The 262,791-nt window shown below is 38.8% G+C and overlaps 17 protein-coding genes and 1 long non-coding RNA gene across 22 annotated transcripts; 7 read left to right on the forward strand and 11 right to left on the reverse strand.

The window, feature by feature from the left end:
- Positions 1 to 2,547: 2,547 nt before the first annotated feature.
- Positions 2,548 to 14,675, reverse strand: LOC125071548. Its single transcript, XM_047681869.1, has 5 exons — positions 11,713 to 14,675; positions 10,369 to 10,379; positions 5,761 to 5,921; positions 5,500 to 5,644; positions 2,548 to 4,808 (listed from the first exon to the last, which is right to left on the reverse strand). Exons 1-5 carry the CDS (start codon positions 14,673 to 14,675, stop codon positions 2,548 to 2,550), a joined length of 5,541 nt encoding a protein of 1,846 aa, XP_047537825.1.
- An 8,876-nt stretch (positions 14,676 to 23,551) lies between these two features.
- LOC125071549 lies at positions 23,552 to 25,014 on the reverse strand. The gene is made up of 2 exons (XM_047681870.1): positions 24,661 to 25,014; positions 23,552 to 23,620 (listed from the first exon to the last, which is right to left on the reverse strand). Exons 1-2 carry the CDS (start codon positions 25,012 to 25,014, stop codon positions 23,552 to 23,554), a joined length of 423 nt encoding a protein of 140 aa, XP_047537826.1.
- A 1,683-nt stretch (positions 25,015 to 26,697) lies between these two features.
- Positions 26,698 to 27,219, reverse strand: LOC125071612 (the record flags this gene model as incomplete). Its single annotated transcript, XM_047681942.1, has 1 exon — positions 26,698 to 27,219. A coding segment is annotated over exon 1 (522 nt), but the record flags the coding sequence as incomplete, so codon positions are not given.
- Positions 27,220 to 35,551: 8,332 nt separating this feature from the next.
- On the reverse strand, positions 35,552 to 37,020 carry LOC125071550. The gene is made up of 2 exons (XM_047681871.1): positions 36,667 to 37,020; positions 35,552 to 35,620 (listed from the first exon to the last, which is right to left on the reverse strand). Exons 1-2 carry the CDS (start codon positions 37,018 to 37,020, stop codon positions 35,552 to 35,554), a joined length of 423 nt encoding a protein of 140 aa, XP_047537827.1.
- Positions 37,021 to 44,526: 7,506 nt separating this feature from the next.
- LOC125071611 lies at positions 44,527 to 53,073 on the reverse strand. The gene is made up of 5 exons (XM_047681941.1): positions 52,871 to 53,073; positions 47,786 to 47,887; positions 47,481 to 47,706; positions 44,908 to 45,192; positions 44,527 to 44,657 (listed from the first exon to the last, which is right to left on the reverse strand). Exons 1-4 carry the CDS (start codon positions 53,012 to 53,014, stop codon positions 44,930 to 44,932), a joined length of 735 nt encoding a protein of 244 aa, XP_047537897.1. The 5' UTR covers positions 53,015 to 53,073; the 3' UTR covers positions 44,527 to 44,657; positions 44,908 to 44,929.
- Positions 53,074 to 77,095: 24,022 nt separating this feature from the next.
- LOC125071421 lies at positions 77,096 to 103,423 on the forward strand. 2 transcript variants are annotated; one of them, XM_047681664.1, is made up of 8 exons: positions 77,096 to 77,182; positions 98,093 to 98,312; positions 99,263 to 99,367; positions 99,881 to 100,117; positions 100,301 to 100,488; positions 100,955 to 101,030; positions 101,326 to 101,451; positions 101,963 to 103,423. In XM_047681664.1, the coding sequence occupies exons 2-8, from the start codon at positions 98,154 to 98,156 to the stop codon at positions 102,200 to 102,202; spliced, it is 1,131 nt and encodes a 376-aa protein (XP_047537620.1). In that variant the 5' UTR covers positions 77,096 to 77,182; positions 98,093 to 98,153; the 3' UTR covers positions 102,203 to 103,423. The 2 variants fall into 2 exon arrangements, with proteins under 2 accessions (XP_047537620.1, XP_047537622.1); XM_047681666.1 differs by lacking the exon at positions 101,326 to 101,451 and having other exon boundaries at positions 101,963 to 103,419.
- Positions 103,424 to 104,085: 662 nt separating this feature from the next.
- Positions 104,086 to 104,567, reverse strand: LOC125071422. The gene is made up of 2 exons (XR_007119917.1): positions 104,432 to 104,567; positions 104,086 to 104,356 (listed from the first exon to the last, which is right to left on the reverse strand). It is a non-coding gene; the product is annotated as an uncharacterized LOC125071422 (long non-coding RNA).
- Positions 104,568 to 104,795: 228 nt separating this feature from the next.
- On the forward strand, positions 104,796 to 108,753 carry LOC125071327 (actin-related protein 10). Its single transcript, XM_047681525.1, has 6 exons — positions 104,796 to 105,024; positions 106,064 to 106,216; positions 106,885 to 106,993; positions 107,270 to 107,378; positions 107,456 to 107,599; positions 107,677 to 108,753. Exons 1-6 carry the CDS (start codon positions 104,948 to 104,950, stop codon positions 108,231 to 108,233), a joined length of 1,149 nt encoding a protein of 382 aa, XP_047537481.1. The 5' UTR covers positions 104,796 to 104,947; the 3' UTR covers positions 108,234 to 108,753.
- A 2,581-nt stretch (positions 108,754 to 111,334) lies between these two features.
- On the forward strand, positions 111,335 to 112,915 carry LOC125071437 (small glutamine-rich tetratricopeptide repeat-containing protein beta-like). Its single transcript, XM_047681685.1, has one exon. The coding sequence runs from the start codon at positions 111,524 to 111,526 to the stop codon at positions 112,397 to 112,399; it is 876 nt and encodes a 291-aa protein (XP_047537641.1). The 5' UTR covers positions 111,335 to 111,523; the 3' UTR covers positions 112,400 to 112,915.
- Positions 112,916 to 113,023: 108 nt separating this feature from the next.
- LOC125071434 (EH domain-containing protein 3) lies at positions 113,024 to 136,058 on the reverse strand. The gene is made up of 3 exons (XM_047681681.1): positions 134,699 to 136,058; positions 115,514 to 115,684; positions 113,024 to 114,425 (listed from the first exon to the last, which is right to left on the reverse strand). The coding sequence occupies exons 1-3, from the start codon at positions 135,921 to 135,923 to the stop codon at positions 114,223 to 114,225; spliced, it is 1,599 nt and encodes a 532-aa protein (XP_047537637.1). The 5' UTR covers positions 135,924 to 136,058; the 3' UTR covers positions 113,024 to 114,222.
- Positions 136,059 to 136,413: 355 nt separating this feature from the next.
- On the forward strand, positions 136,414 to 137,885 carry LOC125071438 (DPH3 homolog). The gene is made up of 3 exons (XM_047681686.1): positions 136,414 to 136,642; positions 137,488 to 137,562; positions 137,648 to 137,885. Exons 1-3 carry the CDS (start codon positions 136,535 to 136,537, stop codon positions 137,714 to 137,716), a joined length of 252 nt encoding a protein of 83 aa, XP_047537642.1. The 5' UTR covers positions 136,414 to 136,534; the 3' UTR covers positions 137,717 to 137,885.
- A 149-nt stretch (positions 137,886 to 138,034) lies between these two features.
- LOC125071436 (arfaptin-2) lies at positions 138,035 to 142,036 on the reverse strand. The gene is made up of 7 exons (XM_047681683.1): positions 141,872 to 142,036; positions 141,606 to 141,736; positions 140,988 to 141,152; positions 140,490 to 140,658; positions 140,182 to 140,334; positions 139,920 to 140,070; positions 138,035 to 139,659 (listed from the first exon to the last, which is right to left on the reverse strand). Exons 1-7 carry the CDS (start codon positions 141,880 to 141,882, stop codon positions 139,465 to 139,467), a joined length of 975 nt encoding a protein of 324 aa, XP_047537639.1. The 5' UTR covers positions 141,883 to 142,036; the 3' UTR covers positions 138,035 to 139,464.
- A 1,484-nt stretch (positions 142,037 to 143,520) lies between these two features.
- Positions 143,521 to 170,193, reverse strand: LOC125071435 (prostaglandin E2 receptor EP2 subtype). The gene is made up of 7 exons (XM_047681682.1): positions 169,946 to 170,193; positions 164,386 to 164,840; positions 161,898 to 162,074; positions 152,929 to 153,112; positions 150,320 to 150,561; positions 145,887 to 146,075; positions 143,521 to 145,165 (listed from the first exon to the last, which is right to left on the reverse strand). The coding sequence occupies exons 2-7, from the start codon at positions 164,710 to 164,712 to the stop codon at positions 145,028 to 145,030; spliced, it is 1,257 nt and encodes a 418-aa protein (XP_047537638.1). The 5' UTR covers positions 164,713 to 164,840; positions 169,946 to 170,193; the 3' UTR covers positions 143,521 to 145,027.
- An 11,910-nt stretch (positions 170,194 to 182,103) lies between these two features.
- On the forward strand, positions 182,104 to 187,421 carry LOC125071445 (adenosine 3'-phospho 5'-phosphosulfate transporter 1). The gene is made up of 8 exons (XM_047681695.1): positions 182,104 to 182,266; positions 182,513 to 182,623; positions 182,897 to 183,000; positions 183,935 to 184,125; positions 184,856 to 185,080; positions 185,271 to 185,648; positions 185,722 to 185,847; positions 186,015 to 187,421. Exons 1-8 carry the CDS (start codon positions 182,241 to 182,243, stop codon positions 186,150 to 186,152), a joined length of 1,299 nt encoding a protein of 432 aa, XP_047537651.1. The 5' UTR covers positions 182,104 to 182,240; the 3' UTR covers positions 186,153 to 187,421.
- Positions 187,422 to 189,156: 1,735 nt separating this feature from the next.
- Positions 189,157 to 192,879, forward strand: LOC125071356 (B1 protein-like). The gene is made up of 7 exons (XM_047681565.1): positions 189,157 to 189,266; positions 189,689 to 189,836; positions 190,143 to 190,271; positions 190,936 to 191,175; positions 191,248 to 191,274; positions 192,179 to 192,424; positions 192,559 to 192,879. The coding sequence occupies exons 4-7, from the start codon at positions 191,131 to 191,133 to the stop codon at positions 192,703 to 192,705; spliced, it is 465 nt and encodes a 154-aa protein (XP_047537521.1). The 5' UTR covers positions 189,157 to 189,266; positions 189,689 to 189,836; positions 190,143 to 190,271; positions 190,936 to 191,130; the 3' UTR covers positions 192,706 to 192,879.
- A 981-nt stretch (positions 192,880 to 193,860) lies between these two features.
- Positions 193,861 to 224,863, forward strand: LOC125071537. 4 transcript variants are annotated; one of them, XM_047681844.1, is made up of 3 exons: positions 193,861 to 193,977; positions 221,699 to 221,759; positions 221,894 to 224,863. In XM_047681844.1, the coding sequence occupies exons 1-3, from the start codon at positions 193,935 to 193,937 to the stop codon at positions 223,851 to 223,853; spliced, it is 2,064 nt and encodes a 687-aa protein (XP_047537800.1). In that variant the 5' UTR covers positions 193,861 to 193,934; the 3' UTR covers positions 223,854 to 224,863. The 4 variants fall into 4 exon arrangements, with proteins under 4 accessions (XP_047537800.1, XP_047537801.1, XP_047537802.1 ...); XM_047681845.1 differs by lacking the exon at positions 193,861 to 193,977 and adding an exon at positions 210,032 to 210,599; XM_047681846.1 differs by lacking the exon at positions 193,861 to 193,977 and adding an exon at positions 210,032 to 210,599 and having other exon boundaries at positions 221,702 to 221,759.
- LOC125071538 (transketolase) lies at positions 224,718 to 233,702 on the reverse strand. The gene is made up of 12 exons (XM_047681848.1): positions 233,497 to 233,702; positions 232,375 to 232,492; positions 231,111 to 231,328; positions 230,811 to 230,961; positions 229,428 to 229,655; positions 229,165 to 229,352; positions 228,809 to 229,004; positions 227,282 to 227,430; positions 227,040 to 227,157; positions 226,852 to 226,963; positions 226,498 to 226,617; positions 224,718 to 225,422 (listed from the first exon to the last, which is right to left on the reverse strand). Exons 1-12 carry the CDS (start codon positions 233,592 to 233,594, stop codon positions 225,253 to 225,255), a joined length of 1,866 nt encoding a protein of 621 aa, XP_047537804.1. The 5' UTR covers positions 233,595 to 233,702; the 3' UTR covers positions 224,718 to 225,252.
- A 7,604-nt stretch (positions 233,703 to 241,306) lies between these two features.
- On the reverse strand, positions 241,307 to 241,846 carry LOC125071551. The gene has a single exon (XM_047681872.1). It carries the CDS (start codon positions 241,844 to 241,846, stop codon positions 241,307 to 241,309), a length of 540 nt encoding a protein of 179 aa, XP_047537828.1.
- Between the last annotated feature and the right edge of the window lie 20,945 nt (positions 241,847 to 262,791).

Below are 262,791 nucleotides of genomic sequence, written 5' to 3' on the forward strand. Positions count from 1 at the left end.
ATTACTCCCTCGTGGTCGGATACCCAGTCGTCCCGTAAATGAACGACGTAGGGTTCCGCCACCACTGCCACTCCGATTTGCCACTCCGCCATGCTCTGGACTAGAAGGTCCTGGGCTCGGGCGGAGTGGTTCAAGTTGGCCTGGAGACAACGCAGGGCCATTAGTGTGCGGTCTCCATGGGCTCCTCGGTCCGTAGGGACACGGTGACGGGCCCTTTCGTCACCGCACCTCCCGTTCTTTTGACAGGGCGAGCTCTGCTGCCCTGGCACGCCTTACTGCCCAAGGCGTGCGTCGCCGGTTTACCGGCCGCTGAGCACAGGATGCAATTCGCTTCAGCGGCGGTGCATTCGCGGGCCTTGTGGTCGGGTTGGCCGCAGCGGAAGCACAAACGGCTGCGGTCCACACCCCTGTCACAAGCGGCCCCCATGTGCCCTCCCTCTTGACACCTGTAACAGCGGAGTGGCCTCGGCTCGAGCAATAACACCCGCGCCGAGATCCACCCCACTCTGACTCTGCCGGCCACAAGAACCTTCTTGGCCGCCGCGACTGGGCAGCTGAGCCACAGCGACCTGCAGCCGTTGGCGCTCCGGACGACCACGCCCGGCCTGATAGCGCCCTCGGAGCAACCTCCATCTTTGGCGACCGCTGCCACCACCTCCTCCGCCGTCACTGAGTCGTCCAGATCCACGACCCTGATCTCGACGCATTTCGTCGGTCGATGGATCTGGACCTCGTCCGGACTCAGGACGTCGCGGAGCTTCGCCGCAAGGGCGTCCGCCGACTTCTCCGCGTCGACGGTGCCCGGCGGGATTTCTAGCATCCGCGCTCCAGTGGCCGTTGTCCTGAAGCGCACCGCAGTCAGGCCGACCTCGCTCAGCTTGATGCGGCTCTTCGCTTGCTTCAGGACAGTTTCGTACTTCAATCCTTTCTCCTCAGCACCGGGCTTCAGGGTGATGGTGATCACCGCGGTGCGAGGAGGGCGAAGTTTCCCTTTAGGGGCCTTCCTCTTCACATGACTCGAATCCGGTTTCGTGGTCTTCGTCTTGTTCTTCTTGGCCGCCTTGCTCGGTTGTTTTTGAGCAACGGCGGCCCACGATAGCGACGAGCTGCCTGGTTCTGCAGATGGAGGGGCAGTTTTCTCCTTTGCTGTCGCTGTTGTTGCTGCAGCTTCTTGTGCAGCCATGTTCGGCCGTTTTGCCTTCTTCTTCTTCTTCTTTTTCGTGACAGCATCGGCGGGCGACTCGGATGGTGTCGTCACCCTCGATGTTGCGACTGCGGTCTGGGCTGATTGTCGGTCGGCGGCCAGCGGAGGTCGCAGCCGGGGCTCCGGAAGGAGCCGGCGCTCGATGCCCTCCATCCGGGCATTCAGCATTGTGCTAAACTGCTCCCGGTTGGAGCGCAGCGCCTCCTCCATGACACGCTGGATGTTAGCGTCATTCATCTTCGCCGGCTGCGTGCGCATCAGTGCCACTTCCCGGCGCAGCTCGGCCAGCTGACCAGATAGCTGCGCGTTGGCTGCTTCTAATCGCGCAACTTCCTCCGTGATGGTCAGGGCTCTGAGGTCCGCTACCGCGCCTTTGATGGAATTCGCGGCAGCCTTTAGAGCCCTGACGAACGTGCCCTTTAGGTTGCCGGATTTATCGGCAACTTGCAGCACCACGTCCAACGCTTCTTGGACGGCTGCGTCCAGAGCAGCTGACGTCTTCGCCGCCTCGTCAGTGGACACGTCCGGTTGACGCCTCCTGTTTCGGGCCACCCTCTCCTCCATGGCCACCTTGGCCGCTTCATTATAAGCGGCCAGCGCGTCTTCGGTTTCCCGTCTCTCCTCTTTCTGGGACAGGGTGCTCAGCTCCTCCATTGACTTGCCCAGTCCGACGTATCTTCCGTGGGTAGATGGTCGTCCACGCCCCCTTTTGTTAGCAGGCTTTAACCACCTGCTAATAGAGGACTCCGAGTCGCTACGCTGTATTGTGGCGTCGCTATCGGAGTCCGAGAGGGTGTCTTCTCTGTGGGGCCGCTTCTCCCCTTTTCTTCTTTCGTTGCCGACCGACGAGACCGACTCGAGAGAGAGTCGTTCTAGCCGGACGACGGGTACCTTGGGTGCGCCTGGGTCGTTGGTTTTGGTGTGCGCCATCGGGGCGCCCACTTCCACCACCATGTCAACTTGTCCTGTCATCGTGCCTGTGTCCGTTATGCTCGCGGTATGGTCGTCAGGAAAAATCGATAATGCATCAACGAGTAGCTGTTCAAACTCCGCGAGACTCCGGTTGGGCGAGGCGTAAACGCCCACGATCGCCACACCCCCGACTGCAGCGACTACGAACCCTCTGCCCCTGGCTACCCCTTCGATAGCAGGGGAACCAGCGACGGCAGGGGCGACGATCGCCACCACTCCCTCGTGGTCGGACACCCAGTCGTCCCGTAAATGAACGACATAGGGCTCCGAGACCACCGCCACGTCGATTTGCCACTCTGCCATGCTTTGGACTAGCAGGTCCTGGGCCCTGGCAGAGTGGTTGATGTTCGCCTGGAGACAGCGCCGGGCCATTATTGGGCGGTCTCCATAGGCTCCTCCACAGTCCTCTGGGACGCGGTGACGGGCCCTTTCGCCACCGCTCCTCCCTTCTTTGAGGCGAGACGAGTTTTGCTGCCCTGGCACGCCTTGCTACCGACGGCATGTGCCGCAGGCTTACCGGCCGCTGAGCACACGATACAATTGGCTTCAGCGGCGGTACACTCCCTGGCCCTGTGATCGGGAAGGCCGCAGCGGAAGCACAGACGGCTGCGGTCGACACCCCTATCACATTTGGCCCCCATGTGGCCCCCCTCCAAGCACCTGAAGCAGCGCAGCGGCCTCGGCTCGAGCAGTCTCACTCGTGCCGAGACCCACCCCACCTTGACGCGGCCCACCTCCAGCACTCTTTTTGCCGCCGCCACCGGGCAGCTCATCCAGAGGGAGCCGGAGCCGCCGGAGCGCCGGGCAATAACACCCGGTTTTATTGCTCCAGCGGAACAACCCCCCTCTTCGGCGACCGCAGACACCACCTCCACCGCAGTCACCGAGTCGTCCAGGTCCAAGATTCTCAACTCGACACACTTAGTCGGTCTATGGACCTGGACCGCGTCCGAGCTGAGGACCTCGCGGAGCTTGGCCGCCAGGGCATCCGCCGCCTTCTCCGCGTCGTTGGTACCCGGCGGGACCTCCAGCATCCGTGCCCCCGTTGCCGTCGTGCGGAAGCGCACAGAGGTGAGGCCTACCTCGCCGAGCTTAATTCGGCTTTTGGCCTCGGCGAGAACATCCTCATACCTCACCCCTTTCTCCTCGGCACCGGGTTTTAGGGTGATCGTGATCACCGCGGTGCGAGGAGAGCGAAGTTTCCTTCCGGGACGCCTTTCTTTCGACTTCTTTTCCGGCGCCTTAGGCTTCTTGGGCGGCTTATTCGGCTGTTGACGAACAACAGCCGCCCAAGATGCTCCGGAGCCGCCTGGCTTCGGTGCTGGCGGAGGAGCGGTCTTCTTCGCCGCAGCCGCTGCCGCCTCCTTGGCAGCCATGCTAGGGCGTTTCGTCTTCTTTTTTGGCTTTTTGTCAGTCTTCTCTACTACTTTGGCAGTGGGCGGCTCGACTGGTGCCGACACCCTTGCTGTATTGCTGCTAGCTGCAGCTTCTGCCTCCTTGCGGTCTGCAGCTAGCGGAGGCCGCAACCGAGGCTCCGGAAGGAGGCGGCGCTCGATGCCCTCCATCCGGGCGTTCAGCATGTTGCCGAACTGCTCTCGGCTGGACCGCAGCGCCTCCTCCATGATGCGCTTGAGACCTTCCTCGTTGTTATCCTGCGGTTTTCGGCGCATCTCGGCCACCTCTCTGCGCAGTTCGGCCAACTGGCCCGAAAGCTGTGCGTTAGCAGCTTCCAGGCGGGCCACCTCCTCTGACATGGTCAGAGCTCTAAGTTCCGCTACCGCACCTTTGATGGTGTCAGCGGCAGTCTTCAGAGCCCTGACGAAAGTACCCTTCAGGTTGCCCGACTTGTCGGCAACCTGGAGCACCACGTCTAACGCCTGCTGGACTGTCGTGTCCAAAGCGGCGGACGTCTTCGGTGCGTCCTCGGCATGCTCATCTGTCTGTCGGTTCGCTCTGCGGGCCGCTCTCTCTTCCAGCGCCAACTTGGCCGTTTCGTTGTAAACGGCCAACGCGTCCTCCGTTTGGAAGCGATCCGTCTTCGCCTTCGACTTCGCTTCGCGGAGCTCTTCCTGCGACTTCCCTATGCCCACGTATCTTCCATGGGTGGGCGGTCGGCCTCGCCCCCTCTTAGTGGCGGGTTTTAGCCACCTGCTCACTGAGGATTCCGAATTATCACCCAGCTGCACGCTCGCGTCGCTCTCAGAGCCAGAGCAGCTTTCCTCAGCGTGAGTCCGCTTCGCGCCCTTCTTCCTCTTCTGTGTCATCTCCTTGGGTGGTATGTCCCCCGACTCCACCGTCATCATGCTGCAGACCGACGAGTCCGACTCGGAGAGTCGCACAGGCCGGGCAGCTAGTCCTTCATTCAAGCCAAGGTCGTTGGTTTCAGCGCGCGCCATCGGGGCGCCCACCTCCACCGCCATATCAACAGTCATACGACTCGACACGCTGTCGGTATCCGACAGCGCGCCCATCCTCTCCAGTCGTACCACAGGTATTTTTTTGGTATAATCGGTGTCCGTTATGCTCGCGGTATGGTCGTCGTGACAAATCGATCGTGCGACTTTGTCCCCCTCATATTTCGATATGGGACTGCCCGATCCGTGAAGCGAATCGGGGAGGGATTGACACCCTCCTGAGGAATAATTTTTTTTAGTAGCACTCATTTTAAAGATTTTTTGCCGGGGCTGCCGGCAGGAAGAAGGAAGGATAGGAGGAGGAAGGAATAAGGATGTGGAAGGGTGGGAAAGGAAACGCAGTCGGGACCGAAATACCCTTCGGCCATGCATCCCATCGCGCTGCGAGGCCACTTGGGATTCGGGGTAATTTTTTTTTATCGAGGTTTTCTTCCTCAAACCAACAAAAGAAATTTACAAATTTATATACACCTACCTAATTTACAAATAACAAAATAAACATGAAATATGTATAACAACTACGACTAGATTTTTACAAATATACAACTCCCTCAATTGCCACAAGGCCGCGCACACAGTCCACTCTGGTGATCAGAGAAGGACCGGGGGCGACCCGTGGCCTAACCGCCGCGTCAGTCTTAGCCGTGGCCGGCGAGTAAACTCAAGCCGGCCCCGTTGCCCAGGGTACGCCACGAGGAGGCGACTGACATGTACCCCAACCTAACCTAACCTAACCTTTTTTTTTTTTTAGTTTTACTAGGAGGAAATGCATTGACGCATTCCGCCCGGCCGAAGGGGGTTGACCGGGACGGATATGTGGGACTCCCGGGGCAGAAGGCCCCGTCCTACCCACTAAAACCTCCTAGAATTTCCGCCTCTCCGCAAGGCGACAGGGCTACGGGAACGCACGTGGCTCACCACCGCGGCCCTGCCAGCGGCCGTCGCTGTAAAAGGGCGACTCGCCACGAAAGGCACGCCAGGGTGTTTCGGCGCACCTTCCGTCTCCGCCTCCGTCAGAACCGCGACGGACTCCCCCCGAGTCCGCCGCTGGAGGCTAGGCGGCGGCGGATGTAAAGTTCCGCCGCCGTCCACACTGTATGTCACGTCCGGTTACTGCATCCGGCCAAGGTGGTCACGGCGCCGTCGACCAGGTCTCCGTCGACGTATTGCAAGCGAATCGGGATCTTCCTCCCGCTGACGCTCCGCCTCCTCCTTCGCGGACATTACGGCCTCGCTGAAGACCCGTAATGCCGCCCACGCCTCTTCGCTCGCGACCACCTTTCGAATAATGGCCGGAAGCGATATGTCCAATCCAATGGCCGTGGACAGGGCTGCGCGAGGCTCCGCCCAGGCTGGGCACTCTGCGCGCGTATGCTCGGCCGTGTCCACGGCTCCGTCGTCGCAATGAAGACATACCACCGACGGCTCTCTCCCGACCACTTCGCACAGATATTTGGCGAAGCAGCCGTGACCGGTTATGAGCTGCGTCAGGTGGTACGTCAGTGGGCCGTGTTTGCGCTCGACCCACTCTCTCAAAACCGGGCGAATCGCCGCCACGAGTTCCCCACCGGCATCCGGAAATCGTAGCCGATCCTCCCACTTCTCCATTAGGCGGTGTTTTGCCTCATCTCTCCACCGTTGTATCTCGCCCGGATGGGGTCGAGTTCCTCCTGCTCTTGCAGCCTTGGCTCGCCAGTAGACGCTCGAGTTGATCTCGGCCTCGAGGTCCCATGGCGGGCTTCCGGACAGCAAGCCGGCCGCGGTGTATGACACCGTCCGGTACGCCCGAGCCGCCCTGAGCGTCATCGCCCGCTGCGGACGTCGCAGCACGGCGACGTTGCGAGCGCTCAGAGCGTCCGCCCATATCGGCGCGCCGTATAGTGCCATCGAACGCACCACACCGGTGTAGAGTCGCCTGCAGGAACTCCCCGGTCCTCCGACGTTGGGTAAGATGCGCCCCAACGCTCCGGCTGCAGCCACCAGTCTTGGGGCCAAGCGCCGGAAATGCTCCTCGAACTTCCACCTGCCATCGAGGACGAGTCCCAGGTACTTCATCGTCGACCCGATGGTGATGGAAGTTCCGCCGACAGTTATCGTCAACCCTTGGGGTGGCGCGTTCCGAGGTCCATGGAAGATTAGGGCCTCGGACTTGTGCAAGGCCACCTCGAGGCCCAGAGCACGAATGCGGTGGACCGCATGTGCCACTCCCGCCGTGGCGAGATATGCCGCCTCACGAGGGGTTCTGCCGCGGGCCGACACGAGGGTGTCGTCAGCGTAGCAGGTCACACTGACCCCCCGCAACGTGGCCCCGCGCAGCACCCAGTCGTAGCCGATGTTCCACAGTAACGGCCCCAAAACCGAGCCCTGTGGAACACCGCATGTCATTGCCCTCCTGCTGATACCATCCATCGTCGGGAACGCCACCGCCCTGCCGGAGAAGTAATCGGCGACGGTTCGCTGCAGGTAGTCCGGAACGTTGTGGTACCTGAGAGCTTCAAGCACCACTTCCCAGGGCAGAGTGTTGAAGGCGTTGGAAATATCCAACGATACTGCCAGCAACACCCCTCCCCGAGAGACCTCCTCCTCTGCGAGCTCCCTCAGCCTGGCGACTGCGTCCAACGTGGAGCGGCCCCGGCGGAAGCCGAACTGTGAATCGCTCAGGCCCGGCACCATGCTGCCGACCAGACGAGCTGCGATTATACGCTCGAAGAGCTTGCCCGCCTCGTCGAGCAGCACGATGGGTCGGTAGGCCGACGGCTGATCGGGGGCTCGTCCCTCCTTGCGGATGAGTACGAGCCTTCCCGTTTTCCACCGGTTCGGAAACCTACCCTGTGCCAGGCAGGCGGAAAACAGCCGGCACGTGCCGTCGCCCAACTGCTCCAGCGCGATCGTCAGCGCGCGTCCCGGTATCCCGTCAGGCCCGGGGGCTGTCCTTTTCGAACGGAGCTTCAGGACAGCCGCGCACAACTCCGCCTCGGTAACCGGGGACGCTTGGCCCGCCATCTCTCCGACGTATTCCGGTTCCATCGCCGGTGGGACGAACGCTCCTCGCTGCGGGAAGAGCTCCTCCGTGATTCGTCCCAGAAGCTGCGGCTGGATGGTGGTGGTGAGTGGGGGTGTCCAGGGTCGGAGCTTCTGTCTCACGACCCGATACGGTCTCCCCCACGGATCTGCATCGAGTGAGGCGAGCCACTCTACCCACGCCGCTTCCTTCGCCTGCGCGATCGCCTTCCGGAGTGATACGCAAGCCTCCCTGTAGGAGGTGTAAAGAGCCTCCTCCAGGTTGTGATCGCGTATCCGTCTCCTCCTGGACCTGGCGTATTGGCGACGGGCCGCAACGCACGCTCTCCGCAGCGTCCGCAGTTCCGGACGCCACCAGTACACACGACGACGTGGAGTCTGAGACTGCACCCTCGGCATCGCCACATCGCAAATGCGGAACAGGGCGGCACCGAGTCGGTCAGCCTCTCGGTCGACCTGGACGACCGGATCGGAACCGGCGCACCAGGCCTCCACGATGGCCGCCTCCTTTGCCAACTGGCTGTCGAGGCGGCCCAGACTCCACCGCGGACCTTCTGACCGCTCAACAGCGGGCTGGACGACGGGAACCGCGGAGACATCGAATCGGATATATCTATGATCCGACAGAGTCTCCACCTCCGTCTCCACCCTCCAATCCCGAACACGGCGGGCTAGGACGATGGACGCGAACGTTAGGTCCACGATCGACTCGCCCCGCTGCCGCACGCACGTGCTCTCCGATCCACTGTTGATCGTCGCGAGCCCCAGTGACACGGCCCACTCCTCTAGCACCTCTCCTCGGGCATCGGTCGCAGGAGAACCCCAAGCCGTGGATTTGGCATTGAAATCCCCCGCGACTATCACCGGTCTCGGTGAAACCTGCCCGACCAAAGCCCCTACCTCAACGAGAAGTTGTTCGAACTCGGCGAGACTCCGGTTGGGAGAGGCGTAGACTCCTACGAACGCGTTACCGTGCACAATTGCGGCCACGCACCCTCTGCCTCTTGCGACCCAGTCGATCGCAGGGGAACCGGCGATAGCGGGAGCAACGATGGAAATTACTCCCTCGTGGTCGGATACCCAGTCGTCCCGTAGATGAACGACGTAGGGTTCCGCCACCACTGCCACTCCGATTTGCCACTCCGCCATGCTCTGGACTAGAAGGTCCTGGGCTCGGGCGGAGTGGTTCAAGTTGGCCTGGAGACAACGCAGGGCCATTAGTGTGCGGTCTCCATGGGCTCCTCAGTCCGTAGGGACACGGTGACGGGCCCTTTCGTCACCGCACCTCCCGTTCTTTTGACAGGGCGAGCTCTGCTGCCCTGGCACGCCTTACTGCCCAAGGCGTGCGTCGCCGGTTTACCGGCCGCTGAGCACAGGATGCAGTTTGCTTCAGCGGCGGTGCATTCGCGGGCCTTGTGGTCGGGTTGGCCGCAGCGGAAGCACAAACGGCTGCGGTCCACACCCCTGTCACAAGCGGCCCCCATGTGCCCTCCCTCTTGACACCTGTAACAGCGGAGTGGCCTCGGCTCGAGCAATAACACCCGCGCCGAGATCCACCCCACTCTGACTCTGCCGGCCACAAGAACCTTCTTGGCCGCCGCGACTGGGCAGCTGAGCCACAGCGACCTGCAGCCGTTGGCGCTCCGGACGACCACGCCCGGCCTGATAGCGCCCTCGGAGCAACCTCCATCTTTGGCGACCGCTGCCACCACCTCCTCCGCCGTCACTGAGTCGTCCAGATCCACGACCCTGATCTCGACGCATTTCGTCGGTCGATGGATCTGGACCTCGTCCGGACTCAGGACGTCGCGGAGCTTCGCCGCAAGGGCGTCCGCCGACTTCTCCGCGTCGACGGTGCCCGGCGGGATTTCTAGCATCCGCGCTCCAGTGGCCGTTGTCCTGAAGCGCACCGCAGTCAAGCCGACCTCGCTCAGCTTGATGCGGCTCTTCGCTTGCTTCAGGACAGTTTCGTACTTCAATCCTTTCTCCTCAGCACCGGGCTTCAGGGTGATGGTGATCACCGCGGTGCGAGGAGGGCGAAGTTTCCCTTTAGGGGCCTTCCTCTTCACATGACTCGAATCCGGTTTCATGGTCTTCGCCTTGTTCTTCTTGGCCGCCTTGCTCGGTTGTTTTTGAGCAACGGCGGCCCACGATAGCGACGAACTGCCTGGTTCTGCAGATGGAGGGGCAGTTTTCTCCTTTGCTGTCGCTGTTGTTGCTGCAGCTTCTTGTGCAGCCATGTTCGGCCGTTTTGCCTTCTTCTTCTTCTTCTTTTTCGTGACAGCATCGGCGGGCGACTCGGATGGTGTCGTCACCCTCGATGTTGCGACTGCGGTCTGGGCTGATTGTCGGTCGGCGGCCAGCGGAGGTCGCAGCCGGGGCTCCGGAAGGAGCCGGCGCTCGATGCCCTCCATCCGGGCATTCAGCATTGTGCTAAACTGCTCCCGGTTGGAGCGCAGCGCCTCCTCCATGACACGCTGGATGTTAGCGTCATCCATCTTCGCCGGCTGCGTGCGCATCAGTGCCACTTCCCGGCGCAGCTCGGCCAGCTGACCAGATAGCTGCGCGTTGGCTGCTTCCAATCGCGCAACTTCCTCCGTGATGGTCAGGGCTCTGAGGTCCGCTACCGCACCTTTGATGGAATTCGCGGCAGCCTTTAGAGCCCTGACGAACGTGCCCTTTAGGTTGCCGGATTTATCGGCAACTTGCAGCACCACGTCCAACGCTTCTTGGACGGCTGCGTCCAGAGCAGCTGACGTCTTCGCCGCCTCGTCAGTGGACACGTCCGGTTGACGCCTCTTGTTTCGGGCCACCCTCTCCTCCATGGCCACCTTGGCCGTTTCATTATAAGCGGCCAGCGCGTCTTCGGTTACCCGTCTCTCCTCTTTCTGGGACAGGGTGCTCAGCTCCTCCATTGACTTGCCCAGTCCGACGTATCTTCCGTGGGTAGATGGTCGTCCACGCCCCCTTTTGTTAGCAGGCTTTAACCACCTGCTAATAGAGGACTCCGAGTCGCTACGCTGTATTGTGGCGTCGCTATCGGAGTCCGAGACGGTGTCTTCTCTGTGGGGCCGCTTCTCCCCTTTTCTTCTTTCGTTGCCGACCGACGAGACCGACTCGAGAGAGAGTCGTTCTAGCCGGACGACGGGTACCTTGGGTGCGCCTGGGTCGTTGGTTTTGGTGTGCGCCATCGGGGCGCCCACTTCCACCACCATGTCAACTTGTCCTGTCATTTGTCTGACTTTGTCCCCCTCATATTTCGATATGGGACTGCCCGATCCGTGAAGCGGATCGGGGAGGGATTGGCACCCTCCTGAGGAATAATTTTTTTCAGTAGCACTCATTTTAAAAATTTTTTTTTTTTGCCGGGGCTGCCGGCAGGAAGAAGGAAGGATAGGAGGAGGAAGGAATAAGGATGTGGAAGGGTGGGAAAGGAAACGCAGTCGGGACCGAAATACCCTTCGGCCATGCATCCCATCGCGCTGCGAGGCCACTTGGGATTCGGGGTGATTTTTTATCGAGGTTTTCTTCCTCAAAACAACAAAACTAAATTTACAAAATTTATATACACCTAATTAACAAATAACAAAATAAAATGAAATATGTATAACAACTACGACTAGATATTTACAAATATACAACACCCTCATTTGCCACGAGGCCGCGCACACAGTCCACTCTGGTGATCAGAGAAGGACCGGGGGCGACCCGTGGCCTAACCGCCGCGTCAGTCTTAGCCGTGGCCGGCGAGTAAACTCGAGCCGGCCCCGTTGCCCAGGGTACGCCACGAGGAGGCGACTGACATGTACCCCAACCTAACCTAACCTAACCTAACCTAACCTAACCTAACCTAACCTAACCTAACCTAACCTAACCTAACCTAACCTAACCTAACCTAACCTTTTTTTTTTAAAAAAAAAAAAAAAAAAAAAAAAAAAAAAAAAAAAAAAAAAAAAAAAAAAAAAAAAAAAAAAAAAAAAAAAAAAAAAAAAAAAAAAAAAAAAGGTTAGGTTAGGTTAGGTTAGGTTAGGTTAGGTTAGGTTAGGTTAGGTTAGGTTAGGTTAGGTTAGGTTAGGTTAGGTTAGGTTAGGTTAGGTTAGCTCAGCCCATGCTGGGCACTCCGCCAACGTGTGCAACGCCGTATCGTCGCGACAGTCGCCACAATGGTGGCACTGGGACGTCGGCTCCCGGCCTATGCGACACAGGTACTTCCCGAAGCACCCGTGCCCGGTGAGCACCTGCGTCAGCCGGAAGCCGAGAGCGCCGTGGCTCCTGTTGAGCCACTCCTTCAAAACGGGCCTCACCGCCGCTACGGTGGCGGCTTGCCCTGTCGTGGGTTGCGCTAAGCGCGCGTGCCACTCCGCCACTAAGACCTGGCGAAGCTCTGCCCTGCGTGCCTCGATCTGTCGAGGCACCAGGCGCTCACCCCGCTCGACCGCCTCCGCGCGCCACCAATAGAGCGACGCGAGGAGCTTTGCCTCGAGGTCCCAGGGCGGGGAGCCGGCTAGGAGGCTCGCTGCCTCGAAGGAGATCGTACGGTATCCCCTTATCATCCTGACGGCCATCGCGCGCTGCGGTCTTCTCAGCACGGCGACGTTGTTTGCCGTCAGGGCATCCGCCCACACTGGCGCGGCGTATAGCGCCATCGACCGTACGACCCCCGTGTAGAGCCTCCTGCACGAGGAGTTGGGTCCCCCCAGGTTGGGCAGCAAGCGCGAGAGCGCTGAGGCGGCGCCCAACAACCGGGGGGCGAGCCGTGTAAAGTGCGGCCCGAAGTTCCACCGACTGTCGAGGACGAGTCCTAGGTATTTCATCGTCGACTCTACAGCTATGGATACCCCTCCTACGATGATGCTGGAACCGGGAGGCGGTTTCGTCCTCGGCCCGTGAAAACACAGGGCCTCCGACTTGTGCAATGCCACCTCCAAGCCCAGCCGCCGGATCCTACCCACGACGTGCGCGACACCAGCAGTCGCGCGTATGGCCGCCTGCCGGTACGACTTCCCACGCGCTGTGACGAGCGTGTCGTCGGCGTAACAAATGACGCCGACGCCGTGGAGAAACGCACCGCGCAGAGCCCAGTCGTACCCCACGTTCCACAGGAGTGGTCCCAGAACAGAACCCTGCGGAACGCCGCACGACGTCTCTCTCCGACCCCATCCTTCTCGGCCCGGGTACACGACCGCTCGGTCCGACAGGTAAGCCGTGACAACGCGTCGGAGGTAGCGCGGCACTCCATGGTATCGGAGTGCCTCCCTGATGGTACTCCAAGGCAAGGTGTTGAAAGCGTTGGCGATGTCTAGCGACACCGCCAAGACCACCTCACCCCGGGCGACTGCCTCCTCCGCGAGGGCCTTCACGCGCATGATCGCGTCCACTGTCGAGCGTCCCTGGCGGAAACCGAATTGAATATTCGCCAAATCCGGCCCCACCCTGGTCATGTGCTGAACGAGGCGACTGGCGATGATTCGCTCGAGGATCTTACACACCTCGTCCAGCAACACGATCGGTCTGTACGCAGATGGTGAGTCTGCAGGTCGCCCCTCCTTCTTTATCAAGACCAGCTTTCCGGTCTTCCACCGGCTCGGAAACTGGCCTCGTTCCAGACAGGCGCTCAAGAGCCCTGATAGTCGCGGCCCTAAGTGTCTCATGGCGAGGACCCATGCGCGACCTGGAATGCCGTCGGGGCCTGGGGCGGTGTTCTTGATGCGAGCCGCTGCGACTCTCAGCTCCACCAGGGTCACCTCTGGCACTTCGTCGTCGTCTTCGTCGTCGTCGTCGTCGTCGGGCATGTTCCGAGGCGGAACCATAGCCGGTGGTGTGTGCTCCGGTCTCGATGGAAACAATGCACTCACTACCTCCTCCAGCAGCTGTGGCTGAAGACTCCGGGACAATGGGGGGGCCCACTGGCGCAACTTGCCCCTCACCATCAGGTAGGGGCGTCCCCATGGATCTAGGTCCAGAGTCTCCAGCAGTTCTCTGTTGGCCTGGGCCTTGGCCCGGACGATGGCCAGCTGGAGTGCACTCTTCGCCTCTCGGTAGTGAGCGTATAGCTCCGCCTCTTCACGATCTTGATCGGCCGCCGCTGTAAAGGGGCGGCGGCGTCTTCTTCGTCGTCGGCACCTTGTGTACCAGCGTCGCACCCGAACGCAGACGATGCGCAGCTGCGCAATCGACTGCGCCCACCAGTACACTTGGCGCCTGGATGGTAGCGGCCGGACTCGGGGCATGCCAGCGTCGCAGATGTGCGACATGCTCTCCCGGAACCACTCCGCCTCCTCGTCGATGTTGGCAGGCCTGCCTGGAGAATCCAGCCAGGCCTTGACGATTGAGGCCTCCAGAAGAGCCTCCCTGTCCAGCCGTTTTATGGCCCAACGCGGACCGTCTCCGACACCTGCCGAGGCCGCTGGAACCGGCCGAATCGAGGTCTGGGCGGAGACGCTAAACCTGATGTATCGGTGGTCGGATAGCGTCTCGACGTCCTCCAGCACGTCCCAGTCGAGGACGGTGCGCGCGAGAGCGGGGCTAGCGAACGTGAGGTCCACTATTGACCCACCCCGCTGCCGCACGCACGTCTGCACCGAACCTCGATTCAGGAGGAGCAGGCCCTGCTCGACCGCCCACTCCTCCACTAACTCGCCTCGCGCGTCCGTAGACGGGGAACCCCAAGCCGTAGACTTGGCGTTGAAGTCCCCCAGGACGAGCACGGGACGAGGGCGGCTACGACAGACGACCGTGCCCAACTCCAGGGTGATGCTCTCGAGATCTGCGAGAGAAAGGCTGGGGGCGAAATATACCCCCACGACCACTATATCACCCCAGACTGCCGCGACATAGCCCCGCCCTCGGGTGACGGCCTCGAAGGGAAGGATGTCGGCGCCGGACCTCTGAATGAGCGCCACCGAGCGGTTATTGTCGCACACCCAGTCATCCCTGGGTGGCACAAAGTACGGCTCGGCGACGGCAGCCACGTCGATGGACCACTGCGCCATGCTCTGGAGTAAGAGATCCTGAGCCCTGGCGCAGTGGTTTATATTGGCTTGGAGAAGACGACGTAGAGCCATTAAATAGTGTCCATGGCCGTCGCCTCCTCCCCAGTCCTCGGCTGATCTTGTGCCGTCGTAGCCGGTGGGTGAACCGGCTGCGAGGAGCTGGTTGCTTTCTTCTTCTTCTTATTTGTCTTCTTGGTCGCAGTCGGCGGATGAGCCGGCTGTGCTCTGGCAGTAGGTCTCGCGCAGGCCTTCGACCCGATCTGATGGTCGGCTGGCTTGTTCGATGCCGCACAGATGACGCAGTGCGGCGTTTTTGCACAGCAAGTGCCAGCCTTGTGACCGGGTTGACCGCAGCGGAAGCAGATTTGGCTGCGGTCCACCCCAGCGGTGCACCGTGCCCCCGCATGTCCTCCTTCTAGGCAGCGGTAGCACCGGTAGGGCTTCGGCGGCAAGAGCGCGACCTGCGCCGAGACCCATCCGACCAGAAGTCTCCCGTCCTTTAGTTGTTTCGCCGCCGCTACGGGACAACTTACGTGTGCGGTCCCGAGACCGGAGACCCCCCGACGTATCGTGCCCACCTTCACCTGGTCCGGCGGGCATCCTCCGGTCTTGGAGATGGCGGCGACGACCTCATCCACCGTCACCGAGTCGTCCAGGCCTGAGATGCGCAAAACCACGCATTTGGTAGGCCTGGACACTCGGACGTCGTCCGATCCTAAGGACGCCCTGAGCTTCTCTGCTAGGGCGTCTGCTTTGGGACCACTGGTGGTCCCTGAAATTTCCAGTAGTCGGCCGCCGGTGGCAGTCGTTTTGCACCGGAGGCCCGTTATGCCGAGATCGCTGAGATTGATCTCGGCTTTCGCCTTGGCCAAGATGCCAGCGTACGAGAGACCCCGCTCCTCCGCTCCCGGCTGCAGAGTGAGAGCCACTGCAGTAGAGCGGGGGGTCTTGAGCCTCGCAGTCTGGCGCTTGGCCGCCACTTGCTCCTTCTGGCGCGCCTTCTTGGATTTTTTAGCGGCGCCCGCAACCGTCCACTCCGCCTCAGGTCTTTTTGAGGGGTTGCGCATCTCGTCCGCGTCTCGTCTCGCTTGTGCCGGTTGGGCGGCACGGGGCGCTGCGGCTCGGGCCGCGCCTGCCTTCTTGGCCGCTTTGTCTTTTTTGGGTTTTGTAGCAGCCGCTTGTGCCGGTTGGGCGGCACGGGGCGCTGCGGCCTGGGCCGCATATGTCGGCGGCGCCGGTGCGCTGCGTTGGTCTGCAGCTAGGGGGGGACGTAGAATCCTCCCCTCGAGCACCGAGAAACGGGCGTTGAAGCTCGCCATCTCCTGACGGATCAGGCGAGTCAAATCCGTCTCCTGCGACGACTGCTGCAGAAGCGGTTGCGGCGTGTCCAGGCCCACCTCCCGCCTGAGGTGTTCGCGGCGGAAGTTGGCCATCTCAGCCTTGAGCTCGTCGTGTTCCCTCCTGAGGACATCCACCTGTGCTGCGAGCTTGGTGTTTTGGGCTCGCAGCAACGCCGTCTCCTCCGTATTGGTGCGGGTGAGAAGCACCTGGGCGCATTCCAGTATTGAGGCCGTGGCCTCTTTGAGCGCCTTCTGACTACAGCCGCTAAGGCCCTTGGACACCTTGCCCACCCTTCTGATGGCCGCAACCGCGTCGGTCACCTTCCGGTTAAGGTCAGATGCAGGGAGCTCCTCTGCCTCGACAGAGTCTATCGACTCCGACAGGGGGGTGGCTCTACCTTCTACCACCCTCTTTGTCAGAACCGCGATCTGTCGCTCGTCCTCCTTGAGTTTGTCGGCGGCTGCTGCGGCCTTCGTTGCAGCCGCAGCCTCTCGCCTGGAAAGGCCGATACCGGCATATTTGCCGGTAGTAGCGGGCCTACCTTTCCCCTTCTTCTCGGAGTCACTCAGTGCTGAGTCCGACCCCGAGTCAACAGCCTCTCTCGCGCGTTTTCGTGAGCGTTTGGTGTTATCGCTCACCGCGCTCGCCACACTCATACGACTCGACACGCTGTCGGTATCCGACAGCGCGTCCATCCTCTCCAGTCGTACCACTGGTATTTTCGTAGCAAAATCGGTGTCCGTTGTGCATGCAGTTTTTTCTTCGGAAAAGCTCGGTCGTGCGACTTTGTCCCCCTCATATTTCGATATGGGACTGCCCGATCCGTGAAGCGGATCGGGGAGGGATTGGCACCCTCCTGAGGAATAATTTTTTTTAGTAGCACTCATTTTGTAAAAATTTTTTGCCGGGGCTGCCGGCAGGAAGAAGGAAGGATAGGAGGAGGAAGGAATAAGGATGTGGAAGGGTGGGAAAGGAAACGCAGTCGGGACCGAAATACCCTTCGGCCATGCATCCCATCGCGCTGCGAGGCCACTTGGGATTGGGTGGTTTTTTATCTTAGAGGTGTCCTTCCTCTGGGGCCGGGCGGTTAAGCCAAGCCCCCCGACGGCGGCATTGAAACATGCCTCCGTCCGCTGTTCGGCCAACCCGACTCAGCGGACCCGCCGAAAAAGTTTGCTCCCCCGTAAATGAGGAGACAAACGAATAAATGAATCCCGCTTAGATGCGCCTGCAACCAAGCGGGTGCGGTCGCGTCTCGACCCCACTACAGAAGTAGAAAGAATTAATATTTACAATAAAAATTTACAAAGATAAAATGAACAAACAACAAACAAACAAAACAAACGGACAAAACGGATCAGATGGAAAAATAATACGGAAAACAAATCAAATAAATAGAAGAGAAAAAACCAAACAAAATAAAATAAAATTAACAAACGAAAAACTCCCCCTACTTTGCCACGAAGCCGCTCCACAGTCCACTCTGTTAATAGAGATGTACCGGGAGCGACCCCTGACCCGCCGCGTCAGTCTTAGCCGTGGCCGGCGAGTAAACTCGAGCCGGCCCCGTTGCCCAGGGTACGCCACGAGGAGGCGACTGACATGTACCCCAACCTAACCTAACCTAACCTTTTTTTTTTTTTTTTTAGTTTTACTAGGAGGAAATGCATTGACGCATTCCGCCCGGCCGAAAGGGGGTTGACCGGGACGGATATGTGGGACTCCCGGGGCAGAAGGCCCCGTCCTACCCACTAAAACCTCCTAGAATTTCCGCCTCTCCGCAAGGCGACAGGGCTACGGGAACGCACGTGGCTCACCACCGCGGCCCTGCCAGCGGCCGTCGCTGTAAAGGGGCGACTCGCCACGAAAGGCACGCCAGGGTGTTTCGGCGCACCTTCCGTCTCCGCCTCCATAAGAACCGCGACAGACTCCCCCCGAGTCTGCCGCTGGAGGCTAGGCGGCGACGGATGTAAAGTTCCGCCGCCGTCCACACTGTATGTCACGTCCGGTTACTGCATCCGGCCTAGGTGGTCACGGCGCCGTCGACCAGGTCTCCGTCGACGTATTGGAAGCGAATCGGGATCGTCCTCCCGCTGTCGCTCCGCCTCTTCCTTCACGGACATTACGGCCTCGCTGAAGACCCGTAATGCCGCCCACGCCTCTTCGCTCGCGACCACCTTTCGAATAATGGCCGGAAGCGATATGTCCAATCCAATGGCCGTGGACAGGGCTGCGCGAGGCTCCGCCCAGGCTGGGCACTCTGCGCGCGTATGCTCGGCCGTGTCCACGGCTCCGTCGTCGCAATGAAGACATACCACCGACTGCTCTCTCCCGACCACTTCGCACAGGTATTTGGCGAAGCAGCCGTGACCGGTTATGAGCTGCGTCAGGTGGTACGTCAGTGGGCCGTGTTTGCGATCGACCCACTCTCTCAAGACCGGGCGAATCGCCGCCACGAGTTCCCCACCGGCATCCGGAAATCGTAGCCGATCCTCCCACTTCTCCATTAGGCGGTGTTTTGCCTCATCTCTCCACCGTTGTATCTCGCCCGGATGGGGTCGAGTTCCTCCTGCTCTTGCAGCCTTGGCTCGCCAGTAGACGCTCGAGTTGATCTCGGCCTCGAGGTCCCATGGCGGGCTTCCGGACAGCAAGCCGGCCGCGGTGTATGACACCGTCCGGTACGCCCGAGCCGCCCTGAGCGTCATCGCCCGCTGCGGACGTCGCAGCGTGGTGACGTTGCGAGCGCTCAGAGCGTCCGCCCATATCGGCGCGCCGTATAGTGCCATCGAACGCACCACGCCGATGTAGAGTCGTCTGCAGGAACTCCCCGGTCCTCCGACGTTGGGTAAGATGCGCCCCAACGCTCCGGCTGCAGCCACCAGTCTTGGGGCCAAGCGCCGGAAATGCTCCTCGAACCTCCACCTGCCATCGAGGACGAGTCCCAGGTACTTCATCGTCGACCCGATGGTGATGGAAGTTCCGCCGACAGTTATCGTCAACCCTTGAGGTGGCGCGTTCCGAGGTCCATGGAAGATTAGGGCCTCGGACTTGTGCAAGGCCACCTCGAGGCCCAGAGCACGAATGCGGTGGACCGCATGTGCCACTCCCGCCGTGGCGAGATATGCCGCCTCACGAGGGGTTCTGCCGCGGGCCGACACGAGGGTGTCGTCAGCGTAGCAGGTCACACTGACCCCCCGCAACGTGGCCCCGCGCAGCACCCAGTCGTAGCCGATGTTCCACAGTAACGGCCCCAAAACCGAGCCCTGTGGAACACCGCATGTCATTGCCCTCCTGCTGATACCATCCATCGTCGGGAACGCCACCGCCCTGCCGGAGAAGTAATCGGCGACGGTTCGCTGCAGGTAGTCCGGAACGTTGTGGTACCTGAGAGCTTCAAGCACCACTTCCCAGGGCAGAGTGTTGAAGGCGTTGGAAATATCCAACGATACTGCCAGCAACACCCCACCCCGAGAGACCTCCTCCTCTGCGAGCTCCCTCAGCCTGGCGACTGCGTCCAACGTGGAGCGGCCCCGGCGGAAGCCGAACTGTGAATCGCTCAGGCCCGGCACCATGCTGCCGACCAGACGAGCTGCGATTATACGCTCGAAGAGCTTGCCCGCCTCGTCGAGCAGCACGATGGGTCGGTAGGCCGACGGCTGATCGGGGGCTCGTCCCTCCTTGCGGATGAGTACGAGCCTTCCCGTTTTCCACCGGTTCGGAAACCTACCCTGTGCCAGGCAGGCGGAAAACAGCCGGCACGTGCCGTCGCCCAACTGCTCCAGCGCGATCGTCAGCGCGCGCCCCGGTATCCCGTCAGGCCCGGGGGCTGTCCTTTTCGAACGGAGCTTCAGGACAGCCGCGCACAACTCCGCCTCGGTAACCGGGGACGCTTGGCCCGCTATCTCTCCGACGTATTCCGGTTCCATCGCCGGTGGGACGAACGCTCCTCGCTGCGGGAAGAGCTCCTCCGTGATTCGTCCCAGAAGCTGCGGCTGGATGGTGGTGGTGAGTGGGGGTGTCCAGGGTCGGAGCTTCTGTCTCACGACCCGATACGGTCTCCCCCACGGATCTGCATCGAGTGAGGCGAGCCACTCTACCCACGCCGCTTCCTTCGCCTGCGCGATCGCCTTCCGGAGTGATACGCAAGCCTCCCTGTAGGAGGTGTAAAGAGCCTCCTCCAGGTTGTGATCACGTATCCGTCTCCTCCTGGACCTGGCGTATTGGCGACGGGCCGCAACGCACGCTCTCCGCAGCGTCCGCAGTTCCGGACGCCACCAGTACACACGACGACGTGGAGTCTGAGACTGCACCCTCGGCATCGCCACATCGCAAATGCGGAACAGGGCGGCACCGAGTCGGTCAGCCTCTCGGTCGACCTGGACGACCGGATCGGAACCGGCACACCAGGCCTCCACGATGGCCGCCTCCTTTGCCAACTGGCTGTCGAGGCGGCCCAGACTCCACCGCGGACCTTCTGACCGCTCAACAGCGGGCTGGACGACGGAAGTCGCGGAGACATCGAATCGGATATATCTATGGTCCGACAGAGTCTCCACCCCCGTCTCCACCCTCCAATCCCGAACACGGCGGGCTAGGGCGATGGACGCGAACGTTAAGTCCACGATCGACTCGCCCCGCTGCCGCACGCACGTGCTCTCCGATCCACTGTTGATCGTCGCGAGCCCCAGTGACACGGCCCACTCCTCTAGCATCTCTCCTCGGGCATCGGTCGCAGGAGAACCCCAAGCCGTGGATTTGGCATTGAAGTCCCCCGCGACTATCACCGGTCTCGGTGAAACCTGCCCGACCAAAGCCCCGACCTCAACGAGAAGTTGTTCGAACTCGGCGAGACTCCGGTTGGGAGAGGCGTAGACTCCTACGAACGCGTTACCGTGCACAATTGCGGCCACGCACCCTCTGCCTCTTGCGACCCAGTCGATCGCAGGGGAACCGGCGATAGCGGGAGCAACGATGGAAATTACTCCCTCGTGGTCGGATACCCAGTCGTCCCGTAAATGAACGACGTAGGGTTCCGCCACCACTGCCACTCCGATTTGCCACTCCGCCATGCTCTGGACTAGAAGGTCCTGGGCTCGGGCGGAGTGGTTCAAGTTGGCCTGGAGACAACGCAGGGCCATTAGTGTGCGGTCTCCATGGGCTCCTCAGTCCGTAGGGACACGGTGACGGGCCCTTTCGTCACCGCACCTCCCGTTCTTTTGACAGGGCGAGCTCTGCTGCCCTGGCACGCCTTACTGCCCAAGGCGTGCGTCGCCGGTTTACCGGCCGCTGAGCACAGGATGCAGTTCGCTTCAGCGGCGGTGCATTCGCGGGCCTTGTGGTCGGGTTGGCCGCAGCGGAAGCACAAACGGCTGCGGTCCACACCCCTGTCACAAGCGGCCCCCATGTGCCCTCCCTCTTGACACCTGTAACAGCGGAGTGGCCTCGGCTCGAGCAATAACACCCGCGCCGAGATCCACCCCACTCTGACTCTGCCGGCCACAAGAACCTTCTTGGCCGCCGCGACTGGGCAGCTGAGCCACAGCGACCTGCAGCCGTTGGCGCTCCGGACGACCACGCCCGGCCTGATAGCGCCCTCGGAGCAACCTCCATCTTTGGCGACCGCTGCCACCACCTCCTCCGCCGTCACTGAGTCGTCCAGATCCACGACCCTGATCTCGACGCATTTCGTCGGTCGATGGATCTGGACCTCGTCCGGACTCAGGACGTCGCGGAGCTTCGCCGCAAGGGCGTCCGCCGACTTCTCCGCGTCGACAGTGCCCGGCGGGATTTCTAGCATCCGCGCTCCAGTGGCCGTTGTCCTGAAGCGCACCGCAGTCAAGCCGACCTCGCTCAGCTTGATGCGGCTCTTCGCTTGCTTCAGGACAGTTTCGTACTTCAATCCTTTCTCCTCAGCACCGGGCTTCAGGGTGATGGTGATCACCGCGGTGCGAGGAGGGCGAAGTTTCCCTTTAGGGGCCTTCCTCTTCACATGACTCGAATCCGATTTCGTGGTCTTCGTCTTGTTCTTCTTGGCCGCCTTGCTCGGTTGTTTTTGAGCAACGACGGCCCACGATAGCGACGAACTGCCTGGTTCTGCAGATGGAGGGGCAGTTTTCTCCTTTGCTGTCGCTGTTGTTGCTGCAGCTTCTTGTGCAGCCATGTTCGGCCGTTTTGCCTTCTTCTTCTTCTTCTTTTTCGTGACAGCATCGGCGGGCGACTCGGATGGTGTCGTCACCCTCGATGTTGCGACTGCGGTCTGGGCTGATTGTCGGTCGGCGGCCAGCGGAGGTCGCAGCCGGGGCTCCGGAAGGAGCCGGCGCTCGATGCCCTCCATCCGGGCATTCAGCATTGTGCTAAACTGCTCCCGGTTGGAGCGCAGCGCCTCCTCCATGACACGCTGGATGTTAGCGTCATCCATCTTCGCCGGCTGCGTGCGCATCAGTGCCACTTCCCGGCGCAGCTCGGCCAGCTGACCAGATAGCTGCGCGTTGGCTGCTTCCAATCGCGCAACTTCCTCCGTGATGGTCAGGGCTCTGAGGTCCGCTACCGCGCCTTTGATGGAATTCGCGGCAGCCTTTAGAGCCCTGACGAACGTGCCCTTTAGGTTGCCGGATTTATCGGCAACTTGCAGCACCACGTCCAACGCTTCTTGGACGGCTGCGTCCAGAGCAGCTGACGTCTTCGCCGCCTCGTCAGTGGACACGTCCGGTTGACGCCTCTTGTGTCGGGCCACCCTCTCCTCCATGGCCACCTTGGCCGTTTCATTATAAGCGGCCAGCGCGTCTTCGGTTACCCGTCTCTCCTCTTTCTGGGACAGGGTGCTCAGCTCCTCCATTGACTTGCCCAGTCCGACGTATCTTCCGTGGGTAGATGGTCGTCCACGCCCCCTTTTGTTAGCAGGCTTTAACCACCTGCTAATAGAGGACTCCGAGTCGCTACGCTGTATTGTGGCGTCGCTATCGGAGTCCGAGAGGGTGTCTTCTCTGTGGGGCCGCTTCTCCCCTTTTCTTCTTTCGTTGCCGACCGACGAGACCGACTCGAGAGAGAGTCGTTCTAGCCGGACGACGGGTACCTTGGGTGCGCCTGGGTCGTTGGTTTTGGTGTGCGCCATCGGGGCGCCCACTTCCACCACCATGTCAACTTGTCCTGTCATCGTGCCTGTGTCCGTTATGCTCGCGGTATGGTCATCGTGAAAAATCGATCGTGCGACTTTGTCCCCCTCATATTTCGATATGGGACTGCCCGATCCGTGAAGCGGATCGGGGAGGGATTGGCACCCTCCTGAGGAATAATTTTTTTCAGTAGCACTCATTTTTAAATTTTTTGCCGGGGCTGCCGGCAGGAAGAAGGAAGGATAGGAGGAGGAAGGAATAAGGATGTGGAAGGGTGGGAAAGGAAACGCAGTCGGGACCGAAATACCCTTCGGCCATGCATCCCATCGCGCTGCGAGGCCACTTGGGATTCGGGGTGATTTTTTATCGAGGTTTTCTTCCTCAAAACAACAAAACAAAATTTACAAATTTATATACACCTAATTAACAAATAACAAAATAAAAATGAAATGTGTATAACAACTACGACTAGATATTTACAAATATACAACACCCTCATTTGCCACGAGGCCGCGCACACAGTCCACTCTGGTGATCAGAGAAGGACCGGGGGCGACCCGTGGCCTAACCGCCGCGTCAGTCTTAGCCGTGGCCGGCGAGTAAACTCGAGCCGGCCCCGTTGCCCAGGGTACGCCACGAGGAGGCGACTGACATGTACCCCAACCTAACCTAACCTAACCTAACCTAACCTAACCTAACCTAACCTTTTTTTTTTTTTTTTTTTTTTTTTTTTTTTCTCGCTGGAAAAACGCGTTACGCGCTTCCCCCACGTGATGGAAGGTGGGGGGGTGTGTGGGACTCCCCGGAGCCCTGGACGCCGAGTGCGCCCAGGTACGCCGGGTTTACCCACTAAAAAACCAGCGGTACCCTCTCCGTCTTTCGGCGGGCGCCACGGGATCGCTTGCGCATGCTACCGTGACGCCCTGACGGTCGGCCCGCCTATGCGGGCCTCCAACACCTAGAGGGGGTTCTCGGGGTACTGAGACCCCCCCTAGTCCCTGCGACGCCTATTGAGGCGGGGGGAGAAGGTGCGCGTAGCGCTTCTTCCTCCTCCCCGGTCGTCTTCGGCGGAGCGGGTCTGCAGCGGCATCCTCTTCCCGCTCCCGCTCCGCGGCTTCCTTCTGCGACATCACGCTTTCGCAGAAGGAGCGCATCTCCGACCAACACATCTCACTACCGAGCATTTCGTTGACGATGCTCGGCAGCGAGAGGTCTCCGCCCATAGTCGCCGCAAGGGTGTGCCTCTGGGGCCCCCACGCAGCACACTCACTCAGGGTGTGGTGCGCCGTGTCGACTGGCGCACCACACTCGTGGCAGGAGGGTGACACCTCCCGCCGCGCTATCCCGTGCAGGTACTTACCGAAGCATCCGTGCCCGGTAAGTACCTGCGTCATCCTGAAGGTGAGTGTGCCCTTCTTCCTCTCGACCCAGCGACTCAAGTGGGGCCGGATCGCCTCCACTGTCGCCAGGCCCGCCGTGGGTGACCCCAGATCCTCCTGCCATCGGGCGATCAGGGCTCGCTGGGCTAGAGCCCTGATCCGCCCGACCTCCGCCGACCCTGGACGGTCGCCGCGGTTCCTCGCCTCGACCCGGAACCGGTACACTTCCGCGAGCACCTCCGCCTGGAGCTCCCAGGGCGGATCGCCCGCGAGAAGTGTCGCCGCAGCCCACGACACCGTACGGTACCCTCTGATGCCTCTCACCGCTATGACCCTCTGCGGCTTACGCAGCAGGGCCCGGTTGTCAGCGGTGAGGGCGTCGACCCAGATCGGGGCACCGTACAGCGCCATCGACCTCACTACACCGGAATATAGACGCCGGCATAGCGATCCCGGCCCCCCCACATTCGGAAGGAGGCGGCCGAGAGCGGCGGCGGCGTTGATGAGCCTCGGGCCGAGATGGACAAAATGCTGCCCGAAGCTCCATCGACCGTCCAGGATGAGGCCCAGATACTTCATCTGGGCCTGCACCTTGATCACCGTCCCCCGGACGGTGATACTCGCCCCTCGTGGGGGTCCTTGCCGTGGACCGTGGAACAGGAGGGCCTCCGTTTTGGATATGGAGACCCTCAAGCCCAGCATTCCCATACGGTCCACGGTGAGAGCCGTTCCGACCTCGGCGAGGCGTGCCGCCTCCCGAAAGTCCCGCCCAGTCGCCGTGACGAGAGTGTCGTCAGCGTAGCACAACACCCCCATCCCGGGAAGGACGGGAGCTCGCAGGAGCCAGTCGAAACCGACGTTCCACAGGATTGGGCCGAGAACCGACCCCTGTGGAACGCCGCAGCCTACCCGACGCCGGACCAGCCTCCCATCGACCCCCGCCCAGAGGACCTCCCTGTCCTGGAGGTACGCCTCCAGCAGCCTCCTGAGATAGGTCGGCACCCCATGGTATCGGAGTGCCTCCCGTATCGTCTCGAAAGGGAGACTGTTGAAGGCGTTCGCCACGTCGAGCGAAACCGCCAGGACGACTTGCCCCCGGGCCACCGCTTCCGTCGTCCGAGTCTTCAGGGCGTCCAGGGCGTCGACCGTCGACCGGCCCGCCCTGAACCCGTACTGAGCCTCTGAGAGACCCGGACCGACCTCCTCGAGGTGCTGAACGAGACGGGCTGCGAGGACCTTCTCGAAGAGTTTGCCCGTCTCGTTCAGCAGCACTATTGGCCTGTATGCCGAAGGGGAATCCATCGGCCGACCTTCCTTCGGCAACAGGACCAACTTTCCTTCCTTCCAAGGCTTCGGAAACTGCCCGCTGCACAGGCACTCGTCGAACAGCTCCCGAAGCCTTGCACCCAGGAATTCCAGGGCGTCGCACAGAACACGCCCTGGAACCCCGTCCGGACCCGGCGCCGTGTTCTTGGCCCTCAAGCGGCCGAGGGCCATCTCCATCTCCCGCTCCGTGATCAGTGGTGGAGCCACTGCGTCTTCGATCACGGAGCGGGGGGCCATCTGCGGAGGGACATGCTCGCCTGGATGGGGAAAGAGTTCCCCGACCAGGCGCAGGAGGAGTTCCGGCGGCAGCGTCTCAGTGACGGGGGCGCCTTGAGTGCGGAACTTTCCGCGTACGCCGCGGTACGGGCGCCCCCACGGGTCTCGATTGAGACCCGCCAGAAGCTCCTCCCTGGCCTTCTCCTTGGCCTTGCTTATCGCCAGCTGCAGATCTTTTTTCAACTGGCGATAAGCGTCCAGCATCTGTCCCTCCAGGTCCGTGTCGAGGCCGTTGCGCCTTCGACAGCGGACGTAGGCCCTCCGCGCCCGGCAGCACGTCGCCCGAAGGTCGGCGATTTCGGGCGACCACCAATAGACGTGCCGGCGCGGAACCCTGCGCCGGGTCCGAGGCATGGCCGCATCGCAGACCTCCTTGAGCGAACTGCGCATGCGGCCCGCCAGCTCCTCTGCGCTGGCGCCCTCCGTCCTCCCCGCGGAACCCCACCGCTGCACGATGGCGGCCTCCTTGACCAGCTCTCGATCGACCTGGCCGAGAGACCACCTCGGCAGCGTAGTCGGCACCCTCTGGGGTTCCGCCGGCCTGCTAGAGGTGGAGATCTCGAATCGGATGTACCGGTGATCCGATAGAGTCTCCACCTCCTCCTCCACTCTCCAGTCGACCACTCTGCGTGCAACGACAGGGGTGGCGAACGAAACGTCCACCACGGAACCCCCCTGATGTCGCACGCAGGTGTGAACCTGCCCCCTGTTTAGAAGGGACAGGTCGGAGAGCAGGGCCCACACCTGGACGGCCCTCCCTCGCGGATTCGTGGCGGGGTTGCCCCAGGCACGCGACTTTGCGTTTAAGTCGCCGAGAACCAGTATCGGTTTCGGCGACTGCCTGGCCACCGCAGCTCTGACTAAGCCGAGGTAAGTCTCGAACTCAGCCAGGCTGCGATTAGGGGAGAAGTACGTACCGACGACGACGTACTCCCCCCACCCCACCACTACGTAGCCCGAGCCCCTCTCGATGAGTGAGAGGGGGGGGCCCGTTCCGCTCCTCGTGAGAACCGCCACGGTGTCGTCCGAGTCCCCCAGCCAGTGAGGTAGGGGAGGGACGAAGTAGGGCTCGCAGGCCACCGCCAGGTCTACCTGCCACTCCGCCATGGACTGCAGCAGAAGGTCCTGCGCTCCGGCGGAGTGGTTCACGTTCGATTGTAGGAAGCTCAGGTGTGCTGGCATACTTGATTCTTCTGAGCTTCCTCCGTAGCCTGGCGGCTTTCCTCGCGCGGGGCGGTCCTGGTTCCTTGGACCGCTTTACCCTTCGTGATGGGGGGGTTGCAATCCCTGGCCCCCATCAGGTGCCCCGAAGGCTTGCCGGCCTCTGCGCAGACCGCGCAGCGCATCTTGGCCGTGCATTCCGCTGACTTGTGGCCGTCCGAGCCACAGCGGTAGCACAGGCCTCCCCTCTCCGCCTTCGACGGGCAGAGCGCCCGTGTATGGCCAAGGCCCATACACTTGTAGCAGCGCATAGGGCGCTGCTCCACGACGGCCACCTTGGCCGAGCTCCACCCGACGAGGAGGCGACCGGCAGCGGCCAGCTTCTTCGCTGCCGTGAGGGGGCAGGTGACGCGGACCATCCCCATATAGCCGGGTCCGCGCTGCATCACTCCGCACTTCACCGCCTCGGAGGAGCAGTCACCGGCGTGCGCGATCGCCGCGGCCAGTTTCTCCAAGGTGACGGAGTCGTCGAGCCCCGTCACCTTCAGGTCGGCCTTCTTGACCGGGCGCACTACGTCAGCGACCCCGTCGAGAACTGTGCGGAGCTTCGCCGCCAACCTATCGGCCTGCTCCGCTTGGGCTTTCGGCAGCTCGAGAGCCCTGGCTCCGGTCGCCGTGCGTCGCACCTTCAGCCCACCGCTGATTCCTAGGTCCTGGAGCTTGACACTTTGCTCCGCTCTCTCCAGGACCTGCGCGTAGGTGACGCCCTTTCCTACTGCTTCCGGCTGCAACGTGAGAACGATTGCAGCCGAGCGAGGGGTGGCCAGCTTCGATTTGGCTGGCTGGGGCGTTTTCGGCAGCGTCTTAGCGTCGGAAGAGGTGGTCTTGCTCCCCTTCCTGCCCTTCTTCACCACCGTGGACCAGGACGTCTCCTGGTTCGGTGGTGTTTGGGACGTCGCCGGTGCCGGTGCGCTCGGTAGGCAAGCGGTGGGCTTGGTCTGAGCAGCCAGAGCAGCCGCCTTCCTAGGCTTGGCTGGGGCTCCCACACCCCCGTCCTGGCGGGCCGTCGAGATAGACGGCGGTGGACCCTGCGACATCTGCGTTTTATCTGCCGCGGAGGGAGGTCGCTGCATCCTCGCCGGGAGGCGCTCCTCCAGGCCCGCCAATTGGTCCTTCATCGCCGCGCCGATCGACGTGACGATGAAGTCCTTGAGCTCCTCCATCGAAGGAGCGCCTCGCGGGGTGTTGGCCGCCTCGGTCGCCGCTGCCACCGTGGTACGCATCTCCGCGTACTCACGGCGGTGGGCCTTTAGCTCCGCCTTGAGGGAGTCAATCTCCCTGCGCATACGACTGTTATCCGCACGGAGGTTACGGGCTTCGTCGGCCTCCGTCCGGGACGCCAGAGCTTCGACGACGCCTTCCAGAGAGGCCGCTGCGTCCTTCAGCCTCTTGATGAAGCCTCCTTTGAGGTTGGAGGACTTCAGCGCGACCTCTCTAATCTCGCGTGCACTGCGGCCAGCCTCCGCGCGGAGCTCCTCGTTGCTCTGGAGGGCCGGATCCACCTTGGCTAACGAAGCAGCTTCTTCAAGCTCGGGAACGACCACAGGCGTTTTTTTGAACGCCCTGCTTCTGAGGGTCCGCTCGAAAGCGAGCTCTCTCTCCTCATCTTCTTTGGCTTTGAGCTCTATTCTTGCTCGACTGAGCCCACTTTTCTTAGGCTTGCCGCGGCGGTCGGCAGCAGGTCCCGCCGTGTCGGAGCCTGAGTCGGATTCGACGAACCGGACCGAGGCATCCGACGCTGTCTCCATATCCGTATCCATATTGCAAAAGCAGCTAAAAGGCAGCTTCCCTCAGGAAGTACGTGGCTGAGGGTGGCTCTAAGGCATCATTTATGATCCCCAGAGCCTAGGCTTACAGAATTAACAATAAAAAATTTTTTCTTAATTTTGACCCTCCCTGTTCTATATATATATTACAGGGCGGGTGGGAGGTCACAATTTTTCGGTTTTCGACCGATAACTCTCGAACGGATAGGCCGATCCGGGAGATTGAGATGTCAACGGATGCAGAGCAGAGGGCCCCACAATCGCGCCGAACACGGAAAAAAGATCGAAACAATAATAAAAAAGATATAAACGAAAAACTTAAAAATAGCTTAAAAACAGACAAAAACGGGAGATATAAGTAGGTTAAAAGTGGAATAATAATTTTAATAGTGAGAACTGAGTGAGGTATTTTTTTCAGATTTTTACGACAATAAATGGAGAAAAAATTTTGAAAAATGTACTTCCAACCTAACCTAACCTAACCTAACCTAACCTAACCTAACCTAACCTAACCTAACCTAACCTAACCTAACCTAACCTAACCTAACCTAACCTTTTTTTTTTTTTAGTTTTACTAGGAGGAAATGCATTGACGCATTCCGCCCGGCCGAAAGGGGGTTGACCGGGACGGATATGTGGGACTCCCGGGGCAGAAGGCCCCGTCCTACCCACTAAAACCTCCTAGAATTTCCGCCTCTCCGCAAGGCGACAGGGCTACGGGAACGCACGTGGCTCACCACCGCGGCCCTGCCAGCGGCCGTCGCTGTAAAGGGGCGACTCGCCACGAAAGGCACGCCAGGGTGTTTCGGCGCACCTTCCGTCTCCGCCTCCATAAGAACCGCGACGGACTCCCCCCGAGTCCGCCGCTGGAGGCTAGGCGGCGACGGATGTAAAGTTCCGCCGCCGTTCACACTGTATGTCACGTCCGGTTACTGCATCCGGCCTAGGTGGTCACGGCGCCGTCGACCAGGTCTCCGTCGACGTATTGGAAGCGAATCGGGATCGTCCTCCCGCTGTCGCTCCGCCTCTTCCTTCGCGGACATTACGGCCTCACTGAAGACCCGTAATGCCGCCCACGCCTCTTCGCTCGCGACCATCTTTCGAATAATGGCCGGAAGCGATATGTCCAATCCAATGGCCGTGGACAGGGCTGCGCGAGGCTCCGCCCAGGCTGGGCACTCTGCGCGCGTATGCTCGGCCGTGTCCACGGCTCCGTCGTCGCAATGAAGACATACCACCGACGGCTCTCTCCCGACCACTTCGCACAGATATTTGGCGAAGCAGCCGTGACCGGTTATGAGCTGCGTCAGGTGGTACGTCAGTGGGCCGTGTTTGCGCTCGACCCACTCTCTTAAAACCGGGCGAATCGCCGCCACGAGTTCCCCACCGGCATCCGGAAATCGTAGCCGATCCTCCCACTTCTCCATTAGGCGGTGTTTTGCCTCATCTCTCCACCGTTGTATCTCGCCCGGATGGGGTCGAGTTCCTCCTGCTCTTGCAGCCTTGGCTCGCCAGTAGACGCTCGAGTTTATCTCGGCCTCGAGGTCCCATGGCGGGCTTCCGGACAGCAAGCCGGCCGCGGTGTATGACACCGTCCGGTACGCCCGAGCCGCCCTGAGCGTCATCGCCCGCTGCGGACGTCGCAGCGCGGTGACGTTGCGAGCGCTCAGAGCGTCCGCCCATATCGGCGCGCCGTATAGTGCCATCGAACGCACCACGCCGGTGTAGAGTCGTCTGCAGGAACTCCCCGGTCCTCCGACGTTGGGTAAGATGCGCCCCAACGCTCCGGCTGCAGCCACCAGTCTTGGGGCCAAGCGCCGGAAATGCTCCTCGAACCTCCACCTGCCATCGAGGACGAGTCCCAGGTATTTCATCGTCGACCCGATGGTGATGGAAGTTCCGCCGACAGTTATCGTCAACCCTTGAGGTGGCGCGTTCCGAGGTCCATGGAAGATTAGGGCCTCAGACTTGTGCAAGGCCACCTCGAGGCCCAGAGCACGAATGCGGTGGACCGCATGTGCCACTCCCGCCGTGGCGAGATATGCCGCCTCACGAGGGGTTCTGCCGCGGGCCGACACGAGGGTGTCGTCAGCGTAGCAGGTCACACTGACCCCCCGCAACGTGGCCCCGCGCAGCACCCAGTCGTAGCCGATGTTCCACAGTAACGGCCCCAAAACCGAGCCCTGTGGAACACCGCATGTCATTGCCCTCCTGCTGATACCATCCATCGTCGGGAACGCCACCGCCCTGCCGGAGAAGTAATCGGCGACGGTTCGCTGCAGGTAGTCCGGAACGTTGTGGTACCTGAGAGCTTCAAGCACCACTTCCCAGGGCAGAGTGTTGAAGGCGTTGGAAATATCCAACGATACTGCCAGCAACACCGCTCCCCGAGAGACCTCCTCCTCTGCGAGCTCCCTCAGCCTGGCGACTGCGTCCAACGTGGAGCGGCCCCGGCGGAAGCCGAACTGTGAATCGCTCAGGCCCGGCACCATGCTGCCGACCAGACGAGCTGCGATTATACGCTCGAAGAGCTTGCCCGCCTCGTCGAGCAGCACGATGGGTCGGTAGGCCGACGGCTGATCGGGGGCTCGTCCCTCCTTGCGGATGAGTACGAGCCTTCCCGTTTTCCACCGGTTCGGAAACCTACCCTGTGCCAGGCAGGCGGAAAACAGCCGGCACGTGCCGTCGCCCAACTGCTCCAGCGCGATCGTCAGCGCGCGTCCCGGTATCCCGTCAGGCCCGGGGGCTGTCCTTTTCGAACGGAGCTTCAGGACAGCCGCGCACAACTCCGCCTCGGTAACCGGGGACGCTTGGCCCGCCATCTCTCCGACGTATTCCGGTTCCATCGCCGGTGGGACGAACGCTCCTCGCTGCGGGAAGAGCTCCTCCGTGATTCGTCCCAGAAGCTGCGGCTGGATGGTGGTGGTGAGTGGGGGTGTCCAGGGTCGGAGCTTCTGTCTCACGACCCGATACGGTCTCCCCCATGGGTCTGCATCGAGTGAGGCGAGCCACTCTACCCACGCCGCTTCCTTCGCCTGCGCGATCGCCTTCCGGAGTGATACGCAAGCCTCCCTGTAGGAGGTGTAAAGAGCCTCCTCCAGGTTGTGATCACGTATCCGTCTCCTCCTGGACCTGGCGTATTGGCGACGGGCCGCAACACACGCTCTCCGCAGCGTCCGCAGTTCCGGGCGCCACCAGTACACACGACGACGTGGAGTCTGAGACTGCACCCTCGGCATCGCCACATCGCAAATGCGGAACAGGGCGGCACCGAGTCGGTCAGCCTCTCGGTCGACCTGGACGACCGGATCGGAACCGGCACACCAGGCCTCCACGATGGCCGCCTCCTTTGCCAACTGGCTGTCGAGGCGGCCCAGACTCCACCGCGGACCTTCTGACCGCTCAACAGCGGGCTGGACGACGGGAACCGCGGAGACATCGAATCGGATATATCTATGATCCGACAGAGTCTCCACCCCCGTCTCCACCCTCCAATCCCGAACACGGCGGGCTAGGGCGATGGACGCGAACGTTAAGTCCACGATCGACTCGCCCCGCTGCCGCACGCACGTGCTCTCCGATCCACTGTTGATCGTCGCGAGCCCCAGTGACACGGCCCACTCCTCTAGCACCTCTCCTCGGGCATCGGTCGCAGGGGAACCCCAAGCCGTGGATTTGGCATTGAAGTCCCCCGCGACTATCACCGGTCTCGGTGAAACCTGCCCGACCAAAGCCCCGACCTCAACGAGAAGTTGTTCGAACTCGGCGAGACTCCGGTTGGGAGAGGCGTAGACTCCTACGAACGCGTTACCGTGCACAATTGCGGCCACGCACCCTCTGCCTCTTGCGACCCAGTCGATCGCTGGGGAACCGGCGATAGCGGGAGCAACGATGGAAATTACTCCCTCGTGGTCGGATACCCAGTCGTCCCGTAAATGAACGACGTAGGGTTCCGCCACCACTGCCACTCCGATTTGCCACTCCGCCATGCTCTGGACTAGAAGGTCCTGGGCTCGGGCGGAGTGGTTCAAGTTGGCCTGGAGACAACGCAGGGCCATTAGTGTGCGGTCTCCATGGGCTCCTCAGTCCGTAGGGACACGGTGACGGGCCCTTTCGTCACCGCACCTCCCGTTCTTTTGACAGGGCGAGCTCTGCTGCCCTGGCACGCCTTACTGCCCAAGGCGTGCGTCGCCGGTTTACCGGCCGCTGAGCACAGGATGCAGTTCGCTTCAGCGGCGGTGCATTCGCGGGCCTTGTGGTCGGGTTGGCCGCAGCGGAAGCACAAACGGCTGCGGTCCACACCCCTGTCACAAGCGGCCCCCATGTGCCCTCCCTCTTGACACCTGTAACAGCGGAGTGGCCTCGGCTCGAGCAATAACACCCGCGCCGAGATCCACCCCACTCTGACTCTGCCGGCCACAAGAACCTTCTTGGCCGCCGCGACTGGGCAGCTGAGCCACAGCGACCTGCAGCCGTTGGCGCTCCGGACGACCACGCCCGGCCTGATAGCGCCCTCGGAGCAACCTCCATCTTTGGCGACCGCTGCCACCACCTCCTCCGCCGTCACTGAGTCGTCCAGATCCACGACCCTGATCTCGACGCATTTCGTCGGTCGATGGATCTGGACCTCGTCCGGACTCAGGACGTCGCGGAGCTTCGCCGCAAGGGCGTCCGCCGACTTCTCCGCGTCGACGGTGCCCGGCGGGATTTCTAGCATCCGCGCTCCAGTGGCCGTTGTCCTGAAGCGCACCGCAGTCAAGCCGACCTCGCTCAGCTTGATGCGGCTCTTCGCTTGCTTCAGGACAGTTTCGTACTTCAATCCTTTCTCCTCAGCACCGGGCTTCAGGGTGATGGTGATCACCGCGGTGCGAGGAGGGCGAAGTTTCCCTTTAGGGGCCTTCCTCTTCGCATGACTCGAATCCGATTTCGTGGTCTTCGTCTTGTTCTTCTTGGCCGCCTTGCTCGGTTGTTTTTGAGCAACGGCGGCCCACGATAGCGACGAACTGCCTGGTTCTGCAGATGGAGGGGCAGTTTTCTCCTTTGCTGTCGCTGTTGTTGCTGCAGCTTCTTGTGCAGCCATGTTCGGCCGTTTTGCCTTCTTCTTCTTCTTCTTTTTCGTGTCAGCATCGGCGGGCGACTCGGATGGTGTCGTCACCCTCGATGTTGCGACTGCGGTCTGGGCTGATTGTCGGTCGGCGGCCAGCGGAGGTCGCAGCCGGGGCTCCGGAAGGAGCCGGCGCTCGATGCCCTCCATCCGGGCATTCAGCATTGTGCTAAACTGCTCCCGGTTGGAGCGCAGCGCCTCCTCCATGACACGCTGGATGTTAGCGTCATCCATTTTCGCCGGCTGCGTGCGCATCAGTGCCACTTCCCGGCGCAGCTCGGCCAGCTGACCAGATAGCTGCGCGTTGGCTGCTTCCAATCGCGCAACTTCCTCCGTGATGGTCAGGGCTCTGAGGTCCGCTACCGCGCCTTTGATGGAATTCGCGGCAGCCTTTAGAGCCCTGACGAACGTGCCCTTTAGGTTGCCGGATTTATCGGCAACTTGCAGCACCACGTCCAACGCTTCTTGGACGGCTGCGTCCAGAGCAGCTGACGTCTTCGCCGCCTCGTCAGTGGACACGTCCGGTTGACGCCTCTTGTGTCGGGCCACCCTCTCCTCCATGGCCACCTTGGCCGTTTCATTATAAGCGGCCAGCGCGTCTTCGGTTACCCGTCTCTCCTCTTTCTGGGACAGGGTGCTCAGCTCCTCCATTGACTTGCCCAGTCCGACGTATCTTCCGTGGGTAGATGGTCGTCCACGCCCCCTTTTGTTAGCAGGCTTTAACCACCTGCTAATAGAGGACTCCGAGTCGCTACGCTGTATTGTGGCATCGCTATCGGAGTCCGAGAGGGTGTCTTCTCTGTGGGGCCGCTTCTCCCCTTTTCTTCTTTCGTTGCCGACCGACGAGACCGACTCGAGAGAGAGTCGTTCTAGCCGGACGACGGGTACCTTGGGTGCGCCTGGGTCGTTGGTTTTGGTGTGCGCCATCGGGGCGCCCACTTCCACCACCATGTCAACTTGTCCTGTCATCGTGCCTGTGTCCGTTATGCTCGCGGTATGGTCATCGTGAAAAATCGATCGTGCGACTTTGTCCCCCTCATATTTCGATATGGGACTGCCCGATCCGTGAAGCGGATCGGGGAGGGATTGGCACCCTCCTGAGGAATAATTTTTTTCAGTAGCACTCATTTTTAAATTTTTTGCCGGGGCTGCCGGCAGGAAGAAGGAAGGATAGGAGGAGGAAGGAATAAGGATGTGGAAGGGTGGGAAAGGAAACGCAGTCGGGACCGAAATACCCTTCGGCCATGCATCCCATCGCGCTGCGAGGCCACTTGGGATTCGGGGTGATTTTTTATCGAGGTTTTCTTCCTCAAAACAACAAAACAAAATTTACAAATTTATATACACCTAATTAACAAATAACAAAATAAAAATGTAATATGTATAACTACTACGACTAGATATTTACAAATATACAACACCCTCATTTGCCACGAGGCCGCGCACACAGTCCACTCTGGTGATCAGAGAAGGACCGGGGGCGACCCGTGGCCTAACCGCCGCGTCAGTCTTAGCCGTGGCCGGCGAGTAAACTCGAGCCGGCCCCGTTGCCCAGGGTACGCCACGAGGAGGCGACTGACATGTACCCCAACCTAACCTAACCTAACCTAACCTAACCTAACCTAACCTTTTTTTTTTTTTTTTTTTTTTTTTTTTTTTTTCTCGCTGGAAAAACGCGTTACGCGCTTCCCCCACGTGATGGAAGGTGGGGGGGTGTGTGGGACTCCCCGGAGCCCTGGACGCCGAGTGCGCCCAGGTACGCCAGGTTTACCCACTAAAAAAAAAAAAAAACCAGCGGTACCCTCTCCGTCTTTCGGCGGGCGCCACGGGATCGCTTGCGCATGCTACCGTGACGCCCTGACGGTCGGCCCGCCTATGCGGGCCTCCAACACCTAGAGGGGGTTCTCGGGGTACTGAGACCCCCCCTAGTCCCTGCGACGCCTATTGAGGCGGGGGGAGAAGGTGCGCGTAGCGCTTCTTCCTCCTCCCCGGTCGTCTTCGGCGGAGCGGGTCTGCAGCGGCATCCTCTTCCCGCTCCCGCTCCGCGGCTTCCTTCTGCGACATCACGCTTTCGCAGAAGGAGCGCATCTCCGACCAACACGTCTCACTACCGAGCATTTCGTTGACGATGCTCGGCAGCGAGAGGTCTCCGCCCATAGTCGCCGCAAGGGTGTGCCTCTGGGGCCCCCACGCAGCACACTCACTCAGGGTGTGGTGCGCCGTGTCGACTGGCGCACCACACTCGTGGCAGGAGGGTGACACCTCCCGCCGCGCTATCCCGTGCAGGTACTTACCGAAGCATCCGTGCCCGGTAAGTACCTGCGTCATCCTGAAGGTGAGTGTGCCCTTCTTCCTCTCGACCCAGCGACTCAAGTGGGGCCGGATCGCCTCCACTGTCGCCAGGCCCGCCGTGGGTGACCCCAGATCCTCCTGCCATCGGGCGATCAGGGCTCGCTGGGCTAGAGCCCTGATCCGCCCGACCTCCGCCGACCCTGGACGGTCGCCGCGGTTCCTCGCCTCGACCCGGAACCGGTACACTTCCGCGAGCACCTCCGCCTGGAGCTCCCAGGGCGGATCGCCCGCGAGAAGTGTCGCCGCAGCCCACGACACCGTACGGTACCCTCTGATGCCTCTCACCGCTATGACCCTCTGCGGCTTACGCAGCAGGGCCCGGTTGTCAGCGGTGAGGGCGTCGACCCAGATCGGGGCACCGTACAGCGCCATCGACCTCACTACACCGGAATATAGACGCCGGCATAGCGATCCCGGCCCCCCCACATTCGGAAGGAGGCGGCCGAGAGCGGCGGCGGCGTTGATGAGCCTCGGGCCGAGATGGACAAAATGCTGCCCGAAGCTCCATCGACCGTCCAGGATGAGGCCCAGATACTTCATCTGGGCCTGCACCTTGATCACCGTCCCCCGGACGGTGATACTCGCCCCTCGTGGGGGTCCTTGCCGTGGACCGTGGAACAGGAGGGCCTCCGTTTTGGATATGGAGACCCTCAAGCCCAGCATTCCCATACGGTCCACGGTGAGAGCCGTTCCGACCTCGGCGAGGCGTGCCGCCTCCCGAAAGTCCCGCCCAGTCGCCGTGACGAGAGTGTCGTCAGCGTAGCACAACACCCCCATCCCGGGAAGGACGGGAGCTCGCAGGAGCCAGTCGAAACCGACGTTCCACAGGATTGGGCCGAGAACCGACCCCTGTGGAACGCCGCAGCCTACCCGACGCCGGACCAGCCTCCCATCGAACCCCGCCCAGAGGACCTCCCTGTCCTGGAGGTACGCCTCCAGCAGCCTCCTGAGATAGGTCGGCACCCCATGGTATCGGAGTGCCTCCCGTATCGTCTCGAAAGGGAGACTGTTGAAGGCGTTCGCCACGTCGAGCGAAACCGCCAGGACGACTTGCCCCCGGGCCACCGCTTCCGTCGTCCGAGTCTTCAGGGCGTCCAGGGCGTCGACCGTCGACCGGCCCGCCCTGAACCCGTACTGAGCCTCTGAGAGACCCGGACCGACCTCCTCGAGGTGCTGAACGAGACGGGCTGCGAGGACCTTCTCGAAGAGTTTGCCCGTCTCGTTCAGCAGCACTATTGGCCTGTATGCCGAAGGGGAATCCATCGGCCGACCTTCCTTCGGCAACAGGACCAACTTTCCTTCCTTCCAAGGCTTCGGAAACTGCCCGCTGCACAGGCACTCGTCGAACAGCTCCCGAAGCCTTGCACCCAGGAATTCCAGGGCGTCGCACAGAACACGCCCTGGAACCCCGTCCGGACCCGGCGCCGTGTTCTTGGCCCTCAAGCGGCCGAGGGCCATCTCCATCTCCCGCTCCGTGATCAGTGGTGGAGCCACTGCGTCTTCGATCACGGAGCGGGGGGCCATCTGCGGAGGGACATGCTCGCCTGGATGGGGAAAGAGTTCCCCGACCAGGCGCAGGAGGAGTTCCGGCGGCAGCGTCTCAGTGACGGGGGCGCCTTGAGTGCGGAACTTTCCGCGTACGCCGCGGTACGGGCGCCCCCACGGGTCTCGATTGAGACCCGCCAGAAGCTCCTCCCTGGCCTTCTCCTTGGCCTTGCTTATCGCCAGCTGCAGATCTTTTTTCAACTGGCGATAAGCGTCCAGCATCTGTCCCTCCAGGTCCGTGTCGAGGCCGTTGCGCCTTCGACAGCGGACGTAGGCCCTCCGCGCCCGGCAGCACGTCGCCCGAAGGTCGGCGATTTCGGGCGACCACCAATAGACGTGCCGGCGCGGAACCCTGCGCCGGGTCCGAGGCATGGCCGCATCGCAGACCTCCTTGAGCGAACTGCGCATGCGGCCCGCCAGCTCCTCTGCGCTGGCGCCCTCCGTCCTCCCCGCGGAACCCCACCGCTGCACGATGGCGGCCTCCTTGACCAGCTCTCGATCGACCTGGCCGAGAGACCACCTCGGCAGCGTAGTCGGCACCCTCTGGGGTTCCGCCGGCCTGCTAGAGGTAGAGATCTCGAATCGGATGTACCGGTGATCCGATAGAGTCTCCACCTCCTCCTCCACTCTCCAGTCGACCACTCTGCGTGCAACGACAGGGGTGGCGAACGAAACGTCCACCACGGAACCCCCCTGATGTCGCACGCAGGTGTGAACCTGCCCCCTGTTTAGAAGGGACAGGTCGGAGAGCAGGGCCCACACCTGGAAACCTAACCTAACCTAACCTAACCTAACCTAACCTAACCTAACCTAACCTAACCTAACCTAACCTAACCTAACCTAACCTAACCTAACCTAACCTAACCTAACCTAACCTAACCTAACCTAACCTAACCTAACCTAACCTTTTTTTTTTTTTTTTTTTTTTTTTTTTTTCGGTTGGAAAATCCTCAATGGAGACCCTCCGCCCCGGGGGAAGGGCGAAGGGGACTGTCAGACTCTTACTGACTAAAAACCAACCCGTGTCCTCAAAGTACCCGTGCGTCGGAAGGGCGGGTATCGCCGAAGCATTCTTCACTACCCCCCGACGGGTATTGGCTCGCCAGATGGTCAGGCGGGCCCCGTCACTCACTGCGGCTGTCACCCCGGCCGCTGGACTCCACTAAGAGGCGCGCGTGCGGAACACGACGCCGCCGCCTCGAGGCCTGCTGCTGATCGGACGACGAGACGCCCCGAGTCTGCCGTCCGCAGGCCACGCCCTAGGGTGGTCGAAAGTCGGCCGCCCTACGACGCCCAGTTCGTCTGCTGCGGGAGGGGAGAGAGGAGGCAGCCTCTCTCTCCCTTTCCGCCGCCTCCTTTGCGAGCATCACGTCCTCGCAGAAAGTGGCGACGGCACTCCACCCTGCCTCGCTCCGTAGCATCGTTGAGACGACAGTCGGAAGCGAGAGGTTTCCCGCAGCACCTACGGCCGCGACGAGGTCACGGCGCTGCTCAGCCCATGCTGGGCACTCCGCCAACGTGTGCAACGCCGTATCGTCGCGACAATCGCCACAATGGTGGCACTGGGACGTCGGCTCCCGGCCTATGCGACACAGGTACTTCCCGAAGCACCCGTGCCCGGTGAGCACCTGCGTCAGCCGGAAGCTGAGGGCGCCGTGGCTCCTGTTGAGCCACTCCTTCATAACGGGTCTCACTGCCGCTACAACGGCGGCTTGCCCAGTCGTGGGTTGCGCTAAGCGCGCGTGCCACTCCGCCACTAAGACCTGGCGAAGCTCTGCCCTGCGTGCCTCGATCTGTCGAGGCACCAGGCGCTCACCCCGCTCGACCGCCTCCGCGCGCCGCCAATAGAGCGACGCGAGGAGCTTTGCCTCGAGGTCCCAGGGCGGGGAACCGGCTAGGAGGCTCGCTGCCTCGAAGGAGATCGTACGGTATCCCCTTATCATCCTGACGGCCATCGCGCGCTGCGGTCTTCTCAGCACGGCGACGTTGTTTGCCGTCAGGGCATCCGCCCACACTGGCGCGGCGTATAGCGCCATCGACCGTACGACCCCCGTGTAGAGCCTCCTGCACGAGGAGTTGGGTCCCCCCAGGTTGGGCAGCAAGCAAGTATTTCATCGTCGACTCTACAGCTATGGATACCCCTCCTACGATGATGCTGGAGCCGGGAGGCGGTTTCGTCCTCGGCCCGTGAAAACACAGGGCCTCCGACTTGTGCAATGCCACCTCCAAGCCCAGCCGCCGGATCCTACCCACGACGTGCGCGACACCAGCAGTCGCGCGTATGGCCGCCTGCCGGTACGACTTCCCACGCGCTGTGACGAGCGTGTCGTCGGCGTAACAAATGACGCCGACGCCGTGGAGAAACGCACCGCGCAGAGCCCAGTCGTACCCCACGTTCCACAGGAGTGGTCCCAGAACGGAACCCTGCGGAACGCCGCACGACGTCTCTCTCCGACCCCATCCTTCTCGACCCGGGTACACGACCGCTCGGTCCGACAGGTAAGCCGCGACCACGCGTCGGAGGTAGCGCGGCACTCCATGGTATCGGAGTGCCTCCCTGATGGTACTCCAAGGCAAGGTGTTGAAAGCGTTGGCGATGTCTAGCGACACCGCCAAGACCACCTCACCCCGGGCGACTGCCTCCTCCGCGAGGGCCTTCACGCGCATGATCGCGTCCACCGTCGAGCGCCCCTGGCGGAAACCGAATTGGTTATTCGCCAAATCCGGCCCCACCCTGGTCATGTGCTGAACGAGGCGACTGGCGATGATTCGCTCGAGGATCTTACACACCTCGTCCAGCAACACGATCGGTCTGTACGCAGATGGTGAGTCTGCAGGTCGCCCCTCCTTCTTTATCAAGACCAGCTTTCCGGTCTTCCACCGGCTCGGAAACTGGCCTCGTTCCAGACAGAACCTAACCTAACCTAACCTAACCTAACCTAACCTAACCTAACCTAACCTAACCTAACCTTTTTTTTTTTTTTTTTGTTTAACGAGGAGGAAATGCATTTACGCATGCCGCCCGGTCGGGGGACCGGGACGGGTATGTGGGACTCAACCGGGAACTAATGCCCCGTGCCAGGGCACGCTAGTGCTAATGCCCTGTCCTACCCACTAAAACCATCCTCGGGTTTCCACCATGCCGCCGAGTGGTGAGGCCACGGGATCGCCAAGGGCATGCAACCGCGACCCCACCAGCGGCAGCCGCCGTAAGGCGGCTGAATATACATGGAAAGCGCACCTAGTGCGCGCCTTCCTCCTCATCCTCCACGCGGGAATGTGGCGAACTCCCCCGAGTCCGCCACTGGAGGCTGGGCGTCAACGAAGCTGACGCCCTGGGGCGGATAAGATGGTAGGCTCCGCCGCAAACCGCCGGTGTAAAACACCTGGGAGGCTCGAGTAGCGAGCCCTCCCACTCCCTCCTAGCCAACGAGGCCACTCACATGGTCCGCCCTGACGCCGATCAGGGACGTACCAGGAGCAGCCCCGCGGCATCCCTCCCGCCAGTCTTAGCCGTGGCCGACGAGCAAGCTCAAGCCGGCCCCGTTGCCCAGGGTACACCACGAGGAGGTGACTGACATGTACCCCAACCTAACCTAACCTAACCTAACCTAACCTAACCTAACCTACCTACCTACCTACCTACCTACCTACCTACCTACCTACCTACCTACCTACCTACCTACCTACCTACCTACCTACCTACCTACCTACCTACCTACCTACCTACCTACCTACCTACCTACCTACCTACCTACCTACCTACCCTACCTACCTACCTACCTACCTACCTACCTACCTACCTACCTATAATAATAACCAGCAAATTAAAATAAAAGCTAATTTTATTATTATTGTAAATAGTTAAACTAGAATCAAAATAACAAATTCTCAACTTACCAGATATAATTGAACACAACACTGACAACTTTTGTTTGCACCGAGGCTCAAACAAAAAAAAAAACAATTCTGCCATCTTTATCGACGTCTTTTAAAGACTAGTTTTGTCCGGCGGAAATATTTTTACATTCGAAAAATCACATTCAAAATCACCAATTACTATTTCTAAATTCGAATTATAATTTTTGGACAACGATTACATAATAATTTGATTTATTTGCTACAAAACATTTTAGTTATTATGCGACTGCTATGCCAACGTTAAATTTTTAAATGAATTGTCCAAAAATTATGTTTACTCAAGTAATATTCATAATAAATTGCAATATAAATTTACAGCAACATAAAACGGGTTAAAAGATTCGATTAACAATACACAACAAATTAATCAATAAATATTTCCTACCACGTGATTTACTAAAACAAAGTAATCGTTAAAAGACTAACTTAAAATAATTAGCTAAAACTAAAATTGCGCCGACATATATATACCTACCGGACAAATCAAATGTACACATTTCTTGACAAAAAGAAATCATATTTATATTTCAAAATTATTAAAATAAATTTTATGACAAAAATAGATTGAATTGAATTAAGAATTGAATTAATGAAGAAAGAATTGTAATTAATGAAGAATAGAATTATTTAAACAGTATTAGTTAATATTAATAAATCTTAATTTATTTAATTCGTTACTTATTATAATAAATCTGTCCGGAAATCATAGGCTTAACGCCATAGGTACAAAACAAATGATAAAGACTTGCTTGATACAATCTACATTCCAAAATACGAAATTCAACTTAGTGTTATCTAAGATTGATTCTAAAATATGAATTACAATTTATTATTCTACATTTTACTTACTTCATTGATGAAAGTAGATAATAATATTTCCTATATTATTAAGTCCCAATTTAGCTGATAGATGTCGCTTTACAGATAATAAGTTTTATTTTGATTTGTTACATATATTGAAAACAGATGGTAGCCCGGCAAGCGGCCATGGATATAGTTTTGTTTTGATTTGTTACGTAAATTGAAAACAGATGGCAGCACGGCAAGCGCTCATGGATATAGTTTTGTTTTGATTTGTTACATATATTAAAAACAGATGGCAGCACGGCAAGCGCTCATGGATATAGTTTTGTTTTGATTTGTTACATATATTGAAAACAGATGGCAGCACGGCAAGCGCTCATGGATATAGTTTTGTTTTGATTTGTTACATATATTGAAAACAGATGGCAGCACGGCAAGCGCTCATGGATATAGTTTTGTTTTGATTTGTTACATATATTGAAAACAGATGGCAGCACGGCAAGCGCTCATAGATATAATTTTATTTTGATTTGTTACATATATTGAAATAAGATGGCAGCACGGCAAGCGCCCATGGATATAGTTTTGTTTTGATTTGTTACATACATTTAAACCAGATGGCAGCTCGGCCGAGTGCCCATATATATAATACTATTGCCCAAAAACGTTCTCTGTACCGTATGCAAACGGAAGTCGGAAGTCGGGGTTACAATTTATTCTTATTTCTTGTAATAATAGTATGTATTTATGGAATATTTTTGTATATTCTTTTGTTATATTATACATTATATTATCATAAATATATTGTGAAGCAGCAGTTAATACACCTATTTCTTTAATTTTTTCGCGTAATGATGTCCTAGGGCTAATATTGTAAATAGTTCGGATAGCTCTTTTCTGCAGAATACATACTATTTCATTATCTGCTGCATTACCCCGTTATAATATTCACTCTATTGTAGAAGTATTTTTTAAATTGACTGTAACTGACATATTCCATCTATTAGGACGTAGATGTCTGCGTGCACGACTGGTACAATATTAGCGTAACGGGGGTAAAAAAAAAAAAAAAAAAAAAAAAAAAAAAAAAAAAAAAAAAAAAAAAAAAAAAAAAAAAAAAACGATACAACAAAGGTTTTTATTTGTATTTTATTACTAATCAGTACTCAATGAATTATAAAACTAGAACTAAAGGTTTTATTACTTTACTACGTCTGTCTAATTGAAACAACTTTATCTCATGTATTCTAGAAACAAGGCGATATCAGTTATTGTAAAGTATGAAATCTTTGCAGGTATCATCTTTTCTGCTGCTGTTTGACTTCAAAAAGCTAATACTTACATATTCATTTTTAAGGAAACCAATTACAAGTATTGCTTTCAGTATTGGGTAACTACCTCATGAAATATGATATCACGCTTACTGTATATAATTTTCATGCTTTGCACTATTTGTATGTTTTTAAGATTTCCTGAGTATTGCACAGGTAACACCTAACCATTCTCAATATTAGAACATATAGTAGCGACATACAAATCACAAAATAAAACATAGCATACAGCTTGAAGTAAAACCAAATGTTTTTTTCTTTCAAGAAAAGTCCATACAATAACCGCAGTATTTTTCCATAAATACGTCTCAAATATTTATTTTAGCTTTACATTTAAATCCTAATTGTAATTTTCTATAAATAGTATATTTTATATTGTAACAGTCATCGCCTCCGACTGATCTCGTTGTCGGACGAGGGTGGCGCCGCTGAGCTGGTGGTAGTTGTTGTTGTGGTGGTCGGCCTGCGTGTAGTTGTAGTTGTAGTTGTGGGAGGATCTAAGCCCTTAATTTCGAAAGGACCCCGGAACAGCGGTCGGAACAGCCTCAAAAAGGACTGATATCGCACTGCCGAGTTCTGAAATTTATGAAATAAGAAAAATTAAGCAATTAATTTTTCATTAAGAATTTAAGTCATAATGACACTCTGCACTTCTTCACTTAAGATATTTAATTATATATATTATGTTATATTTATTTAAAGTTTTTACTTTAATAACACGTCATTGTACAATCAGAAGTTATAATATTAGAAGACGAATTGTCATATTCTCTGGACGATTTCATCACCCGGACAAGGTGTTTCATATATAATTTAAACACAGTACCTGAATAACATCACCAACTATTTTAGTGGTACGGATGAGGAGCGACACGGATGGTCCAAACAGGCTGCCCGGGAAGTCCAGGCTGACCTTGTTGCGATCGAACACCGGGATGTCGTCGGTCGGCTTCACTGTGGCTTGGCGCAGCACGCGCGCGCTCGGCGCGCTCGCCGTACGCGAAGTGGGTCGACCCCCCCTCTTGCTGTTGCGTGTACCCGAAGAATTCGGGTTGTTCCGTATATCCGGCGACGCTGGGCTGGACCGTATATTCGATGAGGTCCTTGTGTCCTGTGTGTCCGATAACTGCAAGTTGAGCAGTCGGTTCGACGACTTTGAGGCTTCCCGACTGCGCGACGCGCTCGCCGTGTATGCCGGGAGCCTCCACGTAGCGCCATTCTACGCCATACGACGCGAATCAAATCAAAGCCGGCGTATGCCACGCTATAGCGCCCTCAGCATTCCGTCTCTCCAATAGGTGGTTTGTATTTTATGTTCTTAATTGTATGTGTGGTTGAGTTTATTGTGTTCAATTGATCAAATCCCTCTTTTAACAATACGATTATACTCCCATATAATATTCTAAGCGAGCGTTTTTATTTCAGCTTGCAATACACGTATATTTAACAATTAACTAAATACCGGACTGAGAATGTATTGACGTTGACATCATCGATTCCGCTGAGCTCGTTACGGTATCATTTAAGATTACATTACACTGACGGGATATTTTCGTGGCATTAAGGTCGGTTACAGGTTGATAGCTTATTTTTTTTATTTTGGTTTCTATAAATTAAACAAATAATCGCATGGCAGTAATAATTTATTTCTCAGGTACACAGTGATATTATAAGCCTCGGTCGCGAGTGGACAGTCAGTTCGATGCTCTCAGCGGCACTCGAGTGCACTTCGACCTACTATCGTCTACAGTGCGGTGACACAACGACATGCTAAGGAACTAGTGGCCGTAAACACTACGATACGTCAAACTGAACGAGTGAATAAAGAAAATGAATACCATACCTCAGTAACTATAAAGAATAATTAATATAAATAAAGATAGTGAATTCTCAGTGTTGTTAGTTCGATGGCTCTGGAAATATTTGAAATGCGACTAGATACAAGTACTGTGTATTTCGTGTCGAATGGCTACTCATGCGTGAAGGCGCTATGCGTGCTTGCTTCAAACCCGGAAAGTAATGGCTACGTTTGTTTAATTTCTTAATAATTGAATAGAAAAACTTATAGTAATGTTTAATATTTACATACGATAAACTACATCATTAATTATATACACAGATCAAAATATAGTACTTATTGTACAAAGCACGCCGCGCGGAAGGATAACAATAATAATTTACAAGTAGCATTTTGCAATGCCGAATGTAGAGTCATCACCCATTTTAAGTCAAATGCCAAAAAGGGGTAAATTTATTTGGGATATAAAATTTTTGCGTATTATTTTCAACCCCTTAAAATATATAATGATTTAATCATTGTAATATTTTACTTTTCTTAACATGTTAAATTGTTAATTATTTCACTTATGATATTATAGAAGAGATATTTCAATTAGGTATTAGGTAAATATTATTATGTTTATTTATTATTATCAAATCGCTGTATGGGTAAATTTATTCGAGCAAATGCAATCTATTTCTTCAAACACTAAACCAAAAGACTAGAGACAGACCAGATAGGAGTTCTCGAAAAAGCATTTCTAAATCAAATAAAATAAAAACCATCAAACTTGAAAATCCACAAACACCCTTTTATTGTTTTTACAATCGATGCAAACCGTTTTCTTCAAAACGACTAGATACGCTACATCACAACAATTTACACAATTACATCAAACGAGCTCTTCATCTGCGTTGGGTCGGTGAGTGCTAAAAACAACTGTTAACTACAAACATGCACTACGGTAAGACATGCGCTCATCAGTTATGTAACGACCACTACATAATTCACATTATAAATACTTATCCGATGCCCAGTAGTGATTACTGGGCATCGGATATGGGCATTGTATCTACATTCTTAGGCTGTTCGTTCGTTGTAACTATTTACGTATACATCTATGACAGAAGCGGTGCGTGCAAACGAAGGGTTCGGTGCAGAGAAACAAACGAGTATTAAAAAACATATATTATATTATTATTTAATAAATCACCATAACTCACCTAATTCTATTTACATATAAATACAGTGCGCCGAGAGCGCGGGTTCAGAAGCGCGTGCGCAACTGGGACTGTACACTGCGGGTTGCGACCCGGCTCCGGCGTTTGCGGCGCGCCTGGCAAGTACCCAGCAGGGCTACGACTATTACATAACACGCCACAACAACAAATACGAGGCGGTTGCACAAAACGATACATGCGAGGCATCGGCAAGAATGATGGATTTACGCGGCACGCAACGACGGAGCAGAGTCACAGAGGAACAGGAGAGCGATCAAGAGTCGTCCTCCTCAGAAGAGTCAATGGTCTCGACGGTGCCACCCACTGCGGCACCACCGGAGGAGGATCCCGACAAGGAGGTGACCAGCGAAATGATGGAGCCCAGGCCCGAGCCCCCACCTGAGCCGCCGCCGCCCGACGCGCCTCCCAGTAGTCCGGTCACAGCTTGTATCTTGGGTCCCAAAAATTGCAGCTTGGGTCCAATAACTTGTCCCACGATTCCACTCAGCGAGCTCAGCCCACCGCCCTTAGGAGCTTCGATTCCATACTGCTTGTTTATTTCGATGTTCTGCCGGTCGAGTGACTCAACCAATCGCGTTTTCGAGTCAATCAAAGAGTTGATTTTCTACAACAGACGATTCAACCATTACTAGCCGACCTACTAGTTTAATTTAAATTGCTAGTCGCGAAACCGATATACTCACTCCAAAAACGAAGCCGAGGACGGCGTTCTTGATGCCGAACTTGGCTTCAGTGACACCCTCTAGTTTTCGTTTCTCACGTGCCTGGTCGTCGCTCGCCGCGTCCTGCACAACATACACACACACCCATCACTCCCACTGCACTACATTGCATTTCGCACACTACCAAACACCATACACCAGATTATCATGAAAGAGCACCATCACCAATGTGCTTAAAAAAAACTAATTGCTAATTTTTCCTTGCATGTTATTCCTTCCTTGTGGTTATTTTCGGTAAAACCTACGTTCCGAACCGGTGGTAGATTGATATTTAATTAAATACTCGACGATAACGTGACGATAGATCTTCGGCGAAAAAAAACCACCTTCAGAACTTCAGCCAATTTTGGTGAAAGCTTTTTAGTAAGCGCCGAAATTGAATTAACTGTTATGCGTGTCTCGTCAGGAATAGACAAATATTGATTATTAATGACAGTATTTTTATATGCCGACCCTAATTCAATAACTTGCACGAGTACGTACTTCGGGCGCGAACAGTCCGGACACGGTATTTGGCATGCAAACCGCATACGTTACTTTGAAGGTCGCTGGACCGAGTAATCGGCCAGTGTGTAACTTGAACATGTATAAATATGATCGGCACTTGCAACGATATTTGGGCTTTAATGTGAGGTCGGTACGGAGTTACGCAAGTTCTACGTGTGTGTTGTGTCAATGTCGAACACTAGCGCACCACCGCCGCGCCGCCGCGCGTTGTATGGCACGCCAGCTCACGGACATCACTTTTAGTTCTACCGCAATAATGTTTCGCAGCTACTCATATCTCATATTTTGCAACCTTTGAATGCTTTATCGTGCCTGCACAATAATCTATATGACTACAAAGGCAAAAAAACTATTCGTGCAAGAGCCACGGGGTAGGTTAAAATTCAAAACTACTAATCAATCTCTTGAAACTATAATGTTCTGAATAATTATATATCGAAAAAGTGTAAGCGCAGTTAATGCAAGTATGCAGTGTGTGCGCGGCAGATGGCAGCCAACAGCACTCGGCTCGGAGCCCACCGTGCGCCGAGCAGTCGTCGCGGGTCGAGGACGTCCGCCTCTCGCGCTCGCGTCGCCCTCGACAATCAGTAACTCGTTGGGGTTTGACAAGTAATTACTATCTATTTTACAAAATCAAGATTTTTAAAATACTTTTTCATGGTTAGTTCCTTTGATATAATATCTAAAAGGTCATAATATAATAATAGATACGTATAATAAATTAATGATAATAATTGTATTTTAACCGGGTACGCGTGAATAATTTAATCGGTGACCACTCGCATCGATCATCTTTAGCGAAAACGCTTTCTATTATAATTAATTATAAACTAGCGACGCTCGTCGACCTCGCGCGTGCAGGTAGGGAGAATATAGTATAGAAGTTGGAGTAGCGGAAACAATGGCCATGTAGGTTTTACGAGATTAGAATTAGACTAGAAAACTATATATGTGTTTATATAAAGTACAGCGTATTTCACCGCAATGTGTACCGAGTGGTTCAGTAGTTAAGAGTTCAATATGATATTGCGCCGAAATGTTTCCGATATAATCGTTTTAATATAGAAAAAAATTCACAACGCGATGAACTTTATACAAAGTGAATATTTTTTTAAGTAGTTAATTTCCTAATAATTCGTACCTTGACACATAAACGACTCAACATAAAGATTTGCGTGTATTTTCAATGTTTTTTTTTAGTTAGTAGGCATTCCCACTTGATTGACTAATGAAATATTTTGCGGCTTGTTTCCAGAGTCTATTCAAATTATATTCATAAGAGAATATAAGTGGCACAGTAATTTCACCGTTCATTGTTTTCATATAATTTTTATAGTTTTCTGCGTGACGTGCGATTAAACCGCTGGAAGCAACATGATTTTCAAATTTAATCGTTAATTACCACTATAACAATACCTAATTTGCTCAAATAAGCTCAACTGATTTATCACTAAATGAGATCATTTGACATTAAATTATATAAGTTATTACAATAAATCAATATAAATTATCGATATAATACAAATCCTTATAAAATAACTTATTATGAATCGGTACCTCATATGATTCCCATCGCGCGTAACTAATACTTACGACGCTCGCCGTATCGAGTATCGGCAGTATGATACACACATATATCGATTCGCAGTAATTACACAAGTGCGCGGGAATTCGTGCAAAAACCTTTCAATGCACTTTCATAAGCACTTTATCAGCGCCGCCGGCACCCTGGGAGCCGAGCGTGGGCACAGGCGGGTGGAGGGGAGGCGGGGTGGCGCCCCACCGTCACTTTCGATTGTTTCCGCATCGAGCCGGCCAGATATTCTCTTATTTACCCAACACGACACAATGCAGGCTATTGTTCATCTTCCATGCGATTTGCGGAATAATCTTGTGAACGACTGTTGCACGGGTATATCTCTCTAACCGATTGAAGCTTTGTTCTCAGCGCGAGCGACCATCTGATTATAATTTGTTCTCAATCAGGGAGTACGCGACACGCGATGTCGGAAGTGCTGGTCTATTTTCAGGTTTACCTTGGTTTTTTGTACACAAAGTTGCAAGTTGAACATTTGACAAAAGCATAAGTTTATGATTTCAAATATCCGTCTAGTACGGTCCCTAAGTACACAATACTATAATTTTAGAAAAAGTATATATATTTTTTTTTTAAGACAATATTGGTCGTGATAACTTTAACAGACAAAACTTTTAACTTTAGTCTTTTTTTATGGATTTCAATTCATTAATGTTTAGAAATACGCGGCATTCATTATAACTGTTATTTTATTAATTACAACTAGAGCCTTATATTTATAAAGTAAATATATGTATTGTGTGTTCCGGTTAGAAGGGTGAGTGAGCCAGTGTAATCACAAGCACAAGGGACATAATATCTTAGTTCCCAAGGTTGGTGGCGCGTAGGTGATGTAAGGAATGGTTAATATTTCTTACATCGCCTTTGTCTATGGGCGGTGGTGACCACTTACCATCAGGTGGCCCATATGCTCGTCCGCCAAACAATGCCATAAAAAAAAATGTAAGTATATAATAATATGTAAGTTTCTAAACTATTTGTCCGCAACATCACGGCAGTACTTGTCGAGATTTAATGAACTAACTATTTTACAACACATTTAGTCATTTCGAATATCAACTGCTTTAGAATTTTCAGAAGGAATATAAAGAAAAATATAAAAATATTGTGAATGAATTAACCTTCGATTAATATGCAAATATAATTATACGTGCAAAAAGACTCCCGATCACTTTATGAAATGAATGTAAACGTCCAATTTCCAGACAAAGCATTCTCATAGTAAGCTACGAAACGAATATTTTTATTATTTTCAGTTTGTAAATGAAAGTGGTTTCAAATAATTAGTCGTTAAATTCTATATATACTTTAAATAAATGTAAAATCCGCTAACCAACGTTATAAATTTTTGACAAAATATTTTTAAATTGGTCAAGTCCGAGTGCCTCTGAGTTTTCATGAGCATAACTAACAAATACAAAAAATCGCGTAACCATTGATAGCAACGTACCTATTTTATTGTTGTTGTTTTTTATTTTCGTAGGCAAAAAATCTTATAAGCATTTTTCAAATGAATCGTATGTAGAAATAAAATACGACATGACAACGTAACCCGAAGGACCTCTCAGGTATTCGGTACTCAAACACGAAACAAGTCTGTAAAACTCAATACAAACGCAATGTTAAAGGCTCGTTTTAATTATGCAATACCCACTAGTTTTGACCTGGATTATGCGTCAACTGGACCGGTTTAATGTATATCAATGTGAACGTAAAGTCCGAATATTAATGTTATTATTATTTAAAAAAAAAGCCCCATTTATAAAAAAATACTGCAATAATTACAAATTTGCGTTGACAAGATTATTACTCATTGTGTGTCTGTGTGAGTATGTGTGAGCGTAAGAGTGAGTGTGTTCTTAAAAAAAGGACCTTGAGATGACAAGTTAAATAAAAATTGTGGAACGCGACTTGACTGCGAAATTAACTCAGTGGGCAGAGTTTGGCGCCCGGCGTTCGAATATACCTATGTACATACAGAGATCCAGACGAAGCCAAGCGCGGTCTGCGCCTCTCTTGCGTCACTCATCGTGTTTTAATATAATACAATTAGCATTTCCTGATACGTTATGTACAATATTAGCAAGGGAAAATGATTGGAATTAGTGGCGAGACGGGAGGCTGCGGTGCCTTGCGGGATGAATGAGATGACTGGACCGATCGACTTCGACAACAGTACCCTCCGAGAGATGAGAGTAAGAATGACATAACGACTTGTAAAAAAAGTTTTAGAGAGACAATTATTCGATATTGTTATAGTATTATTTTGAAAAAGCCATCAATAATCGATCGGTCGAATGCTAGTTGCGTCACGCGAGCTCCCCCCGAGCCGCGGACACTGAGCGTGCGCCGAGCGAAGCACGAGTACGTGCGGCGCGACGCATGATTCGCGCGCGCTGCGAGTACTGCGCTAGACACATCGTATCACATGCTCTATGATTGTTTCTCATATGAAATTTAATCTAATTCCACGCAGTTACATTGACTCGGTTATGACATCGCTAATGAGGCGTTTTTATATTCAGATGAGTAACACAAACTTACGTAGCGTGTAACTGCGTGTAATCAGTATTATATAATGACCATTATCTTCCGATACACAATGGAGAGAACCTTATTATGTAAAAAGCTAATTAAAAATTTAGGAAATATTAATATTTATTTAAATTTTACATCACTTGCGAAACGAGGCAGCGAACGACACAATAAGCAGCCCTCAACTCATTTGAAAATAGATCGGAGTTTAATTAATAAAAATATTAATTTCCGTTGGAAATTCTATTCTTATTGATTCAATTATGTACAGAAAAGGAACCAGGAATTTAAATTAAACTAAATTTATTGAATCGTTCGCTCTGAATTATCAGCATTTAGAGAAAATGCTTTTAGGTGACTTAGATTACTTATACCAGAAGACGCTTGTCTGTTCGTGCAATACTCACATCGAGGGGCTGCAACGTATTGTCGTCGGCGAGTTGCCGGCGCGTGCGTGCGAGCGCGTTGGGCGCGGCGTGCGCGACTTGCGCGACGAGCAGCGCGGCGAGCAGCGCGGCGAGCGAGAGAACGAGCGGGCGTGCGACGGACATGGCGAAGAGACGAGCACTGCGGCCGCAGCGCCACCCGCCAGCGGCAGCGCCGCCGTGGAGGGGACGTGCCGGTGCTTGCGTGTGTGCTGCACCGATGTTTCTGATGTAACCCGCGACCTAGCTACTGAATCTCCGGCGCAAACAAACATAGAACACGGGATGTACATACGTCCCAAGGTGGCGACGGTAATTTTAATGTCAACCAATCTTTATAACAATTTCAAATTATTCAACTTATACTAATGACGTGAATGAACTCAAGTGTAACTAATTATGTTTATAAGAGCTCTTTACTTCTATATTTTTGTAGACCTCGTGATGATAGCAGATCATCTTCCGACAGACAATGCGATAATAAAGGTTAACTTAGTCGTCAACTATCGCAACTCCGATTTTATGACCCCTGTGAGTATAAGGAACGCAGTATAACTGTTTGGTGGTAGAATTACTGCTGGGGGTCTACAATTTACTCATCCGAGTGTAAAAGCAAGCCTTATCATTTGAATCTGCCTGAATTTGTATTTAACTGTATAATATATAACATATACATACATATTTAAGAAGGACAATGAATTCGCAGACCTATTTATTACCTGTTATAAATCAAAAATATTGTAGATTATTTTGTTCTATTCACATCACCGTCATGGCACGACACATATTTGTTGTATGATTAATAGCCAAAGTAAATACTAATTATAAGAAAAGTAAACTCTCAGAATTAAAATAAAGATGGCACTGTCTTTGGGACAACCACAAACTGAATCGGAAACAATAGTAGCACAAAAAGTCGAAATGAGAAGTTACAGATAACGAAGAATGCGAATGTATTTTATTTAAAGTTTTAAGCCAAATAATCTATTGATCTCCAAAGGGTCTGCTCATATAACGATGACGCCGTGAGTGCATATCTGATATGAAGCGAGGTGATGGGCAGAAGAGTTAAATCGGACTCATAAGGTCACGAGCTGTTGCAAAACACTAATGAGCATCCACTGTGACGCTTCCTTTACAGTATTATATTTAAATAAAAATGATTGATAATATTAAATATTTTTTCTAACTTTGTTAACGTTTTGTTGGCGCAATTGACAACCGATTGGCTTGAATTAAAATATAATCGACAACTTTTGAATTAATTTGAAAGTCTTGTTCAGATAAAAAAAACTTGTTAATAAACAGGAGCTGCTCGTTCTTTCGACCTTCTGTTACATGAACGTAATACGTTTAACTCTTATTTCTCGCCTCTAACGCGCACCCATCTCACAGCGTTCTGTAATTATATTCATAGTAGTACCTCGGTTGCTATATTTACGACAAATTTTAGCGATAACTCATGAAACAAATGTCTGATAAGTACATAATAGTGGGCAACCGGTTTCGAGCATCAATACTGAAACTTTTTCTGACAATAGAAATATTTCAAACTACTAAAAATTCCCTGTAAAACATGATCTTAATAATATAAGCACACAGTTCCTGGGCATTAAACGAGCAATAAAGCGCGCCGAGCTTATTGTTTAAATCACAACGTATTTAAAGAAACTAACTAATATTGTATTAAATGCGATTTCATGCGGCTGCTTATGAAATATGAATTGAATAAACGTTGATGCTTTAATTAGATAAGCGACGTCAGCAGACTTTATATTAAGTTTAATTATTTTAAAAATGCTCAGAATGAATGTCGAGGATAACTAAGAAACTAATATTATGAACAAGAAACAACTTCACGAGTTCAAACATTGTTAGCATTTGCTGTTGTAACTTCTCGTAACATAACTTGTTTTTATTTTGATGTCAAGTATTAATCGCTGCATTATTTATTCTTCATTCTATTTCGCACATTAAATTGACAGATTCGTTACAAAATATTTTAAGCTGAGCTAGGTAAATTAGTAACGTACAAAGTGTGTGTATATATTTTTATAAACGCATGTGTTGACCTTTGCCTCGGAGGCGCTTGTATCCCGACTCTAACAGCGTGAGGCAACCGGTCTCTTGATCGTCGCAACCGTCTGCCCCACTGAACCACTTCCGAACAAGTCCATCTCACCTTAAACGTATCGCTTTATTTTGAATTCATAAATTAATACTATTATTTGACATTCAAATGTACAGCTAAGATCTTATCTAGCATTCATAGTATATCAGTTAGGTCATCGCTACGCCGCGATACACACCGCGACTATAATTTTACCGCCAAACTTATTAAAATTAATATTAATAAAATTAAACAACGCTAATTTTTATACAAATATAAACGCAGCTTTATGACTTTCAGTTCCTGTCAAACCACACTTTTATTATTTAACACAGTTTTTATGATAACACATCTTCAGGTATATTTACCAGCGTAGGAAGTAGTTATTATATTACACTTCATTCATTTCAACTGAACAGTAGAAAACATTGAGTCTAATCTTAAAAAATAATATCCCCGACCTCACTGATACTGATGTATGTTAAACTGAAGTCTTATCTTCGTAAAAAGTTACGTTAAAGTCAACCGTTGCAATAAAATGGTATAGACATTCACAGATATAGAATTTTAAGCAGACTTTACTAAAAATCCTATGGCGGCTGTTATGTTGATGATTATTTCTGTCCAAACGTATTAAACTAACAACTCCACGTCGGCGGCACCCAAGGTTGCGGGTTCATCGTGTCTATTCATCGCGAAGGCCGGAGGAAAAGGAAACATTCGTGAAGCACTAAGAACCGTAGCGTGAAATTAACGTCAAAATACACATTAATTAATACTTAATTTTTCATATACTTATCATATTCATATATGATACATTCATGATACATGCTGATTAAGTGATATAAGAACAAATTCCAACAATAACAAGTGGTATTCATACAAACAACAAGATTATTGCAGATCACAAAATAGTTTAATAAGCTGTGCGATATTAACGATAAAGTTTTAAAAAGTGTTGAACTTAAAGCGTCCATATTTTATAGGTTGACGATTAAAGCAGTTCATGCATTAGATAGCGAGCCACAGCAAGGTGGATTAATCTCCAATGCTTCTGAGCAGGAGTTAAGTCATTTGCCCAGCCGTGGGACAGTAACAGACTGCATAGACTTTGGTACATCGCATGACACAAATCTTGCGTACTTTAGAATGAAAATATTTGTAATAAAAAAATATAATCATTTCAATAATGTTCACATACAATAAGTTTTAATACCAGGAAACTAATAATAATTAGCTTATGATTTTAGGTTTAATTATTTCCTGTATTATTAATTGCTGTCATAAAGTAAGTGACAATTTATATTAGCAGTGTATTAACTCACTTTAAGATTAAGTAATATCTTTGAGACAAACTTCTTTGATAGAAGACATTCAGTGGCGATTGTGGTCAACCGGCACCGTCGTTGCAGGCCGGACACTAATTTTATTACTGAAATAACGTAACGTTAGAATAAATTAATGTTACTTCTAGATAGAATGGCTTTATAATGTTGAAAAATATCAAAATTGATTTTATAATTTCAGTTAATTAATTACCGATGAGCCGAGATGGCCCAGTGCTTAGAACGCGTGTATCTTAACCGATGATTTCGGGTTCAAACCCAGGGAGGCACCACTGAATTTTCATGTGCTTAATTTGTGTTTATAATTCATCCCGTGCTCGGCGGTGAAGGAAAACATCGTGAGGAAACCTGTATGTGTCTAATTTCAAGGAAATTCTTCCACATGTGTATTCCACCAACTCGCATTGGAGCAGCGTGGTGGAATATGCTCCAAACCTTCTCTCAAAGGGAGTGGAGGCCTTAGGCCAGCAGTGGGAAATTAACAGGCTGCTGCTGATGATGATGATGATGATAATGAATTACAAGCTGACAATCTACTCTCTTATAATCTCAATTTACATAAGGCTAATGTAAAAATGTGTGGATGTCAAACTGCAAAAGATATCAATAGTTTTCAAAATATACTGACCGATGGTGCTTGTATTATGACATTTTTATGTATTATTATTATATACATTTATTATATTAAAAATTCACAAATATATCATATTTAAAAAGCCCTCGCTGCGAAATCGGCACGCACGTATCTAAGATAAAGAAGTTTCATCAGAGAACAACACTGCCTCTCTGCCGAGATTACCATTCCTTTTTGAAGACTTGCTTTCTTCGTTTTGATACTGTAATATATGAATGATTAAGTTCTTCGTTTACAAGAATAATGATATATTGATTAATATGATTAAGTATCCATATTCTATATATAGCCATTAATTTATCACAAAATTCTTAGAAAAGGTCTTAGATAGTTAGTAAGATAGTGCGTCGACTCGAAGCCAATACTAACAAAAGCAAGGAACAATCTGAAGACTAGACAATCTAGGTTAGGAAAGTAGTCCCCGGCCTCTGCTATAACACCAGGAAGAGAGAGAGTAATGTGATAGTGAACTGCGGGTCAACAACCCGAGGCAGCGATACAGATGATAATTTCGTCACTTGCACCTTCGACGTAACATCTTTGAATCTTGCGATACGTCTCTGAAATACATCTGACATTATTATATAACAGTCCATACATTCTTGTTTAGTTTATAAATCATTAATCACATTTCATGTAAGCATTTTAAGGAAGGAGCGAGGCTTCCTTTACCCGCTTGTGCTATTACTATGTGCTGCTATTCATTTTAAATTTAAGATTTTAGGTTGTGTTAGTAAGGTAAGCAATAAAATGAGTTATCATTAGAATTTACAGTTTGTTCGGGTTGAATCAAACTCGTTTAAGTCTTTTCTTTGCAAAAACGTTTAAGCGCCGTTTCAAAAGGTTTGACGAAATTAAATATGAATATATTCTTAACTCACCATAATTACACGGAGGCTGCAAAACTAGGCAACTCTAGACATTAAATTACCAAGTAGTTTGTAATGCTTATTATGATTATACATAGTTATTTACTAACTTAACGTACTTTTAAAGGCGATTGGTACAAACAAGGTTATTTTAAAAATTATGTTTAATATTTTTTTAACATAATAAAACTGTAAGCTTTAATGTTATCGTATTTGTAAAGTAATATTTCAATTTAAAGTATCACATAAGTAATACTGATTCGCGATCACACGGTAATAAATAAGAAGTACTTGCTCTTCCAGGAACACGTTACCTGTACACGAAGTCGGCCAGGGAAGGCTGGAAGACAGGCAGGCATTGCTTCTAGTAAAAAATAAATAAACTCAAAGGCAATTCTTCTCAATTTTACATTTTCAAATGCTTTTATAAAGTAGTTCAAGTAACTTATTAATATTAACATGTATTCTGTATAATAAAGGTGGAAAGTTTTCTTAAAAACAATTATGTTTGTAGTTACTTTGTTCTGAGAGAGTTGAGACGTTACACAATAGCGCGAGGCTAATTAGGCAAATCAAATTCACATTATACCAGGATTTGAATATTCATTGGAAACTATTGTACCGATAGAGTTGAGTTCAGAATATACCTTCGTATGAAACAAAATATTTATAATTCGACGTAAAAGTTTATTTCATTTCAGTTAGTACTACTACAGATAATAGATTCACAATCTCTCTCCGTCTGGAATGACCGGCCTGCGCGAAATCCTTGGGGATTGCCTTTGACCAGCAGTCGACATCTCTTAATTGATGATGATAAAGTGTAACTCGAGCAATAGATCTATTCCTGCGGAACATTACAGACAGTGTAATCAGATAAGGACGTTCTGGGTCAATAATGGCAAATATAATGCTGTCATTAAATTTCATAAATAGCTATGCCAAAAACGTGCCTGCTTCTCTCGTATTACATCTGCGTAGTTGTAAGCAGGCGAGTGCGTGTTTCAGTAACACGGGCTCGGGCAGGGCCTTCACCCCGCGGCCTCGACACCGTCAACCCCGCGTCTCAAACTCTCATACTTTGTACGTATGACACCGTCGCTACTTACATCATACAGCCTAAATATAAATTTCATGACAATCTTGGACTAGAGTGTCTAAAATGATTTTGGTGCGTTATACTAAGTTTCTACATTATTCGGAATTATCTAATTGTTTTAGGATCAATTACTTCGAGGTAACGCTTTAGAGAGTGAGCCAGTGTAATCGCAGGCACAAGGGACATAACATCGTAGTTCCCAAGGTTGGTGGCGCATAGGTGATGTAAGGGATGGTTAATATTTCTTACAGCGCCTTTGTCTAAGGGCGGTGGTGACCACTTACCATCAGGTGGACCATATGCTCGTCCGCCAACCAATGCCATAAAAAAGAGATACATTTACAAACATGTATTCTTCGTAGATGCTTAGAGTGGCGTCACATTATCTTTACCTCGGCCTTAATTACATTAAATGCAACTTTGATTATTAAACAGAGAGAGTAAATAAATAATTGTATCTCCCAGTTTCCGTCTCGATAAATATATCTGTAATACAATACTGCAAAACTGTTTAGTTTTGCAAGTTGATCAATTTAAATAACACGGTAGAAAAACATTAATAAATAAGGCATATGATTCTGTACAAAATTATATCAAAAAGATAAAAAATACATTTAATATCAATACTTACTATAGTTGTGTGTGATGAATGATTAATGTATCTTACAGTACCAAAATCTAAGGGCAGTGGTAAACGGTTACCATCAGGTGGCCCATTTGCCAGTCCACCTACCTATATATATATATATATATATATATATATATATATATATATATATGACATAAAAATAAAACTTGACTTTTTATAAAAAATATATAAATTTAATATTGTACTTTACATATGCTATATTCTTGTAAAATGTTCAAAAATCCTTATAAGAATTTTCGTTCTCGGTTTTATACAAGTATGAGTTTTTGGTAAATAAAGAATTTTTAGTTTTGCGTTATTAATGTATATGTAGAGATGTTTTACCAGCGTTATTTAATATTTAACTTATCTTTTATCTTTTTTACATTTATGAATGTAATTTGATATTTATTTCATTTTAATTGTAATTATTCTAACGTTAACACTACTCTGTGTGTTTTTTCAACAAAGTTAATAGCGGCTCGTAAATGTATGCTCGCACGAGTTGATTTATATGAATGTACATAATATGTATGTTAAAGTGATCGTGTCTTTAACCGTTTCTCGTAAACATGCGCTTCCCAAGTATTTGTTTTAATAATTGACATTTGCGCGTTCCCTACACATTAATATTGCCAAATTATGATTTATTGATTAAATTATGAGTTTTTGATCACCTCGCTCGATCGCATCGCGCTAGAGGAGGTCATTAGGCTAACGCAATCTGAGTTTAATTGCATAACACAACCTTTGGATAAAACTATACATTATATGCCGAGGAGAGAACGAGCGAACCAACGAACGTTCTCTGTCTATGATTACATAAATATAAAGGACCTCAGAGCTAATACACGATTATTATTATGTAAAAGGCTCGTATAGTTTAAAGCGTCATAAAATATTTAGGTCAACATCGATTTATATCTAAAGTAAAATAGTGTAGAGTAATTATTAGTCATTTGATATTTATGCAGAAAAAAAAAACATAATAAATGAATGAAACTTAAATATAAAGTTAAATAAATCAGTAAAGCTTACTATCATACGAATCAAGGATCGTGTATTGACACTGACACGTACCGTTGGCGCGGACGACACGACGACGCGACGCCGTTGCGCCCTGAAGCGACTGTTTATCTAGTACATATCAGTTTCCGGCTTATTATGACCGACGCAGTCATGTAAAGTAAAAACAAAAGGTCTGTTTATATAATATTATTTCAAAAGTGGAAGTCCGCTTCCATACACTCACATTGTAATGGTCGGACAAATATACTTTTTTAGAGATTGCACATCCGAAATTTTGCAACCACACACTCGCCAAATAAAACGATAAGTAATACTCACGATTGACTAACCAGTACAACGAGAAGATCTGCCGAATGAAAAAAAAAATTAAAATGAAATAGTTCATAAAATAAACTCATAAGTAATTTAAACAGCATAACATGTTTTGGCCGTACAAAAAATCTTTCCTTACACGCTGATTTCAAACTAAAATGACATTTCTTTAATATAACTTGCTGAACAATTAAGTTACTTTTACCTTACTAGAAGCCGCTTTATTTACTCTATTTGCTAATAAAATACATTTTGGAAATAACTAAAACCGCTCAAATTAACTGACCATTTAAAATACAGCCTTAATAAAGCACGGCGTTCTAAAAGTAAACTCTTATTATCAATCAGCAATATTCGAGCATCTGTCTTTTAGTAATATATAAAAATAAACTTCTGTAAATTAGAAACAGATCTGCAACCTTGCCTAAGAGAACGGTCTGAGGCGCTAGTTTAAATAATTGCGGCAGGCGGCGTGTAGGGCGCCCGCACCGGTCCGTCAGTCGCAATTATTTTGATGATGATGTCCTCATGATCGATATCGACAACGGTTCTTAAGAACTTGGGATATAATATTATGCTCTTGTTATCCAGTGGGACGACAAACACGGAGCGACCGGAGAGAGTTCATTTTCGGGATTTACGTGATTTCCGAGTTACAGGGGTTTATTTAGCTTCTATCTGATCCCGAGACCTACAGTATTTTTATTTAGCCACTATAGAGGTAGTCTATATTGTATGTTTGTAATTCGAATACAAGAGACAATTTTTCATCTTAGTTCTGTGTATAGAGCGTTAGTAATTATAATTCATAATCATTATGAATCATAATTAACGCTCTGACCATATAATTTCATTGTACGCATATTCTTATTATTATTAATAATTCTAATAAAATTGATTAATAAATATGTTTGTAATTTATTATAAGAACTATTTTACAGAGAAAAATCATTTGTAAAACTAGCAGTGTTTGATACATATTTTTCAAGAAAATTAAAGTTTATATAATAATTTAAAATATAGAACCGTAGAGCGATCTACCATAACACAGTAGGAACAATAACTCAATTGCTAAGCAAAAATAATTCCCAAGAAGCATTATGTTTGTACGTACAAGTATTGACGTGATACTTGTAGCAACTGGTTTCACATTAAAACATTAATTTTGATTGCATAGCAAACAAATAAATTAACATTTTATCCAAAATACACACAATAAATAACATTTCCAATTAACACTTATTATTACGGGACATGAAAATTTGTCAGCTATACAAACAAGTCTTTGCGTTTACATCAATAGACTAATTAGTCTTGACTAAAATTTGTGGGACGCCTTTGTACTTAGCGGATTATACGGCTATTTTAAGATGCGATAAAAACCTTTGTTTTCATTTAATTTATCTCTCTTGTTAAAATCAGTTTTAAAGAAAAGTCGTACTATTTCAGTGAGGACCAATGACCCCATTGGATATTTTTTGTCTCTAGTCTAAAAATGTTGCCTCCCTAAATATATTTCACAAATAATAAATCTGACGATATACTTTTTGTTTGATTTGGGAATGAAGTGGGATCTATTTCACTAAATAAAGTTAAGTAACAACTTGTAAATATCCTCAATACAGAAACTCATCTCCTTCTGAAAAGAAAGTTTGAAGGTCATCCCAACACGCTGCTTTAAAATGGATTGGTAGATTCAAATTATTTTCTGTCACATGCAAGTTCATGTTTTTCTTTGCCACCGAACACGAGATGAATTTAGCACATGAAAGCTTAATGGCGCTAGCGGGGATAGCAACCTGCAATCTAATCATCTCATTCATTAAGATTCAGGTGGTCTGTACCTACTGACCCAACTACAAAATATAAAAAATAATACAATGGTTAATGATATCGAATATCGGCCACATTTTCATTATAAGTTTTGACCGTTAAATGACCGCCTTAGCGTGATTAGTATTTGTATAGTGCCTTCGTGAAGAAGACGAGTGCTGTACTTATGTATACATGTAAGCTTTGTGATTACATTTGAGTGTTGGCAGTTGAGTCGAAGGAGGCCGTCTCAGTAAAAAACTATATAATATTTTTTTAATGACATAAGAAGTGTCAATTAATTTAAATATTTATTTAAAACGTAGTGATAAACGTTTTTTTTTATTAATTAGTATTTTAGTTCAGTTAAGAGTGGAAAGGACAATTCCAGTTCTCTTTAAGGAAATAAATAAAGCATGAACATTGCAATTGTCGATTCTCTATTTTTTAGGTTTGTATTAGTTTAATCATTTGTATTGTAAAATTTATTTGTTATTAACAAAATTAAACTCTATTTTTTAGATGAATCAAATTGTTTAATGCTTGAAAAACCCACGACCTTATAAATCGACAATTTAGTTACATGTAAAAAAAGGAAATATTTTCTTTTGTACCTACGTAATGGAGAAATTAAGATTTGAATTTATTATAAAAGCAAAACCAGATGATAATAAGACAAGTATTTATGCCATAACCTCCATTACGGATATACAAAACCAAACTTATATTGTGCCTAGAGAGTACCAACCAGTGCATCTACACAAAGAAATAATAAAGCATGAAATATTTGACAAAATAAAAAAATCTCTTCAGAAAAGGCACGATAAGAGACAGGTATGGATAACATTAACTAAGGAAATGAAATCAACATATTTAGATGATGACAACTTACAGTTTGATGGGTTTTTACTTGAAAAAATAGAACAAAGAAATGAGTCTTTAACAACAGAACCAATATTGTTGAAAAAACCAGAAAATAAGATGAGATTAATATCAGAATTTTCAATAGAGAAGTTTTCAAAAAATACAACAAATGTTAAACAATGGTTAGATACTTTTGAAAATGAATGTGCACGATTACAAATAGATACAGATATACAAAAAGTAGAAATTCTAAGATTGCTTTTGGAAGATAGTTGTGTAGATTGGTACAGCTCAATGATTATTAAACATACTATAGATTCAGATTGGTCTGTATGGAAGAAAAGTTTGAGTGAAACATTTGCTGATAAAGGTTGGTCACCAATAAGGTACGCTTTGAACTTTAAATATATACAAGGATCAATGTTAGAATACGCTCTAAAAAAGGAGAGACTGTTACTAGAAATAAACAAATCAATAGATATACCAACTTTAATATATTTGATTGCCACCGGTCTACCAAACTTTGTAACGGATAGAATAGATAGAGAAAACCTTAAAGAAGTAAATGACTTATTTAACAGCATAAGAGGATTAGAAAGTTTAACAAGAAAAAACGACATAAAGAAAAACTTAAACACTGTGAATAAATACAATAAACAAGAAATAAAACAAACTGAAAAAAAATCATGCAGGATTTGTGAAAATAAAGGAAAAAAGAATAGATCTCATCCAGAGAGTGTTTGCTGGTATAATTATGGAAAAAAAACAACAGATGATAAAAACCTTAATTCTAATTCAATATTAAAAGTTGAACTGAGTAATGAAGATCCAAAAAACTAAAATTTCCTCCACTTATTGAGATTACAGTGACGTTAAATAATACATTAGAAGCCAAGGGACTATATGATCCTGGTTCACGAATAACATTAATAAATTCAAAACTAGTTCATGTGACGAATATGAAACCAAATTATTTTTATAACACAATAAAAACAATAAGTGGAGGAGGCAAAACAAAAGGATTGATTACGTTAGATGCGGAGTTATTGCATAAGAAGATTAAAATAAATGCATTTATCTATGAAAATGAACATTTTGAGTATGATTTAATACTAGGATTAGATTCAATACATAAATTTGGGTTGACTCATGATGAGAATTTAAATATCCAAATACAAAAAACAGACAATTTCAAAATAAGAAATAAGAATAATTTTGAAGACGAACAAACTAAAAATATGGGAATATATATAGAAGAAAAAGAATATGCTGTAAACTTTAATGAAGGTATAGATACAAACAAATTTAATATAGATACAGAACACTTAAATACTGATCAAAGGAAACAGATAAACATATTATTGGATAGTTACACTGATATCTTTGCAAAAAATAAATTTGACACTGGAAAAGTGAAGAACTATGAAGCGTGTATAGATTTACAAGTTGAAAAATATTGTTATAAAAGACCTTATAGATGTTCAGTTCAAGACAAGCTAGAGATAGAAAATCAAATCTCACAATTGTTAAAACATGGATTGATTGAAGAATCATACAGTCCGTTTGCGGCACCTGTGACCTTAGCTTTTAAAAGGGATGAAGGAAAAAAAAGTAGATTATGCATAGACTTCAGAGATTTAAATAAACTAATCATACCTCAATCACAACCATTTCCCCTCATAGAAGACTTAATAACAAAAACAATAAATTGTAATTATTTTACAACTCTAGATATAAATTCAGCTTTTTGGTCTATTCCATTAAAATTTACAGACAAATACAAAACTGGTTTTGTAACACAGGAAGGTCATTACCAGTGGACTTGTTTACCCTTTGGCCTTAAAACATCACCGGCCATATTTCAACGAATTTTGGGAAATATTATAAGAAAAAATGACCTGTCGGGATTTGCAGTGAATTTTATTGATGACATACTGGTTTTTTCTAAATCATTTGATGAACATATCACACACTTAAAAAAATTGTTGGATGCTATTCAAGAAGAGGGTTTCAGGTTGAAATTTACAAAATGCAAATTTGCAAGTGATTCTGTTAAGTATTTAGGCCATATATTACAAAAAAATACGATTACACCTCTAAAAGACAATTTAAAATCAATTAAAGATTTTCCTGCTCCTCAAAATAGAAAACAAATACGACAATTTTTAGGGAAAATTAATTTTTATGGAAAATACATTCCAAATGTTTCAATCGTTCTTGACCCTTTACATAAATTACTGAGGAAAGATCAGATATTTAATTGGACACAACAATGTGAGGATGCATTTCAGAAAATTAAAGATTATTTGTGTTCCAAACCAATACTAGCCATTTATAATCCACAAGCACCAATACTTATCTATACAGATGCCAGTGCTGTAGGAATAGGAGCAGTTTTAAAACAAATTCAACATAATGGTGAAGAAAAACCGGTAGCATATTTTTCTAAAAAAATAAATGAATCACAAAGAAATAAAAAAGCAATATTTTTGGAATGCTTAGCCATAAAAGAGAGTATAAAATTTTGGCAACATTGGTTGATTGGAAACTATTTTACTGTCTATACAGATCACAAACCCTTAGAGAAGTTAAATATAAGAAACAGACCTGATGATGAATTAGGCGATATGTCATATTATCTGTCACAATATAATTGTGAAATAAAATATTTCCCAGGAAAAAATAATACAGAAGCAGATTGTCTCAGCAGAAACCCAGTGTTGGACATAGATGCTAATAATGAAGATAATTTAAGGACGGTTAATATTATTGATATTCATGACATAAAATGTGATCAAGCACAAAATTTGCAAATAAAAGAACATGAAAAGAACATTGTGTTAGACGATGGAATTTACTATAAAAAAAGTGGTAAAAGTAATAAAAAAATACTTCTAAGTGAAAATTACAGTAAAATTATAATAAAAAAAACCCATGAAAAATATTGTCATACTGGAATAAATCAAACAGAATCTAAAATAAAACGCTTTTATACTGCACCGAATCTATCAGAAAATATCAAATATATATGCAAAAACTGTGAGACTTGTATAAAAAATAAAACAAGGTTAAATAAAAAGTATGGCTTTATATCGCAATTGGGCCCAGCTAATAAACCCTTTCAAATAATGTCACTGGACACAATAGGAGGATTTGGTGGGCAAAGATCAACAAAAAAGTATTTACATCTACTAGTTGACCACTTTACTAGATATGCATATACCCTATGTTCTAAGAATCAACACGCTCGAGACTTCATTAAACTCATAGAAAAAATTCCTAAAGAAGAAACAATAGACATCTTACTCTCTGATCAATATCCAGCTTTTAATTCGATTGAATTCAAAAATTATCTTAAGAACCGAAACATTCAATTAATATTTACTGCGGTAGATGCACCGTTCTCAAATGGTTTAAACGAAAGGCTAAATCAGACTATTGTAAACAAAATAAGATGCAAAATGAATGAATCAAAAGGAAAAAGAAATTGGTCAAAAATAGCTGAAGAATGTAGAAACAGATATAATGAAACAGACCATTCTGTAACAGGATTTTCTCCTAAATATTTGTTATCTGGGGAATCTACAGACTTGTTACCACATGAATTAAAAGAAAAACAGTTATTAACAAAAAGTTTGGAAGAAGACAGGAAAATAGCACTCCAAAGGTCAATAAAATCGCATGACTATAATAAAACTTTATTTGCCAAGAATAGATTACAATATGATTTTAAAAAAGGAGATATGGTATATGTTGACTATGGGAACAAATTAAACAAAAAAAAGATGGATGAAATTAGAATTGGCCCATTTGAAATAGAAGAAAAAATATCGGATTCAGTTTTTAAAATAAATACTGGTCGTGGAACAAGATCAACTGGACTATATCATGTCACAAAGCTTATCCCTATGCATACTGATTTTTAGTTTTCACAGCTAAATATTACTTAAGAGGAAATATAAATTTTCTCATTTATATTTCGAAGGGGGGAGATGTAAGCTTTGTGATTACATTTGAGTGTTGGCAGTTGAGTCGAAGGAGGCCGTCTCAGTAAAAAACTATATAATATTTTTTTAATGACATAAGAAGTGTCAATTAATTTAAATATTTATTTAAAACGTAGTGATAAACGTTTTTTTTTATTAATTAGTATTTTAGTTCAGTTAAGAGTGGAAAGGACAATTCCAGTTCTCTTTAAGGAAATAAATAAAGCATGAACATTGCAATTGTCGATTCTCTATTTTTTAGGTTTGTATTAGTTTAATCATTTGTATTGTAAAATTTATTTGTTATTAACAAAATTAAACTCTATTTTTTAGATGAATCAAATTGTTTAATGCTTGAAAAACCCACGACCTTATATACATATTAGTAAAGACCTAAATATCTTGTAAAATATCAGGAGTGCTTGTTAATGTTACAAAAAATACTTTTGTATACAGACTAATTTTTATTAAAAGTTTTGTCCAGACGTATGCATATATTATGTATTAACAAACAATTCGCCTCTCATAATCGCATGTAGTAGTTTAGGCAAAGTACATACTTATACTCAATGTATGCGTGTACTGTAATACACCTATAAACATATATAGGTGTATTCTCAATGTAAGCTTCAACAACAACAACAACAAACATAAATATACGAATGTCACGCGAATTAATTGAAATTAAAAATATAATTAAAAGTGTTCGAATGAACATTTCAATAATATTTAAAACTAAACTAAAGTTTACTCATATGGGAAAGAAGCAATATTTAAAAAAAAAGTAAAAAAAAGTGTTTAATAATTATCGATTTTTCGTTCGACCTGCTTCATTGCATGGATTAATTTTATTGTTACAAAATATATTATATTTTTTGTAATAATCAAAATAATTTCAAAAATAAAATATAAGCTCGGAAGATTATTTCACATAATTCAGTTTGTACACTATGTGTATCAATATTTCACTATATCTGTATGTATGAACATATAATGTATAAATATATTTTTACATTAACATGATTGTACTTCGTTTTGTAAGTACAACCTGTAATAATACAAGTAATAAAACCTTAATTACGCAATAACTCGGCCAGACAGGTCAGTAAATATAACATAATAATTTATATTAAAAAATTGAATTCGATAAGTTCAATAGCTACGGAATCAAATCAACATTTTGCGGCAACATACAGACTTTTATATAGTTTTCAGGGAACTTTTCGATCTCTTAGACGTGTTTTATACAGTGAGTTTAATTTGTAAAATTAATTTGTTTATTCATCAAGACAATTAAAATAAAAAAGCGCGCAAAATTTTCCTTAAACGTTAATACACAACGTGTATCCAACTTTCCCGCACAACAGTTTCCCGCGCAGTGCTCTACGGCTGCAACGACCTTATCTCTAGTTGCTCCCTTACAACAATACAAACACCACGTCCGGAGCTGTGAATAACCTGTTTGCCAAACATAATACAGCTTTATGTTATTATCATGTATGCTATAAAAAATTAGCGCTGGAAAATAGGATCTTCATTTGGGATTGGGAATATAAATATTCGGAACTATAATTTTTAGTGAACTACAAAAAATTATAGTTCCGAATATTTATAATATATATTTTCCAATGGCTTTAGGTGCTTTCCGAGGTACGGGAGTGTTCATACTTCAACCTTCCAGACTCCAGGCTGTTACTGAGAAAAACAGAAAATTCAACAACTTATTGCCGGCGCGCATTCTAGTTTGAAACCAGGACCTCGATATCTGCGGCTAGCCACCAAGCCGACGAGGTAGTCAACTACAAAATGAAAACTACTTATGTTATTCTGTTTTTAATTTAATTTACGCCTTTTTTTAAATTTCCGATAAATGCTTTAAAATTTATTCATAAGTAGTTTCTGCATTTTATTTACTTCTTTTGAGCCATTTGTTCGCGTATATCGATGTATATCTGCGTTTGTCCTAAATAAAAAAAATACACTGCAAATACAGGTAACGGTGTCGGTGCATATTATTTGTATTTTTATAATGTAATCGTCGGTCGCTCGCCTTATCCACCTATTAACCAGCGCAGTGTGTGAGCTGCATGGAAATCATTGGGCAGACTTTCACACCTAACCATCTTTGGGAATGCTTTAGCTCGTGGTTTGTTTGGCCGCCACCGCACATATAGTTGAGTCTATGACGTGCTTGATTGCGTATGCGCATAATAAAAATTTCCATAGACGGCTCTTTAAGACAGCCACGGGTAAAGATCAGTGGCTCTATTCTACTCGGTCGTTGGCAAATATATTACATAAAAAAAAGTATTGAAATAGCTTTGAATGTTAAATAATTCATTTTAATATTCATATTAAAGTACTATATTGACAAACGGGTAAAAAGTATACTTTGATGAAAAGCAGCCACGTGGCGAATCTGTGCACTGGCGGCCGAGTAACACCAAAACGGCAAAAAATATTTCAGTTTCATAATGATGTTGTAAATCTTTTGAAAAATAAATGAAATTAAATACTCGATGACTGTGTCGTTCACTAACTCATCTATGTACAAAAACATTTCAATGTAGTGCATGCAATTTCGTTGTAAAAAATCACAACATCCGTACGAGCTAGTATGGAATACCACTTGATCAAGTAATTTTACAGATCAATTAACACATAAAACTTTGCGAGTTTCTGCAGTCGGCTCTGCGAAGGCTATAGCGCGAAACGCAAATAACGTTTCTTTATAAACGAGCAGTGTTGCAACGTGTCCTCAAGTGATATTAACAATAAAGGGGTGTCAATCAATCATCGTGAAGTAACGTCAAACAATTATAAGAGTTCGATCTGCTTAACACAAACAATAGGGAATTCAAAATGAGCGCGCTCTCTGCGTCGAGGCTCTGACAAGACACTAGAACTGTGTCTTCACAGTGCTGCTCGCTACTTGTATGGAAAATTACTGAAAACATAATTACAAAAATACGTACCATAAAAGCCAAGACGGTCGTTTGTCAGAATTGCAAAGTTTAGACATCAATATCATATTGTGTAAAGCTGACGTAAGACCAAACGTAAGAATAATTACCATCATAACATTATTTTATTTCGCCAGTAGCGGAACCCGCCGCCATGTTCGTACGAGCAGCCAATCAGATTCATATTCAGAACTTGTAACGAATATTATGATTTAGTCTTTCATCCCAGTGTAATTTCATTTACAATAAGTAATTACTTAAATGTAATAAATCGTAATAATTAAACGATTATTCATAAAGTGTCACGCACAGTTAAACGCAATCACTTTTATCTCTTATAAAAGTTGTATTTTCGTCAAGGGCACTTTCATAAACCTCAGTAAAAATTTAACTTTTAAGTGACATTGACGTGTTACCTATTAGCTAAAAGCTGTTAAATGCATTTGAGAAATATTGCAAAACTCTCAGCGCGCTGCAAATATACAAGTGTGGATTAATTTATGAGCACATATGTAGCAAATTGAGTAATCACCGAGAAAATGTTATTACAAATATACCGACCCAACCAAACAATCGATAGGTCCTATGTAGTTAATTTTATCATTTGAAGAAAATAACGCTCAAGGCAAAAGTTAAATAACAATAAAAATAGCAGTAACGTAACGTAAGTTTATTAATAATACGCGCACTGGCGTTTCAGTTCGTTACAAAACTGTTCATTATACAATAATGTAATAACCAGCACCTAGTTTCCGTTCACAATCTACATCTGACTCCGGGAAACCCTCCCGGATTCAGACCACTCTTATAAAACCCCGACTAGGGTTTTTCGACAGCTCGTCGGCTAGTATCAGTAAGGTAGCTGTGAGCATTGCATTGCTGCATTCGGATATAACCGGAGCCGTTTATCTCATAATTCGAATTTATTTAACCTAGAAAAAAGTTCATGTTATATAGGTTTTGAAATCTCGGTCGACGGTCGCTTAACTCGGCTCATTGATCGATTATGTAAAATTATATTCGTCAATCCACATTAAGACTTATGTTTCTCTAGTGTTGCTTTATCATATTACATAATTTATTCATTATACATAGCACTAGCTTCCCGTCCCGACTTCACATAACTCAAGTTAATATTAAACAAATTATATGTTTACAAATACGGAGCTATAAGCACATGTTCACAATACTATCAGCGTACATGCCCCTGTTCGTACATGTATCGGCTTTACTATGGTCACAATGAGCTATATTAAAAAAATATGCAACGTATACGTCGACATACAATATAGTTTGTGTATATGCTATCATTGAGTCACATAATAAGTCAAATTCACATCAATTAGAAGCTTAAGCTTTGTTTGAAGCGCACGAACCTACAGAAGTTACCTTTTCATAATATTAGTACATTATACATTCAGCATATGGATCGCGGTCAACATAGACGAAAAAGAAAAAAATACCGACGAAGAAGGAAACCTTTTATTTTTACACGTTAAGGCGTTAAACGTGTTTTTATATAATAAAATGTAGCAATCCATTGAAGTAAAACATTAATTCAGTTCACAATTATTATTTAATATTATAATCAGTACAATTACAGACGCATGTATTTCAACATCCGCTATTGATAGAAACAAATCATCCCCATGTTTCCCAAAAAAGTATAAGTGTTGTTATCACGCAGTGTTATATTCAAACAGCTTTGTACTTCTGTATTCCCATTTGAAGGATATGTAAGACAGTGTTATTAAAGGCGCAGTCAATATAATAAAGTCCCAAAGAGTGGCACATTCATATTGTTAGATGTTACTTAATTTTCTTATGTGCAAAGGTAGCTCTTACAACGGAACGGTTATTATAGAACACACTCCATAGTGACTCTATATTTAATTTTTTTATTTAAACCGTAAGGTGTGATACGTTTACAGTTCAAATTACGAAAGCGGTCAAACCATTACTTAAAAATACAAAATCATGATAATTACCGGATGCCATCTGTGCGGTTTTGTGTGGATGCTTACGAAAGCTTATTGTGACGCACCGACCCCAAACGTAGATATTATTTAAAAGGGTATATAACCAAACGCAATAGAAATCCCAAATAACCTCTCTAATGTATGACGCGACGTGAAGCAACTATGCGTCGGCATGAGTTACATCACAGTTTTATACGCTTTTATTTAATTCCAATCACTGTTATTTACATTTATTAAATATCAGTAATAATATGATGTATTTATTAATTTAAAAACTGTTGCTAATGTATGAAAAATGACAAAGTAAATATGAATTAGGCCAGAATAGAAAAAAATTCGACTCAACGTTTTAACTTATGTATACTTTTAAACTTATAAATGCCGATGAAATTATTTACATGTTGGGTAAGACAAAATTAAAATAAAGCGAACTATGATTTTGTTTTTATTTATTTTTTTAAACAATTAAAGTATATATTTCGAATAAGTCTAACTTAGGTGATAAGAAATAGCAACGAATAGCGATAGGTTAATCCTGTGTTACAAAGCGAAATGTTTTTTAATGAGATATAACGCGAATAGAACGCGGCTCGATGTGGGGCGATCGTCATTTACATTTTAGCACCATAAGGAATTAAAAAATGGATATTTGTTTAACGCAGCGTTTCGCAAGCGCCTATACTCTAATTACTTAGCGCATGACTATGTCACGAGACTATGACAAATCTGAATAATAGTTTTTACGAGTGAGAAAACGAAGCCAAGGCTCGGTGAGAGAAACCCGTAAACAATAATATTGATTGCAATTAGCGCCGGCACTCCACCGGCCTTCACCCCGCGCCGACCCCCGACCCCGATCCCCGACCCGCGCCCCGAACCTAGCCCCACCTGTCTCAGACGAAATTATTTTGATACAGCTTGACAATAATTATTGAGACCGTTTATCAAGAACAGCCAAGTAGAGAACCAACGATCCAAACTAAAAATACCTAGTATTGTTGTGTTTCAGTCTAAAGGGTGAGTGAGCCAGTGCAACTGCTGACACGATGGACATTATATCTTAATTCCCTAGGTTGGTGGTGCAATGGTAACATTAGGAATTTCAAAAATTTCATACAGCGCCCATATCTATGGGCAACGGTGACCACTCGCGATAAAGTGTCCCAATTGACCGTCAGCCTACGTATGTTATAAAAGAAGTATAATTTTCATAATCACCTGTGATATTAATTTTTCTTATTCCTACATATTCTTTCTTAATTTGTTCAAAATATTATCGTAAAGTTTAATTGTTCGTATAAAATTGTATAAATTAAAATTTGTCCAAATGATTGTATAATTTTATGTAATATTTATGTTGACATTTTAATAAAAAAAATTTACACATACGTCACAAAGATTTTGTTGCGCCAGCATTCTTACGTCAAATTAATTTCACACATACAATGGGGTGCTAAGATCAGGTTCAGCCCTTGACCGTCGCCATGCCTCTCACTTTGTTATCTAGGAATGTCTTTTATCTTTAATAAAATAAATAATTTTAAATTTTTAACTTACGCGTGTGTGAATGCAGTTTTTTTCCACTGACTTTAAGTTGTGAGCTCGTTGATGTCTTTTGCACCATGCACGACGGAATAAAAAAATACATTTATAAAGTAAATTTAATCCATTTTCTTTACATATTTGGCAGCCGCTATTATTACCAATATCGACTATTAATAACATATTATTATTATTACCATTTTTTATATATCGCATTATTTTTACAGTAATTTGTATCATTTGCCTAAAATTAAGGCAACATTTGTGTCTGTTATTTCCACGCAGACCATACAAAAAACACGTGGACTTTTCTTTAAGCTGTCCTATTATGTACTCTGTTGGTAGCCTGAATATGTCAATAAATAAATAAACTACTATTTGAGGTTGCATATCTCGAGGTTCCGGGTTCTGATACCGGATCCCGGACAATACAAATTTATAAGATTTTCAGTAGAGAATTTCAGTAACAGCCCAAAACTGTAAGGGATGGCAGTGTTTACACTGCCGGGCACCGAAACTTACGGAGAGACGTCAGTCCAGCGTCGGATTTGCTGTCCCATGGTGGGAGCAACGGAATATGCGCTGTGCCTTTGCATTTGACCGCTGGCAATTTTATCATTCGGTCAAAATCGGCTTAGCGAGACATAAATTAGCATGAAGGCATATATTTTGCAGACTAAAGACAAAATTTCAACAAATACAAGTCAGTTTTGGAAGTCGTGGTGGTTGAGAAATTGCGGGTCGTTCTACTCATACGATGTCGATAAATATATTATATACATGACATATTTATTGTATCGACACTTTGCAGTTCTTTATACAATTTAATTCCATCACTCGCGACCCGACCCGGCTTCACACGGGTGTAATACATTTACACAAGCAACGTTACAGCAAATTTTAATTCTATATAATATGAGTATAGATTCTACAATTTAGTCGATTTCTTATCAACGTGTTATAAACATAATAGAGTAGCTCATATCGCTGATATCTACACATGAGTACATAAGTACTCTAAAATGTATTTCAAAAAAATTAATATTTTAATGAAACAGGACATGTCCAAACCGGCCGGCGAGTAGTTAGGTAATGCTGAAATATTAAAATCGGTTCGGTTTGTTAGAGCGTTGCGCAACACGCCGCTTGATGTTAGCGTGTGAGCATCCACAGCCGCGGTCAAACGGCAGGATGTCGAATAACTCCTGATTATACTCGAGAGAGATCTACCACTAACTGGAGCACCGTATAATTGTACCTCGGTCTCGTTGCATGTTTACTTTAGGTAATAATTATACAAAGTAAGCTTCATTTACGAAATGTTTCCTGTCGTTTTAACGCTTAATTAAATACTTCTCAACGCGGTCAAGTGTATATTTTATTCAGGATTCTGAATTTTTATACGCTGTTGAGTTTTAATTTCAGTTCTTATATCGTGTTATTAAATAAATATAAAAATGTTATCAGGAACATTTCATAATTGGTAAAAGTCGGCTGCGTTCCCGATTAAGTACAGAAAAATATCTTTCTTGGAGATCCCGCTTGCTTCATGACCGTTGGCCGTAACAGAGCAACACACAGACAGACAGAGCTACTTTCACATTTATATATTAGAACAAGTAGTAAAATTTTAAGTCTAAATCACATTGTCTTTCATTTATACATATAATATTTGACATTGTGCCAGAAGGCTATGTTAGAGTGTTGTGCCAGTGTTATGCCAGGGGACTCTGTGGTAATACTCAGTTTATGGGGTAAATAGTAACTAAACGAGACTAAGACCTCAATAGTGATAACTATACACCATCCATCCAAACTTTCGCATTAATAATAATCAAAATATACTTTATTCAAGTTTTACAAGCACTTTTGAATCGTCATTAAACAAACTTTTCAACATCTAACTGACTGACTGTATTAGTCATGTTAGTTAAATACAATTATATATGTCCACGCTTTATTAATCATCTATACAATCTTGTATCGAATAATATGCCTTCTTTACCAATGATTTTTTACAAGTGATTTAAATTTATGAAACGGCTAAGTTAAAAATGACTGCGGAATTTTACAATAGAAACGGATACCTTGCCCCAAGAATGATTTATTGACTTTATGTAGTCGTCGAAACTTGGCGTTTTAAGCTTATCCTTACGTCTTGTGCACATACAATGATTATCACTGATTTTATCAAAGTTATCAATGCTACTGTGAATATACATAACATTGTTGTAAATATATTGTGACGAAACAGTGAGTATTCCTACTTTGTTAGAACATCCCGAAGAGAGTGTAGCTCCAAGATTATGAATAGACCGGATTGCTCTCTTTTGTAATATTAGTAAGATTCCCAAGATTTTACCTTCTTAAAGGTAATATTTCAGTTCTTGTACAATCTTCGAAAGTTCCAACGTATAAGAAAAATGTTTTCAGCTATTTTTAATTCTAACTGTTATTTATTTCAAAAAGTATTAATACTCTGTAACAACGTTATAAAATATAATACTATAACTATTCCACCCTGACCGAACCGTATCAATCTCAGAACAACATGCAACTAGGATTACTTTCCTGACCGAATATGCTATTGAGCTAACTGCCTGAGTTAGCTCAATAGCAAACGCAATTGAGTCTGTCTGTCTGAGTCTGCCAAGATTTAGAGCTTTTGTTATTTATTATTTTTTTATAAATATTTATTAGTTTGCTCATACCTATTTATATGTGCAAATAATTTCTTGGTGATCAAAAAATCACAAGCAAATAAGTTCTTATAAGATTTTTAATTCCACTGAAAGAAAAAAATACTAATTCAGTTTGACTTCTTAAATATAACTTGGTTCAGAAGTGTATCCGATGTATTCAAGAAATCGCAATGAGGCAATAGTTCCGAACGCGGGTTAATAGCTGGCGCGGAACTCGTATCAATTTTCAGGCAGCGGAAGAGGGTATCGAGAGAGCTATGAAGTACAGAGAAGAGAAGCGAGAGGGGAGCGGTGAGAGGGGAGTGTCGAGGGGCGAGGGTGGTACCGCAGCGGCGCGTGCGACTGCGCCACTCCGTGACTCGCGCCCGTCTCGCCCGCACGCGTCCACCGCGCCGCTCCAGCCGCACGCGCACCGACCGGTACGTACCCGCGCCGCTTGCCGCTTGCCGCTTGCATAACCGCCGATGCTCTAGAGCCGATCAAAAACCGTTGCTCCACATCACGTTTCAACACTGATTTCGATATTTTAATATGCCGGATTTTTAGCGGCCAGAGCCTCGGCGGAACTTACGCCAATACTCCATATTTTGTGAATTTTACTTGTGATTACTAATTTGCGATCGGTGCCGGTGAAGTGTTTCCGAGGAAACGAAACTGAAGGTCACCTGAACCCTTTCACGTGAGCATGACACTGCCTTATACTTCTGTCATTATATTTTTTTAATTTGTTCAAATATCAAATGTCTTAATTATTATAGAACAGTTACTGAAAAGTTTACGTAAACGATTAGAAGTACGATGCACTGAGACGCTATTTATGTTAGTTCATAATTTTTCTTTCATGTTTGTTTAACGTTTCACATCAAATCTAACAGCAATGAGTTAATGGAGCCCAATGTGACGCTTGTAGTCTGAAGTATTGCCAGTGTACGGCCTGAACTTAGTTATCTGTTATCATCCCGCTGTTGTTGTTGTGACTACTCCAAGACCTACATATTTGTAGTAACTCACGAGCCGAATTCTGTTGGTGTTATTCGTCAAAACTCAAGTAACATTTTTTTTATCAATTAAGCAATGACGATTAATGAATTCCGCGCTCTTTTATTGTAATTTACCCTGAAACTGGTGGCAACGATCGAGAGGTGTGTCCAATGCAACCCCGATTAATCTTCGCGCCGGTCGGTCAAGGACGCGAAACATGAAACTAATAATGAGCGCGACACTCGATTAACTGTATTGGTTTGGAACCAGCGTCGATTGCGAGAGCGCAATCAATCAATCCAAACGGCTACGGATCAGCCGCCGACGTTACGTATCGGCACACATTCGCTGTTTTACTTTCCACTGTCTCCGCTTCCATCGGACGTGACGACAAATTAAGACGCGATTACCTCACCGACCGCCTGACCGACTGACCGCAGTCACATTACGATGCGCCGAACGCCTCGACCAAAACAAAGCAACGTGCGCGAATAGCTCAAATCAATATCTATCGACCATAGTATATGGCGAGTGTATCATTACGCCGTAACATTAATACGCAACCATTTTTCAATCAATTTAGTGACGCGCATTGAGGAAAACTAACCGTTTAAGATTGTAAATAGAACAAAGAATCGATTCAAGTCAATACAGTAAAGCAAATGTTATTTATATTTTCCGTCGGTTAGAATCGTACAGATTTAGTTCCGAGTTATGTAACGCCACCTTTCTATGCGAGTTTGATATTCAATTACACTTCGATTAAAGAAACAAACGCGATGCCTCTTACGCAAACACTCAAACGAGCAACTATCAAAGAACGCATGTTGAAACTAGTGGAACTGTATCACATGTAGTGGTAGCTCACTTTGTGTTTCGAAACGCCAAATTATTGTTCTTCGACAGTCCACTTGTTACGTATTATCACCAGTTAGTAAACGGACCTTCAAATGACAAATAAATAAAACGACAACATTCTATTTCGTTCCATTGGTCGTCGAAATTAAAGTTACGCGAATTAGTTTCATGAGGCATTACATCCCGTTTAGAGTTCATAGTCGCCATTTGTAAGCAAGTTGTCTAACATCGGCATTAAGACCTCCTCACGCGAACAAATTATGTAAAAATACGCGTCAAGCATCATGAGCGGCTCCGGCTTGCGACACGCGCTGCTCGTAATTAGGACATTATTAACCTTCTAACATGTCTATATTTTTATTATAATAAGCTCAAGAGTCAGAAATCAAAATCAGGAGATCGTCTATCAGGCATGATAAAAATATGGAAAAGTAAAACAAAGAAGGCCTTTTAGTTTCGAAATAAGAAAAACTAGAATAATTTTTCTAAATAAATGCTTAAAAGAGGCGGACCTTCGTTTTATTGCATCGTAATTGCGTTTCAAAAGACATTTACAAAATGCTCACTTTGTAAGAGACGATTCTTTTATTTCTTTTATCGCATGTAAGATCGACAATTTATACCGCATTAGAGAAGCTTCTCTCTGGTTACGAGCGGAGATGGTGATAGTTGTTTTACATTGTTTCTTGTGACATAATAGTTTGAAACAAGTTGAAGCCATTAATACTAGTCTCAGAAAAAAGCAAAGACTATGTTATGTAAAAACGGTTAACATTACTCATAACATTGCAAAATGACATCTCTTCAAAATTAAAGTGTTTAAAACCAGTTGAACTTTGTACTTTTCAACCTTCTTTGTACAAAGAGGGTTTTAGAACGAAATAAAACATTAAAAACTTAGTAGAGCGCTTACACATTGTTAGTGCGCAAGGTTCTAGAGACAAACTCAGCTTAGATCGGGTGTGCGAACAGCAATCGGATGTACTCAATCAAATTCTTCGTAAACTTGCACCACACCGCTTGCATACTAATTTGACAACAAGAACACAAAGTATTTATTTACATAACCCTAGAGAGATAAAATCCATCAGTTAAACGAAAGATACAATCGATCGCTAGACGTCCGCGAGCCGATCTAATCATCCTTATCATAACGTTTTAACTCTTGCCTACCATGTCCATACTGCAATATTGCTTTGTAAGATAAGTATTACAGATTGTTCGATAAAGATTAATGAACTGAATGAATGAATTCGATGAAGAACTTATATTCTTTTAAACTAACAGTTGAATATTTTTTCATGAATCTATTTTCTGAAATCCAAAATGCATAAAAGCACTTTCTATGGGATCAAATCTTCCTCTTAACCTTTTAATTTATTCATAACCTTTAACTTGCGCATAATTCATGCTTTAACTCTTCAAACTGTTACTTCATATGAATAAGTTTATGTATCGTAGAGCCGAAATGGCCCAGTGGTTAGAATGCGTGCATCTTAACCGATGATTTCGGGTTCAAACCGAGGCAGGCACCACTGAATTTTCATGTGCTTAATTTGTGTTTATAATTCATCTCGTGCTCGGCGGTGAAGAAAAACATCGGGAGGAAACATGCATGTGTCTAATTTCACATGCCACATGTGTATTCCAAACATCAAAACACCAACCCGCATTGGAGCAGCTCCAAGGGAGAGGAGGCCTTATCCCAGCTGTGGGAAATTTACAGGATGTCAATGTGTATGTAATGTATTATGTAACGTAACTTACATAATGTACAATAAAAATAATTAAATACAAATATTAAAAGAAAGAGTAACATGTACATGTGTGGTGCAATAGTGGTCTCGCTGGCAAAAGAACAATCTCTCGATGACAATATTTGGTTAAAGGACATAACTGACGTTTTATTATGAATAAACAAAAACATATTTCATGTAAATATGTATATTATAAATTATGTTTAATATACTTTTATATAACATTGTTGTGTCGTATCCATTTTTGTATAAATATGTAAATAAATCGCGGACATATAATACTCAACATAATTTTATTTAAGACAGTGACGTTAATAATTGCTTAAATCGAAATTCCACGCTCATTTTCACGATCAAAGGCTGACATTTCGCAAGCGAGGACGCGCTCTTGACCCGCACCGATTCAGGCGCACTAACTGGGCCGCCTGAAGCCTTCAGGGCTGAGCAGCGTGCCGTAGGCCTCGGATTGACCAGTTCGAAAATAAATTTTAATATTCATACGATTAAATATGTTTACTAAACTATATGTAATTAAAAAAGTTATTTTCCCATAGTTGTATATCTTGTGCTACTTTTCAATGTCTTATCTCAGGCGCGTTATTGTGTTTTGAATAATTTTGCAGATTCTTTCACGTAAACAATACGAATCGTGTAAGAATATTACTTTTACTATAACTTTTGCTCATATCATGGCATACAGTTTATCGGTTCCTCAGTTTGTTACATATATTTAAATATTTCGTACATTAAAATATTGTAACGAGCGTCTTGAAATAGTCGCTAAATATAATAATTATTCATAAACATGATGTTGATTTAATTGATGTCGTGTTGTGGAATCTTTTAGTGTCTCCTTACATTACTACACAAGTTGCGTCAGGTGTGTCTCAACAGCCGGTAGCGACTGGCGAATGCCATCATTTGTCACGTCGCGTGTCACGCTTCTCGCCGACCTCTGACCCCTTACCCCCGTAAAGCAATATCTTACATTTAAAGTTGCCATATTTTTTTAGCCTGGCAGTCAATCTACCTTGTTAATTTTCATTTCATATTTATTTATTGTTTGACGGTTGAAATAGGAAATTTTATAATACATCAATTGTTTATATTTTTATAAAGAGAATAATAGGTTTTAATTATTGACATTGTCAATTAAAATATATCGTTATTTTCGCAGTACGACAAAGAAAACTCACTCTTTATTGTTCATTAAAACTGGTGAAGATGTAAACTTGAACTTGCAAGACAATGGACGAGGAAACACAATTAATAAATAGAGTAATAGATGAGTGCAGTGTACACACATTACTGCGAACACGTGGGATCTCACGCGCGGCCTCGACCTTGGCCGTGCATCGCGACAGCTCGCAGCTTGCCGCGCGGACGATGGCGTGGATTATCTCGAGAGCGACTTGAGAACGGCTCGTTATATGATATAAAAAGTTAAACTAGTCCCAATAGTCGTATTCTTAAAATACTTAGTTGATTAAAATATAATTTTATATGCAAAATTAAGTTAAATCAAAATTAAAATATTTTTTATTCAAGTAGGCTCATAAAAACACATTTGAATCGTCATCTTATCAAATCAAATCCAGTTTATTCAAGTGAACTTCACAATGCAGCGTTTTTGAATCGTTTAAGTTGTTACTCTTTTCCACCAATTTAATTACAAAATGTGTTAGTGAAGTACAAATCAATTATTATACGTCCCGCCTAGAAATCAACGACTACAGCGAGCCAAGTTCACGCTTTTGTATCTTTGATATACATATAATGTTGTATTGAGTAATATTCCTTATTTATCAATGTTACTTTCAATAGACCAAGTTAAAAATAACGGGAATCTTATTATAGAATCGAATACCGTGCCCTAGGAAGGATCAATTAGCTTTGCGAAGTCTTACGACTCGGTGTTATTAGTTTACCTTTCCTCTTCATGTTTATACAATGATTGTCACCGTTTATTTCAAATTGATCTATATTACTGTCACTGCATGATAATGCTGTAAACATACTGCGAATAATTGTAAGTACCCACTTTATTAAACATAACAATAACATCCCGATTAGAGTCTCCAGCTCCAAAATGATATATAGACCGGACAGCTCTTTTTTGCAAAAAGAAATCTTTTTATTTCAATATATCTAGCGTTTCTCTAAAGCAAAATGCCGTAAGTCATAATCCTATGAAAGTAACCAAAGTATACTAATCGAGCTGTATCAACATTAGTTAGTTGTCTAACTTCTCAACCACGTTTGCTGCGTAAATATAAGCGGTATTAATTCAATGAATATAATCTTGAACTCACGTTGGTAGATCGAAACAGTTTAATAATATATGAAGGTCTTATTCGAAGGCAATTTCGCAAAACTTAAGTAGTTTTATTCAAAGTAATTGAACATATATTTTTTACGTTAAATAAGTAGACGTAATTTCCGCGTTCAAGTCGCACTAGCACTTATTACCATACAATTAAATTATTACACATAGTAATTGAACCCATTAATATCATCAATTACGCATTACTTAAGTCGGTCACATCTAACGCTCACAGAAGATAATAATTTATTAAGCTAGCATGAAATAGTTCTTATGGTGCTGGTAAAACTGTCCGCAGTGAGCATCGGGCTCCGGCTCTTGGATAGATCAGCTGATTGTGACGCAACTTCGCAAAACCCGAGACTGAACTGTTGCATAAAGCTCGGCCAGTTGAGCCTACGAGCAGGATACTCCGAGAGAGATATCATTAATATATTATACAGCCATACGTCTGCGACAACTTTATAACATTAAACTTGTACTGTAAGAGTTCGAGTATGAGCCAGTGCTCCCTCTCGTTGTGCGCACAGACGACTTTAACATGCCTTAAAATCCTTTCGTTATAGTAATGCAAACTATTATTTATGATACAATCTTTCATTTTATTTGAATTGTGGATTTTTAAGAGCTTTCCTCCATAGATTATAATTATTTTCACTCCCGAGGGCGCGCCCCTCCACTTTAAATGTTTATAGGCGCGTTTTACTAAGTCGGCGTTAAGTATCACAATATTTTAAAGTTTTTACATATAGCAATAAAACGTTGCTATGTTCATTGTATCTAATTAAAAAGTATTCAGAACATAAATATATCACATTTTTTTTCTTATAGTTAACAATAGTATTATTTTAACGACTTAATAAAATCATTTTTTTAGATTTAAAGTTTAACAAAAATGTAATTGTTGTTTAAATTCGGATCAACCTTGAATACGTTTTTTTTCATCATTTAATAAATCCAGTCTAGTTTTTCTTCGAGCTCAGAAATTAAAACTACATTGTGATTTCACGTTGGCGCATTTTATATTTAGTTTTTGTTTAAATCTAAAAACAAAAAATGCCGATCATAATTTGGGACCGCTTTGTATTTTTATTTGTAACAACGAATTATAACACACTACGGCAAATTTACATTTCATAATTATCACTGGTTTTCATAATAGCCGCCATTACAAAACACATTTTATCAACCGCTAAATGCTTTCATAAAGATTTTATCTTAAATGTAATTAAGTGTATTATACTTTATTAAAAATAAAATAAAAACATGACCACGACACTGCGAATACTCCATAACAAGTGATAAATAATTCAATTAGCATTTTTAGCATTTAGCATTAGCAGCCCGTAAATGTCCCACTGCTGGGATAAAGGCCTCCTCTCCCTTTGAGGAGACGGTTTGGAGCATATTCCACCACGCTGCTCCAATGCGGGTTGGCGGAAATATTCAATCTTATAATGTAAAAAATAAAACAAACAAAATCTAAAATCAAGGCAAATACAAATTTGAATTTGAACTATTTTAAAATTATATTAAGTACATTCTATGTATTAGAGGATCAAAGATGTTAAATGTTTTTGCACGTCGGGTGCCGGTGCGCGAGCGTAGTGTTACGTCACTCCTGTTGCGTCACGGCGACCACTTTCCCGCACGCACACTAGTAGACCTCAGAGTGCTGCCGAAGCACACTGACACAGAAACATCGATGCATTAATGAGTCAAATATTAAAATAAAAAACCCGTTATAATATTTTTATGTAATATTGTTAAGTGCACGTTAACATACCTATTGTTAATAATAAATAATAATATAAACAATGGCTATTGTGATTTCTGTCATTTAGAAAACATTGTCTTATTATTAATATTTCCCCTTTCACGTGGAAAACGTTTACTTATTTCCCAAACTAACTCGCAGAATATATAGTTATGTTAATATTCATCAACAAGTCGACTGAATAACAAAGTTTCTCTCTGCCGTGTCCTTAAACTTTAACTCAACTTTTTCTTCCGCATAGTAAAGTGACGCTTTAATTTTGAAATATTGACAAAGCATTTCTTGTGTATGAACTTACAAATATACCCGTTTAAATAAGTGATATGTCCCACTGATACAAATACGCACAGTGAACAATCTCGACTCGCCGGACCTGACCGCGCCGCCGCCGGTCGGAACCAGTCCTCGCTGTAAGCGAGCGCCAATTATTATTTTAATATTATTATTTAATAATAATTAGTTTTCATATTTTAAATACTTTTCGAATATACCGCATGATCGTATATTAATATAACGTTAATTTGAATATTATAATCCAATTCTAAAAAATATCTTAAATTTTTCCAAAAACATTACAAATGAACCTAACTGGACTTGTCACCAAACATTACGGTTTGATGTAATATTATGAATTAGGTTTCAGTTGACTCGTGTCGCATGTTTTGCAACGAATCAAAGGCCAAAGAGTTTAAAAGCCGGTGACCTCTCATTTCACTCTCAAAGTTCATTCCGCATACTTCTTACATCATTCGCCTTTTACCGCGCCTTTAAAATGCATTTCGCAAAATCCTTATAAAGACATCGACATCAAGGTCATTACACCGCCAATACAAGTTACAATAACTAATTTACTTTTAAATAACGAAATGAAACATGAATTATTTTTAATAAAGCTTAAAGCGCTTGCTTTCTACTTTAATCGACATAACCTCGAGTCTATTCCAATAAGAACGAATAAAAATATCCGTTGCACAACCATCCATTCGCTTCAATGTTACACGGACTGAACGAGAACTCTCAAAGAAAATGTCACTGAGGTATTAATATGAGAAGAGAACGAGATATGAAGCCGAAACTCGATTTTTTTTTTTTTTATATCTAAAGGTGGCGAACGAGCAGGAGGCTCACCTGATGGAAAGTGACTACCACCGCCCATGGACATCTGCAACACCGGGGGGCTTGCAGGTGCGTTGCCGGCCTTTCAGGAAAGAGTACGCTCTTTTCTTGAAGGTTCCCAAGTCGTATCGGTTCGGAAAAACCGCCGGCGAGTAACAATGCCTTAACGTGCAAAAAATTTTGGCCAAAATTCTTCTTCAAAAATCCTGGCTCGCGTGATTAGTAGTACAAAGGTTTCGAATTAACTCGCTAGTTTTAACAAAAGTAATATTTAATAATGACATTCGGCTTTGAGTTGTACGAGCGTACGTCGATCAACATCGCGAGTTAGAGTAATCCGATGTGTCGCGCCAATTGGCTCCCTAATATTACCATTACTTTGGCTAAAGGGCGAATAAAAATGCAAGTGCATATTATTATTTACATAAAACCTACTACTTTAGGACGATGAAATATTCTGTATTGTTCAACAGGATGTCCGCAATTAATTCTACATCCCTAGATGGCTTCGTTATCATACGCCAAGAATATAAACGCACTCATGACATAACATAACCACTCCAAATTACACTTGAAAACTAATTTTAATTTGAATAATGTTTCTATAATATTATTTGATAGCTAATATAATTATTTTAGTTCTGGGAACATATCTCGTTATAGAATAAAACAATTCTATTCGTGTTATTTTTTTTTTATAAAATAATTATTTGAATTTAGGCCTTAATAATATACATATAAAAAATTATAAAAAATACCGTACAAATCATGAATGCGTGGTGTAACACTATATATAAAATTCTTCGAGATTAAAAACATATGAATTTACAATTGTTTCGAAAATGTAAAATATATAGATTTCTTCAAATTGTCAACATGCTAATAGATTACTTCCAGAAGTACTTTAAATAATCTCTGTATGTGTCAAGTGTGTAAATCGAAATCTATAAACTTTTTATTTTTTGTATACAAATATAATGTAGAATGCAATTAAAAACAGGAAATAGATTGTCCCACATTTTAAGGTGTTCGATTATGACAACACACAATAATTGCTAATATTTTAATAACGAGATAAATTTTAATTATCTTAGTATCGCTCTTTTACAACTATAACAATAAACGTGCGCACATTACTATTATTCAATCAATTTTCAGTTATTGCATAACAATTGAAAAGTCATTTGTACAATCGATCGCTTCTCACGACCTCAGCTGATAGCCTCAAAGTCCAGTGAACCACCGAACCGACTGACGAAGTATTTCTAGGAATTAATTTTATTCGTACACCAACGAACGGAGTACAGTGGCATTGACGAACGATTTTTGCGAAATCAGTGCGGTGTAAAATTGAGAACAGTATTGTGCTATAAAATTAAACCCAGCAATGAGCGTGAAACAATATTCGGAAAAAGTTCAATAATTCAAGGCGATTATTCGCCGTCGCGTCGGTTCGCGGCGATCGCGAGTAATAAACATCGACTCCAAAGGAGTAAATTATTTATATAACAATTAATTATTTATATTTATTTAGGTTAAGAATAATAGTTTAAAATGAATGTTGAAAAAAATTTGTTTGTTTTTTTCCAGTTTCACACAAAAACTACCTTAAGCCTTGAGATTGTCCTTAATAAAATAATTGTCTTTAATATTATTTCGTTAGTTCAATTAATAAAAATGTATCATTAATGTTCTAGAAAAATGATTCCCTGAGTTCGTTTGTGTAATTTAACAATTAGTCACTGGTCGTGGCGGCGCGGAAGGCGGCCGAGAGGGAAAGGGGAGTTGAGTAACGAACAGCTGTTTGCTTGAACGTTCCACACGTATTATGTGACCTGCGCCGTATCGAGAACACTTTTGATTTCGTTTACGAGTCCACTGCCGACAGTTGGGCCGTCCTTTGTAAAGTGGAACGGATCTCTTAACTGTCGTTGAACTTCACCTGCCGTTTAATCTCTATATTTAAAAAATATTTTTTATTTACAATTAATTTTACTAAGTATATCTGAGTATAATAAACTATAATGTAAGAAAATATATCAATGTAAATATTATTTAAAAATAAACTAATTTTGTTCGATTACTATTTGTTAAATTAAAACGACGCGGGAACTAAGCCCGAAGGTAACTTTGTATGGACGGCCGGTAATTAATTTGTGTCGAATAAGTTGACTTAGGAGAAAAGGTTTGATCAGCAAACCACGTCCGTTTGTCGTCTTCAGGCGGATGATTAAGTTTTTATGACTCTTACTACTCTATTTTTCTTGTTCCGTTAACGAAAACGATAAAGTATTTTGAAAGTAAGGTCGATGTACCGGATTGAGGAAAACCACTTTTTATATTATGTTATCGATCTGCTCCGGTATACATTGTGTAAGGAGTTAAATGGGGAGAATATGATTGCAGAGTCGAAATACTGCCGGGTCAAGGTTGTATTAGTTATTAAATATTCACTTCTAATCTTGTAACAGAAATGATATAACTCAAATATATCAATGGTCACAACTAAAATAACATTATTTAATTATTACATAATATGGAATACAATAATAATGTCGTAGCTCGCGCTACGATCCACTACTCACACATATATCGAATACCTTCAATCGCTACGCGTTGATGTCTAATATATGTATCATACCATGTATCATATTTTATTGTATATTATTTTGCAGTTTCGGTTTTTTTTTTTTAATTTAATATACCAACGCTCATAATAATATTTACAAAATGTATTTATATTTATTGACCTTCTTACGGATAGTCAAAGTCAACATGTCAAGCTAAAAATGTACCCATTTACAATATGCATTCATAATTTTGACGGTTCATCTGTAATGTCGAAATATATCAAATATTATCATTAGTTAAATTAGATCCTCATACTCGGTTAAGAATCGCATTTATTACGATATTATATCGTCTATTTCGTTATCTTAGACTTATCGGACACAGTCTCACGTTCTGGAAAACTGAAAATACCTGAACTAGGACAAGGTTGGTTGCAAGCAAATAAGGCTTAGTCTGTTGGAATTTGTGTGACAAAAATCTAAAACTAAATTTGAAATCAGTTCCGCACAACATAAAAGCACTCTTTGTTTAGAACCATAAACTGGTTCAACGGAACGCTGTACTACCGCTACTCTACTTAATACGACGCCACACAAATGTTAGGTTTTTATAAATTGACTTAATATAAAGAGAAATATATGTGTTTTATTAAAAACAACAGATAAACTTTATAAATATAAATATTTTAGTCTAATAATTTACAAAATACACGTTCGAACGAAGGTATCGAGATTGCACTAGCTTAACGCGCATGCGCGCGGGCGTGGCCTGCAAACTGGTCCTCGCTCCGCTCACCGCTTAAATGTTTCATACAAATTATGTTATAATTTTTTTAAAATAACGGCGTTGTACATGTTGCGAAATGTTGACAAAGTAATGAACGTTCCTTTTGAATATTGAAATTAAAAAATAATCTTATACAAAGTTTAAACAGTAATTCTATTCTTTTAGAGACTGTATACATACATGTACTCGTTTTGCGCACATTTGAAAAATAAGGATAATATTAAAGATACGAGTGATATTGTTTGTAAATATAAATAGTTTGACCACGTCTTCTGGTGTCGAATGTGTGTTTGCGTGTTACATAAGTCAAGTACTTCCTGATGTTATTCACGTAACATTATTTGACGCGACACACATACATTGACCTAAACTTATTGGTAGACAAATATGAAACCCACAATCATTAAATCGTAATCTTGTGATTATTCAAATCTATTTGAAAACTAAATTTTGCGTGTCTTATATTATGGCGTATAATTTTAACCGGCTCCACTATGGTTCACTTTATGTATTTATTTTTAATTTATTATATTTATTTTTGGCGTAACGAAATCAATCAAATATGACCCTGTGGTTCACACTCGATTGCTTTCAATAATACCAATCAAGTTCACGAGAACAGTTTACCAAATTATTAGCCTTTCGATCGCAACTACTTAATCATAAAACTCACGTCACGTCATATTATATTAATCGCGACCTTATCAAAACATAAGATTAATGGTGTAACTTTTCAAAAGTTTTTAATACTTCTAAATTAATCTTTTTATAACTATACATTCCGTGAAACCATCTACGGTAATCTAAACATTAAATTGTAATATAGTTTTAATAAATATTAATACCCTATTAAAATAAACACTGTTATATATAAATTCTCGCAATATTATCGTGCATCAAATAAAACTTAAAATTAGCTGGTTACCACTGTAATAACCGCTCCACACCGACTACATTAAAACTTATGAAATTTTGAACGAATATCATGTATATGCATTATTCATCCGTAAATTGTACAACGAATATGTATAATGCAAAGAAAAAATACTCGCGTTATATATTCTTTTAGATACGGATTTTAGTTTTTAATATGTTGAAATATCAATATAAAAATATGTTATATATTTTTAGTTAAGATGATTTTTTGCGTGTGTATATTCGCAATGTAAAAAATATATATACCTATGATTATAACAATTGTTTGTTAAATTAAATAGAACGTATCGAAAATATAAAAAATACGGTCACGTAAGGTAACCTTTAAACAAGGAAAATATAATTATGTAGATTATTTCACACAACACTTCCTTCAATAACCTCAAAGTAAAATGTAATCAAAAGTTACATGGGGCGTTATAATTTTACGGCTAAATAAATTAGTAACAAGGCCGAGCGAGTGAGTGGCGGCGCTCAGCGACCGTGTGATCGACGTCTGATCAGAACATTTAATATCAGTTAATAACAGATAATTTAATTTTTTAAGGATATATTTAATTCATATATTAGCATTAGCAGCCCGTAAATGTCCCACTGCTGGGATAAAGGTCTCCTCTCCTTTTGAGGAGAAGGTTTGGAGCATATTCCACCACGCTGCTCCAATGCGGGTTGGCGGAATACACATGTGGCAGAATTTCGTTGAAATTAGACACATGCAGGTTTCCTCACGATGTTTTCCTTCACCGCCGAGCACGAGATGAATTATAAACACAAATTAAGCACATGAAATTTCAGTGGTGCCTGCCTGGGTTTGAACCCGAAATCATCGGTTAAGATGCACGCGTTCTAGCCACAGGGCCATCTCGGCAATTCATATAATATAAAATAAATATAAGACTTTAAGAAGCTCGCCAAAAAAAGGAGTAAGATAAGTTAGTGAATAATTTATCCTGATTTCTGTAAAAACTACATATTTTGTAAAACTGTGTCAATAAACTCTTGTCCCTCGTGTTTCTTGTCGTAACCAGTTATCATATATTCAATTATCATCAAAACCATTTCCATCCAGCTCTAGATAAATGCCAATAAAGAAAACTAGGTGTGGTCTGCGGCTACGGTATACGAAATGAACGAAACTTTCTAATAAATCTTATAAATTTGAATAAAATAAATAAAACTACCTAGATTAAATTATTAGAATAGTAATATATTATACAGATTAATATCCACAGTACGTGCTCCGACACTCTCAGTCATATATTATTCTCCTTCGTTGTGTATGAAATATATCGTCCTCGTACGCCGTAAATTCTCAGACAATTACAAATCCCTCATAATAACATGTTAGCTGACAATTATTATTACTATAATAAAATTATATTAAATTATATTTAATTATAGCACGATCCGTAATGAGTGTGTCCTCAATACCGGGAAGGACGGCTAACGTTTTATTGTTAACAATTTTAATATTGTACTCAGACGCGAAAGGAGGCACTGATAACAGGCAACTTCATGTTCCCATAACATCCATTACCACAAGTTGTGTGCATTCTGTTACCTTGATACAAATATGTTAACAAATAGAATCGGAGAAGACCTAATCACGAAGCATATTCTGAAATAGGTTACAAAACGATTGAGACAATTTTGTGCGGTTCGGAGATCCAGTTGCGGTCACAGATTTGAATGACTTTGGTATCATTCGCCATCGTATCAGCTTTACGATCTATTAGTTGCGCAGTATTTAAATTTTAAGATATTATTATCAAAACAAATTAGGTCAATGACAAGTTGTACGAGCTGCCAACGAAATAAAATAAACAGTGTTTAATTTAATTTTGCGTGTCAAATATTTAAAAAATATAAGTCTGCATTTCGATTTAAATAGAAAATATACGATACTATTCATTGATATTCTATGACTGATATTAAGCCTCTATGTTTGTACCACGAAAAAACATACAACATATAATGTGCCTAAATTCAACAAAATAATTATTTCATCCGTGTGCTCGAATTACAAATATGATCATGCCCGCAATAGACATTTCTAAGATAGATTAGGATTAATTATTGTTTGAGCCGAACGCCTCCGCTGCGAACTAGATACCTCGAGAGCGCGAGGCTGAACAACTTGCAAAATATATTACGAGCAAAACAGGATACACGGACTGGTGACTCAGCGGTATACGAGTCTATTGGAATTACCGATAATGTAAAACCCACTGTGACTCCCAATTTAGTGATATATTGAACTGAATAAATGAAAATTTAAACTTAATTTTAGAATTAAAAAAAAAAGAAACATTCGTTTACATATTTTTTTAGTTCTCAATAAAAAATATTCTCGCAGAGCTCGTGATTAGCGCCTTTCTAATGACACCGTGACGTCGTTTAGATTATTTCGTATAGCGGCAGGCAGGCACCATCCCGTTTCAATTTAAATATAATTTGTTTTTAAAAATAATTTATTTGCATAAATTAACAATTAAGTCTGCTTAGTATTATAAAAAATATATGAATAACATGTCAATGGCATTAGCCTTGTCACCCGAACTTGATTTGATGGAGAAAAAAAAAACCTTACGTAACTTTTAAAATACCTGCATAGTCCAACGTATTTATTTGCTATTAAAAGTATATTAATGGTTCTATTTTTATTAAATAACAATGTAAGCAATTGGGGCTTCATTTAATAATAATAATAAGACTAATAAATTCGCTCACATATTTTGTTAGTAACAAAGTCCATTAATTTCATCCGAGATCAAATTCTGCCGTTCAGGAAACTCTAACAAGTTACGAGAAGGTTACGTCACATGTCTAACGATTTAATGAAATAACTCAAAAGACGTGGATGTTGAATTTTTCTATTTTAATGAATAATAATAATTTGACAAGTCACGATAATGACATATCATTGTTTCGCATGTTACGCGTCGCACACATCAGACACAACGCGCGGACCAGACCAAGTTAATGAGGGGCTAACTACGACATCAAATCCACGAAAGACATGCGTTGGTAATTTTATATGCTCTCTCACACTGCAAGACTGTAGTTAGCGTATGTCACGTGTCTACACTTTATATAGAACAATAGTAGTGTAATTGGCGGCGTCTCGAGTATCGCTTCCGGCGCGCGCGTAGGGCGGATTCACGGTGCACGCGCAAGCTTGCGGCTATTATACAAAATTTGTATCTTTTTATAGATATAAAATATATTTAACATACTAAGACTTGTGGTCTCTCAATAATGTAAAAAATATTGTAAACATTTCGTTTATTCAATTAGTGATTAATTTAATGAAGCTGATATAAAAAGTATAAATAAAAGCAAGGCGTCATTTGGTAATAAACGATTGAAATGTTTAAGAAATAAGATAATAATATATATATTCGGTTTTAATTACTTATTAATTCAAAATCAGTTTATAGTTTCAAGGGTTATATACTTATTTATCCGGACCAAGGTTAACTTCACGCGTTTCGACGAATTGCACGCGTTTTGATCGACTCCGTAGTTTTCGAAATTTTAATTAGACATTGAACAGTCTATTGTATCTAAATTCTTTATTAAAACGTGTTGTATTATGAAAACTAAAAGTAACCCATACATGTTGTAATTTGCTTTGTATATAAGAATGCTAGTAAATAATGATTAAGTCTCAAAAAATACCACATTACACAGTAGCTATACGTATAAATAAGAACAAAATGATGGAAAATATAAAAACTTTGAAAAACATTATGTTTGTATATAAGAATATGTAAAACATTGATAAAGCAGAACTTACGTAATAATACCGCGACTCTGTAATGATAGTTAAATAAGTAATCTGTCATTTTGTTAAACGGCCGTTAAGCAACCATATCGGTCGCTGGAACAATAATTACAGCAGCTTTTAAGGAAAATTAAGTGGTTGGGTTTTTACAAATATACGGAAAGCAGTGATATTCCTACGTGTCGAAACACTGTGATAAATCGTGCAGATAGAGCAAGCGTGCTGGGGAAACGATGAAGCAACAAGAGTGTGTAACATCCACCAGCTTTATGTTTACTGTAGGTGTTGCGTCTTAACAATCACTTTCTGAACTATAAATAAAGTAATTAAAACTTACTTCTTTGTTGTTATAACATTCATTTAATTTGAGATAATACTGTATTCAGATTTTATCAGGAACTCGGCAACAGCATCGAGTAGTGGATGATATAATATTAAACTGCGTAAAATGAATCTTAAACAAAGTAAATGTAATGTAATTACATAAATCGAGAATATTCATATAATAAATCAGTTTTATGAAGTAGAATATAACCAAATGATAACTCATCAATCATCACCTTAGCACAACATTTAATTTTGCCTTTGATAATGTGCACTTGTTTTCCTCTAACGAACACGCTGCGGTTTGGTCATGCGCGAAGTGTTGCCATTCGTCACTAATGCAAATGTCATTATTCATAAGCATATCACATAACGCTCGCTTTTGTAACTTGAAAATAATCCTTCGCTCGACCGATGTAGAAACTGACACATAATTTTACTCGCGGCATTTCTTGTGGGCTGTGTATTACCAACCGATCCAAATTCTATCTTAGGCTCTAAGTCGTAACATTTGACAAGAGTTCGCTCGCTCGCGAGGTTATATTATTATTACAAGCACGAGATTATTCTCTAAGTAAATCTACTATCTGTTCGAAATGTAGAAACACAAAGTATAAAATGGTATGTTTTTATCGATCGCATATATATCCACATAAGAAATCACATGGAGCGATATAAGTCGTAGAGTTGCAATTATAGGAATATGAGTCATACTCGAGTGACGAGCACACTACATAAATCAATTTACCTCCAGTGAAGTCAAATAGGTTGGTAAATAATGATTGATGTTCTCATTCTCTTGTTCAAACCTAAACCAATAAAAAATATCAGCAAGAAGTTGCATAAAATATAATTTAATTAAGTCCGACGATATTCTAAAAATTTAATACTTGCAAAATTTTAAATCTAAATAGTAAATAAGTTCGACTCAACTGATGAACGTAAGGTAAATAAGGTTTCGTAATTAAAGTGTTGTTAACAAAATTAAGCTATTTTTTATTTTAATAATTAAAAAATATTAATTGTATGCCCTCCAAACCGACGTAATCTCCTAAAACGACAACAAACGTCTCAGATGAGTTAGAAGCACGCAGTCGGTAAGTGAGTTATGAATAATAGCTGTATTATACGAGCATACCTTGGATTGTAATCGAGGTCGCGATCGTCAGAAGGACATTATTAGCATCGTTAACATTAAATTGCCCACTTTTCACACAATTTAGAAACATTTTAAAACTGTTAAACCCTTTAAACTAGCTGTCGACTGCGATTTTTCTTAGACTGTAAATGTTTTTGGTTCCTTAAATCATTAAACAGACTGATTATAGCATACCGACATAAATAAATCTAGAAGCAATATTTTTAGTATGCATTATTTTACCGGTTAAGGGATTAATAAAGATACAGGCTGATGAACGAGACGCAAAAACTGGCACGATCGTGTTTTCTTGATTATAACCTTCCTAGTATTCTAAAAAAAATTAAAAAAAGTCATCCAATAAAATACTGCATACAAGCTTTCAAAGAAGTCTAAAAATATTTTTCTTCTGTTTGAAATTTTTTACCACTAATTTCGGATAACAATACAGGTATACGTTAAGGTATGGTATAGAAAGGGCTCATACCAAATCCAAATTCTACTGAACCAATGAGTTGAGCTATCATGTCCAAAGTCTCAAAAAACGTAGTTTAAAATGTTTGGTAAAGTTACGCGCCGTCTAAGCCTCAAGTACTTCACTTGATAAAATTATATTTTTTTAATCTACGAACGAAAATTATTTTGATTTAGATTGAAACGTTTAAAATATAAAAAAATATTTGTTCATATTTCTAGAAAATACTGATCGGCAAGCTTAGATCGCGTGAATAATAGTTTTGGTAGCTCCTTATTGTCTTTGAATCTTTTTTAAGAAAAGTTCTACTTATTTAAATACAGCAAATAACACATGACAGTTGTTTTCGTGTCAGACCCGGAAACAATAATCTGACAATACTTTGCAGAATACGTAAGATAAGGTCGCATTATAATATTAATTTTACTCTAAATTTACTACATTTATTTATTTACAACAAACGTTATTGTAAAGAGGTACGACCAGCGCCATCTGTTGACGTATCGAATAAATACCGAGATAATTCTTTTTTTATTTGCTGATAAATAATTAACTTTGGCGTTAAAATGTGATTGATTAACAATATGTACTGAAAAATGTTATAACCTAAATTTCACTCTGCTGGGCTAAGGGCTCCGCTCATGAAGAGGAAAACAGTAGATCTGTAAAATAACCGCAGTAGACCCCGTAAGAGTGAATAAGCATTTTCCCCAGAGTTGTAAACAACGCTTGCTTTTATTTGTGATATTTTAGCTTAAAATTTGTTAATCAAATAATTTTAATAAACACATCACATATCTTGCCTGTGTTTTGGCGGCGACCAAGGCTTGACGTTAAAATGATGCTAATAAATGTATTAGCATATTAAAAGCTCGACTTGCAACACTCGCTGTCGAAATGTAAGCGGTCGACACGTGTTAACGAATAAATAAATTTATGTAGCAATGAAAAAACATTTACAATATTTTACATCGACCAAGGTAAAACTTAACTCATAATTAATTAACACAGATCATATTAGTGTTGACGCAATCACAGCGATAATTACCCGTAACAGAAATACCAGTATTAAAATATATGAATTTAGTGCAACCTAAAATATGTAATTTAATACGACTCGTTTCCTATATGCCAACACTGTATACTGATTTGGCCAACGATATCATGATGTTAAAATATTTTTTGTGACGAGATTCATAGACCTCGCTATAGGACTTTTAGTCACACTAATGTTAAATAAATATAAAGCCTTCACTTGTGATTCTATCGATATTAAAACACACGGCAATAGGTCAAGAAGTGCAATATTGTACGTCTTGCATCACGCAGCGTGAGGAGAGATGAATACCCAATAAAATACAATTTATTATACAATATATATAAACGACTCTGGACGTTCTAGTTTGTTACCGCACTCGAGCCGTTACAGCGCTATAAGAGTACGCAACACCTACACTTAAACGATATAATCTGTACAAATGCATAATTTTATTCACTCATATACAAGGAATTATGTAATTTTAGATCTAAACTATAAAGGCAAAAGGGGTTTGTCATAAATCAACAATAAGTTTACGTTATATACGTTTGATGAAAAGCCTTAGCTGTCAGGCACCGGTTGACTTCAAGTTGAATAATCAGCGCAATAATATTCAAATATGTCAGTTCAAAGTTTAAGAGTAAGTCAATTGGTCTATATAAGTCTAGTAGTTACTTACCACATTTAGAGCCTCGACTCGCTTGAATTTCTTAACAGATAGTGTCTAAGCGTTATATTTTCAACCACATTAACCTCAGCAACATAGATACTTAATTAACTTTAGTTAACAATAAAATAAAAATGGACAATAAAAGAAACCTGAAGGCTATCCACTTTACTTTCAGTTGAATTGAGTTCAAAGTCATATCAACATAACAGAAACTGGTTCGTATGTTAATGTTAAACATGATATATATTCATAAATATTTCGTTCAGTAATTACATATTTTATTAATTTAAAATAACAAAATTATAAATCTATTCAGACAAAACCTTGCTCATCTCTACTATAAAATTAATATATGTTTTTTTTAATAATAAGTTTTCAGACAAAGCCAATCGAATATAATAATTCCATGCTACTTCCTGCTACGTACTATAATGCACAAGTCGTCGATGCGTTTGCAAGTCGCTATGTGTTTTTTTTCTTATTTTGAGATGTTTATGCCGTTTTAATCGTTATTTCAATTTATGTAGCTTTCGATGTAAGAACGTCACCTAGTTAAATTTTAAAACTTTTGAATTATTGAATTTATCACAAAACTGTTTGAGTACTACGTGCGTATTGAAATAACGATTACAACGGTATAACAATCTAAAAATAAGAAAAAAAACACATAGCGACTTTTGCAGGCGCAACGACGATATAATGGTGTATTACCAAAATTACTTTACAATCGAAATCAAAATATTCTTTTAAATTAAATGTGTTAAATTACTAATTAAAAATGTTTCTTGCAGATTATTTAGAATACGAAAAAGGAGGGAAGCTTAGGAAAACGCCATAAGAAAGGAAGGAAAAATGAAGAGTGCGATTTACTTACTGGCCTTACTAGCGGTAGCGGCGGCGGCGCCAGCGCCGCAGCCCGACCCCGAAGCGCAGCCCGACCCCGCCCCCGCGCCCGCTGATGACAACAGACCAGAGATAATCGAAATTATTGCACCCGCCGCTAGTGCACAGGTATATACAAATATCATAATTAATCTGATGATTATTTAGCATAGATATACCTAGTCTATATTACTTTCCTCTATTGAACACGTTATAGTGCGTTGACCAAAGCATTAAAACGCGTGTGAACATATTATTATAATCTTTGTGCTCCAAAAAAATCAATTTTAACAGCTACCCAACGAAACTAATCATAGTAGGGTTATTTTCATTATAATAAAAAAGTGTTAAATCTTATCTTAACTCCGTTTCCGCTACGTTACGAATATTACTACATTTAGAGTTTAAGCTGTGCTTTGTTTGTTAGTCAGTACATATTATAGTATAGTACTCATATAGATTACATTTGACACCAAAAAGTCTACAAGAACGTACAATTAGTAATTTTTATAAGCGTTGACATTGACGTTCATTAGTTACGATTGGAGTTAATTTTTAGTTACACGTAAAAGATAAAGGTTTATATTCTACTAAACGAAATCTACAAGCAAGAGCTCGCGGAACTCAAGTAACTCGCATTTATCTTAAGCAAATTCCGTGTAATGTAATTAAGCGCTAGGTTGCGGCCGCACACGCCCTCGTTGTGCAGACACCGAGAACGCAACAATGTGCCTGACAGAATCACGAAATTACCTAACTTGGACACATTTGCATATATTTTTATTATATTTTCCAATATTTTAGATTTTTTTTAATTAAGGAAAAATATTTAAATGTTATATTAGTAAACAAAGATATCAAATCAAATAACATTCGGTACGTTATTAATAAACATCGGTACGTTATTAATAAACATCGGTACGTTAGATAATATAAACATTAGTCATAAACTCAACATGAATATTGTAATATTTTGGAATGGTAAAGAGCGTGCTCGCATTATAAGACAATTCCCAGCTTATTAGATTATATTTCTATGACTCAAGTGATCTGAGATCTAAATCATTTTTATATAACAGGAAACGCTCGCCACGCTGAACCTCGGCGCCCCCGGCTCTGAGCTCAGCGAACGCAACAAACGTACTATCGGCATTTTGAGGCAACTGTTCCCCACTCTTACCCAGGTAAAATTTCCAACTTCGTTTAACTAACAACATTTGTAAGCTGCAACCAACTATTGCAGTTGCAGAAACAAATTTCTGTACCTATACTTCGATATGTTTTCTACTTGTGTAAAGTCAATCGCCCAAACGACATAACTGTGATTTGACCACCTAGCTATAATAAATCTCTTAAATCTTCGCTTAGAGTGACTTGTGACGTTTTAAGCTTGTTTTATAAAGTTTTCGTCGGTCGTGTAGCGCATGCTGAATTATCATTTTGTTCAGGTAGTTGAAAGTAAGTAATTCATCCTTGAATGTATTTTACGTAATCCAAAAGTCAATATTACTATTTTTGCTTAAAGTGCATTTTATGCCACATGTACGACGATTGTCTATCGTTTTAACATTATGCTTGTACTAATAACGTAATTATAAAATAATGTTACACCCCGCCAAGCTTAACTGTAAACGCTTCTGCACAATGTACATTGTAGAGCAACGGTAAAGGTTTGCTAAGGGTGGCGTATGTTCTAGATAATCGAACAGAAGGTACAGGAGATCACCAGCATGGTGCTGAAGGTATTCGGGCCAGTGGTGCTTCGGGCCTTCCTAGGCAACCGCAATGGCGGTCGTAGCAACAGCGGTGGTGGCACCATCGATCTGGACGATGAAGACGACGATGACGACGACGACGACGACGACGACGACACTGTCACGTCTACCACCACGGCAGCGCCGGACAGACGCAAGCGGGCGCTATTCTTCCTGCCGGTATGAGCGTCGCACATTCGCGCACTATCAGCCTGCCAGGAAGGCGGCAGAGCGGGCGCGCGCAGACCGCACGCCCTCATCGTCATCGTCACTTCATCGTCACTCCATCCCTTAGCCACCGCCATTCATAATCACAATAAAACTTATCAAAGCAATCCGATAATATTGTTTGGTATATTACAGAATGCAATCGCCGACGAGAACCAGCTTCTTTCGGGAGCCGAGTCCCAGCAAGCCGAAGTACGCGTTGCCTTCGGTGGGGATCAGGCGGCCAGTGATGACCAGCAGACCGCTGCGCAGACCAATTCAGCCTCGATTGACGAGATCACGTTGGACGATGCTGACGACAGCGAAGAAAACAGAAACAAAAGGTAAACTTAAAAGTTATACCGGCTCCTTAAATAATAAATAATAACTTCTTACTTTTTAAGTATTTAAAAATTACTTATATAAATATACAATAAATGTTTCTAAAGAACAAATTGCAATGTATTTCATTTAAATTAAAAATACAAAAGGTAACAAATTGACAAATATTTCCGAGTAAACTATTGCAAGTCCGTTGCCCCTTCACTGATATTGCAACTGCGTTGGCAAACAATACATCGAGAGAACAGTTTGTTTTTGCAAACTTTTCAATTCGCACGAAATTATGGTCTTTTTATCGACACTAGAATAACACGTATTGGTTCACGTAACTTCTATTGTAACGCCGACATGCGATAAATCAGTTGTCTGATCTAATTAAACTACCCGTCTACGAGACTGCTGTTTGAAATCGTAGTCTTGAGTGTGTTCAATGAGTATCTGACTAATTTATATATATTGTTCTTCTAGATTCCTTAACTTTGGAGGATCAAGTTCGAACTCAGGAGGAGGCGGCTCCGGCAACTTCTTATTTGACATCGTCAGAGTATGTATCGCTAGACCGTAAAACAATTCACTCACTTCATTCAATCTTCTCTTTCCTTTAACCATCTTTTGACTTTATCTAATTCTCTATTTCTACTTATGCACTATCCTGAGCATTTTTGTGACAATGTAACGACACTGTTTTAAATGACAGACATTAATATCTGAAGGAAATCGGTGATGTTGCGATTGTTTTTTTAACGATGAAAAGGGTAGGTATAGTGTGTATCAATAAACGAGAATTGACAAAGAGTTCGTGGGAGACGTTTAGCAAGTGAGAAGAATTGGTGTTCCAGCGTCCTGCAGAAGTAGTGGCGCGCGCCGCAGGGTCCGCGTTTCGCCTTTTCGCGGGCACCGATTCCCTCAACGTGGGCCTGACCGCCTCCCACTCCGCCACCCTGGACCCTAACGACGTTCCACAAGTACACATGGCCGCACTTACGTAGCTCTCTCACCGTAGACTTTAGACGGATCTCGGTAGATTCTTGTAATACTAGATGCTGTTGTTGTCGTGATTTTGACTGAGGAAAATGCTTTTTGTAGTTTCATTTATTGTCACCATGTGTAGCGAAGCAGATTACTTCTAGTCTAACTAGCCGCCCTCCTCCCCTTATACTTTCCTTCTTTCTATTTCTGCTTTATGTCCTAACATCACATTACAATATTATAATAATAATATTCTTATGTCGCACAGTTGTTAAATAGTACCTATTAATTTTATTATATTTCGTGTTAACATAATATATTTATATAATTTTTTGATATAGAACATTAATTGTACAATATTATTGTGAAAACTTATAGAGTTTTCTTTTGTATATATTTCTAGTTATATTTCTACAGCATATTATGTAATGTACTGTAGAAATATAACTTAAACATATAATATCACACCTTGCAACATATAATAATATTACAACATCGTAATTCCAGCTCGTAGCGGGTTCATCGTCCGGATCGTCGTCAGGCGACGCCGGCGCAGCGGAAGGGGAAGACAACGGCGGCCCGAAGGGCGACAACCTGACCGAAGGCGTCCCCGGCCCCATCACACGTCTCTTCATCATCGCCAACCGAGGCATCGCCAACCTCATCCAGGACCTCATCCTTCGTATCGCGCAAACCTCCGAGAGGATAGTCAACTTCAAGGCGCGATTGATCACCTCCATCATTTAACGCGTCTGCGTTTAGTATAATATCGAGAGGCTTCGGTCGACGCGCTCTCGTATCGCGGCTCGGATGGACTCGTGTGGAATCGATTCTCACTATCGGTTCCATAATGAATACCATTCCCGCTGTGATACGAGTCGCGAAGTCGACCACAGAGTGTTACCGCGGCGAACACTCTCGCTACTTGACTGAACACGAAAATAAAGAAACCCATTTCGGGTGCTTTCTATCGTTACGATTGTATCGATTGAAAGATAAAATTACATTGTCTGACAATTGCGGCCGCGTTCACACTTGAGACATAAATAGCGCATTTGTTTCGATGGTCGTCAGCAATATTTGAGTTAATACAGCGCGTAGTTTATTATCCGCAGGTATTCGCTGGGGCGGTATTTATGTCTCATTTGTTAAAATAGGAAAACACATCTAGAGAGAGTTGTGTACTACTCGTATTTATTTGGTAAAAATGCCTAAAATAAATATTTATTAATGTTATTCTTTTCTCTCTAAATAATAAATAATTTCATGTTCATTTTTCATGCACGTTTTCATCAAGTTATTTTCTAAAAAGTAAATTGGATCTTAAACTCAGCAGACAACTTATCATGGCAATATATTTTTAAGATTGAGGTAGAGGGTATATTAATACTGGTAGTGTTCGATATCTGAGAGAATTCGCCACTTATTGGCGTCGAAGCAAATTGACCTGTATTTATTTATGAGGCTTAACACCTATGAGTTGCGAAGAGTCCTCAGATGAGCTACCGTTTTAGGGGGCAGTAAACAGATTTGTCCGGTCAACCAAACTTCGTTTTACTTAATACAAAGTAGTTAAGTAACCTGACGGATCGGAACGTTTGCGCTCATCATTGAAAGCCTTTGTATCCAACAAAGCGGTGGAACATTACCTTATATACTGAAGTTGGTTTTTGTGTGCACTTAAGTAGAGGGTGCGCCGCGGCCCAGTCTCAACTAACTAGTGTAGGTAGATTTGAGGCGGCAGAGCCGTCTTGCTCAAGCTTTTTTTACAATGTGACAATCTCGATTCGTTTTTACGTTTGTAAATATGTATTATAGCGGAATTTGTGTAAAATAAATGATTAGTAAATAGTTATTTTTGTTTTCATGTATGTTTATTTATTGAACACCTGTACATAACTATAAAAGCATACAAATCGATTTGGTACTGAAAAAAACAATCTTGAAAGAAAAATGGTTTCGGGAACTAGTATTAAAATTATACAAAATTGAAACTATTATCAATTGTTTTATTTTGGATGAGTGTGTGTGTGCGTGTGTGTGCAATTGACACAGGGTATAAGAGAAATACACGTTTTTTGCTTGTGTAATTGTCGTGTAATTGTCGTGATATATTTACATTTCATCGAGTTTCTAGTCAATACTTCTCAAGAAGTTTAATTTCAAAAAGTAAGATAAATCAAAGTTGACACTCGTAAGACTTAAAGTTGCTACTGAAGAATATATAAATATACAAATAAGCGACACTCTGTTTTAGACCCGGGGACCTCATGCTACTGTACAGCTGAGTTACTAGACCAACGAGTTAGTTCATCTATTAAAGCCGATGAAACTGTTTGTATTTAGATGTGATCACTATTACACACTATAAATCGCTAAACGCTTGGACTAATTTGGATTTTTTTGTTCACCCGTATGAAATCGGGACAAGCAGCAAGTATGTAAATACATTAGTTAACATCATGAACTTTGCTACATCAAGTATTAAATTAGCATTAACAAAATGGCACTTATTTCTTTAATTATACTAAACCTTATTCTATTGAATCGGTTCTGAGATCTTTACAGCAAATCTAAATAAACTACCCTCGTTCAGTTTATATTATTGATAAATTTAAAAAGACAGATCATTTGATTTATGCTATACAGTTTTATTATCATTTTATTCATGAGTAATTATTTAGAAACGAATCCAAAAGTTTCGCCATACATCCCATACAACAGTGACGCTTAGAGTACTTCGTCGCTACGCGTGGAAGTCGGGTCTTCGGCGTAGAAGATTTTTTTTGTATTCTGCTTTCATTGTGTAATTTCTTGAATTCCAATGTATCAAGTCTTTGTACATGAGCTAATTGGAAGACTCTTCGTGTTAGATTCATCCCTAAATATAATAACTGACCCCTATGGATAGTGTTTAATTATTATAATTTTAAAAACTTCTAGAAAGTACTCTCAATTTTTTTCATTAATACATACCTTTTACAGTAACAGAATTAAGTTATGATATTTAAAATATATATAGTAAAATATAAAATATGATTGATATAAAATAATTTTTGTGTCGATAAATAATATTTGAAACGTACCCAACTAAAAATTTTGACAATCTGCTTAGTAAATTTTTTTTATATAAATAGTATGAAGTTTGCATCTTATTTTAAAACTATTTTGTTTACTCTGTTCCAATAAGATATTTTCAATTTACTTTATTCTAATAAATACATTCGTTCTTGCAACATTAACTGTATAATTTACATTGCCCTTTTTATTCTATAATTATATTTTTTTGGTATCTGAATGTCAAACTTCTAAAATGTCATTGTCAATTGTATATTAAAGTCAAATGACAATTGACAACTTTACTGAACAAAATACAAAATCGTTCAAATTTGAAAAAATTAAGTCCTATAGGATATATAGTAAATCAATTTTTATAGATTAAAACAAACAGATACCTGGATTTAGAAATGTAATATAGTTTTCATACTAAAAATGGCATTATACGAAGGCATTGCCCTAATTCAAGAAAAGCAAGCTGTAGTTCTAGATTTGGGAACAGACTATACCAAGTAAGTAAACGATGATTCATATGAATATACAGTAACGATTTTATTATAATAACGTACACTAAAAATAAACAAGCTTAACTAAACTTAACTGTATTGTTATTAAGATGACTCATTTCACCTTTTAATTTATTTTGCAATAAACTTTTTATATTTGGGTAGCACTTAGACATAAAATTTGTCAATAAAGCAGCAAAAGTTTTAGTATGAGATCTTAGTAGACAATTAATCATTGAAAAATCAATAGAGAAAGACATGGCTGCTATTCGTGCAATTTATAACCTGGGCCCAAAAGATTCGATTAGAGGTAAATTTAAAGAAATTAAAATAATGACTGTCGCTTCTCAATTTGTTTTTGATAATGTTATGTATGTACGCAAAACATAAATGATTTTCCCAGAAATTGTGATGTACATTCTATTAACACTAGGAACAAGAATAAACTTGTTACTCTAAGTACCCGATTACACAGGGTTAGTAATCTGTTTTGGGGCAATGTATATATTTTTATAACAGGATCCCAGAAAATTTTCAAAATTATTCAATTATAAAATTCAAAAGAATCGTTAAAGAGTGTTTGTGTGCTAAAGGATATTACAACACTAATGACTTTTTAGTTGAATGCACACCTTGGGAATGAAATGATCGTCTCCAGGTTGTTTCAGTTTCACACAACTAAAATATAATTGTTATTGTACATGCCTAATGGAAAAAAAAGAAAATATCCCGCTGAGTTTCTTTTGCCGGTTCTTCTCAGGTCCAAGGTGTTTAATTCCAAACCGTTGGTAGATTTTTGACTATCAATAAGCAAGTGTAAACACTATATTGAATAAAGATTTTTGACTTCAACTTAAACTATAAATAATCCTAGCAGTAAAAAGACATAACAAGATTAATGAAAACTTATTAACACATCTACACAATTTTTCATTATTGCCATTAATTGTTAAAATGTCATCATAATAATTACAATGACATTTTAGCAATAAACAAAACCACAGCAAACTATCCTAGCTCAAGTTTGATCTTTCAATTCAACCAGATTTGGTTTCACCGGTGAAGCAGCACCCCGTTGTATCATTCCATCTGAATACTGGTGTACCTCTGAGAGGAGGTTCAAGAGAGTGTACGACTACAATAATGAGGAAGAGCTGTATGACAACCTTGTGCACATGCTGCATTTACTGTACTTCAGGTCAGACAATTATTTATCAAAGTACATATTACTTATCAAAGAAAGTCTCTATTTTACATAATATACTTGATGTTTGTATTATTAAAATAAAAATATTGCACTTGTCAAAGATATAAAGAGACTGTATTTACTGAGTTTGACATATATCTTTATTATTAGACTACGAAATAAAAACATTTTTTTTTTATTTTCATAAGTGTAACCTTCTTGTTACTCACGGTCTTGCCCTTTTTTATTTTTTAAATACACTCCTGTTAATATCAACAAAGAACTTACACTTTAAATTTTGGAATAACAAATATATTATTAGTATATAATATAGGAAACAAATGTTATTTCCTATATACTTTGATATTCTACAATCACTAATATAAAAAATTAAATGACTCACTGACACACACCAGAGGTTACTCTGATCCTATTAAAACTTTGTACTATACTTTCTTCATAATCATTATGACCGACAAAGCACATCCAAGTTTTTATTTATAAATTTCAATTTTAATTTGTACCCTAATTTATAAAACCTTGTGTACTTCTTAAGGTTATGTAACAGGTAATGCTATAGTGCTATTATATTTGTTGCCACTGGCATCAAGTTCAATTTATTTTCATCCAATACGTTTAAATAAATAATTAACATAAAAATTATTGTCACCACGTTTCAGACACGTACTGGTGAATCCAAAGGAGAGAAAAGTAGTAGTCGTGGAGTCCTTACTCTCTCCAACAATGTTCCGGGAGACACTCGCTAAAGTACTCTTTCTACATTATGAGGTAGATTTTCCTTTTTCCTGTTACTTTTAAATGGAAAATAACTTATAATTTCATGCACAATATAATGAAACACTAATTATGCTTTTAATTTTTAAATGTTCCATGTATACATTTTTTAGCAATGATTCAAAGGTTTCGGTGTTTAGTACTCGAGTTTTATTTGGAACAACAATGAAGGCAAGTCGGCAATCCGGATACTTAACGATGTTCTCTGTGAAATAAGGCTATGAAAATAGCATAGTCGGGGGCGGTGTGATAGTGTGGTGCCTGCGGCAGGTGTCGGGCGTGATGTGGGCGGACAGCGCGCGCCTGTGCGCGCTCACGCTCGGCGCGCCCGTCGCGCTCGTCGTGTCGCTCGGCGCGCGCGACGCCGAAGTGGTCGCAGGTGACGCTCACCGCCGAAACGCTCCTCACCGATTACAGCGACAGGACCGATGACCCAATCTCCGATCACTTCCGCAGTCGTGCACGGCTGTCCGGTGCTGCAAGCGATCCAGTCGCAGCCGCTCGGCGCGCGCGCCATACACGACGAGCTGGCGCGGCTCCTCGACCGGGACAACGGCACCGAGCTGCATCTGCCCGACCACGTGCTCGAGGACATCAAAGGTGAGGCACGGCGCGGCGCCTCCGCCGCCACCCGCCCTCCAGCGGTAGACTGTAACACGGTTCCCGTGCCCCGGCAGTGCGCGCCTGCTTCGTGCCGGGGCGCGCGCGCGCGCTGCAGCTGGCGGAGGGGGGCGCGCCGGCCGCGCGCGCCGCGCCCTACACGCGCGCCGAGCGCTCGCTCACCGTGAGCGGCGCGGCGCGCGAGCTGGCCGCCGAGCCGCTGTTCGCGCGCGACAACGAGATGGCGTCGCTGCCGGACGCCGTGCTGCAGTGCATCGCGCTCTGCCCGATCGACGCGCGGCGCGAGCTCGCCGAGAACGTGCTCGTGACGGGCGGCACGGCCGCGCTGCCCGGCCTGAGGGCGCGCCTCGCGCAGGAGCTGCGGCACCTGGTCACGCTGCCGCCCTACAGGGACCGCCTCCGCATCTCGAAGTTCAAGTTCCACGCGGCGCCGGCGCACGACAACTCGGCGGCGTGGGTGGGCGGCGCGCTGTGCGGCGCGGCGGACGGCGGCGCGCGCGCGCTGGCCCGCGACGCCTTCGCGCGCGAGCGCCGCCTCGCCGACTGGCCGAGCCTGCTGCACACCACGCCGCCCTCGCACCCGCACTGGGACGAGCTGGCGGAGGCCGAGTAGCTCGGGTGCAAATGGCTCATGTTTGAGGATTAAAAGAAGCTTATACTTATTTAAATAAATAAATTATTTATACTATTCGATACGCAGATCTTTATTCGATGTAGAGTGTACATTTATGGTCGGACGGACGGAACGGACACCTTAGACCTAAGAAGAGATCCATTGCAGTTTAAAATTTTGAAAGCGTTAGAGCGGTAGCGACGCTTCTCCGTTTAGTAGACGTTCTAACATTTAAGATTTTGATGCATTTAACGGTAAATTATTGACATTACACAATAGAGCTTTTTCTAATAATCAAAAGAGTCAACTGAAGACAATACTATCTTGTGCCTTTCAGCCGAAGTATAAGATACCTGCTGTTGATTATTACGTAAACGAGGTAGAGTAATGGAACAGGAATAGATCCTTGAGCGACCACCATTCTTACCGGACCCCCAGGTGTACTCTTTATTGTACAGCAACATATTTATATCGAACCTACTGGGTACTAAACTTTAAACGATAATTTAAATCTATGATTCAATAAATTATACAATAAAATCTTCAATATTCAATAAATTATACATTAAATATAAACACAAGAACATTATTTTGTTATTACCATAGCGAAACCATAGTTCCGTGCGACGTAAATCGACTAAACTGGCCGATGATCAAAGAAATAAACAAAAGTGCGGGATCCTCCCGCTTATGTCTAAAACCACCGTTCGGCCCTTACAAGTTTTTTTTACTGCAATAATAAAACCGAGAAATATGTATATTTTTTTAATTAATTTATTATAAAAAAAATAATTAATTCTAATAAAACAAGTGCTATGCAACGCAGTAGCGTTACATTAGCTAACGACTACCGTATCGCAGTTATTTATTTCGTTACGTATTTCTTTGTTTATTTATTGATTATTTTTTACTGTTTTTCGATAAAACATTTGATGAACTTCACACTGCTGAAAATAAATCAATGACAACTTATTTCGATACCATTCATCCTGAAAATCTCAAATAGATCGTTTCTCTAGTTCGTATCACCCGCAATGAACGTGCGAACTCGTTCTATCGTCGTTTACTATATTTCAATGCATTGAAACCTTTATGAACCTTCGCGAACGAGCTGAGGGCGCCAATTAAACGAGGCTACTGACGGAAGCTCTTGATGTAATTCGTTATATAGAGAATCAAACATTTTATTAAGGGGTCAAAACGTAGCGTGCATGCTCTGACTTAAAATTCGCCAATTCAAGTCAAACTCAAACTCAAATTCCTTTATTCAATATAGAAGTATTACACTTTCTTATTGATTGTCAAGTTAAACACTACCACCGGTTCGGAAAAAGAAAACACCCTGACCTGAGAAGAACCGGCGAAAGAAACTCAGCGGGACTTTTTTTTTTACATCAAATTAATTATATACATAATTGTATATGAGTAGAAACAGCCAGGAGGCGATCGTTTCATTCCCAAGGTGTGCTATCAAACATAAACTCACTAATTGTATAGTAACCTTTCGCACACAAGCGTTCCTTAACATTTTTTTTAAATTTCGCAACAGAAGCATTTTGAACGCTTTCTGGGATCCTGTTATAGAAGCGTATACATTGCCCCACAAAAGAGTTACTGACTCTATGCAGTCGAGTAACAGGAGTAACAAGATTGTGTTTGTTCCTTGTACCAACGTTATGAGAATCACATTTTCTCATAAAAACATTAATATTTTTCCGTACATACAAAACATTACAGAATATATATTGAGAAGCAACAGTCAATATCTTAATTTCTTTAAATTTATACCTCAAAGATTCCTTGGCTCCTAGGTTATAGATTGCGCGAATAGCCCTCTTCTGCAGCACAAATATAGTAGGGATTAGTGTGTAGTAAATATAGTATGGAGTGTTCCACAAGGCTGCGTTCATTCACTCTGTTTCTTCAGCATATCAATGACTTGTTGCAAATCAGGAAAATTCACTATTATGCAGACGACAGTACCGTAGACACCTTATATACATCATCATCCTCCTGCCCTTATCCCAATTTTAATTGGGGGTCGGCGCAGCATGTCTTCTTCCATATTTCTCTGTTAGTCGTCATCTCACAAGTAACATTATTTCTAACCATATCCTAAACCTAGCCCTCTAAGATTATACAAGGCGCAAATTCGGCCTCACAGGGAGCACTGCTCTCACCTCTAGGCGGGTGCTCCCTAGGACCAGCTCCTTTCCTTTGACCTTATCCAACGCAGAGCGACTAGACTTATCAACGATCAAAACCTTTTCAAAATTCCAAGTTTTACACGCACCAACTTGATGTCCAAAAATCTACAACAGCGTGATTTTTAAGGTATTTTCTGCCTCACCCAAACGCTCTGTGGAACCAGCTTTCGCCGGCGGTTTTTCCGAACCGACACGACTTGAGAACATTCAAGAAAAGAGCGTACTTATTCCCTAAAGGCCGGCAACGCACCTGCAAGCCCCCGGTTTTGCAGATGTCTACGGGGGTGGTAATCACTTTCCATCAGATGAGCCTCCTGCTCGTTTGTCAGCTATAACAAAAAAAATAGTGGTAGTGCTAAACGATGCGTCTTTAATTCAGAGAGGGGCATTTAAACGATAACAGTGCTTTTTAAAATAAGCATATAAGAAAGTTATTAATTTAATTTTATAATTATCGTTATTTGCTTAAAATTAAAATAATCTAACTCGATTCGATTAAATTCTGAAAACGTCAAAGCCATACCATGAAGCAATAAAAAGACTACGAGTTGAGTTCTAAAATATGCCTCAAGTAAAGCTAACATTATTTATAGGTTAAGGCCTATTTCCAGAACTCGTTTCACTCATGTTTATGCGTGCTATTACTTTAATAATAGTATTAAAGATTGCTAATTACTGCACTTAGTACCGGGAACTTAAATTTTTATTACGTCTTAAAATATTAAATATATTTAAATAAAACAGTCCCAAGTGTATTATTAAAATTCCTGGTGTTTTATAATTCAACAATTTTATGATAGTGTAACATTGTAACCGGCACGTACGATACACAATAGATAAAAAATTCTACTATAGAAATGAATTATTAACAATAGACGGTTCATACAAATATGTGTTGCGACGCAGTAAACTGGCCCAATGTCAGCAATATTCTGGGCCAACGTGTATAATATAATTTTTAATCTATTATCATTCTGTCTGTCAAATGACTTGTCAATTTGTCAGGCCGATAGTGAAAAATATTAAGCGGAAATTATAATTATTGATATTCGAATAATAGTTGTATATTGAAGAACGTACAAAATGTCAGAAATAAAAATAGTAGCAGCTAGTATAGTGAATTTCCTTAAACAACAACTGGACAGTGACACTCTGAGCGTTGATTCCCGTGAGAGCGTGGAAGTCGGAGTACAATGCATTGAGACGGCGTTTGAATTATCTCCCGAGGAACTCGCACGAGGCGTGGATCTGCTTCAACTGGTCAGACAACAGCGCGGTGGAGCGCCGCGGGTCGACCGCGCCGAAGCCGAGAAGTTGAAGAACGAAGGTAATGAACTCATGAAGTCGGAACGTCATCGTGAGGCTCTCGAAAAGTATTCGCGTGCTATCGAACTGGATCCACAGAATTCAGTGTTCTTTTGTAATCGAGCCGCCGCACACTTTAAGCTAGGAGAGCACGAATCTGCAGTCGCAGATTGCATGGCAGCATTAGCCTTGCAACCGAACTATGGAAAAGCGCACGGCCGCCTGGGAATAGCTCTCACGGCGATGGACCGCCATGCGGAAGCTCGCGCTGCATTTGCCCGAGCTGCGCAACTTGAACCAGATAATGAATCTTATAAACAAAATTTGAAACTCGCCGAGGAACGTTTGGCTCAGCGTGGCGATCGCAGACTAGATCTTGGCGGCTTGCTACAAAATACGGCCCTGTTAAATATGGCAACAGAAATGCTTGCCGATCCAAACATGCAGAATCTTATATCTGGTTTGATGACTACTACTACTCCCAACCCCGCTAATGGTGCTGCCGCTGGTGGTGGAGGAATGAATGCCCTATTAGAAGCAGGCCAAGCACTTGCACAACACATGCAATCGGCCAATCCTGATTTAGTGGAGCAACTACGACGTCAGATGCGTCCACCGGGCCCTGGCGATAACCAGCCCCCTCCTTCACAGTGAATTATTAGCAAAGCTACTTCAAAACCCTTTTATTTTCAAGAAGGTTGCTACTGATGTTGTAGCAATAATAGTAACCTTTTATTTAAAAGTATATTGATAATTATCTTTTAAATTATATTTTGTGCTGTGACAAAACTATGTTCTTGCTACGACCGATACTTGTAATTTTTGTTTCATCCAAAATAAACTATTTATTTATATTATAGATATTAGTCCTTAGAGGAATGAAAATGTGTGTGCCTCTCAATGTCTGTCACATTTTGGATTGGGTTTTGTGGTATTTATTTTTGTTTATTGTATAATCTTTATATGCAATATCACTAGTTAGGTAAAATTGTAAAATAATGGAAATGGCAGTGAGCACATGCACTGACTAAGATGCATTATATTTAGCCAATAAAATATCTACGAATGTTAAAGAAGGGAAAGACTCCTGTTTATCTCTGTTTAACTGATATATTATTAGCTAAGATTTAAATAATTAATTGGTTTTATTAATAAATGTCATCAAAAACACTTATTTTATTGCAAATTACAAATCTAGAATAGAACAACTATTTTATGTACTCATATAATATACCTGACACTTGTAGCAGTTGAAAAGGTTCAATAAAACAAACTGCGGAATTTTCTTAACTATTTATTACACTCTGTGTATAATTTACGATAAATACATGTACATATTATTCATTCATTTTTATATACACACAGTAGCAAATGTAAAAATAAGACGTCACCCGCAGTCCAGCGGCCCGCGCGATGGCGGGGCTCGGCCGAACTGCGAGAGACGCAGTAAAGTACATTCCAAAAATGTAATGCTTCGAAAATTCCATATTTACATATTGATCACCTCGACAGTGTTACGGCGACGTCCCTACATGATAACACCCCAGTCCCGGGTCCTGCAATAAAAGCTTGAAAGCCAAACATTTCTTAAACGTATCGAAGGCACTGAACGATGAAGTCTAAGAGTTCCAAATAAATGCTGCATAAAAATGCTAGAACAAGGTACTAGCTTGTAACAGACAGGCCTACGCGAACTAAGTACAAAGAGTATTGAAAGTAAAGTAGGATTTTATGGTGAATTTTGCATAATAATATTGAATACGTCTATCTACAATATAAAAATAATGATCAGTTTTATTAAGCCAGGAAACCGCTAATAGGAACAACTTACTGTATAATCTTTTAAATAAAATGTCAATGAAAAAGCATGCATAACATAATACGTGATCTAAATAAATTCATATGAATAATAATTATTTATCATTTAAAGAAATGTACTTAAATACGAGGACAAATCATATCGATATATCGTGTATAAGAAATCAAACTCTGAAGCACCAAACGAGTCTCGCCTCAACAATAAATTAAGTCGTAAAGCTAAATATTAAAAATGTAACAACAATTTAAGATTTAAATTAGCATAACTGTATACATATTTCAAAGAATAATTTTTGAAGAAGTAGAACGAACAGCATCTCCGTTCGCACCTCGGGCCTCCCAGACCCGCCCGGCCCTCCAACACACAGGCTGTGATCGCTAGTGATAAAAGCCAATAATTGCATTCTAACTCGCATCGGAAACGGAAGGAAGCTAAAACTTATCTTACGTACTAGAAGGTAAAGCACACGATGGTCGATGGTCGATGCCGTCCATACAAATAGTACCAAATGCTATATTTGAATAAGAAAAATTCTATACAGTTTTTCATGGAAACATGAGACGGCTCGATGAAACCTTCACTTTCTATATGAAGCAGAGGTCGGACGATGCTAGCCTATAACGATTTTTGCGCGTAGTCGAAGTTTCAGGTCCAGACTTCAGTTGCGTTTGGAGGGAGGGATGAGGTGGGGGGGCAGCTCGGAGGGGAGGTCGTGTCCGTCGATCTTAACGCGGATGAGATGCATCGCCAGAGCGAACTCCTCGTCGTCCAGGAACCCGTCCTTGTCGATGTCGGACAGTTTCCAGATCTTACCGAGCACTGAGTTCGGTAGTTTCGACTTCACCATTTCCGTCTTGGCCGCTGTTGAAAAAATGTTAGTTTGTGTTACCTGTATTCGGCACTACGTAATGAGACTAATGATCGGATATGCATTATCATCCAACGGAAACTATAACCTATAGAACAAGATAACGACATATCAGCATCTTCTTGGGTGAGTTAATATCGTTCGTAAGCTTAGAAACATCGCTATTTATTGATAATGATGAATAAATACGGGTACTACTTTAGTGCCTCCACTAAAATGAATTAACAAAATTAGCATGATAGCAACAATCGGTTAACAACTACAAGCTCATTCACGACGTGCATATTTTAAGCATTTCGAGCTCTCAAATAAGCTGTAAGATATCTTAATACATCAACTACGGTATGTCGATAAAACAATTGGAAAATTGAATAAATTTTAACGGTTTCATCTTCGAGACCAAAAGTCAATTCCTGAGCCCTTTCCACCCAAGTCTGCGGAGATTTCGGTACGTTGAACTCGATGTACATTTTGCCAGTGAATATATATACCAAGCAGATAAACATGAATTCCGCTGTTATCGTTATCGTTATCAAATTCAGCAACACTAAGAATATTAATTTTATAGAGAATTGTAACGACTGCAAAACTCCTACTTTTTCTTGTGTCTCTGTAATGTTGGTATCGAAGGGTGTTCGCCGGGAATCAGTCTCAAGGACGGAATCGCTAGAATCATCGCTAGTTGCGTGTGTAAAGTCAGAACTAAACGGATTCGAGTCAACTTCGGCTTCGTCTTTGGATTCATCGAAACCCACAGAGTCGCGCAAACTATGGATGGAAACGCCTCGAGACATGCTATTTGAGGTGGTTAAAGATTCGTTAATAATGAATTGGGTGATGGTTTTGCTGTTTTGAGTCGTTACCGTCAAAACATCAGCAATCTTATCGAAGTTTTTATCACTATTTTCATTTTCTTCTTTGTTTTTAAGTATCATGCATAGTTCAGTTAGTTGGGCACAATTCTGTGTGGTGGAGAGCAGAGCTTGTAAGGCCGTGTCTAATGTCATTGTGTGTGTGAGATGTGGGTGTGTAGTAAGAATTCGTGCGAGTGTGTGAGTCCGCGTGAGCGCGAGCTGCATACCGGCTCCGGTGACTTTTCCGTCGCAAGGGTTGAGCCCCTGGAATATCTGGTCGTAATGCGGCTTCTCCTTGCTGCAGATCCACTCTGGGTCACCGTGACCGGCGTCCACGCCCTCGCCACGTCCATACCCGAATGGTGACACTTGATCTTCTACGCCTTCGAAAGCACCACCTGAAATTTAGAAATAAATTGTTTAGTTATCTAGTCCATCTTGATATTGCAAATTTAGAAATAATTCCGGACAACAGCTTTTCCCTCCGAACATTTAATGTAAGACTAAAATATCAATTTGATCAATTGCAACCACGAAACAGTGTAAGATGAACGATAATATTAGTAATCGTACATAATGATTTATTAGTAAGCGATTGACTGAATCAAAGCAAAGCTGATTTTAAAATTGAGTCCCGATAGTTGCCTATTTATTTATAAATAGTTCTGCGAGTAATTACATCGTGTACGTTACTGAATAATACTTTGTAGAGTACACACTACACGATAGCTTATAGAAGCGGGTACTGAAACAATTAGCAGTTGTTTGTTACGATTTTCAATGGCAATTAATATTCTATAAGTTGGACGTCGACATTTTATTTCTCCACACGAAGAACGAAAAATCAACAGAGTTCAATTTAATAACTTATTTTATTGTTTAAAAATCAGAGACATCATAATTATAAACATAGGTATGGAAAGTTCTACGTGAATCGGATCACTGGTTATCGCGAGAATCCCGAACACAAGCAAAGCTTTACAATGCTATTACGATACTCAGAGGATATGCGAGGCGCAGCTCGCGTCCTCCAATTCGGAGGTGAAGTGACCGCAACGGAGATAAATAGTCGCGGCTCTTATCTGGGATCAGAGCAAGGTCGGCTATTCAGCGCCGCCACCGTGCTCTATTACCCATATTGTTCCACACCGGTTGTAAAAAAAACTACATCTATTGTTGCCTTTTAATGAACGATTAGTGTTTTGTTTTGTCTCTCCAAAAAACTGATTTTCTATTTACATTTATTTATTTTAAAAGTCTACAAGGTAGTTGTGCAGAGATATTTGACTTATATTTTAAATTGTAAATAAATTACAACTTTTAACTTTATTTATTTGAGACCAATTTCTGAACCGAATGAGACAATATGGGTCAGCAGGTTCACTAATCGGTTGAGGTAAATTGAGAAGGCTATTGGTCACGGCGTTTAAGTAAATAGGCAGTTTTTATGGAACACTTAAGTCGCATGAATGCACTAAGTGTCGGTAAAAACGAATACACGAGGTTATAGGCAACTTTCAATTACTAAGAAATGTACGAAATATTAGCAATTCGATGTGCTAGACCGACTGTGCCGACTAGACTAGACGTGATAAGATATCCGTTGATGGAATATTTCTATGACAGTTGAATTATTTATTTCATATTTTTATTCGATTTGAAAAAAAAACATTTACTATATTTGTGTTAGGATAATAATATCTATGGTTAAAAAATTTGTTAATTACATAATAATAAAAAAAATTTAAACGTAATAATATACTTAAGTAGTTTGTGAGAAAAATTGTAATTCAGATAAAATGTAACTATCTAGCTGTCGCCCGCGGCTTCGCTCATGGTTTAGGTGTCGGTCGTCAGGTAGGGATGAATAAATTCAAGCTTGCTTCATGCCAAATTTCATCAAAATTGGTTGAGTGGATTGGCTGTGATAGAGGAACAGACAGATACTTTAGAGAGTTACTTTCGCATTTATATTAGTATAGAATATAAAAGTACTCACTAGTACTTAACATCTAATATTTCAGCACTATTAAGTGTCGCGTAACGATGTCTGTATTTAGTATTTTATTTATTATCAAAACCAATGAATGGAGCGTAAGTGGATATGACGCGCGTCACGGTGATGTTGTGGTTTACGTAAACGCTGATAATTTAAAATGAATATTCGTTTATTGTATTCTACATTGGAATGCATGAGGTTACTCATAAACGAAACATTCAAAATATCACTTTTAAAAAAGATCTTAATTCGATATACTACAAATTCACAGAGCCAGGCTAAGGCTGTATTATACGAGATGTTGTATATAACGAGCAGATACTAAGCTTTCTATCTTTTTTCTATTTTAATTGACAATAAATTGTTTTTATTGATGTAATAAATTTTAATATGTATGGAACGTAATAAATGATATATATATTTATGTAACGATTTGGTTAAATTGTGCATATCAGATGTCGCCCACCGCGCTGCGTTCCAGACGTCAACGTCAGATGATTGTCGGTATAATTTATACAAATTGTAGTTCCTACTTATAAATAACTGCTTATAAAAGATGAATCAATTTAGTGGCTATTTTTACTTTGGTGCTTTAAGCTTATTGTTATGGAAAAAGAGGTCGAAATAAGGAAATATAATATAACGTTATGTATCAAGTCCAATTTAGTGAAATTATAATTTCTATGGCAACAGAGACCACTAAAGCGTAGTGTTGTATATCACCTCATCGATTCACTAATTGTTAAGCCCGCTGAATAATAAAATTTGAATTCGGAATAAATGCTAATTACAGTAAAATCTGTGTATCCTTAAGTCTTGGATACACAATACGTTATCTAAATATGCCGCTTGAAAATCTCACACCCCCTCGAATGTTGAATGTTACCTGTTATAGCGGAGAAAAGTCACCATTCCGTTTTCGACACAACGTCTCGTCCTGCACTGAATTATTAGGCAACAGAGGGGTTGCATAGCGATTTTCGCGTATCGATTACGTACAAACATCGTTTAGAAGTATTTGAAAAGATATTAGGAAAAAATAAGCCGTAGGTTCCCTTACTAATTGTGTGTAACTTAAAACTACAATGTAAATAAAAATAAATTCAGAGGGCACTTTGTACATATATTTCTATTACTTCTAATTTTTCTTGGAGAAGAAAAGGAAATACTTTATATGGTGTAGGTTACCGTATCCGTGCATTAAAATAGGTATTATAAAAATAAAAAATAATTTATTGTAAATGATTAGAAAATGTATATCTATTAGTGTTCGAACACGTGCATGTAAACCGACGATGAAGTATGATTATTCAAACTAGGCAAGCACTACTCTATTTTCATGTTATTATATAGTGTTCATAATTCATTTTGTTCTCGATAAAGACAAAAATCGTGCATGTATCGGTCACACATAAACCAACATGCTGGAGTAAACCCCATACCTTCTCGTATTCAGGAGATCCCTTAGTTTAGACGTTGAACATTTACTTACATACTGTTACTTCAATATAAATATTCAAAATTAATGCACGGATAACAGTCTCAAGGGGTTCTTCTAAATCGAGTTAAGTTTTCTACAGTATTTATATGACCCAGATTTTTTATCAGTAGGTAATGTTGGCTAGTACGCAGACTGAGTAAAATCTACGTGTCGGCGGTGAAAGGTCAGCGAACTCGATACGAAACAGGTATAAAGTATGTGTAACTGGGGTTAAGTTGGTAATTAAGAGAATAGGTAGCAGCTAATGAAGCAAGCGCTGTGTCGAATGCGAAATGCAATAATAATACATATTAATTATGCAGTTACGCGTTGGGCGACTAGGAGACGATACTGATTGAAATATTAAGTGTCTGGTCACAATGGACTAACTTTTATTGTGTATATTGATAAAACAGTCACTACTAAGCTTTTCTTCTCGGTAGAACCTACATTCCGAATAAATGGTAGCGTTTAATTTATTTTGTAAAATGTCGATACAAGTGTTCTTAAAAAAACGTAGTACCTACTCTTACTCTCTTTAATAGTAAAAAGTATTTGTCCAAAATCCAAATACTTAATTATGAAATATTCTAAGCAAGACTAAGACGGCTAATATAACGATAAATGATTATAAATATTTCTACTTGAAGTATTTAGGAACTATTTAACAGGTTTTGATATGATATATTTATTTGATAATCATGTTTTATTAAACAAATCTTAGAATCCTAATGAAAACCGTTGTGGCGGGCAGCCTCAGTTTATCACGTTTTCCTGTTCGTCATTTGTGGAAATGTATTCATAAATAAGCAACGGGGTCCAGAGCCCGAGCGACTAGTGGTCGCGAACGTTAGTCACGTAACAGCAATGAAGAGAGTGAGTAATCTAGATCGCATCGGCGGCGCGGGTTCAGTGAAAGTGTAGGAAGCGAGTCGCGCGCCGCCAGCGATAGACGCATGCTTAGTGTAAACATAACGTAGATCCCCACTCTCTCGCCACTAATAGAATATTATGTTATTCAAATTAATCCATCCACCCGATAAAACTGAAACATGCCTATTATATACAATATTTCACTTATTCGTATGTGTGTGCCACATCTTGCAGTCGAATTCAAGACCAGCCCCACACAACCGATCTTACACAAATTTTACACATATTTTCGATGCTTGCGACAGTACAATGTAGTATAAGTAGGTTTATTATTTTTAGTACTTTGACAGAATAAAAGTTTTTTTTCAAGTTATTCAAACTTATTTTATGATTAGCAACGAAAAAATTGGTTTTTCTCTAAACATATTGCCTTATTATTAATTAATAATTATCTAGCGAATGTCCACTTGTGCCTCAATACATACGCTTATTATTCGTAAACAAATCGTACGACATATAAATATTAATTATTCAGCAATCAGTATTAATTATGGAACTCGATGTAATACTACTAAACAGTGGAGTATATCCTCGACAACTGCTCATATATTTAATGATCGAAAATCAGTACATTTCGCAGCAGGTAACGTGAGCTATGTTATCTAATATAATCGAAGGTATGTTACGTCACCCGCGGAGCACGTAACGCGGACAAACTAATTATATATCATATTTAGTCGCCTGTTAAAAAACCACATTCTATGTATTTCTTGCAAAACCCAGCAGACGTTATCGGAGCATATAAATTATATACCAATAAAATTCTCATGGTAAAGATAAAGGGGGTAAAAGTTAACGTGATGGAGTGCCATTTAGCGGCTAATTAAAAGTGGAGGTTTCAAAAACATTCTCCATGAAAAATGCATAAATACTAGTTTTCAAGTTAACCTGTAAAACGGTTCGAACCCTATTAATCTTAAACAGATTAAATTAATTTCTTATATAGATAGTCAATAATTTCGATATGCGAGGGTATTTTAATTATAAATAATGCATGAATTTCAAATTAACTATACTATACCATCAAAAGACAACGTGAGCGTAGCCAGGTCTCCTTGATCCTCCATTTAAAAAGGTGCACAAAATAATCAAACTACAGCGCTCGACGAATCTTGAGAGAATGGAAAAGCCGAAGAACGGAGAGGTAATTGAGCTGGTGCAATTTTCTCCCCAATAGAATTGGGAATGGTCATCCAAGGTCCGAGAGCAGGATACAGGTATCTTGCGTTAAGGAGGAAGCGCGTCCGCTGTCGCCCACACGACGCCTCAACTAGACAATCCTCTTTAGACTGCCTTAATGTTACGGCCTTGTACATAAACAAGGACGAGATTGTTACTTTTGGAAATATCGAGTGACTATTGCTTACTCTATGGGGATGCCTTTCATCAAACAAGTAACACATCAATTATATGTGACATTTCCAACTTATGAGAAAAGGCCTCTTCTTCTGATGAGGAAAACATTTGCAGCCCATTCTATCACCGCATCAAGTATGCGATGACAAAGTACCACAAATTAAGCATATAAAACTCAGAGTTGCGTGGTCAGATTTGAAACCACAAGTTTCGTTTAAAGTTGACAGATTTTATTTGCCGAACCATCGGTCCTCAACATCCAAAACACATTAATTCATTACGAAAAGAAGAGTTCGAGACGTCTGCAGTATAACCAGTAGCGCCCCTAAATAAATGAAATTACAATATATAACGATCAAACTTAATAACATGGGATCCGGGTGCACAGCAGAAAGCAGTCTCGCATAACCGTAACATCATTTTCTTAAAGCCATTCGGGGCAATTTCGAACTTCTTTGTGGATAATGATGATTATTATGTAATCATTTTAGATTTATGACTTATTATATTTATTATTTATGATTTATTATATTTATTTATTTATTTATTATTTATTTAATATGAATATCGACTTTCCAGCCATTATATCTATTATAGAAATATTCCCTAATTTTAATTCGGTCACTATAAAATATATTTCTAACTAATTATAGCACAATTTATATAAACGTTGAACTGCATCTACGGATACCTAATAAAGTATTAGCTTAATTAAGTACGAACTTGATTTTACATTAGATCTCACAGATGGGATTTTTTTTGTTTCTTAATAGTGTCGAATTGTAAGTCAAAGTGGCGTCCTTTTTGTTAGTAACAATAAGCATAGTCACAAGAGTCTAAGTCTATTATATGTAGCCTGTACCTATCTGTACACTATCACCAGTCGTTGGGAAGCGAAGCACGTGGCAAGTGAAATGATAGTTCGCGGAAGTAAGAGAAGGTTGGTTTTTGTTATATCAAGACTGCACGCGCTTCGAAGGAAAATTAGAATGGAAAGTATTCGACTACGTACGAGGATACATTCCAAATTTTGGGTTTTATAACCTGTTGTACATAACTGATTAGTGTCTGTGATCACATATAATATTTATTTTTAATTGAAAATATTACGGTCATAATTTAAGGAAGCGTAAAGGAAGAGAAGATTTAACATCCAAAAACGCTATTGGGTAAAAAAATAGTAATAGTTAATAACCACTGACTTCCAAATCAAACCATAAATTTGATTGCGAATCGACAATTAAGTAATTCATTTTGTAACTCTTCGAAATAACCTTGATACATTGTTGATTAATTTATAATTAAACATAAAATAAGTCCCATACAACGAGTTTTGGACAACATTGATATTAAGCTAATGTAATATTAAAAATGGAAAAAATTTGCACAAATGATGCACAATTGTTATGCAAGTCATGAAACAGTGCATGTAATAAAACTCTCCGCACGACTGATCCTAAATGACAGCGATGCTGAATGCTGGGTGGGCGGCGCTGTTTGTGGAAGTTTAATCGTAAAGGGCGTTCATTCAAGCTGCGACAAACACTTCGACTGATAAGACTCGAATAACGATACGCTTGACGCATAAAGCTCTTACACATTCAACGTTAGTTTTTCGTTTTTAATTTAGGATTTATAAATATATATATATTAATTCTAGAAGCAAACTCAAACTAATTAATTATTGTGTTGAGCAATTTAGCGATTAATTTCGGATAAAAAAAATATTGCGAGTATCAGTTTGCTCTTTTGTCTAGTATTAACAAAATAGATACGAAAATAATACAATATTTATTTCAGTAAATTCAGAATGTAGGCATCAAATGACGTCGGCCCGCATCGAAGCAGCGACGTGGCGACATTGGCTCTGTTAGAGATAATACGAGGTCTTTGACCCACTAACACTGAGGGTTATGTTATTGTGATGTTTAAAACCTGTTATTGATACTTTAACCTTAGTAAATGATATTTTTACAATTAAAGATGTAAAACTATCGAAACCGGTTTAAACAAAACGTAGGTATGACGACATTAGTCAGATACCAAAATTATTTGCAATGTCTTTGTTTAATCATGAAATGATAATCTTATTCTTTGATTAGACCACGATGATAAAACTTTTGATATAAATATATAAAAGGAAAAATAATATTCCTTAATTTCTCTGAAATTGTGACCCTTAATTACTTTGACAAAGTCTATCCGGTCAGGTGACTTTTCCGAGCCTTACTTAAATTCTATTCTTGCCGATGTACTAACTTTAAATCACCAAAACCAAACAGTGAGGTGATAAGAATACTTCCTTTCTTCAAATATACTTATATTCTGTAACTAGAGGTTTCCACTTAATCTTAATAAATATTTAGATTAAGTGGAAACAGGCAGTCTATGTTCTACCGAAGACTGAAGATGGAACAAAGCCTTAAACAGAGAATACTTCTGCCTCAAACTAGACTTGGAAAAATAAGCTTAGATCGCCCTCGTACCGCGTGGATTGGTCTAGAAAAAGCATTGGGAAACTACTGGAATTGATCATCACTCAGACCGACTTCAATAGGGGCGGTACGTTTAAAAGTAGACCATTCGATTAATAGTTGGATTTTATTTCTGGTCAGCATGTAAGACAACAACACAAACCACAAACTCTAAAGAATCATTTCAGCGGAACTATTAAAAAAAATTCGGGCCAATAACGATATATATCGTTAGTAACTAGTAGCAAAGTAGCGCTAATTCATTGCAAGCCACGCCGGAAGATACAGCTAGTATCATCATTTGAGCAAATATTGCGCTCACTAGCCATGAATGCACGGAATCTAGTTTACAGTTATGTACAATGTACGCGGCGATGTTTCAAACAACAATCAAACATTGATATTGAGAGCGGACACATGACTGCGGAGCTCTGACTCATTCATTATACTGGAACATGCCTGATTAATATGCACCTGGATATCGCTACGTTTTTATTAGTCTTCACATACAACCTGAATACTTAATTCGAATTTTAAAAACATCATAGATATGTATAAACATTTCATTGCAAAAACAAAGTGATAAAAAATATTTTTCAATATACAGTACATGAATATTCAGACTCTTACGTACATGTAATATGGATCATTATGTGAACTGATTTTAAATGCGAGAACTTTCTTCGTCATTAATATAATATGTTTGTCTAGTCTGTGTAAGTTCGTGATTCAATAAAAAAACCAATATGGAATAGAGCCATTATTTTTAATGCTTTGATATCCAAAACATTGAAACAGTGAAGACACCATTTAAAACGATAATCGCAACTGTAAATGGTGATCGAGCACTCGTCGGAGTGCGCGTGCGCCGCGCGCCGGGTGGTCGATAATATTCAGCGCGCGCGCGGCCCACATCGCACTTCCGAACACTATCACGCTCTGTGGATTTGATTCTAGCTACTTTTTTACTGTGTTCAGATTTCTGCGCCACTGACGTAAAACTGTATCCGTAACTGTTAATTTACAATCACTTAAAGCATAATGCACAATAAACTTTCTACGACCCGATGGAGGACTAACTTTAATGCGATGGCTCTATATCGGATTACATATCACACAGAAACCACTGTTAAGTGTAAGCAAGTCGGTCGCCCTGTCAATAGCAATACGACAATGAGTGCTGAACTAAGCTATCCGTATCATCTCGTGGTGTCCAAAGGGAAACAAATGATTCCATCGGCGGGGTGCATCAGTCACATCGAGCACAATGCGAGTCATTGAGAACAAGTGGGTCGCCAACAATGGCAGCTGAGATGCGACTCAATGGTCACGCTGTGATGATGTCACAGCGGACACGGGAACAATGCCCTCAACACAATTAACTGATACACATCCTCCACAAACAGGCTCACACCAAACGCATAATCGGTCGAAAATTACTTCGATTACGGGTTTTGGGTAGTCGATATATCTTGGTATCTTTATTAATTAATCTCACATGCAATCTATATCAGCGTAACTGTGTCACGTGATAACATGTGTCTTGAGTTGTAGTAATCGCTTATTGCATTGTTATTAACACGCCGTGCTGCGGAACCTTGACGAGAAAACCTAGTCGTAAATACCTAAACAATTCATTAGCAGTCAAGTGTATAAATGCCGTGACATTTGTTAGAGCAATAAAGTGAAATTTAACGCCGACAACATTAAAATTAAGCTTATTTCAATTGCAGAGTAATTCGATGTCCTTGAAGGCAAGGTGCTATTATTATTTTGAAAATTAGCTTTGTAACTTTCGTCGATAGCGAAAATCAAATCGTTAGCTAAGTACATGCGTTCGGGTCAGTTGATAGGTGAACTAAAACGCAACACGCTTAGAATATTGGTAACAAGTGGTGCACCACTCTGCAATTTGCGACACTACCGACGGACGCGATTTGACTTGCACGCGATATTTTACGTAAGCTACTGTTTAATATTTTAACATATTTGCTGGTCATTTGATTAGAAAAAAATATGTAGCTAAATATCTGTTACCTACGAATATATATTATTAAAAATATCATTGTTCATTACAAAAAAAACAATAAATTTGCAAATCTAAAATATAAAATTAATTATCCTTAATTTATCTATAAGAATGCAAACGACAACTTGACTCACCTGAAGGTAAGTAGTAAAACATAATTTAATGTCGAATGATGTTTTCCTGAACGACATCACGCCACAGCAGCCAATCGAAAATATGATATAGATAAAGATATGCAGCCACGTGCGCAAGAGGTTTATCGTTCAAAAGAGAGAGTGTAAAGAAAGTTGTTCTCTATTGTCACACTGATCCATCACAGACCGATGAGACCGAAATCGGATACGAGCAGATGGATTAGTGTCCCTTGTGTGCCTGAGCTTGAGCTTCTTTTCAAGGCTCACGATATATAATATTGGCATCTCCTTAATTCCGAGCTGTTACTAAGTATTTCTTGAAAGAAGACAAAGGTTAGCTGGACTGTCCCTTGATCGCCGCTTTCTTTTATGGTATAGGTTGGCGGACGAGCATATACGCCACCAACCTTGGGAACTAAGATGTTATGTCCCTTGTGCCTGTTGTTACACTGGCTTACTCACCCTTCACACCAGAACACAACAATACTGAGTACTGTTTTTGGCAGTAGAATATTTAGGCTTGCACAAAGCCCTACCACCAAGTACACTACTAACGAGACTAACGAGGACGTTATCGCTCATATCATAGGTAGTACCTTAAGTTAGTTATAGTAGTCTATGAAAAATAAAATTTTAAGATTTCATACCACAATGCACTACCAAACGTGTAGATTAAAACGAAATTAAGATGTTATGTGACGATTAACTAGACTGGTACACATCCACAAATTAAAATCTAGTTAATAACAATACAAAGTATTCTGCTTGGATAGCCTCACCAGTAGAGTCACGAGTAAGAGAACTAGAAGCCTCCGAAATAAAGTAGTTAACTAAAATAAAATATTTAAGTAAGAATTCCATTTTTGTAATTAATACAGACAATGATATCTGTTTCAGCGTCGCGCGCCGACCTCCGGCGAAAGTATCGGTCGTGCTCCCATTGTCAGCGCACAGTCGCGCGACACGGTTACACCATAGTAGAGTTCTACGGCCCTAATGCAATTGTCAGTGCACGTCGTACATGTATGTTTAAACAAGCTCTATTCCGCGACTCAATTCTCGTTAAATTTATTAATATGCTTATATATTTAACCAGGCTTCAGGGTACTGTGTTAAATTTAATAATGATGGATTCATTTTATTCGTGATAACAGACACACAGATATTCTCATATATTTATTAAACAAATCAAATCAAGTTTATTCAAGTAAACTTCACAACGAAGCGTTTTTGAATCGTCAATTTTAAAATACTACCACCGTTTCGGAAAGCAGCCTCCAGCGAGAAGAAACGGCAAGAAACTCGCATAGTTGCTCTTTTCAAATAAATAGATTTATTAATACGATATATAAATGTTTAGTTATAGTTATGTATAACATAAGCTATTTAATAACCATTTTCGTTTACGCAAAGTCAAACAAATGTCAATTAAAATGCTAGCTCAGCATATTTTGCTTTTCGTCGTTTCGCATAAATGAGGTCAACGTCGAATTGCAAATTTCCAATACAAACATTTATTTTTTTCAGCGAAATCTGACGTAACAACTAAACCTTGTCGGCTTTATGCGACATCGTTAAACTAATAATTAAATAATTCAATGTATAGACAGATAAAGATGAAATTCTAAGTTCTTCTACTTATTTTCAGAACAAGGAGCGCAAATGTATTTTACAAGTATGTATGTTTTAACATACATATATCTTATAATATCTTTAGATATTACAATTTTTATTAGCGTTTTGGTTCCATTCTTTCACTCTTCAAGTAAATATGGATGACATGAATTTTGTTTGTTTATTTAAATTTGCTGATCTCTTATTCTCATTAATTGAAAACTTTTATAGACCGTATAACATCACGTCACGACCCCAGGGGTCGAAGCAGTGACGTTTATCGCGGTTGGAACCACGCGAAGAATTTTAGTTAATTAATTATAGCTATAAGCTACTAATAATTATAAGTAAGCTCTTTTTTAGACAATTAATAATTTAAAAACTAGATCGAACCAGTCGTTTCTAAAGGTCGAAAATGGGCCGTATGTATGACGAATTGGTCAAGGCATGAAAATCACCGTGACAAATAACAACTCACAAACACATAAAAATTAATTGATCCATTCACTCTTCGGCTCCTTGACATTCACTCGAACCGTCGCCAGTGACACATGCAATTATGACTCCTTATCGACGACCGTTCGATAAGTGTATTGTTATGCAAACTCTACTTACAACGAATCGGTAAGTGATAAGATTGCTAGCCACTATATTTATCACCGTCGCCAGCCCAGTAACTCTTGATTGGATAGATGTACATATTATGTCAAGTGAGCAATTGATTATTAGAAGTTTTTATGTTGAATTATTGATTTGTAGGGGAAATTAGCGTTATTTATTAAATATCATATTTATTACTGTTAATCAACATTCAGTCAAAATTAAAAATATCTACTCTACGAAGCATGTACCAATTCACAATCTGATGGAACTGGATGGAAAATGAAACAAAATTCGGTTTACTCTAATTAGATTACAGGTTTTTTTTAAATTAATAATTGCATCTCTTCAGATTTTTCCGTGCCATTGAAATTTTTAGCAGACTTCAAAAATAGGAGGAGATTATAAAATCTTATATCGTATACTTATATAATCGTATTATTATATTTGTTACCTCAAAACTCCGTCATTTATGAACCGATTTGGAAAATTATGTTTTTGGTTAGGAAAGAAATATAGTATATTTGTCGTTTGATAAATTTTAAATTTGAAGAATAAAAGCCGGTTATTATGTTTTTATTTTAAATTATTTTATGTACATAAATTGAATTATTATTTTTACGTACGTAGACATATTAGGTACAATTATGTTACACTCCAATAAGAGCAGAGAGTGTCAATACCGCCCCGATGTTTGTTGATATCTGATATGGCGGACGGTAGCCAGTTATTTTACTTCATGTTGTTCTATTGTTTAAATTAAATTCAACCAAATCAAGGCATACTTGAAAGTAATTGTAGCTTGTAACTCATTATTTCGTTTAAAATCGAATTAATTTTGAGTATTTCTCAAATATATGAAGATATTAGAAATTGAAATAGGCTGTTAGCTATAATAAAAATTGCATTTCACTAACGGAGGCCAGTCGTCCGTCCGACAAAAGTAGGTAAGTTCACCGAGCAAGCTAACACTTGTCCTTAATTGCGTTTCCGCATTAGCTAGTCGATCACAAAACGTGCGCCGGCGCTTGCGAGCAGCCCGTTTCTATTAAACAATACATGTGACTCAATGTTTAGATACGAACGGATAATACGATTTACTTTACATTATAAGCAACAAACGTTCGTACGGCTCGGGTCGGTAAGTCAGTCCGAACCGATGCATCATTCAGATACCGCAGCACTTAGAAAATATTAATGAGTAATTCAAAAATGCTTGATGCATAGTTATGGAATTTATTATGAGCAATAAACATATCGCGTGTTGCCAAGCGATGTAAGGAACTTAAAGTAATCGAAACAAAGCCGATTAATTGCAATATAATAAAATATCGATTTCACTTTAAAGAATTTCGTTATATTAGTAAATTAAGGTCTATTTTATTTTATAAAGATATGCTTTGTAGCTTGTTCAACTACAATAGAAAATTTTTGACAAACAATTGTTGGTTTAGTTTAGTTCAATTATAAACAAAAATTAAGCATAGAATATTCAGTTGGGCCTGAAGCCACAATCGCAATCCATTAAGGTTTTCTAACCACTGCCAGCGATTTAATTAGTACAATAGTTTTGTATATAAACAAATCGAATAGAATAGTAATTAGTATAAAATGTTGTTAGTGACAAATTGATATTATGGTGTTTTAATAGCGGTTTGAAGGTTAAAGATAAAATTGGTAATCTAGTTTGTATAAGATAGCCTTTATCATTAAACCGATGAAAAATAACACACACAGTACACAATATATATCTAAGTACGTTTGATAAAAAAATATTATTTAATAAAATAATTTATAAATTGGAAAACACGGTGAAAAATAAAACCAAGAATAAGAATTTACACGGTGGTAGGGCTTTGTGTAAGGACGTGTAAGTTGGTAGTTTTTTTTATGATATAGGTTGTCGGACGAGCAAATGGATCCCCTGATTGTAAGTGATCACCACCGCCCATAGACAATGGTGTAAGAAATATTAAGCATTCCTTACATCACTTTTGCGCCACCAACCTTGGGAACTAAGATGTTATGTCCGTTGTTCCTGTAGCGGTAGTGTACTAGCTCACTCACCCGTCAAACCGGAACACACTACTGAGTACTGCTGTTTGGTGGTAGAATATTTGATGAATGGGTGGTACCTACCCAGACGGGCTTACTCAAAGCCCTACCACCAATTAAGCTACACAGTCATCACGTATTCTACGCTACGTTTGAGAGTGAGGGAACCAGTGTAACTATAGAAATAAGGGATATATCATCTTTTCCCAAGGTTGGTGGCGCCTTGACGATGCATGGGATGGTTAAAAGTTCTAGCAGTGCCAACGTCTACGGACAATGGCAACCCCTCGTAACATGGCGGGTGGCCCATTTGTCAGTTTGCCTACTTATTTGAAATTATATTTATACAGGAAGGTAATAGATCTCGTCTACATTTATAAATAAAGACATTATACACATATGGGACAACACAATACAAGAATGGAACGACCCCGAAATAGAATTAACTGTGTGATAAATGCTATCGGCAACAACAGACAGTACGAGTAGGACGGCGACGGACAGATATAAAACTCATGCTAAACATATTAAAGGACATTCTGATTACTAATTTATATATTCACGTTTCCATTAGTGCAATATCCCCGCAATAAGTTTTAATAATTGGTCAACTGTATCTTTAAAAAAATGCGATCTAAGATGTTACGTCCTTAATTACACTGTTTCACTTGCTTGATAAAATAACATGTGAGTTAGTGAAAACTAACCAAAAGAGCCTGTACGAAGCCCTGGCGTCGCAAAACGTAATGATTTTATATTAATAAAAAAGACATGATAACTAGAGTAAAGTTGTTCTGTTTAACGTGAAGATTATGTCAACCGCATCAAACGGACGAGCACGAAAGCCAAAGCGTCACAAAGAGCTTACCTTCCAGGAAGCCACGTTTGACATGCAGGCGTTCCAGCGCGGCCGTCAGCGGGTCGCCGGGCTCCCCTTGAGGACAGACCAGCTTTACTATGCATGCATAACAACCCTACCACGTGCGGTTACGTTATCATATGAGTAGCAACGTCAAGCGGGTGCAATGTTACGGTTAGTAAGGGGAAACATCGACCGCCTTGTTACATAACAAAGTTCGAGCATTTATAGTTTAAATTTAAAGCAATATGAACGCATGAATATGTAAATGCTCGTCTTTTGTTCTGTATGACTAAATATTCAATATAAATAAATGATAATAGCTTTCTACGCATTATATAAAGCAACTCTATAAGTAATTCACTGGCTATTTAGCTATAAATTATTTACATGATGGGGTATATTAATTAGTTTGTTATATCAGTTATCATCGCTCAGGGTCATAAATTACGAGCATTCAGCAGTCAAGTACAATATCCAAGGTCGCAGGTGCGCCCGCGCCGCATCGCTGCCCTAATCATTGCTTCGGCTGAGTGTAAAATCACTTTACGCAATTTTATATCTAAAAACGCTTTGCTCGCTCACGTGATAATATTCTGATAAGAAATTTTACGTTCATTGTCGTACGGAACACGCCCATGAATTAAGAGTTACTGCTACATGATTAGACGTATTACAATGACGGCAACAGGTACACATACATATATAACATGCTGTAGTCTTAGTCACGAAATAAATTTTGTTAAATATGTAAGTCTAATTTACATTGGTACAAAAAAAATATTTAAATTTCCTGACCCAAACCTTATTTTCGCGTCCCGAAAAATATTTTCTTATTTAAGAATTTAATTACAGACAATTAGCTTGTTATTAGCAACACGGAGAACATCTTTGGCCAAATTTGACTCGCCTGCCTGTACGCTTGCGACTTTGAGTGCATGTCACATTTTCATGTCGACAATATTGCGGGGACACGATCGACGCCGAGGGTGGTGGCCGGACGACAAAAATATGTTTTTCATTTACTTTATATTCAGATGACTTCTTGTGGTAATGAGTTACAATTATGGTCACATCAGCATTACATACAGCTCAAAATAATATCTAGACTCTTACAACTAAACTAAAAGAAGCCTGCGATGTCTTCAGTATTTTTGCGCGAAGTCCTCAGACACGAAGCTATTTACGGTTATGTTTTATTTTTTAACAACTTTAACATGGCCATCGCGCCACCTGATGGTAATTTACCTTGCTCTTAGGCATGGGGCGATCTCAGAAGTAAAAACCGCTTCAAGCGCCATCAAGGTGCCGCTAACCAAGCGATATAAGTGTGATTACGCCACACGCGGAACTTCTTTACATAAACATGTAATATGAAATGTTAAATAATGAAGTTAACCGCTTATAAATAACGAGTAACTCCACGTGAAATATCCCCAACGCATCTCGCATCCGAAGCGCATGGCGCCGTATATTTAAAGCCGTGCTTGCAAATATAGTAAGAGTTTCTATTTATAATACAAAACCAAAATTTTGCAATACCATATAACTTAAAATTGTTTATAACGAAAATTTTCAGGACAAGTTAACTATACATTATCCGGAATTTAGTTTGAACATAAATAATGTAATGAAACGTATTAATCTATTACTTTTAACACTAGAGCGATGTTTATTCTATTCTATAGATATTAAGAAGTAACTTTCGCAATAACGCAAACAGACTGGCTGCAACCCATTGGTCTTAATAAATCAATATCTAAGCATGAAAAATAATTTAGTAAATATGAAAACTTTTCATTCAAATATATCCAATATCTCCTGTTAACAATATCGTTATGATAGTGTTACTTAAATTTCGTTCTATTTCATATTTCTTCAACCTCAGTGAAAGCTGTAATTAGTGAAGCAATGCGAACAATAGCAATTAAGAGGTCGTCGGGCTCGAAGGAGGTCAGATGTGGACTCGGGTTTTATTGGCAACTTTACTCCTTTACTAGTTTTTTGAATTGAACTGCCATTGAACTTTTGGATATCGATATTTAAATTAATTAATAGTAAGTAAGCGTTCTCATTATTATAAAACGCTCAATCAAAACAAATAATTTAATTATCAATAAAAATAATGAGTTTACATTATTCGAAGTTTAAATAAAATGGATCTTATTCTCGCAGGTTTTTGCCATAAAATAATATGTTAATTTGTGCTTATTGTAATCTCAACAAGGATCCAGTAAGATTAATGATTATCGGTGTCAAACATAGGGTTAATATTTACAACATCGGCAAACCCAACATCAAATATATACTGATATATTGGTAAGTAGGCAATAAGGTAAACAACCCCTGGATTGGCTTATAAAGTGAAAAACAATATATAAACATGCAATCAACATGTACCTATATGCATTATAATAACTACTTATTCGTGCATTATCTGTTTCACGAGTTCAGCTACTGGGTAATACAGTCAAGTGCATGCATTTTGTACGAGACGTACTTGCCTGATTCAAAAGGCTTATATAATTGAACATGGCTCAGAGCATGAAGTACATTTTGATTTATATTAAGTGAGGTGATCGCATATTCGGGCGTCTTTGCGGCGAATGCTGGCTAAATTATAAATCCAAGACTAGATCTGAATACGCAACACAACGAAAATCCTTATAAAAAACATATTCGTCATTTCGACACTGAGATAGGACCAATTGCTTTATTCCTAACTTTAGAATATATTCTTTATTTTTGTTATGCAGGTAGATTTTACCTAAATATGTGATGAGTCTAAAAAATACACAAGTTTAATTTAAGTACACATTTTAAATACGATATTGCTAGATTGCTTCTAAGTATTATGTACATAAAGGACTGTATATTTAATTGATTATTATTATATTTAATAAGTGGCACAATTTATATAAATATCAGCTGTAATTTTAATTTATAATACAGGTTTCTTTTGAATAAAATAAAGCCAAGCACTTCAGTACTTCATACATCATACTTTATCACTATATTTGTTCATATCAAGATAGAATCAAAAAAGCCGACATGTATGTTGGATGCAGTTTAAAAGTAGTCTTTTTTCCTTTGATATTAATGCATACTTTACTAGTAAATGAAGCTTCATATTATTATTATCAAACATTCCAGTGTCACTTACATATATATATATATATATGTTTTAGAAAGACTATCATTCCAATCATCACGAAAAATTCTTCAATAGTAACATACAAGGACATTTAATAATAGTAATTAATGCTTGTTTTTGATAACTACAACATATGACAGTAGTTTAACTTCCTCAACGTTTATGTCTTTTCGGGGAACTACTTACTTTAGATTATTGACAAAGTATACTCTAACTAATTTCAGTAAAATTCACATTGATCACAAGCTAGATGTAATTTCAACTATGAATTGTATTAATAATGAACTACGTCATGCAATGGGAACCTAATTTAATATTAACCAAGTTTCATACAGATATAACATATGCAAATAACTTGCTAAGCAAACCCATTAATATTTATGATACACGAAGAGATGAAAAACATTACTAATTATAGGTATTAGCAATTCTAATAGTAACAGCGATGATTTCATGCAACAGTCAAGTGATAAGAAAGCTTATTCAGGTCAATATCTGGTGATAAGAGATGTCTACTTCATATGCTGCTTTATACAAACACTTTTTGTTATAAGGATATAATAAGTGTAGCCTTGGATAAATTGTGCTAAGTTTCACACACACCTATGTGAATCACTGAACATTTTTATCAAGTGTTTCCTGTTTTAAAGATGTATAGTTGTCATATTAATAAACTGAATGTCTTTAATACTGTAAACTAAATTTAGAGAGATGTAGTGACTTACCTTTGATGAGAGGCTCAGCAACAATATTGATATCTTCCTGTGGGATCATGTCCATGAGGTGGGCGATGTCTGTGGCCAGCATGTTGTCCACCACTTCTAGTAATTTTGGTTTCAATGGATGGAATTTAGTGAAATCATGATTTGCTAATGTTTCTTGCATTTTTTTGATATCAGGGAAGTCACCAGGAGAAATCTGCATTTCTCTTTGAATCCTATCATAGACTTGACCTAAATTTTTAATTAAATCTTTCTTTTTGCCATCCTTGCCAAACATTGAGGGCATTTCTTTTCTCAACTCACTAACTATGTATGCATGTACTTTAGCGAGGCGTGCCCTTTTAATTAAGTCATTTAATTTACGTAATGCAGCATTTCGAGGTAGTGACTGCATATCTCTGAAGAGGTCTTGCTCCTCATCTTCAAAGAGGCGTCTATTGACGTCATAGCGGAGAGGTTGATCCCAGAAGGATCCTATATACACGCGCGCTACCTCAGGTGTTTGCAGCACCTTACCCAGCGACCACATCAGAGCACCATACACACGCATTAGTTGCTGATGGTCGATCATGTCGGCTTTGTTTAGAACGATACGAATTTTGTCGTCGTGGCCCCTCAGAGCTTCGATACTGCGCCTGAACTCATCCGAGATGTCAAGTTTGTGGGCGTCAAACAACAATATGATACGATCGACGCGTTCCGCGAACCACTCTAGCACACCGGTAAAGTCGTATCCTCTATCAACGCGTTGTTTCTCCCCCGATAGAATACCAGGAGTATCGACGATAGAAATTCCCCGAAGAACCGGCGAATTTACAGTCGAACATTGGAATCTGTTAAGAAAGGCGTTTCCAAATTTACTCAAAGGACGAAACTGTTTTTTTGGGTCTACGACAAGCGCATTTCCAGGTATCATGCCTTCTTTTTCATCAAACATTACGGCGATAAACCGATCTGTTGTAGGTTCCGGCCCGATACGAATACCAGGAAAATCTCTCTCCAAGAGATATTTAATAAACGTAGTTTTACCAGTCGAGTACTGGCCTACGAGAAGAATCATCGGTTTCGCATCAAAGTCGGGTTCTTCAAGCTGTGGAGAGTGAAAATCGTGAAACTGATAGTGCAACTCGAGCGGCAAAAGTTTCGTTTTATAAATTCTTTTGAGACCCTCCACGACATTTTCTATACTTTCAGTTTTTTCGCCTTCTTTCTTAAGCCAGCTAAACATGATTGCTGTTGTAACTTTCTATTGTAGCGATAACAATATATACACTAGTTCACTCACTGCACCACTTAAAGAAAAATTATAAATAATTTTGCAAGACCACCGCGATCATCCTCTTTCGTAAAAATGAAATGAATGACGTGTTTGACATGATAATTTTGACGTTGTCAGCCTGACGTAGAGTATGACCAAGATTAAATTTTATTAATGTTGCCATATATCAACTGTATTCCGATTACTTATAAAAAAATATTATTTACTTGCAATTATTTACTATTACTTATAACGTGGATACAGTATTGAGTATATATAAAAGAAACGTACAAGTTTAGGGATCTTATCGCTACATAGCGATTTCTTTCATAAAACTTTATATTTTAAATAATGTTAGTTAATGTTATTGAAGATTAAACGTATTCGATGTACAGACAATTGTATAATGACAATTATAATTATCGTTTGTTTTTGACATAAGAAGTTTTATATTGTCAAAGCCTGAGTCATTAATATCGTGTGATTAAAAACATTAGTCAATAAAGCACGTGAACGAAGATATCATACAATTTTAAAAGGTTAATTTTCCTTATGTTCTCTGCTTTAAATAAGGTATAAGAATGACTATATTTCACGACGAAATAGAAATCGAAGATTTTGAATACGACGAAGATGATGATATGTACTATTACCCGTGCCCATGTGGGGATCGGTTTCAAATAAGTAAGGTTAGATTTTATTTTGCTACAATACCGACTTCAGATACTGTAGACCGTATGTATTTAATGTATCCTAGTATGAAAGAGCCAAAACGTCAATTTAGCTACTTTAATACTAATTTATTGTTTAAATGACTATAAATACCAATAACCTTCATTATTTTAGTAGTTTTTCTGATCATAATTATAATTAAGTCTTCTTTATATATATTATGTAAAGACTTAATTATACTTAAGTTTGCCGATAAAACAATATAGATTTAAAGTATACTGTGTATATATCTTCTTTTTATTATTAATAATTCCTGATTCATTGTGCTAAAGTATTTTTTATATTAGAATGTAATATATAGTTTATTCCAATTGAAGAAAGAATAAATACAAAACTTAGATTTACATATTTTGCTAATAGCTTAGCTATATAGTATGTTACTAACAGTTCTTGATTAATATATCTTTATTTATAATACAACACTATTCCAATTAACTACTTATATCCACTTTAATTTTACAAGTTATGGTAACAGCTGTGTTGTCATTCAAAACTCAATCATACCTCATCAATTTGATGTCAAATATTGTTTATTTAGCTTTTGTCTCTTGTGGTAGGAGTAGGCTTAATGTTTCCTTTTTTTTTTTATTCATTGCCACAGTTTACATAGCATATTTAAGGTTGAGTCTCTCTAGTGAACATGATTCATACTCGTGTCCATTAACTATACATTACACTGCTTTCTATTCTACTATCCAAACTGTGAACATGAACAAGATAAAAATGTTTCTATAGATAAATGATAAGATAGTTAAGAAGATATTTTTGAGAAATATTTTATTATTTTAATTATATCTTGTAGGAAGAACTGATGGCCGGTGAAGAAGTTGCCACATGTCCTAGTTGTTCTCTGGTTGTTAAAGTTATATATGACTTGGTAAGTTTTAAATTACTTTTTTAATAAATAACTCGTACATTTTAAAGAATGTGATGATTAATTATTTAATTAATATATTTCTCAGGAAAAGTTCAAAGCTGAAGCTGAAGAAGTGCAGAGTGATAGCAAAGAAAAAGAAACTGTCAAAGTTTAATATGTGAGCATATTTATATAGCTATATAATAGCTGTGAAAGTATTCAGGGTCATAATTGAAAGATGTGAAAGATGCATCACAAGGAGTGCTCAAGTCACTCTGTTGATGAGGTGTTCAGTGCGGGGGAGGCACCATGTGATACTGTAAATAAATACCAGTTATATCTGATAGATATTTTATTTTACACTTTATAAATATAATTTACAACACACATTCACTTAATTTTACCAAATAAAAGCACTAGAGATAATACAAGTTTTATATTATTTGTCAATGTGCAATTGGAAATTGATTTAAATAATATTCTATCGATAAAATTATAGTTAATAGTAATAACATAATGCAGTTTGACTAGCTACTCGGGATTGCTCCAAAGCCTCTATCTAAGTTTAAGCTAGGTTCTTTGCCTTCCAAATATATATTGTCATTTATTATAAGTTATAACTAAACTAATGACCTATCCATAAAAGCTTTTAGATAGAAATACATTTCTATTTTATAAAATAAAATAATTCTATCAAATGTTTATTTGATCTTTGGGTTAAAATATCTTTCAAGCTAGCAATAAACAGTCTTAAATTTCATGATTTCAATTCAATAGTTACAAAACTCAACATTTTACAGAATACATTCATGATCACAGTAACTAAACTTTCAAATCACTATAAGTACTTAATTAATTACATATACATAGGAATACAAACAACATTTATTATCTGATTTTGAAAAATGATATATTCTGGTAAATATTCAATAATAAAAAAGCTATTACGTACAGGTCCCATATGATGTTACGGCTATTAATACTTCAATACATCATACACACAACTAGGACATAAGTGAGATCCCATTTACATATTCTGATTATTGATAATTATATATTGATATCAATGTAACAATAGATACATTAAACTTACTTATTGAACACCATTATACAGAACTTCAATGGAAGGATAAATTTGAGCTACATAAGATGACAGAATACAATAATTTATATCATACTACACATAAGCTACGAAACGATTGCATGGTCAAAGCAATAAGTTATGGAATGAAAATATTCACTAGATTATGTATAAGCCAATTTTAGGTACAATCATAATACTATTTGTTACATATGTAAATAATATGATTTCTTATAATATTAAAAGATAAAGAGCATAAAGAATAAACCAATTATATATTCACAAATTAAATACGTATTGTATTTTTATATTATTCGTGCAATATACAGTGCTCTGAATAGTTTAAGTTTTAGAAAATAGTGTCGTTGACTAGAGAGAACTTGTGATATCTTTATAACTATATAAATGTCACAGTATTTTAGAATATTCGAGATGAACAACTTGAACAATGGAGTTAAGCTTCATTTATTAAAATAACTTGCATCATCATAAAAAAGCTGGGGGGGAATACTTGTTGTCTTTTTAAATATAATTATCACTATCTACCTATTTGTAAACATATTTGATTGCAAAAGTAATCGAATATTGTAAGCGCAATTTTTGGTTCCTAGTTTAAAAAAATATAGGGTCTAAGTTAACTCTACTTGTGGGTCCTTAGAAGTATTAACTGTTGCACAACACGGTACAATACGATGGGCATAGATTACATGATAAAATTCAGTAAACATTTTCAGTAGCATTATTAGCTACAGTTGACATGATTTCCAACTTAGACGTTTTCTACTGTCTTACCTTTACTGAACACTGAACTTGGAAGCTCAGTAAGTAGGCGGGGCGAAGTCCTATGCAGTCCGCGGAGGATTGGTGGAGGGGAGTGGGGTTTGTGTGGTGGGCAGTGGAGGGTGGCTGTTGTGTTGTGAGGGAACCCCCGGTACGCTGAAGTGCCGCACGGCTGCTTCGAGAGCGACGTTATTGCCGCTGAAGTAAGCCGACACAGCATTGTGGAAAAGTAGAAGTTGTTTGTTCATCACTTTTACCTGGATAGATAAACAAAATAATATTTTCTAATTTTTATCAGATGGCCCATTTGCTCGACCTGGTCATAAAATAAGAATATACAAAACCTGATGGTATGAATTCACCACCACTCAAGGACATTAGCACTGTATGAAAAATTCAATACTACTATTCACTAGATATACCAGAACTAACATTGCACGTCCGTCGTGTCCAGTATATAGACTGGTTGGTTCTTTCACCACATACAAAACAAATAACTGATGGTAAACAAACTGACCCGGTTCTCGTGCAACAGCTTGAGCTTGACGGCGGAGTCGTCCCGCAGGCGCTCGTAGTGGCGCCGGTGCCGCTCGATGTTGGCCAGCAGCAGCTCGGGCGGGTTGCCGCCGCTGGCCTCCAGCTCGCTGCGGTACGCGTCGTACTCCACGCTGGAGCCGACACTTGGTGTTATGAGCTTATCCTCGCTTGTCGTGCGAGCGGTGATCGTCACTGATTCGAACGATATAATCGACTTTTTTTAATATAATCATAAACCTTACCGCGCGGCTTCGTACTGCCGTATGGTGAGCAGCGTGTCCTCCATGGTCTTGTTGGTGAGCGTGTTCAGAGCGTTGTTAAAGAAGTGTAACGCGGCCAGCAGAGTCTCGCCGTTGCGCGTCAACGAGCGCTGCGTGTCGGCGTTGTACAAGAACCTGGGGACCGTTACGCATTAACATCGCCACTATAAAGGTACTAGTATGGTGTGACACTGTCTGCTCTCCAGCCCCAAGCCGAGAGGTCCCCCGGGATTCGAACCCGGGGGCTGCGGGCGAGCGTACGAGCGGAGTACTGAGTAGCGGGCGCGTACTGGTTCTGCAGCTCGGGCGACTTCTGCGCGAGGTCGGCGAAGGCCTCGCCCAGCGCGCGCTGCGTGGCGGCGGCGGCCGCGAGCTGCGCCGTGAGCGCGGCGCTGAGGCGCAGCACGCCGCTGTACTTGCGCTGCGTCTCGCGCAGCATCTCGATCTGCGCCTCCAGCTCTGCAACCCAGCATGGATTCCGAGGTGACGACCGCGGTTTCGAACTACGTTTGTAGATTCGTCGGCCTCGAGACTCTCTGTTTGATTTCTTCGTTTTGGTACAAAATTGAGCAGAGATTGTGGTCGATTTGCTGACTTATTGCAGATTAATTGAAGAGTTCCGTTGTCTGCCAAAACTCATTAGCAGATCTTTACAAAGTTTAAATGAAATGGGAAAAAAAAATTTGGCAATCTACATATGCCTGAGTTTAAACAGAACATACATAAAAAAATATATTAAAGTCCAAAATGAGAATCTCCTTCTTTAAAGTCTGTTAAAAATTGATTACCTGTGTCTACAGTCCGTGAACTCTTGCCAAGCTTTTCGTACAATAGCTGCTTGGTACACTTGTATGTAGAGACACTCCAGTTTTTGATGGACTCTATCTTGGTGGAGCCTGCACGCAACAATGTACTATTGCCAGCTGCACCATTCTGTGACACATCCGGTGGAGCTGCAAAATTTATTAGGTAGTTCAGTTTTGAAAAATAATTTTTTTTAGTAATTTTTAATATTACTTTAATTATTTTACAGACATGTTTCTAATAGTGATATGGTGGTGGATGAATTTTCTAACTCTTTTAATATACATACTGCTATAAATAAAAATAAACACACAAGTGTGTGGGTTTATGTCCAAGAGTGACTGTCATTGCATTTACATAGCAAAGATACTTATTTAATTATTTAGTTAGCCAATATATTTGTATTAAATCTAGAATACAGTTAATTTAACAAAAAGGTAAAATGAAAACTACAAGCTAGTTTTTTTTATTGTATGGATGCAATTTTGAACATATTTAAGAAGTAAGAAAACATTCAACATCATTTTCTCTACTCAATAATAATAAACACGCAAAAATAATCGCATGAATTATGTATTACATATATATTTAAGTTGTTTTACCGTAAGCCGGTGGAAAAGGCATGGATCGAGATGTCGGGAACTTGGCCTCTGTTCCCGATGTTATGGAATCGCTAGACTCGCGCAACGGTGGTGTGTCTTTCAGCATTTCGTGGATACTTCTCTCAGATTGCCTAATTCAACGCACGTTTAAAAATGTAATTACATATGTCAACAAACATTCAAACAATATGATAATATATTAAGAATCAAAGATAGTCAATATTACTTATTTTATTATATGAAACAAACAATGAAATATAACATACCACTTTGACATTTCGTCGGAAAAGTCTATTTTTGTCCTTATCGAATGTAAGGCTTGATAATAGAGTACTTCTAAAACTGGTACATATATTTATTATAACATTTTTTATATCGAATATGCTAAAATACCTATTTTTATTCAAACAATTATTACGATATTGACAGCAGACAGTTTGTCACAGAAGTCAGAAGTTACAATACAGATAGTATATTTATTACGGCTGACAGTCACACTGTCATACTGTCAAATGACTTGTTATTTTAAATCTGTTCTTGTAGCCATTTTTTTTAATATCCTTAATAAATAATACTTAAGGTAAGATTTACAAGCGCTAGTTCAAGTTTTTTTGTTATCAGTTATAATAATTATGGAGTAACAATCGCCACTTAGACACACTTGATTTATTTATTTTTTATAATAAGAGAGATGGTAATCATAAAGGTCCTGTGCTGTCGGTTTATCTCCTTAAACAGGTTTTAAATTCTAGTCACTTGTTATCCGTTGAAGATTCCAGTACAATGAAAGTGAATGAAAAGTGAATGAGAAGTTACAAAACCAACCAAATTTCAAAAAATTAGGCCAAAATTAAGTCTAGCAAAGTCTAATAGTCTAAGTATAATGTAGAAATAAATAATATCATCCAAAAATGTTGATCACGTAATATAATTTGGTGACTACAGTACGCACTCGGATAATAGAAATTGTTGTTTCATGCTACAGTCAAATATTAAATATATTTTGTACGCATAAACACTTCTTCTTCACGAAGGGCTATAAGGGGAAGGCTTATAAGGATGCAGATTTTTAGGAAACAGGAATAAATAGTGAGTCTGTGAGTTGGCTTGGAAAATAGATATCTGAAGGAAATTAAATAGCCTTTTCAGTATTTAGTCAGTATTTATTACAAATTATTTTTTTCCGCAAATATTTTTATTTTTTTATGCATAATTTAGGATATAAACTAAGAATTATACTGAAAAGGCTATCTAATCTCCTTCAAATTGTAATATTGTGTGGTGTCACAATGATGAATTTTTACATTAATTAATTCGATATAATATTTTTGGGATTGGTTTAGACATTAAATCTTGGGAATCTTGTAATGATTTTATCAATAAAATAAGATCATAAGTAAGGTTTCGAATAATACAATTTATTATGGCACCAATTTTTTTTTATTAAATGTATATTACATTAAATTATTACGTACGTTAAACATATTATATGTAATGAACTATTACTATATTAATCCGAAATTTATAGAATATTTCTTTATTCTTAGTGGATTGCAAATAATTATACATAATAAGTGCATACATTTATTTTTAGGAAGGAAAGATATTTAACGTTTCATAGAATTTTGTTTTGTTAACTTTAAATATTATAATTAATATTATCTATACATATAATAAAATTGGAGTGTCTGTTTGTAATATTAAAATAACCGCTTTTTACTAAATGCATATGTATGTATACACGGTACATATACCAAAAAATATTTTTACATTTTTTGTCTGTCTGTCTATTTGTTCCGGCTAACCTCTGGAACGGCTGAACCGATTTTGACGAGAATTTCACTGGCAGATAGCTGATGCAATAAGGAATAACTTAGGCTACAACAATATTTTTTTTGTTAAATTCAAACGCGTCGAAATCGCTGGCACCGCTAGTAATATTAATATAATATACCTATCTAATTAAGTTTTAATACAACAGGTGTAACGTTTAATATTTATTTATGACGTTGAACGATATGGGTACTTCTACTCATTTGTTTTCTTATGAAATGTCTACGATTTTTATACTGTAGAATTAGATCAAAATTTAAGTACAAGTTAGTTTCTTATACATGCTTTCCGACTAGATGTTTGCTTAATTATTCGGTAGGCCTTATGTTACGCTAATTATTTACAAATGTAATATTATGTGATTTAATACTAATGTTTTGTACAAATAATATCAAAATGAAAATACTTCTTGTAAGAAATTAAATGCAAACGTTAAAAAATATAAAAATAATACGTGGTTGAAGTGTGCAGTCGATAAGATATTTTAATACGCACTTCGCTTATAGATAAACTCTGTAATATCGATAAATAATTTATACATTATCTGTTGCCGCTTACTGCTGATTATGCTTTTATAAAAAAATAGAATCTGGTTTTTAATTTCAACTTGTTACAGACATTATTTTATCGTATTGTTAACGTTGGGTAACTTCCAAATCTTAATATTATTTATTTATATCTAAAGACTAAATAATGATCTTAGGGCTACATTTATAATAATATTTTATAAAAAATATATTTATGTAAAATCCTATACCAGTTAAAGCTTTTAATTGTTGTGTAAACTTTTAAATTAATATTGACCGATAGTAGATAAATGGTCGTTTGTCAAATATATCTTAAAGAATTCATTTTAGGCTTTGATTTTATGTTAATTTAAAAAGATGTACCTATTTCTATTACATTGAGGGTAATTTAAGAAAACAAGTATATTGAGGGCTTTGTTATTTTTAAACAAATTAATATGTTTTGAACTTTGACTTTATTTTTGAATTGTATCCATCGATTGATCAACAGGGTTTTTGTATATTGTAGGTATCAAAAACTTACAACTTAAAATTAACTTGTGATTTAATATGATTATGAGTACTGTATAAACATTGGCGAAATGCTCTATTTTCTTGTTTTGAGCATAAAATAAAACAAAGTTGATAAATACAGTACCTACTTTCGATGTTGACCTATTCCAATAAGTCTTTTTCTTGATTTGTATTTCAGATTTATTTTAACTTTGTCTTAAATAGAAGATTTTTTTTCGGGTTCCGAAGAGCCTGTATGACTTTTTTTTTAATTTTGTACAATCATATGTTTAAATTCGCTGCGCACATAATAATAATCAAAAAAATTTTGTAATTTCATTTTCAAGATAAAAAAAAAATAAAAATCTGTAGTTTTTTAATGAAGCGCCTTTCGTTAATTATATTTTTATATAATACAACTAAACAATTCAAACATAGGAAACAAAGATTCTTTCGGTTAGCTTGTTCTGAAGTTTGTAGACAAAAGTATATATCTTCAATGAGTATATTAACTTATTTGCCAACGACCTATCGTCGCGTGTGAGGGCTGTGCCCGACGTCCTCGGTCCATCAGTCGTGTATCTTGACGAGTGCGGCGCAGACGGGCGCACGCAGCGGCCTCAGCTCCGCGCCCGAACTTTCGCTCACCACGAGCGTTTCCTGCGGGCAGCACGATGTCTTCATCGACTCGGTCGATGTTTTGTGATTCTGTCGTCAAGAAGAGAGAATATTATTTATGAACTCTTTATCAAACCCAACCGAAAGTCACTCGATACTTTGTTAATTTTATATGCATATCTAATACTTCAACCGGATAGTTCCGACGTACCTGGCGCCAGTATTCGATATGATATTCAACATAAATACTCTTCGTATTGTTAGGGTAGTTATTTATTACTTTTAATTTCAATTGCAAATTAACGATTAGTAGCCAGTCGGGACACAGCCAAAATAATGGCAAACAATGTATCATTGTTACGTTATTTATAGAACTCTGTTAATTCATTATTACTTCCAGCCTCGCAAAGTATGTGTTAACATATTTACATTTATAATATCAATAAAGTATTAAAATTCGTGTTGCATACTAATAATAACTGTAGAATTCAGTTTGTTTATTATCGTGGTTTAATAAAATACTTTGGTAATTTATCAGTTAAAATTGCACTTTATTTTAGACGACGATGGTTGGGAAGCAACATATTATTTTGTCATTAATACTCTGTTGCTAGTTGATTCAACCGTCTGTACGACTTCTGATATAACATCGGTTACAGTTCGGAGTTTAGACGTAGGTGATTATCCAAGAATAGGACGATAATCACCTTTATGTTATTTTATTATTTGGTGTACAATAAAGCAGAATAGTTATTTAGCTGTTACTAAATATAATTATGTAGTATACTATACAAGTCTATATATGAATTACCCGCTTAAAACAGTGTGCAATGGAATGGCAAAGCGCCGTCGGTGATAGGTGACGGCGCTGCCGCATCAGCACGTAGAGTATTGGGTCCAGTACGTAGTTGAGTAGCATCAGCACGTCAGAAAGAGCTGCCAGCGTGCCGAGACGTGGCCAGGCTGACTGTCCCAGACCCAAGTAAAGAGCTGATGTTACCTGTACATTAAAAATTATAAGGAATTAAATTAAAAAAAAAAAAAAATCAATGACATTCTACTGTTTATAATAACTATTTTTTTTTTTGAGACCAATAACTTCTTTAGAAGATAATACAGATAATACACAAACTTTTTCGATTCCATCACTATTATGATAGTTCGATTCGACGAAAATTCTTAACGCCTATGACACCACTATCTCCGGATACATTTTCTTATTAAAACCCAAGAATTTTATTTTTAAATTACATCGACCGATAATTATAATAATCTGATATCGTATAAACGAGCCACTACACCAACGAGGCAATTAAACAAGCGCCTCGCAATAACAATGCATACAGGCGGAAGTGGTCGCTCGCGAGGTTCACCATCACGTTCCTTTGGTCGTTTGCCTGCTTGGCGTCAATAAAAAAGTACTGTTGTTATGTATAATGATTATTATGCACACGACAAATAACTGAGTACGAATATTTATAAATGTAAGCATACATTTATAAATATTCGTAAATTTGAAATCATTTCTCTAGATTAATTCTTGCTTATTATTGCTATAGAATTCGTGATTGAATTAGAGAGACTAAATTTAATATCACGTTTTATAGCTGTTTACAAATATAATTAACCGAAAGGGGCACGAAGCAAAGCTCACAAACTAGCGTGCGTTTAATTTCATATGTACACACACACTGAAAATCTAATATAGACATATAATATAGGGTTGCAAATGTAAAACGTACGTCCACGTTGCAGAGGTTTTTTCACACGTATGTTTTACATTTAAGCAATATTGTTTAGAAGAAATCTTGGGAGCGAGTGTATTTTTATTTCGACGTTAACCAATAACATATTTTTGTATTATTAGTCAAATGTAATGTAAAGTAAAAGCCTGGCAAAATGATTGATTATTAAATAAAAAATATATATATTCTTATTCGAGTACGCTTTAAAAATTATATTTGAATCGTTAGGTCCAAACTTTTACTCAATATTAAAACGAAAAATACTCGTATAGAAAACATTTGACCTTTTCCCTTTCTGCCGTAATATCCAGACTGGCACTTGACGTGAGTTACTGTTATTTTACTATGTACACTTTAACCAAATCGCAATTCGATTCGATTTGTTTAATATCAGTATAGTTGGTGATACTAACTCCTTGTAATATTATTAGATTTTTATGTCAAGATGCATTAGATATCGAATATAAATATTGACCCATTTAACCTCCAATAACAAAATGGCGCGGCAATTTTTTTTACTGAGATCATGTCAAGACCTAATAAATAGATATCATTGACTTAACGTCTGAAGACTAGACGTAGGTGATAAGCCGTTTAGTAATTGGCTGGATGCTATCTCTTATCGGATGGCTCGTTTAATTAGGACGACAGGCGCTGCACGCTACCAATATCGCCCACGTACTTAATTGATCAATTCCTTGGAATCAACAAGCTATTGGATAGGTACGAGGCACACGACTATCAAATAATTACGCTTGTTCTCATCCGTAGTCATAGGGGTGATATTTGTAAGGAAGTTCAAGGATTTTACTACCTTTAGTCTAAATACTTGAGTATTTTTTAACACAAACTGAATTTGTAAATCATATATTGAATAAAAATAATTACATTTAAAAAAATACTACATACAAAAGATATAATATAATTTTTAACTAAAAAGTACATGAAGTCTTAGAGTTGTCGTGGTACCAGAACAAGGAAATCGGTGTAGACTATTTAGTAGTCGAGTGGATGCTATTTTCAGTGAAGCCATTAAGTGAAATCATTAAATGAATATCATAGTTTAAAATAATATGGCTGAAAAATATAAATGTTTTGTGTAATAACAATGTAATATCAGTAACTGATAACGAAGCCAAATCAATATCCATTGAGCTAATCGCCTCATCTCGAGACGGGCTGGGAAAATATTATGGATAGATTTGATAACAATAGAATAGGCCATAGAATGCCTAGTAGAATATTTGTTGGAATATTTTGTTAAAAAAAATTGTAATGTATTAGTATATGAATAAAAGGCAGGTACCCGATAGCAGGAGTAGTGTTACATTAACTTTGTTACAATTTTAATTTCAAAAAAATTTATTCATCTTTAAAATTGTAGATCAAATTATTGTTTTATGCGCGAGTATCCATTCAGACAGGTCCAAGTCCTACTCTAGTAAAAAAATCGTAGGCTTGTCCACCTAATGTATGTAATTTAAACAATACTAATTTGAAGTGTCTTAGAGATATGTATATCTCGATATATTAATTTCGTCGCCCGTCCTTTTAAGGTTAGTATAGCTGGATCGCCTTAATCGTTTAATGTAAGAAAACACCTCAGTGGTGCCGTCATTGGCTCGCAGTTCGCGAATAAAGATCTCCGGAATTAATGCGAATGCCATTTATCGAAACAATGAAATATTTTCGCTGGTCACAGTAACATTGATTGCATACAAATAAGCCACGACAGTACAATTGTTATCGTTCATTTAAACACCTAACGTACCAATAGGTTTCGCGTCGCCGAAGGAATCTTAATTTATATAACTGAGTTATTTCCATCTCGAAAATTGTTGTTATTTTATATGACAGTAGCTAATTCACGACATGCGTTGATGACTGTTTAAATTTGTTTATGAATAAGACACGACTTGCGTTCAATTATTTTCCGTGCTCATTTTGCTCATTTGTATACGAATTGTCATGACAATCCCCTGAACGATACAAAAGTTAAAGAGCTGCAGAACCATCTCGTGGCAAGTTATAGGAAAGAAGTTCCTTCTGAATATAATATGTAATAGTAGTCAAATCATTAAAAATAATTATTAAAATTGTCTATGTCTAGTAGTATCTCTTATAGTAGAGTCTTTGCCGAATAAATCTCTGGTAATAATGAAGTAAGTGTATCCAAGAAAAAAAGATCGCTGTTGCTTTTGACTGACTAAGTGAGTTTGACATGAAATTTGTACCATTATTTTCAGCGTGTTTCAGTTTTAGTTAGTTTAAACAATAAGATTTAACTACCACATATGGTTTTAATATTGTACATCTATGTGTAATATAGATATAGATTTGGACGCCTAACAAAGTGCTTAAGAAAATAATACTGCTTTTGGTATTCTGATGATAATTCATATAAAAATAATGCCCTAATAAAATATATTTTAAGATATTACAAATTACGATTTCCATTCGTGTGTTGGTTGGCTAAAATTATTGAAATTCAAAAATAGCTCTTGATACTGCAATCTTCGCTTCGATCAGTTCTGACTTGAATATTGATGCTATTGTCAGATGTCACCGCCGCATCATGTTGCGCACACAGTTTTAATTATGACACCAAACATTTACTTCCGAGAGGCAATTTCAGAGACTACTTACTAAGGTTACATTTTATAAAATAGAACTAAAAATATGTAAATAACACGTGGACATTTATCTACCTAGAATACTAGTTAAATTGAAGCTAAGATGAACGAGCCGATGGATCAAATTGACCTCAATCGAATCGAAAGTCTAGGATTTAGATGAAGGAGTGCGTAGAAGAGTATTTCAATAATTAATTTGTTATAACTATTTGTCATTAACTAATGTTGCTTTGCAATATTACTTTAAAAAAAAAGGAACACTTGATATTATGACTTTCAGCTGTTATTCCTGTATGTAAGCTTTTTCCGTTTGCAGTACCATGGCACACACGCTTGTCCCACAAAATAACTCCTGCGCAATTAGAGTCTCTATCCACGAGGTTTAGCTTGAGGGCTTATTCGACCAGACGTATGTATATGTCATTACATCACGCAACGAAAGATTTATCTAGCTTTGCCTCTGTCTCATAATTGAAGATGTGATGTGTGATGTTCTTTAGAAAAGTGCATTTTAAATTAAACACACTGCCTGTCTTGAAAATCCATTTTGAAAAATTATTATTATTCCTATTCACTTGAATTCTTCAGGTATTCGATTCATATATAGCGAAAACACTATTACCATCAAGACTATATTGAATTATAAATTCTCAAGGCTGCGATACACGAGGTACTAAGTTTTGCATCCGACATTAGTGTGAGAGCGACGTAGAATACCAATAGGCCAGGCCCATTAAAGTCGATAGTGATCTATTGCGCGCGTGCGTCGGGCACCAAGCGGGAACGCGAGAACTTTTCAACTATTTAATGTTGGTCGTGAACAAAAAGCCAATTATACTTGTTTAGTTTACAAATCAGTATCTCACCATTTGTGGTAACCAGCAAATCATGAACAGCACGGAGAGCGTGGCCATCAGTCTGCTGAAGGCGACCTCTTCGGCGGTGGCTGCGTTGTGGTGCGCATGCGCGGTGTTGTTGCGTTGCCGGCAGCTGCTCTTGGAAACCCTACGCACGACTGGGGGACCTCCACCTCTTGGAGCCGTGATAGCGTAGAGTGCTCTGATCACAGCGAGGTTGCAATACACTAATACTGCGCACAGGAGTGTACCTGGCAAAAAATAATAAATTAATAAATACTGGCCATAGTGTAACTTGTCCTATCGAAACAATGTAACATTTAATTGATTGAGTCATAACCATAGTATGTTTGTTATGTATTTTTAGTCATACTATTTGCTCCGCTGTTTCTTCCGTGTTAAATATTATATCCATATTGATTAGTCTAGCTCGTTTAATTCCGAAGATATTATGAGACAACTCTCCACTCGTCTAATCGTGTTACAAAATGGGTTCAAATAAAAACTACTCGCATGACTTATGAAGAACCGGCAGCACCACATCATTGGTGTCAGGTATTTTTTCGCTTTACATAGAGTACAACATGACTCAATACGAGTAAGACATCAGATAAGACGTCATTACAATGTAGACTCGTGCGATTCGGAAAGCATTCAATGCAAACATTTTATTTGTGTAAATAGTCTTGAACGAGAAAACAAATAAGCGGATGTAGTTGCATTAAATATTTATATCGCAGTACTTCTGAAGCTAATCGAGGAACGAGCGTGAGCTGCGCCGGAAACTGCAGCAGCGTGATATACTTCGTGAAACTTTAGTCTTTGGTCTGTGATGTCCTTTTTAACAGAATAAATACTTTTATGATCGATATCACACACAGTGTTGACTCCTTTTACTTGAATAAAAATTGATATTTTTACACATATAAAATTTGGAATGCTCCTTGTATTTAGTTTACTCAGAACGGAAAATGTAGTTCATTTTTTGAGATTGACTATCGATACATTTTTCACAATTACAGCTACCTTTTCAACTCGGCAAATTAATAACTGCATTAACTTCGAAATATCAACCATCCCTTACTTCGCCAATGCACTGGCTCACTCATCTTTCAAACCGAAACACAACAATACGAAGTATTGCTGCTTGGCGGCAGGTATCTAATGAGTGGGGTACCTACCCAGACCATTGCACAAAACCCTGTGATACGTGACACTTTACGGTGACCAGTTACAGAAACATTGCTAGCCTTTATGTATTTAAATCTAAACCTATCTATTTAACGTCGGCGCAGTGTTAACTGTGCAAGAAAGATTTGACAAATTGTTTCGGATAGCTATCCGACTCATTTTTTGTTATTGGGACTGTTTACCACCACCTTACTGACTCCGTGTTCACAATGGATACCGATATTTACTTGAAGCCTACGTAAGCAATTCTATTTGTCAGTTCTAACGACACCTAGGCATTGAGATTGGGTTGACTTTATTTAACTCTACCGGATACAGCTCTTAATATGTAGTTAGATATTATTAGTAAGTAATTATTTAAATCGATGAGCTAAATTGATACAGTACAAATTATAACTAACTATGTTGAATAGTAGCAAGTATGCTTTCAAAATTTTATTCCCGTAAATTACAATTCTAATGATCTAGGTGAAAAGTAAAGTAATCTGTCACTAGTGTTAAATATGTAATAGCAGAAATAATTGAAAGAGGCATTTAATTATAAATTGAAATGTTAACACAGTTCATCAAATAGAAGTGAGGACAATGTTTATCTTTTCACGATCTTGATTAGTTTGTAATTTGTTAGGACTAAAATGAATAAGTGAGTGGCATTTATCGGTGAGATCGAGTCGTGGATATTCCGGTTTTTCATATGAATTCATTCACTTATAATTAAATGTAAATAACATACGAGAGAATGACTTGTGGTGGGAACGGTAGCTTCATAAGTGCTGACGTTTTGGTCGACAGTGACGGCTGTTGCATAGAAATAGCAATCTATTAAAAAGTCTATACTGAAAAAAATATTTCAGTGACGTCAAGACAACACAAGTACATTTTATATTTAATCACGCTGGAACAGTTTTTTTTAGGTAATCTAACCATATTATTTATTTTACTTGCTTGATAAAAGATGTAGGGCTTCCACTATGATTTACTTTCCTTAAATCGTTTTCTTATACTTTGCTAGTAGCAACTGAGTCATTCTACATTCATTGAATACGTTGGCGTAGCACCACAGTGAGAAAATCACAAAGTCTGGTCCCGATAGACGGCGCTGTGTAGTTGAGTTCTTACGATGTCATCTCGATGCTTAACAGTAATAAGATTTTGAACAAAATACTATTGAGACCTATATTGCAAAAAAAAACAACAGAAACAGACAGAGAACGTTTAGAACACGGATATCGATAGAGTTGTAGTCGTGGACAGTTTTGTTGAGATTTTCTTAGATTTAAAATAGTACGAGTAGCTTTTCTGACTGGTTTTAAAGTATAGTTATCGACTCTACAACGTTCCGCTAGATAACTTATTGAGATACCATTGCATTCGTTTTCCTTGAATAAGTAGTAATTAAAGTGGAGTCAAAGCAGGCAAAAACATACCAAACATAACATAGAAGACGGCATATCCAAAGTTGAGTCCAGAAGTAGCGTTCCGGTATCTCGTGCAGCATTTGCTCCGCTCATCGTAGTAGAAGCCGACGCCGAGCACCGGCGCGCAGGTGAGCGCCGCCGCCCAGAACCACGACACGAGAAGCGCCATGCGGATCACGTAGTACGTCACTTGCTGCAATAAACAGTTCCTTGTAACTTAACTCAATAATTTGTTTATCAGTCAGTCTGTAAACAAATCTTGGAAGCCGAACTCGACCAACTTTATAATCGTATCGATTTGAATTTTTTAAGGACGTATACTTACGATTATGTAAGTTGAATGAAACATCAGTAATTTAGTATCATTATCATCAGTAATATAGTATGTACCTGTATCTTTAATGGCTACTGAAACTTTATTAATCCAGTTAAAGGCTTGTCATACATTAATAGATAAGACAATTTTTGATAAAAAATATCAGATATTTGTGCTCACCAATTTCTAAATCAATTAAAAATCAATTGATTATAAATTCAATCGCAAGAACAAAAAAACACAAACGATTCCATAATAATAACTCGTTAGTTAGTCATTAGTCGTTAACTCGTTAGTCGTTGTAAAGAGGTTGTATATAATATTTATATGTATACATCTTTAGAGAAGGAGATATATTCGCCCCCTAAGGCCGCAAATGTCTGTTTGATTTGTTTTTGAAGTGTCACCAGCAACTATTTCGCTCAATGTAATATTTTTTCTGAATCATAAGTTTTTTCGTTTCCCTTTAGTTTCATTACATGTAGGAGGGCGTGTTGTCTATATTGTTAGTGTTGTGTTAGTGTGTGTTAGTGTTGCAAGTGTATCTCATGTGTAAGTAGGTATATAAACAAGTTTAGGTTTCACATGTGAATGTGTTTAATTCAGGTAGTACATCGTTTTTAATTTTATATAAAAAATAGTACTAGTTTTTGCTTCGGCATAACATAGAACCCGAACAAATTCAATACTTAGAGGCATTGTACTGTTGTTGTTTGTACTAGCGAGAGGATAGCATAGGTTTCGTATAAATGTTTTGTTTGTTGAAATAATTGAGATAAAAATAATAATGCTATGATCGTAGAAAACTAGAAGAACAGTCGTCTGAGACAAGAGCTGACGGAAAATCAACTTGTGACCACAACATTACAGGTGCAAATTGGATAAATAAAAAAGTACGATCGCGGTTAAAACCCGAACATTGTATATAAAATTATTATTCATTTATATGTAAATCTACAACCGGTTCGGAAAGTAGCATCTAGTGACCAGAAACTCAGTACGTTACAATAAGGATCATATCGTATTTTATAACCAATGAGATGTAAACATTCGCCATCGGTCTATTAGCCAATATTGTGCCAAAGCTATTTAAACCTTTTTTCTCTAGTATGATATTTTATTGCTGAGTACAACGCCTTATTTATAAGGGTGTTTTAACATTCGATTTTTATTACTTAATTAGCAAAGTCAAACCTTTAGAGCTGCTGGATTACAAATGAAGCTAATGGTGTCGCTTGGTATTTATAAAAAAGAGCATCTCTAATTCATCATTAGAAATAACAATAAATAACCTTTAGTTATATTTTACACAAACTTTTATTAATAAATAATTTATAAAGTTTCTAGCTCTACAAAGGTGAGGAATTACCGACAAACACAACTTAACACAGCGGAAGTGTGTAATTCCTGCTCCGGCCGTGAACTCGAGAACGTGTAGGGAGCTGAACTAATACACATAAACAAATGTAATGTGTACTTTACTTATAATTTGATATTAAATTGATCTTTTTTGTTAACAAATTATACTTTACAAATGCGAGGATACGATGTCGAATTGAATGATTACTTCCGCGTCTACAATAATCATATTTTACATCAAAATTGTTTCTAAGCTCGACGCAGGAACATACACACAATTAAATGTCGATTGAAATCTTCTTTTTTAATTGACTAAAATTAGAACTACGTCTTCAATATTAGTATATTTAATTACTATGTAGTTTCATTTAGTGAAGGAGCAGCCTGTGAATGCCCCACTGCTGGGCCCGGTCTCCTCTTCCTTGGAGAAGAAGGTTTGCAGCTGATTTCATCACGTTGCTCCAATGCAGGGTGTGCCAATGTGGCAAAGTCGCCAGCACAATTTAAGCACATGAAATTTCAGTGGTGCTTGCCTGGATTGAAACGAACTGCCGAACTTAATCGGTTAAGAGTCACCCGTTATAACCACTCGACCGTCTCGGTTAAGTTTTTTAGTATTTATTATTTATTGTTAAAAAAAAGCATTGAATTTTCTTGTATACAAATACCACTAAAGTGACTTTACTAGGGGGACCGGTTTGATATTGATACGGGCCTGGTGTAATACAGCAATGTAGGGCGAAGAGTCAGGTTTTGAAGCCTTGCAAGCTATAGAACAGGAACAGTGGTTGAAGTTACAGATTTATGGCCTTTGTTGAATGGTTAATGAGTCTGAATAATCTCAGATTCATAGGTATTACACGCTCCCTTCATTTGTACCAAACTAAAAAGTAATATGTATATGTAAACAAATCAAGAAAGTACTACATTTAGTATAGTTCTAATCATTGTTTATTCATATTATCGAATCTGATATATAGCATTTCGCCACACGCAACGCCTTTTCACAAGACTCTAATTCGAAGCGAGCGAAAATTAGATTGTGATTTGTGAATAATCTTCAAACAATGAGAAACGCTATCGCAGTGCTATAAAATACTTGAATCGATATTTGTTGTTAAAATTAATAATTTCTTAAAACGAAGACGTTATTCGTTCTTTAGTTTCGTTTTCGTTTCGGTCAACGGTTTTTTTTAAATAAATATGACAGCTAGGACTTTTTCTACTGGATTATTTAAAAAAAGTCCATATTATAATTGTAAAAATCATATATTGCTATACAGAAACTAAATTATGTTCAATGTGTTTATATGATTGGATAACATCTCGACAGGCAGTATCTCGCTATCTATTCAATAATCAAAACTATTCAACTGAGAATACTAAGACAACGCTGAAACATAAGTAGAACGATCGTTCTCAATCGTATCGTACTCGTAGCTCGGCGACGCTTAATTCATTTGAATGCCATGCCTTTGCTTTGGTCTTGTAACTCATAGGAAGTCGTAACCGTCAATTCAAAAGCTCGCAAGTTAGTATGGAGAATGATAGCGAGTAACCCTAGCCTCCAATACGGTGGTTATGTCATAGGATGACGTAATTAATTATATCACATTATAACATATAATGATTATAATCGAAACTATTTATTTTACATTATTATGTACTTATAAAATTATCGTTGTAATTAGTTGTTTAATAATTTGTTAAACTTTAATTAATATTTATTTAAGACTCGCACAGATACATATATGCAAATTATTTCTTTTTTTTTTAAAAGATTGATCTGTCACGAGGAATAATTAGATGATTGCGAGTTATTGAGAAATTTATTTGTTGGAGAATTATTCTTAAGCTTGAATTTATTTAGTCATCGTAATCTGCTGAAATTACAAGAAGCTTAAAAACTGTGTATTTCTTCATGGTGTTCCGTCGATTTTTTCCATGTTGAGGTAAAAAAAAAACTTTGAAGGATTCAATTTATGAATAAAAGAAACAAATTTGACTTTATGTACTTCATCACCATCATCATCCTCCTGCCCTTATCCCAATTTTACTTGAGGTCGGCGCAGCATGTGTTCTTCCATACTTCTCTGTCAGACGTCATCTCACAAGTAACATTCTTTCTAACCATATCGTCTTTCACACAATCCATTCATCGTTTCTTGGGTCTTATTTATTTCTTGGTATTTGACTTTATGTACATATTTTTTAAATTAAAACCTATACTCTCTACCTTTAGCGATAGCAGTGACGATGTGTTAGTGGCATTTAATAAAGGAATCTTGGCCAAATAATTATTTTATAAGGACAACGTTTTTAAGTATTTCTAATAAATATTTCATATGAGAAAGGATTTTCATATCGACAAATATTGGCGATCTTTTAAGATAAGTCTATATATTACCTATTGGTGGTTATTAGTGTAGGACTCTACTACTTTAGACAGGATTTTTAGTTTTTGCAAAGATATACATACATATTTGTTAAAACTAAAATAATATAACAATAATATATTTAATAACCGCTGTTTGTTTATTATTCTAAAACAAATAAAATTAAATGTGCTGCTGTTTTGTCACCACAAGTCTGATAATTTCAGTTCAGTCGCTGCGTTTAAAATTCAGTTACAAAATTTGACCCAGACTAATACTAACTGACTGACAGGTGTCGTTTTACAAAAGCTTATAATAATAAACAGCGAATAAGACAACAAGAAAACTGATAATCCATAAGGTTAAATTTCAATATTTTGACCGTAAAATATTCAATGTTTGAGCATTCACTAAAAATGATGAATGCGATTTTATGAGTATGTTTTGATACGGTGAAAGTGTTGCAAAAATAGTTCCTACGTATTGAGTACTTTATATAACCTCATACGAGTACACGCCCGCGTACTCTGCAGTGGGTAGTACTCGTAGCTAGCCGATACGGCTGCAGATCCGGGTCGGACAGATAATAGTTATTGGATTTCTCCTGTTAAAAAAATACAGCACTGTTAACATTACTCGGAAGTTATGTTGGCAGTATTGCGCTTCCTTACTTCTGAAAGCACTGGAAGCTAATGATCCAGTGCTTAATCTCTCTTGGATTGTATCGGATTGCCATCATATCGAACACTGAGATACTGTCTCCGATATTACTCACATTGCCTGAAATCCAGGACAAGATTCTGTGGATATTAAATGGTGACATTCTTATAATATCAAATGGTGACTACCATTTGATATCATAATGATATCAGAATGTCCTCCTGAAAATTATAAGGTATCTTTTTTATCGTTTCTGGTTTACTTTAAACCTATTTCTATAATAACGATTATTTTTTCACGGACGCTGTATGAAGTATCAACACCGTACATCGTCAAACCGCCTCCAACAATGGGAACTAAGATGCTATTTTCCTGCAGTAAGCCTGCTGTAAACATTTTAACGTTTGTTATTGGAATAATTGAGGTATGGGTACTATAAACCAAATAAGCCTGGCACGTATAGCTGCACCCATTCCTATGACCGTAAATATTTTTTTAAATAACGAGTAAGGAAAAGTAGCCTGTTAAAAGTAGCTTGGAAACAGAATAATAATCGTCTCGTTAGTTGGACGTACGTAAGCGCATGCGCAGTATATATTTGAATCGTAAATGTGGTCCTACCTCTCCAGTTCAACGTTTAACATATTCCTCAATCACTGACGCAATGTGTTGTTATTTTCAAACGTCTTGTAATATGAGACGATGGGATTGCGACACGACGTGCGACACCCGCTCATGAAGTTCATTAAGAATACTTTTCCATTAGCATGACCTACTTCTACATGGAAAGACCAAATCTGTAACCTTTAAAATAATTTAATATAAACACGAATTGTTCTAAAACTTTTTACAATTATTTTAGCTGACAGGTCTAACAATGGCTGACTGACAATATATTTGCAACAAAAAGTCTGTAAATCGAAATATATTCTCAATATTTTTATAAAATACTTATTTATCAAATATTAATAAGTTTAAAAATATAATTACATATCTTATAGATGTAGCTAAATTATAATATTATTTTTCAATACGATTCCAGATAAACGAGCATCCTCATAATCCTGAATCTAAATACTCATAAAAATAGCACGAAATGGTAGTGATTTTATATGAAGTGCAAGAAAACATTGTGAAGTGAAGTTTTGTAAGGATTATAGTACATACAAAGCTTAATATAATTAAATCATACCATTTATGATGATGATGATGTCGCCCTGGGCGATTTCATTCACGACGAACACTCTCAAGGAAGAAGCCAACTACGCGGGATATAGTAGTAATAGTAGGTATTATAGTGCCCGAGTGCACATTGCAAACTCTATTTCCTCACCCTTAGGTATAATCCGATTTATGGACGCGATTGAATAAAATGTTTATGAATGTCAAAAAAAAATCCAGTTGAAATAAGAAGTGTTGAACAAAAAGTGTTACTTAATAGATAAACATCTTAAGTATTCCATACTATAATTGACGTCACGCGTGATTTAATATGGCCAGAAGTAAGAACAATGTGCCATTCTATCATCCGGTCGCTGTTATCTGCTAATGCGCCTGTAGTATGTTCACACACTGTAGAAGGTTCAATTTATAATAGTCTTAGTTTGGGCACTAATTTACTTTATTTAGCTTGATTTTAGAAAGTGTCATAAAAGTTCTGTTTGAATAATTATATCCTTAACTTTGCGTTAAAATTACCTTAACCGTCTCTAATATTGCAACATGACAATCATATCATAAAGCTTAAAGCGAGAGAAAAATTGTTGTTACTAAGAGTTACCCTTTATCCTATCAACCTCATTTAGGGTCTTATGAAAAATACCAAGCGACAACATACGTATCGATCCTGTACGTTTAGATGTCAAAAATAAAAAGTCGTCTATGTGCGAACATTTTTTCATATTCTCGCCTTCTTACGAGGATATCTTTGATCATTATATTTGATCTTTGCGCTAACTTTAGCATTTAATATAGAATGCCATGCTTTTTGAATGGTATAATCAAAGTACTTTCTTTACGTAAATCCTTTTGTTTGCTCTTCTTTTCTTTCTTATATATTAAAAGGTTGTTCATTATAACGAGACGTTAAAAAGCACTCTATGAGTTCTTTTGGAGATCTATGTTCATCTACGAGTAAATCAAATTGTACATTGAATGTACCACTGAATCGTAAGTCTAAAATACGTCTTAGGAATATTCGGTAACGATGTGAGTACCTATATAATTACAGAAATAAACCCCAAGAATATTAAAAAATATACAAACAAAAATAGCGTTAAGTTTAATTTATTTTACACCATATAAAATAATGTGCATATTAATTTCTAGTTGTTGTCTATAATGAAACCGTTACCGTACAAACCAGGATAGCTAGTGGCTTTAAGTAATTGTAACCACGCCGAATATCTAGATGGCATGTTTCTTTAGTTTATGTGCGATAGTGTGCTGACTTCAGTAATATTCCACAGCACGTGTGGGTGTAAAGTCAACACGAGGCAGGTTGGGTGTAAGACAAATATGTCATTTTTGCAAGGAAAGTAAACGTGTAGGGTCGATGTAACTAGTGACGGTTGTTTTCCTTTCAAACAGCTGAAACTTAAAAGCATTGATATTCTTATACTTATCACAAATACAAATCATCATTCATTTATTTTAAAAACTGTGAGCAAATCTTAATCAGAGCTTATTGGCCAAGCTGATGATATTTTTAACCACCTCTGTTTATCAAGAATTAGATTTTTTTATAATGGTGTTTTGTGAAATAATATAATAAACTTTAATATTTTATAATAATTACAAAGAAATAACTGAGTAAAGCTACGATTTCGATTCCTTCTAAACTGCAATCTGAATAATTTTCTGAAGCATGAACCGTGAATTAAAACGGCTAAAACCTGCAGAGCTTTTTTGAATAATGACACCGGAGTAGTTTTGTATATTCAGTTAACATATACAGCTCAATACGATTGCTGCAGTGCTAGCATTTTAGTGTGTCTATTTATTTCACTTAACAACAGATATTACTCTACCTTAAAGTAGATAGTGCACAGTAAAGCGATTCTTTTAAAGTATTTATACCTAATCAATAATGTGAAAAATCGTAACATAAATTGCAGATTAAGTATTTTTAATTTGAATAAATAACGAGAAGCAGATTTGTTTGTTATTAAATATTAACTAATATTTAGACAGGTACTTGTAGAGTTTTGTTATAAATCGGGCACGTATTTATCAGTTACTCCACTGATGGACAGCAATACTTGGTACCGGTTACTGTATGCCGGTTTGTGAGGAGAGTAAGCTGTAAGTATTATTATAGACAAAATGGCCATATCATCTGACATTCCTAGTTTGAAATACATTGACAATAATATAAATTTGAATAACCGACATTAAATAAGGAAATAAGCAAATCGTAAATGTCCTTCAATGACTGAAAGCTGTTGTATGATCTTGTTTCTATTGAGAACAGAAGGCTTGTTGATTATTTTATTTTTAGTTACCCTGCTTCCAGTGCGGGGTACTGGCAGTATTTCATCCGACACGTGCAATTACAGATTTGATCGACGTCGGTAAGGATCAGTGTATTCTATGTATAAGAAGAAGAAATCTTAATATTAAAAAAAAACAAGTAAGTAATTTGGTCATAGACAAGATTTAGAATCTATAGGTTAGTGCCAGTTTTATCAAGTGAAAGTAAAAAGTATTTATTGATGCTGCCCTCGGGCGGTCCCTTAACACAGCTGTTAACTGGCACGGTCGTTAATTCCTCACGCACCTTTGTTTATTACTTAACTTCCGCACACACGCCTCCAGCTTTATGTCTTTTCATGAAAACATTTCCATTAATATTGACCTTTTTCGTTACAGGAGAACGCATTAGAATCTATTTTATGGTTATTGACAATATACACATAATGTATTTATTTTTGTTGTAATTTTTACACGTAAACACTTCATAACAAATGTCATCGTATTTTATTAAAAATAACTATTAATGTCTTAAAATATAAATACCAAACTCCATCTATGAGTAGCAAATAATATAAAGCAAAAGTGACTTTTAAATACTTAATAACACGGTATATAAATAGTTTTTTTTCATTTTATGCTTTGCAGAAATATTTGTTAAAATTACTGAACTGCTTGTTGTATTTTGTATACTACGTTACTGTTATCAAACGGCCAACACATTTTTAGTGTTAATTTCGTATATCAAAGACACGAAAACACGTTTTATGTACATGTTACATAAAACAGCAACTTACCTTCTGGTATAGAAACGGTCTGGTGAGCGCAAGGTATCTCTCGAGCGCCATGGTGACGGCGATGCACACGCTGCCCACACCGAACACGCGAAGCACCACGCGTGCCGCGCAGTACACGCGCGTCTCCCGCGCCCACGGCCACTGCTCCGACACCAGCAACGCACCCATCATACCCATCTACGACGAAAGATTAAGATTCAGTAGACAAAAGCACAATAACATCACTATATATATTATTATTACTTATGGGACGTTGGTCGTTGGTTTGGTTAAAGTTAACTTAAACGGCTGCATATCCCGAGCTTCTAGGTCGTGTTATCTATGATTATACTGTTTCCTCTTAATAAATTATCAGTTACTAGCAGATTTTAGTAAGTTGACAACTTTTTACCGCCTGGTCGTGTGATCTCATAGGCATTCCTTGGACTATGAGAGTGACAGATGTTAGCACACACACTTGTCCACTGTAGTATCTCCGACGCATTTGGCTCTTGACTACCGTTACCAAAACTCGATCGTATCACACAGAAGGAAATCACATTATTCAATTCGCAACAATATGAAGAAGTTTGACAGAAGTTGAGATTTAACATGAAATATGTAGGTTTAATGTGATACAAGCGAATCGTACTACATTTCGTACCACTACTACAAATAAAAAAAAAATTATAACATTATATTTTTTATTACAGAAGCGCCTTATCTAGTTTGCTTTAACTTCATCAAAATTCTGCGCTTTTTAAAATTACTCAATCTAGCTTTCCGACAGATTGAATCGTGGCACGTAGTTTTATAATAATGTAGCGATGCTATACTGTGAGCGGATATAGCCAATTTATTCAAATTCATATAAGAGCCAAGCACTGGGAGCACAACGCGGAATATATTCGATATCTATTGTTTTGGTTGACGAATCCAGATTGTTTGCAGTCCGTACACTTGAACCAAATATGTGATTGATATTGATTCAAATATAAGGGCATTAACTTTATTACAATAGATCGGAATTAAAGTAAAACAAATAATCGATCTTTGCCCCGTTCTAGATATCTAGAGGTTTATGCAGTAGTCGGTATACGTACCCACTCACTAGTTTTTCGATAGCCAAACACTACAAGACTTTGTCGCGAGTTTGCGGCAACTTCAATTTCAGATACATATACAGACAAAACATCTTAGTTCATGATTGGAGGCGCATTGTGAATATATATATTTTTATAGCAAAGCCTCTCGTCATACGGCCATTCGTCTGTCGTCTTCTATCTAATACTATATGTATGTACTGAGTTTATCTCTCCAACGCTGTGATAACTCAATAATTTAATTTTCATGATAGGTTTTCGCCCCGGCTTTCCTTTATGACATAAAAGTGATGCTTATATAAAGTGTGTAATTGCAGATGTTTATACAGCAATGACGGTCAAAAACCTTCACAGTAATACTAGTTCATAAGCTTTTTAATCTAAAATTCTCAAGAGAGCCGGCAGCTGTACTTACACAAATATGTGAGCGGAGTATTTACTTTCATTGAATAGCATTCGGTAGTGCAAGACATCAAGCTTAATAAGGATTATTAAAATGTTTAGCCGCAAACAAAAAATACTCTTAACACGCTCCTTATAATTTTGCAATATTATATTTTTTGTTTTTGTTGGAAGGCAGATGGGCGACCTGATGACCTGGCACTGCATAGATACAGATACTACTACTATATAAATACCCCCCCCCCCATCCGTCAATACGACACAAGCTATGTAATCTATTATGTTGTCTTGTTATTATTAAAATATAAAATAAATAAAAAAAAATTAAAATAAATATTAATGAGTTGGTGGTTTTCAGTCTGATGGGGGTGCATAACCACAGGTTATTATTCGGTTTATAATTACAATTAACAGAAAGATAACTCCTGATGGAATGTGTCACGTCCGCGTGTAGACAGCGACATAACGTGAGGCATTATACCTTGTACTGACAATACGATACATGGATCATGGATCCAAAGGTCTGTAGTTCTTTGTATCTGTAATTACAGTTACTCACTTAAGCTTTATACCGGTAAATAGCGATACAAAGTACGCATTCTAATCAGCCACAGAGCTGCTGCCTGATAATGGCTTAAATAAATGGGATAGCGTGTCTCCCTTCTGTTGGCGATTCTAAATATAAATGACACGTAAATATTATGTTAATAGCATTTCAATAAAAAAATATATTACAGCGATTGTAAACGATCATGTAATAAAAATATATTTCCTCTACAATAAATTATTTTTCTAATAAAAGTTACTAACTATCATAATTTCTAAGTAACATTGTCTTATAAGGATATAAAGCAGAGTTACGATGATTTTAAAACGTGACACGGTACCGGTTTTTATGTATTCTCGTGTTGTATAAATATGTTTCTGTTCTTGTTTAACTCATGTTTGGTATTTTTTGTTTTTATTTGTTTCTATTATATCTGTTTTTTTATAAGACAACTCACCAGGGCGACCAAATCATTTGCAGCCAGAGAGGTAAGAAGCAGCAAGTGCTTGCGATTCCGTACACGTCGCTCGCCTCGTCTCAGTGCCACGATAGCCGCTGCGTTACCAATAATTCCGATGGCGTACACAATCTTCACGATCAACCCGAACATCTTGCCCCCGGGCCTCATGGAACTATTAACGGTTGAGTTCGTAGCATTATGCATTAAATATCCAATGTCTGAAGAATCAGTGCCGTTGTACAGAAAGTCCGTGCTGAATGTGCTATCGAAGAACTCGGTGGTCAGTTCAGGGGCTATGGACGGGATTTCATGTAGGCTATACATCTTGAAAGCTTTGTATTCAATTCTTTCAAATTATAAATTAGAGACTCATTTGAAGTCGGTTCAGTGTCGTTTCGTGTCGGAATGTCTTCGAACTGTGACGATCATTGCGAATATCATTTGACGTTAGTCTGGAACAATACAATTCAAGGTCAAATAGAAAAAAATATCAAAAAGACGTTAAGATTTTTAACAAAAGCATTTTAATAGTAAATAATTTAAGAATCGTATAGAAATTTTCATAAGGTGAGGAAATTTTGAGATACTCATTACCGTTGCGAAGACAAAATTCGAGAGATTCGATTCGATTTTGTAGACCTTCCAATTATTTTAAAAGATGATGTCAATTATAAACTTCCTTTTGGGTTTGGTATTTGTCGAGAATTGCAAATAAATATTTCACCATATCTTCTCTAATAATAAAAATAAAAAAATACTCTATCCTGCTCAGCTCTACTACGCGGCTTTAAAGTCCTAAATAGATTCCCCGTTCGAAATACATTATATTAAATATCTCTCTAAGTATAATTTGTTGTGATGATAATTTATTTGTAATTATAATTATGATAATTAATTAATTAGCTATTAGATTAGACATAGAACAGTGCGTCTGTGTGTTTACTTCGAGTAACGACTAAACAATCAATTTAACTACGAGCTCAATCAACGAAACACAGCAATCTCAGAGGTTTATCTGCAGCCAGACAGTCTCTATGGAACAGAAATTATTTTATTTCTGTACAAGATATGATATCAGTGCCGACGGATAATTTACACTAATTAAAAAAAAAGTTTTTATACAAATATACCGTTATTAAAATGTACAAGAGTCGAGATGGCCCAGTGGTTAGAACGCGTGCATCTTAACCGATGATTTCGGGTTCAAACCCAGGCAGGCACCACTGAAATTTCATGTGCTTAATTTGTGTTTATAATTCATCTCGTGCTCGGCGGTGAAGGAAAACATCGTGAGGAAACCTGCATGTGTCTAATTTCAACGAAATTCTGCCACATGTGTATTCCGCCAACCCGCATTGGAGCAGCGTGGTGGAATATGCTCCAAACCTTCCCCTCAAAGGAGAGGAGGCCTTTATCCCAGCAGTGGGACATTTACGGGCTGCTAATGCTAATGCTAAAAAAATGTACATAAGTGAGAGGTCCAGGATACATTAAGAACAGATTAAATCTATAACGACTATAAGTTATTGAGAACCAACTGTATGTACTACTTTATTAGTGTAATTAGAAGAATTAATACTTTACTAAACTTTACATATAAAAAGTTACACGGCGGTCGCTCTTAAAGTTTTTGACGCTCAGATATACTGCGTTTGATTTCATTAGAAAAAAATAATTAATAAGTATCTAATTATTGGAAAACCGTCCCTGAATATATTTGAATATTCACCAGAGATAACACCAGTTGTTTATCTCTGCATGAATATTTAGAAGAGCTAAACCTATCAGCCTCTTCTAACAAGCTTGCTCTCAACCAAGTTTCTAGTCGCCTTAACGTAGAAAATGTTCGAGGTCGCAGCATCTGTTTTCGATTTCATTGTTTAGATGACTTAAACAGGAGTTGATCATTTACAAAATGTTTGAAAATTGACTATTTTAGAATGTGTGTCAAATTTACGCATACTCTTATGACATCTCTTACCGCACCTGAGCAAAATCTCTTAAATCTCCCACTGCTTGTAAGAAGCTTACTAGAAAGTTGAGTTTACCTTCACAATTGCGAAACGATGTAAATAATATGCTAAAATTAAGCACTATTGAGAATACTCGTACTGATTTGAAACTAACAGGTCCAATTAAGATCGACAAGTTCTATCCCCTCGGAGATCTCGGCCCAATTCATATTATTATTAACCATAGTTTATTTACATTTGCATAATTATTAAGGCATTTTAAATCTTAAACTACAATTTATAGAAGACTAGCGTAGGATAATGTTTTCTTAACCTTTTTATCGCGGCGCTGAACAAGAGCTGAGGCATCAGAGTGCATTCCTAACTCACGTTTTGCTAAAATAATAGTTTTATTGTGGCTTATCTCAACATACTATTAGAACAAGAGTGAATTTTGTTTGTTTGTATGTTTTATCCAGTTCTTTGTTATTTTACTTTACATAGGCTATATACTATATTGGAAATTTGCATATTTTTTGTTTAACGTGCCGATGTAGTCGAAGGCAAAGTTGTCGGTCTAGGCGCTTTTAAAGAGAACTTTGGCAAAACTATAACAGGTACACAACAACTTTGTAGCAGAGATTTGCGTGTCTCCAAAATGACTACAAAAAAGTCAGTTCAGCTTGCACTTCTTTTATAAACAAATCACAAAAACCTTTTTTGTTAAAAAAAGAAAAAAAATTACGACGATGCCAGTTGATATAAAAATCATAAAGTATAACTTTTACAAAATAAAAATGAATATGTTCTTCATTTAGAACGATTTGCTTATAAACATGTCTTTATAATTATCAATTCGATTCGGTGATTTAAATAAATAGGCGATGTAATGATAAAAAAATAGCGCGGGTAAATACTTATTTTACTTGTGCGGAGCTGGGACGGAGAGCTAGTATAATATGTATCGAAACCGAGATCTAATTATAGCTGAATATTGGAATGTATTTTTGCTCAATCGCTATAATAAATTCTGTCTGTACAATCGATGATCCAGCTTTATTTTAAGGTTCATTCTAAAAGACAAAATCGCTTATTGATTTGTTTAAACTAACTCGTTTTGGTCGATCATGATGTTAGTTTAGTTAGGTTTTATTTATGTAAGCGACCATTCCCTATTTCCTTAAAAAAATATATAAATAGTGTACAAAAGTTTTAAAGGATGGGTATTCAATTTGAATGACAATTGTACGGAAACTCGGTAATCGGAGCGCCGTGTTGGTAAACGCTTTATTATTTTTCTTAAGGTGTGTTAGATAGTTTTCACAGGATCGAACGTTTACGTGATATTACTTGGTACGACGAAAACACCTTGCCGGATCATTCGCTGCCATTTTTCGGTTACAGCTAATTTATATTCTTATTATAATAACGGTAATCTGCTACGATTACATATTCTCCTACTAAAACTTTTTTAGCTTTGTTTGAAAATGTTAATAAGTAAAATATGAGAAACCCAAAGGGATCACTTGTTTTGAACAAACGAGTGTTGATGATCAAAGCGGTACGTAAGTAATCGTGCAGGCGCACTCGTAGGGGCAAACCTCAGCCACGGCTTGAGTTTCAAAATCGCCCGGGGATCGCATTATCTGTCAGTACAGTATGTTTTAGTTGAGATTTAATGGCGAATAAAAACAGCTTTAAATATGACAGGAACATAGCGTTTTAATATTATTTACAATATCGTTCGTACAAGAGTATTTCATTCATGCTTCACGTCAATTGTCAAAATAATCTTAAATCCTACACCTACGCGTGCTGCATCATTTGGTTTATTTAATTATTATGTATATTGATTTAGTAGTTTTTTTCAGTTAGTCCTCATTCGTAAGAGTTTTTTTCAGCTATGAAACCGGTTATTTCAAAATCATATACACGATAGACGAACACAAAAGATCTTAACTCACTAAATCTATTGATAACATCAAATGGAAATCGAAAACGACTCAGTTATGAAAATTATTTCAGTAATTAAATATTTCTGCCTAAAATTCGTAACGAATATTGCTTGGAACTTAAATATCAGTTAAGTATTTAAGTTATACGGAAGTACGTATGTACAACTATACTACGTATATAAAATAAGGTTCTTTATAAAATATGCAGGATATACCTTTTTAAGGCTTAAATTATCAATAATCGGAGAATTTTGATATTAAAGTTCGCTTTCAAATTTGAAACGTTGTTGCTCAATTTTATTTTTATTCCCGAATCGTCGCGGCCTCTTTAATATTCTATTCTCCCATTCATCTACTTGAATTTAAAATTATTCACTTTACTGTTGAAGCTCAAACCCGCTTCATAGTTTATATCCAATTCCATTTGTAATCTGAGTGACCTTGTACATCCGTAAGAAACTTATAATGAAATTAATACAAGTTTTATATTTTCATAATTATAATTAATAATTCCTCTATTAGTTATATTACTCGATTGGTAATTACATAAAGTTTTAAAAGTATCTGCTTGATAGCCTTTAAGGCTTTATTTCAATTATTCCGTAAATATTTAAGGTGAGCATTTAAAAAAAAATGAGAAACTGTTTCCATTTGAGATCCTTTATCTACATTTGATTTAAGCAAATTCTGTTCGAAATAAAAGTAATAACGGTGCAAATTATGACCACGTATGTGGAGGCTGGAATGCTGGAGAAATCCAGCTGTCGCACCCCCTACCGCCATCGGAGATAATATGACGAACGAATACTTAAATATTTTAATAAAATTTATACCGTTTGAGGTAACAAACTTATTGAATGAAAAAATCTTTTTTGTTATTAATGTTAAGTTTAAAAGGCTTGCTTATCTGTTATTCAATATACCTATAGATAATTATTATAGCAGAGTTATTCGGCTCAGAACTATTCTTACATAGCCTTACTGTCAAATATAATTAATAAATAGTTACTAGTTATTTTTATGTATTCCTAGCAAAAACTGAAGCGTCTGGAAGTAAAACGTTTTTAAGCTTTTAAGTTACTAATTTGGTAGCGTTTTAATTTTCATTGATTTTACCTACTAGCCGCCGCAAACAGTTCCAAATTATTATAAGTATGTTATATAGTTTGGAATATTGCATAATTTAATCTTTTCTGAATACAGAGGGTCTGAAAGTAGCAAAAACATCAGTCATAAAGATAATGCTTTTTTTAAAAAGATTTAAGATTGGGTAAATATTTTTGATACAAATTGTATACTTTAGAACATTACAGGGATTTCAATATTCTTTTAACGAAGTGCCAAAGTTTGCAAACAGCGTAAGTTGACGCGGGAAAACATGGCGCAAGTCAACTTTAAACCGGCTTAAGTCTACATTCGATATATAAAGAAAATAGTGTCAATGGTTTCTAGCTATGTTAAAATATATTTTTCTCGTTCTAAGAAATCATTGAAGCACCGCTAAATTGTTTTAATTACAAAAAATGTTTATATATTGCATAAAATTTAATTGGTTATTGAATTATATAACTATATTAAATGATATTATTTAAAATATTATACGTATATTAATAAATAATATTTCAGCAAAAAATACAAATATATATTTACCATAAATATACGCTGCGTATATTTTGCTAATCACAATGAATTTCAGGTCACACACAATACTGAAGTCACTTGCGTATTATATTTATTAGATAATAGCAATTATTTTAATGTCTATCTTTTTTTAATAGATATATATATATTTTTAATATAAATTTATTATATTGTCGAAAGCGGCTGACGTTACGATCACACATGCGCGCCTCGTACGTACTCCAGTTCGACTGTGACGAGTGACGTGACGACTTCGAAGTTCGACTTCTGAACGAGTACTGTCCACTAATTCACTTGCTTCGTTCTCGTTGCTCTGGAGTTGTTAGGGCACTTGGGCACGTGCCCTTCATAATAATACCACTTGATAATACTGTGTTTACAAGCGAATAAAACTGTCGGTCCACCGAAGTATCATGAGCTAGCTAAACATAGCTTCTCTGTTTGTTTCATATTTATTTATACACAAAGAATGCTTAAATAAAAAAATAATGTTTACTTCAGATAAGTAGCAGTCATAGTGGGTCATTAAAATAATTAAAAGCTTACAGTCTATATTAGTAAATCTTTTAATAATAAAATTAAGTATAAAGCTTTTTCTGTTCTGCATTTTAGTCATGTAACAAAAATAACTCAAATATTAAACTGAGTCGAGGCGGCCCAGCGGCTAGCCTCTGCTTGTGGTCGAATTTCACTGAAATCATTTTACATGAGTATCCACCAATCTACCTTGGGGCAGAGTGGTGGAATAAGTAAACCTGCTCAAGGAGAGGAGAGGCATTTGCCCACTAGTCTGACATTTACAGGCTATAAAATGAATCCATAACTAAAACGATGTAATCTTTTTTAGTAGGTATAGTAAAATTAATCGTAAGACAGTTCATAGAATAAATCAGTGCGGTCCTCGATTCTAACCGCAACATATAAAAAACCACAAAATAGCGAACATAAGTTCTTCCATAAAATATAATGTAATAATCGCAATATTAAACAATTACAACAATTACAATTATTTAATGTTCAATCTGCAAAAATATTTCAATACCTTTGACCTGTAGGCCAAGTGACCGGTAAGCATGTCAAGCGCAACAATCGAAGCGCTGTAAAGCGATCACTGAACCGCGACTTACTTGCAAGGCTCGATGCATATTACTTAATATTGTTGAATCTGTAATTGTTACTATGTTGTTTAGGCATAACTATAATAGAATAGCAAGCACATACGTCTGATGATAAGTGGTCACCTCTGCCTGTAGACATTGACAATAGGAAATGCTGACTATTACTTACGCTGTCAATACCGTCAACAACAGTATGTTAGATGATATGTTACCCCCGCGTGTAATACTCATATCACTTGGTTCACTCACTATTCACACCGAAACACGAATCAATACAATACAACAACGAATAATACTTGTTTAATGATGTATTTGATGTTCGCAAATAGTAACTTATATTGTTAGTTAGGTACAAATCATAATTATAAGCAGGCTTTTATTGAAAACGATTCGGTCACTGTGGACGATATCTAAGTGGTCTAATCTTCCTTAATGAGTTACTGAATAAATATCTAAATTATTTAATCACTTAATAATATGCTTTTGCTTTAAGAATAACTTAACAAAATTATAAGGCTTTCAATAGCATAAGACCAACTAAGTACGGGTGCCAGTTGAAACGTCAAACTTGGGATGGATGAGGTGAAGGGATATTGTTTTTGTAAACAGTGGCTTAATGTCCCTTAAACAAAATAGTACTAGTAGAATATCTGATGCGATGACGGTATTCATTCAGGCGGCTTCGTAGCGCTTGTGTTGTCACTAGGCAAAAAGGCACCTTGTCGTGTACCTTTGTAAGATTAACCATAGGCACTAGGGTCATAACATCTTAGTTCCCAACTTGGTTCGCGCATTGACGATGTGAGGGATGGTAATATTTCCATTAAACATTTCGTGGCCTATTGACCAGTCCGCCTACCTGTTATAAATAAAAAAGTAAAGAGAACCTTATTATATTACCTTTGTAAATTTTTTTTAATACTATAATTGGGCATTTCCCACCGTGGGGGCAAGGGCAATCATTAAACAGCCCAAATTGGAGTAAGGAACTTTAGCAGTAGCTTGTAATTTCGAATATTTTCTTTAATCAATTTATTTTTATTGTCACGAACACTAATTAATTGCGTTGCTTTAATGAATTTATATAATATTATTAAATCTTATTTCGTGACTGAAAAAAAGTGAAATTGATTTTAAAAAAATGTAAATGTACATACTTTCGAGCGTTTTCAACTCAAAAAAAGCGAGGAGTGGTAGGGAAAGCCTTCTAACACAATTTTCTTTTTCTTGTTTACTAAATATTATAAATCAAAAATACTTAATTATAAAAGTGTAAAAGACCCAAAATAGACATTGTATCTACAGTGACACAACATCTTTTATCTCGAAGTATTCACAGTTGCATAGTAATTGTTATCTGCTGTATAATTAGAGCGGTCACGATAATGCAGTTGGACATCCTATTTGCTAGAGGTGATCAAACACCATTCAAATCATCATTGACCATGTGTATCATGTAATAATTGAAATTAATTTTAAATAATGGTGGCCTCCTCCTGACCCATGTTGAAATCGGTTGTCATTCTCAAGGAGATTGTAAAGAGACAACTGTGCAAGTAATATTGTACACAAGTTCGTCCACTAACACAAGTGCAGTCTTGATTCCTTTACAGTTATAATCGAATTGGACGACAAATCTGACACGGGCGAAAAGAGCCTGGTGCAGGACCAATGTAAATATAAATACTGGCACGTTCCGCCTGACTGCTACTGAGAATTTATCGAAAGAAAAACTCAGTGACCCGGGGAGAGTATGGACGAAAGATCTCGGTTCAACAACCTTATAAGCTAGAAACTAGACTAACAACGCAATTGAAATAATAATAATCATCATACAGCATTTCACAAGTAGTCGCGTGCTGTCGACTGTGTTACGTGAATAATCCCCATATTAGAAGCTTTTATTTGCGTTCTAACTAGTAGTATGCGTGGGTCAAAAACTTAAAACTCATTTTCGAACCAGTTCCACAGTTGACGAAACTGTAATAGATAAACCAAAGCATTGAATTTATAGGAATTTGATATGAAAATCTTATGTCTATATAGAAATTCAGGATAGTATAATATTATTATGTGTAAGCAACTCATAGGACATAATATATACATATGATATAATATATAATTTGTTTCGAATTTATTTAATAAGGAAAAAAAGAAATCGTAACTTTCTCAAGCCCGTAAATACATAATTCATTTATATTTAAAATATACTTATGTGTGTCCGAATTATTATCACATACTACTTTTCTTTATTCTCTATTCCACCATCTGATGAAAATGGATGAGCAAGTAAAATACAATATATTATAGTTAACTTCAAACGTTTCAACTGACCTAATATAATATATGAAATACCTACAAGATTTCGTCTTAATTAAGTTAATTTATTTTAGTAAAACTCACTCACAATTCATTCAAAAGTAGTAAAATGCCGGAAAACTTTACTATAATAAGCCGTTAAAAAACTTAATACTGATAGATCGGGAGATCTGGCGCAACGGACACGCTTTTCGAGGCGCGAGAATATTCACAGGATTTTGAACCCGGACCTCAAGATCGGCAGTCTCCTGTACTAGACTAACGAGACGAAATGTAATGTGATATAAAAATACGCAGTGAATGTGTCCGGAAAAGTTGAAACCATATCATACACTAACTCATCCAAGGTTGGTGCAAGCTTTTTGATATTGACTATCATATTAATTAAATTATTTAGTACATAAACCCATATACAAATATGTGTAAAAATAATTATAACATTTTATTTTAAATGTTATCATTATTTTTAATTAAACTATACTTTGATTTTATCCCTATTAATAATACTACAAACGTTGAACTACCGATGATTATTGGGTATCCCGGTGTACTAGGGTGCACTAGGCGTCCTGGGCTCGGGGGAGTCACGCATAACCACCTACTTCACGTGGAGGAAACGCGAGGGAAACGCGTCATGCATTTTTCCAGCGAAAAAGGAAATAAAGCGACGTGAAATTTCTATCGAACGGAACTCTATCATTGTATAATATATGAAAATAGTAATGACTTATATAAAAAGCCCTAATGCAGTAGTGAGTAGCGGTAACAGTCACATCCAATTCATCAAACATCCTGCACACTCGAGCGTGGACCGTGGTGAATTAGCGCGTACTGGTGCGACGGCGCATGCGCCGAAACCATGTTAACCGTCGGAAGTGCGCTTGTATGAATAAGCTTAAAGTGACATTGTATTACTATTCAATAAAGCCGTGTATGAGTAATACAGAAATTAAATATTTGTTTTTATAATGTGTGGTAATAATTATTTAAGCATGTAATAAGTTAATGTTCCCTCTTAGGTCAACAACTAAAATGTTTTTTGTATAATCATTTTGATGCTCACTCTTGTATTCTTTTATTTATGTATAAAAAAACAAGTCATCATTTCCTTTTCTTTATCTTATTTATATTTGCATTTTAGAAACATTTAACTTTCATTTGAAATAAATAAATAAATAAAAGAATCACGAGAGAATAATAATGTTGCATATAAATGTGCGGCTACGGTAGTGTTCTATTGATTTTCATGTATTTCCTGATCAACTTAATTTGTGCAAAGCAAAACCCCACTCTGTAGTTTGCTTAAATAAATGCTTATGCATTTTTGGTACATACATTGGTATAATATATTCCCAACTAGTATTAAATGTTTAAAATAATAGCATATAACAATATACATAAATGAGGGTAGGTCAGCAACAGTACATACGTCAATCGTTAGTATTTGTAGGTTTAACATTTTTAACTGTAATGCATCGTCATTAAAAGGTCATATATCCTCATTAATCACACTTAACGCTGTCATCGACTCGCGCCAATAACGTGGCGTCTATAGTAAAATATTATGGAAAAAATAGCCAGTTTGATAACCTCCTTCTTATTGGAGTCCGCTATAACAACTTACTTAAATTTAGTTTCAATTATCTATTATTTTGTTCTTACTTTTGGAGATTTTGATTTTGACAGTATTGAGTACCAAATCAATAAACTAAGGATGCAAAACCTTTTAGCACTAAAGAACGCAATACTGCTAGTACTTCTAGAAGAACATTTATATACATATATTTGCAAACTCAACTTTAGTCTTTCTGAAAGAATTTCATGAGCCGAGATGGATACAGATAGTGGGTTTAAATTCGCGCTAATATCCGTTCTGTCGTGCTTAAACTGTTTTACTTATTAATATCATACTTGATACGGTACAGGAATGTATAACAGGATAAAATAAATCACTACAGTCAACACAATTAAAATTTCCAACGCACTCTGTAGCAGCGTTATGGAATAATCCTCCAAAATTTCTCCTCAAAAGGAAGTTAATAAAGACAGAGGCGGAATTTATTGATAAAAATAATTTCGTAGAAGATAAGACATGTCAACAAAAAGTTTGTCTGGATCTGACATTAAATGCTTCGGATACGCATACCTGGGAAACATTAGAGGTGTGGACGACATCAATATAATAGAGGACAAGCGCTCTGTCCTGGATAACTGAAATGAGGTTTATAGGCTGATTCATTTTATTTTATTACTATTTTTTGCATTGGCCTATTTATATTTATGAATAGGTAAAGACTGTTTCTGTTTGCTTTTAAATTGTTTAGTAGCCGTTGGCGTGCTTTAATATAACCAGCGATTTATAGGATTTACCAGTTAAAATTATTAACAACGTTATTGTCGATTTGACTCCTTATTGAATACTTAATAAATAAATATTGTCATGTTTATTAAATGCTTAGAACTTGATACTTTTTCAGATAAATTAAAATAAAGTAAAGTTTTTCTATAATTTAAGTTCGGTAATAATACAACCCAAACAGTACTATAATACTAGAGACCCATCTCCATTTTTACAGTATTAAATAAAATAATTGAAAAAATGATTCGTAATTAATAATTATTAATATACTTTAACTCGAACATTACATTCTCAACAGTTCGGTTTCAATATAAACAACTATAACGTTGTAAGCAGTAGATACTCTGTCACAGATTCTTGGTTGGTTTGACATCAAAGACTAAAAGTATCTTACTACTTTCCCTGCCAAAGTTCAAGTTGAATCCTTCCGCGGTTATTTGAATAATGACAGACTTGAGTTTGTTGAGTCGATACCTACTAATAATAATGTTATGTTAAAAGTTAAACGCAATATAGGTAGGTACATAGATATATTGCTTTCAACTTTCCACGTTGAAAGAGAGAGATGGAGTTGAATGGTTAGGTATATTAGAAATATATCTATATAAAGATATATTTGTAGCATTAACATTGATTTTACTAAGAAATTGTCTGTCCTACTGATGTAAAAAAAACCGTAAAACAAAATATGGATTTTTATTTCAACACTTTTAATATATTTGGTATACAAGATGTGTATTCGACTCAATCATATGATGTTTATGCAAAGCATATTGTTTGAGTACAGTGGCGTGTCTCAAATTCTCTTGGCGGCAGCGCACTTACAGTGACCGGCCTATACCATACACGTAACTATGACACGATTGGCACAGCGTTTCAGCTCGATTTGGCGCCTTTTCAGCGGCAGAATGAACAATAGTTGAGCCCCTTTTTCGTACGCTTCCTTTACGATAATGGCGCATCCATACTTGGGGAGTTTTAGTGTCACTACACTCGATATTGCGTTTTGTTTCGATGCGAATTATTGAACAAAGGTGTAATTGTTGGAAAATCACTGCCTATTGTAATTTTGTTCGAGTACTACGACTTTTTAGAGGACAACATATTATTATGTACCGTCTAGAAGGGTTTATGATGTTACCTTTTAGAAAATCTTTAAAAAAAATGGATAAAATAACTCATACACATAAAGTGATTTTCTTAAGTGGGTTATTTACAAACTGTAACTTTATAATGACACAAATAAATGTAATTATATTTTAATATTATAACATATAATAACATATCGAGCACGAGTTATATTTGGTAATAGACTGGCCTTTTTCCACATACATAAAAAAACAATTAAATAGATTATGTCTATTTAATATATCTTTAGTTTAATAATTATTATTAATTAATTATTGAAATCATTTACAATGAAAATAATAACTTTGTTATTTTCTACTTAATATTAGAACTTTGTAAATTATGGTAGTATCACTAAAAATTTTATATTATCATTGTTTGTAATTATTGTTAGTTATTTTTTTACTTCATTTATTTTGCTAATTGTTTAAATGTTAAGTAATTAATACGCGTGTTATATTGCAGTCTGTAGTATTTATTAAATAGAGTATTGTTAAAAAAATTGTTATTGGAGGCTAACGTAACTATTAATGCTGTATATACCTATTAAGTGTTTGAAATTGTATCCGTCATTTTATCGTATTCTTGTTTTAAGTGCTATATTTCAAATACTGTGGTGTATCGATTAAATGAATAAAAAAATAACAAAAGTTGTAGTGGAATCCTCTTAAGCTTAAAATCAGAAGTGCTAAGATAAACATTTACCAAACATACCTAGGAAAAAGTGTTTAAAACCATACAAGTTCTTTGAAAAACGATTGGAAACATAAGTCACATAAAATTATAAATGTCATACCATTATACCATTATGACTGTACTTGAAACTGCAGACGCGGTCGATAGACACTTTTGTGTCCTTAACCTCCTTGCAAGTATGTACCCTAAGTCACCTGAATTTAATGTACCTAAACATTCCATTAATTTAATGTACCTAAGAGCGTCTAAGCTTTATTGAATTCGGTCCAATATTGTCTTATGATCATTTTTATTGTAGAGTATGCAGCAAACGTACGAGAACGAAGGTAGTCCGATATGGACACTTCTAATGCCGTCAACATCTACCCGCAAACTTAAGTATCGTGAACAAGACGTTCGTAATGTCGAAATATCGAGCTCCACCAAATAAAAATAAAAAACATGGTAAATATCTCATTTTAAATACTTATAGTAAAATAAAATTTATTGTAGAGTGTTTCTCTATTTCGATAACTAAACAACAGCCGCCGATGTTTACAAGATTACAATGAGACGCCTGAATGAACAACCACAAAAATATATTTAGCATTCTATCTGCAGGCGTCAATAAACTACCGCTTGAATAAAATAATAAGCAATTAATATTTAAAACATACACTTTGTACATATTATGGATATGACAAAGTTGTTTTTTTTTTAAATATAATTAGCTCCAACATTTCAGAGTTTATTTTGTTAGATGTTATTTCATATTATTGGTTTATATCTAGACAAATAATACAGTTGTATTTAAATATAAATTGTGTTCCAAATCTATTTTCTTCCTTAATAACCTGTGAGTGATTAAAACTAAACTTTATACATAGGTATGTCCGGAATTTTGTTAAAACATTGTTAATAATTACTGGTCACTTTTAACTCTAGTCTCAGTTCTTGGTTCGTCTAAATCTATATGTTTATGTTTGTTTTGTTTTAGCTTTTTAACGATTCAATTTGCGGTAATCCCATCTCAATTTAATTGGTATTGAACTTGGTTCCATTAATTTCAGCTTTTTTTTTTAAGCGTTTATTTAAATTTTGGAAGTTATTTTATTAAGTTTAGAAAAATATATTCTTAAGGGTTATACCTATTTGTAGTTAGGTACAGATTTATAAGAATATTTTGATAAAATTTTAAATAATATTGTACCAGATCTGTAGTATTATCAGTAGTGTTAAGTATCATAAAATATTCTAATAAAAATAATAATGGCGGCTGTATTCTTAGTTCAATGGTTGATTTGCTTTCGCATAAGGAATGCTGATCGGCGAATGATATTAAATGTAAACAATAGAAGCGGCGGTGTCACCGGCGCGGCGCGGCGTATGCGCACGACATGCACATGTATGCACATTAAGTGATCATGAGGTAGTTATAACTAAAATGGTAGAGTATTCAAATCATTTACTTACTTTTACTTTTTTAATATAACCCACCTTCAAATATTATATGTAATATAGATGTAGATTCAATACTGTAATGAAACAAAAAATATTATTTATTTTTATTTGCATGTATTCATTTATTTAAGCCTCCTTAATTCCTTAGAAATAATAAGTGTGTGTATGTGTTTTTTATATAATTTTAACTTAGGATGTTTCGACGAGTATAGGCCTCCTCCATCTCAATCCACTTTTTCCTGTCTTGAGCTATTCTCGTCCAGTCTTTGTTTAAGAATTATACAAGATCGTCTGTTTTTTCATGGTTTTGGTCTAAAGTCATTAACAATTTAATATCAAGACGCATTTAAGTCTTAAGAGCTGGACACCCATCTTTCCAAAGGGCGAGGGAGGGTAAATGTCCATGCAGTAATTTTTCTAGTCCATCTCTCTTTATCCTGACTGAATTTTAATTAATGTAGGCAACTGACAAAACACATTTCGTAGACAATAAATACTATGAATTTGAAGAAACGATTGTAGGAACCTACTTAAATGAAGTATAATTTGATAAATATAAGTAACTGGCATACAGTTAAAAAATAACGTTGACAATCACGTCTATTTCACGTAAGTTTTTGAAAGTATCTTGATATGGGCAAAATTATTGTTTAAAAAAAATTGAGTAATAAGCAGCGCCGTTCACTGTCGGCTACTAACTTACATAGAGACAGTGAACATAAGAGGAGTACCAGCCGCGGGAAAATGAAGTCGCTACTTCACGCCGTGCCCGTTGTTCTGACGGTCTTGCTGCTCCTATTGAAGTCTCCTCGGACTTTAGCTGCTGTTTGTTACGTAATGTTTAAAGATATTTCTGTACTTAACGAAATTACTGTTTAATTCCCACATATACTCATACATTTTATATACGGATATCAATAGCCCGCATATATTAAAACACAAAATTGTTAAGAATTTACCGTACAGTCAATTAGTTCATAATTTAGGATAATGTAAAACGCGACGTAACATCATTTCAGCCATTTATCTGCAATTGCTTTTCTAAAAATAATGAAATTGTGCGTAAACTAGGATGAACCTATAGAAAATAATTATGCCAATAGTTGATAAATATTTTAAATGGTCAGGTTATTGTATGGAATCGTGATTGAAAAATATAGGATTCTAAACGACCTCATAATCTACTATAATCTTCACGCGAATGAAGTATCAAACAATGCACGTCTAATATTTATTTATTTTTCAGAAAAGAATCAATCCGGACGAAAATTATTATCCTGGCAATCTTATAAAACAAGCCCCTGAAGCAATGAACGAGGCTTGCAACCCCCAGAACTACTACGCGCCGCCCAAGTATAAAAAAGATCCAAAAATCGACGTAGACAATGCCCTAATACGACATTATCCTTGAGTATTATAGTCATATATAGCTTGTAAAAATTTAAAAAAATGTAAAATAATTAAATTAGCAGATAATATGAGTATTTTATTTAAAATTAATCGAAGCTACGTCTAACACAATAAATAAAAAACTGAGTTCGCCCAGCAGATCGTTCAAAATCACACACTGAGTTCCCGTGGTCTTTTTTGTTTACACTTCAGAAAAACAAACTACCGTGAGGAAACATGTATGGGTCAGATACACTTGTGCCATATTTATATAAATTTAATCCACAAATCAGCACTAGAGCACCGTGGTGGAATTTCCAAGTATTTTAAGTGGATATTTCTTTTTACAGCAGACATGTATATGACATGTACATTTACAGTTTGCTATATTTCTTTTTCGTTATTAAAATATCTTACGGGTTCACGGGCACACGATATAACTCCAATGAGTAACGTATACATATTATACAATAACCGAGGATGCAGATTAACTGGATCTCACTTTGGAAACTAGATTTACTGTTAATAAGTACTTTTTATTCAATGTTAGAATTAGGAAAATCTCAATGGACTTACGAGTCCTTCTAGCTGAAAGTAAAATACATATATACTTTATAGTATCCTATAAGTTATCGAATTATACAAGTAGATGAAACAAAAGCTCCAATTCAAAAATAATATAAAATAAAAACATTTATTTTGATATTAAGTAATAATCAATGTCTACAAAATCGTAAAATAACGTAATAAAAAACGAACTATCGCTGTCGAATCGGTGAATTAAATTGTCGTCGTCTCGTCACTGGCACCATCAGGTATTTGATATTTTTCTTGTAATAGGGACAAGCCGGCTCATCGCAACCCAAAACTTCTGCCTCATGAATGCCATGTCCACCTCTGTGTAGTAACTCGTCCCCTAAAATAAGTCTGCGTGCGCAAGCGAGTAAGCAAGGACCGCATACAGCCACTGCGCATAGTGCTGCGAGAAATTCAAGCAACAACATCACCGCATCATTCCACATACCTAATTATTTGGACACTTTTGTGACTCCATGATTACACAACTGACAGTTACAAAATTATTATTATATTTTCCAATATTTGTAAGTAGTGCAAGTAGTGGTACGATATTAAAATAAAATTAAATACAGTTGTACAAAATATTTTACTAAACAAATTAAAATACTATAGACATCTATCAACCATCACCAGTTTATATTTCCAAAAATAATATATTTCATATGTATATAAACTTTTTTTTATAAATGATTAAGTGGAACGATTTATTTGTTGTAATTTTTTATTAAAGCATTTTTATGAAAATAAAACTACACGAAAAGTATTTTACTGTGGTCATTAAGAGAGTATTTTATTACTTATTTTTATGTTACAATAACATAATAACATTGAAGACAAAAACTACAGAAGTTTACTCCAACGTAAAAAATAATTAAATATATACAATTACTTAAAAAAAAAAACTATTTTCTAAATATTTAGTCATTAGACGAAAAGGTTATACAAAAACCTCCATTGCTTCTAACTATATTTTATAAAACTAGGTAATGAATAGGTCATTCAATAACATTATACATGTAAATAATTTAAAATCATTGATAACCCAAAGAAATATTTTTAAAGTTGGCAACTGTTTGAAATTTGATTTTATAACATTTGAGGATTGAACTAATATTTGTCAAAATAGTTTTGACGTTTAAACATGTGACGCTCGTTAGAATCAGGATTTCGATTAAGTAAACATGATTTTTTCTAATATAAGTTAATATATTTGTGCATTTATATAACATATCAATCAGTATTATTATATATCTGAATTAATTTAAAAATATAAACAATGATGCGCTCGAAGCTCATTATTGGGTAAGTAACTTACATTTACTAATTGCAAACATAGCATTTTTTTTAAATATATTCTATATTAAATAGACATTACTGAATTAATTTATCACGCTTGTGGACTATAGTAACGATTTACTTTTTTCTGTCTTATAATAATGACTTGCAGTACATTTTAAATGTAAAATAATAAATATTCATACCAAAATATCTATCAATCAACTGTTGGAGAAAGTAGATCATTAAAATGCTTCCATATGTCTCTTCTAGGATAGTTCTAGTGTTATGTGTGCTAGCAACATGGCTTTTTGGCCGTCTATACCGTGAACTGCTAAATGCTTATGAGCAAACAGGCACCCTCACAGACTCGGAATACTCATGGTAAGTTGTTATTGTTAATATTTATTATATTTTCAATTTAAAATAATTAAGCATTTACCTATTTAATCCTTGCTCTGCCATGTAAAGTGAGTCAAAATGAAATCAATTCAATTGTTAATAATGTATAATATTTAATAACATTTTAGAACATACTTTTACTGAATTAAGTCTGTGTTAAATGTTAAGTTACATTGATAATGTGAAAATGATATTAAAATAAATATTTTGTAATATTATTAAAAAAAAATGTACTAATAACATTGTTTTTTCTAGGGTTTTCAGGCTATTGCTAAATCTGGTGGGTTATTCCACAGTCCTGTTGCCGTGTTATGTTTTATACAAGTACCTTGAGAAGATAAATTACTTTGACAAAATTTGTAAGTATTAACATAGAAATATTTCACGAGCAGCTTATAGCATATGTACATTTTAAATTGTTATTGAGTAGATAAAAATAAAAAAAACAAATTTGTGAATAAATATATATTATTTCCCCCTGGTTACTAATTTACAAGCATTATAAACAAAGGGTGAATTTTTGTGACATTCGGCAGGCAACTTAGAAATACTCATTGCTTATAAATAATGACATATTTCATCTCTCTCATAATCTTATAAAATATTATTTAATATTTTCATACATAGTAATGTCTTTATGTTTTAATTAACTGATTGTAATATCTCCCTCTTGTTGAATTTTTTTATTGTATTATACTTTCACTTATGTATGTTTGTCTTTCCTTTAATATTTAAAATTATAATTTCTATTAATTATAAAATATTAAAATTATATATTTTGCAATATTATAAACTATGTTTGGCTAAACTCCATTAAATGCTATGCATGCCATGCTAAAGGATATTACAACACTAATGACTTTTTAGTTGACAGCACACCTTGGGAATGAAATGATCGCCTCCAGACTGTGTCAAATAACTAAAATATAATTATTATTGTACTTGCAAAATGGAAAAAGATTTTTAAAGATTGTTCACTTTAACTTTGACTTTAATGTTTTCTATTTTAGTTAATGTAAATATCCATTTGTTTCCAAAATGAACACTATTGTATCTCTGTAACCAATATGCCATGGAAGTTTTCAAGTTAATATTTGTATCTCCCTGTATTTAATTACTCTACATATTCCTCTACTATTTAATAGTCCTCAACTATTTACACAAAGCTTTTAATGTTAAATGTTAGTATATCTTTGGAACTCAACACCCCTAAAATTACGCTAATTGATTTAATTAAAATTATTTTGCTTAAATATTTGATAGGAAATTTAAATTAATCATCACTCCTTACAGCTAATAACTCGTGGATCTCTCGAATACTGTTTGCTTGCTTCTCCGAACATGACCACATTCCTGAGTCACTAAAACCTGTGAAAGTGGAAGAAAACCCTAAACATGAAGGATTGGAACTGGCCTTTTGCTTTAGTGGTCTCATGGGCGCGTATCTTGTGTGGGGACTACTACAGGAGAAGATCATGACACAGGTTGGTAATCACAACAAGAATATTATAATACATTTAGTTTTGTTCATCTGCTGATATAAACAAATGTTTATACTTATATTAACATTAATTTATTAAATATCCTAATTTTTAATGCCTCAGCCTTAATTAAAGTCCACCCAAAATAATTTCCGTATAAAGAACAACGCATATTATTTAAGCTGATACTTAAATGTATATAAATAATAGGCCCTTTCTCTTAAGTAAAATCCACTGAAGGGGTCTAAATATGACAACATTTTCCTACTTCATGAATCCTTTACTTGAACAATATATGCTTATACATTTTATTTATTGCTCTTATAAAAATGACATCAGCAAATTTTATTACTTAGATGTGTTTTCTCGTTTGCTCAGAATATTAAAAAGGAAATCAATAATTATTTTTTTATCAATTTATTATATTTCACTGTTTACATTTAGAATCATTGTCTGAGTTTGTAAATATTAATATTAATTATTTATATTATAAATAAAATGCACCTTTATGTATAAATAAGATTTTAGAAACTTGATTGGTTTTTACACAAATTAAATAATATTTTTACACTGTTTATTTTCTTAAGAAACATGTCAGGTGTTAAATATAAAAAAAATGTTACATAAATAAGTCATTATATAATATACAAAACATATGGTGCACAATAAATCTCTTAGAGCTTATATCGAAGCTTCTACTATTAATAGACATTTGTTTTTGCTAATTCAACAGAACTACGTAATGCCGGATGGATCACATCAAAAATTCAATGACTCCCAGTTTTTAGTATTCATCAATCGACTTCTAGGCTTTCTAATAGCACTAGTGAGGCTACTGAGTACAGGCCAGCAGGTCATAGCGGCCCCGCTCTACAAGTTCTCCTACTGCTCGCTCACCAACATCATCAGCGCTTGGTGCCAGTACGAAGCACTTAAATATGTCAGCTTTCCGACTCAGGTCAGTCAACAATCACAGTAATCCAAAACGGTCTCGGTGTCGCTCTTTATCTTTACTATTCAAAATAATCGCTAAATAATATAGCCACCGACTCGTAAATTGTTCACAAGTTCCCTTGGAACGTTTGTCAAAATATAGGTTTCCGACGAGCCTTCCCCAGTCTAAAGCGGGAATCGAAAACTTTCCGCAGGTGCTGTCGAAGTCGTGCAAGGTAATCCCGGTGATGCTGATGGGCAAGCTGATCTCGCGCAACAAGTACGAGGGCTACGAGTACGGCACGGCCGTGCTGATCTCGGTGGGCATGGCGCTGTTCCTGCTGGGCGGCGCGGGCGGCGCGGGGGGTGCGGGGGGCGCGGGCGGCGCGTGGGCGGGCCCGAGCGCGGCGGGCGCGGCGCTGCTGGCGCTCTACATGTGCTGCGACAGCTTCACGTCGTCGTGGCAGGGCGCGCTGTTCCGCCGCCACGCGCTGCGCCCGCTGCAGATGCTCTGCGCCGTCAACCTCTGCTCGTGCGCGCTCTCCGCCGCCGCGCTGCTGCACCGCGCGCCCCCCTCCGCCGCGCTGCTGCACGTGAGTGACGCCCCCACACCCCCTCACCCCACACACACACACGACGCCCGAGCTGAGCCCGCCCTTTGCGCAGCACCCGATGTTCGTGTCGGACTGCCTGCTGCTGTCGGCGAGCTCGGCGGTGGGGCAGCTGCTCATCTACCGCACCATCGCGCGCTTCGGTCCGGTGCTCTTCACCATCATCATGACGCTCAGACAGGTCAGGTTGTGTCTGCATATTGTGTACGCTTCGTCGACGTGAACAAATATTTATTTATTTATCGATATCTTCTCGATAGCACCGGAATAAAAAAAAATGTCGGTGCTCATAATTCATATTTACCGTTCGAAATGGTCCTTCGAGCCGGATTTCTGTGGCACTCGCAGGCGGTGTCGATCCTGATCTCGTGCGCGGTGTACGGGCACTCCATCTCGGCGGAAGGCTGCGCGGGCGTGGTGCTGGTGTTCGCGGCCGTGTTCCTGCGGATCTACTGGCGGAAGAGGAAGCCGGCCGCCATCAAATAAACTCCAAAAGTCCATTATTATCGAGTTGTGAGCTTAGCGACTGTATAGACATGTCCCGGTCTTATTGAAATATGGTGACTAGACTGACTTAGTGGTACCACTTATATTTGTAGATATACTGTCAAGAAAAAGTGTTTTCGTAAATTTATTTTAAACAATACATTCAAAGTCCTTTAATTTTATTATAAACATAGACACTATTTGACAATGTTAGCTTTTGTATATAGTGAAGTTTAAATCTGGCGCATTCACGGTATTGTAATTGTATAATTATATGATTTGTAATCTATACAAGCGCACAACACTACAACTACTTTATTGACATTTATATGAGTGAAAATATTTTTCTTATACAAGTTTATTTTAGTGAGCGCAAGCATTATTTATTGGTACTAAAAGACGACGACAATGATTGTACTTCTAGTGACCTAAGATTCGAATATTTGTAGATATTTCTAATAATGTTAATGTGTTTTAACATTCTCCGATACGACGCGTTACTATACTACGGTACGGTACTACAGTGTGCCCATAACTATTAATGTACAGAAAATATAACGAAAATTTGAAATGTCCAATCTTTCCATCCATCTTTTATTCTGTATCCACAATAAGACATTCAACTCAAATACTCGTACGTCCAAAGTCCGCCGAGGCAATCCTGCCTCTACCACAGGCCCTACTTACTAACTAATCTTACGTACTTCCCCTTTTTTTCATAATAATTACTGTCGTTGCTGTACTGCAAATATATTTCAAAGCAATAATTACTCATTTAATAAAATTATTTTAACTTATAATACTAGTTAATTATGGATTATGGCAACCATTACATTACAGATGAAACAGCGTCAGGGGAAACTTGCCAAGCAAATTTTCCGATTGTGTAAATGCTAGACGGCTTTAGTGTCCTGTGTTTAGTACCCTACTAGACCATCGGATTAAGAGCCTTCTCAGCCCCATTGTCATCGTCATTCTGACGACATATTTGATGGTGCCTAATGCCTCGACAGTCGCACCGTTTCGTCGACGTGTAATGTGTAGGAAGCAACACCAACATTTGTGCAGAGTGGACAGGCACGCACGAGCGTACGACTGTCGGTCCGCATTCCGCTATCGGAGAATGTGAGAACGCTTTAACATGAACATATGGATTGTACGTTGATTTTGTAACGTTATACTCGAATACGTACATCTCGTAGCTGTTATATAATGAAGTAGAGTTGTGTACATATCTGGGAATATGTGGAATAAATATTTATAACATTTCGTTTGTTTTTTAATGAATCCCATGCGTTGATATAAAGAGAACTTCTTCAGTGATGTGGAGGCATCAGTGAATGATTTCACCTATCGCCACCACAAGACGTAAAAAGATAGGCAAAGCAGGTAATCTAAAAACTAAAGTTCGAAAAAAACAGTTAGTTCCTGAGATGTTGGCGATGGAAGCCCTCACTTGTCTTAGAAATTACCCACTGACAGTAATTCGCATACATCAAAATGAATGTAGTTGTGATTTGTAGATCAGTTCATACATGATACTTTGCTATAAATCTTATCCTTTTACGGAGACTGCAGACCGCTTTAGGGCTCTAGTCCAGCGAGGTTTGTTTCGCTTATGGCCTGGGGTCCCCTACAGCAGGCCTGGCGATAGTGGCCCCTTCCCTTGGGCCCCCCATCTGATTTGGTGAGTATGTTTCGGTAAGTATCTGAACGAGATAGTCAGTTGGGAGATATTTTGTTTTCAACATAGGTAAGTACCAAATATTTACTCAAAGGTACAAAAGAGTAAGAAATAGCTGCTATAAACTGGCCTTGTTTTAATAATAATCTGCCACTTTGTAAAGACTTTCTGTTGCACGCCAATATACCGTCAGGTGGTATTTTAAGAAATTGCACCAAACTCTAACAGCGCTAGAAAATTGGTCCACATATTATGGACGACCAAAAAATTTTTGCTTTTGGTGTTCTTCAGGGCAGCGTTCTCATGCGCTCCTTCTGCGAAAACGTGATGTCGCAGAAGGAAGCCGCAGAGCGGGAGCGGGAAGAGGATGCCGCTGCAGACCCGCTCCGCCGAAGACGACCAGGGAGGAGGAAGAAGTGCTACGCGCACCTTCTCCCCCCGCCTCAATAGGCGTCGCAGGGACTAGGAGGGTCTCAGTACCCTGAGAACCCCTTCTAGGTGTTGGAGGCCGACCGTCAGGGCGACACGGTAGCATGCGTAAGCGATCCCTTGGCGCTCGCCGAAAGACGGAGAGGGTACCGCTGGTTTTTTAGTGGGTAAACCCGGCGTACCTGGGCGCATTCGGCGTCCAGGGCTCCTGAAAAAAAAAAATCTCATCATCTCTCTCTCCATCTCCGATCGATTCAAAGTTCTATGTACCTAACATTTGCTGATGTTTTTGTGACACATTCTTGGACTAAAAATTATTACTTATACGGTTTAATAAAGAGGGGATGTTAAGTAAGCTATAAGTTAAGTAGTATCTTTAGACTTAACTTGGTTATGCGGAACTAATTTCTATAAAATGTAGAGAGCAGGCTAGCCAATAATTGACATTTACGGTAAGTTCGATGTTTCCTAGATTTTACCGATGCATAATACAGCTAAATAAATTTGGCGGCCATTAAATTACTCTTCAGACCACAAACCAATCCTCTGAAATGGATAAATCCTATTACTTTACACCATATCATTTTGATATGGTACTTCAACTTTTTAAAATTGCTTTTATATAGGCTAAACTTACACGATCCTATTTCTCACATTCTTATTGATAAAGTCCTTTCCTGTCACAGATCGCCTGGAAGCGATCGCTACAGTGATATAACAGCCTTTACCCGCCTTTTAACTCTTGTAAGTCGTGTGTTGTGATGGCGCAATGTGTCAGTAAAATAAACAAAAAATATATATAAGTATATATAGTCTCTTTGGTAAAAAAAACATTTTAAGTTATCGAAAATAAAACTGTTTGACAGTTATTTCATGAACATTCATTTCGGTTTAAATTTCGTCGTACACCATGCTGTGGCTCGATAATCAACTCCATATCAATAGCTACAGTGAGTTTAAATTACTCCAAAAGTTTCAGTTTGATAAGTAACACTGTAAAGGTAAAAATTAGTTTCATATTGATTTTTAGAATCTATAGTTTACGTTTTGTAACACATTCAGGGCTTGATTTATGCCCTGAAGTTTCTTATAAAAAAACTTGCAATTGCGCGGCATGTGTTGCAGCACCTAGTTATATTTCTTTAAACAGTTGTCTGTCAAGACTTTCCTGTGTGTTGATGGAACCACGGAGGATACCGTCACGCGAAGCCAACGGCTATTGTACAAAGTTTCAATCCAATCGGGTGAACGATGAGTTTTCGCTAAAAATACGAACAACAAAAGAATGGAGTAGCTTATATTTTTTGAGTTTAAAGGAACATTTTTTTTACCGCTTGGAAGGTTCCTTGACAGAACTAGTTAGTTCATTTCTTTCAACTCATATTTGATCACTCATATATGATCATTGTTCCGCTACCGGCAGCGTCCACGATGCTGGTGCAGGTGATGGTGACGACGATGCTGGCGCTGGGCGCGGCACCGTGCGTGTTGCAGCGCGCGTGTCCAGCGCGATCACCGCGTCCACCCTCCAGCGTCTGCATGCACAGACTACATACAGAGACCGAAGAAAAGTTAACATTTTTTTATACGATTTTTAGCGATATTTTATTTACCGATACTTTCGGGCTGATAAATAGGTTGCTAAAACAGTAAATCTTTCTGAGATTTAACTTTATTTTTTATTAAGTCATCACAATGTTTATAATCACATATTCGGGGGTTAAGAAAAAAGTCTTGAGGAAACCTTCCCGTATCAAATGGATATTGACACATGTAGCTATTTATGGAATTAGCTTATCGTACACGTTACGCAGTACACTGCGTAACTATTTAAAACTTTATTTTATTCAATTGGATCTCTTCTCGTTTCTTTCTAGACCAAAATGTTCGAAAATGTGCTAGTACTCTCCCTAGAAGTTTCTCCACATATTTATTTGACTGGCGTATAATACTTTATTTACATACGAGAGTCACAAACAAATACATAAAGAGGAAATATTCGGTGGGTAAGTGGCGTTGTTGTGCTGGCGCGTCCGACGACTGTTTACTAAACATTGTATTGTCCATTATTTTATACTAAAATGACTCTACTACGGGTCCCACGATAAAACTACACTTAGTTATAAATATACTGTATGCCGCTATCCAAACTAATTCTATGCCATTACTATATGTGTATATATCTTCATAGATTCCTATTAATGTTGTAGTTTGTATATGTAATGTATCTTTTAAAAAGGAAAACCCTATCGCATTGAACATATTATAATTTTCAACAAATTATACCTACCTTACCAATTAGTGCTTTGCATAAGATTTAATTAATTATTACTTTCAATTCTTTTGTAAACTAGTTCTAAACAATTGGAACAGGCTTAAAGATATTGCTAAACGTGTCTCCTGTATGAGTTTAAAAAGAAAGTATATAAGTGTCGATAATATTCGTTTAGAGATTAGTTCCGCGTCCGCTCCGAGATAATTGGTACCGTAATTTTCCAAAACCTGTATTCGGTAATAAATAACGTAGGTGTAACTTTCGTCACTGTTTGATCTCCTGGACAAAATTAATATTATTTCTACTCCTTTTTTGCTAGAAACCAACGATTCCAATAGTAGGTAAGATTGCTGATAGTTTTTAATTTCATTTTATTAAGGCGTCCTCTCTTTCAGATAGTAAAAATTATAAACTCGATTGCTTATCACTTTGATTACGATAGTAACGCATCGTCGCATAGTAAGGATGGATGAGCGCTTAAAGCCAGAAGTGCGTGGATGCACGCGCGAGTACTACTGTAAGCGTTGCTTGGGCTGCCGCTGGTTCCTGTGCTGCGTCTCGTGTCGTTGTTCCTGCTACAAGGAGGAATCATGATTGTCATTTTTTTATTTGCTATGTTTTCTGGAATCCATCAGGTATACATTTCGATTTTTATTTTTTACATATTGTTTCGTATCGTGTCTTATAAATTGCTTATATTTTTTCAGATATCAGCTAATTGCAAAAACTGTATGGTACGTATACCACGACGTTATTTTTATTTCTTTGAAAATCAGAATATGATAATTAAAAAAAAATCTGGCATTTTTTTTAAATTATATCTTATCGGGTTACCTCAACTCTTGGATAAAAAATATTTCCGCCATTTCGCAACATCTTAATCAACTCTCGTAATGCCGAGAGTAGTCAGACGAGGGCACGTAAATATAATTTTTGTCTTATTTTCTAATTACACTTTGTATTTAGATATTTCCTATCTGTTTGGTTACGATATTGTTCGGCACATGTTTGTAGTTTTGTTTAAGGTATTGAGACGGTTTATGAACTCGTTTTGTTCCACAATAAACAAAATCTACCGTAACTATTTTGGTAGAACTTTCGAGTAAAGTCTGTTTATCAAAGTAACTTTTATTATTACTTGGTGATAGGGTATTGCAAGTCTGTTTGAGTAGATTCCACCCTATTCACCATATATTCTACCGCCAAGCAGCAATACTTTGTAATGTTGTGTTCCGATTTGAAGGGTGAGCCAGTGCAACAACAGGTACAAGGGACATAACATAGCTCGCAAGGTTTGTTGCGCAATGGTGGTGTAAGGAATGGTTAATATTTCTTACAGTGATAATGTGGGCGTACCATCAGGTGGTCGTCTAACTATAATATAAAAAAGGAAACAACCGCAAAAATTAATATTAATACTAAATCATTCGAAAGTGGGTTTTTCAAAGTGTGCATCTAATATAAGAATTAGTGCTCTTCACTCTGTTGCTCCGGGGCCTCCAATCTTCTTTCGTTTTAGGACCTCCAGGACTTTCGTGGCCTTAAGACCTTTCAATACAGTCCTGAGGTAAACATACATATTTAACTATTGTAACAGTTATGAACAAAAATAACTACCGCTACCACACACATTCACAGTTGCTTGGTAAAGATGAACGAGCAATGTTCCGCGCGCACTCCGACGCCTGCCGCACACAGTCCCAGGTGGAACAGCAGCTAATCGACAACATGCTTAGTGGCAAGCTGGTGGACGACCCGCGCTTGAAAAACCACGTCTATTGCGTACTTCTGAAATGCAAAATAATTAGCAAGGACGGCAAGCTGCAGAAGGCTGCGGTGCTGGGGAAAATGGGTACTCGCCTCGATGGGAAGAACGTCACTAAGGTAATACCGCTCTAATTTTAGCCGTATTATTACTATTATTTCAGAAAAAATGGGTAAATAATAGTAAATTAAAAACTCATAAAGTACAGATCTCGAAGCTATTTTAAAATTATGGACTAATATTCTGTTATCAGGTCCTGGAAAATTGTTCTAATCAACCTGGTGAGAGTCCCGAGGACCTAGCATGGAACCTATTCCGTTGCGGTTACGACAAGAAGGCTGTACTCTTCGACTTCATGCCCGCAGGATCGAATGGAACGGACGAGAACGACGCCTTGTAACTAACTCTCCTTCGACACATGGCGCTGTATTGAAATTATTGTAATTGTATTTAACGAAACTTGTGTTATATTTCATTAATTGTTCTGCTATAATACTCTACATATTTCAAACAATTTAATTTTTTTTATACAATTTGTGAACAATATGATTTTATAATAAATTGAAACTGTATTTCCCACCATCTAAATTTTCTATTAATAATAACAAAAATGTCTCGCAAGAAACAAGACAAAGGAACAATTAATAAGTATAAGAAATAAAATATTAAGTTAATTTGTCCTACGACCCACGGTCACGTTGTTTAGTACTATAGGCTAAAGGAGTGAATTATTGACAGACACTAACTAATAGAAATATTAATTACACATGGTTTCCACGAATGAGTCAATCAAAACGGCCCATTGGTTAGAACGTTGAAGTTATGTCCGGTACATGGCGAGTTCAAAACCTTGCAAATTCCGCTGTATTTTAATGTTATCACCTCGTGCTCGGCGGTGTAGGAAAGCATCACATGAATCGGATATATATCTGCCACATGTGTGTCACCAACCCGCATCGGTGCAGCGATTTGTTACGCAAAGGGGAGGGGGCAGTTACTACCAATATAACTCTCCTAAGCACTGTTGAATCGCATGAAATTTTACCACATGTTTCTCGGCCAACTTGGCAACACAACACTCGAGCGGCATGGTGGTATAAGCTCTTATAAATCCTTAATAAAATATAATTTAATCTACGATCAATTGCTGGCCTATTTTGTGAATACCTAAGAATATATAAACAAGGGTAAAGCTAGTAGAAAAATAATTAAAACCATTGACAAAGGAAATTAAGAGAAAAACAGACATTCAAATTAGACGCACAATAGTAACTATTCTATGAAATATGCTCGTCACAATATGGCCCTCAATATCTGTAGCCAGTTATACTTGATCGTTGGTTGCATTACACGTAAGTGTAAATTATGTACGAAAGAGCTGTGATCTCAGTGTAGGCTGTAGGCGTTGACCCACAAGTGTAGAATCCTGCACGCAGAACGCTGCGCCAGTATGCACGTACCTTTGCCCAAACGCGCCACGACTTGATTAAATTTATTTATTATTTGAGCGCGAACTTTTTGTGTTAATGTAATGCTATGTTTTGTGACGCAAGATTTGATGAATAATTCTGTGTCTTTGAATTTTAATTAATCAGTGTAGTGTTTGTTTTTACAAAAGTGCCTTATCTAATGTGTGGAATCCGAGCGAGATTTCGAGGGATCGTTCTTAAGCGTAATTATTTATTGATAATTATTTTAATAAATTAAACTATTCTTACAATTTTTTTTAAAATAGTAATTGTTTCTTTTAAAAATTGAATTTCGCATTGAACCTTAATTGGAAATATTTGAAATAATTTATGTAGGTATTTTCACTGAATAGTTAATTTATAATTAAATATAGAATATAATCCATGTTGTATTTATTTATTTTTTCTATGTGTACAATAAAGTAAAAAGTAAAGTAAATGTTAATTTTTCGAAATTATTGATGAATTGTAAATAATTAACGGAGAACATTTTTGTATTAACGAATGACGTGATTCAATTATTTCCAATGCAGATTAGTAATAAAAATTCTGGAAATGCAGCCGTTGCGCGTTATACTCAGCTCCTTAGTGTTTAAATCATTTCCAATTACCATATTCATGTATCTAGAACTGCAATCATCAATTCAGAAATTAATAAGCAAATGCGTAGGCGGTTATGATAATATCTAATCAGTTATTGTAATTTCCAATACACATTACAATATATTCGCTGTTTTTATAATTCTTCTAGAAAGAGCAATAATTTATTTCGCACTGGTTCGATAACGAAATGCTATAATACTTTAATCGTTTACAATATTATAAAAAACTATTTTAATAATAAAGTTAAACTGCTGTTATAAAAGGAAGTTTATCTATCTCTTTATAAATAATGGGCGCCTGACCGAATATTCCTCACCGTATAATCTCAGGATATACTGTAGTGCAAAAGTGAGCGCGCAATCACAGGTGCACTCTATCTTCACTCATTCGCAATCCGGTGGAGCGGAAACCCAACACGATCAGCGAGATATAAACTGGAGGCTTCACGTACTTTGCGAGGAACGAGAGTGTAACACCGCTGTTTGTCCAATTGTATGATCTCCGTGCCTATACAAGCATTTCTGTTCTATCGTTATTTGTCTAAGTTTTATAAAATTCAATAATATACTGGGTAAATTACTAAATTATATATACACATACATATTTAAGGGAATAATAGTAATGTCCCAAATTAATTAAGGAATAACTAATATTCCTATTTACCCGTCCTTTTGATCACTTGTGTTAGGAGTGGGCACGACAATAGCGCAAGAGGTCGGGATCGATCCTGCGACTTTTCCATCGCTAGGCGGCCGATAAACCATTGCGCTGTTGACACTTATATGCATTTAATTTTATATACATTTAATGCTCCAGCAGGAAGAACTGAAAAGTAATTCAGTTTTAATATATACATATATTTCATACTATATATAACCTATATGCAAATAAATCTAAGTATATATCCTGCATTTAAATAAACCAATACAATTCACACGTTACTAACCTTCAAATGCCTAATGATGTTTTTATTAACAGACTCTTTTATTAATATATGCTTAAAATTATCAATAACGTAATAGTGTCACTTGGATTCTGTTATCGAATTGTAATATATATATATAATATAGTACGAATATGTTATTTTTTAAGAATAAAATTATGCTCGGCATATACAATGCGAAATCTTTAAATATAAAATAAAATAAAAAAACTCGAAATCTAACTCGTAATATAGCTACTTTATTCTAGCAAGTTCCTAAAAGAAATTTGAATAGTCGTTTCATTTAAAGCTACCATCGTTTCGGAATGTAGATTTTGCCGAGAACAATCGGCAAGAAACTCGATAGATACTCTTTTTCTCAAATTAAATACATGCTATACGAATACATTTATATAAGTATATGTATACTGTTTAGAAATCAACGAATACGGACTCCACGGTTTTTCATCATCTATTATTCATGTTTTGCATAATAATCCTTATTATTGTTTTAAATTACAAGATTAAATTTAATTATTTGTCAAAGTTAAAAAAACAGTTCGAATTTTTATAATAACCTTGCCCCTAGGATTAACAAAAATTAACAAAACATAGTTATACTGGTCATTATAGCTTACGTTAACCTCTCGTATTTATACGAGGATTGTCGCTGACTCTATCAAAACGAACTATATTATTGTGGAACCTTTAATAATGACTATATCCGTACAATGACTATCTAGACACTATTTATATTTTGATGTAACGGGGCGGCTCTTTAACTAATACTGTAATTTTTCACAAGGTAGTTTTAGAATTCCAATCGCAATTTGCCTTTGTGAGGGTTAGGAGTTACAGTTAGGAGTACAGAACGTAATGAAGTAATAATGCTTGTTTTTAAAGCAGGTAGGGGTTAACTGGTTCAGTATGGTTTGTTAAAAGTCTGAAATACCAAATTCATATACAGACAGATGACCTAAAGTATGACAGAGATATGCAGAGGGAGCGCGATAACATATAACCCTGAGGACGCAAGAGGGTCCTTTTTCAAAGCTTTTTGACGGTGTTTTTACACCTGTCAGTTGTGGATACAATTTACCAATCACATCTACAAAACAATAAGAATACAATATAATAATGATTTTCGCTTTCTAATGAAGCAGTCGCGTTTCTGCAGTGCCATGTAATGCCATGTTAGCTGCTGCGAGCCCCGATTTTGCCATTCTCAGAGCGAGAAAGACTTCATTCTGGCAAAGACTGAGACGCAGTACTCATTATATTTTAACTACTATGGTTAAGTAAGCCTTTTCCAGAACTATGTTGTAGTCTGCATCGACGCGGGACAATGCATTTATTTAAATTTTATTTTCTTTCTTTATGTGTAATATTTTGATAATTTTTGATGTCTGTATATTTCTAAATATAGGTTTGATTGATGACCCGAAAGAGTAGTTATTATTTTTATTACATAGTATATATCATAACAATACTGGATTAACTTAAGTGCGTCTATACACGTGATGTTCTATGGCATACTTCATTACCACACAAGCCGCGTGGGCGACACGGGGGCTCGGGTTATGGTCTGATCTTTAATGCTAAGTCTTCAATACTTTGACACGGGATCAAGAAGATTGAAGTATATTTAATAATATGATTAACTTAACAAATAAGATATATTACTTAATACTAGACTATATAAATAAAGCGTGGTATTTGTTGATTTTTATGAAGCACTCTTATCAGTATCAATTTTATTAACTTTTCTAACTTCAATTAACTTTTCTATAAATATATACTTAATATGTAATGGAAGGGTGCCTTTGTCACGAGTATTGTGTTATGTAATAGAGCGCCCTACATATACCACGGTAAAAAATATTCTCCTTTTATATTTTACGATATACTTATATAAGTATATAATAAGCCTACCTATTAAATTTAGTTAACACGTAGGAAAAAAACTAACTAAGTACTTTATTTCTTGAAGATTCTTCTGGGAATAATTCATTTCGAAAGAAAAATTTAAGTATAGTCTTTTAAAATGACTTTTCAACGATTCTTCTAAGAATTTTCTTAGATAAAAGTATTCAATATAACTTTGAGTTTGTTTACTGGTGTCTTCTTAAATATATTCATCTGTTTCAACTTAAATATATATATATATTTTTTTAAAAGTTACTTATTAACTATGATAACCCTACCACCCTCAATCCGGTAAGCATTACCTACTGTAGAGGAATAAACGAAATTCAGCAAGTTTTTCAAATTTTTGGTGAAAAGTTTTTTGTGATCTTGAGCGACGCATTGAGTGTAAGGAGTGCATTCTACTTCTTGCAGTGTCAATGTCTAGGGTTTCTGGCAAATGTAGGTCAATGTAGGGCTTCTGGCAAGTGCCATCAGGTAGTCGTTTCAAACTCAAACTCAAACTCAAATTCCTTTATTCAATATAGAAGTATTACACTTTCTTATTGATTGTCAAGTTAAACACTACAACCGGTTCGGAAAAAGAAAACACCCTGACCTGAGAAGAACCGGCGAAAGAAACTCAGCGGGACTTTTTTTTTTACGTCAAATTAATTATATACATAATTGTATATGAGTAGAAACAGCCAGGAGGCGATCGTTTCATTCCCAAGGTGTGCTATCAAACATAAACTCACTAATTGTATAGTAACCTTTCGCACACAAGCGTTCCTTAACAATTTTTTTAAATTTCGCAACAGAAGCATTTTGAACCTCTGTCTTCCTAAAACAATTTAAAAAATAGAACGTAATTTGACAACCCTGCTTAAATCGTTCGTCATTAGTCATAAGACTTCAGACCATATTATTGTGCTCGTAAGATTCTACTTATTGTATTGTAAAATACCATCATGACCATATTATTGTCTTTGTAAAATATCATAGTGTAGGAGTCGCGTACACTATCATTATTCTTCTTAATGTGTTAAGCAGATCTATGTCTTTATGATAATTACTTAGAGATATATTATTATTTAGCGATAATCTAAGTCTAGTGACAAGCTTAAAAAGCGGTTGATCCAAAGGTCCTGGTTCGAATTCAATCCCCGGGTCAGGCCAGTGAGTTCAGTATTTGGTCATTGTATTGGTAGCTTGCATTCTGGTAAAGTACGTGAAGCCGTTGTATATGCAATTAAGCCTTTTAGTCGTGTAGGATTATCGTGGCAAGGCAGACGAAATCATTTTTTGTTCGTCGGATTTTATCGCGTCTCCTATGTCTACTATTAATAAATAAGTCTTAATCAAACAAGTATTTCCCATCTAATAATATCACTAGGGTTATCTTTCATTTAACGATTTGTCACCTTTTCTCCCATTTTATCCCTCGAAGAATGCATCTTATTTTCGATCTTGTGTTATAGTACTCCACATTCATATATTATCTTGAAATATAGATAAGGGAATAAAATTGTAAACATTTCATACATATTTTTTTCTTTTACGTGATTAGGATACTTGAAATAATAATATTTATACTAAAAGCATTATTTAATAAAGTACTCCCACGATCTACGTTTCTATTAGCATCACTAAATAAACATCTGTTTTTATAGACAGATTTAATAAACATAACGGCCGATTGGACTAGTGATATAAATCCGTTCGTGATTCCAATGTTTTTGTGAAATGTTTGTTATTGAGCAGGTCAGTGCGCTGCACTTTTGATTTCGCGCCAAAAATATTAATGAGTAATCGAACCGAAGATGGCGTCGACAAGATGGCGGACCATAAACCATAACCGGGCAGATACAATGCTATCTGCGGAATATTCTCAATAAGTATGGTATTATTGGCCGGTTATAAGGAAATAAAGGCGAGGACACGACCGCTTCTGGTCGACGTTCAAATTGTATAAAATTTATTGATGCTGCTTTTGGAACGATCGGCAATTCCCGCTCCGCCGATTTGGCATTATTATCGGTACTCGGGCGAAATATGACAGCGGTTTAATAAGCACGATGGAGTCATTCCTGTTTACGGAATTCGGTGTTTTAAATCAAACATTTTATTATTTTCCTAATGTTTATTTTGTAAGATTGACAAAATAGGTAGTTTTAACTTATACCATATTAAATTATACATTGAGATCGCTTTGATAACTTGCAATGCTTTGTAAGCAGTCGTTAAACCAATAATGACCGATGATGTCCTCCGGAGCGATATCGACAACGGCGGCCACTGCGCTGTGGATATGATTAAATCTGATGAGAACGCAAACCCGACCGGAATTGGACCGAAGAAAGATCAAGTGCACGACCAACGGCTTTACGTGCTCTCAGAGATACGAATGTGTAAATACTGGAATTGTGTTTGCGGTTCTGAGCTGCTGCTGAAATTCCTTGAGAAAAAACTCAAAGCTATCGTAACCCATGTCACTCACGCTAAGCTAAACTGGAAAGAGATATTTATCTCCCATTTCCTCGAATCTGGGCTCACAACGGGTCAGCTTTTAGTCATGTTAAATTAATTTAGTTCCATCTTTATTTAAAACAATGATCAATTATATTTACCTAGTTCATAAAAATTCAACCAACACTTCAGACTAGTTATTTCTAAGGGGGAGGGAGGATGGTAAACATACAGGCCTTATACTTCTGATTCTTGATTAATATATACTTATTTATAAATTTCACATTTTTTCAATTTTCTATTTAAATACTGTTTAATTGTTTTAATGATATAGGTATGCAGTCGGATCCGCAAATAGGCCATCTGATGGTAGTAGGTATGTAGGTTGAGTGGGTGGTACCCGGTGGTTCCCAGGCGGGCATATAATTCAAAAGTTCCTAAAGATTCAAGCGTTATCCGAAATTTTTAAGACTTTTTCTATTATATATTATTGTTTCAAAGTAAAATTTAAATAGAAACACTGAAAATAATAGACGCTTGCACAATGTTACATAGGTCGGACGGTAGGGACGCGAATAACAGGCAGTAACTGCTACTAATATCGATTACAAAAATCCTTATTAAAGTTAAATTATTGTTACGAACGGGGGTCCTTTTGGTTGGGGTCTCTTTGGCTAGTGGTTGTGGTCTCTTTAGCTGGTATAACTGTTTCTAGAAAAATAAGTTAAAAAAAATGAATTTTAATTTGAATCACGCATTCCATCGTTCCATCAACTGTTATATATGTTATATTTTCTGTTTCTCATCACTCGCCCGTCTGTCAAAAAGATCAAGCTAACTTGAACGGGGTATAGTTAAAGTTCAATGTATTTTATTATTTCTTCTTACGACTTTTGCTTTGACATGTAGATTGCTTTAATTAATATTTCTTAATATAATAACTTTGATTTCTTATCAAAAAATGGTACTTAAGAAAAAGTTATTAGGATACAGCTTACAATACAATCCTATATAAATAAAAACGCACTTTTCTTTTATAAATGAAGTCCTTTGTAATATTTTCTAATCCATTTCTTAAGTAAATAGGACGCTAGAGCGTGTACTTAGCTTCCAAGTACGTGTAGAAACTGTATGTACAAACGTCGCGTCGAGCGTCTTGTACGAGGCACGCAGGCTCCAAAAGTGAATCCCACGCGTGCGGTAACTCGACCCATCGCAGCATCGTTATGAAGAACGTTAAGCGATGATACGAGTTTAGTTCTATTGTTTATGACACATTATGACCAAAAACATAATATATGTTTTTATGCCATATTTGACCGATTAATATGTACGTATAATAAAAAATAATGTAGGACATAGTGGAACCTTTTAAGCATCACAAGAACATAATATACGCACATGTACTAATTTACGATTTAGATTAATATTATTGTGTTTAAAATCATATAAATTAGTATATGTTAGACGTGTAAATTAGTGTATGTCATCTCACTATATATATTATCAATATAACTAGTAATATATAACTCTACAATTGTGCGATTGCGTGCGTGTGTGCGTTTCGTTCGCTTGGAAAACTCGTTTGACTACATATACACCTAATATATATCTCAAAAAGTATGACAAAATCTATCCTACATCCGTCCACCCGTCGCAATAACCTATGATCCTAAATGTACCTAAATGTACCATCCTAAATGTAATGTGGTTTTTTTGTGGTTTAAGGTTTAGTTCTCACTCCACCACCCTGCTCCAATGCCACGTATATACGTGGCTCATATTTATCCGCCACATGCAATCTGCATGTTCTCCTTTACCACCATATATAGATCATAAATAGAATTTTAAACACAAATTAAGTACATAAAAATTCCGAGATTTGAACTCGAAATCATCGGTTAAGATTCACGTCTTCTAACCGATGGACAATCACGGCTTATAATCAATCAAAATATAAAACTTCCTTTAATATAATAAAATGTATCATCAAAACAAATTATCTTATCCGTCGAAAATAATAAAATATAACTCAGCCTACTGGAAACCCTACAATCGCCTTTAGAATGGTTTTGAGCATAATAATAAAAATTAATTACGATCAGTGAACAATCAAGCATTGCCTAATGCGACATATTCCTTGTAAGGGCAGGTATTATGTGCCACGTGGGCGACGCTCGCCGCCCAACGCAGCCAGTGGGCTTTAACCGCCCATTTGACACGTATCGATGACAAGTATGGCTTTAAACGCGGCCGCACATCGCGGCACATCGCGGTCAGACCTGTCACGTGTCACTCATCTAACTAAACGTTACTACTGACCTATGAAATTTAATCTATTTAACTCTCCACAACCTACCGTAATGTGGCGTGAAATGATCAAATTAAATAATTAATTATTTATCAGAATCGATTTAATTAAAATGTAATGTAGTATGGTATTATTTTAATTTTTAATTGCACTTAAGATTATCCGTGATTATGTCATTCCGAACCAATCAGTACGATGCGAATGCAATTTCTTTGTATGCTGTATATATATATCTATAGTCTGTACAATAATAAAATCTATCTGCAGTTTGAAACACAAAAGCTCATTGCTTCACTGCCAAATATTGGGAAGTTCGAACCCGAGCTTTTAAGCCTATGACAATAGCCGTACCCAAACTTGGCACAAGTTTTACATCTTAGTCGGACTTAGAAGGACAATATTTTAGTATTATTTGTAAAGGCTCATTAAAGGTAATTTATAAGTAACGATAATCCTCCAATACACGGTAGAGCCACGTAGTACTGACATACTTTCTAATCCTGCTTCTTGACAATAGGACATTACTGATTGTTATTTAAAAAAATATACATATAGGTATCTGAAAGTAAGACGCGTAATCACGAGGAGTTATACAAAAAAAAAATATTTCAAACAGTTGTATTGAGTCGTTACAGCACTCAATCGAGTGTTTTCATTGTTTCCAAATACGGCCGAGTATCTGATGGACGGTGTTCGAAGTGCGCCCACGTCGAGCGCATTGCGCCCGCGCACTCCGCGGACATGCGCTAGGGCTGCCCCTCGGTATGGGTGTGGCTGTTTTGTTGATATTATTGCTTTTAAATTGACTTGTTTTAAAACACGCCGAACTATAAAAAATAAATCTTATTCGCAAAATAATATGTTGGGATACATTTATGGACTTTACACCAATTGTCTATTAATAAAGAAATTAGCGTCATTTATAAGTTGAAAGTATACAAAAGTATCAGATACGATGAATTGTTGTTTAAATAATGCAATGCAAGAAACACACCAGTGCTTTGATAACGCAAAACTAAAGACAAACGAACCGCAGCTGTAATAAAGTTTACCAAATCTATGAATTATAACCTCTTTGTTCAATTAGCTGAAGAGTAAATTTAGCAATATAACCTGGATTTTTTTACAAAACAATTTTTTATAAGAATAAAAAATAAAATAACGATGTTTAAAAAATAACCTCGTGTAGCCAGCCCTGCAATACTTCTAGCCGTCTCCCCACGACACGAGCGTCACCGCATGCGTTGTGTCGACATGCACAAATTGCCGCGCACTTTTTGTTCTAATCATTTTATTAGCTCATTATGTTAATCGATGATCATTGTACTGACTGGTGGCGATCATCGACCTCATGTAGGTTGGGAGAACAGCAGACGTGAGTAATGTCGAATTTGTCATAGAAGTAACGCATCATTAGTAATGGTCACGAGCGATTTTAAGCTATCACGATCGTTTTTATCAAAAACGAAACGTTCACCCCATTAATTTAATTGCTGGGCAACAGCCTCATAAGGCTTGGTGTTTATTCCACCATGCCGCTACCGATGTAGCGACACACGTGACAAAATGTTTCCATAAATATCGTTCCATTTGTTAAGTGCCTGTACGTATATACTACTATAATACTGACCGAGATTAGGGACCATAATATGTAGAAGAACCTTCTCAAGAATTGCCTATTACAGAGTTACCAGATTGATGAACTATTTTCAGAGAATAGCGGCAAAATACTGCAAGATTAGGCAGATATTGGACGGCGTTTTCTTTTATAATTAGGTATAGTACTACAATACTCAAATTTCAAAATGTATACCTCGCCGCGGTTTTTATTAAATTTCGTAATACTTAAAAGCGCGAGATTATGTTTTTTTTAATTGCTTAATTTAAAAAAAAAACATAATGCTTGCGATGCCGCTAATAGTTTCCATGTGAAGCGTTCATGGTTAATATGTCACTTTGACACAGACTCGAGCCATAATTTGATAATGTTAACGATAATCATTAAAGTCACCATCACTTAAGTAATTTATCGACAATAATTGCGCTTAATAATGATCGGTTTGAGGAAAATTAAGTTATAAGGAAATATTATTTGACTTCACTTGAGAATGAGTTTATTTTATTGTAACCTCTGTATTGTAAAAGACATATTAATCTTTCAGATTCATGTTAAATGGAAACATCACTTTCAGTTATAATAAGTAATTCATTTTAGAGGAAAATTAATTGAACTTTTAATCGTTTAAACTTAATTGCTTCTGTTATGTTTATTGACTTGCAGTTTTTGTATTCGAGGAATATGAGCCCTTTTTAACGTATTCGCTAGACTTTTATAAATTTTTAGGCTGGTACATCTCTAAAGAAAAAAAGAACCCTTATAAGATCACTCTGTCTGTCTATGCGTCTGTATGTATAAGTTAATATTAATACCAAATACTCAAGTTTGCAGTCTCTCGGAATTGTGAGTCGTAATCATCACACCTCTAACTCTACGAAATCAAAAGATATGGTTTAGGGATCAAAGCCTATAGGACACTTCCCGTTGACCTAGAATCATGAAGTTTTGCTTACTTTACTCCTCGAAAACCCAAAATAACTCTCCCCAATTCCAGCAATCGCTTCCTCCGCGTCTCTGTCATATATTGAACATTAAAGTGTTAAATTACGTTTTAACTATGTATCCTCCTACCTATTACCTGGTCCAATCGACAAATTAGTTAAGCAAACAGATGTGACCTAGACCGTCCGAAGCGTTAACAGCTCTACTATAAAATGCACTACAAACAGTTCTTGATTAATATACTCGTAATCTTATTTCAATTTTACTTTCAAAGTTTCGAAGTTTTTCCAACATTCAAAACGCTATTTCTTCGCGAATCCACAATTAAAATCATTGATCAATTAAGAACTCGACTAATGGTGATGAATTTAATATCAAAGTTATTTATTTGTCTTTAGTCCTCGTGTGATTCAAATAATATAAGTTAACGGCCTCTATTCTGATATATTATGTTTAGTAGATTTTATACAAGCACCAACAGGCATTTAGCTGAGTGTTGGCATAAGCTCTAAGCGTTATCCTCAAACAGAGAAACTTTTATTTAAGTACCTAATAATAGTAATCAGTCATTTAAATGTTAAATAAATAAATTAACATCAAAAAATATACTTCAGTTTTTTGCCGATTTTTCTCCATCTAGATTCCAAACGATTTTATATAATAGAGACTCAAAAGTACAGATAAGAGTCTACTTGAATCAAGTATATTTTTTTAATCTCACTGTGACGTCATTAATGCGTTGCTATATAATATTGTCTTTTTGAAAGAGCTCTATTCAAAATGACAAATGCCGATAGTATCATAAGGCCCATAAATATAAGAGCCGGTTCAAAGACTTGAATTACCTGTAACTGGACGCAGCCGACCACTCTATTAAAATATTACGTCCGTATACAGTACCGTAGTCCCAGCGCCGTCCATACTATACCTACAGATAATTTTATTATATGTGTTAATTACATAGCTATAACATTCCTGTGTTTTTGCGGGGGAGTGGCGATTTACCGCGACACGCCTGCGAGTGCGCAGTGAAAGGTGATACGTGCGTGTACGTCATTCCAGCAGTTCAATAAGAACTCACTTCGTAGCTCATTCGTAAAATGTTAAAACCAGACTCACGCATTCACGCTGATACGCTATTTGAATCCTTTAATGTTTTAATTATTATAGTAAATTTCGCATATTACTTTCTAACAATTTAAGACTGCGGTGAGTTTCGTGTTAAAGAATAGCTTTTAGAGCTATTTGCAAGAATGTTTAGAAATAGAATATCAACAAAGTGTGATGAATCAGAATAATGAGTAAAACATTCCTAAGTATTAGTATTTTTGTGGAAGAAATGTTCATTGAAACCAATCACTATCGGCCCGACCCGGGCCTTGAGCCCAGAACCTGCAGCCATATAAACTAGCCACTAAACCAACGAGACTACGTTTAAGTATATAAATTGCAATTATATAAGGAAAGATGGCGCTAATTAAATCATTCAAGTTTCCGAATCACTCAGGCTAAATACCCCTTTGTTTCATTTAATATCCGAATTCAGATTATACTACGGGTAGATTTTATCTGCACTCTGCTGTTACTAATAAGTGTTGTATTAGATTGCATTTTTTGTTGGAAACTTCTAAGTATATAAAATAAATATGTTTTGTGAAGTCACTGAGGCGAGGAAAACTAGGAAGAAGAATATGCATGATACATTGTGTAGTTTATGTTATTACGGCTAATAATAACTACACATTTGGCAAGGCGCGCCTTCCTTAGAGTCTATTTTAAAATTTAGGGCATTATGTTAAGTGTCTTGTAGCCATGCTTGTACGTGGAGTACAAATCAAAATCTTCATAATACGTCAACAGTTCATTCTTTCACAAATGAACATTGTCTGTGCAAACTGTATTGAGAGGACCCCGTGGCTAGAACGAATATTAACCGAAGATTACGAGTTCGCATCAATGATCTCTTGCTCGATGGTAATAGAAAATGTTGTGAGGAAACCTGCCGTGAAAAGTGCCGTATAAAATCCTGACACATGTCCACCAAACTCCAAGAAATGTCTCTAAGAGAAGAAGACACAAGACACGCATTCAAGGACACATTCCGCCTGGAATCTACTTCTTTTGCAGACAGACATTTATCTTGCTTATAAATACCTTATATCGGTCTGCGGAGATAAATATAAAAAAAAGAAAAGATGAAATCTTAAGTAATTAGTAAAAGCAGTTAAAGCTGAATTAATGGATAATTTAGTAAAACATTTCACGAGATATAATTTTATTATTATATGAGATAGGTATGTCAACATATTTTTTTCTTTTCTTATTTGTGTATAATAACGCGATTATATGACATACGTCTTTTGTTCGTCTGGTAATGAATGCATTTAATCCCACATTTAGGGCAATTGAATTTTGTTGTAAAATACACTTTTTAAACAAATAGATAAAACATTGACTTATTTCTCACCTAGAGAATTATTGTGATTGAAAAGATAAATGCCAGAACAAGGAACAAATCCTCTGGAATATACAATAGGGCTTCGTGGAAACCCGACTTCGTCCGTGCTTAGTGTTGTTGTATTGCGGTTTGGCGGTCGATTGAGCGCTCGTTTTTACAGATGCAAGGTATTTTTAACTTCTTCGGTCACATAAAGCCAATTTCTAAGGGCGATGGTGACTATTTAACATACGGCCCATTTACCAGCCCGCCTGCATGTTACAATAATAAGAAAAAACTATATTTCATAAAGTTGTGTTCCAAGGTGAAGGGTCCGTGTACCGTTGAGCTTTTACGACATTGCTACTTGTCAAATCATTTCTAAATAAATGAATGTATGGAATTTTAGACGAACGAAATAAAATAATAATATTATTCGTAATGATATACAGAGTGGGTCCAGTAAGTTGCAGTTGCCAAAGTTATCTGTAATGGTGTCAGTGGAAGCCAGAGGCGTTAGTTTATTATTAATATCGAGTCCCACGTAAGCGAACAATTAAATATGGTCAAGGCAGTTCGTACAGTCGGCTGAATGCACACAGCTTGAGCCTTTGTACTTGTTGTAAACACATATTGTGATACTACATCAACTTATGAAATTGTAGGTGACGCCTATTTTTTATTTAATCTGTCACCACAGGCGTATCGTCTATGCTTCTGATGACGTTTTTTCTATTATTTTGATTTTGTTTAGTAGTTTAATGTAAATGTTTCTAGGCAACTTCACAATAGAAATTCCACGATTAATAATTTATTTGTCTGCTATGGTCTATCATGACATTATTATGGAGATATATTTAAAGGTGTAGTATGAACAAGTTTATTTAAAAACAGTGTTTTTTATTTATTATGGTTTAATATTATTTGTGATATATGATGAAAAGAAGAAAAAAATAAGAGGGAGTGAGTAATGAGACTAAAGATTGAGATAAATGGAAGGAAACTGCGCCTAACGTGAATCAGAACGATAGGCAACGAAGACATTAACTATATTAAACCTTTCTATTAATGAATGAAGGCCCAAATTCCTTGAAATTTATAAATGTGGTAGTATCCAATTATATACCATATTCTCGTTTAATTTTGACAACACTAAGGCCACTTATTCGGAATTATAATTGTCTTGATGCAACACGCCATGAAATCTAAACTAATAAAGAGGCGACGTTATTTGAGCCAAGATGGCCCAGTGGTTAGAACGCGTGCATCTTAACCGATGATTTCGGGTTCAAACCCAGGCAGGCACCACTGAATTTTCATGTGCTTAATTTGTGTTTATAATTCATCTCGTGCTCGGCGGTGAAGGAAGACATCGTGAGGAAAACTGCATGTGTAAGAATTTCAACGAAATTCTGCCACATGTGTATTCCGCCAACCCGCATTGGAGCAGCGTGGTGGAATATGCTCCAAACCTTCTCCTCAAAGGGAGAGGAGGCCTTTAGCCCAGCAGTGGGAAAATTTACAGGCTGCTAATGCTAAAAAATGCTAATGCACTGAAAAACTACTAAATCAAGATACATTAAAATTATATCAGAGGATGCAACACGTTTTGGACAAAGTTTCAGAACATGGCAGACAACTACAGCCGACAGTTTTGCTTATCTCACGTAAAATAGCTTCTATCTTAACTCATTGCCAGGTATTTATTTCATCTGAAGCGAGTTTATTTTATCAAATAATTATTTTGATCAATAAATCGACATATCAAAGTGAACAAGTACTAAACGACTGCATTAAAGCGTCAGCGCATTTTAAATCCTCATTTACAACTTTCTTTAGGGCTTTTTTGTGTAATGATCGAAAGTAACAAAATACAAAGTATATTTAAATTCCAATTTGCGAATACGTGGCCGACTGTACCCTTTACCGTCGACATGCAAATTGTAGGCCTATAGGGACTTAAGCTCATGCTAATTGGCCGGAGTTATGCATAAAGCGGTCTGACAATTATAATATGAAATGTGAACAGGCGAAGCGGGCTGCGCGATAATGTTACCGGCTCTTTAATGAAGCGATGCCTTTAATTAGACGTCAACTTATGTTTCCACGTTTTGCGTATTCGCATTTATCAGTTCCTTTTTAATTTATGTTTGGGATAATAGACTGGTCGATCAACAACAGAGATCGCTAGTTTGAATACGCACAAGTAGAACTGACTGTTGATGTGGTTGCTTGTGTTTATAATAAATCTCGTACTAAGTCGGCGACGGAATTCTCATGAAAAACGTGCAGAATGCACATGTCGAATGAAGTTATTATATCAGTATGTATATCAACAAACCAGTAGTAGAGCGTGGTGGAATAAGCTCCAAGCCGTTTAAGGCACTAGCCCACCCATCCATAGACGATTTTTAAATATGATATGATATAAGGAAAATTATGATATTAATCAGAACGGTCAGTTTATGGTTTTGAGGAGTTATTTAATTTTAAATAAAAAACTACGCTGCAGTATCTCATTTAAGTAACGAAAGTAGCGTTGTTATTGTAATTTATTGGTATAAGAGCTTATACCAAGACATTGGTATTTAATTCAATATTTAACAATGTGATGCGAACGAACGCTACATCCCGGGGTAGTCTCAGATGCTTGTAAATCATTAATATAATGATTACCTACTGATTTATTTATTACCGTATCCAGTCCAGCTCTGACGCAACACTATCTTATCAGTGATGCATTAATTTACTTCTAATATACGCGCGCCGGCAAGCAGCTGTAACGACGAATATAGGTCAGTACTCGGCGTGGAATTGTCGTTCATTTTGAGTACTTATTAATATTCGATCGAACCATTGCTTAAATTGTAAAAATCAAATATTACCGCGTACGATAAACCAATGTTATTGATTATACAAGTAAAAATGGGTTCTAAATTTACGACGGCAATAAATTTGATTTCCGATTGCGTCGTCCCGTTATTCGTAGCGTGAAAACGTATGACTATATATGGTATGATCCCGCGCATTGCGGCGCCGGCGCGGACGCAGGCAGCGCAAGCAGCGCGCCGCGAGCGCAGCGGAAGCGGCTCGATTTAGCCGCGCGGTGGGGCGCACGGGGCGCGCTCGCCGAAACTAAATACCCAAAAGCGTCTCTGATCGCACGCCGCCAAATACGGCACGAATCTCGGGTTTCCCGCGCGCTGGCACGGCACCAGCCTCCGCGAAAACGCTCTCTATTCCCGTCTAATACTCGTGAAAAACACGTAAAAACGCATTTATTTCTGTAGCGAGCGGCCTCTAAATTTAGGCCGTATGGAAACCGAAAGCAATACGAGCGATTTTGGTCGGGGCCGCGTTGTCTGTATTTAGATTAGACGGCGCGAACGCAGCGCGCGCGACTCGCCTCCGACCCCTGTGCTGATAAGGCGCATCGGCAGTGCATCGTGCTCGCAGACCACCCGTCACCGCCGGTCACCGCCCGCACCGCCCGCTACCGTCCGTCACCGTCCGTCACCGTCCGTCACCACCTGCGCTCGCCAGCGCGGTCGTACGGTCTCGCGAGTGTTGTGCCTCTATCAGAGATTTGGATGTCGCAAATGCTACCCGATGCCGGAGGTGATTATGAATTTGCATTCGTTTTAATCTAATTCGCGGAGTTTTGTTTACGCGTTTTCGAAAAAAAAAATTGAAGTGAAACAGTGTATACGAGTTGTACGTTCGATTCATGTGGATGTTTGCAGTTACTAGCCGGTGCTTGGAATATTCATTGACACGATAGCGATCAGCAATATCGAAACAGATGTAGAAAATGATCGCGTCACGTTGAATTGTTGATCGGTGATTGCAATTATTCATTGTCTCCTAATCCGAAAACTTTTAATTCTTAACAAAGTGAATAATATTAAAAAAGATCAATCAGTTTTTTGAAGTGAATGAAATTTTTATATGTATTAAGAGTATGGTATATTTAAAAACTTAGTGGCACTTTTGTAAAACAGACAAATATCGAAACTCGAAGGTTAATCTTCTTTTCTATTACCAATGTCTGGCTAATAAATATTCTCAGAAACAGCGACGTTAATAAAATACGAATGCAAATATAAACAGTTATATTTAATGTCACTTACAGTTGAGAAATTTGTTTGGTCGTTTCATTACATCGGAAAAGTTCAGCTAGCGGCTTGCCCGTATACGGCATGTGTCAAAACGACTCCCGCGGAGACAAACACTTAACGAGTGCATATAATTATCACCTCTATTTGATCGCAATTGTACTCACAATGTATTACGTGTGATATCATAGTGTAGAGCTGGAACTCTTCTAAATTTACCCCTCAGAGATTCTTATCAATATGATCGTGTAATGTGGTTACATTACCAATACAATATTTTACTAGTTTTCATTAAAATACACTCTTATCCGAACTTTTGAATCGTTGTGTTACAGAATTAAATTGAATGTATAGCTACCACCAGTTCGGAATGTAGATTCTACCGACAAAAACTGGCAATAAGTAGATACTCTTTTCTCAAATTAAATAAACAACAATATATATAGAAGTATCTAATTTGATCCGGTTGGTTGAAGAAAACAGAAAATGATAAACATTTGTAAAGAAACATTTTCCTCAATGGTTTTACGACGAATGCGATGGATTTGCTAACAGATTTTACTTTACTACTGCTATAAAATCCGACTAGAGATTAAAATATACCTAAAGTGAATCACATAATTCTTTTCAACACAAAACTAAATTATGTAAAAACCGTTCTGAAATTAGTAATTCAAATTGTCTATTTAGAATGGAGTTCATTCATATTAAAAAGAACTTTTATTTGAATATTTCAGAATTTCCAAATGTAAAACATTATTATTATTAAATTCCATTATTTAATAATAAATTTGATTTGTATACAAAAGAATGTTTTTAATTCTCTTAAGTTTTTAAAATAATTATTACAGATCTTGGAGATGCAGACTGTTGACATTGTCGTAATTCTCTATTTGTTTGACATTTAAGATTAACCTGACATTTGAAAATAATTTGCAAAACAATGATAATCAATCATAAAGTATGTGTACAAAATTTTATAAGTTTTATAAGTTAGCAAAGTATCGAAAATAGGAATAATAATATACCATTTCCAGGAACTGGTCTTGACCAGAAAAACATCTTATACATATATGTAGATCAAAAATTGACCTAAAGTTGAACCTTCAGAAACGACCATTTGCAATATAAGAATGCACTTACTTCTTATATTTGCTTAAAACAATAATTTTAGATTGTTTGTCGACATTGGCGTAATTAATAAATTTGTCATTGAAGTGAAGCGTTTATTGTTTACGTCACTGCGTAAACATTCAGTAACAACACTCAGACAGTGCATCTCAATTATCAATAATAATTTACGCTTCTCTAATACAAGTTACATTCTTATTGTAAAATTAAGGAAAAGAAGAAATAAGTTTTAATAGTGTCCCACAAAACTATTGATTTATTAACCATATCAGAATATTTACGTTTTCGGTTCGATTTTGTAGTAAAAGCAATAAATAACGCATCGTTAGTCAATTGTCTGAGCAACGCTGCCACAATTTTTATAGTGTATTCGTTTATGGGAAGATAATATTAAAAATATATATTATAGATATTAAAATTGCTTGTACTAGTACGACAGTTTGTTCACCGTACGCGTCCTACGCTCTCCTTATGATTCACGCGATAAATTCCGTTTTCTGTACACCGTATATGGATGCTATTAAAATTCCCTTTAAGATATTTGACTCTATTATAATGCGGATACTTTACAAAATAATAAAAAAGTGAAGCGAAGCGAGACGTTCCTTCGGATAAAGTATCAGTGTTCTGCAAAAAACAGACGTAGGTGTTTTGTATTCGCAAAGGAAAGTCATTGGAATAAAACATACTACGCGCCTAATTTCTAGTTATGAAATATATCTGCAGTTACGCTAACGAATATTTATGAAGACTAGTTGTCGCCCGTGGCTTTAAGGGTTGGTTGTCGGGTGTTAGTCATAAACAGTAGCATCTGTTCTCCCTTGGAGTTCATGCTTACTAAATTGATTTATCAAAGTCAGTGAAAGAGCAACGGACAGACAGAGTTACTTTCTTATTTATAATATCAGTATAGATAAAAATTATACCCGCAGCAATAATACAATTAGTGGATATAGCAAATTTAAGTGAAACCTACAGCAATCATATAATTATAATTTAGTTTATGAAATTAAAATGCATTAGTAATGAATAGCACAGTTCTTCGTTAAGACTTTGTTTCGTACGAGTAACGTTCAGTACTATTTTCTTTACTTTCTACTTAAATAACAAATTATTTACTTATACTTATATTAAGTTGCAACATCTGTGAAGGAATATACAAGGAAATAGATTTGAACAAAAAATGTATATACATTTATATATAAGTTGAATTTTAATATAAAGGAAACAAGCGGTTGTTTTGTATGAGCAAGCTCCATTTCTTGTGAATGTAAAATTGCAATCATAATTTTAACTATTTCCATGTTTCCTTAATAAAGAATATTTATTTTCTAAAAATCATTTCCCATATGAAGCATAATATATAATTGGGTAAATTCGTGACGTGTGTCAACGTGTTGGACGCGCGCCAGCAGCTCCGAGTTCGTAACGCGTGCTCGTGAGCGTACGATTACATCATAGAACTTTTTATATTTATTCGGATTCCCACTAACATTAATATTAAAACAAAGTTGGCTAATTGTGATTTTTTTTCTAAGATAGTAAAAGATATGATCTGATTTGAGAGCAATTTTGGCGTGTACCGCTTCTGACGCCAAAGGATTTCTTACAAGGATTACTTCATCACGGGTTTGCTTGCGTCCCTTTTGTACAAAAGGGACGCAAGTTCAATATGAACAACAACACGTCCTATACCATCTTTGTTAATAGTTCGCGATCGTAAAATTTTGTAACATATACTAACAACTTTTTACGTGATAGTGAGACTTCACGATAGTTAGCATATTCGTAATCGCGTTGCAACACTCAAATTATATGAAAACTACGTGCATTACATAATGTATATAAAATATTAAGACGTGATCTATGCCAAATCAAATTAGTCTCAGTTAAACCGTATTATTATTTAGTAGCAAATCGTGGTAGTGCTTTGTGCAGGCCCGCCGGAGTCAGTATCATTCATCAGTTATTTAAACGCCAAACATAAATGGTTTGTATTGCTGCAATCCGGATTTAAGCATGGGTGAGCCAGTGTAATTATGGGCACAACATGAATATAACATGTTAGAACTTGTAGTGGCACATTATCTGAGCACAGTCTATCTTCCACAGCTATTATTACACATAATTAATAGTAATAATAGTATCGTAAAGTTTTGGTGTCCTTAATTTATTTGTATGACGGAAATAAATAACTGATAGAAAATGGGTCTTGAAGTTGTCAGAAACCCAAATAATGACAAATGAACTCGTTTAATTTATCGTTGACGCATACGACTCTAGAATCGACGACAACAAACATGTTCTCGTCCAAATATGGTTATATTACAATTTATCCTCTGAATTATTGTTTTTGTTATTATTGTTTGATTATTAATATGCATAATGCATCATGTAGTATTGTAAATCTAAATATAACTTTTAACTATTCTTGTTATATATGACAAAAGGAAACCCAAATATAGTTTTGTAAATACAATACCGCGCAGACTGTGAAAAAAACTACTTTATAAAGAAAATATAAATAATATGGACACAGCGCCGGCTTTAGCTTTCCAGAAACACAGAAACTACATAACAATAGTTTGAATTTTTTAATAAATAGTAGGCTATTAACGTTCTTCACACTAAATGATGTTGATGGGGCCCCTTCTTAACTATATTATATAGTGCTCTGTGGATGTGTAAACACAGGTGCCCTCTCTCATCAGATGGGACGACAATCCGACACAATCGGAAAGAGTTCAAGCACGGGGCCCAATGGGCTTACCAAGCTTCGTGGTGCTACTGAGCATTCTTTGACATGTAAAACCCGAAACCTCCAGGTTAGCTCCGCAGTCGAATAAGATAGCCTCTAGAGCAACGAGTTGAGGGCAAAATAATATAAAGCACGATTATAAATATACGGACGTGCATCAGTTCGAAGTAAGTCATCGGAGTCGGTCGCGCACTCGTCACTCTTTGCAAACGAGTAACAATTCATCCAAGTGAGGAAAATATATTTTTATTTACTCTTATCAGATTATCGACTAAACCTGTTCAAAAAATATAGGATAATGAGATAGGCAGGTAAGAGACAGGATCTATGTCTCTTTAAGTCTTTATGTCTCTTTTTTCTTTTTTAAGGCCTCTTCTCCTTGCGAGAATCAGCATATATATTTTTTATTATTGTAATATAGGTTATTAGACGAGCAAATTGGTTACCAGATAGAAAGTGGTCATAACCGCCCACAGGCATTGACGTTGTAAGTAATATTAACCCGTACCTTACATTGCCAATATATTGTGCCCTCTGCTCTTGTACCTGTAGCTACACGGGCTCATTCACCCTGCAAAAGTAGGGTATCTGATGAGTGGGTGATACCTACCCAGAAAGGCTAGAAGAAATTAAATAATAATCCCAGAAGAGTAAGAGTTTAGACCGCGTAAATTTTAAAGGGAAGTCTCATGTTTTAGTTTGTATAATAACACATCGTTTTGTGTGAAACCTACACGTGATGGATGCTCAGCACATGTATCTGGCAGCACGCATAGCTGCGTTGTGGAGGAACCCTCACCTCAAGATAATAATAAGAGGTTTTAAACAGAACTTCATGCCTAATTTTATCAACATTGATTCAGTGATCAAATATACCTCATGACATAAGACTTAAAAGAAAAAAAATGGATTAAAAACACAACATAATAAATTGATTATTAGGTATCTGTGCCTTGTAAGGCAAAATATTACGATGTATTATTCGGAGGCAGGATGATTCACACAATTGCCGATGTTTGGACTAGTCCAAAAATAAATGAGAATTCAGTTTTAGTTTACGATTTAGTGCGAAGATTACGACTATATTAACTGACCACCCGCGCAGCACGTGTATCTGCTGAGAAAATCGAAATATTTTTTTAAATCCAGTAATTTCTCGCTCCCGGACAGGCTCTTCTATAAAGAGAAGTTAAATTTCTTATTCAACCATGCTGCTTCGGTGAGCGTTAATTTTAAATCTATATAATGATACAAACTGTATATTTTTTCCATAAATTTCAAAATAACTTACATTCTTATTACTAAAGAATGTTCACACGATGTAGAAAATCAATAAATATATATATATATTGATTTTTTTGGAAAACAGATATGAATTTGCATTTACTTTATTTTGCCTATTTATAGAGATATACTGTACATGTATGTACCATATCAGTGACATATATACGCCATTCCGTTTGAATGAGTATGTTGTATGTGTCGCTTTTGGTACCTTATTACGTATACAACAATAATAACATTTCATTATATGTCATGAATATGTGTTGTTTACATTTTACTCAAGATTCATATTTGTTTCATGAGCATAGACTCGAGTGAAACTAGGTCACATATATCACTTATCAGTGTCAAAATATTCTGGAAATTATGTTAATTGTGTATTTGTAACTGTTTCTTTGATGTTTTTGATTTGAAACTCCAAGACTCTTTAATTTATTACGTTTATTAGCCAAGGACTCCAATCTATATTCGTCAAAACTCTTCCTGACTGAGTTATATTTCAGTGAATTCATGAAAATTTATAATATTTTAAAGTCGAGATGGTCCAGTGGATCTAAAATCAGATCGCGAGTTGAAATCCAGACAGCACCACTTAGTTTTACTTTGCTTAGTTGTTATTTATACTTAGTCGTCCGTGTCTGCGCACACATTTATGCACTGTTATAATTCGAGTATGTCCCGCGTCCCGCGAGTGAGTCCCGCGTCGACTGGTCGCATTTGGCCGCCATAGCCGAAATTGAACAGGAGGATGTCGTGCTTATCCACCATTCCACTTACACGTCGCAGGAGCGCGATAGAATAAGGGTCAAGCCTTCGTCTTATGAAAGAATGTCTATGCCTTTTTTTTTCTTTCTCGGTTTTTAGTCTTATATCAAAATTTAGAGATGGCTAAAATATTTTTAAAATAGAATTATCCTGAAATTTCATCCTGATTTTTTTCATTCGGGACCATTTTTTAATGGTTTTTAATCGTTTTAATCGTGTCAAATACTAATAAATGACATCCAAGCGTTACATATTTAATTAGTAAATAAATTGTTAAAAGTTAATTTAATAAAAATAATATTCACTATACTTTATTAAGAAACATTTCCGTAACATATGACTCACTTAAATTAATAGTGACAAGTCCACATCGTATTTTTTTAAAAACAGTTATTACGTACGTATTCATAATAGATGAGTCACCTAATATGAGATGAACATCAATAGACCTAATCTTTTAATTACGTATTTACGTATTATTTGTATATCATTAGGTATTCTGAAGGACTTGTGCGGTGTTCATTCGTTTTATTAATCTTTAATTCATTAAATAAATATATATATGTATACGATATATATATCAAGTAATTATAGATGTACTTAAATTATTTTCGTAAAAATTAAAAAAAACGATCTTTGTTTTCAAGCAATAACTGATATGTCTATTTTACTTTCGAGTTAAGTATAAAGCTTCTGCTAGGAGTGGGGATAGTTATCCAACGGAGCACGATCGAACCTGCTAGTGTCAGAATAACAGGAGTCCGAATACCGTTGAGCCATTGACTTTCCTATTTATTTTATTTCAATTTTACCGTTTATTCTACTTTTTTTCTACTTTTACCATTTTCCTCTCTCTCTCTCTAAATCTTCTGAAGTCTTCGATATTGTAGGTTAGTTATCGAAGTTTCGTGGGCTTCGTCTGTTCATGTGTAGTTAATCAGCTAAGATTTCCACTCCTTAATATTCCTTTCTCCAGGACTCAACCTATCTATGGCCCAAATCAAACTAAATTTTGTAGTTAGCTATAATACAATGTTCTTTGAGCACTTAAGCTCGAATACGCATTAAAATACAAATAACAAAATGGGTAGTGTAACACTAACCGGACCTATAAAAAGTGAAGTAAGGAGTCGCTAGTACGCATGTCGTTTGTATGTTTTGTATTCAATAAGATATACTGAAGTACATTTTATTTGTTATGTTGCATTTTGGATCTCTGATATCGAGTCTAGACCGATTTCGACAACGGCGACGATTGTTAACGTAGAAAGTCAACTCTGCAGGACACATTACAGTGCAATAATGTGTACAAACACAAGTGCACACTACTACCTCACTCTCCTAATCCGACAGGATAACACAGAATTTAAGCCGATAATAAAGCCGACGGCTTACTATGCTTCATGAGTCTTTGTTAACAGAAAAACTGGATATTAATCCAGACCTACGTGGATCTGGCACCAACGAAGAAGTCTAACAATAACAATATATCTAGAATATAAAGATCAAAAGGAGGTTTACTTGATTTAGATATTTTTGCAAGGTACCGCCATACGATAATTCGAGAGCCCTTGCTATGACCTCTGCTCCTCTAATTACACTGGCTATGATTTCTGAGAGTAAGCACAATGCGTCTTGTTGGCAGTACATTGACGATATAAGCTTAAGAAAAAATAGAACAATTGTAGTAAATTTACCATTAAAACCTGTTCCCGTCTACCTTTTTGAATATATTATGAATTAAAAAGGTATACTAATATACTAATACAATTTCGAATTCGAGACGTGCCGATTTGAACAAAAGAGGTTTATTTTTATTGAATTAGAATGTTTGCTCAATTCTATTTATTGGGGACCTGATCAAATAAACACCGTAGGTTTTATTGGGATGATTTCAAGCGTGTATTGGTTTATTCGGCGTTGATCCAGCGACGCGCTGTGAGTCAGCGATAATATTTATTTATGTCTGACGCGTCTCTCATTACGCGCAACTGGATTAATGGAAGATTGCCATTAATATAATGAACTGTTTTAGGAATTTACGTGTTTACGGCATCATAGTAATGTAAATGTTTGTAACGATGCTTGTGTTAGTTTTTATACATATTGCAAAACGTATTTAAATTCCTTTTGTCCCAAACTTTCGATAACGACGTAGGAAGTAATAATGAATATTATCCATTTAAAATGGATGAAATAATTTTTTTGCCAACTCTAATAATTCTAATGTCTGTGAGGTTCGGGTTTTATAATTCTTACGAGAGCATTTACTGGTATAACCCAAATGAGAATATTGTTTTTTTTTTCACCGACTACAACATTTTATTGACAACTTTAGGAAGTCAGAACATCTTACTTCTTCATCTTACAATAATTATGAAGAATTAAAAAGTCTCTAGTTACACAATATTATTGAAAAATATATATTTTCCCTAATGCCTCATCGTGAGCAGTTATAGAGTGAGACGTAGATTAACGGAACGTTTGTTTATAATTTAATTTAATTGTTTTATATAAATGAGATAGTAACGCACATCAACTAATCTTATTTTACGTACTGCATTACGAGGTCATTGTTTCAAGAAATATACTTTAAATAAGTTATTATATAATTTAATACTTGTTTCGATGAATGCATTCAATAAAATAATATGAAATATAATTTTATATTTAAAAAAAAGAAGAATCTTAGACTCAATTTTATTAAATTTACATGACGTATGCACTCCGCGCCCGAGCCTTGCATAAATTAGCAATTAATTATTTTTGTTAGAGGAACCCTTGATTATTTATTATAATAACAATATTTAGTCATTCAGCAAACGGAAACAATCGTTACATCTTTTTTTAGTATAATGTTTAGAGCTAATGAACACCGACATTTTACCCATTTAGAATTTATAGTTAATGCCATTTAATATAACGAAAATTAATAATTTTTAGATAATAGAGGATGCTATAAAATTATCCCCTATGGAATATTCACACGTAGAGTGCCGACAGTAACTCTAGCTGGTGGTGAGAATAGCCCATACCATCTTCGGGTGTGTTGTTGCGAAACCCGTGCTGCATATTTCTGGCGACTACTCACCGCTCGGGTTACGAGGGACCGATTAAGACACGCTGACTGACTCGGATGCTCCAGTTTGGGATTGGGGTATTGGTTACGTTTTGGCATACCTTAATATGTATATGGCTATAACTATTCATAGGCCTAATTTAAATCTAACTTTAAGTCTTATGAAAGTAAACACAATACGTTTACATAAATATTCCAAGCAAAGTTTATTAAATATGCTTCTTAAGTGAGAGATATCGATTAAACATGTGATGAACCCCGGCTCGCGATTGTTCATCTTTGGATCAGGATGATGGAGTGTAACAAGTTCTATTTCATAATTATTGCATCTTTCTTGGTTCAGGGTATTTGATTCTATAACAATGTTTCCCAGAACAATTTATTTAAACTTTCATTTGAAAAAATATATTAAAGTTATATCTAGCAGCCAGTTCTACTTTTTCCGGGTGAAATAAGAATTTTATTTCGGTAGCATCGCCACAAACTGGGTTCCAATTAAGCCATCCATTAGCATTAGCATTAGCAGCCTGTAAATTTTCCCACTGCTGGGCTAAAGGCTTCCTCTCCCTTTGAGGAAAAGATTTGGAGCATATTCCACCACGCTGCTCCAATGCGGGTTGGCGGAATACACATGTGGCAGAATTTCGTTGAAATTAGACAAATACAGGTTTCCTCACGATGTTTTCCTTCACCGCCGAGCATGAGATGAATTATAAACACAAATTAGGCACATGAAAATTCAGTGGTGCCTGCCTGGGTTTGAACCCGAAATCATCGGTTAAGGTTGCACGCGTTCTAACCACTGGGCCATCTCGTCTCTATTAAACCATCCAGGGGATTCAATAACAACTGAAAAAATGTTCAAAATAATTAAAAAATACGACAGAATTAGCTCCTAATTATATATATATATATATCAATATCTATATATATATATATATATATATATATATTTTAATATGGAGACATTGCAAATGCAAAATGTATTTAATTCAAACGTACTACGTTACGTTACTATTCAACCCATATTTCCCCTCTAGTAGGGTAGGATTTTCATAAACACTGAAACACGTATTTTATTTTTATTTCTACCAAGAAGTTTGTATATGAAAGGTCGTGTTCTTACTCCAAAAATGTCGGACTCCCGTATAAACTATCAAAAGGAGTAAGTACGTTGAATAACAAATCAATCGAACTTATAAATCGGCTTTCGCTGATGTTCATACAGGATCATACATATTATTGTCTATGATTATTCCATATATATTTTTTGGTTGACGTTCTCATCATAAGCAATAATAATATGCGAATCGTATTTCAACACGAGCTTATAATTATTAAGTCTACTAACACTTTTTTCCGAGTGATCTCAGCACAATGACTAATTTGTGGTCATACCTAGAAACTCGAATCGATCGACAACTCGTCTGGTACTGCAGTGGCAGGAAACGAATGCGGAAAGAGATATTATTTCTCAATTCCAGAATTTTTCGCATCGACTTATGAGTTTGTTCTTATATGTAAATAACAAATATGTCGGCAGATTTAACGAATAGATAAATAAAGTGTACGTTGGTTGTTCCAGAAGTGATGCGGCGCGCGGCGTGCGGCGACGCCGGCGGGCCCGCGCCGCGCCGCGCCGTCGCGTCAGTACCACTCCCTCTGTACTATACTAATGTCTTGCTGAATATTTATTATTACTAACCTTTTAAAATCAACAAGTGTTGCTCTTTCAGCCATGATCGGTGTGTATAATTGAATTTTATATATATTGTTACAGTTCGTCGGAGAATAAGGAGCTTCTACGTCGGCAACTCCTCTCTGCCAGTAAGGAGCGGAACGTCGATAAATCCGACCCGCCCAAAGTGAAGCACACGCGGAGCAGGCAGAAAAACCGGTGGAAGTTAAAATTCCACCACCAAGCGCTGCCCCAGGAATACTTGGACCACTACGAGCAGAGCCTCCAGAGGGCGAATAATAAGAAGAAAACCCCAGAAAAACCAAAAGACTCGGCCGTTGAGAACAATTTCACTAATGAGACTTTCAAAATTTGGGCGCAGAGATTAGCCGGAGTTCAGAAGGAGACTGGAACGCTGACCGTGCCTCAGGCGTCTGTTTTGAATATGGCAGCTAGAAATAAGGAGGAGAAGAAAAAGAAGGCTCCTGCTATCACACCCAGCAAAATCATGACGTACGAAGATCTACCCTATATGGGGGAGATGACGTTAAACAATTCTAAGCCACGACGCGGTCGAAAACCGAAGAAGGCCGATATTTGTCATTTAATCTACGAGAACTATGGAACGGTTGTACCGGGTCAGCCTCCCCCTCAAGAACGCCTAAACCAAGGGAATGTATGCCCGGCGTTTAGGAGTACAAATACACCTCACAACACGTCAAAGACAGATTTACAGAACAAGATTATTTCAAGTCTTCTGGAAAGAAAACTGTCACAGGAACAAAAACGACGTCTAGAGAATCCTTCGCCGCCACGATTCTGCAGTCCCGATGAACCAATGCCGGAAGCGCCGGCCACAACCGCCGGCCCGCTGCATAGCGACGACGAACCTCTCAACCTATGTATAAGAGATCTACATGATTTAAAGTTACAAATTCAAAAGAAATTTGGCAACATTTACACAACCCCTGAAGTTAAAGCTGAAATAGAAGACAGTTTAGAACAGGAAAGTTTAAAAAGTGAACAACCTAATGCTATCTCTGTTATCCAACGGAATACGAACGTGCCCCCAACGGCTAGCAGTTCACCTGATCTCTCTCGGCAATCGAGGAATATATCCCCGACTCTATCTGAACCGGTTCAGTCTACAGTCAGCCCAGACGACGACAAATTTCCAGGCTACATATATTGGCCAAATGCAGGTATATACATGCATCCTTTAGCGTTACAGACCCAACTGTTATATTACCAAAGGCTAGCAGCTTCTGGGCAGCTTCCGTTTCCCCCCGAAGATCGCGATAAAGTTTCAACGCCGGGCAGTGAAAGCACTACCACAGATGCGTCGCCGGATGAGGGAAAGAATAAATTAGTGCTCAAACAAATATCAGAACTTCTGGACCCTAAGGTAATAAAACAAGTCGAGGAAAGAAAAAGTCCAGAACTCGCGAAGAAGAGGGCATCGCCTAAACTCGTCCAAGGACCTGTTAAGAGAAAAAGATCAGCAATATTTATTCCTCCAATGCCGGCTAAAAATAGTACCACAACCCCGACTACAGAAGTTAGCATTTGTAAATTCAAATTCACAGGCGGCTCGAAGCCATCCTTGCAAGAGAAGAAGATGCTATCGGTGGACTCCGGAGGGAACTTCAGGTATTACAGTGGGACGGGCAATAAAGGGAACAAAGGTTACGAGTACTTACAAAAAGACTCGAACCAAGGAAGAAACACTGAATCCGTAGCGTCGATATCGACAGTACCCAAAACCGATCCACAAAATAACGCCGCGCTCAAAGATGACTTGAACAAAAAAAAAAGAAAGTCAAGGAAGACATTGCAAAGGGAGAAATTGGAACAAACTTTTAAAGAAAAGGGCTTTCTGATCCAGACCCAGCAACTGCAGTCGGCGGAGGGCGCCACGTACTGCAAGTTCAGACAGTTAAGGAAGTTTACGAGATACCTCTTTAGGAGTTGGAAAGACTACTTGCCGGGAGAATTAGATGACAGAACAAACGACCCGCCAAGCGAGCAGCCGCCGGGCGAGGCCGGCGCGGAGTGGACCTAGGGCTCTCGCCAGAGGTTGATGAGAAGGCCAAAGACTTGAAGCCCCTTCGCGAGCTGACTTGCATTTATAACAAATCATCGGTATATAGTGAGACTTATTAATTTCGATCTGTTTTCATTCGTATATCCGTCCATATATTTTTATAAAATTATTATCACGTTTATTAATAATTCGGCGTCGAATATTAATTTTTAATAAGAAAATCGTGTACTTTAAAATATTTAATATATTGTTGTTTTGTTGTTGAGTGAGTGATTTGTGTCTGTAGAAGAATTAACTGTATGTTTCGTGGAGACAAATGTTGCCAAAAGATTGTTGTAGACACTAAAATTATAATTAGTGTTTTAATCTGTGCCTTATTAACTAGATTACTAACTAGTCAATTGAAACCTCTAACATAGTTTTATAACATTATTTTGAATGTGTACAAATAAGATTTTATATTTAAGGCTGAATAAATGGGACTATTTAAAATAAATTGTATTACCAAAATTAATAATGTTAAACTGTATATACTTTTTAAATCAATGAAGTAGGTTTCTCTATGATTCAATTGAGTGTTTCCAGTGAGATTTGTTTCAGAACAAGTTATTTATATCCATTTAAAATGTTTTAATATAATATTTTTTTGGGATTTAATTGTTTGAACTGAACTAAGATCTTAAATGTAAATCAATCGAGTTATTCTAGTCACTGTTGTTAGTTTGTATTGATAATGTAAATATAAGTTTAAATTCGTTAATTAATTATAAAATAAGACTCAATTTTGTACTCAATAAACTTTATTAAGAAAAAAAAACTCAAATAATTCTGTGATTATGAAAAAATGCAATTAAACAGGAATGTAAAATGTAAACCAATAAATTAACCAGATTACAACATTGTGATTTATTTAACAACGGAAGCCCTGTAGCCAGTTAACTTTAAACACTTGGTCCCTATTATAAAACTCCAACATCAACGTCAGCGGTTTTGTGCGCCATAGAAAAGTATACAAAATTATCCTTACACTAACCCTTCACAAAATTCCATTCGGAAACCGTGCGACATATAAAGGCACTCAACACTATACTATAAAATGATAGAAAACGTCAACTTTACCATAGAGGTGTATATAGAATATAACATGTATAACAACCGTGCCTCTCATTTAACACGAAACGAGATTTATTACGGAGCAGCTCACCTCGCTACTAGGATTTAAGTATTTTTGTGGAGCGTCTCCGATCGCTCATCGAATAAAAAAATATATTCTAAAAATGGAGGTCCCCGCGGTAGGAACGTCGGGTCGATGTCCGACGAGCGAGTGACGAGGAACATTTCGACCACAGAGATGTCCGGGAATGCTTCGACTTCGTTTCTAGGGAATGTATCGGCGGCGGCGGCGGCGGCGGCGGCGCTAGTGCTGCAGCAGCTCGCGCGCCGCGGCCGCCACGTGCTGCGCCGACAGCCCGTGCGCGTGCAGCAGCTGCGCCGGCGCGCCCGAGCGCGGCACGGCGCGCACGCACAGGTGCCGCAGCACCGCCCGCTCCGCGCTCAGCGCCGACAGCACGGCCTCGCCCAGCCCGCCTGCGGACCCGTTGCATATCGATAGTTTCGATATTATCGTCGATAGAATTACATTCTAGAGATAAGTTATTTAGTATGCCAAGTAGTGAGCCTATATTTAAAAACGTTTAATTAAACTTGCACCAATAAAGAGTAAAAGAATTAGTACATTAATTCCAAGAAACTATGTTTAAATCTGTGGTCCTGATCGAGTGAACCAAATCTAGCAACGCTGCTGCTATCAAATTTTTTTTCTTAGATTAGAGGAAAAACTAAATATTAAAAAAGTTATATAATTAATAGTAATATAATTATTAAAGATAGTTTTAATAAAAAAACAATACTAACGAATCAATCAATCACTGGCTATCGATAGTCCAAAATCATCGATACTATCGACAATATCGTTGTCATCTAAGTATTACCTCCCGAAGAGCTCTCGTTAATATCGAAAGTCTTGATACAGTAGGATACTATCGAAAGTATTATCAATATCCTGAATAGTTTTCGAGATAAACTATCGATAGTTCTGCAACGCTACATTAGAGGTTCTCCGCCGCGTCCCAGTGATTGGACTAGTGCGAGAGTGGTGTCTCTTAAACGTATCTACGATGTGAATGTAATTGACCTATTCTATGATTTCACCAGAGCGTTTGAATATGCGGAGCACGAAACGCCTTTATCGAACTACAATATTGTAGTGTTAAAGATGTAGCTCTTGATCGCATTACTTTATACTTAAGACAAGTAGTTCGGCAAGTTTTCATTAGTTGAATAGTTTTCTGAGTGGATCTTTGCAAAACTGAGTGTTGCACAGGGATCAATCTTAGGTCCTTTTCTATTTTTAGTATATATAAATGATCTTCCTTTATATGTTCAAGATATTTGTGATATTGTATTGTTTGCTGAAGATACTTCGTAACATTTAAAAGCCGAGGACACTTTATTGAGAAATTATGAATAAATAATTTAATTTTAAACTACAACAACAATCTTCCATCTTTTAACAAATGTACTTTTTGATCATTGTTAAAGAGTCGAACTTACTGTTTCATTAAGTAATGTAGCGCCATGCACATGATAACAAGTAACCTACCGGCTTGGTAGTGGTCCTCGACCACCACAATTCTGCCGCCGACGGCTTTCGTGTGTTTACGGATCGCTTCCTCGTCCAGGGGCTTAATGGTGAACGGATCCAATACTCGAGCCTCTATGCCTGAAACGTGAAGCAATCGTTCGATCAGTATACCTTATCAGTATGATTTGTAATTTAAATAATAGTTTCATTCATCTGATATTTTTTGTAGATCTCTCTTCACGGACTCGACTCAAAGGTGTGTGCTTCTTTACATGCGTACTGTATTTTTTTCGAATATGTAACAAAACAAGCAACCGCGTTTAGTAATAATGGGAACTAAATCACGCCACATATTAAACGAACGTCACCGACCTTCCTTCTGCAGCAGGTCGGCGGCGGCCAGCGCCTCGTGCAGCGTGACCCCGGCGCCCACCAGCAGCACCTTGTCGGCGGCGCTCTCGCGCACCACCTTGGCCTCGCCCACCTGCAACGCGGGCGGTCAGTGAGCGAGTGAGCGAGTGAGTGCGCGAGCGAGTGCGCGGGCGGACGGGCGGCGGTACCTTGAAGCTGGTCCCGGCGGCGTAGAGGATGTCGGTCTCGGGGCGCGACGTGCGGATGTAGCAGATGCCGCGCGTGTTGGCGGCCAGCTCCACGGCGCGCTCCGTCGACACGGCGTCCCTGCGGACGCGCGCGCCGCCTTTTTATTTTTTAGGGTCATAGTTCTGTGTGAACTGCGGTGCGGTGCGGTGATGCTCGACTGGGCGACACGCGCTTCCCTAGTCTGCTCGAGGCGGGTACTCACGAGGGGTAGAAGATGGTCGCGGTGGGTACGGCTCTGAACATGGCGAGGTCCTCGAGCCCCATCTGCGAGGGTCCGTCCTCTCCGATGCTGACGCCGCAGTGAGACCCCACTAAGTTGATGTTGCTCTGACTGATAGCTCCCATGCGGATCTGAACAGAATTATGTATCACATAAATTTTTATTTAATGACCAATGAAGTTTACTACCATGAGAGTAACAGTCGGGCCGCAGGATTATATTATAATAATTCTTTGTGTTTTTTTATATTTTTAAACAAATAAATGTTATTTTAACTCAACAATTCAAATATTATTGCTAAAATTATATTACATTTTTATTAATTAATATTGTTTATATATGTACCTACATATGTATATAATTAATACTAATTTATTTTTTGCTATTGCTTAGAAACAATCATATTTTACAGATTATATATTATATATATTATAAAAGGGCAAAGGCCATTTAAAATTATAAAAGATGATAAAAAAAATTGTCAATAAACCCAGCATTACCGGTTTTCAATACATTGAAGAGATTATGTATTATATATAGTTCAGACTGTGCATTAAGTAAAATGGTATTTAAATCACATTCAGAAAGTTGAATGACGTTGAAATGGAATGATTAAAAGTCCTTGGGAATGAATTGATCTCCTGGGGGGCTTTCCAAATAAGAATATATGTATTTTGATATTGTAATGAACACAATTGTTATAAGATTTAAAGAACCCGCTGAGTTTCTTTCACCGGTTCGTCTCAGGGGGAGGTATTTATTTCCAAGTTGGAGGTAGATTTTTGAAAAACAATAAGTAAGTGTATATATAGTAGCCTTTATAGTAAATAAAGAGTTTGTCATTAACCTTTAATAATATGAAATATTAAATCCAGAGCGTAAAGCAAATATAAATGCAATTCCACAAGAGAGCAAACAGAAATATTTATAGAGTAGAGCATATTTACTATGCAAAAAATATTTGCCGTGTTAGTAGCATTACAAGTGAGAAGAGTTTGAGCAAAGCAATTTGTTCGAATGCTACTGCCCACGTCGGCCGACGGCGGCCGGGTGAGTACGACAAGCGAGTTGATTTAGCACCAATCAAAAAAATACATAAACTTCCATTTGTATTTCGATAAACGTCTCGGTGCCGGTTGGTAGGAAGAATCGTCTAGAAACTGTCAGCGAGTATCTAGAGAAGTGTTTTAGTGAGGAAATGAGATAAAAAGTTTTAGGCCAGTTTCAATTCAAAGAATACATTAAATGACTTTCATCGTGGATAAACGTCACAGGAAAAGAAAAATTCATATCTTAAGGATGAAAGTCACGTGTGCTGGTTTCTTTGCATGTTGATAGACGAAGATTTATAAAGATCCAGAAATATTTACACTACGGTGCAGCGACATGGAAGTTAGCAGACAGACTACAATTAAATGGCGACATACAAGAAAAAATATAGTGGCAAGGGACTGAAATGAAAAGGGAGAAGCAAAAGTAGAGTAGAGTAGAGTTAACAAAATGCGGCACCTGGTCGAAGGTGCGCGTGAAGAAGGCGGCGAAGGTGGACGCGAAGACGACGGCGCGCGCGCGGCACGCGGCGCCCGTGGCCACGCCCACCAGCGTCTGCTCCGCGATGAAGCACTCCACGTAGCGCTCCGGGTACGCGCTGCGCAGCTTGTCGCTGAACGTCGAGTTCTTCGTGTCGCCGTCCATCGCTATCACTCTGCGGGCGCAGTCGACTCGTCAGGTGAGGGTCGAGCCGGTGGAGATTACTGGGTTTTTTGTAGCGATGCTGCACGGATCCCATCGGATTACAGGAGCGTCCACAGAGAGGGGTGCGCCTGCGTCTGCGCTCGCACTTACGCACTATAATAGGTACTCGCCTGAGGTTGGTGTCGGCGATCTTGCGCAGCGCGGTGCCGTAGGCGAGGCGCGTGGCCACGCGCGCGCCGCGCTCGTAGGCGGGCGGCGCCGACAGCGTGATGTCGGCCACGTGCACGCGCGGCGCCTCGCACTGCGGCGCGCTCACGCGCGGCTTCCAGCCCGGGTTCTTGATCTGCGCCTGCAGGTGCTGCAACCACAACCGAGCGAGCTCGAGCGTCACTGCCGTCGGCCTCTGTCGGTACCTAAACAGTTGACAGTTTACCTTGATGATCTTGTCTCCCTCTGCGCCCAGAGCCTTGCCGTGCCAGTTGTCCTTGTCCTCGATGCCGGGGAAGCCCTTGCCCTTGAAGGTCTTGGCGACGATGGCGGTCGGCTTGCCGGAGACCGTGGCGGCTTCGTCGAAGGCTTTGATGAGTTCGCCGACGTCGTGTCCGTCGACGACCAGCGAGTGCAGGCCGAAGGCTTTTAGTCGTGCATCATAGACGTCCATCTATGGAATACAATGATATGTTGATCCCATTATTTATAAATATTGTGTGTTGTGACTCCTGTTTAGAGTTTTTAATCGAATATTATACATCATTACAAATTGTACTACTATGCCAGAAAGATAGTACTTATAAGAATGCAATAAAAGAAACAGAAAATGTTAAGTTTTTTATTCTTAAATGATTTAATCAAAAAAGTACGGCAGGTCAAATTTTCCGTAGAATATGGATTGTATATCAAATTAGCATGTGTATTAAACACTTTAAACTGAAATAATGACTTGAGACTTTACAAGTGCTCATTTAAAATCATTAATAAAATGATATGAACATATTCAGTAATAATATAGGTGAAGGCATATGAAATATATTAAAATAATTACATTTACCATGAGTTTAAATATTTCTTAGAACTGTGTTATTTTAAAGTTACCTAATAAATAATTATCGGACGAATATAGATCGAATCTTAAACACTTAATTAACATATTATATGATGTAATTTTTTTGCAGAGAAAGAATAAGTTCTGAGTCATGTGCAGATTACACTGCTTATTAGAAAATTTATGTTTGCTTTACAGATTTCATATCTGTAGAGGCATCTCAAAGTAAAATGCCACTTTGGTTTATGTATTCATACTCTTTGTATTGATTATACAATTATGTAGAATTGTAAAACATTACTCTATTTAAATTCAAAGGAAGTAAATAACCTCGGGAATGGTATGAATATAATCACTCAAACGGCGATAACATGCATTACGTAAATGTCGAGAGGTTAATGTCGCGGCTTATCAATTTATCGCTGTATCTGTAGGTAGCTGAGAGGAAAAGCTATGCATGTGTTACGGATCACCTAATGCCAACATTATTAGCATCATATCTCATTTAGATGGCTATTTTGCTAAATAACATTCAGCGTTCTGTGATTTGGTAACTAAGGAATTAATTATGACATAATTGTGATAAAGAATAAATTGCAAAAACATGCTGAATACAAGGACAGATAAGTAACAATGCATAAACTTACTACTACAATGAACAATAAGAAAAAAAAAATTGACACCATTTTAATAATTCATCATTATTTTATCTTTATATGAATGAATTAGAATTAATTAGTAAATTAATTTGCTGTTGCTATCAGATGGAGTTACCTGGTGTTGTAGAGAAGTGGGCTCAGATTGTCCAAGACGGTTGACATCAAAGATGACAACTAAGTTGTCTAGTTTGTAGTGGCTAGCAAAGTGCAGGGCCTCCCACACACTGCCCTCGGCAGCCTCACCGTCTCCCACCAAGCAGTATACTCTGTAAATTAATAATTATATTCAAATTCTTATCCTGGGCTGAGTTCATGTGACTATATAATAGTAGTATGCATATATATGCTGGAATATATTAAAAAATGCTTTATACTATTGATACGAAATAAGTTTATCGAACATTTCTTTACAAACCTGTATGATGTCTGGTCAAAGTACTTTCCAACGTACGCCATACCGGCCGCAACGGCCAATCCCTGGCCGAGGGAGCCAGTGCCTACATCGATAAAGTTCAGTCTTGGAGTAGGATGACCTTCTAAATCAGAGTCGATTTTGCGAAGGTTTTTCAAATCTTCGAGTGGGAAGAGACCAGCTTCTGCCCACGCTGCATATAGAATTGGTGCTGCATGACCCTGAGGAAAATAATTGAGGTACATTCAGTCATCAATCATGCAATTTTTTGCTACATACTTACTACAAACTAGAGTGTATATAATATAAAGGCATAGCACAAGTGGCCTAGATAGAACCTGTTGCTTTTACATCATAAGGTCATTTGTTACTGACTACCACTACTACGAATAATACTATGAAAATATTTATTATTATTTTTCACTTAGATATTATTAAAAATACTGAGTTTTTATTTTTTGTTACAAATGACTTAGCAGTTCATGGTAAAATTATATACATATAAATACTAACTTACTACTCTGCCTCCATTGGTTGTAGCATGGTATTATATAGTGTATATAACCTTTTTCAATGACAAATGTTACATGTGGTATAACCCAATGTTAAAAAAAATCTTTTGCTTTATAATATAGATTAGTTAATTAGATATATATATTTTTTAGTTGGTTTGAAATATAAATCCTGTCATAATTTTTTTATGATATCATTAGGTGGACATGTAAATGGGCCTTCTGATAGTAAGTGGTCACTACTGCCTCTAGACATTAGCTCTGTAAGAAATATTAACCATTCCTTACAATGTACCACCAACATTTGAAACAGAGATGTTATGCCGCTTGTGCCCATTGTTACACTGGCTTACTCATCTTCCAAGCCAGGACACAATATAAGTATAGCTGTTTGGCAGTATATTTGAAATGTTGCTGATACCTACTAAGATGGGCTTGCATAAAGCCCTAACGCCAAGTGGTAGTATTTCATATATCTTAATATCATATTCTAATATATTTGTAAAATAATATTAACAATTATAATTAACTTCTTTCCACCAGTGGCTTTGCCTTCTAGGGAAGAGGCACCACTTTCTGTACCCTGACAATATGTATGCAAAATTAGAAGATGATCAGTTGCATAATTACATTTTAAACAATCATGAAATTTTGCAAAAGCTTAACAAACAAAATCACTTTTGTATGTCTATATAATACTACATAATCTTATTTGGGTTGATTCCGAGTGATGACTCCAGTCTTTTAATACTTACTTTGGAAAGTATAAATCTGTCGGAGGAGGGATCGCGAGGTGCTGATATCTTGTACTTCATTGTGTGGAAGAACAGCACCGACATGATCTCTGCCATTGAAGCGCATGATGTGGGGTGACTGGAGGGCAATGGACAAAATTATTACTTGATTCAATTAAATTCCTCAGCCTGTTATCATGTCTCAGTGAAGTATACATTAGTATTATTGGTTAAGGAGATGCTTGCTATTAGTAGCATATCGATTATAATTCTATAATTAATCCCTAAGTGAGTTTTAAGGACAGAATTCTATTGTTTAGTAACATAGATGAACTTTAAGGATAAACATTCATATTATTTATCCTCTAACATAAATAAAAAAGGATTTTCCAAGCAAAAATATACTTAATCATTGGTAACAATAAATTGTTATGCAATAACAATTTATTGAACACAGTAATTGAAATATAATTAAATCATTCTTGTTAATTGTCAAAAAATTTGATTAATAAGTTAACAATGAGTAATCAATTTATGGAGTATTTAATTGGAAAATGAAATATAAAGCTTGTGGACTGTGGTGACCTACTGTGATGTGGTATGTTATGGTCTATGTTGATGAGTATATATTTTTTGGTATAATACATTAAAAAAATTACCATTTGTCATTTAATTTCAAAACTAAAGGCATACCATAATCATGACATATACATTTTTTTTTCTTTATAATATGACTTATAAATAATAATATGATGAATAATTATATTCCTCTAATTTAAAAATTGTTTTTTAAGTCTTTAATTCAAGTTTTCATACTTAAAACATCAGGCAGCAGTAATTATAAAGTTAACTTTATACTCAGGAATTATTAGTTAAGTACAAGTTGTATTTATGCAGCACTCATCATCTTGAATGTAAGAATGTTTAAACTTTGAAATTGTATTCCAATTGACTTCTATGCAGGGGGCCGAACGTGCAATAATTATTTATAAAGATAATTAATCTAAAGTGTTATAAGATGTTTCAATATTTGAATTTCGCAAATAAGATAAGAAGCAGTCAGATTCCAATAAGCTTTAACATTTAATAACCTTCTTATGACCTTCGATGAAGCGGCAAAATATAATTGAGGTTATTACTTACCCGGATTTCGAAGCGTTTGTTGCAACTATACTGTCGATCCTTAGCTTATTAGCCATATCCTTAAGGTTTTGAATGTCCACATTTTTGTCGCCCTTCATTTTAAACAAAGTTACTAACAAAAAAAAGTTTAACAACAAGTTCTTATCTACCGGTCACACGCCAAGCACGCGGTTAGTGTGGGCCGTAGGAATGGAAAATCAAAATGGATTGCTGGAATAATTTTAATAGTGAATTGTCATTGTCAATGTCAAATAATGCCGGTAATTGTTTTTAATCGTAGTATGGCTTGGATACTTGTTTTACAGCCTTGTGGTTATATATTTTTGTATTATAAATATAATGTTTTCACAACTTGGTAGATGAACAGAAAAAAGTCATTTATCGATGGATATAAAAGATAGTAATAATATATATAAATAATATGTAACTCGATTGGATTTATATTATAAAACGAATAATTAGGAATTATAAAAAATATAGAATCATGTAATCGTGTAGTTCGCTCACAATTCTTTGTATAATAATTAAAGAAAACGGAACTGAAAAATACTTTTAGTTATTCTTTATTTACTTATTTTATTATCTTTCTCCTCTATCATTGTTCCTGTTCTTGACGATTACTCAGGAATTAGTTACAATGGCAAGAAATCTGATACGCTTACTGATTCCTTGGAACTGGAAATAGGATAATATAATATTTTTATATGTAATATGTTATGATTAACTCAATTGCCTTATCTCATTACAGTGGTCATGTTTATTAATAAATAAATATCTGAATTACATTTATGTAGTGTCTTTTGAAACTTTTAGCCCTATTGTCTTTGCCTTAAGTACGCATCTTCACTGAATCATTTTTTCGTCAAAGAATCTCGAAATTCAACTGGAAAATTGTCACTATTCCACGAAGTGATTAAGTAGATGCTTGGTGTGGTTAAATTAAGACAGCAGATATTATTTTTAATTTTGATTGGTATATACATATTTGTATGTGTCCTAGATAACAAATTATTACTATAAACGAAAATAAACCTTAGCATTAAGCTTAACAAAAAATAAAAATAAAATTAAGCAGAATAATATGTGAAATTCAGTAGCCGAAATAATTGTGCCATTATTAAACTCCTATTTATCTTATAACTGAACGATATTTTATCACATAGAAGACTAATTTGGCAGGACAGCAAGTTTAACAATGATTGATTAAGTGACGAACAAAAGCAGCAGCCGGCTAGCTACTGGCCTCATAAAAACAAAATGAACGAAGTTTACACCACAAAAACTCTCGACTGGTAAGCGCCATCTTGTATTTAGATATTTCGAATATTCGTAGATGTATTTTAAATGACAATAATTGACTTTAGTTTTTGTTTATAAATACATAACTTTTAATTTCTTAAAACATAAGTAATCATATGTATGGAGTAATAATATTTATATTATAAATAATGCTTTAATTTATTAAAAATAACATATAATTTAATTATAATATGATATCCCGAGGTACCAACTATACAATGCAAGTACATGCAACATTAAATATTATTATAAAACCTAATTACTATAATCGAAAGCCCTCTATTGTCATCAATGCTTAATCTATGTACAGATACTTTAAAATATGGTAGGTAGATGGCGCTAAAAGGAAATACGATAGATTTAAATCCTTATACGCTTAGTGCTTACTACCTTTTAATAGATTTGGCCATGATGAAAGATACAATTATTGATGAATGAACTAATGCTATGATAATCTTATAAAATCATCTTTATTTATTTATTATATTATTTAATTACATTGTTTTACTTGCCTTTTAAATTATAATAAGTAACTAAGATTTTTTCAGGAAGCAGTCAATGTCATTAGATCAAATACGTAATAAATAAATCACAAAATAAATGTAGACTACATACTACAGTTTATTTAAATTTCTTAAACGACTAAAATGGTTTTATAACATTTTTATTCAATTATTTTGCCTAGGATATCATGTTTTGACGTAAATGTGTCTTTAAATAAAAATGTCAAGTCAATAAACACATCATATTAAATTTAAAACCTATGCGTCAACGAACAACGTCTACGAGTAGTTTTATATTAGCTTTTACATAGCTTAAGAGCGTTTAAATATAATTATTAGTTATTAATGATTATGTACCTATATTATATAAAAAAATAAGTGGCGCTAATGCGTTGGACTTTCAGTTTGAATAATAAGGTTTGATTTTGTTAAATTTTTAAATAAAATTATTGAGCGTTGTCGTGATGCTGTTTTCAACACCTTAGACAGTCTGTTATGGACTAATTGGGCTGACCAAAGGCAGGTATGTTTTTCTGTAACTACCAGTAAATTCCGTTAAGTATTTTACCTTTATTTATTTGACATTTTATGACGTCGTTAGTAGTTATGTACAAACTACTATGTTGATGTGTTATATACTTTTCTCATTCAAAATAATTATTAATAATAGAGTATTTTTAAAGCAAATTCAAAAATAACTTAGTACCTTGGATATGACGCCGTGAAGCTATATAGACATGCTGTGAAGCTATAATCGTTTAAAGTATCATGTATTTACATCTCTATAACTGGTGAGCTTGCATATTAAAGTTAAATATTAGACGCAAAGTACTACGAGTGCAATGCCTTCGATATTCTGATACGAATACCGCGCTTATAAAAGATTTCATTTGATGCTACTGGCGTATAAAACTGCCTCAAACTAGCCGAGGTCCGTGAAAGCAGCAACGCAACATCAAGCAATGCACGCTCGATGGCACGTAAATTTCTAAGTCCTTTGATCGCGAGATTCACAAAGTCGTATCCCGTATATTACAGTCCATTTGTTGAAATAGCTTATAAACTATAAAACATGGAGTATATAACCATAACATTTAAAGCGGGTAATACCGCGCGAAACAGGTACCGTAAAATAAAGAACATAATACTATTATTAAATTGTGATTATAGAAAATGTTCTTATACGTAATATAATGATTATTTGCGAATTCTTAAATAACAAGAGAACAAAGTGAACGAGTGAAACGATGCGATCAAACGAGACGTGATATTGAATTGATAAGCACAAGAACATGGCTATTTCTCCTCTCACAGTATAAACGAATTTACAAATGCGGAGTGTTGGGACTTCTTGCCGCTACAAATAGAGTTGATTATCGAACCGGACATGTAAGAAATTATTTTGTTAGATATCCGATAAAACAAGGGAGGCTATTCTGTTAGGAATCGCTGACGTATCATAGCGAGACCTTTGTCTCACCTGATACTACGGACATTGTATGGACATTACATTATTTGGACTGCTTATTATATTTTTTTTATATTAACACAAATATTAAATAATGACATCGTATAGCTTTGTTTTGTAATTATGTGATTAACAAGTTTGGCTTGTAAGAACATAATGCGGTCAGTTTTTTAAATAAATTCTTCAGAATAGTTATAGGCAATGTAAACATATTTAATATGACTCATGACTTGACATAAGTATAATAATTCGAATATTTTAAATAATTTAACATTACATAGTCGTAGTCAGGTCTATTCGCAGGCTCCTCTACATTATTATTCCGCTGCTGAGTAAATGGTGTCATTGGTACGAGGCGTAGAACTTAGGTCTAGTGGTTGGCGGCGTATTAACGGTGTTTGGTTTATCTCGTAGGTCATTCTTGCAGTGCCATTGTCGAAGGTGGAGTCCCTCGTACATTTATTTGATATTAGTTCGTTATTTAAAAAATACCGTTCTATGGAATATATGTAAAAAACTTACACTTGATACCAAACTGTCTGTGTGTTAAATAGGTTATTAAAGTTATGTTCTACAAAAATTTACAAAATATCGTGAAAGTTTAACTGCTTAGTAAATTTTTTCTCTTAATAGTAGCTGATTTACGCTTCAATTCATAAACTTCAATTCAAGTCTTATTGAACGGTATTATTTAATTAAAAATACATAAAATAGTAAATAGAACAAATTATTTTATTTTTTTCAAACAAAATAAATACTCCGTAGCATTATTATCATATCTTCAAAATGTCGCGTGTCCAACTTGCCCTTTGCTACGTCATAAAGACGAGCCAACAAAAACGAGGAATAACGTAAAAACCCCGTTGCCCGGATAAATAAATATAAAAACAATAAAACTGTTGTCTATGGCCAGGGAAATGGCGCTGGCCAGGGGGCATTTGGGGTGACCATGTTGTTTGTATATCTGAGACTGTGCTTATGTACTCTAAATTACTTTATAATATAATGTTTACATCGCCTTCATTTGTATTATAGTAATAATAAAATGTAACAAATTCATGTGAATCATAATTATTTACTAATATTACTTATGTAATCATTAAATTAATAGTTACAAAATATACTTTTCGTAATATCCTCGCATACATAAGAAAGGGTAATCCGGATATACAATGGTACATATTTGCTAATTTGGTTCGAATATACTAAAAATACATTTAAAATTGTATCTATAGTCCGAAAAATCTTGTCACATGGCGATTACACCGGGTGTATGAGGGATGAGGGTGTGCGAGGGTGGTTGTTCTGTTTTCAAATTCAATTGCGAGTCCCGCACCCGTCCCGCTATCCCGCACTCGTCCCGCGGCGATCTTTCTCCGCTAGCCCGAATTGAATATCAATCCAAAGATTGGCCGAATTGTTATTGTGGACAAGACTTGTCTTTTTTATGTCATTTTTATTAGATTTTTTCATTTACGATTTTATTTATATGGTTAACATTATCACTAATACTTATAACTACTTCAAATTTAATTAACAATATTTATTAATAATGTCACATAAGTTGTGAAAAAGGTTGACTGAGATATTCAAGATTAGTTTATTAACTAGTACTCAGGCTTGGCTCAAAATTATTGTTGCCTGCGTGTTTTATCATCATCCGCAGCCACTCTTCACCCACCGCTGGGTATAGGCCTGCTCTTCTGAACTACTAAAAATAGTAGGTAGTTACTGACGCTGCTTAGTAACAAGTTTCTATAAAAATATTTTTTAATGTAAAGTTTATTAGCTCAATGCATGTTTTTATATTATCGTTTATTGTAAGTAGGTACGTACTAATAGGCCAGTACCGCCTAGAAAACTAATTTTAAGGATTAAATTTTATTTTCTTTACATCATGTTTGCATTATTGAGATGGCTATATGGTTTATAAAACTTAAAGAATTGTGGCACTACGTTACAATCTTTGTGTTTATTATACTTAATTAATTAATTATTACTATCGTGAATCTTTGACTCAGATGAAGTTTTTCTATGTATATATGAACAGTCCAAACCCGGCAGTGGGACTATTGTGGGCTATTTATTATATAACTTACTTTTTACTTAAAAAAATGCAAGAATACCTTAACATTGTTAATATTAAAATAAATAATCCCGTCGATACAAAACTGTCTCATCCACATTAGATCTGTTTTGGTATTCAGTTACGTCAGGAATTGTAAAAGGGCGAAGTTTTTGAGCCGCGGCACTCCGACAGTTAGTTTGGGAATTGTACCGTTCGTACAGAACTGTTTACCAACTATTACCACATTCTTTGATGCATTTCTCGTTCTCAGATTTATTGAATAAATAATAGTTCGATTCTTTTGTTATTGCGCGATTCAGATAGCGGTCTGACAATTATTGAAACAACTGTTATTGTACTCCATGTACTCACGCAAAGCACTAAAAGTATTTGCGAATTTTCAGCCAAAGACAAATTGTTTGTGTGGTTTAAAAATTGTTAAATACTGTAATTATTTTCATCCATTAAAAGGCGTAACATGAGAATTAACATCAGTGGAGCTTTGCTGTCAGATCGAACACTGCACACGCAGAATACGATCGTGTAATGAATGAGAGTGGTTCGATATTGATTATAATAATTATAACAAAGTATACAATATTTGCACGACTGAGATGATGCAGACTGATGACTGCAGATCTATCTACAGATTAGACGTAGGCATCTATCGTTTTAATAAATTACATAAATAATACGTTACTTAAAAAGAAACGTAGATTCAACGTAAAGTGCGAAATCAAGCAAAATTAGATTACCTTCTATTGCGAATAATAATATATATTTATATAAACATGGACTATCTTCAATATAAGCGATGCAAATAAATGTATACTCAAGTACGTGTTACCAAAATGATGTAATTGATTTTATAACCGAAAATGTTCCCACTGAATAAGTTCGATAACGAGACATTAATTTGTTAACATCGATCACTCGTGTAATCCAGTCGTAACGTGATTAACGTGTTTGTTGTCACGCCGCAGCCTCACGCCGAGCCCACGCCGCATGCACGTCGCGTGCGAGACGTGTGCGTGCCGCGTGCGTGCCGCGTGTTAGCCGCACGCCACAGTTAATAAAGCGTAAAGGGTTAAACAAAATTACATGTGTTTATAAACAAAGTAGTTCCTTGTTAGACTTGTGTAACACTATCGGCTGTCCCTCTAGGAGTCACATTTTATCGAATGTTTGAATTAGGTTTAACCTAATATAAGTAGTTGGTCAAACAATATTAAATAGTACGATGGGTTAGGGGTTGTTAATCGAATATTACATGCAAGATAAAGGTATTATTTGGCATTATAACGAAATTATATTGCATTTAATATCAAATACTTGAATATACCTATGGATACTTGTGAAACGTACCACGTAGGTAAGCAATAGTTTCTTGTTTACTAAATACCTACTAGGTACACATACGAATATATCTTGAAAATAGTTTTATAATTTGATAATTTTGGACTTACACGACATTGCAATCAAAACATACATCGTAATATTCAAAGATATTGAATGTAAAGCAACCACTGATTTGAAATGTAGGAGAACAGGATAAAACCATCCAAAGCGATCAAATACTTAGTTAGGTACTCTTCTTTACCAATTTAATTACAACTTACTTAATGTTAATAAAATCTTAATCAGTTGTTAATTTATATTGTTACTACAGTCATTCAATAAATAATAACGCTTGAAATAATTATGAAAATATGTCTGAGCTACGATCTCATCTCCATGCAATACAGCATGAGACACAAAGACAATTTTGTTGCGATTTATAAACAAAAATACATCACAATCAATATTAGCTGATAATGATGTCGACTCATATCGGTTGCGGCGGCGAAAGGATACCAGCCAACAAGGATATATTATAATGCATTATCGTATGCACAAATACATGTACCTAAACTCTAATCTCATTCTCATAATCCGATGGAACAGCAAATCCAACACGATCGGAAAGAGTTCAGGCGCAGTAGCAACAACTTTGACTTCTTATCGATGCACGATGCACTTCAATTGTACACACTTCGATTCTCAAAACAGTCAGGACTTCAGGTAAAAGGAAAACCAGGTCATCTGGATCAATGGTGTTATATCTAGCCAAGAAATGTTTGAGGCAGTCTTTCTAAAAATGAATCTCAGTGAAGTTAATAAACAGGAACCCACATTTTTTAATTAATCAATAAAAAAGCCAGGCTTCTTTTAAAAGATTATTACTTTAAAATTTTTAGTAACATATTTAATCTGATCAATTTATTGCGTTTTTATTAATATTACAATATTCAATCTTCTACATTTTTTACAGCAATGCCTTTTTTTTTTTTTTATACCCCCTCCGTCTTTTGGGAGACGTCACGGGATCGCTTGCGCATACTACCGTGACGTCCTGACGGTAGGCCCAACTCTGTGGGCCTCCAATTCTTAGGGGGTTCTCGGGGTACAGAGACCCCCTATTCCCGGCGAGCCTTATGGCGGGAGGAGAAGGTGTCCATAACGAAGACGCCTTCTTCCTGGTCCTCTTCGGCGAAGCGGGTCGGCCGTACTGTTCTCACGCTCCCGCTCCGCGGCCTCCTTCTGTGTCATCACATTTTCACAGAACAAGACCATTTCCTTCCAGCATCTCTCGCTGTCGATCATAGCGTTTATCACGCTCGGCAGCGAGAGGTCTCCGCCTACAAAGGCCGCCAGGGAATGGCGCTGAGGCCCCCATGCGGAAAACTCAATCAGAGTGTGGAGGGCCGTGTCCGAAGGCGCGCCGCACTCGTGGCAGGAGGATGTCATCTCTCGCCTCGCTATCCGGTGCAGATACCTACCCAAGCAGCCGTGCCCGGTAAGCACCTGCGTCAGCCTGAATGAGAATGTGCCGTGTCTTCGTTCTACCCAGCGACTCAAGTGGGAACGGATAGCCTCCACTGTTGCCAGGCCTGCCGAGGGGGACCCCAGGTCCTCCGCCCACCTTCTAATCAAGGCTCGCTGGGCTAGAGCCCTGACTCGCTTTACCTCCATCAGTCCTGGACCTGTGGCTTGACCTTGCTTCCACCCGGAACCGGTACACTTCCGCAAGCGTTTCCGCCTGTAGTTTTTACAGCAATGCCTACTACATCTATACATTTATTATAAATGCTAAAGCAACTCTATCTATCTGTCTGTCTGTCTGTTCTGTCTTCCATGAACCATTGATCCGAATTTGATGAAATTTGGTACCTACGAAGCAAGTTTGAACTCCAAGAAAGGACATAGGTTACTTTTTTATGTCGAACCCCTGACTACCAAGACCTTAAACTACTACGATAACTAGATAATAAAAAAAAGAGTTTATAAAATTTTAAGTAACTTTTAAATAGGCTTAAATACTTCTTCATTTAACTGTTATGTAATTTGTATTGTAATGTAACGTAAGCTTCGCACATTCAAAGTCCATTTGTTATACAACCCGTATTCACAAAGTGTACTTAATAACATATAAATTTCTAAGACAGCGACTTATAAAGTGCTCTATTTACAAGACGCACATACGTAACGAACTACTCGCGAAAACTTAAGCCTATCATACTTTAAGTAGCGTCTGTAATGACGAAGGAAATAATTCGCAGGAGCTCGCAGTGGCCCGAGACAGCCCATCTCCGAACTATCAATTTTACATCAGCACCATACTTGATAGTACAATGAGAGACAAAAGCTTTATCTTTTAGATAATATGAATGGGAAAATCATCATCAACCCGTTGTAATGATAAAGTTTGACTGTGGAAACAGCTACTTTTGTATAAAATGTTTTTGTAAGAGGCGTCTAATAAAAAAATCTCACTAGTGGTGTCACTATAGCTGTATGTTCTGATTGCATTCTGTTTGTGTACCTATGAATAAATAAATAAATAAATAAACTATAGCATTTAATTTGTTCAGTCTTTTTTTTATTTCTAAGAATGCAGCTACATTTTAATGTCACTGACAATGATGTTCTAGTAAAAAATGTCATTGGTCACTGAGCACATTTCTCATTAATAATCCTTGTTGAAATTTAGATTGTGATGCTGCCTGGAGATAAAATGTAGCACATTAAAATAACAAATATAATGTAACAACAGCATGGACAGTGAAGTTATGTAAGAAATGTTTGGGATTTTTTTTCTGCTATCAAATACTAAAGTTCTCTTATTAATTACAAGAGGGTGTAAGGGTGTAAGGGTGTTTCATCATCATCAGGTCACTTGTGTGGTGCTGTCAGAATTTAATGAAACTTACCAAGATATTGATTTATGCTTTGGATGAACATAATGAATATTTATCCTAAGTAGTAATATCAGAAGTGGTAGTAAAATATCTGTATATTCATATTCATTGTCATTGCAAATGAATTCACGATAAGAATTTGAGCACGGACTTAAAATATTACGAAAATATTTTCAAATAGAATGATTTTCTATTCGATTATACCAAAATATTATTCAAATAAGTGGTGGAGCGGAATCGTGTAGGGTGTTACACTTGTCGCAAAAACTTTACTTGTCCCGCACGTTCGGAGAACTCACGTCGACTTTGAACAGAGTGTACTAATGCCCAACACACCGCCGTACTTGCCTGTATTAATGCTCTTTATTTATTATGTAACTTGACGTGTATCATTGGAAAACTTATTCCTTACAAGATATTTGGTTATCGGTAATGGCAGTCAAGTTAAAACTAACGTATTATAGTTAGAACTGAATATAATTCGGGAGCGAATGGCTAGTGGTTCTTCGAATGCTAATGTCTTTTTGCAAGTATGATATTTATCGATTCAACCATACTCGTATATGATAACAGTTAATGAGTGTATCTGTGTAGGTAGATATATTACTTTCCAATTTCACGTCACACAAAAAGTTACAGGTTTTAAAATAAAGATATATTAAACATATATTTAGTTGGTGTGTGTTACTTCAAAATTATCTAATAAAGTTACCTGATCGTGAGAAAGAATGATGGAAAAAGGGTCCGTTGGTCAAAATATAAAAGTTTACAGCCATCGCACCTGTTTTGGTCAGAGGGAAATGAATGCCTTGTTCAGTATTTATAAAAGATTGATACTGGTTGTTAATATTTAAAAAAAAAACTTATTCGATAAATGGAGTAAGTAAGCTATTACCAAGTAGTGCAATCCAATTTAATTCTGAAATACATCAACACTTTTGATTTTGATAGAAACAGTGGTAGTTTATTTATTTATTATGAAATTATAATATTTAGTTTAGGTAGTTCACACGCATAGATGAATACAAATTTATATACCTACTTTATTCCAACTCCATAAGAGAAAAAAAGACAAATAAAGAACATTTGACAGCAAATCGATGCGATATCATTGGTTGAAAGCTTGATTAATCTATGATATTCACTATGGATTCGCGAAAAAATTGCGTTTTGAACGACGAAACTTACGGAATTTTGGAAGTAAAATTTAAGTGGAATTAAGTCGTTAAATGAAATAGTGTTGTTTTATAAATAAAGATAAATTAATGATAAACTCTTAGTAGAACGCGTGCATCTTAACCGATGATTTCGGGTTCAAACCCAGGCAGGCACCACTGAAATTTCATGTGCTTAATTTGTGTTTATAATTCATCTTGTGCTCGGCGGTGAAGGAAAACATCGTGAGGAAACCTGCATGTGTCTAATTTCAACGAAATTCAGCCACATGTGTATTCCGCCAACCCGCATTGGAGCAGCGTGGTGGAATATGCTCCAAACCTTCTCCTCAAAGGGAGAGGAGGCCTTTATCCCAGCAGTGGGACATTTACGGGCTGCTTATGTATGTTATGTCTTAGTAGTGCACATATCGCTGAGTTATTAAGCAAATCGCATGACATACGTAAATCTAACGTTTGTTTATCTTTTTTCCTACTTCCACTGGAATAACCCGGAAGTCGTCGGTAAACCTAATAAAAGTAAAAATGTTTCGTATATCATATATTGCAAAATAAAATTTTATAAATTGATGTCATTTTTTTTTGATTGCGACAAGTTATAAACGCGAGGAAGAAAATCAATGGTCGTCAATAAATTATTTTTTAAGTTCTATACGCACAAGCGGTCCACCGTCTATCTCTTTGACTTCCATAACAATACTGCTATTTGTGTTTTGGTTTTAGTTTTCAGGTATGTTTAACTTTTTCCTATTTCCAATGTGAATTGTTGTGATGGATTTATTTTTCAATTTAAATATATGGGTCGAAGAAAGTACTAAAAAAGACTAATAATCACATAATTATTATAATAATTAAGTGTTTTATTTTCTGTGAAAACATGTGAAATTTGTGTCATTGAATGTTTGTTATACACTCGATAGATTGAACGGAATCTAAGGAAACATGGTACATATATATATCGAGCGTGTAACTGCGAGTATTTAATAAAGATTTTGTACTATCTAATTAAAATATAACACAGAATTGAGTTACGGAAAAATTGTGCTAAATATAATATATTCTCACCGCGTTATCAATAAACATCAATATCTTGTAGCGTAATATATTTAAAAAATAAACGCCCGATGAGCTGTCACAAATGCTCAGGTTTACTTTTGGCGCGAATTTTGGGTGACAAACATCGGACAAACAATCACTAAAGTTATAATCCTTATTTTGTCATTTTATTTTATTTAAAGTTATTTATGTAATTGTTGATTCTTATTTAAGTACTTTTTATAAAGTCAAATATTCGTGTATACTTTTTAAAAAGTCATTTTGATTTCTGTAAGTATATATATACAAATCGGTCGCTAGGATATCTGTTTGATATAAAAGCTTTCACAAGTATGTACAGGTGCAAAATTAACCCGAGTCCGGTTGTTTCGGCTTCGGGTTACCGCCGCCCGTAACTGCCTTATAGCTTGTATTATTATAACTGTACATGAATAGGTTGATACTGGAAGTGACACGGATAAGACATGTACATATACCGTGACGGACAGTGTAAATGAAATAAACATATCACTAATCTCTCTCCTTCATTCAATGAGACTTTTTTCGAATGTTAAATAAACTAAAAACTGAACAAAGTTTTTTGAATCAATGCGTTTTCTGTTTGTTTTACATCTATGTCAAATTAAATGTAAAGATTATTATTATTACAGATAGAATGAGTGATGGGTTTTATTAGTATTGCTACAACTTATGTACGTTTATCCATATTCATCCAAAGACAAATTTAGCTTTACAAATTTGCCGCCTTTAAATAGAACCAAATAGCTGCCTATTTTATGCTTTTAATAAAACTGAAAATACATTTTTATAAATTAAGGAAAACGAAACGTTACTTAGAATCAAATACAATGCTACAAAAACCATTTGACCTTAGATTTACCGCCTAAAGATATAGCCTGACGAGCTTATTATTAAAATCAGTTTTTATTTTCTTCAAAACGCACTTATTTGAGCAGTCAGTCTTGATACTCGTCAAGTCGTACCTCAGTGTCACGGTACGAAATCTGTTCCATTCCCTCTAGTTGCTTGTACTTGAGGTTATAAGTTACAGAGGTCGGATATTTATTCGTTCGGTTGGATTGTAGTTTTATGGATGGCCGTAAATGCTCTCTTATTGGTTCGCATTTGAATAATACGAGCGCGCCGAATGTTTGACGCGCAAAAATATTTACCTTAACAAAACCTCCGCCTGTGTACAAGAGTTACGACTCATAAAACTTATGGCCGTAGCATTGAAGGGTTAATTAAATTTATCAAAGTTAATACATCGATATATTGAGTGCAGCGGGCCCCCACTATTGCCGAATAGTGGTAGGGCTTAGTTCTTAATTACTTTTAGGTAGACGAGTGTTAGCACCATCTCATGGTAAGTGTAGATATCGAAACTGCGAGAGGCATCGCTCTTATTATTATTTAAGGTAAAGGCTAGTATGAGGATTAGAATTTCAAATTATCTTGATAAAACATACATTTATTTGAAAATATAGCGATAATTAAGAGATATAAATCTCAAAACCATTTATGAAATATCTTAAAATATCAATTGCTTTGTAGATACATGCATCCTGCATGTATCCAATTTGCTCACGAGTTTTTCCTTCACCGCCGACCACGATGAATTATCAAATCAAGCACATGAAAATTCAGTGTTGTTTGCCTGGATTTAAACTCCCAATTATCGGGTAAAATGCACGCGTTCTAACCAATGGGCTAATCTGGTATACCTCAGGGGTAAATTTTTGGTCGTATGCTTTTTAATATATTTATTAATGATATTGATATCTTCCAACAATCAACATTATATATGCACATGACCTTAAACTAGTGCACAAAATAAAAGCGAGGTAGACGTCCATCAAAAGTGACATCTTCAAAGCAACTTTAAAAGACTTGAATGATAATTACACCAATTTTAACTGAATCTACAAAAAAAAACAACAAATTAAAAAAAAATAACTACAACCTGACAATTGTAACGACTCTATACCAAATAATATGGTCCGCAAAGTGCACACAACAAAGAATATAGGCGTGATTTTAGACCTGACACTATATTTATCGGCTCACATTAACCACATAAAGAATACAGCTCTATCTTTAGGTTTTGTACTTTAACGCGTTTATTATGACTAAAGAGGAACACTGTTCCGTAGTATGAAATCTTCAATACAAAACAAACAGTCAAAGAATTAATAGTCTAAATTTTTTTAAGAGGTTAAATAAATTAAGTAGATTTCATGGCTTTATTTTCCCGACGGAAATTACTAGACATGAATATGTTGTTATACGAACTTTTTAATAACTACGTCAACTCGTCTAACTTGGTATCCAAGGTTCGTTGAATGTACCCTTTAGAATACCAAGAAATTGCTGTAATAGATTTGAAATAAATAAAACACAGAACGAACTTAGGAAAAACTGCGCCATCAACAGCACGAATATGCTCATAGTCGACTCGAATCGAAATATATTGTCTTTAATCCGTCACAATTTTAGTGTTGATGTTGTTTATATAATTATCCAAATGAAATTACTATATAAGTATTATAAAAAACATTTCAACTTTGTTCTTGTATCCTAACTTAGAATAAACTGTAATTCTTCTGGCTGTAACCATAGACCGATTATATTTATCAAGTCGTAATATCCTATAATAATTAGCATTGCAATTAACATATATATGTATATATATTTTATGTATTTTACTTGGTGGTAGGAGTTTTTGTGTGAGTGCATCTGGCTAGACACATTATAAAGGTATACTTAATATTGTTGTTGTCCGGTTATAAGAGTGAATTAGCCAGTGTAACTACAGGCACAAGGGACAGAAGGGCATCTTAGTTCCCATGGTTGGTGGCGCATTGGCAATGTAAGGAATGGTTAAAATTTGTACGGTGCCAATGTCTATGCTGACTATGCTCACCTGATGGTAGTGGTAAACACTTACCATCATGGTGGTCCATTCGTCAGTCCACCTATCGATCTATTAAAAAAAAAAAGGAATTTAATTTTTTAAAACCATTGTTACTTCTGTCGTGTTCTGAATACATTCATAAAGTTACTTGCTATCCGCATTCATTTAATGAAAACGTCGAGAAGAAATAAGTCAAACTCGGAAATAAAAGAAAGTAATATGAGATGCGAAGGATTTATTAAAATGACATAAACTCATATACATAATGAGATCATATTAAATAATACGATTCAGCATTTTATTAACGTTCCTCTAAACTTGTCCATGGGTTATAAATAGCCACAAATGTCATTCATACTTCGGATATATTCAATTATACCATATTCTATAGCTCTATTACTTTTATTTCTCATAATATTATTCGTTCTTTTATAGCGCGCCGTGTTGCCATATTTAAATTTTATTCGCCTTAATGTTGCCACACACGCTACTCCATGCAATCTCGTACCTATAATCCTGCAAAGGTAAAAATCACGGTTTACACTCCCTATTGTAAGGAAGTAAGGTTTATATTGCGCACCGTGGCTATATTTCAAAATTGGTTTCCTGTACAGATGTTAGGAAAATAGAAACGGTTTCCAAGCTATGTTTTTATTTAGAATAAGGCCATTTCGCTATGAAAGGGGACGTTTGATATTTTACCTGTGTTTTGATTCGATTGCCCGCGATCAGCGACTTTGATCTTGTTTTGTTAGGGAACGAATCGGACCCGACTAAACATGAATTCTCGAATTATAATAATAAAGGCTGATTCATTAATCGTCGAACAAACGTTGTCCTCTAAAACACGCATTGATGTGTTCACTGTATTTGTTTACTCCGATTAATTTGTTGTTTATGATATTTTTCATGATATACATATTTCTTTGTGTAAGGAATATATCGTCAAGAAATATTTATTTGAACTACAGTTTTAAATTAGAATGGTAGCCATCGGTAACTATTACCTACTTTTGTGTAGCAAAATTCTGCCGTTATATTGGGTACAGTAATAAAAGTTTATGAAAATTCAATATGAAAAGGATAAAAGCAGTTGAATCAGATGCTAATTGTGCATATCGTTAAGATGACAGTCTGAGAGGTGTTTAATGCGATTTTTTTTCACTCTAATTAAGGGGGAGCGCGCCGCGTGCTTCTGGCGGGCGTCGGAGAATAAATCATCTGTACTTATTAAAACTACGCGACGAATCGAACCTTGAAGAAACCCACCTCTAAATCCCTCTAACGAGCGAAATTCAACTTTAATATATGCATCTAGGGTTGAAGTTTCATTCATTGAACCGAATCAATTGTTTGTAATAAGATTGAAAAAGTAATTCTTTTTAATACAATCGTTAGGTGCGACTGTGAATGATTGTTGTTGGTGGAAATTTACGGCTTTTGAGTCGGAGTTTTCGATATTAATTTTCTTTCTACTAAGGAGGCAATGAAAGCTAAGTTTATGACTTCTTTCGTTTAGTCATATTATGATCGAGACTTATTCTTTGGTATTTTGGATACTCTAGACTTGGAAATTTATAGAAAGATATTTGGAAAAGATAGCGGTTCCATATCTGTATTATAACTACAAGTACATATATTAATATTAGCTAATTTAAGGCTACATTTTAAATTAGTCTTTATCTTCAACTTTCTTCATGTTATAATATATATTAATCTTCAAAAAAAATATAGTCCTCATTCGTGTACGTAACCTTATAAAATTTATTCAATGCATAAGCTTTACAATTATTAATTAATAAAATCCAATTAAAAAATACAATAGGCTTGGAAAAGAAAATACCCTGACTTAAGAAGTAACAAGAAAAGGAACTCAGTGGCGATTTTTATATCTAATTTTCTAGGCGTTATTTGACATTTTGTACAGTTGTTGGTGACACTTGCTTATATATTTTTCGCACAAAATAAAACAGCGTACAATCAGTGGCATCCAAATCTTTACTAGATACTAGACCGGATTAGATTGAGTAAATGAATTCAAGAAGCGTTACGCGCACGCCGATCATTATCTTACCGTAGTAAGAAATATAAATTAAATACAATGAAAGAAAGCAAAAATACAATCAACAAATGCAATACAGCAGTGCACACAAGTGATTACAAGTCTTAAGCGTTGTAATGAGCAGCGACGAGTGCCGGGGTGGGGGACAGGGGCTGCATTATTAGCCCCCTGATCCAGTATAAATTACACCCACTGATCGGAAACGATAGCCGTGTATACAGGCGGCTATAGAGGTGCACAAAGAATGAGGCTTTCTATTATTATATTACATTGCCAATTTTATGACAAATATATATATCGAGATTGTATACAATACATACATTATAACTCAGAAATAACTATTAACACCAGGGTTAGCGAAATTTCTTAGCATTTTAATTGTGTTAGAGCATCTTGCGCACTGAGTAGTTTGAGAACGCAGTGATATTTTACTTAGGAATTCTTTGGTATAAATTAACGAATTTTCCAATTGCACTTATATTTTAAATGATATTTATTCACATTATCATAAAAGAGAAGACAGCTCTAAAAGTATACATTACTATATTCGATATAAAATATATTAATTGCGATAATCCGTTGTGGGTGTGAAATTTCTAGTGGTTTTTGCGTTAAGCAACTAACCCAAAGAAACATAAATAATATTTTTATGAGGTCGCTGGAATTGCTTAACTTTATTTATTTTTGGCATCTTGATGAACTTGTCAATTAGATTGTGTTGTGTGATTGAACTTAAAAATAAAAAATAAAGATTGCCTTAACGACCTGTATAAGGCAATCGCCGGCCCCTTTCAATCGAGCATATTTTCATAAATGCAAACATTCAGAAAGAATTTCCTTCGAAAGCTCATAAATATATCCCACTTTTACTACTCCCACTTTGATCCAGACAAACGATATTGTATCTTAATTACTAAATATAAAGTCTAAAATGCTTATCCGCGTGTAAGTCAGAAGCGTTTTAAAACGGAGCAAAGGGCGAATTAAAGATTATTCCGATTCTCCAATAAATATTGGAACGAATTCGTTCCGAAATTGGAATCGAAGAATTGAAACTTATTTTGGATCCATTTCGTAGATGAGGTGTTTTTTCCTCGTTGAGTTATGGCGGGCGAGATTTAGAACCACTCCGGACCCGTCGATGGCATTCCCAATTTTTTATACGACTAATTGTGAAATGCTTTGCTAATGAATATTCATTCTCTGTAAATGGCTTTGTTTTTCCAACTCTTTCTTAAGCGATACTTATCATAATTGTTTATTTAAGTCGAGTCGTACTTTCCTTGTTGCTTTTGTTAAAGTAATATAAGCGAACTGAGACGTTGTTAGTCGATACATATATAAGTAAACATTTCCTTTATTTATACGAATACTATAAAGAAGTAAAGTTTGTTTGTTTTTATGTAGAGGGTAATCCCCGAAATAAATGGCCAAATTTAAAAAAAAAGCACTGGTAGAAAACTACATTATTAATAAATTACGTCCGTGTGAAGTATCCAATGCTAAAGTATTTTGTAACTAGCATTATTCATAATGAATTACTAAATGAATGGTCCTAGTACTTGTTATTATAAGTACTTAAATGTTTCGTTTGTAACATTATAATCTAACACGTTCGAATTTTAAATTAGCAGACCTTGCGTTATATTTTGGAATGCATTGAATAAGTGTTCAGTTAATTGTACATACAGGTATACAAATTAATTATTATCAATCTTTAGAAAACCAGGATGTTGATCAAAGGGCCTTTATTCTAAAATCTTTACAAATAAATACCAATGAAACACCTTGAAAAACCGTGTTCTACATCCTATATTATGTTGAATTAACCTAATTATTACGATAAAAACATCACATTACATGTTTTTGATATCCGTATATAAATATATATTAAGCGAATCTAACAGTATTTCAGACTAACGATATCGCAAATACGAAAAACACCTTCAAATTGTTCCTTTCTACAAACAAGCGCTAAATCAGCAAAGCGCATACTCGCTAATCAAAAAATATATCCTCTGTTCCCATTAAAATCCCATTGAGGTCCATTTCCGACTCTACCGCAAGTTCTGAACACTTAGCGTGTGTGTATAAATTGGGTTAGCGTCTGGGTGAATTAGTGTTGGTCGCGCGACCGCGGCGCCGTGAAGACGCGTGGCCGTGGGACGCATATCGTAAATCGCAATTTGCAGCGGCCAGAGATCGACGGGTTACTTTCGTGCAAACTTATAAATATTATAGAAGGTACAGAAAAAAACACATGAATAGCGTAATGTTTCGGCGAAATCCAGACGATATATTCAGAGAAATGTAATTTTAAGCGTCTCATGTTGGTATACTATACGCCAATGCACCACCAACCTTGGAAACGAATTTGTTGTGCCTGTTGTTGAGCTGGCTCATTCACTCTTCAAATCCGAAAACAACAATACTAAGTATTGCTGTTTGGGACTAGAATATATTATGATGATTGGGTGGTACCTACCCTGACGTGCTTGCACAAAGCCCAACAACCAAGTAAAAGTAGTTCCTATAATTGTCTCATAGGCTCAATTCAATCATTATTATTTCATATAATAACAACAGATGGCCTATTTGCCAGACTGCCTTCCTTCTTCAATGAATATAGAACCGGAAAGGTACTACCAGACAGAACCTGATGTTAGAAAAAAATATGATTTTCAGATTTTTGCCTATATTAATTTGTAAAAGATATTGCCATTTGCAAAATTTAATGATTTAAGGTCAACAGGAAGTATCCCATAGGTTATGATTCCCTTTACGAATGTAAAGGAAATGCGATAAACTAACGGTCTATCTTTTGTATACGTGGACTGAGAGGTTTAATTTTCAAAACTCCAAGGGACCGCAGACCTCAGAGTCTTAGGCGTTCCTGAGAATGACGATATTGACGGACAGACAGACAGACATCATCACCAGGACATCAAAATGGTATAACATAAGGGTCCTTTTTTTCCTATACAGGAATGGAACCCTAAAAACATAAAAACCTTAATTATATGACATTTTTGCTGTTTAATTGCTGCAAAATTTAAGATGACATAAATAATTCAAAATCTTATCACAAGTTATTTCTTAGTAGGATAGTTGTAAATATTAAGCAAATTTGGAACTTTTTTATGTTCGAAAATAGTTTTTCAAAAACCAAATCAAAATATACTTGATTCTAGTAGACTTTTGAATCGTCATTTTACAGAATTGTATTAAAATTAGATAGATAAAAGATAAAGACGACGCAATTTTTGATTTTAATGATTATCAATTTAAAGTCAGCGTTGGCTTAAAAAAATATAATACAATAATCGTTTGAACTTTGAACCCTCTGTAAGTTTGCTAGCTCTATACGATTGGCTCTTAACACTTCCCTGCACTTAGTTGTCCCAAAGCTACAATATTGCTAATCGTCTCCAACCTTTTTGGCTCAAAAGTGTATTTGATGCGCCAATACTTTTTAACTGAATTTTTAATTCAAACGACATTTTTATAATTACCATTTGGTTAACATCTTGAAATCAAACGATCAGTCTACTATAGATCTAGAATATTGTCACAATTGTCAAGTAAAAAGGATGTTTGAACAAATTATTATGACAGAAATTAATTTATATCAAAATTAATGATATACAACGTTAATATAAAGTTTTAAACAAAGTGGTGTCATCAGCATTCAACTCTGAACAACATTTATAAAGTATAGCAAATTAACGATTCAACCCAATTGAACAATGTTTAGTCGCAAACGACCGAACAACAAACTGTTGTTACACTCAACAATACAACAGTTGTAATTTGCGGACGCTTAGTTTTCGTAACAGACAGTTTAGTAATTCCCTTGCTAATTGATAAGAAATTGGTGGGACGGAATTGGGTGCAGTTTTGTTTATGTAGTTTGTTTGCTTTCGACACATTTTAAATTACGTTCGTGTCCGGTGAATTTGACATAAAACTTCGTCGTCTAAAGATTTCATTTTTTTTTAATATCCAGATCAAAATATTATTTTTTTACTAAGCTCTTACAAGCGTTGAATTTGTCATTTTCAGAGAAACTCAAAATTATTTGTTAGAATTGCGAAAGAATAAATTATTATAATTATTACGTATGGTATAATTTATTCAAATTTTATAATTTACAATTTGCCCTTTGTAGATATTATATTGAAAATATTGAATGGCAACTAACATTAGTATTTAAGACATTTGTCACTAACATTATATGGGCCTTGACTAAAATATTTTTTTATAATTATTACTAATATAGTAATATAGTTTTTTATAATTATTAATAATATATATAACTTTGTGTAGCAATAATGTAATTTTTAGTTTTAAGTTTGGGTGCAATAAAGGATAAATAAATAAATAAATAAATAATATATAAAATAACTGATATTCCTTGGTATCACGAACACGTACTTTATTAATAGAACCTAATAGAAACATTTTGTTACAGTACGTTGATTTTAAAATTAAAAAAATATAGTTTTTATTAAACGTGATGCAAAAAAAAAACGATCTGAGATCAGATATCAACATTCGTACTTTACTAACGTAATGTATGCTTCGAATCTATTCGAATAAATAATTAAGTTAATAAATAAACGCACCGAATTAGTAATTTGAAAAAGTTGGTTCACGACAATATGTGCTCATACCTACAGTAAGTCTGTACATTTAAATATTGTGGATTTGGTTACTTGTAATAAATAATAAAGTAATGCAATATCGTCGGCAGTTAGCATTCGTTATCGTGTTAACATCGTTGCTATTCTATAAATAATGAAAAATTTCAAAGTTTTTTAATCGCGACCCGATGTTTTCTTATTCGGCGGGAGTTGAATATTTATTGTTTTTCATTTACCGATACCTGCGGAACAGGGGCGGAATAGGGATCATTCGCTCCTATGAAATGAACGCTTAGGTAGCTTTCGGCTACTAGGTAGTGATGTAATTTTTTATATCGATAAATAAATTTATTGTTAGATTTATAATTGATATGTCGTGTCAAACTTTTTTTAAATATATGTATAATTTGTAATTGTCTATCAATTTAATATGTGTACTAAAAATACCATTAACAAAGATAGTATCGACCATCTGATAAGTTTTTCTAAACATCTGTTTTGAATAATTTTAAGGGATTTTAGTTATTTATTTCTTTTAAGATTTTTTTAAAAGTATATTATACAATATAATCATATATAATTCTAAGCTATACTATGGATTTGGATGCAGCTTTTATCATAATTAAAGTAATTCTTCCGTAAGGTTTTAGTGCTATATGTTTTAATCAATACATTAAGAGGTAAGTACATTTACTCATTTTTTTTTGAATATCTTCTTTACCTATCCCTACATAAATAAATTTTTAGGTTTTAAAAATATTTTACTTTTGTTTTTAAAATATATAAAATGGTGTCCGCAATATCGTAATATAGTAGTGGATGATGTCGTCCTGACTGATTTCGGTTACGGAGGCCAATCTAAAAGGAGACCTGCCAACTACGCAAGACATTATTTATTATAGTGCACAAACATTTAGAGTGAGGTAAAAGAGATTTTACCTCACTCTCATAATCCGATGGGACGGCAAATCCGACACGACCAGAAATAAATCAGGAGCAGGATCAAAAATTAAACCAAAATCAAACCCAATATTTTTTATCGACCCGATCTGGGATTTGAAACTAGGTCCTCAGAATCTGCGAGCTACTATCCAATAGACAAACGCGGCAGTCAATACAGTATAATACGACGACATAGACGGAAACGTATCGACACGGCCCAGGCCTAGGCCGCGGTGTCCGTTTGTTAATTGTGCAAGTTTTCCAATACCCGGCCACCTGCGCCGCGAGCGCCACTCCCCACGTATTTATTGTTTAAACACGGCTCTAGATGTCGGCACGTTACTATTGAATTGACCAATAACTTTATTAATTACGACCTCACAGCCTGCTGTTTCCGCGAATTCTTTCATAAAACGATGACTTTACTGAAACAGCGGACTTATATAAGATTCATTGTTTTCATGTTATGTGGTGGTACTCTAGGTAAAACCAATCATTAATTTTACTGCTACCTTACGATTTGAATGCTGAGTATATTTACAGACACAAGAGACGCAACATTGTACACTTGGATTGACTTTAATCAACAGTAGCGTCGACGGTAATCGATTGAATCATTAAATTGACGAAAATTTATTTTTTATTGTTATAATTGACAAACGAGCAGAAGGACCACCTGGTGGTAACTGGTTGCCTATGTAAGGAAAGTTGCCGATGCGTTGTTGGCCTGGAAGGAACCTGTCTACTACATAAGTCTTTGCTTTACATTTTATACGAGCTCCTGCGCTGTCAAAATAATTCTTATTCCTTATTACCTAATCAATTCAGGAGTCACTATGTCAATAGTTATTGCGGCGAATATCGTTAGAGATTCTTGATCTTTCTTTATAAACTAAGACCCATCGGTTTCCGTTTTTCGTCACATTTAACGAGTGAGGCTCGGTTACTGCGGCTATAACTATTGCGTAGTTGTCTGAAGGATGACATATCGACGTCATCGTAGGTCCTTTTTATTCGAAGAACATTTGGCCTGTGAACTCACTTCCTTTTAAATTTTTACTATTACAATATAGGTAAAATCATTTCACAGTTTCTTCAGAATATATTCTAAAAACAAGTGCTACGCGTTACTAAAACTTTATGTTATGTTAATCTGCACAGCAGACAACCCGTACGTGCGTACGTGCCATATAATAGGATGTTCTGTGCATGTCAACACGTTCTTAATTAATTTTCAAATCGATATTGATTGTGAGTTTATCTAATGATAAGCTATAAGTTTTACAGTCTATTTAAAGTACGGAACCCTGAAAGACATCGATAAAAGCGTCACAATAGACGTAGAACTGTTATTTTTAAAATGCCAACAGAATGATCGACTGCCGTTAATAATATCAAAGTCCATTTCATTAGGAATGTTTGCTCGTGTTAAATCGTGTGAAACGATTTCATTTGCCATCATAACTTAATTATACCTTTTTGCGGGCCCTCTGACGTCACCCTCGCCGGGACGCCCCATGCTACGCTGATTTAATTCCACTTTGTTTAGTTTTAAGTAAGTGACGCCATACAGCGATGATTAAAACTAAATAGGGTAGAAAATTTTAAGGTTTTAATGTGTTGGGTTCGTGTGATATTTTATGGGGATACGATATATATGACGAAATTTAATTTTGACTTTTTGTTTAATAATTAATTAATTCAAATAGAGTATGGTGTGAGCCCAGATGCATAAACACATTTTAATCAAACTAAACTCATAGAATCAGCGGTTGGTGCTGAAGAAAAACATCGTTAGGTTAAGTTTGGTTCTTGTGAAGAGGATTGTGTAGTGAGTTAGCCAGCATGCCCAGCTTTACTATTATGTAAGTGTATACACAATGCCATACACTATCTTATTTACTTTTCCCCATTTTAGTATTTCCATGAGGAAGTGTTCAGTTAATTAGTTTTAACAGATTTTAATAAATTTCCTTAAAAAACGGCTTAACGGATATGCTATGTTTTCAGTAAGTATACCACAAGCACCTTGAAATATTTTTTCAAAATTAAGGCCCGTATTTTTATTTTGAAAATATTAAATATTAGGTACCTACCTATATATCAAAAGAGTAGCATCCAACATTTTTTTGTAAACAATGAATTTGTTGTCAATTTGTTATTTTTGGCCCCTGCCATAATTCATTCCATTCCTTATGAATTCGGAACCAGTGGCAGTTTACCTACTCTCTTGTGAAATCACGAATGCATGTAAAAACGGCTCTTTGTAAATGCTTAGTATATTTAAAAAAAAACATGATCTCATACAGAAACTTGATATATTAATTCTAAAGTTCGATTAGCAATACTATATATTCAAATATATTATACTTGTTAGCTTTCTCATTGACAATTTATATATGATTAGTCTGTATATACATTTTTCTGAACCATTAAAATATATTTTAAATTGCTTTGGTACAAATATTTAATATTCTATATTTTGCCTGTTTTTACTTATCATTAAAATGACATGTCATTTATGAAATAAATACTGGGATCGTAATTTCATAAAGTTTATCAGTAACTACTGCACGTCCGCACTCTACCGCGGATGAATATCGTCTGAGCGCTACAAAAACACGTGGGTCTCTTCACGGGGGAGGGCGGGGTTACATCACTGCGATCACGAATCACAAACAGGTTACATTCGCGATCTCTCTCGAACAGATATATGTCTCTCTCTTAAACGTAGATTGGCGTAGTCGATTCCTCATATCTGTGAAGTTGATTTTTTATCGTTCCAAGTTTGAACGCTCGCGGATATTGTATTGAAAAGTATGAACATGTTTCAATTTTATTTCAGAATGGAAATATTCGATTTTTATTTAAATCGTTTTATTATAAAACTATTTATATATGATCTGAGAGGGTGAAGATTAATAAATAATTTATTACAATTATATAATTTAATGTATTTCTATTATCGCAATAGAAACGATTTCCAACCGACACGATTTTTTTTTTTTAATTAATGGTTTTTTAACATATTTAAAATAAAGATATAAAGTTGATTAAAAAATGCAAAAAAATCATCGACTACGATAAAATGACATAAATTATTCAATCCAAATCAATTATTTAAAAGTAAAAATAACACCGAAAATAAATTGGTAGATCTTGTAAAATAAAAACAATTGTTGTTTATGTTCAACCAAAATAATTATATATTTTTCTGAATTTCTTATTTATGATTGGAATTATCACAATATGAAAAGCTGTCTACGTCTGTGAGTCCAGCGAGTCCAGCCAGTTTATAGGTTTTCCTTATTAATTATAATACTTATGTTATCTAATTAATTAAATATTTTATTTACTTACTCAAATAATTACAAGTAAGTAATGAAGAAAATAACATTTTGTGTGGTCGACCTTAGTGTGCCAACAGCGATTAAAAAAATATCCCAAATATTTACGTATTTTATTCTCAATTTAAGCAAATTGTGTATAACAGTAGAAAAGTATATAAAAGTCGCGAGGATTTTGCGTCAGCAATACTGACTTACCTAAAATCATTTCATTATTTATTTGTGTCATTTTCGTTACAGAGCCTTTTTTTATAGCACATATGTAAATCTGTAAAGTCGCAGAGCGGGTAAATATAATAAAGATCCAAAATTTCTTAATAAAAAATGTAGGTAATTGATATACTTAATAATTTTGCTGCTGTTATTTTTTATCTCAAAAATCAATGAACGACAATCTAAAAGCAAGTAACACTACAGGCGGCAGCTAGATAGCATCTTAGTTCTCAAGGCATTGGCGAGGTAAAATTGAGTAAAGTATTGATATTTCTTACAGTGGCGATGTCTATTAGCCTTGGTGAATAGGTACTTACCATAAAGCCTATATACTATACTATACCTATTTAAAAAAAAAAACGTATTTGTCGCAACTCGACTTTAAGCATCTAGTATGGACTACGAAGGATCATGGTAGTTATAAAACCGAATATTTAGAACCATCTGTCCGTGAATTTTCAAATAACACGAAAAAAATAAAAAAAATTAATACCTACTATTAAAAAGAACAAAGTTTCCAATCTCATAAACTTATCAGACTGTGTGTCATGTGTCATATACAAATTTAGTTCTTACTGCCCTGTAATAAAAACGACCGTACTAGACATAGGGAGGATACAAATACAATAGCTGGTTCATGTAAAGGTGTACTAATTGACGCGCGATGAATGGTCTGCCGCTGAGAGGCAGTGTGGTGTTACTGGTAGCGAGTAAGAAGCTCGAGCGCTTTACTAAAGTTTTATCTTTAGGATGTGGGTAATGATTTATAATTACCTACTTTATATCGTTCTTTGATCAACTGTTGATATCGTCTAATTTAAGTAAGACCCACTAACTGTTTCTCTGTTGCCAATCTGTGTTCTGGTATAAAGTACAAGTTAGCCAATTTACAGGGGCAATGTTAAAATTAAAGTATGCATTTAACTTAACATCAAATGGCAGCCATAATTGAATAAATCGTTTCCATTAAAAATATACCTAAGTACCTTAAATAAACTACTAGAATTTCAAAACTAGTGTTGCATCATTATTGCTAGTATACCTAGGTACGAGTTTTCTTATACTTATATGTTTAGTATAGTAAAACATTTGTCAGTGTAATGGGACACAAACAAACTAACGAAGCCAAAATTTGAGTGTTTAATGGCAAATTTTATTGGACTTGAATGCACCTATGCATACATAGGTATGAAATATATGAAACACTAAGAAGAGTTAATGTCGAAACATTTGCCTGAATACGAAGTTATATGCCAACAAGTGCACGTGTCTTATGTTATCAGCAATGTGTAAACGTCTAGGTTATCCAATTTTGTATCTGATTATAATACCATGTTTTATCGCCTCCACTAGTGACGGGTTTTTTGCTCTGAGGATCGGAATTAAAATTCAACCATACGGTCGTTTAAAGTACTGTTTAAGGCCTTAATATGAATAAAATCTTACTGAATATAATTATAAAATATCTGCTTAAAAATGGGTATTGTTTATAATTCCATAGCCTCGTTCACTGTGACCACACCTCACGATTAGTTCCGCGTGTACACAGGACTCACAAAACGACGTCCGGTCGGTCGACAACAATGTTTTGTGTCGGCTTCATTGAAACGGTCACTTGTATTGAAGTTCGACTCTCGTCTCGACCATAGCAGCGGAAATGATTTTTTAACCCTTGGGTAAGTTATATTTATGTAAAAAAAGTGTTTTATGTATATCTTGATATATTTAATTACCCATATGTATTTAAAGGAATGTTTTAGATTGTTTTAAAATATATATTATTGATGAATTAGCCTTATACAGTAACTTATACAGTTTTGTGGCCTATGTTTACCTGGCTATAGGCAAAATAAAAATTTATGATAATTTTATTAGTCAATGTGTGGAGTCGTTAGCTTCGTCCGAGAGTTCTTATATAAAATCCAATATAGATTATATGATTGGCATAAACAACAAAAACAACTGTCACACACATATCCGATAAATCTTAAGCTAAATCTACCTACATGCAACAAGCAGTTTTACCATTTTTTAAGAGAAAAATATAGTTTATAATATAAATCTCGTGGTTGGCAGCACTCAGTGGTGTATTGTTTGATTATCTTTTGTCTGTCTTTCTAAAATAGTGAAAAAATCTATTGCGCTTAGAATTATCGTGTAAAATATTATTAAAAAAAAAATGATAAAGTAAAATTTTACCAAATCTATTATTAAAAATAAAAAAGATCCTATCATTAGAATAATAAGTAGAATGAAAGTCAATGATACCTACTTAATATTTATATGTTATGTAGGATCGACCTCATACTAAAATGTTTATATCAGTAGATATACTTACCTACATAATACCTACTACATCGACAACTTTACAATCTCGGTCCTTATCTTATTAATTTAACGCTCAATTTGAATATCCATAATAAAACGACCCTAAACATTTATATGACGCAATTTTTTAAATACAATTTCAAAGCGTTATTGTTATCTAAATTTACGCCGCCATTTTGTTTGGGGGAATATTTAGTTGGTCATTACGGATTAAAAAACGTTTAGAATTGACTCTATTGCGGGGATGTTTTATCCGTCTGTATGAAACGAATCCGTCTGTGGTATTATTAAATTTGTCATCGGTATTTATAATGCGTATAACGAATATTATTTGGTTAATTATTTCGTTTTCGTTTTTAATGTACGTAATTCTAAATTTACTGGATACCTAGACGTACCGTTCTTTAATATAATAGTTAATCAATCATTAGGTAGAATTTTATTTAGTTTGATGAGACAAGCTGATGAGGCAGTGACAAAAAAATATTTTTTATTTTATTTAAACTTAGTCAAGACACATCTTAAATTTTTACCAAAGTGAAGGTAAATACCCATATACCTACATAAACATGCAAAATAAAATGTGTTTAGGTACTTAGACGATTGTGAGATTACTTTAATAGGTCTCAATGATAATTTAAAAAAATGGTCAAAGGCAGGTATGCTTGTATTACCTATAAGAATCTCCGTATTAATTTTATAGGTTGTCATTTCGATATTTGTTTTAACAATACTCTCGCTGCGTACGTACTTGTTATAGTTTAAATACTCGCCAAAACGGCCAAGTACTATGATATATCACACACAGGAACCCTCAGGCAGATGGCGAGTTAATGCTCTGGGTGTTTTATTTCCTTACATCGAGTGTCAATTAATAAAATATTTGTCACATAAATTATCGCGACAAATAGATCCTTCCGGTATTTAGAAAGCAACATTAAATAAACTGCTCTATTCAGTTTGGGACTTATTATTCGGTACAATAGTACGGAGCGGAGGGAGGACTGGGCGACGGGGGAGGGGAGCGGCACCGCAAAAA

This window comes from Vanessa atalanta, chromosome 19 (genome assembly GCF_905147765.1).
Source record: "Vanessa atalanta chromosome 19, ilVanAtal1.2, whole genome shotgun sequence".
NCBI classification, from domain to species: domain Eukaryota; kingdom Metazoa; phylum Arthropoda; class Insecta; order Lepidoptera; family Nymphalidae; genus Vanessa; species Vanessa atalanta.

What these genes read in the sequence shown, in the direction of transcription:
- LOC125071548 (XM_047681869.1), bottom strand. Translation starts at nt 14,675, where the DNA reads ATGGCTCTACGTCGTCTTCTCCAAGCCAATATAAACCACTGCGCCAGG. An exon ending in AGGAAGATCCCGATTCGCTT is followed by an intron (nt 5,645 to 5,760) that starts GCAATACGTCGA and finishes GCCGCCGCCTAG; the next exon opens with CCTCCAGCGGCGGACTCGGG. An exon ending in GGGCCGCGGTGGTGAGCCAC is followed by an intron (nt 4,809 to 5,499) that starts GTGCGTTCCCGT and finishes ATTATTCCTCAG; the next exon opens with GAGGGTGTCAATCCCTCCCC.
- LOC125071549 (XM_047681870.1), bottom strand. Translation starts at nt 25,014, where the DNA reads ATGAAGTATCTGGGCCTCATCCTGGACGGTCGATGGAGCTTCGGGCAG. An exon ending in AGGCGGAGGTGCTCGCGGAA is followed by an intron (nt 23,621 to 24,660) that starts GTGTACCGGTTC and finishes CGCGGCGGTTAG; the next exon opens with GCCACGGGTCGCCCCCGGTC.
- LOC125071550 (XM_047681871.1), bottom strand. Translation starts at nt 37,020, where the DNA reads ATGAAGTATCTGGGCCTCATCCTGGACGGTCGATGGAGCTTCGGGCAG. An exon ending in AGGCGGAGGTGCTCGCGGAA is followed by an intron (nt 35,621 to 36,666) that starts GTGTACCGGTTC and finishes CGCGGCGGTTAG; the next exon opens with GCCACGGGTCGCCCCCGGTC.
- LOC125071611 (XM_047681941.1), bottom strand. Translation starts at nt 53,014, where the DNA reads ATGTCCGTCGCACGCCCGCTCGTTCTCTCGCTCGCCGCGCTGCTCGCC. An exon ending in TCCTCGGCTTCGTTTTTGGA is followed by an intron (nt 47,707 to 47,785) that starts GTGAGTATATCG and finishes CGTCTGTTGTAG; the next exon opens with AAAATCAACTCTTTGATTGA. An exon ending in GTCGGGCGGCGGCGGCTCAG is followed by an intron (nt 45,193 to 47,480) that starts GTGGGGGCTCGG and finishes TCGGACACACAG; the next exon opens with GACACAAGGACCTCATCGAA.
- LOC125071421 (XM_047681664.1), top strand. Translation starts at nt 98,154, where the DNA reads ATGAAGAGTGCGATTTACTTACTGGCCTTACTAGCGGTAGCGGCGGCG. An exon ending in GAAGAAAACAGAAACAAAAG is followed by an intron (nt 100,489 to 100,954) that starts GTAAACTTAAAA and finishes TTGTTCTTCTAG; the next exon opens with ATTCCTTAACTTTGGAGGAT. An exon ending in ACCCTAACGACGTTCCACAA is followed by an intron (nt 101,452 to 101,962) that starts GTACACATGGCC and finishes TCGTAATTCCAG; the next exon opens with CTCGTAGCGGGTTCATCGTC.
- LOC125071327 (XM_047681525.1), top strand. Translation starts at nt 104,948, where the DNA reads ATGGCATTATACGAAGGCATTGCCCTAATTCAAGAAAAGCAAGCTGTA. An exon ending in TTGGGAACAGACTATACCAA is followed by an intron (nt 105,025 to 106,063) that starts GTAAGTAAACGA and finishes CAATTCAACCAG; the next exon opens with ATTTGGTTTCACCGGTGAAG. An exon ending in CTGCATTTACTGTACTTCAG is followed by an intron (nt 106,217 to 106,884) that starts GTCAGACAATTA and finishes ACCACGTTTCAG; the next exon opens with ACACGTACTGGTGAATCCAA.
- LOC125071437 (XM_047681685.1), top strand. Translation starts at nt 111,524, where the DNA reads ATGTCAGAAATAAAAATAGTAGCAGCTAGTATAGTGAATTTCCTTAAA.
- LOC125071434 (XM_047681681.1), bottom strand. Translation starts at nt 135,923, where the DNA reads ATGTTTAGCTGGCTTAAGAAAGAAGGCGAAAAAACTGAAAGTATAGAA. An exon ending in TGCTGAGCCTCTCATCAAAG is followed by an intron (nt 115,685 to 134,698) that starts GTAAGTCACTAC and finishes TCTAAATTTCAG; the next exon opens with GTGGTGCTTTCGAAGGCGTA. An exon ending in CGGAAAAGTCACCGGAGCCG is followed by an intron (nt 114,426 to 115,513) that starts GTATGCAGCTCG and finishes TTTTTTCAACAG; the next exon opens with CGGCCAAGACGGAAATGGTG.
- LOC125071438 (XM_047681686.1), top strand. Translation starts at nt 136,535, where the DNA reads ATGACTATATTTCACGACGAAATAGAAATCGAAGATTTTGAATACGAC. An exon ending in ATCGGTTTCAAATAAGTAAG is followed by an intron (nt 136,643 to 137,487) that starts GTTAGATTTTAT and finishes TATATCTTGTAG; the next exon opens with GAAGAACTGATGGCCGGTGA. An exon ending in TTAAAGTTATATATGACTTG is followed by an intron (nt 137,563 to 137,647) that starts GTAAGTTTTAAA and finishes TATATTTCTCAG; the next exon opens with GAAAAGTTCAAAGCTGAAGC.
- LOC125071436 (XM_047681683.1), bottom strand. An exon ending in CGGCAGTACGAAGCCGCGCG is followed by an intron (nt 140,071 to 140,181) that starts GTAAGGTTTATG and finishes TGTCGGCTCCAG; the next exon opens with CGTGGAGTACGACGCGTACC. An exon ending in AGCTGTTGCACGAGAACCGG is followed by an intron (nt 139,660 to 139,919) that starts GTCAGTTTGTTT and finishes TTATCTATCCAG; the next exon opens with GTAAAAGTGATGAACAAACA.
- LOC125071435 (XM_047681682.1), bottom strand. Translation starts at nt 164,712, where the DNA reads ATGTATAGCCTACATGAAATCCCGTCCATAGCCCCTGAACTGACCACC. An exon ending in TTTGCTGGTTACCACAAATG is followed by an intron (nt 146,076 to 150,319) that starts GTGAGATACTGA and finishes TTTAATGTACAG; the next exon opens with GTAACATCAGCTCTTTACTT. An exon ending in TTGCACACTGTTTTAAGCGG is followed by an intron (nt 145,166 to 145,886) that starts GTAATTCATATA and finishes TCTTGACGACAG; the next exon opens with AATCACAAAACATCGACCGA.
- LOC125071445 (XM_047681695.1), top strand. Translation starts at nt 182,241, where the DNA reads ATGATGCGCTCGAAGCTCATTATTGG. An exon ending in AAATTACTTTGACAAAATTT is followed by an intron (nt 183,001 to 183,934) that starts GTAAGTATTAAC and finishes CACTCCTTACAG; the next exon opens with CTAATAACTCGTGGATCTCT. An exon ending in CCTCCGCCGCGCTGCTGCAC is followed by an intron (nt 185,649 to 185,721) that starts GTGAGTGACGCC and finishes CCCTTTGCGCAG; the next exon opens with CACCCGATGTTCGTGTCGGA.
- LOC125071356 (XM_047681565.1), top strand. Translation starts at nt 191,131, where the DNA reads ATGATTGTCATTTTTTTATTTGCTATGTTTTCTGGAATCCATCAG. An exon ending in TGTTTTCTGGAATCCATCAG is followed by an intron (nt 191,176 to 191,247) that starts GTATACATTTCG and finishes ATATTTTTTCAG; the next exon opens with ATATCAGCTAATTGCAAAAA. An exon ending in CTAATTGCAAAAACTGTATG is followed by an intron (nt 191,275 to 192,178) that starts GTACGTATACCA and finishes ACACATTCACAG; the next exon opens with TTGCTTGGTAAAGATGAACG.
- LOC125071537 (XM_047681844.1), top strand. Translation starts at nt 193,935, where the DNA reads ATGTGTGGAATCCGAGCGAGATTTCGAGGGATCGTTCTTAAGC. An exon ending in TCGAGGGATCGTTCTTAAGC is followed by an intron (nt 193,978 to 221,698) that starts GTAATTATTTAT and finishes TGGTTGTTCCAG; the next exon opens with AAGTGATGCGGCGCGCGGCG. An exon ending in GCGCCGCGCCGCGCCGTCGC is followed by an intron (nt 221,760 to 221,893) that starts GTCAGTACCACT and finishes ATATTGTTACAG; the next exon opens with TTCGTCGGAGAATAAGGAGC.
- LOC125071538 (XM_047681848.1), bottom strand. Translation starts at nt 233,594, where the DNA reads ATGAAGGGCGACAAAAATGTGGACATTCAAAACCTTAAGGATATGGCT. An exon ending in TTTGACCAGACATCATACAG is followed by an intron (nt 230,962 to 231,110) that starts GTTTGTAAAGAA and finishes ATTAATTTACAG; the next exon opens with AGTATACTGCTTGGTGGGAG. An exon ending in CGACCTGCTGCAGAAGGAAG is followed by an intron (nt 226,618 to 226,851) that starts GTCGGTGACGTT and finishes TTCACGTTTCAG; the next exon opens with GCATAGAGGCTCGAGTATTG.
- LOC125071551 (XM_047681872.1), bottom strand. Translation starts at nt 241,846, where the DNA reads ATGGAGGTAAAGCGAGTCAGGGCTCTAGCCCAGCGAGCCTTGATTAGA.